The 288358-nt window shown below is 42.5% G+C and overlaps 15 protein-coding genes across 18 annotated transcripts; 13 read left to right on the forward strand and 2 right to left on the reverse strand.

Moving 5' to 3' along the window:
- The first annotated feature begins 2188 nt into the window (after positions 1–2188).
- Positions 2189–7294, forward strand: LOC306782219 (uncharacterized protein). Its single transcript, XM_079275471.1, has 2 exons — positions 2189–2290; positions 4054–7294. Exon 2 carries the CDS (start codon positions 4092–4094, stop codon positions 7047–7049), a length of 2958 nt encoding a protein of 985 aa, XP_079131597.1. The 5' UTR covers positions 2189–2290; positions 4054–4091; the 3' UTR covers positions 7050–7294.
- A 1716-nt stretch (positions 7295–9010) lies between these two features.
- Positions 9011–11593, forward strand: LOC306781928 (uncharacterized protein). Of its 2 annotated transcripts, none has more exons than XR_013772238.1 (2): positions 9011–9166; positions 9688–11593. XR_013772238.1 is itself a non-coding variant. In XM_079275049.1 (2 exons), exons 1-2 carry the CDS (start codon positions 9353–9355, stop codon positions 11197–11199), a joined length of 1527 nt encoding a protein of 508 aa, XP_079131175.1. In that variant the 5' UTR covers positions 9242–9352; the 3' UTR covers positions 11200–11593. The 2 variants fall into 2 exon arrangements, 1 of the variants encoding a protein (XP_079131175.1); XM_079275049.1 differs by lacking the exon at positions 9011–9166 and adding an exon at positions 9242–9367.
- Positions 11594–15356: 3763 nt separating this feature from the next.
- LOC306782759 (uncharacterized protein) lies at positions 15357–18313 on the forward strand (the record flags this gene model as incomplete). The annotated part of the gene is made up of 1 exon (XM_079276199.1): positions 15357–18313. One exon carries the CDS (start codon positions 15357–15359, stop codon positions 18288–18290), a length of 2934 nt encoding a protein of 977 aa, XP_079132325.1. The 3' UTR covers positions 18291–18313.
- A 1529-nt stretch (positions 18314–19842) lies between these two features.
- Positions 19843–22895, reverse strand: LOC306781807 (trypsin-3; the record flags this gene model as incomplete). Of its 2 annotated transcripts, none has more annotated exons than XM_079274833.1 (5): positions 19843–19992; positions 20086–20222; positions 20314–20567; positions 20759–20915; positions 22856–22895. In XM_079274833.1, the coding sequence occupies 5 exons, from the start codon at positions 22893–22895 to the stop codon at positions 19843–19845; spliced, it is 738 nt and encodes a 245-aa protein (XP_079130959.1). The 2 variants fall into 2 exon arrangements, with proteins under 2 accessions (XP_079130959.1, XP_079130958.1); XM_079274832.1 differs by lacking the exon at positions 22856–22895 and adding an exon at positions 21036–21075.
- Positions 22896–23704: 809 nt separating this feature from the next.
- Positions 23705–27436, forward strand: LOC306781701 (uncharacterized protein). The gene is made up of 4 exons (XM_079274678.1): positions 23705–23766; positions 24065–24812; positions 25193–25618; positions 25707–27436. Exons 2-4 carry the CDS (start codon positions 24557–24559, stop codon positions 26618–26620), a joined length of 1596 nt encoding a protein of 531 aa, XP_079130804.1. The 5' UTR covers positions 23705–23766; positions 24065–24556; the 3' UTR covers positions 26621–27436.
- A 328-nt stretch (positions 27437–27764) lies between these two features.
- Positions 27765–33101, forward strand: LOC306782761 (uncharacterized protein; the record flags this gene model as incomplete). The annotated part of the gene is made up of 2 exons (XM_079276201.1): positions 27765–28149; positions 28407–33101. The coding sequence occupies 2 exons, from the start codon at positions 27765–27767 to the stop codon at positions 31934–31936; spliced, it is 3915 nt and encodes a 1304-aa protein (XP_079132327.1). The 3' UTR covers positions 31937–33101.
- Positions 33102–34378: 1277 nt separating this feature from the next.
- LOC306782526 (uncharacterized protein) lies at positions 34379–41394 on the forward strand. The gene is made up of 2 exons (XM_079275931.1): positions 34379–34564; positions 36217–41394. Exons 1-2 carry the CDS (start codon positions 34450–34452, stop codon positions 40527–40529), a joined length of 4428 nt encoding a protein of 1475 aa, XP_079132057.1. The 5' UTR covers positions 34379–34449; the 3' UTR covers positions 40530–41394.
- Positions 41395–42647: 1253 nt separating this feature from the next.
- On the forward strand, positions 42648–44222 carry LOC306782762 (uncharacterized protein; the record flags this gene model as incomplete). Its single annotated transcript, XM_079276202.1, has 1 exon — positions 42648–44222. The coding sequence occupies one exon, from the start codon at positions 42648–42650 to the stop codon at positions 43851–43853; it is 1206 nt and encodes a 401-aa protein (XP_079132328.1). The 3' UTR covers positions 43854–44222.
- A 1526-nt stretch (positions 44223–45748) lies between these two features.
- On the forward strand, positions 45749–55880 carry znf576.1 (zinc finger protein 576, tandem duplicate 1). Its single transcript, XM_079274952.1, has 10 exons — positions 45749–45793; positions 46306–46879; positions 47298–47810; positions 48787–52379; positions 52468–52717; positions 53114–53308; positions 53388–53480; positions 53585–53771; positions 53899–54106; positions 54199–55880. The coding sequence occupies exons 2-10, from the start codon at positions 46387–46389 to the stop codon at positions 55486–55488; spliced, it is 6822 nt and encodes a 2273-aa protein (XP_079131078.1). The 5' UTR covers positions 45749–45793; positions 46306–46386; the 3' UTR covers positions 55489–55880.
- A 969-nt stretch (positions 55881–56849) lies between these two features.
- Positions 56850–60050, forward strand: znf576.2 (zinc finger protein 576, tandem duplicate 2). The gene is made up of 5 exons (XM_079275170.1): positions 56850–56950; positions 57641–57840; positions 57945–58060; positions 58501–58644; positions 58775–60050. The coding sequence occupies exons 2-5, from the start codon at positions 57696–57698 to the stop codon at positions 59621–59623; spliced, it is 1254 nt and encodes a 417-aa protein (XP_079131296.1). The 5' UTR covers positions 56850–56950; positions 57641–57695; the 3' UTR covers positions 59624–60050.
- Positions 60051–61602: 1552 nt separating this feature from the next.
- On the forward strand, positions 61603–66000 carry LOC306782763 (uncharacterized protein). Its single transcript, XM_079276203.1, has 4 exons — positions 61603–61734; positions 61956–62471; positions 62787–63730; positions 64407–66000. The coding sequence occupies exons 2-4, from the start codon at positions 61985–61987 to the stop codon at positions 65244–65246; spliced, it is 2271 nt and encodes a 756-aa protein (XP_079132329.1). The 5' UTR covers positions 61603–61734; positions 61956–61984; the 3' UTR covers positions 65247–66000.
- Positions 66001–66890: 890 nt separating this feature from the next.
- LOC306781613 (uncharacterized protein) lies at positions 66891–69075 on the forward strand. Its single transcript, XM_079274543.1, has 3 exons — positions 66891–67066; positions 67234–67480; positions 67561–69075. Exons 1-3 carry the CDS (start codon positions 67040–67042, stop codon positions 69036–69038), a joined length of 1752 nt encoding a protein of 583 aa, XP_079130669.1. The 5' UTR covers positions 66891–67039; the 3' UTR covers positions 69039–69075.
- Positions 69076–71164: 2089 nt separating this feature from the next.
- On the reverse strand, positions 71165–82227 carry LOC306781612 (discoidin, CUB and LCCL domain-containing protein 1; the record flags this gene model as incomplete). 2 transcript variants are annotated; one of them, XM_079274542.1, is made up of 15 exons in its annotated part: positions 82121–82227; positions 78947–79168; positions 78208–78345; positions 77100–77151; positions 76943–77015; positions 76145–76278; positions 75991–76028; positions 75512–75703; positions 74754–74866; positions 74455–74629; positions 74256–74348; positions 73987–74080; positions 73579–73616; positions 73385–73492; positions 71165–71607 (listed from the first exon to the last, which is right to left on the reverse strand). In XM_079274542.1, exons 1-15 carry the CDS (start codon positions 82221–82223, stop codon positions 71165–71167), a joined length of 2016 nt encoding a protein of 671 aa, XP_079130668.1. In that variant the 5' UTR covers positions 82224–82227. The 2 variants fall into 2 exon arrangements, with proteins under 2 accessions (XP_079130668.1, XP_079130667.1); XM_079274541.1 differs by having other exon boundaries at positions 73385–73495.
- Positions 82228–83063: 836 nt separating this feature from the next.
- Positions 83064–89282, forward strand: LOC306782764 (glucocorticoid modulatory element-binding protein 1-like; the record flags this gene model as incomplete). Its single annotated transcript, XM_079276204.1, has 10 exons — positions 83064–83131; positions 84308–84449; positions 84806–84864; positions 85024–85130; positions 85259–85362; positions 85855–86039; positions 86461–86589; positions 88272–88409; positions 88650–88766; positions 88852–89282. The coding sequence occupies exons 1-10, from the start codon at positions 83113–83115 to the stop codon at positions 89280–89282; spliced, it is 1431 nt and encodes a 476-aa protein (XP_079132330.1). The 5' UTR covers positions 83064–83112.
- Positions 89283–93016: 3734 nt separating this feature from the next.
- ptprub (protein tyrosine phosphatase receptor type Ub) lies at positions 93017–237895 on the forward strand. The gene is made up of 30 exons (XM_079274951.1): positions 93017–93154; positions 140204–140332; positions 168110–168381; positions 175272–175353; positions 177998–178113; positions 182265–182439; positions 186900–187193; positions 192696–193013; positions 197234–197343; positions 199654–199855; positions 201313–201415; positions 201514–201787; positions 206835–206871; positions 210255–210393; positions 211679–211833; positions 212526–212713; positions 217673–217742; positions 217850–217926; positions 221794–221830; positions 222748–222845; positions 224491–224607; positions 225477–225631; positions 226619–226754; positions 227442–227591; positions 228694–229008; positions 231741–231866; positions 233765–233922; positions 235323–235458; positions 235571–235625; positions 236329–237895. Exons 1-30 carry the CDS (start codon positions 93085–93087, stop codon positions 236373–236375), a joined length of 4341 nt encoding a protein of 1446 aa, XP_079131077.1. The 5' UTR covers positions 93017–93084; the 3' UTR covers positions 236376–237895.
- Positions 237896–288358: the final 50463 nt, after the last annotated feature.

Raw genomic sequence — 288358 nt, forward strand, 5'->3', positions numbered from 1 at the left:
ATGCATCTGTAAACAGATTCTGCGTTCACATATAAATCTGTTGGCAACGGCACATGATTTTGTCATCATAGTATACTGACTTTGTCTTTGATTAAATTGCAGGTGAACAGTTAGTGTGGAGAGCAAAGTAGGTGGATCTCATTGGCTGAAGTGCAATCTCGGAACCTGTTGTTTAAATTAGCTTGTAAACTGGTTGCTTGATAAACAATCCAGCCATACATGTTTTCTCATCTCATCCATTGTCAAGGCAAGTTTATTTGTGTAGCACATTTCAACAACAAGTGCTTCACATAAAAACATTAAAAACATCAAAACATAAGGCAAAAGAAAAGGAGATTTAAAAACCATTAAGAACATTGATTGAAACATTAAAAACAGTCATTAAAACACAAAAAAGCAGTGTAAGCAATAAAATACAGTCGTAAAATGCAGAAATTGATTAATATATTAATTGAATCTGCTTCAAAAGCAGCAGCAAACAGAAAAGTCTTCAATCTTGATTAAAAGGAGACCTGCAGCTTTCTGGGACTTTGTTCCAGATATGTGGAGCTTTCTGACTGACTTTTCACAGATACCTGTAAACACACCGTTACAGTGGTCGAGTCTACTGAAGATAAATGCATGGACAAGTTTTTCCTTGTAGCCTGGACCCAGAAGATATCAATGATTACCTTAATCAGGTAGGGGAGACAGGATGGTTGATTGTGTCAAAACTGGATGAGGACTTTGAGCCAGTGGCGGGGGTGGGGCTGTACGTCGAGGAGTGGTCCAGCAATGACCAGCTCTTTCATGTGGTCAGTGAACTCCAGGTGGGGGGAGGATGGGGAGAGTGTGAGTAGAGAGGAGGGGGACCTGGATGGAGTCTGGGGGGTGGAAGTAGGTGCTGGTGAGGGAGGTAAAGACTCCTCTCGGAAGGGTGGAGAAAGTGGGAGATCAGAGGCGGCCCCTGATGAGGAGGTTGGAGACCCCTCCTCTTGGCTCTTTATCTCTTGTTTAGACTCCTCTCGTCTCGTGTCCTTGGCAGTAGGAACAGGCGGATGACGCAGGAAGAAAAATAGGTTCGAGGTAAACAGTTTTAGCCCTGACTTGTTCAGGCAAACTCCATGTGCCTTAAAATGATGTCTGCGCTCCCAGAAAAGGTAGAAATTGTTGATAAAATGTACTGAATGGTCAGTACATGCAGTTGACAGACGTTTGTTCAGTGCAAACAGCCTGCTGAATCCTTCATCTCCTCCTCTGACTGGTGGAAGAGGGCCACTGATAAACACCTCAGCCTTGACAGAGCTGACTGTGTTTAACAGATCAATAAAGTCTCGCTTCAGAACTTCAGACTATTGTTTCACAGTGTCACAGCTTCCTGTATGCACGATGATGTTTTTCATCGTGGGGTGGTCAGCCACGATGTCCAGGATTTTGTCTCTCATGTTAGAGACCATATCTTTCGGAAAGTCAGGCAGATGGATGGGTTCTAAGAATCAGAATCAGCTTTATTGGCCATGTATGCGTAAGCATACATGGCCAATAATTTGACTCCGGTTTCCACTCCGCTCTCAATGTACAAACACAAATTTACAATAAACAACAACAAAATATATATCAGGAATAAAAAAGGGCAGCAAAAAAAGTGGAACAGATTTAGGTATAAATGTAGGTTGTAGATGTAGATGTAGATATATGTAGGTTCTGAGATTGGATTTGTATTCATTATCTTCATTTGTGCCTGAATATGTGTCTCAAAGACGATATTATATCAAATATTATGAGGGGATAACAAAAAATGGTAATTGGCTAAGGTATGCTTCCGCCCTGGGGAAAAAAAGGTTTTATGTTTGACATCTGGGTAAATTTGTGATAATGCAACAAAAATAGTTTTCTGAATGTGTAGTATGCTCGGTATACATTGTGCATTATTTCAGTTGCATGTGAGAGAGGTTTGCCTTTTGGGCTTCAGGAAGGAGCCCGCAATTGCTACTGTGGCCGCAGCGCACCGCGGCGCAGCCCTGGATGGGCGCAGCCATGGCGCACCGTCTACATCCATGCTCACCGCGCCGCCCAGCGCTTTTCTTAACGGCGCTTGGGTGAAGTGCGCATGCGCTTTATAAACCCCACGAGTCGCTCTGTTCCGCGCCTGCCGCAGCTGCAGCTCTCGACTCGATGCCTCTTCCTTTTGGCACAGCATCACATTTGTGAACCACAGAAGCGAGCAGAGCCGGGTACAGATGTCTGCGGGGCCATTTCGTCTCCTCCCGCACAGTCACTTTGAGGAAAAACCCCAATGCTCCTGAGGCTGGTGAGTAGGCTGCGGGAAGATAATGAACGTTTGGTCATTGTGTAGGAAAAGCTGCTCCATATGACATGGTAGCTAACGTTAGCTTGTAAGCGTTAGTTCTCCCTTTCTCTGGCCTTCCCCCTGGTTAGCTTTCACTAGCAATGGTCACTGAGATGCTTCAACAAGACCTTGGTGGTTGTGTACGCTAGAGGGTCAGATGCCAAGCTAGCAAATGGTAGCAGATGAATAGTGCTCGTGTGAGAAGCTAATTGGTGTCATATTAGATCTTGTAAAAACGATACTACGTGATGGTAGAGTGTGTTGTTGGTAAAACAACGTCCATATACTCGTTAGCATTGTGGTCATTAGCAGGCTAGCGTACACTTGGCTTGAGATCCCCAATATTCTGGCGGTAACTGGCGTGTTTCTTCGTGGCAGCGGTTCTTTGAGTGTTCACTTCCACCTTATGTTCGGTGGTCTTTGCTTCAGCTTAGTCACACAATTCAAGCCGCGTTTAAGGCTCTCCTCCCCGGTAATGTCATCTTCATATTTAGATCTACGGGTTGAATTAAGTTCATGCTGTGCTCTTGGTTTTTTGTGTGTATTTTTCCTAATCAAGCAGCAATGTATTCTAATCTGTAAAGCGAGAGGTCTGAACATGCCTAAACGTCGTTCAGGAGGCGCAAAACTTTAAGAATAATCAATTCCGATTCATGTATTCTAAGTTTCATGCAGAGCAGTCAAAGAACACTAAGCAGTAAAAACAAAAATGTAGTCCTTCCTGTTCTACAGGATGTTCTGGTTCTAATAATTAGTCTGTAGTAATATACGTTTTACATTATTTGAGCTTTTTATATTACTTCATGCATATATTTTGGGGGTGATTACAGAAAACAGGATATTATTTCCTCAAAATTAAAAAAAAAAAAAAAAAAAAAAAAAATATATATATATATATATATATATATATATATATATATATATATATATATATATATATATATATATATATATATATGAATGCATTACATGGCCATACTTGTCCTACAAATTATTTTTGATCAACACGGCTATGTTAAGACTGCCACGGTTAGACTCGGAGCCAAGATCACTGTATGCATGACTGCATGGTTGTTCCCTGCACCTGGAGGCTACGCATGCTATCCAAAGCCAGTGGAAATGAGGCCTAAAGTCTGCAGGGATGTGATCCCATTTCTGCAGAAAGACCTGATGGATTTGCTGACCATCGGCAGGCGGGGGAGTGTCTCTTGTTGCAATCCAGAGCAGCTCTCAGTTGCTCTGTTGAGTTGGATGCTGGGAGAAAATGCACTGGCTAAGCAGGGTCTGTTCTTCATATTTGCAGGCCTACAATATAGGGCTCTTTGAATCTGACCGGGCATTGTTCCGGCTGGACCCTTTTGCTAAAACCCCGCCTCAAAATGTTTTGTAGGAATGTTAAATTGTAATATCTCATTACACAAACTACATTGCTCGTCATATAGTGCAATGCAAATTGACACGTTTCTTTAAAAAAAACACAAAATATGAAATAATATTACAATAGTTTCCTCATGCTTGTGTTCCATCGATGTAACCACGTTTAAACCGTATTTAACTGTGAAATGAATGTGAAAATATGTTATTTTGTATAAAAGTATCGTAGTAGAAGGTTAAAAAACATATTTTAGCAAATTGTGATTGTGTGTCCATTTTCACTTGATGACATTGTTTTTGTGTGTGTGTGTGTGTGTGTGTGTGTGTGTGTGTGTGTGAGTGATTTACAGACCACAACACCTGGATTGCCTGATACGTTTTGGCTGCCATGATGCTCGGGTTACAGGGAAGTACTTCGACCCCCAAAGTGTACCGTTGTGTGGCGTGTTCTGTCACCTTCACTGGATTGGCCTCCTTGCTTGTACATCAGGCGACCCATGCCAGTGCACTCTCCAAGGTCCCTGCCTCTTCACAGCCCAGCATCAGCCCACGTCAAACACTGTTTGCAAGTATAGACTCGTCCACTGAGCTCCCCAGTCCACCGGCACTCTTGCCCGAGAGCCATTCTCCTTCTTTTTTTATTTGTGATTGTGGAGAGGAGTTTCAAGACTTCAGTCTTATGCTGCAGCACAAGCGATCACATGTCGCTCAGCCACAGCTTCTGCCACCTCTGGATAGTAACAGTGTTCTCTCTAGTGGAACGGGGTGTGAGAAAGTCTTTCCTTCCCCGCATGTACTGTTCATTCCTACTGTGACTCAGCCGGGTTTGGTTCTGAGTTGCCCCTCTACCTCAAGGTTTCCAGCTGTCGAACTACCCACATTAACGGACCACAAAGCAGATGTAAGACTGGAGGATGGCATTTCCATAGTAACTGCTCCTCAAGGCCAGTGTACACCCCCTCAAGATCAGAGGGAGAAACCACTTGAGACCATGTCGGCCACAGCAGAGCAAATACCAGTGACTGTGGAGGACGTTTGTTTGCAAGACAAAACAAATTCTGTTCCCGGCAGCGAAAAGCACGACAGTTTGCCCAGAAATAACTCCCTAATGAAGCTGCTTGCCTCAGCATACATGAAGCAATTTCAACCCCCTCTGTCACCGACTCAGAACAATAACACAGTTACCCCCAAACAAGAAGTTGTCCCTGTTGATATTACGCCAGTTGCAAAACCTGAGGTGTCCCCGATAAACGATCTCTCGATTGAACAGCTGAGGCGGCTGCTCACAAAACCCGGTATAAAGACAAAAGCTCCATCCATCAGCAGGATTCTTGAGGTCAGTAAGAAAAGGGTCGTCTCTCTGACAAAGACTTTATCACCTGTTGTGCTTCTTGAAACCCGTCAGAAGCTCCTGGCTCCTGGCAGTAACGGCCCATATGGGAGATATCAATGTGGCCGCTGTCGGAGGGTGTTTCAAGACTTGGACAGACTGACAGAGCATCATTTCTTGCACAAAAAAGAGAGGATTAAATGTTGTCGTCGCTGCAAACAGCTCATCATTGGGCGGCTGCCTCTACCTGACAATCACGTATGCCCTCAGTTAGGAAACGCAACCATACAGCTGTCAAGCGCTTTAAAAAAAAAGTCCCCTTTTCCCCAAAAAATAGTGCCATTCCACAGTCTAAACAATTCAAAAAAAGTCTTCTATTGTCCATCGTGCAAGCACAGCTATGCACGCAGGTGGAACCTCAAAATGCACAGGTGTCAGGGCCCAGGGTCGCAGGCCATTCCCTCCCTTCAAATGCCAGTGTTGAGACCAAACAGTGAAGCCAAAACGGATGTGGGATCTCAACTCAACAAGAATGTTGCCGTGGGCACTGAGGCTACCGGTCGTATCAAGGTAGAGGCCACCTCTCCAAATTCCCCGCAGTCTGCAGTTTCACAGTCGGCCTGGACTCATCCAGCAAATCGCTTCTCACCTTTCTACTCCAACTCTTCCATGAACGAGGAGCAAAAAGAGGCCTCTCTGTGTGGGATCTCGCTCCAGCAAGGACAAGAAAACAGCAGCTGGGATGCAGCAGAAGATGATGATCAAGACAGTGATGAAGGAGAGTGGACGATACCCTTGGATGATGAAATGGAGGTGCTTGGCTTTACAAAGAAAGCTGGCAACGACCCACCGGTGAAGAAGTCTGCAGAGACCTCTAGCCTGCGCTATTTCATCCGAGACGGTGTGAAACGTTACCCTTGTAACAAATGTCAGAAAACCTACAGTCGCCCGTCTACTCTGAGGCGCCATCTACGGCTGTGCGGGTTTAGGCCACGTGGACCCGTCGCACAGAGTGGCGGTCAGGGTGCCACTCTGCTAACCGGCAACAATATGAAACCAATGTTTGCTTGTTTTGTCTGCGGTAAGACCTTTAACCGCAAAGATAACATGATGGTGCACAGAAAGAGATGTCAGTTGCAACAAACGATGGAAGATGCTGCACAGGCGGACAGACGGCCCGTGCAGCAGACCGTGTCGGCCGTTGCAACGGACTGTCAGACCAAGGAGGACGCCGACGGAGGCAACTGGGGCATCATGTCACTGCCCTCCGTGCTTCCACGGAGGGTGACGTGCGAGTGTGGGGTCGGATTTACATCCCCGAGGCTTCTCCTGGAGCACCTGCAGAAGCACGCACAGGAATCCTACACGTGTCCAACTTGTGGAGAGACTGTTAATTCCTGGGCGGACTATGAAGTTCATCTGCAGATCCACATGCACCGTCATCACCAGCTGCTGAAGGGACTTCAACCACAACGATCACAACCTCTGCTACTTAGATTTCAGCAGCAGCAGCAGCCATCTCGGTCAGTGCGTCAGCCTCCGCACAAGCAACTGCGCACAGAGCAGGCTTCAAATCCAACCAAGAAGCAGCAGCGGATTGTGTGCACACGATGCGGCAACACTTTCGCCACTCGCTGTTCCCTGCGACGGCACTTATCCTGGAATCGATGCAAAGGTGTGCGGGTCACAAATCCCACAAACTCACCCAAAGCGTACCACTGTTCCCACTGCAACTCTGACTTCCCAAACTCCATCAGTCTCATGTTTCACCAGAGGAGTGGGGCTTGCAAGCCCGCCATCAAGCCCGTGCGTTGCCCCGTTTGTCTTCGCTGGTTCGGCACCGTGGATGGATTACAGAAACACCTGCTTACTCACAAACAGTCTGAATCGTATCGCTGTGATGTCTGTCAGGGTACTTACCCAAACCTGAAATCACTCAAAAACCACCGCAGGAGGATTCATCGCATCATGGCTGGAGACACGAAGCCCCAAACACAAGAACAGCTGACTGCGTAATGACAGCAAACAATGGCGAACATGGGAGCGGTGCACATAAGAACCGATCACTTTTTATTCGAGCTCGTTCTTTCCATATGTGCCAATTGTAGTTTCCTTAGGTTTATTTTTTTGTGCCACTGTACAGCCACCAGATGAGTGTGTTTTTGATTTATTATGAAGTGTGTCATCGTAGTTTGTCACAAAGAAAAAATGGGGGGGGGGGAAAAGAACTGGTGTACAGTACATTTTTAGTTTTGTCAAGTTAATCTCTTTCTATTAAATAGCTTCATTAGCCTGTAAATATTTCCTAACATTTGGTCATCAAACTTTTCTCTCAGAGTTTGATGTAGCTGATTGTTGTTCCTGGTGTTAATAAACATACCAGTTTTAAAACATGTTGTCGTTTTGTGTGGCATGGGACCGAATATCTCAAATGCAAGCCAGTAAATAACTGTTGTTGCATCCATCCTTGTTTCATGTGCTGGGTTTTTTTTTTTTTTTGGGGCAAAGTAAAGCTACAGATTTATTTGGAACTACACACACACACATTTCTTTATGTGCTGGCTTTTACTCATCAAAATTATACAGATAGTTTTTTTTGTTAGACAGACATTTTCTAAAGAAAGTGGTATACTTTATAAAGTACCTGTTTTAATACAAGTCCAAGACAAAAGGGCGTGGGAGTCACATGTGTACATGTTTAGCTCGTTGCAACATGCAAAGATCCACGGTGAAATCTGAAAACCATACAATAACATATTTTGATCTTTATTACAATTTTTAAACCTAAAAAAAAAACTGCATACTAGTTTTTCTTAGCTGGACCATTGGAGAGACCTGATGTAAAGTATTGAACAAGTAATTTGTTATGTTCACAAGATTTTAATGTGCAGTATCTTCTAGAAGGATTTAATTTAGAAATACTTCATAAATGAATGGTTTGCATTTTAAAGTTAATTTGATACATTTGCCTTAATGCCTTTACATTATGTATGCAAACAAATATGACGTATAGTATATCGGTCCTGGCTGAATGACCAATATCCCAAGGACCCCTAAAAGCTCCAGGTTTACTTTGACTTTGACTATTCACAAGTCTGTACAACGCAATTAAAGCATAGCATCGACTGACATGGTACACGATGTCTCATACTTTATTTCTGGATCTTCAGACAGTTTTGAGGACCATCTTTGTCAAATGTTAGTTTGATTTGTTCAACTTCATTTTGTATTTGTACTTTAATCAAATTACCACACAGCATATCTGTTGCTCATCAGTATTCCAGCGTAGAAAAACTAGTTATTGCACATTGTGAGGAACAGTGGGCTTTATCACAGCTCGCAGGTTAATCTGGCCATATGTTTCATAAAATGTAAGGCTTTTAAACAAACTACTCTTACAATAGTACTCGAGTAATAAACCCATATTTTTGTCTTCTTCTCACAAGTGTTGATTGAACTGAATTAAATTTAAAGGAAAATCCAAACAAAGGGTAGGAAAATGAGTTTTCCCTCCTTGGGGATGGGATCACAAATGCTTGCACACAAGGTTTATATCATCGAAATTCCTTAAACTTTAATTTGATCCTAATTTATATTCAAGACTTTTATGTAATCCGTCTACAGCTCTGTCAATGCCTCTGACATGGGATACATATAAGTCCTCTAAAATTGAAAACCTTTTCACTGGGGGAAAAACCTAAGCTGACTGTAGAAAAACTACACTGGTAGGGAAATCTGACGGGATTGTCTAAGGCTGTTTCCAACGTCAGGAATGACCTGCCAGCCTCATAGTAATATTATTTATATTGCTTTGTGTAACGCAGACTAAAATCACCCAGCAGAACTACCGCACTAATAACATCAGAGGTGAATCAGCACCTCCGGTCGACAGGTGTCACTGTAATGATGCAGAACCCGGACGTGTTGCTGTAGAAGCGCGCCATCCATAGAAGAAGAGTGGGCTCTTTCCTCTTGTTTTTTGGTGTGGCTAGTGGGCTAGCTGCCACCTACTCGGTCTAAATACCGGCAAGTTTAGCCTGAATGTGAGTGGCCCACGAAACGACAATCTTTGTCCGGTTTTGTTGCAAGGACAAACCATCATATTAACACGACACTTTGACATTTATGTGAAGGTAAGCTGACGTTATTGTTCGTGAGCTAGTTGAGGCTAACGTTAGCATGCTAGGTTTTAAGCGAGGCAAGGGCGCGTTAAACTAAATTACGGTATACATTGTAAAACGTGTCTAGCTAAGGTATTTCTTCCAGATATTAAGCAGTATGGAATAATAGTACAGTAAATATGCCACCCTAGTAATTGGATGGATCACTCTACGGTATGTATTTCACAACCTATGGGTGTATGATATAGAAATAATCTGGTTAACGTTAATGAGTTTAAGACTTTTATTTGTTCGTCTCCTAAGTTTCGACTCTCTTTCAGAGTCGAGCAAATGTTCGGAGGAAACTACGTTAAGTGATGTCGAAAGTTCCAGTCATCTCTCCTTAGCTTAGCATGCCGTTGTGTGTAGCGGTTAGCATAGCTAGCTCTTTATTCAGATAGCATCAGTCACCATTAAACGATGAGGTAACGTCACAACTGAATGACATATTTTTCCCTGTTTTTTTAACATATATTTTTGTTTATTTCCGACAGCAAAGCTGCTCCACACAAACGGTGAACAGACCTAGCCTGATGATGGAGAGAGGAAGTGTCCTGGAGGACGGCTTGGGCAAAGACTTGATGGACGCTGGACGGTTTTGCTTCAGCTGTGAACAGATATTTGCAAATCGGAAATGCCTCGAGGAACACTTTTGTTCTGCTGCCAGTCACATCTGCTCCTGTGGAACAGAGTTTGTTGAATACAGAGACATGCTGGACCACAGCGCTACACATGAACCGGGTCACCAAGTGCTTGATCATGGAACAATAAAGAAGCGCAGAATTGAGAAGCGCATACTGGAGGAGCAGCAGCTGAAGCGACTGCAGACCGGTGAGGTGGTCTGGAAGGCGCCGGTGAAGCCCATGCTGCCCTTTACATCAGCTGCTATGCCACAACTTCCCACGCAGTCTGCGCAGATCTCACAAGTGCCTCAATTGCAGCACTCTGTGTCACAAGCGTCTTTGCCCCCAAATCCTCGTGAAAAAGATATGCAGAACGTTTTTGCAGGTGTAGGTGCACCTACAGTGGATCTTTGGACACTTTACCAGCCTATTGTGTTGCTGCAAACAATGCGCAAATTTAACAAGACACAGCCTTACATATGCGCTAAATGTGGGCAGTGTTTTGTAACACGGGCTTCCCTCATCTCCCACCACAGCTCTCATGTCACAGATAAAGTAGCTGGCTGTATAGGATGTGGGCTGCTGCTCTCCAGCAAGAAGTTAGTGCCTCGCTTCCATGTTTGTAAAGCATCCAACACCCCCACTACCAAATTCAGAATCATCACCGCGAGACCGCTGGTTTTGAAGACAGCATCTGTAGCCAGTACAACCAGGAGTCCGAGTGCTCATGGGCCTTGGGCCGCTTCCTATCTACAGTCGAAAGGCCAGAGTCCCAGCGCTGCCGGTAAAGGCAGTCGATCGCCTCTTATGACTTCCACCCTGCAGTTGGAAAATAAGAAAATCGGTACATACAATAAAAGCAAGCAGGGGCTTCATCAGAGTCCCGGTGCATTCAATAAAAGTACCCAAGGGCTCGCTGCCCCTCCCTCTGTGCAGCTGAAGAGGCCCACACAATCTACATCGGGTGTACCAAGCAAACTAATGCAGACGTCCTCTGCATCAAATGGGTTCCCGTGTCGAGTCTGTCATCTTCCTTTTGAAACTGCGCAGCTGCTACAGAGGCACAAATGTGCCAAAGCCCAAGAGTTTATGGCAAAGCACGTGCGACCTGGCAAATATTACAGACTAAAGATGGTGACGCCGGTGACAAGTCCCAATGCGGCGCAGATGAATGGGGAGAGAAAACTCTGCGTTCCAGTTTCTGGTAACATCAAGAAAAACCAAGTCCTGGCTGGCGGTCTGGACAAAGCGCAAGGGGCAGTTTCTCTGAACGGGAAAACAGGAGTGAATATGGATGATGATTGTTACATAGTGGAAAGCGGACCAGACAAATCTGCTGAGATGATATACCAAGTAACCTCCTCGGTCCCTATTAAGACTTGACACAATTAGAGAGGCAAAATCCAATTTGCATGTCACATTTTATGTTCATGATGGACCAAGAGCATAAAGGCAGTCCTGTTTGAAGAGCATCTACTTGTTTAGCTTCATTGTACAGGAACACAATGCTTTCTGGCTTTTGAAGATGAAGTAGTGTAGGATTACTAGTGACAACAAACGTGCATCTTAATTAAGCTGGATTTATTTTGTCAATACTGTAAACAGTCCAATAATGGTCCCCATGAAATTGTTATAGTTAATGTAAATCCATGAAGTTAATCATCAAAACCTATGTGCTTGATTTACCCATGTTTGGTGGGATAACCAGGTACTGTTTTTTTGTTTTGTTTTCTATGTTTTTAGTATGCTCAGAAATGTGATGTGAGGCTGTGCGGAATTGACCAAAATACATTGTTTTTACTAGCTTTGTCAGACTTCACGAATGCAGTATATTATGTTTTATTAAACTATATTTTTGATTTCAGTGTGTGTGTTTATGGGATAAAGCAGCATGTGATATTATCAACAAGGTTATTCTCATGGTGAATGGACTGAGTGCATAAATCTGACCTCGCCTGCAGTGCAAGTACTTATTTTGGCAGTTTGATATGTAATACTTTTAGCACAGTGCCAGTAAGAATATGACACGTGTGTCAGCAAGGTAAGTGGTAATATAGAATCCTAAAAATAAGTTATAGACGTATATTTTCGTTGCCTCCCTTTTTTATTTTTAGTCTCAGCTTTTGATACCGGAAGCTCCTTTTCCTCAGTGATGTAGTGGTCTATCGCATGCTTGTTGTCTGTCTTGCGGCCCTAATCTCCAGCAGAGGGGGCCACACTCAATACATCCATGGGGCCATTTCAAAGCAACAAGGCGCTGTGTGAGTCCATTTGTGATGAGGTAAATATCCACAATGTGGATGCGGCGTTCATGTGCTGTTTGTGTGCCTGTAATCTAGATACCCTGTGTGTGTGTGTGTAGCAGAAAACAACGGCGCATAAACACGTTTAGGTGGTTGATGTTCGAACTTTGAGATGTAACAGGTGGTAGTTTGTCAACAAGCCGAATTAATGATTGCGATGTGCAACGATTTTATTTTTTACTTTCATACTTCCTGTCCGCAAACGTTATATCTCACATATCACATTTTCACGTTGTGTATTGCGCCTTCCTTCTACAGAACAAATCATAATTCCCAAATGTCCCACGCCACCTGAAGCATCCACTCCGTGATTGACACGTTCGGGTTGCTTTGTGCGCGGATCTCGAGTGGCTCACTGCTGCAAACTGCTCTGAAAAAAGAAGAGAACGCCAAGGTCCAAATTATCAGATCAGCTCCCAGACCAATGCACGCTTGTCAAAAGAAAGAAGTGCCAAACAGCCACGCAAACGACAGCGCACACGTTAGCTTTGAGCTAGCCAATGCTAGCTAATTGATCAGCGGTCAGTGAATGGCTACGCAAAGACCAGCCTTGACTCTCCCACTCAGGCAAGCACTTTGTGTTTACTAAAGGTACCAACCGTCGCATCTGGTGACAGCTGTTGACAGGTATCCCACATGTACATATGTTCGCTATAAAGAAGGTATTATGAGCTGACATCGTAGTTAACGGTGAGGTTCGTGTGGCCTGTGACGTTAATTAAATGGAGCTAGCAATGTGGCCTCCCAACAGATAACGCCTACATGCATGCTGTTAGTAACTTTGTATAATAATTAGTTATTAATTAAGCTGTCTGGGTCATATGTGATTGAAATACACGTTAAGTGATCCGTTGGGGCCACGTTTACGTGTCAGTGAGTGTGTGTGTGTGTGTGTGTGTGTGTGTGTGTGTGTGTGTGTGTGTGTGTGTGTGAGCATTGGCAATCAAAAGCCATTTGCTCAGTGCATCAGAAAGACTCCATGAGTCTGCAGACATTAGCAGCCACTCTCTATCTCGACACACCGGTGTACTGCATTCATTCAGTCAAGTGGTGCACGAGCTAATGTCTATGTAACTTTTGTGGTGTGTTATAATGGAGAAAGAACGTGTTTCCATAGTTCACTTGAGTAAAAGAAGCAATATTACAATGTGAAACATTTCCACGACGAGCTAAACTCCTGCATGAAGATTATGACTAAAGTTAAAGTACAGAAGTATATAGATGATGTGAAAGGATTCATTGTTTTGCTGTTTTACTTTAATATATTGTCTTTTGTTGTCGTTCCATTATATTGGATTGTTATTTCTGATGCCTTAACTTGTAAGCAGCATTTTAATACAGCATATAGTTGATGAATAAACATCTGGGTGGATTGTTCTGTATTGATATGTCATTTATAAAAATGTCTAACAGTAACTCATGTAAAAGTAATGGAGGCAAGTACAATATTCCTCTCTGAAATGTAGTGAAGCGTTTGCTAACCCTGAAGTGGTATTACTCAAAATAAAGTACCAACCACCTCAGTATTGTATTTAAGTTTAGTTCTTGAGTAAATGTTCTTTGTACCACCGGTTACGTCAGATAGGAAAGACTTTCCCAACTCCACAGTTCCCCGTAGAATGAGTCACCAATCTGCTACGTGGCTATCTCTCTGGACAGATGTCTCATTTGGCAGTAACTAACAATTTCTGTTGTTTTTATTTGTGGGGAAACTCTGAAGTCTGGCAAAGCAACTACTAATACTAATCCAGAATAAATCTGCCCGGTGATTGCTTACAGCAGGCTTCTCTCTGTAGACGCCGCTGCTTGAATCTCTGATTTTTCTGTTCGTCACATACACCGACTTAACTCTCCTGAAGGAGTTGATGGGCTGTTTTAGATGCATGCAGTGTATTCAAGCCAGCAGTCATAATAATAATAATAGGTGAGCTAGTCTGTTAAATGTATTGTGTCGTGAAATCCTGTTTTTGTGAGTTACAGCCTCCTTGTCACTGTTTAATTCACAGACTCTTGACATGGGGAGTAAAATGTCCTTCAGCAGAGGAAGCAGTGACCAAGATACAGTCTCTGAGTTAACCGCTGCGCCGTCGCATCCTCGCAATTCCATTCATGCGCCTTTGGACTGCAAGCAGGTAGTTAGTGAGAGAGACAAACGTTATGCTGTCTATTACAGGTTACAGCCCACGTTCTGGATTAACCTACGATTGGAACATTGATGTGTTTTTATGTAGAAACACTTTTAAACTTGAGTGCTCTTTAAGGACTATCTTGTTTATTTTTATTTTTTAAATAGTTTTTGAATATATCACATTTAGACTATTTAAGTGTGCAGTGAATCATTTTGTTTTGTTTATGTTTACGACATCCAGATGAAGCGAGGACAGTTCCTAAATAAACACATTAAGATTTAATAATACACTTTTATTGTATTTTGAGAGATACATTTGTTTGTTAATTTACATGCATATTCATGAGCATGTGGTCTTCTACTGTACTCCTGATAGCTTCAGGGTTTACCTGCATACATATCGACGTTAACCCCACAGAACTAATTATGACGGCGTTAACACTTGTGTAGATGCATGTTTTTTTGGACGTCTTTATATTTATAGCATTTTCGAAAACTTATACCATTTCTACATTTGTGACAAATGCAGTTTTTTTTTTTTTTTTTCCTTTCTCCCTTTCTCACAGATACCTGAAGACAAGAGAGGCAGTGAGGAAGACGTGGACTCTAAGTGGGGAGAGGAAATGAAAGCAGCAGAAGTGACTCAACCTGCACCTGAATCCCACTCATCGGGGCAGGTGGAGTCTGAAGGCCGACTTAACTCTGAAACAGCAGGCGGAACAAATTGTCAACACAGCGAGCACACACCTGCACAGGCAGAGATGGAAGCAAAGTCTCAGACGCCCGCAATTGTGTGCAGCTCTACTACAGACAGCCGTGGACAGCCTGTGGAGGTCCACAAGAAACGTGGCCGCCCGCGTAAAATCAAACCGCTGTTGACTAAAGACAAAAAAGATCCAGGTTTGGCTGGTTATGATGCAGTTCAACATAAGGAGATAAGCACAACACTTCCTTTGCCAAGAGTCGTTCCCTTAATCAGTAATTCACCTCATAATGAGATGTCTGCTCTTCATACTGTGTCTGACGGTAAAGTACAAGATGTTGTCCCCGTGCTGCCAAAACGAAAAAGAGGCAGACCCAGAAAATCAGAGATGGCACTTTTTAAAACTATGGCTGTTGAGGCTGCTGCTGCCACTGCTCCTGCTGCCGCTGCTTCTGTTAATAGTGTTGATGGTCCTGCACGGCGCCTGAGGAGTAGAGGTGAACACGCTTCGACACAGGAAGGAACGCCGGAATCGGAAAGCAACGTAGACCCCAAACCAACTGAGGGGACGCCTACAGAAAGTAGTAATACATCGATCTTTCAAGGTGTTAAAAGAAGAAGATCTAAACTGGCTGATCAGCAAGTTCCAGCTAAAGTGTGCCGGCTGGATGTTTCCCAGGAGGCCTCGTCGCTGCCGACCAACGACACCGGCTGTGGGGAGAGAGCAGAGACTGATAAGCAGGTGGAACGAAACACTGACAAACAAGAGACTGATACGGATGGAAAGAGCGGTCAACTGTACCAGCAAGAAGGGCAAGAGCAGCAGACGGAATTAAAGGAGGTCGCATCACCGCAAAAGAAACTGAGTTCCCAGCCAGCAGCTGAGCCTAAAGCTATTTCTTCAGAGGGTTTAAATAGTCTAAAGGTGGTAAGCCCGACTCAGAGCGACGACCCTGTGAACATGAAACAGTCTGCCGACGTGAATGGCAGCGAGGAGTCACAATCAAAAAGCAGTATCGGATCCCCAAAAAGCGTGCCGAATGCACAGTCCTCCAGCACAGATGTTGTAACGTCCTCTGAGCAACCAGCTAAAGCTGTCGGAGTCCCGCCTGCTGTGAAAGCCGAGAATGTGGAGGTAGAGCTGGATCATTTAAATCCTATCTCGGAGTCAAATATACCGAAATCTTTACAGTGCAATGCCAACACCACAGTTAAAGCTCAGGGTCCAAACAGGGCCTTCAGGCGCAAGAGAGGCGGCAAGAGGAGGAGGAGAATACGGAGTGTTTTGTTACAGAGAGAGCAGCTTGTAGAGGCTCATAAAAGCAGCGATGACGCTCAACAAAATACAGACTATGGTGACGAGTGTAAGGAAGCCGGCTCTAAGGTCAGCTACATAAAAAAGGGGGCGAAAACTCTTTTAAAATGTGGTTACTGTAGTCAGACGTTTAAATTTTTCTCTCAGTTCATCATACACCAACGCATTCATACAGGAGAACGGCCTTTCAAATGCCCCGAATGTGACAAAGGTTTCAGCAAAAATTCGAACTTAAATCTTCACCTCAAGACGCACAAAAAGAGCAACATATATCAAAAATGTCCATTTTGCAAGATCAAATTCTCCTGCTCTGAGTATTCCTCCCATATGAAGATGCACGCGCGAATGCTGGACCAGGACTCCGAGAACAACAAATCTGAGAAACACAGCCGAGGGGACGACCACGAAAACGGCGAGGGGCTTCGTAGACCCGCTCCACAAGAAAAGAGGGAACAAAAAGTGTGCCAGTACTGCGGTAAAACGTTCCCGTTTCAGTCGGCGCTCATAAGACACGTGCGTGTCCACACGGGAGAGAAGCCTTATAAATGTGATATATGTGGCAAAGCTTTCGGTCAGGCCTATTTCCTCCGTGTCCACGAGCTCACACACTGGTCCGTGAAGCGGTACAACTGCACACGCTGCGAGAAAGCGTTCACTCATTATAGCAACGCAAAGAATCACTCCTGTAGACCTCCAGCAAGCAGCGACGATTCGCAAGCCAACAGGCGCGCAAAGCCTGCACTGACGTACACGTGCCACATCTGCAAGAATGTGTTTGACCATCTGCAGGAGTTCAACGGCCACATGAGAGCCCACACCGGCGCCAAGCTTTATCGCTGCTTGTATTGTGACAAGCTGTTTGGTGTGCTGTCTGAATTTAGTGCCCATCGCAGTCAGTGCAGAGGAGAGAGAAGCGCCTCCAGCTCTGCGATAAAGGAGGAAGAGACAATGTCATTGATACAGTACACGGTGCCTGCGCTCCGCTGTTCACCGGGTCGCAATTCAGCTTCCTCCCTCACAGGTACCAACCGTGAAACACAGAAGATGACGTCACGGACCCGTGCCAAGAAACGCTCGGCTAACTTAAAGAAACCGTTCCAGTCGACGGTTGTACCGGCTCACCAGCTCTCGCACCTCGTGTCAAAGTTAAACAAACTGGATAACCGCTCGGACCCCAAGAAATATTTGTGTCCGAGCTGCGGGCGACTGTTCAGACACATGGGCCGACTCCGAGCCCACATGCTCACCCACGCCTCGGGTCAAAGTTACACGTGTTCCTGTTGCGGTAAGACTCTGGAAACCTGGAAGAAACTGTGGCGTCATCAGAGAATCCATCGACAGAGACGCGGGCGCTTCACTTGTCCTCAGTGCGGGCAAGGGTTTCGGTTTGTGCATTCGTATGAAAAACACATGAGCGAGCACCCGGAGTTCCAGTGGATTCAGGTCAGGCCCAAGAAGGTGTTTCTGCCTTATCAGTGCGAGCAGTGCAGGTGCAGCTTTAAGACTCTAGATCTGCTGTTCAGTCACCAGCTTTGCCATTCCTCAACGCACAAGGACTCCGATTTCGATTTATCCATAGACGATCATACACAGTCCAACAAGAAAATGTTTTTCCCTCTCGCAAATAACCACATGGCTGCATTGCATCCAGATCCTGAGGAACACTACAACGGTCCTCTGGGCCTTTTATCCAAGTGTCCAGACCTAGCGGCGCAAGAGTCGCCTCGAGCGCCCACGATTCCCTTTGTCAAAAGTAAAGGTCTTGATTTGGGTAAAGCTCCTCAGCGTCCCAGCAGCACACGTTCGGTCCAAGATAGAGGAACCGGTCATGACGGAATAGATGAAAACGCACTTGGAAAACCAATTCATCCTTTGAGAACTGTGAAAAGACACGTCAGCCGAAATGACAGCGTATCAAATGAGGCGTCGGCAGACGGCGTGAAGTGTGCCGTGTGTGGCGATGCATATCCCGTCATCGCCGACCTTTATCACCATTATTTGCAGCATGCTAGAGGCCAGCTGTAAAGACCTAAATGCAGATGCGTTACTGCCCCTTCTGTGTTCATCAAGTTTAACACAGAGGACCCTGTAGTCCTAAAATAAGAACTGTGCAAACTGTCCGTTTACACCTGGTACGGTTATGGGAAATGAAATGCATCGAAACATGATGTGGAAGATTTGTTTACAATCGTGTATTCGACTTGTCATGCCTGACCGTTTACAGATTTTGAAAATATACACACGTGAATGTACAAAATAACAGGGACACGTTCTGTTTTCATGTCGTTCATCAAGCAGCTTCAGCGAGAAGCCACGAGCCTGTCGTTAGTTTCTGTAATTACATTTCTGTCCATCAAAAAAACAAAACAAGAGATGCAGAACGTGTCAAAAAAAGATGCTCCACATGTTATTCAGTGCATGAGAGCCAGCTAGAGTCAGCCCTGGGATAATATCATCAGCTTCAACAAAATCAGCATTTGAAAACAGAAACTGTGCTGTTTATCAATGACTTATTGTGGAAAATAAGTTTGATTAAAACAATGTAATAACCACTAAAACATGTGGAGCCTTCATTTATCCTCCTGGCATCTTCATTTTATAACTGCACTGATCAGAGCGGCAGACGTCACACTGAGTTAATTTATTCGCCCTTATTGCTGTGAAAGTTTTGTTTTGCAGACCTGACAAAGAACGTTGTTTCTACAGATTACAAACACCTCCTCTTGAAACATGCATTGGCTTTATGACCAATGTCAATTTAATTTCAAATGCGTGCATTTCAAATCACGCAGGTCTCGTCTTCCGCAAGTGAACTGTTATTCATAATGTTTCAGAGGAAGTGATGTGTACTCATTTCAAATTAGTTTTGTTCTGGCCTCCAACAAGGACGCGCATCAGCATTTTGTATTTACATTCAAAGTAAGTATCGGCTTGACTCGTGCACATGTTTGTCAAAGACTTTGCTCTTTTGTGGGCTTGTAATATAATGGCTGAAATAAGTGATGCTACATTTCTCTGGAAAATACACTAACAAATACACATTCCACACCTGAAATACAAAGTGCAACGTTGAACACCCACACGTTCTCACTGCCTTTGAAAAATACTGTTTCATGCGTCAGCATCAGCCTTGATTTTGTTAAGAGTTTGTCTTAAAACCAATAAAGGCCATTTTTGTATTAATATATGATTATGTCTGTCATTTTTAGGTCAGACTGCACCTTTAATCTACATTCATGAGATCCTTGAATCATACATATTAGGTTAAGAAGAAGGTTATGTCACCATTGTCCTTTTAATATTGCTTGATAACAGAAGTAACTTGTGAATCAACATAATGAGGAGCAAATACAGTAGCTTACAGCTGTTACCTGTAGTCTTAAACATCTGGAGTTGGGAGTTTCTGTCAAAGGCGATTAAGGAGCTGTGGCATCATATTTTAAAAGTCCAAATTTATAAGTTTAAGTACAATATGTTTTGCTCTGCCAAGAAATCTATTTGATGAGATGTATTTGATCTTTCTTTTTATTGAAGGCATATGCAGTTTTCTGTCCTTTAACAAAGGACTGAAGTGACTTTAGTTGGAGCCCATGGTGTTGCGAATCCAGGTGTTGTAGTTGCAGACCTTGGCGTAGACTCCAGGCTTGTTCCTCTGGGCGCAGCCATAACCCCAGGACACCACACCCTGCAGCTGACCGTTGCACACCACGGGGCCACCAGAGTCACCCTGATGGGACGCAGATAGAAAGGACAACATGTCAGCTGAAGTGTTCAAAAGTCTGTTGCACTAAGAAACAGCGATGACGACTTTAGCTCGTACCTGGCAGGAGTCCTTGCCTCCCTCGAGGAATCCAGCACAGAACATGTTGGAGGTGATCTGTCCAGGGTAGGCAGACCTGCAGCTGCTGTCGCTCAGGATGGGGGCATCCAGGCACATCAGACGATCAGGGTAGTTGCCTAGAGAGGAAGATAGACAATACATGTAAATGCTCATACCCCACTATGCACTAAAGCTATTTTCCACCTATGACTGCAGTGTGTTACTGACTTCCAGAGCTGCTGAGGTTGCCCCATCCAGAGATCAGGCAGCGGGTGCCAGAGCCGGCACAGCTGGAGGGCAGGGACACGGCGCGGACGTAGCTGTTCAGGGAGGCGGGCTTGCTCAGCTTGATCAGCATGATGTCATTGTCCAGGTTGCGGCTGTTGTATCTGGGGTGACGGATGACCTTAGCAGAGTTGATGAACTGCTCTGTGCCCTCATTGACAGCGATGTTGTGCTCACCAAGACGCACCTGCACGCGGCTGCAGAGAGAGAGAGACACGAGGCTTAAACTACATCGTAATTTGACGTTGCACCTGTAATTGGGGGCAGTCAGTAGCTCAGATTGCATTTTATTTTGAAAGAAAATGACGCCAATTTTAAACCACTAACGATGCTTTTAGTATGACTGTGAACCTAGTGTGTGTATGCAAAATCAAACGTCTCCGCTTACGACTTGTAGCAGTGAGCAGCAGACACCACCCAGGTGCTGGAGATCAGGGAGCCTCCACAGAAGTGGTAGCCAGAGCTCAGAGACACCTGGTAGGACAAAGAGTTCTTTCTGCACTCGTAGCCTCCAACAATCTTGTCATCCTCGATGGGAGCAGCATCTGATGGAAATAATAAAAGGTTAAATATTCAAAAAAATCTATAAAAGAAACCTCTACACACTGTCATAAAATGGACAAGATTACTTTAAAGAACAACGAAAAAGTGATATTCATACTCACATGCCACTGCGAACAGAGCCAGAATAATGAAAGCCTTCATGTTGTGTCCGTTTCAGCCTCGGTGTCAGCTCAGCTGCACTGCAGGCCCTTTTAAACCCACTCTGTCCCGTTGCTATCTGAGTCACCAAGGTCGTTTTTTCCAACTTTCTGTCGTGGAATAACGCGTGTGAAAAACACATCTGGAAGACAAGAGCCAACATATTGATAATGTGAGCTTTAGTCCTACCACCTGTCACGTACACTGAATTTATGAATGTACCTTTTGGTTTGTTTGAAATGACTATTTTTGTTTTATTGCATTGTTCTTAAAATGCCTCTTTATCTGTAAATGACATGCACTACATTACTACCAGACATTACTTGTATGTGCACAAGATACCATCATCTGGAGAAATAAACAACAACTTTCCTCTCAACAGTGTATGTAAGTTGTCTGTATTTAACATATGATGTGTGTATTTTCACCCACACTGCAGGTAAAGATATGTTTTCATGCTGTCTGCTGTTTCTTCTCCTGATTCATAAATATAAACTCCAATCAAATTGTCAAACTGCTTATTTGAATGCAGTCTGATGGCAAATATACAACAAATGCAATTGCTTCCACACATTAATGTACACATCAAAACTTAGTTTTTCTATTTCTTTGAAGGGGAACAATAGTTGGCCTCACTGGGATTGTTTGCAAGCCTCGTTTTTTAAATAATTGTTGATGTTGTGATGACACATGAATTAAATCTTCGTGTAGAATTATTGATTTCCATACAGTATTTATTGTTCGGATATTTTGTCAAGCTTGTGAACAGAAGCAAACATGCATATACAGTAATATACTACATATATTTATCATACATATAATGCTTATTGTAGTCGTATTGATTTGTTTTTGCGCTGTTCTTTTGCTCTGGTTTATGCTCTCAGATGCTTGTTTAAAAAAGGAGATGCACTTATGACTTCTGGTGACTAGTAGTTCTCTTGAATACCTATATGTTGAATACACTCATTGTAAGTCGCTTTGGATAAAAGCGTCTGCTAAATGACTGTAATGTAATGTAATGTAATGTAATCTAATATATATATATATATATATATATATATATATATATATATATATATATATATATATATATATATATATATATAAAACTCTTTTTTAGTTGGTAATATCAATGATGAAATAAACACAGTATTCATCATAAGGTGACTGAGTTGAATTGTTATATTTAATTTTACTGATTTGAGAAACAGTGAAAATGTATCTTTATTTCATTTCAAATGTATCTTTATTTCATGAGGTATTTTATCTCTAATGTTGCTGAAACGTTTTTAATTTTCTGACAATTTTATTTGTTTTTGATTAGCAGATTTGTGATTGCTGATATTTATGCAGAGTTTTTTGGACGTACATCTTCAATTCGTTTCTAAAGGACAATATTTCTCTCTTTTTCCTGCTTGCTGATTCTTTTAATTCTGAATTTTGAATTCTGAATTTTAAACCACTAACGATGCTTTTAGTATGACTGTGAACCTAGTGTGTGTATGCAAAATCGAACGTCTCCGCTTACGACTTGTAGCAGTGAGCAGCAGACACCACCCAGGTGCTGGAGATCAGGGAGCCTCCACAGAAGTGGTAGCCAGAGCTCAGAGAGACCTGGTAGGACAAAGAGTTCTTTCTGCACTCGTAGCCTCCAACAATCTTGTCATCCTCGATGGGAGCAGCATCTGTAACACAACCAGTTAGTTGTTTAAAAAAGCTTTAAAGCCCTGGAAACCATGGAAAAATACATTTAGATTGTATCACCACAAATAGAAGAACTTACAGGCTGCAGCAACCAGGGCCAGAATAATGAAGTACTTCATGATGCACCGACAGAAACAGCAGCATGGTCCAAGAGAACAGGTGGATTTCCATGAGTCTTTCATTTCTTTAGCGGACAGATACATGCAGCTATCAATCTTGATACATTTATTTTAATGAATGTATTATTAAATAGTAATAGTATATTGCATTAATTACTGAATAGAAAATATCAACACGAAGACAGGCCAAGGTTATATTATCACTCGTGTGTTTTTATACTCTTGATTATAATTGTATGAATTTAAATGAATGCAGTGCTATTAGACATAAACATGTCACGATAAGGCATGTTGCACTTTGCAAATCTACCCATTGCATTATCAGTAATTATTATTGTCACTAACTCAAACGATTTACTATTTCAATCTTAAGTGAACTCCTGATAATTTAGACACTTGTCAGAAAGTCTGATTATATGGGACATTTGATTTTTCTTTGTTGTATTGAGTTTATTGTTGATTACCAGATACATTTATTCAAAGCCAATCTTTAATCTATTCATTCTACATGTTGAATTGCCTCTAAACAAATGTCTGATCTGCTGTCCAATGACTTAACAATGACCAATTAATCATTGATTTGAGGGGTAGAAACATTATTGCTGTCTCTACTTCCTTGTCAGGACAAAATTACTCGTATCTTCCAGTCAATTTACTGATAAGACTTCTCAGAAATGTGAGGAAACTATATGACGTGTACATTAAACTCAGATACATTGGCTAACATCTCCAAACGTTGATTGGTGCTGAACAGACCCCCTCAGTGACGTCAATAGCATGCGACTGTCTTCTTGTGCATCGGCTGCTGAGCTAACAGCTGCACCAATTGTGTTTTGGTTTTGTTTTGTCTCCCATGTGCAGTTATTATGAGGTAAGACATACAAATGCGTTGGCTTTTTTTTTTTTTTTTTTTATCCTGTCCGCTCAGCTATCGTTGGCAGTTCAAAACGCAGCTTTACCCCAAACGGTGGTAGCCTGTTAGCTAACAGCTAGTGAGAAGATCAGCACCTAATGTATGCGGAATGCGCAACCGTTGCGGATGTGGTGCAGAAAAAAATGCGCATCGATGCGACAGAATATAGAAGTCATTGACAGTAACAAAAACGGACAGACTGTTGTAAAATGCTACACAGTTGTAAACAGTGTTATGTTTTGTTGTTTTATTTCAGCTCTCGAGGCGGTTCTCCGCCTTGAAGGTGCATCTCACTGTATGACAACTGGACGTTTCGATGTAGCTCTTAGTCTGCTCCAGGTGTTCTTACACCGTGTATTTATGTTTTCACTAACATATTAGAATAAATGAAAGTGATAGAAATGGATTAAAGTGGCTGTAGCTAGCCATAAAGGTCTATGGACTTTATGCTCTACTTAGACAATGTGGTAGTATCTCTCACTAAGCAGCAACAATGTCTTGATTCAATTGAATATTACTGGTAAAAATCAGTATTTAAGGGTGCTGTAACTCCATATTTCCTCATAAATCAGTGTGGGTGGCAGCTGTAGTCAAAGTAGGTTCATAATCATCGCATACAGTATACTGAAGAGTTGTAATGTCTTTAGCAGGAGGTTCAGTTACATCTTGAACTCGTGTTAATGGGGCAGCCGCTGCCAGTATCAGAATTGGCCCACCAGTCAGTTCTGCTGTAAATCAGGTCTGACCCATGACTGAGTACTACGAGGAGGGGGGGCTGCTGTACGAGCAATCACCTCCCATGCACATCAAAGTGGAGTCTCCGGAGGGACCCTTTGGAGGGGGAGCCTCAGAAAACGGCTTCCCCAGGGAGGATGACGACTCGGAGGGTAGCTGTGACCAGAGCACTGGATTACCCGGGGGACTACCCTTCAACGTGGTAGTGGTGCATCCCAACATCATGGCACCCGGCATGTCCTCGGATGAACTCTTGTCCATTGAACAAAGTAAGCCTGAATGAGATGAAGACCGTTATGGGAAACTGGGCTGCAGAGCATGTGTCTCCTAATGGCAACAGTACACATATACTTATTTAATACGCATTGACACATTTTATCTGTGCAAACAGCTACAGTGTTTTGTTTTCCCAAAAGAAACATTTAGCTCCAGTATCACTCAAGGAAGACTGAGATAAATTATGCTTTTAGCTCTTAATACTCTGTGCCTTTCCCAAAATGAGTGCTAGTTGTAAATGTTTTGGCTTGGTAGAGTGGAAATAAGACTGACACTGCTGCACATTTCTCTCCCTCACACAGTATATTTAGCTTCACTTGGTGTTTTTTCTTTCCCTTTTGGGCTGTCCTCTCACCTCTCTCTCTCTCTACAGACAGAGCTATGTCAGCTGCGCTGGCTGCTAGCAGTGCAGGAAAAAGAAAGAGTCGTTTCAGTGGAGCAGAGCTGGAGGTGTTGGTGTCAGAAGTCACTCGGTGTGAAGGAGAGCTTTTTGGTCCCGCGGGGAGGCTCCGGCGGCGGGAGAGAGAGCGCATCTGGGCAGGAATCCTAGAGAGAGTCAATGCCGTGTCCAGAGTCCCACGCACCCTTCGCGAGGTAAAAAAGCGCTGGGACGACTTGAAGAGACGCAACGGAGGCAGGCTAGCGGATGCTCGCCACCGCAGCTGTTACCTGCCGTCCAGCAGAGGAGCCTCGATGCTTGGCCGTCCTTCCCAGACTAGCCCCAGACTTTCACAGGCCAGGCAAAAGCAAAGCACCAGACCAAAGCCCAGTTTCCCATGCTTCCCTGACTCTGATACAGGTAAATTAAATAAATGACTTTTTGTTGTTGTTGATTATATACATGCAACTAATATCTACTTCTGTTCACTTCCAATATTTTGTTGCAGGTGTGGGAGTGGAAGGATCAGAGAGAGATGGTTTTGAGAAAGATGAGGACAATCCTGAGCAAGACAGAGAGATGGGAGAATCTGAGTGTGAACCCGGAGAGAACAGCATGGAAGATAAATTGGGATTAGGACTGGGTCTGGGCATAGGACCACACCCTCCATCAGAACGATGGCTGCCTCCTTCCCCCCTCTACAGTGCTCCTTTCCTCAATGGCAGCCCCCAGCCCAGTAGTCCTCAGCCTTCACTTGGAGCACACCAGGGTCCTCTTGAAGCCCCTGTGCGCACCTCCTGGCTTGAAGATGAGCTACGAGGGTTAGGGGAGGCAGCAATTCAACTGGGAAACCGGGTAGAAAGGAGTCTGCAGGAGTTTGGAGACGGTTTCAGGCAGGACATGAGAACACTTGTTGCTTCGCAAGAGACATTAGCATCCAGTCTACAACAAAACAATGTTCTCTTGCAAAGGCTGCTAGGAGTGCTTGAAGCCCAGCAACAACCACAGCAACATCGTGTACAACAAGCACACCAATCGCAAACATCTCAACAGCACTTACAGCCAGCTCAGCAGCTACAACACACAGAACCATTGCAGCAGCTACGACACACAGAACCACTGCAGCAGCTACAACACACGGAACCACTGCAGCAGCAGCAGCAACAACAGAGGATTGAAGCACCACTGCAAACACAAAATCAGCATCAGCCACATGTAGTACAACAACAGCACGAAACACAAATACAGCAGCAGCTACAAGTCACACAGCATTCGAATAATCAGTCAGCGGTGGTTCCTGCACCATCGTCCCCTGACATACATGGCACTTGTCCCTCTGAACCGCCCACCAACACAAATGGGAGTGTGCAGAGGCCTCGGCGGGGAAGAGCTGTCGATCACAGGCGCAGGAGACGGCGCTGAGGAGAAAGCACTTAGAAACTCAAAGTGCACATCGTGCAATATTTGGTGTTTCAAAATGTGACAAGAGATTTTTATCGACAGTATTACTGTAAAAAAAGTGTTATTTGGAGTTTTACTGCAGAACACGTTAGCTTGTCTTCGGAGAGGACTGAAGTGGAAAAGGAAATTAGATGCATAAGATAATAGGGTGGCCTTAACATTAGCTTGGTTCCTCAGACAAATGCTAAAAGACTTCCTGCCTTGTGGAGCGACAACTTCACTCCTGGGACCTTTAATACCCAGAGAACAACATACTGTAGGTGCTGATGTTTAATATGCATGTCACTGTCCATGCCATGCAGTCGAACTGCAAAGCTCATGATGCTCTTACTAGTTCAGTACTGTCTTAATTCTCCTGATTAACTGCATTGTCATAAAGTACTCATTATCTGCAGTTGTTACCATATATGGTAGTTATACAGCTATTGTACTTACCTGCTAATGTATGCTTGTGCTTTAACAATTTCATGAGAAAGTCTTCTCCTGTTTTGGTTGGACAATAAAGTTAGACTGTTCAGTGTGTTTTAAGACAGCCGTGTTACATTTTAAAGTATTGACAGTTTTTGATAAAAAACAGTAAAACCTTCCGACATAAACATCACAGTCGGCATCAGACTTCAATTCACGCGTTTCTGAAATTTAAAAGCATACATAAGTATGTAGGGGCTATTTATTCTAATCTTGCATGCAGTATGATGAATGTGTTTGTAGATAGTTGCAAAGAAACAGCATATGGCCATTATCTACGTAGTTTTGCACAATCTATATTTTGTAGATAGCGACTGTTCCGATGATATGTAACTAAACTTGAATAAAAGTCAGACGTAGACTGCAAATCAATTCACCCCATCACTTGTGGATTTGTTACATAGCATAAAAAAGTGAATGCAATGTTGATGGTTATGTTTTAGCTTTACTTATGTTGTGAAGAGAGCGTTGTAGAAACGACAAAACCAGCGCAGCAGTATAAATTTCAGACGTGAACCAAATGTAGTTGTCAGTAAAAGTTGTTTTATTTTGAAGGAGTTGACCGGAAACATTCCTTGTTCAGGCTGGGCTAGCATGATCCTTGTGTGTTCTGGACAAGGGGGTGCATGGGGGAAACATGGCCGCCGTAGACCAGTCGGAGTCTCCAAAACGACAGGAATCCCCTGCGGAGGAGGTGGAAACATCTGGGGAGAAGACCGATGCAGTGGAGTCAGGATGCGGCTTAAATCAGACAGATGAGGCGACACATAATAAACCCGCGAGGAGCCCCGCCGATGAGCAAAGTGTGGGTAACGACGGCTCGTGTGTTGCCAGCCATTCGGAGGTTGGTGTCGAGTCCGGTGCTGGAGCCGAAAACACGACACACAATTCACTGGAGGACTTAACAACGGCTGAAAAAATGGCCGAGGCTCGTGGCAGCGACCGAAGGGCTTTCGACTGGTCCGAAACCGAAGACGACGACCAGGAGGCGAAAACACACACGGGGGGAAATGATGAGTGCGGTATGCTAACGTTGTTAATGTTTTTTTTACGGTTAGCTTTAGCCTCCGGGCTAACCTGAGCTGTAGGGCTCACTACCGGTACAGGAGTCAACTCAAATGTTATCACCATAACAATATCGGCTAGCTTCCCGCTCTCGGGCTGTGATCCATACCTAACGTGGGAAGCTGTGTGCGTCGCGTGCAGTTATCTGGATGGGTTGCATGCTGTTTAATATCTGTTTGCTAAGTTATTATTGTGATGTGCGTTTCTCTTCCAGACGCCACAGAGAGCGCTGGAGGGACGCAGCGGGACACACATGTTGACGATAAAATGACAGTTAACGCGGAGGAGGTCGACAAGAAGGAAACATCGCATCCCGGTGAGAGGAGCGCAGAGACGGGACCGGTGGGAGAAGTCGACTTGGTGGAGGAGCAGGCAGACAGACAAGAGGACGCCACTTCGACAGCTAAGCCCAAAAAGTGCCGTTTGGTGTGCAAGGAGTGCGGCCAGAGGTTCACCCGCCGCGAGACGTTCAACCTCCACCGGCACTTTCACGCACATGGTGACGAGCTCACGCCCCTCACCTGTAAAGAATGCGGCCTTACCTTCCAGCACCGCAGCAGCCTCATCAAACACAGAAATGAACATAAAGAGAAGCAGGAGCTGCTCCTTACCCCGAAGAAGGAGATGCAAACGAAGGCGGAGGATCGCTTTAAATGTGCAGAATGTGAGCTGGTCTTCTCCACAGTAGACAAGCTGAGGGACCACAACTGCTGCAATGTCGTAGACAAGCCTTACCACTGCCCACTGTGCCGCCAAGAGTTCCAGTTTAAGGTGTCCGTCACGAAGCACATGATGCTCCACTCCCAGGAGAGCATCTTTACGTGCCAAGAGTGCAGTCAAGCGTTCCCCAACAGCATGGCCCTGCGCTACCACCAGCGATGTCACGCCGCCCTGAAACCTTACGAATGCCCCGAGTGCGGCTTGGTTTTCAAACACTACTCCGTCATGGAGGACCACCGACGCAAGCACACTGACAGCATGCGCTCTCACCTGTGCAACACCTGCGGGAAGACCTTCAAGTACAGCAGCCTCCTCCATCAGCATCAGTACCTGCACACCGGCCAGAAGCCCTTCCGCTGCCCCGAATGTGGTAAAAGGTTTGCCTTTGCCCAGAACATGAAGGCTCACTGCCGCCAGCACAGACTGCGCAAAAACAACCCCTCCGCCGAGCAGCCCGGCAAGGCAGCCCCGACGTCGGCACAAGAGGCGGTCAGAGGGCCGGGAAAAGAGAACGCACACCGGAGCGATGAGCCGAAACGCACTTTCAACTGCCCCCTTTGTCCCCAGACCTACTTGTTACCGGCTAACCTTAGGGCCCACATGCTTGTTCACGAGGCAGAGTATGAGACGCTGGAGAGGACACCCAAACCCCCAAAGGACAATAACAAGGACTGGGATAAAGGACACACCTGTCCCCACTGCCCGTCTGTCTATCGTGAAGAATCTAGTTTAAATATGCACCTGTTGAGTGTCCACAAGTCTGTAGCAAAACATTTAGAAAAGGCGGCAACGCTACCTAAAATTCAATTCACTCCGTTAAGCAGTGAGAATGTACAGGGGAGATGGAGAAGCGATGGCATCAGTGTGAAGTCGTACAAGTGCTCAGAGTGCGGAAAAACCTTCCGTCACCGCTCAGTGTTAGAGCTGCATATGCGCATACATTCCAAGGACAAGCCGTACCAGTGCAAAGTGTGCGGCAAGGGCTTTAGATTCGGTAGCTACTTGCAGCAACATCTCATCATCCACACAGGCAAGAAGCCATACAAATGTCCCGACTGCGGGAAGGACTTTGCCTTCATGCAGAACATGAAAACGCATCAAAAGCTGCATCAGGAGAAACCGTTCCGCTGCACCAGCTGCCGCAAAGGCTACAGCGACGAGACCCAACTGCAGCACCACATGTTGTCGCACAACGGTGACAAACCGCATAAGTGCGACCTGTGCGACAAGAGCTTCGGGTTGGCCTACCTGCTCCGGGATCACATGAACACACACACAGGGGACCGACCTCATCGCTGCGACGAGTGTCACAAGAGCTTTTCTTGGTTCAGCAGCCTGCTCGTGCACCAGAAGATCCACACGCGCAAGCGGCAGGGTTTCAGCCAGTATAATTCTTCCCTGCTGGGTGCTAGGATGAGAGGCAGAGGCAGCAGGGGGAGGAGAGGGGCGAGGCTCATGTGGGGCTGGTCTCGACCTTTGGGAAGTTCTGGGATGGTCAGCCCTCAGCAGTCTCCATATCCAGTTTCTGCACTGAGAGACGCCGAGTTGCACAGGAGGGCGGTGCAGCCTCAGCCTCCTGTGCTCGCACCTCGCATGGACGTGCAAGGCAGACAGCCGAAGGAGCCGTGGCTGTCGGAGCTCCAGCCTCAGCCGGTGCAGTGGAAGGTGGACGGCGGAGAGGTGATGCCCGTCCCATCGTCGCAGCATGCGGCTCCACAGCAGACCCAGTTTGACAGCCCGCCGCAGCCCGTCCTGCAGCAGCACCATCAGAGGGGTCCGGGCTGGGCAGATAGCCCTTTGATAACTCAGTCGGGCCCCACGTCTGCTCAGAGCTCAGAGTCGTCACACATGAAAGAGAGTGCAGCTGCTATCGTCAGCTCCCTCATGACAGCTGTGCCCAACAACAAATCCAGCACGTCGACAGTGAGTGAGATGGAGCAGCATAGGCAGCACAAGCCTGTTACTTGGGCCAACACGCACACATCCACGGTGCTCGCTTCCGCCAGCTGTTTGCCTCACAATTTTTCTATTCCTTCTTACATAGATGGGGCAGCTCTGTGGAGCATCAGACCTCCCCTGCTTGCAAATTCACAGAGCTCTCTGAATAAGCTTGGTCAAGAGCTTCAGCTGCCAAGATGGGCACTTGCCCCAGTGTCGATACAAAGGGAGCCATCCACACCTCCTAAGAAAGAGGATGCTGGAGGGTGGGACATTAGCAATCCTCATGTAATGCCGTTGACTGTTAGCCAGCCAGAGAAGACGTGGAACGGCTGTGAGCTGCAGAAGCAGTGGGTTTCAGGCCTAGCGGGTGTGCCAACCTCAGCTCAAATAGACCAAAGCGGTGCTATGTCAATTTCAACTCCTGTTTCTCACGGGGTCGGTAGCACCTTGTGGCACATACCGACACCACTGGGAAATCCAAAGACTATAAACTCTGAGAAATTAGTAAGGACTCAAGATTTTCAGCTGCAGCAAAAGCAGGTGGCATCCGCCTGGGCCAATGTACATGTTCACGCCGCGGCACAGAAGGTTCCCATCTCCATTCAATACGAGCCTCATCGTTTTGGCCACGGGTTGGGAACGCCAGTATGGGGCTTCCAAAGTAACCGAACGCTGCTCGCTGGGCAACTTAAGCCTGGGAATGGACAGGAGCTGCAGCAACAGCCGATGGTCACAGGCTCTCAAATAATCATCAATCAGCCGCCTCCTTTTTTCACACCTCCACTTGCCCCGCTCCCTCCTCTCGCTTTGCCCGGCCCGCACCCTCTTCACTCGGTCACACTTTCTAGACCCCCGCCCCCAAATATTTTTTTCACACCACAGGCGGTGATGAGCGAAAGGCCACACATAACACAGACCCTGCCCCTACCTCAGCTCCCTCCTCGGACAGAACCTCACAAACTCGGACCCCGTTTGCCTTTCGGCCCAGAACGGCTTCTCCAGTGCATGATATGTGGGTGTTCTCTGCCCCGGGAGCTAGATCTACAAATGCATTATTTGCAACATGCACAAGGAGAAATATGACATTTCTACACGAGCACCAAGACTTAGTTGTGTGTGTGTGTTTATTTTTTTTAAAATCATTTTTACTGAGTGGAACCTCCTTGTTTGCCCCTTACTTGTGCAGTTTGACCAGTTGAGTGGATAAAAAAAACGTAAAAATGATTTAGTCTGCACACTTAAATCACATTTGAAGTTGTTCATCTCCAAATTAGACTACACAGGGGGCTTGTTATAAATGGTGTATGCACATGACATTACATTAGTTTCACCTTCTTTTTAAATGCATATAAGTTATCCAAATAACCGGTTCATGGGGTGCATATTCATGGAGTTCTACGCTCTGTTTAATTTTTTGCCGACGGCATTTAGATTTGCATAATATTGGTACTTTTATAGTCCTGTTCATATGTCCTGAATCATTTTAACTGTTTCTTCATGTACAGTATACTGTGTGCCTTTTATGAGTACAGTCTGCATGTCTGCTGTCTTGGTATTCTAGGCCTAGTTTGTGCTTAAGGTAGACTCAACAATGTGACCACACTCCCAAAACACAGAGCAACTCTTTCTAAGATACCTTAAAGAAAGTTTGTTTGTGAGGAGGAGAGGATGGGGGTGCATCAGAACATAACAGTCCACGGCTGACTACATGTTGGGAAGCACCTGTAGTTACAACGCTATTGGCCGGGTCCAAATATTTCACAAGTAAAGTTCTCAACATGGTCAATTTCGCCAAAGCGATAGTAAGTGTAAACAAAATGTGACAGTTACATGTTAAGGTCATTTCACAGTAAGGGTTCTCTGTTAATTGAACAGTGATTATTGATAACGGGGAGAAAGTGTCGTTACAAAATGATTGACAACACTGTTGTCAAATAGTGAATTTTGTAATAAATTAAACTTGCATTTATGTGAAGATTTGTCAGTAATATTTATCAAATTGACGAGACAAACTGATTATTTTAAACAGATTCTGGGTGGCAGTACTTAGCACCTACTGTAAACCGATGAGTACCATGTAATGTGTATCTCTTTCCAGAATGACTATTTCAGATTGGAATGTACCCATATTTATAAAGCGAAGTCCACTTTTGCGTACAATGCAATGTATCTTTTGTGAATACTGAATGATTTCATTTCATAACTGTAGATTTTGTACAGAATCCCATCTCTGTTATGATAATGGCCATCTGAGTAGCTTTGGGGGCCCAAGAAATGACTGAAAATCACTACTACTACATTACTACTGTAAAATAAACACGCGGTCCATTTGTACAAAAAAAAGAACCATCCGTGTGTCTTAACATTCAGCGTCTTAAGTAAAAAATTAAAAAAAACGTGTCCTACCTCTATTTTAGCATGGAAAGAAATGGAAATTTCCCCATGATGTCTACATATTGGATTTAATAAAACTTGCCTTTGATTACAACATTGTGTTGAGCAGTACTTGTTAGGGAAGTTCAGGGTTAAGCTTCAACATTTTAACATCTGTATAATAGAGCACTCATTCATGCAAAAATAAACCACAAACAAAACGATTAAATCCTGGATTGGAAAGTTTTTATATTTTAAATGTTTTAGCTTCTACATTTGGTTTGCAAAGAGAATGGACATAAAGAGGAGTGACATGGAGGGTGTTGAGTACTGTTATCAAGTAGGAAAAATGCAGAAAGTATGAATCAAGATCTATGAAGGCAAATTGTGATTAATAATTTGGCATTTTCTCTATGAAATTTAGCTTGCCTGGAGGAAGAACAAATGCTCTGCAGCGTCACTTTCATTAATCTAGTAAATTGGGAGTGGAATCCCTCATACCAAATCCTAATTATTCATAACATGACTACACAATCCTCACAGCACCAAATATGAAATGAAGTCAGTGTATTTTACTCTTGTGGAAAACTATTCTCTTACGATAACACTATGTTAATTTACTTTCTGTATTTCATTTACATAACAACCTAAGGTGCCCACAAAGACTGTCTGAAGGAACCTCACCAGAAAGTTTTTAATATAAACAATTTACTATATATTTGATGTGTCGGTGGGGTCAGTATCGACAAAAGAAAGACACGAACATGTGTGTAATACTATTAATTGTTAACTTTGCATGAAGGACGTTAGAAGCTCAGTCTGTTTATTTCCTAATTGACAATCAGATATTTCACATTCAGACTTTGTTTAGTGAGTGGACTCCATGCTAGATTCGCTGCAGGGCCATTGTCTTTCTTGAAGGAAACAAACAGAAGAAGAAGAATCCACTTCCGGCCAAGAGATGCACGCGCAACCACACAGCGCTGCATCATGTGTGTGTAACAGCTAGCTGTGTTCATCATCACTCGCGTTGCTAAAAACATTACAAGATGCTGTCTTGTTGTGTGGAAACGGACTAGATTGACACACTCGTTGTTCCTCCTCCTTTCTCACCTGGTTTACTGCTTACAAGACAAACTCAGGCCAAGCAAACCGTGGAGCTGTGATGCTAACGAGCACTAGCTAGAGCAAGCTAGCATTATACAAACAAGAGACACTCCAAGATGGACGGAGCTGCTGCCTCGGCGATCAAAGAGGACGGAGCGACAAACAAACCCGACGATGGAGACACAGCATCTGGAAACAACGTGTTTCAGTCTGCCGATGACACCGCTGATCGTGAGTATCCAGTAGTGGTCACTTAGATAAACGTGAACATCGTTAGCACTAGCAACACACCAGCAGTATGTAACAGGCGTGGTGACCTCCTACATCAACTTCACCGCAGGCACAGGACAATATAATGCTAAATAAATGTTTCTTTTCGGGAACTGCATAAACGTTGCAGTAACTTGCATAGTTATCCACCCCTGGCCCTTTTGACTACTTCATGTGCATGGATGCAGAGTCCTGTGTATTGAATTAACCCAGCAACAGCCCAAGCTGATGCTCAAACCTGTAGTGGGTTTGAGGCGTGTTGGCAGTAACGCACTGCATCATGGGGCTTTCTTATACATTTAGTAACCTCCACACATGCTGTAGTTCAGTCATAGAGGGTATGCTCTACATGTAGGAGGATGCACATTCACTCTGACCTATCCTGCTCATGCATTCCCCAACAATGTTCACCTTGAGGTTCTGATTCAAATACAATTCATTTGTAAGTTTAGCTTCATGAGCTGCTACCTACAATGACTGGCAGAAACAAACTCTTAGTTCCTTGTTGATGTAGCTTATACTGTATTCAGGCAGTTCCTGTGTATGCTAAATTAACATGCCCTTTAGATCACATGTTGAATGGTAATGGAAGGTACAAATGGTGTCAATAAACACCATAGTGTTTATTTAAGACTCTTTTTATTTCAAATGATGACCAGTGGTAACTGAAGTATTTGTCTGTTAAGACGCGGTTGTATAACTCCTGGCCGGCCAACATTACCTAAATACTCTCATATGATGTTTTGATTAGATTCTCTCTGTGGGAATAGTGCACATGGACAACCCACAGATGTTTGAGAAATTAACAAACTATAGTATTCTGATTGTTGCACACTGGCATTCTAAACAATAATGAAGCCGGGGGGGGGGGGGTCATTTTTTCATTGCATGGCAGTGCAAAAACAAAAAAAAGCATTTCCTGTTTTTGAAAAGAGAACAATAATAATAACAATAATAGTTTTGTGGGGTCTATTTTTGTTGTTGGGCAACAGACAACAGTGCTCTCACTACTTTAACTGCATATTGTGTTCTCTGTCTAAGATGTGACTGTCAAATGCCACTTGACAGCAGTGGCACAATATGTTGAATGTTGCTGCGTCCTCTCCTACTTCAGTGGTGTGATCCCAGACTAAAGGTTCAACCTGGATCTGCGGTTCATCCCTATTCATTATTCAATAATTCTGTAAATAGGGCTGGTGTAGGCCATGAGATTTGATTGTGAAAGTAGCATCAGGTCTGCAGTGAAGAAACTTAATGTTTTTCTTTCACAGCCCTCTGGTGAAGCACAATGTATTCCAATGTGAGGCTTTGGTAACATTTGACTTTTTAAGAATGCAATCCTATCAAATAACGAGTAATAAACTTCACAGACGTCATTTGGCTGAAGCGCTGTATCTATTAGCCCCTCTGTAATACAATACGTATTTTATGGATGTTATATATCCAGAACAACATTTTCTCTTCTTGATTATATTGTAAACTCTAATCACCTTTTAAAATAAAGATATGATTTGCACCTGTGTTTTTGTGATTTTCTTATTTTCTTTTCTGTCTTTTCGTTCTCTGGAAGCAGGAGTGGCTTTGACCTCCTATTTTCCCCTTTCTATTTTTAGGGGTTTTCTGCTGTCGTGCTTGTGGAGAAGGCTTCAGGGAGGAGGCAGCATACTTGGAGCATCAGCACCCACAAGAAAGCACGTATTTAGACAACCAATCGGATGGTTTACACGATGCGGAAAAGGACAATGAACCAAATAATTTCTGCACTCTGTGTTCACTATCGTTTGTTGAAGCGAGTGAATTTTTGTCGCATATGGAGAAAAACCACGGTCAAACCTCTCAAAGGGAGCCTAGTCTTCAATTAAATTCCGGGATAACAAAGCAACGCACCTATGAATGTCCAGACTGTGGGAAATGTTACGGTGTGTTTGGACACTTCCTCAACCATCAGCGCTCCCACAGACAAGCCTCAAAATCCGTTTTTCATGACCTAGAACATTTGAAAAAGAAGTCGTTCCAGTGCGAGTCCTGCGGGCGGAATTATTCTCGTGCTTCAGCTCTTGATGCACACCGTCGTTGTCATGAGGAAAAGTTGGTTAAGTCGCGAAACAAAAGTTTCCACACGGAGGAGTCAAGTGGTGACGCTAAGCCCAGCGAAAACCAGACGGTCGATACTCCTGAAAAGACTTTCAAGTGTTTGTGTGGTAAAGCTTTTACCGCTCTGATGCGCCTTAAAACGCATCAACGATTTAGCCGCAACAGTCAATGCTCGCCAGAAGAGATGAAAGACAAACCAAAGAAAAGCTGCAGTGAGTTTTACTGTAGCGAGTGTAAAAAGTCTTTCAGCGGCCACATTGCCCTCTTCAACCATCAGCGGTGGCACACTAATCCCTCAAATGATCCTGCAAACAGGTTCCCGTGTGAGGAATGTGGAAAAGTGTTTAGGACTCAGACGTTCTACTTCAGGCATCAGCGCATGGCGCACAGCGACGAGACCGCGGCCAAGTCGTTTCTTCATCAAGTGTGTCAGCTGCAGAAGAAGGCGTTTGAATGTAAAGATTGCGGGCTGAAGTTCTCCAGGGCCTCGGCGCTTCACTCCCATCAGCTTCATCACACGGATGTTTTCAGAGAAACGGAGAAGGAGGCTCAGACGCAGAGCTCTCTGCTACCTCAACGGGAGATGTTGGAAAGCGCGAGGAAAGAGGCTGAGCCGGACACGGTGGAATCAGATAATGTGCTTTCTACCAGTATGGCCGAAGAAGAAGACACGTATGTAAATGTGACTGATGAAGACGTGGACAGTTATGACCCCGGGGACTTCAATGTGCAGGTGATCAGTGCAAGCGAATCTGAGGATGAGCCCGTCCAAGACCTGAATCCTGATCTGGAGCTGCTGTGTGAATCGGATCAGGAAGTAAGAGACGACGGCGACGCTGGGTTTTCCACCAGTCGTCTCGTTTCAAAAGCAAAGATGGATTTGAAAATTGTGGAAATTGACTTTGAGCAAACCGACGGGCAGTGCGCTCTGATGGCGAGCGAAGCCGAGAACGAAACGGCGGAGGAGAGATTCGATTGTCCGGAGTGTCACCGCTGGTTTTATAGCGCTTCATCGCTGCGCGTTCACAGAATGTGGCATGGCGTTCGTAAGACAAAACAGCAGACTCGAGGTCAGTCGGTGGCAGTTCACACGTGCGACACATGTGGCCACGAGGCCAGTAGCTACGCGGCACACTGCAGTCACATTCAACAGCACAAGACTCAAAACACAAGTGATGAGGATGAGGTAGAGGGATTAGAGAAGAAAAATCTGGCGTGTAATGAGTGCGGTAAGCGCTTCACACGGTTGTCTGCTTTAGTCTCCCATCAGCTGCATCACCCCAAAAGAAACCAATTCCAGTGCCCAGATTGCATGATGTCTTATTCGCACGCAGCTAGCTTGTTTAACCATATGAGAAACTGCTCCGCACAGAAAAAGGAGAATATTTCTGTCATTAAGAAAGAATACAATCCGAAGAAAACCCTTCTAGGCCCAAAGATTTATCATTGCGAGCAGTGTGGGAAGGGTTTCTGGTCTCTCGGAGCTTACTCTCACCACACGCAAAGTCCGACTCCGTGTACAGATTTGAGGCTCAGCAAAGGTGCCGCGGGATCTTTGCACTCCGTTAATAGACGCCCACGCTTCAAGGTCCCGTGTCCCGTGTGCGGTAGAAAGTTCCGTCACAAGGGCATCATGGCGCTGCACATGCGAAAACACGAAAACGGAGATCACAAATGTGAGCTCTGCGACAGGTCGTTTCGTCTTTTCTCGAGCCTCCTGAGACACCAGGTCGTGCACAGCGACCAGTTGCTCCCGCCGCCCATCAAGTCTTTCCAGCATCAGGTAGAGCAGTTGAAGAAGAACACGTACAGCTGTCCCGACTGCGGGAAGCTGTTCTCACGGGCCAAAGCGCTTCAGTTTCACATGAAAAGCCACGGGTACGAGACCGGGCACTCGCCGCCATCGCAGAGGTCTGCCGTCGCGCTGGAGGATCTGCAGTGTGCTACGTGCCTCGCACATTTCAACAACAAGACCTCTTTGAGGGCCCATCAAAAGCTTTGCATTAAAAGAGACCGTCAGGTAGTTTGTAAGGCAGGACCCGTAGAAAATAACGACACGCTCACATTGCACAAAAATAGCTTGAATGTCACACATGAAATAGCAGTACACACTGAAGTAAAGAATGAAATGGACAGCGGGGAGCCGAAGATGGAAATTCAAACGCATGAAGGCAACTTAAACAACCCAAGCACAACCAATTTGAAATACAAATGCAAAATGTGTGACCGAAGCTTTTCAGTGGTCGGGGCTTTGAATTTTCATAAAAGAGTTCACGCTGAGGGTCACAAATCTGTAGCAAAAGGGAAACTGGCCATGCTTAAGAAACCTAAACGGGAAGAGCCGAGCAACGGACTATTTCACTGCTCAGAATGTGGCCGTCGATTTATGTCCAACGCGGCCCTCGGCTCCCACAAAAGATGGCACAAAGAAAAGAAATTTCCGCTGTCCACACTAAAAGATGATGATTTGAAATCCGTCGGCCACAAGACAGAAGACGGACCTTTCCAGTGCCACAAATGTGGCAAACAGTTTTTCAACCGTCTTGTTCTCCAACGTCACCAGATATTTAATCCTCAGTGTCAATCCAAAACTGTGCCGCCCACTGATTCACAGATAAATGTTGAGAGCGCGTTATCATGTCCAGAATGTAACCAAGCCTTTGAGCAAGGTTCGCTTCTCGCTGCCCATTATGTAAACGAGCATATCAACGCTGCAGATCACCAAGTCCCAGAACAGCTGGATGTCGGCTCTAATGGGAGTGAGCCCACGTCGTCGACGCTGAAGCAGAGAGCCCACCAGTGCCCCCTCTGCTCTATGACCTTTGCCAAAGCAAGAGGTCTGCGTGCCCACAAATGGCAGGCCCACTCGAAGAGGACGAAAGGTAAAAACAAGGCTCTTTTGAGGATTAAAACGGAGTCCGTTACCTTGAGCGGTGAGGTTACACAGACGGAAGGCAACACTACAGTGCCGGGGAACAACACCCCTGTTGGCACAGGGAAGAAGAAAGTCCGATCAGACCCCCCATTTGTGAAATGTATCTTATGCCTCGACTGTGGGAAGCAGTGCAGCTCTCCAGGCGTCCTCCTCGACCATAAGAAAGTGTGCCTGGAGATGAAGCGCGAGTTTAAACGGGAGATCCAGAATCCTGAAAGCACGGCTGAGCTTTCCCAACCTCTTAGCCGCCTGTCGGAGCACACGGCCAAATGCCTCTTCAAGTGTGATAAGTGCGGCAAAGCTTTCCAAACCGAGGGACAACTGGGGGCCCACAAGACAAAGGCAAAGAGCCGGCCTTATTGCTGCGCCCTGTGCTGCCACGGCTTTTGGACGGAGAGCCAGCTGCAGCAGCACCTCGCCTGGCACGACGAGGTCCGCTGTCGTCTCCCCAACGAGGTCCGCTTAAGGCTCAGCGCCGCCATGACCTCAAAGCCTTTAAAACCCGGCGTCCCCTCTGCTGACACCAGTAGGACGTCCTCTCCGTCCTCCACGCCTAACTCAGACAGCCCGTCACAAAGTAGCCATAAGTGCCAACATTGTGGCAAAGCCTTTCTGTCACCGACTGCGTTACAAAAACATGAAAGCCAGCACTGTAACCATGACTCGTATCACTGCTCCATCTGCCCCAGGACCTTCAGTGAGATACAGGACCTCATCGATCACCACCAGGAGTGTGTCGGTGATGGCAATGGGCAGAGTGCTGTATCCTCAGGAGATACCGATGGCCTTACTTGCCTTGAATGTGGAACTACTTTTTGTCAAGAAACCGATTTGCACCAGCACTATATTGAACATGCCCAAGGAGGATATCTGATCATACAACCGGAAAAGGACTGAAGTGAAGACGCTGTAGATTGTGTATTTTTTTTTTTTGGAGGGGGCGGGGGGTCTTCTGGAGGTTGCAAAACTACGTAAATATGTTGAGCTACAAAATTCCTTTTTTAGAAATGTTTAGGTTGAGTAGAAACATGCTTTCCCTCGTTGTTTCTGGATTGTTTGAGATTCTTTATTTTCCTTTACACTGGATTAATGTAGAAATGTTTAAGAATAACCCCTTTCATAAACTACTGTTGAAATGTCACAATGATAGTTTAGACACACTTTATTTGATTTGAATAGACCCATCATGAATTAATCTCTCTGAGAGTTACTGGCCGATTTATGGTAGTTCATATCTAGATATATCGAAAAGAAAACATTTGGAAACATTTATGCATGTCCATGTTTGTCCTCAAAATGAATAACATTGCTGACACACTACTTATTTTAATGTTTTTGAAGACTATGAACGATTCTGCACAGCGAATATATACTAATTTAGCTTGTGCCATTTTGAAAGCCTGCGGTTTGGCAGATGGCAGACAAAATATATTAAACTCAACCATGTGCACTGCTTATGTGAATTTACTACCATAAAACAAATTTAACAATCAAATAGTATGTAACACACAATACATTTAGCATTGATTGATGTATAAGCTCCCATGTTCTTTCCTTTTCAGTGTTGTTTCAAAGTTGTGAAAAAATATTCATTACTTTAACTAAAATAGTGTTTTCGTTCGTATAGGATAGTTGTTAGTTTACTTTATTTGTCTTGTACGAGAGATGTTACTTTGCTATTTTAATTTATGAAAAGCTGTTATTTCCCCGAGATGACCAATATACCCGTTGACTACTCGTTTAACATGCTGTTTCTAAAACAAAGTGAAATAAATTGATCAATTTCTGCGTAATAACTGTGTTGTGTGATTCATTTAACCTCTAGTTAGTCGATCTGCATGTTTGTGGTGGACTTATTAGTACTAAAATATGTACTGTGCGTGTATTGGGTTATTGACGAGTCGTGTTTAGTTTATTAGAGAAGGGACAGAACAAATCAAAATACACAGTAAACAAATCCCAGAATTGGCCAAAAGGTTTGTTTTTCCCCTGAAGTCCCCGGCCAAGGTGTGACAAAAGGCTTCTTAAAATCCATCACAACAGGAACAAAAACAGGGCATCTAGTTTATACGACCCTTTAAAAGCAGCTTTGCAAACTAGCAGGATCAGAGGAGTAGAAATATTGATTTCATCAGAATTGCGTTTAAAGATATAATGATTGATTAGAAAGTCATCTTATGACCATGTTGCATGAAATACTTTGAAAATGGCTTCATGGAGAAGTTTTAGTTTTGTTCATTTATCACGACAAAATATCCGTCTTTACATTGAAGTTAATTGATGCATTATAAACCTCCAACGTAAAAAACAGTAAATTAGCCAATTGATGATGCTATTTACTTATTCTGTCTTAAAGTTAATAATTGAATTTGAAAATGGGAATACAAATTAAATTCTAAAAAGACGTAGGCTACTAATTTGTCCTCTGATCCTAAAGTATCTCAAGTTTCCTGCTGTAATATTTTAAATGTCCTACTTCTTTGAGTGGCTTAAAAGATACTTATTTAATGCGCAGAGCTCTGAGATTGAAATGATTTTAGTAGTTAACACCCGACTCAACCATCTGTGAACGAAGAGAAGAAACCCAACTCAGTCTTGTAAGTTTTACCTGCTAAAATGAAACATTGGTAACTTTACCAGCAACGACCAGGCTCTTTCTGAATCTGCAAAAATTCAGCTCGAACATCATAGAAAAAAATAGTTTTATTTATAAAATCAGAAGACACATGCTAGTTTATTTTATATACTGTATAATAACTTGTATAAGTTCAAATTGTTGTCCATGAAATGACTATCTGTACCAATTCTAATTTGGTCCTTTTTTTTTCTCCTTTTCTAGTCGACCAGTACAGCATTGCGTGTAAGGATTGTGGACTGAGGTTTACACACTGGGATGTCTTCAAGACTCACCTGCACCAGCATGCCCTGGAAGAGGAGGAGAGGGAAGAGGAGGAGAGGGAAGAGGAGAGGGAAGAGGAGGAGAGGGAGGAGGAGGAGGCTCAGACGGGGGACAACATGAGTCCTGCAGCAGAACTGGATTCTGGGAGAGTAGACGATCGAGAAAACACAGGTGGGGGCCCGGGTGGTGATGCACGTGGGTGTGACATGAGCCGTTCATTGCAGACAAACCCCTCAGGCTTAGCGCAAGGTGTAGAAGGTGCCACACCCGAGACCAGCAAGCTACCTGGGAAGATGCATGCTTGCTTAGTCTGTGGGAAGGTTTATACATACATGGTTTCATTCCGAAAACACCAAAGGCTGCATGAAAAACAGCCATCAAAAGAGTCAAGTGTTCTGAATTTGACCAAATATCAGTGTCCAGAGTGTGGGTTGTCATTTATCAGGCGAGCACGGCTACTTGGTCACCTGAAAGTTCACAGGTCAGTTAATTCAAAACCTCCCCGGTGCGATCGCTGTAACAAAGACTTCATTTCTGTGAATACGTGGATGGCTCACATCGACCTTCATCAACGGAAACCATTTTGGTGTGGAAGTTGTGCCAGAGGCTTCAAAGATGCAGCGCTGCTAGATAAACACATGCAGAGTCACGATCTGAGGACATATGGGTGCAATATTTGCCCCAAGAAATTCTGCACAGCTAAACAGCTCAGGGTCCACCACAACTGCCACACTGGAGCAAGGCCTTACCCGTGCACATTCTGCGGGAAGCGCTTTTCCCAATCTGGAAATCTAAATTCACACCTAAAAAGGCATCTTACAGTTTACGTCAGGTCCAGCGGGAGGCCTCTGGGGGCCAGGAATTACGCAAATATTGCAAAGAGGCCAGAGATTAGAATGAGCAGACTTCTCGCTAGTGTCAAAGAGGAGCAAGTTGCGGATACAAGCATGGACGAGCTGCCAAGAATGGAAGAAGGCGTCGGGAAAAATGAAACGGAAGAGCCGTGTGAGGATTTTGTGTTCGGGCACCATGCAAACCCCGAAGTGTCTGATCGGGAAGAGGCCGAGCATCACTTTAAGATTTCAAAACCCGGATCTGTTCCGCCCCGTGAGTTTAAATCAGAAACCGTCCAGCCACCGACGGGCCAGGGGCTGGACGAGAGGGAGCCACATGAAACAAACATGTGGAGAGAGCGCAAGTATTGGCAATGGGAGTGTGTCGAATGCGACATGGGCTTTGATGAAGTGGCAGAGCTGCATTCGCATTATATAAAACATGCTGCTGGTGAGCTTCCGATGCGACAGGATGATGTTGAGGGTTGAAGGCTCACGGACGCATTTCTTTTTCTCATACTGGTGCCTTTGTTGACCTTAACCTTTATTTTATTTTTTCCATTTCTTACTGTTAAAAAGACATCGTTAGAGCTAAGAAACCAAGAGATAATTACTGCTGATGAATTTGTAAAAACAATTCTTTATATCTAGTGTGCTTAGAATTTTTAAACTTGAACTTTCACCCGCTGTTCCACTACATTAAGTATAATAGTCCAGGGGAGATATGTAATGAGTATCTACATCAGAGTACAACAGTTCATGCTATGAGATTAAACTACAGGTATTAAATGTATATTTGTGATGTAGAAACGTCATCAACTAGGTGATGTGAAACATCGTCATGAGGGGAAAGAAACTCAGAGGGAGGTAGCTTAGCTTCACTTTCACATTTTCTACTTGTATAACCAAATAAAATTGAATGCATTAAAAAAAACATTGGTGTTTGTCTTTATGTACATGGGGGGAAATAATGTGTTTTACACAATGTGGACTATTAACATCATTACTGTTTAAACTGAAGGGACATATTTTGAAGAAAAATGTGCGCTTGGACTGGAATATATGCTATGGGTTTATTGAAATACTTTAATTGAAAGTCGTATTTTGTTAAATGTTTTATGATTTGTTTTAGTTATTCTTGAAAGCAATATACAAATAACTTCTGGAATCTGTATAGCATCTGTAGAATAACCTTTCCAAAAGTGCCAAAAATGTATTGAAACAGACAAAATCTTGCATGTTATGAAAGTGGGCTGAAGCATGTTTAAAATATGATAAGAACTAAGATATTTCAAAGTGCTCATACTCCTCTGTGCATTTAACAGCTCATATACAAATCATTGCTATACGTTATGGTTGGATCACTCTGCCACAATCAACAGTTTAAAGTTCTCATGGAGTTTTTACTGTAAGTAATGGCTGACTTATTCATGCACTGAGATCTAATGGAGCTCAAGAGACTTCTACACAGTCCCATCAATTCTAAATCCTACCACCACGAGCTTATGCATAGTTGATCAGCTGGCCATACGGAGCCATTTCTAATTCTAATGTAGCTTCTACAATACTAAATGTAATACATGGGATATGAATACGGCACATATCTGTGTAGGAAACATAGCACATTTATAAAGGGAAAAAAAAATACAACTATGAAAACTAGAGGACTAAACAGAGAAAGGTATTAATCATATTTCATTAAGCAATACAGTATTTCATGAAATATGGAAATGTAGATAGCAAACTGTGGTAGCAATAATGGTGCAGAATACTGTGCTAATGGACTTTTTTGTTATTTGTTTATAGAGGTTTCCAGGGACTGCAATAGAAGAAGACCCTGCATCACATGCTGCAATAGCACCACCAACTGGTTGTTTTACTTTGTGCTTTTGCCAGGAGATGCAGTACTGTAAACTTTATTCAGCCTTATTCAATTGAGTCATAAGCACGATCCTCCCAGCACTGTGCTATAAGGGTGTTATTTAATTTGCTCAATAAGTAGTAGTAGTTGCATTGCTGGTTCCTGGTATCTGGTGATGTACAGCACCGTGTTATAGTTTGCCTTCATTGACTAGTTCTGTTTTTCAGTTCTACATGAAAATGTCATTAGACAATGGCTGAGACTCAAGTGAGGGAGAATTTGTGGACCATAGAATGAAAAAGGATTTACCAACACCTCTATTCATCTTTAAACGTATTCTAAATATAGGTTAAGTGTACTAATTGATACCGACAACACGCCGTGTTGTAGTCTTTTAGCAGAGTAAACAGCGGCACATGAGTGGGGGGCTGATTGTGGGAGAAACCACAATTCCCATGACTCCCTTGCGGCTCTTGTCAGACGTGACGTCACGTGTTGTCTGCAGCGCCTCTGTGTTGGCTTTGTGAGGAACGACGCGGAGATGTGTGTGGTGGACAAGACAGCCGAGGTAACCTTAAAACCGCTTCCTCCTGCATCCATACGGCTATAAGGGTGTAAAAACGGGGACGTAGTTACAGTGAATGCATATTTAGCGTCTTTGAGCGCTAGTAACGCGATGGGAATGCTAACAATCGCTAGCCGATCTTAACCGCAAATCAGTGAATTTTAAGCTAACTGGGCTGCTATAATCCGTGTGTCTGTGGTCGTTATGGAGCGTTTGTTCAAATATATTATCATGTTGAAGTACTCTGTTCATACACTATGTATACCAATTCAAGTGTTGAGTTTGGGTTCTACATCAGCTTCTAACGGCTGCCCCCCCATCCGTCTTCTTTTGTAATTCAAATGTTTTAAACCCATTCATTCACCAGTCCCCCAGCTTCCGCCATAGATGACAAAGATGCTGTTAACTGCGTTAAAAAATACAAAATTGTGAAACACCCCTTTTTTTTAAAATATAAAGCAGTTTGAGTGGTTGTTTCCTTGGTACCTTGTGTTCATGTATGTGTTGGTTTACAGCCATTCTGTGTTCCTGTGTGTGACCTGGTGTCATAGAAACACATGAACAAGTGCATTTGAGAAGCCAAGAGGCAGAGAGCCATGCAGAGTCCGACCCAGTCCAACAGCGGCGTAGCAGACTCTGTGACTACTGCCACCACAGTGCAACCACTGGACACAGAGACCGGAGCCCAGCCGGCACCGGGTCAACCGGATGCACAGGAAGAGGGGAACACTTCAGCTGCTACTGCTGTGACCGAAAGAGTAGAGGCGCCACAGGAGAATGGGACAGGGGTGCAACCAGCAGAAGCACCAAGTATGGCAGTCGCACACGTAGTGGAGAAGGAGCCTGCTGCAGGGCCACTGACAGAGCCCTCAGTTCACACTGCGGGGACGGAGACGGACTCTGCTTCAAAGCTCAGTGTCCCTGCAGAACCGACACCTGACACGAACGCAAATCCTGGGTGCGATGGGAAAAAGGCAAAGAAACCGGATAAAGGTGTACGTGATGGTAGGAAATACGTTCCTTCCAAGAAGGCCATGGTAGATCCTCTAAAGATGGACATGTCCAAACCACTGCTTATGCCTCTCACATGTGAGTATTTAAACTTGTATTTGTTAATTATTATGTCATGTTTATTATTATTATTATTATTATTATTAGCTTATTGCATACATATTGGTATGCAGTTATCTGTTTGTCCACGAGCACTTACAAGTGCACTGCTGAATATATATATTGTGGCTTGAAAGTAAACAATTTGAAAGGATTCTCATTAAAACTTTTGTTTGCATTATGCATCTATGAGAACAATTGGCTGGTATATCATTTTCATATTTATTCAACTCTTATACTTATATTGGAATCTGCCTGAACATTACAGTATTGGTCACAGTATTTTCTTTTTGCAGGACTTAATACTTTTTAAGAGTACTTGTCCTTATCCTAAGGATATGGATGAACTGTATGTTACATATAAACTTTCTACCCCTCCTGCCCTGACTCCCTCCAGCGTCTCAGCTCTCCCTGCAGTGCATCGAGTGCCACATAATCTTCAGCGATCACAAGAGCAAAGAGCGCCACCTGAAGTTGAGCCACCCAGCAGAATACGAAGAGTGCATACTGAGGAACGCCATGTTCGCCTGCTACGTATGCGACCGCCAGTTCACAAACTCCACAGAGCTCATGGTCCACCAGAAAGCCCACACAGAGAAGAAACCCTTCAAGTGTCCAATCTGTGGCATTGCCTTCAGCAAGTCATCAGAGCTCACCCGTCATAAAAAAATCCATTTTGGCCAGGACGGTTATGCCTGCACCGACTGTGGCAAACCTTGCAAAACGATGACATTGCTGAAGTATCACCGCCGCACACACACTGGAGAGAGGCCGTATGTTTGCAAGGAGTGTGGAAAGAGGTTCACAATGTCCAAAGCTCTGCAGAAACATGCGGCCTCACACTTGCCAGAGGGAGCTGAAGGAGATGAGGTCGACACCACAGCGAAAGCAAAACGGAAGAAAGATGATGGTAAGGAAAATGTCCGTTGTTATCAGTTTACACATGAAGATGTTCACATTCTTTTCAGCTATGCTAGCAACACGGCTCGAGGGATGACGATGTTAGTTTGTTGGTGCACAGCTTTGGTCCAGACTGAAATATCTATGAAGGTTTGTACAGATATTCATGGTTCTCAAAGGATGAATCTTAATGACTTCTCCTCAAGCACCACCATGAGGTTGACTTTTGTGGTTTTGAGGGAAATGTCTTGACAACTATGGAATGGATTGTAATCATGTTGTTATTCTCAAAACTCAAAAATTTAAATTTGCCCAATACTTTGGTTTCTGACTAATATTACTGCTCAGCACAACAACCCCATTTGAGTTAGTCTCAGCTGGACTTGTTGCATTTAGTGCTAATTAGCTAATGTTAGCATGTTAAATTGCTGAACTAAGAGGGGAAACATTTGACTTTAGTTTTAAGCCGTGCTGTGACGATGCACGGCCTCACAGAGCTGTAAGGATTGCTGCATACTCTGTCTGAGTCACATTTTCTGATCCAAAATAATAGAATTATTAGGGATGCACAATATATGAGAGGCCCTGGCAGCCTTTCTAAACAGTGGATTCAAGGGCTTAGCTTAGTTCGTACAATGTGTAGTATGTGAATTTATATTACTGTTTTTGTAGCCGATACATGTCTATCGAAAAGAGATTAATTAGTCTACATATACACAGAAAAGTAAACTATGCTTATTATTAAGTTATTCTTTATTCTCGGGATGGTGAAAGCTTTCTAAATATTGCGGTTGTATTTGAAAATAAACTTAAATGATAAACAAAAAACACATAATTAATGTGATATGTTTGGCCTCCTGAATTAGTGCATTTTTAAAAATGATAAAATTCGAGAAAACAAACTATCTCTGTCAGGTAGCAGGACGTGTTGTGCTTCATATGATATACCTCTATGCATCACAGCTGTCTTCTTTTCTTATCTTTAGGTGCTTCTACCATAAAGTATCCTTGTTCTGTATGCAAGGCCACGTTCAAGAGTACCAAGACACGGCTACATCACATGAAAACCAAGCACAACGGGTTGCCTGCTGCAGCCGGTAAAGCCCTCTCATCTGAGCAGCAAGTGAAACTAAATATGCCCACCATAACTCCAATATCTATTTACCAACCAGCACTACTACAGGTGGGGCCACATGGACCTCTGCAGAAAGTGGATGGCAACATTGACACGGAGCAGATTCGCAGGCTTATTGAGTCCTTAGAAAATGTGCAGAAAGTAAACCAAGTTGTAATATTGGGGCAGGTGCCACCTAATGCCCCACCACTGGAAGTGCAGCAGATATTACAACTGGCAGAAACAACAAATTTGAATCTCTACCCACCGCACATCGATTTTATAGGACTGCAACAAACGGAATCTAAGATAGTTGAAATGGACCCTTCAAACAACTCAATTGATTTCATGGAGCAAACAATTATACTGGAGCCTATTACGCCAGATGGGCAGTTGGAAAACCCATCTTTCTCAGAACTAGGTTCCCACATCGTAGTAGGTGAAAATATAGAGCTGACGCTCGTTCAGACTGAACATGCAGAAAGACCCGAGGGAGAGGGGATTCATCGGATCCTTCAACAGCCCGATATTGGTGCAATTCAGTCTGATCCTGTGGAGGAAATTATTTCTCAGAGTGAGGTAGAGCAAAACCTTGAGCAAACAGTCATATTAGAACTTATACCAACTGTGGAGCTAGAACAATCCCAAACCGTGCCATATAATGAAATCCCGTCCTCCTGTCTGGTACCAACCACTGACCTGGAAAAGACTGCAGATCAGACTGTATTAGAGGAGCAGGAGACCAGCCTGTCAGCTCCACTACTTATGACTACAGTTGAGCTGGAGCTGACATCTTTACAAGCAGAGCAACAGGGCCCTCCTTCTTGCCCTTTTGTTCCACCAGACATGCTCACACAAACTACAAGTGAATCTGAAACTAACCTCAAAGAAGAGATTGATTCACAGATGCAAACAGTAAGTCTAGATCAGGGCCACCTGGTGGATGGAGATGCACCACAAGAGCCAGAAGAAAAAGCTGAACAAGAACCATCTAAGAAATTGCTAGTAGATAGCGAGGAGAGTCGGGAGCCGGTGGAGAACAAGTCTGAAGTCGAGGATCCACCTGCTCAAGAAGAGGTTCCATCACACTTGGAGACCAAGCAGGTGCCACAGATGTCAGAGTTACCAGTAAATGTAATGTCGGCACAAGAACTGGTTAAAGTGCGGAAAAGAAAGCCAACCAGGCCTGTTATCTGTCAAGGATATATGCAAGAACTGGTCGGATCCATAAGCAAGGATGATTTCGAAATCGATGCCGCACCTGCCAAACGGCAAAAAAGTAAAAAGTCTCGCCTCGTTGTTCAATTTGGTCCACAAAGCAAAGAGAAGAAAAACAAGAAACAGAAGAAGACATCACAGCAGTGTCAGCCAACGCAGGAAGAAGTAAGAGGTAAAACACCACCAACAAATCTCTCAGGGAAAGAGGTAGCGTCTGAGAAGAAGGGAAGAAGGGACAAGAAATTGGGACATTTGGAATCTAATTCTGAAATAAAATCACCTTCATCAACCAAGGACCCACAAGTGCAACAAATCAAAGGGAATAAAATAAAAAATAAAATGAAAAAGCAAAAAGAAGTGGCCAGGGAGGGGGTTACGGTCACCAGTGAGCACAAAACTGTAGCCTTGTCTGTATTTAAAAAGAAAAGACAAACAAAAAGAATGCAAAAAGATCAGCCCAAGAAAGCAAAGGATGGGAAGCGAAAGAAAAACCTGGCAAAACAGGAAAAAGTCAACACAAAAACCAGCACAGCTTCAGCAGACTTCCCTGCACCACAGATAACGCAAGACGCTCTACTTCTACTGAAAGGACATAAACAGCCTCAACTGAAAGTTTACAAGTTAGACCCTTCAAAAGCATCAGGCCAGACACAGGAGGCTTCACCTCATGATGCCCAAACAACCTCCCAAGAGAGTAAAGGTAAACATTCAACAAGTGAGTCTACAAATAATCTTACAGCGGACGGTAAGAAAAAAGGAGGAAGACCCAAAAAGAACCAGAAAGCTCTTTCCTTGTTGTCCTCATTACAAGTTTCCCGTAAAAAGCCTGAGACGACGCCCACCAAACCAAAGACCACCAGGAAACGTAAAGCCTCTTCCAATGTGGAGACTGAAGGAGTGATAACTTCTAATTCTAAGCGTGCCTTGGAGTGCAAAGAGTGTGGGCAAAGATTTAGCGACGTCTCGTCCCTACAGAAGCACAAGGCGGATCACATCGTGGAGAGTCCCGGTCTCACTTACACCAATGGCAACATCTTTGAAGGCGTCTCCAGGTTGGATCTTTACCAGCTTCCAAAACGGAACGAGAAGGTTGTTGGAGTGATGAATGCTGCTTCAGACTGGGACACTGAGCCTGAGCTTGCAGAGATGGCATTAGAGGACAGAGAGCAAGGTGTCTCCTTTCCGGCTTTGATTCCATCCCCGTCTTTACCCGTTCCTTCTTCAGATGCCGAAGTGAGTGCATATGAAAATAAGGCTGAAGGTGAAAGGGAAGCAGATTATCAATCTCATACCTCCGCTGAAGTTCATTCGCCATCTGATCAAAGGAAAAACAGTGAGACCCCTTTGAATTTCACATCTGAACCCCCTTTAAGTACCTCTACTCAGACAAAGAGTTCAGAAACGGGAGAACCTTCGGCGTCGGATGCAGACAAGCAAGAAGACGGTACTCCGAGGAATCCCAGCTCAGAATCTCAAGGTCAGTTCACCACGGATGAAGACATTAAGGAGGATTTACTTCTCGAGGTAGATTTAGTCACTGTTGGGGAGCAGAATGAGAGCGATGAACCAACCTCTCATGAAGACATTGTTCCCCAAAATAAATCAAGTGGAATTTGCAATTCTGCGAGTGAAAGCACTGAGAAGCTTCCTGGGCAAGTTAGTATCGAAACAACTGGAAAAAGTTTAACTTCGCAGACTGTGTCATGCTCCACTCATCATGTGGCGATCAAAGAAGAAGAAGAGGAGGAAGAACTGTTAGTCCAGAAGAAAAAAGAAGGGAAAGGAGCTGTTTCGATGAATGCTACAAGTGGTAGGAGAAGAGGAACAGGGCGTTTACAACGAGATGTGATATCTAAGAGCGCTTCAGTCGGAGATACTATCACAGGAACGGAATCAGTGAAAGAACAGGATGAGTGTCAGGTAGTTTACGAAGTATGTCCCATTAGCTCTGATTCAGAAGGTGAGACTGGCACAAAGACTTCACAGCCAGAGACCAGTACTGAGACCAACCAAGCCACTGCTCCAACTGCATCTTTGCCTAAAGAGAAAGTTGTGTTTGAGCTGAAGTCCGTTACCACTAGTGTTGAGGAGGTAAGGCATCTAAGAGGACTGCAGGGAGGAGAGGAACACAACAATGGGTCTGACCAGTCTCCAGGCATCATACTTGAGAAGGTCCTCACCTCTAGACAGAGAGCGACTGGTGACAAGGAGACGTGCCAGATGACGGCGAGGAACAGTCACAGACAGGTGAGACGCCAGCTGTATCAACAACTACCATTCATCATCAATGAATAATGAATGAAACATTGCAAACTTACATCTGTTGCGGTTCCAGGGTTTGGACAGCATTGCGGCCCTCGGGAGCCAGGAGATCAAGGTTGAAGAGAATATGTCAGATCCACCGTTGGTTGCACTCACCTGTCAGAACAGACAGAGTGCAAGTGTGCAGCCGCAGCACCATCGTGATATAAGGAGCGTTCTGGTGAAGGACGAGAGCAGCCTCGTGCTGCATGAGACCACGCAAGGCAGCAGACGCATCCGATGGAATGTGGAGCAGGTCGACATTGAAAACTCCTCCAATCCATGTGAGTATTAGGCCATACTGTAGGTACATGTTGATGTAATAGTTCAACATTAGAAGATACGTGTACATATAAGAAGACTGATACCTCTCACAAGTCAGTGGAGCTGCAGCCAGGAGGGGCTTAGCTTAGTTTAGCATTAAGACTGGAAGATTAGTCAAGTTTATTAAATTTGTCAGGGAACATGTACAAAAAACATCAATCTAATACTAGGTGAAGAGATGTATTGTACCAGATGTAGCTGTTAACTATTTTTCAGGTTAGCTAACAATCTCCTAGCTCTAGCTTTGACAGGCGATGATTAAATAAGCCAATGTGTGTGTTTGTAAATCCACTTTGTGTACTGAATTGACCCTGTAAGATTTCGAGAGTTTGATGTTTTCGGCTTTTTTCTTTCAGTTTTGGAGAGTGGAGAGACAACGAGGGACGAGAGCTGCATCACCCCGGAGTTCAACACCAACCAGTGTATCTTCTACCCAGTGAAGGAGGAGGAGAGGGAGGTTCTACTTGGAGCTGTTCAGACCAACGGTGGGAATTTAACAACGGGAGCGTCCAGTGAAGCCCAGCAGACAGAACATCAAGAAACAGATTCAAGTGAGTCATTGCCCTTTCCAGTGATATTCTTCTTTTACCCAAGATTATCGGAAGATTTTCATGCTCCATCTATTAACAGATAAAGGGAGCCATTCTGTACTAGACTACCAGGAAATGAGAGAGGGAGGACTATTGTCGGAACCAGGGGTCTGTGACTTTGCAGATGGACATGGTTTGTTTTCTGTTAGAAGTCTACTTGTTGGTACCTGATAAACGTACTTAAGCTACTTCGATCAAACTTTATATAACTCGTCCATTTATGATCTGATCTTTCAGCTGTGGCAGACACTGAGTCTCAGCATCTACCAGACCTCCGGGACTTTCTCCTCCAAAGTTCTGATGAAGAGGACGTGGGCAGTTTTGAAGTGTCTGATCCTCAGCTCGACTCAGAAGCAGAAGTAATGGCCTATTTCTACAAGAATCAAACAAACGTCGCACAACGGCCAGATGAGCTGTCACAAAAGTACAGTATACAACCTTAACAGAGCACTGCTAAAAAAATATATTCTCTACTAATAGTTTTGTCATACTGTGCAGAAATAATGTTTCATTTGAACTTTTAACTATATTTTTCACTTTTTCTCCCTTAGTTTGCCAACTTCAACGAGCCAGTTCCAAGCACCCGGAGAGGAAAACAGGACCAGAGAGCCCATTGACTACTTCTCCAGTTATTTTGGTTGGGATACCTGGGTAGAAATTGCCAACTGCACAAATAAACTCTCCAACATGACCAAAGTTGTCACAGCCAGAGAGGTTGCACAGTTTGTCGGGATCCACATAGCAATGGGAACTTTAAAGGTTTGTGCTCTGTTTTTTTTTCATCTTTACTTGTCTCTGTTAATTAGACGGAAGGCCGCTAAAGGTTTATTTGGTCTTTTGCTATTTTTCAGTTTCCTAGTCAAAGGCTCTATTGGGAGGACTTGACTAAGGTGCCCTTGATTGCTGAGGCCGTGCCGCTTTCCCGTTTCCTCGAGCTGTCTCGCATGTTGAAATTCGCCTCTCCTGCGAAAGATCCAGTCAACAGCAATGTTCAGGAAGGAAGACATGATAGTGACTTTCAAAATGCACTGCAAGGTAAAACTCCCTCAAGCAGGCAAAGTCATATTTGTCAGCATAGTAACGGGCAGAGACAAAGGGACGCGCCAAATGACCTGAACAGTTTGAAAACACAGACCGATCCGCTGTGGAAGGCTCAGCCATTATTGTGCCGTTTCAAAGCAGGATGCGAGTCGCTGAGAAGAGTGGGGGACTATGCAGTTGACCAATATCCACTTGCTTTGCCTGGGAAGATGCACAATAAGAAGCTGTCTCTAAACTGTACAACATTAATTGGATTTGGCGGTTTGCTCTTGGACGTGGATCTCAAGTTGGGTCTTTCCGGCCAAGAAGACGCTGTGGAAGAAATGGCCCCCAAAGGTAGTATGGTGTTTCTTTGCAAACAGGAACTCTCCACCCCTGCGATGCTAGAGCGCCTGTTAGTTGCAGGGGTTCATGGTGCAGGAAGGGTTGGAGGAGCCAGAGGACAGATCGGAGATGAGTTCGTAAGCTCAGATGGGAAGCTGATGTTACGCAGGTCGCACTGTGGCTTCATACTTTCGACCGCAGGAAATGGCCAGAGGAACATGGCTTCACTCATTGACAACTTTGAGAAGGCCCAGATGTCGGCTCATCTCAACCGAGATTTGCAGAATCTTTACTCCATCCCCCTCACTGCCTCAGCCCCGACCTGCTGGCCTCAAGCGGTGCTCTGGTACCTCACAGATCTAGCTTTGGTCAACTCCTGGCTCCTGTACCGACAGGATCACAGGGCAGTGTCTGCACCTTTGACTCTCATGTCCTTCAGACTGGAGGTGTCGAAGGCTTTGATCCTCTGTAGCGGCTCTGATACCCAGGACTCGGTTCCCCCTCACCCCCCCAAAGACAAGGCTCATGCAACAAACGAAACCCCCAATCCCAGCCTGGTGGAGGAGAGTCCTATGCCTGATGCAGCCACACGGTACGATGGTTCAGGCCACTGGCCGGAGCAGCTCGGAGAGGGAGAAGGGGGCAGGTGTCGCTTTGGGGACTGTCAAAGAACATCCCGTGTGCTATGCCTTAAGTGCTGTGTCTTTCTTTGTATCTCACGCAACCACAACTGCTTTTTGAATTTCCATAATCAAGGGAGTTTGGAAAAAGTGTAGTGTCCACTACAGAATTTCCCTGATATTTTACAACATTTTGCTCTCTGAGTTGGAATGTAACTGTGCTTTTGGTGCATGAAAACCCAGCTCATCAAAAAATACGGTATCTCCTCTGTCCTGACAACTTTTTCCATGATGCCTTTCACTGGCAGTGGCAGACATTGTGAAGGACTATGTGTACTGCAGTTTAAAAAACAAATGATTTGTGATGTGGCTTATTATGGCATCGAGCAAGTGTAAAATGATTTTGCCCTCAGAAGGAAATGTAAAAAAATATGCAGAGCCATACACTTCGTGCTGCAGAAGAAGCACAAAGTATGATTTTAATATTTCAATTACCATGATTTTTTTTTTTTACTATTTATTTTAACCTAACCGAATTTACATTCCATGATGAGCTTTCTTTTAGATCTATGAATTGTATTTATTTATTTCAGAAAACAATAAAAGGCAGATGGAAAAAATACATGCATTGTTGCTTCTTTTTTTTTTTTAAGACTGTCGAGAAATGTTTGCACCATACACCCTTTTCACAAGAGACATTTTGAATTGTTTATGATAACATTAAGTATGTTGTGACAGTGACACTAAGATTCAACTGACATCAGGTAACTTTCATGCATTTATCATACTCCAATGTAGTGATCCTCTGCATTTGTGGCGGAAATCACAGAGATAGTTTAAAAGTAGAAGTAACTGAAAATTGAATGTATACACATACTCTTACAGAGAGATATATTGTACTACAGGGATATGAGTTAACAAATACGACTGATATCATTTTTAGAGAGCATTGTAGTACAAACAGATGGTTTGAAGAGTTAGAAATGGACTTCAAAACGTTGACTAAGTAAAGTGAATTACAATTTAGACGGTTGATTGAACGTACATCTTCTTGTGTACGTTTGTTTGCACTCCTTGTATTGTAAACGAGGCAAATTATTACAGTGAATGAAAAAGTACTTTTCACGAAGTTGTTCTTGGTCACGTGACGGAGATCAACCACAGAATCAGACTGAATAGAAGGGGAGATAAATTAAAATGCATCCATGTTCATAACGATATCACGCTAGCTGTCTTATTGTGTGTTTCTAAATGATTGTCTTAAGATAAATACAGTATATTTACCGACGTGGCGGTATTGTGAATGAGTCTTTTATCATAATACGGTAATACTGTGCGTCCTTTCCAAGAAAGGTTTGTGTTTCAAGCTACACTACGATGCAAAGTGCAGCTCTGTATCAGCGGCAGAAAAACCCGGCTGGTCCATTTTTTTATATTTGAATTTTTGTCACAGCATCACCAAATGACAATAAAAACATCTACCAAAGACTGCATGGCAGCCATCTTAGTTGTACCAACGGCTATCTGGCGCACACACACCAGGAAGTGTCCGATCTATCCGTTGTACTTCTGTAGGGTCAACTCTTTCAGTCAAACTATCGTCAAAGAGCGGCTAGAGGTAACGTAAACGTCTACTCCATTTAAAATGTGATATTTTACAAGATTTAGGTGTATTCATGAACGTGCATCTTAATGACCTATGTCAGACATATGCAAGCGCCCAACAGAGTTTACACTTGATATGTGAAAAGGCACGAGAAGTCTCCGGTGCTCTTTGAATGGCAGCCAGTGTTGTTAGCGCTAACCAGTAGCTAGCTAGCTAGCTAGCGTTAGTCCGCTCGATAGGCTGCTACTTTATTATAGACGTCAGCTACGGGCACACGCATGAAACCAAAGCAGTTACATAATCTGTGAAGTGTTACAGTTTACCAGATACACCCAGTAAGTCATTCTAATAAGTGAATTGGTAGCGGGATGCTCGTAGGTTCTCATGGCGCTAGTTAGCTTAGCTAGCGGCCTTAACTGCAGTAACGTAGCGGTAACGTTGGCCAAGATTAGCTGAAACTTAAGTGTTTGTTATGGAATAGCTGGACTAATATTGATGTAGACTTGTGGTGTCTATCAGCCGCTGTTTTACTGTAGCCTCACTCTAAATAAGTTAGTCAATTATTTGTTCGTCGTCATCTGTTGAGCATAACGTGTGATTAGTTATCACAGTGTTATTTTCCCGCTGTCAACCAAACGAACTGCTGTTGTTTCCGTGTGATAAGTAACCGTACTTTCATATGTGTCCTTGTTCTTTTAATAGCATTCGGGACAATTGTTCTGTGTGTCTGCCTGTTGAGACCCGCCAGTACACCAGGATGGACTCGGATATTTTGAACATAGAAGAGATAGTGTTGGGTCGGGGACTGCCAGATCCACCTCCTGCAGCTCCCCCTGAAAAACCAGCAGTACCACAAAGACCCATCATTTTGAATGGACCTCTTGCGGCCTCCGTTCAGCCCTGTAAGTGGTGTTATGGTCACAGCTTTAAATGCATTTGCTGAGAGCCCCTGAAAGATTAACTGTGTCTGTTGCATGATTTTTCTAATCTCAATTTATCTTTCCAGACCAGCATGAAAATCTGCAGTGTTTCCAGTGCTTCATCACCTTCTGCAGTGCCAAAGCCAAGGAAAGGCATATGAAGAAGAGCCACCGGGAAGAGTACAAGCAACAGCTTCAGCAGGTAATAATAATACATTTATAAGCTTCACAATATCAGTGCATTGAATAACATTGAGAGTAACAGTTTGTCTACACGTTTTTATGAAGATTATGGCTTTTGTTTATAATATTCTGTATTGAAAGTATTTGGAATAAATAAATGGTAACCATATTTTAAAAAACAAATTCTGAAGTTTATCATTTAAGGTAAATCTAATTCTCTCAAGTTAGTGTTTGAGTAAGTGACTTAGTTAAATTGAGATGTATATTTACTTAAATATATATTGAGATTTAGTGTAAGCAGGAGAATGCACACTCTATATACAGCTTATACAATGTTACTGTGTTATCGGTAAACCAAGATCACCCAGACATGGCGAATAAAGTTAATCTGATAAACTTGGGTACAACATAGTTCTTGGTCTTGAATTATTTTAAATTGTTTCCCCCATTTCTTCACAGGGAAACACATTGTTCACATGCTATGTGTGTGACCGATCATTTCTGTCCTCTGAGGAACTGACACAGCACCAGCCAACACACAGCAAGGATGACAAGCCCTTCAAATGTGTGCACTGCAAGGAGAGCTTTAAAACATTCTCTGAAGTGAGTATAATGATTACCCTTATAAATAAATGTCCTTGGCATTATTAAAGCTAAAAACCACCATGAATGCCAAACAAGTATGAAACTCACCCAGTGTTTTTATTTTTTATTTCACGTCTCGCCTTTGTAGCTAACAGCCCACAGAAGACAGGTGTGTCCAGAGAAACAGTTGGTATGTAAAGATTGCAATGAAACCTTCCGGAGCGCTGGACTGTTGCGTAATCATCGCCTGACCCAGCATCTCCGCCCAGAGGTAGAGACCGCAGAACAGCCGGAGGACCCCACGAAAACCCACCGCTGTAAGAAGTGTGGTCAGGGTTTTGAAACGGAACCGGAGCTGATAGAACACCATGAGAAGTACTCCGACGGTCAGCAATGCAATGGCAGCGCTTCAGCCGTCAAGAAACGAGGACGGCCTTCCAAAGCGGAAGATCCGGCAGCTGCGGAGAAAAAGGGGAAGCGGAAAAAGAAAGATGAGGCAGAAGTGCCCGAGGAGGCGGTGAAGGCCAGCAGCACACCAGAGTCAGCTGCACCCCCTGCCGAGGAAAAGGCAAAAGCAAGTGGGGCGAAGCGTGGGCGTCCCTCTAAAGCAGCAGCCAAATCAGAAACTGAAGATACGAAGAGTCCTGACGACGACAGTCAAGCTCCAGCAAAGGAGAAGAAACCTAAAGCAGATGCTGCTGCTGCTCCGGCCCGTCAGCACCCGTGTCCCGAATGTGACCTCACATTCTCCGGCTTGATTCAGCTCCGTGCTCACAAGAAGGTGAAACACGCCCCGCGGAAAGCTCATCCCTGCGAAGAATGTGACGAGAGCTTTGGCCGTCCGGAGCAGCTGGACGCCCACATGTCACGGGCTCACGCCGTCGGCCGCCTCGCCTGTCCAGTCTGTGGGAAGAGCTTTGGCCGTGAGCGCACCTTGCAAGCTCACCAGAAAAGCCACCCAGAGGAACAGCCGGAAAACCCAAGTGCAAAGAGATAATTGAGCTGCGGGGACCTCGCAGAAAGTGTATGGTTTCTGAAGATTTTAGTCAGGCATTGTCCTTTTATTTTAACATTGGAGATCTGATCCTCCTGATGGTAGTTCAGAGTTTGGAATGATTTTGAGAATGACGTTTTAGCAAGTTTTGGATTTGAGTTTTGATTATGAGCTGTTGAGATTTTGGACATGCAGACACATCTCCTAAATTGACTAACCAAATATTAAATCCATCTGTTGCACCCATTGCCACAAAACATAGTTTATTTGTAAAAAAACAACAACAAAAAAAACTGTTTTGATTAACTTTTAAGTGTTTTTTTTTTTTAAAGCTTGAAATGTGTGTTTTGATTTTATTTCTTTGAGTCTCGAGTTCAACTCACTGTGGTTTAAAAAAAAAAAAAAAGGTTTTATTTCCTCTTGTTTTATTCCAACACAAATTGGGCATGTACCTATTTTGAAGCAAATTAGATGCCTAGTAGAGATACTATGTTTGAATGTTCAGACAGTTTGTCAAGAGAAATGTTTTCTGTACAGCTTCTGGTTCATATTGTGCATTTGAAAAAAAACTATTTTGATTATATTCCTTTCTAAATTAAATCTCATTGAAGAATTTTAAAATTACAGGATTATGTTCTGCTAAAAAATGACTTTGGCTTCGAGTTCCAGATTTAATGTGGGCAGGAATGATCCACTATAATCCTGCTTGTCTATAGTAAAAAAAAAAAATACTCCTTTTAATTTTTCACTTGTTAGAATAATGTTTCATGTCTTGGGCATTTCTTAAATGGAACTCGTGACTCTTAAATGCCTTAGAGTCCCAAAGGAAACTGTATATCATGTGTTTTTCACTGATTGGATTGTTTCTCTCGCCACTGCAATGTGTAATAAAACATGCTATCCCAAGGGAGGCTGCTGAAGAAATAACCTTTTGTCTTTGTCTCACTTCTAATGCAGGAACACAAGATTCAGATGTTAGCCGCTTGCTCAACGAGAAACTGACTTAATTGATGTTTACCTTTTCCACCGGGCGGCTGAACTAATCAAACGGTTTTAATATCCAGCCTTTCGTACGGGCACGCTCATCTTACTGTGTCCTTCCTTTTGTAGTTCAGGACATGCTGATGATTAGTGTCTCTGCTGTAGCGTCTACTAAATGGCCAAAGTTAACCATCCATGAACTATGTGTGGATCATAAAGTCAAGTACTTTTCTAAACCACATTTCTTTTTAAAGCTGTAGTTACTTTGCAGATACATATTTTAACCAACCACCAGTTTAGAAAATGTGGTGGACTTACCAGTTTTAGACAGTATAAAGCCATTAGAACTGGCTCCACATTGACAAACCACAGTAATAACAATAGTAAACTAGTAATAATCTAATAATCCAGTGTCATAATACAGGGAGTACTTTTACTTTAGACAATTAAAGTAGTTATAAACTATAGTCAAATAGTAAGAGTATAACAGTAAGTTTCATGCAATATTTCATCATTAGGCATTCAAGCAGCCGTTCAACTATATTATTGTAACTGATTCATTTAGTTATGTCTCTATACTGATCTGTATGCAGTATTTAAATGTCGCAGCTGGTCACGGTGGACGCTTCTAGATATACTGTACTCTGAATCTGCAAACGTACAATATTTCCAATGAATTGTAGTGGACTATAAGTATAGAATATCATATAAATGGAGTACACAAGTGATGTATATGCACTCAAATAAAGTACTTGTGCGCAGTAGCAAACTCGCTCTCCCGGGGATATTCTCCTGCCGCTGATTGGCTGTGTCCCATGTAATACCACTCCGAAACACAAGGTGTGCCCGAGCGCCCTCACGAGTTCCCTCTCCTTGTGGTGCTTCATTTGTTTTCCTCATTTTGAGCTCCCATTTATGATCTGATCGAGCTCTGGTCATAATGGGTTGAGTGAGGTTTGTAGCAAGCTAATCGGATGCTATTTTCACATCGTTGAAGTCGAATCTTTTCGGTGTTTGTCCCCCCGTGTATATTTGCTTTAGGACAAAAGGCTCACATCGAAGGGGGGGAGGCTTGTTTTGGAATTGTTCTGAAGCCAAGCCGTGCCATCACGCCTTCCTGCTGACGCTACCAGGTGAGCGAGGTGCCCAGCAGCGCGTGAAGGTGCATTCCCACGCAAAGTAGTTTTGCGAGCTCGATAGAAAATAAAACAGAAAAAAGATCCAGAGGAATAGTCACATATATATAGTCGCTCGTCAGGTAAGGCGAAATGTGACAACAGTACTTGTTTGATTTATTAATAAACATACATTCTGGGCCTTTAACATGTAACCCATAACTCTGTGTGTTTCACAGCCCCCTTTGTGACTCCTCAGCCAGCAGTCATGTCCATTGAATACACCATTGACATCCAACTGACAGAATTGGGATACCCGGATATCCTACAGACCTCATTTAGGGAGACACCCTATAGCTCCACCTCTCCTGATGACTCATTCCCACCCAGTCACACACCCAGTTCACTTTCAACCACACACGTACAAAGACTGGTAAAAGCTGGTAAAGAAGCAGGTGCTGCAAAACAGACCTCGCATGCTGAACAAACCACGGCTCCGCTGTCAGACACTTGCACTTCACAACATCCTGCACAAGGGCCAGAAGCCACAGACCTTCCACTGCTAATAGCTGAAGAGGATGACTGCAAGGATGACGAGAAGAAAGGTGTTGATGATGGAGACGCTGCGCTGGAGGAATCGACGGAGATGCAGGCTGTGGAGGACGAGTCCGACAACAGTGAGGTTTCAGAAGTGTATGAGGAAGAAGAGGTCGACGACGACGACGATGATGAGGAGGAGGAGGGACTAAACGATGGTATGACTCATTCACTTATACCCTCATAAGCTGGTAGTAGTGTATTGTTTACAGTTCGTCTGAAACACAGACGTTTTTAGCCGAATTGCCATAAATTACGATCCAATCGGATTTTTTCTTTTTTGTCAACAAGTCTCATGAAAAGATCACCATATGTGTTGGTATTTTTGTGGGATTTGTTTACAATGAGAAAAATATAGAATATCGCCAGGCATACCTTTTCGTAAAACAGCTATAAGGTGGTACCAGATGCACCCTCATATGTCAGTCCATATCTAATTCCTTCTAATCTAACTTTTGTCCATCGGCACACAGGGGGCGACTACCGCTGCAGTGTCTGTGATCTGCAGCTGCCCTCCAAATTCAAGCTCCAGGACCATATGAATCTGCACACTGGAGCGCGCCCGTACTCCTGTGCTGAATGTGGGAAGCGCTTCTGCCAGACCTACAACTACCGTGTCCACCTGCGCACGCACGCCCAGAGCGAAGTGTTTTTTTTCCGGTGCCGTGTATGTCTGAAGAGCTTTAAGACGCAGCGGGAATTGAAAGTCCACCTGTCTAGAACCCACTTAGAGAAGGAGTTCTACGAGTGTGACCTGTGCAAACGTGTCTTCACTTGCCTCACGGCGTGTGAATATCACGTGAAGAAATGCAGGCTGGAGGTGGTTTGTGAGGTATGTGGCCGCAATTTCTGCTCTCTAAAATCTCTGGCGCGCCACCGGAAGATGACGTGCCTTCGCAATTTTAAATGCACAGACTGCACAAAGACCTTCACTAAGAAGAATGCTCTCCTGAAACACAGCTTCTCCCATCTCGGTTTGCTGCCTTACACCTGTGTGCGCTGCCGCTGCCACTACCGCCTGGCCAAGCTGTACCGCAAACACAAGTGTGAACCCGAGCGCATTCACTGTGTGGCGTGTCTCAGAGAGTTTCTCAGCCAGAAGGACTTCCAGCGGCACAAAAAGGACACCGGCTGCTGGGGCAATCAGGAGCCTAAAGGGGATGAGATCAGATGTTTGGAGTGTGGAGAGAGATTTGACACTTCTGAAGAGCTGAAGAAACACGCCGGGGCTCACCAGAGGGTGCTGAAGTGTGCCGAGTGTGGGAAGGGTTTCCGGTCGGCCTTGCTGTTGATGTCCCACATGGGGGGTCATGCCGGCAACTCGCCCTGCCTCTGTCAGAGCTGTGGACTGGGCTTTCCCCACCAGCAGAACTATGACAGCCACCTGAAGACCTGTGGACAAAAACCCAAGCCTTCGGTGAGTATTTATTTTATTTTATTGTCTGTCCCTTAAATTCAAATCATATAATTGTACTATTTCAGCTTCAAATCACTGACTGATCCCCTCCAGACATGTATTAAGACATCTAAAGGTTAATAAGCTGTGTTTACGGTTTTATCACAAAAGAGTCTCATTGAATTAGCTGTGAATAAGCAAATATTTCAAAGGTTTAACTGCTGGACACAAGACATCACCTATTTGGCTCATACGGCTCAATGTAAATTGCATATTGGACGACAAAAGCCTGCTTACTCGAATCACACTGAAAGACGGTGGAGAAGGTCAGCAAAGAGAAACCTTTTCCTTTTAGCAGATGAACATGGAAACAGCCTTAGAATGTCCAACTCTGCACATGCATCATTCTGCAAACACCCAAGTGAAGTAATGTCAAGAAACACATGTGTAAGTGGAGGGGGATGTTGGAGCTTCCATAACCCACCAGGTGAAGCGATTGGAAGCCATTTCTTGTTGCATTGTGTTGCTGTTTCTTGAAAACTTCCTCCAGCAAGTTATAGGTCTCCCCAGCTTCATTATATTGCCATATTATTATTATTATTATTATTATTATTATTATTATTATTATTATCATGTTAGTGTTGTGAATAATTCATTGAGTGGGTTTTCTGTTTGTTTGTTGTGTTTCGAATTTTAGAGTGCTCCAAAGAAACGCCTGGCCTCGAAGAGCTCCTCATCTGAGACAAAGAACGCAAAACCAGACTCAGCGCTTCCAACAAATGCAGCCGCCATGCCCGCTGCTGTTTTAAACAACCCTGCTGCACCAGTGAAGGATTCTCCTGGTCCAGAACTTGTGACAGAGCAGGTGTCTGCAGGCTCTGGTCAATCAGACGGATTATGGCGGCTAACCCTCGACCAACAGCCGCCCCCAGGGGTCGACCTGGTTGTGTTTCTTCCTGTCACTGCAACTCTAACTGACTGCCCGACACCCACATCTGCAATCTCTCCGACGCGTCCAGCTGTGCAGGGCCCGCCGAAAGTGGCTCCACCACCTGTTTCACGTGAACAACTGGGAGTGAATGCTGCTCTTGGAGCGACGCAAAATGGGCCCCTGAATTTGGTACGTGGGAGCGAACAGTATCCAGTGTGCGAAGCACCTCTGGATTTGTCCCGTAAGTGTAACTCATCTAAGTCAACTCTGGGCAACATTCCTCTTCGTCCTATTAAAAGTGAGCCAGGGGAATTAGACATCTCAGGAGACGCTAACCGCACTGATAGACCAGCATTTAAAAACATCAATAGCAAAGTGTTTGTTAAAAAGGATCTTGGTGAGACAGATGCAAATACTGAATGGAAGCAGCTTAAAGTGGATCCCATGGATCTCTCCAGTTCTGAAGGTAAAACCGCCTCCTCTGGACCGATTGTAGCTCTGAAGAAAGAGCGGCCGTCTCCTGGTTTTGATCCCTGGTCCTCCAGATGTTGCCCGCTGACAGGGAAAGAAATTAAGATGGAGGTTGACATCGCTGAAGAAAAATAAACAAAAACATTTGCAGTGACGAACAATAATTTTCGTCAATAGTCACATTCCTTCGTGGAGGTTGTGTATAAGGACACACCCACGGCTGTACCTGTAGCCACAGCCACATGGAAGTGTTATTCTACAGCTAGAGCAATATACTATTCAATATTGTCTGTTTCTCTCTCATATCTGCCATCGTGCCCTTGTATGACAAAGCAGATTTCTTTCTTTCTTTTTCCACTATTACGAATAGACTCTTGAAGAAATCGAGTGTATTTGCAGCAGTATGGCTTTGGTTTAGAATAAGAAAATATTGTTGTTTCCTCTGTAGTTTGAACAAAACATTCCAAGTTACTAAGCTCATTTTATTTTCATTTTGGGTAAAGCACGGGTGACCGGAGCAGAAAGGGCGCTGTGACTGTCATGAAGCCTATGCAAAGTCATGAGGATTAAAACGTTTTCCTGATTCCTCCCGTTACGTGCTCGTGTGGGGAAATTGAATCTTTTTGGTTTGTTATGATGTATTAAGTTGAATGAAAACACTGGATTTTTTTTTTTTTGTATTCAGCTGAGAACTTGAAATGAATTTTTGTTTGAAAACACTTTACCTTCAGTACTTTTTAAAAAGTATTTAATGAATACAAATAACGGTACTGATCAACAATATGACATTCTGTCACCTCGTGATTTGCTGAATCGTTACACTCTGCAGGTATCTTTTGATGTTGTTTTTGTAAAAGGCAAATAAACAGTTATTCTTGACGCAAAATCAGTTAATATCTTGTTTATATGTTGTTTTTTTGTTATCGGTCCAAAACATTGCCTTGTGTCTCTCCTTAAACAGAAACACAGCAATACGTCCACACAGTCAGGTAAGTATTTTACTGAAAACTAGAGTTCACTGATGACTTTAAAAAATTTTTTTGTTGAGTCAAGCTAGATAAAGATAATAATACAAATTGACACTTCATTTTAAAATGTCTGATATCCAGCATTGACTGAGATATCCCATCATATTTAGCCGGTCGTTAGAAACAAAGCTCTGTCGTGGAGATTTACTGTGTAGCACGCCTGCATTACATTGGTGAGTTTAGTAATTGAGATAATGGTCCAACTGTGATGCGTAAAGTGCATAACCTCCTTTAAAATATAAAGATTAATTGTATGAAATTAGTTGTTTTTAATTGGAAAATATCTACAAGAATTAAGAGACTCTCACCACAACCTGAAATACTTTTACACCTGTTTTGTTCACGCACAACAAACCTTTGACAAGACTTCTATTATTGAGTATTTTAGCATTTTCTCTATGTTTCCATGATATGCTGTTGAGATTCCATACTTTACTCCAATCTAACAAAACAAATGTACTTTGCAGCCTAAATACAATTATTTGTCAAAGGCTAATTTCATAGATGCTAAGTTTCTGGATGTCAAACATTATCTTGTCTTCTAATCCTGATTTAGAGCTGTGTGTGTGTGTGTGTGTGTGTATATATAAAATATGTATATAAAGATATATATATATCGTGTGTATGTTTGGGTTTTTCATATGTCGTAGTGAATATTTTTTTAAGTGTAAAGAAGAAAAAGAATCAAAAGACGTCAACGTGTCACATGAGTGAATGACCCGGAAGTGCTCTGTGTGCGAGGTGGACGGCAGCAGGTTACAGTAGATACTACAGCATGTCATAAAGAACGTGCATTTGCTTGTTGCGGTCATTGTGTGGACCCAGTGTCTGACATATTGAACTCGTGCATCTGAAGCCGAGCCGTCGATCCGACCACAGCACCAGCGCGTGTTTACATTCATGGACAAAGAGAAGTGCAGCGACGTTGTAAGTAGGCGACCCCGTTATTTTCATTCCGTCGATTTTGCGAGGAACCAATGTTTTCAGCTAAAGCCCTGCTCGTTTGATTAACGATCAACGCATATTAACATGGCCTGTTGCTACACCTACACGAAATGCACTCCGACTGCAACTGTGCCTTGTACTTTTCGCAGCGTGCTCAGTGCTCCTGGATGGAGGTGCATCAGTTCATTGGTGACCTTATCACATCTGGATCAGCCTTGCAGGATCAGCCAGATGTGCTGAACGCAGCATGGGGCATGGCTGGCGGAGGAGTTGTTGAGGCTCTGCGGTTCAAAGGTGCTTCACACGAACCTCTGCAACAACAACTACGACCGGTCCGGGACAAGTCTGAGCCTGGGACATCACAGAGGAAGGGAGAGGCCAGAGACAAGAGACAAGGTTAGAGCTCCAAAACAAATGTTGGCGTGATCATTTTCTTGCATTAACGTCAATGTAATTCATATTTATTTTATATCTAGATGTGCGTAATGCCTGCACCTGCCCTGGCTGCCCCTCCGCCACTTCTGCAACCTCCTTTGAGACTTTAAATCCAAGGCAGTCTTTGCGCGCACCCCCTCACTCGGATGGGTTGTGCCACCCCAAAGACCTCAGCAGTACTGCTTCAATGAGCCTCGACTTGTGCTTACCAGACACCCCCGAACCAAGCAGCACCACATCCGACAGTCGGCCGCAGAAGGATGAAGACAGAGTGACTGCAGAGCAGACTCCTCCTTCCAGAGCGTCCTCGGGCTCCTTCTCCCACCTCTCCATGTTTCCCTGCTTGTGTTGCCATCGCAGCCTGCAGACCTGCACCCAGATACTGAGCAACCAGGAAGGCGCAGACTCCCTGTTTTCTCACGCCCACCATCCTTTTCATCACCACCACTGTCCGATAACCTCTTGTTTACCCTGCCCTCAGCTAGCCCGCTCTCATGCCCCACAGTTCTCTGGCCCTTTTCCCTCCTTTCCTACCTGTACTCAGGTCTGCCACCACCAGCACAGACAAACTCACACTCAGCAGCAAGCGGAAAGAGGCATGCTGTCTCTTCATCCCTGTATGCACTGCGCCGCATCTTTTCCCAGACCGTCCCAGTTGCTGCAGCACCAGCGCTCTGAGCACGCCCAAAAACCATCCGGCTTCCTCTGCACAGAGTGCGGCAGGGCCTTCAACTCGCACAGCAACCTCCGCATCCACCTCAATGTGCACACCGGTGCCCGGCCGTACACCTGCTCTGACTGCGGGAAGAGTTTTAGCCAGTCGGGGGCTCTGAAGATCCACCGTCGGATTCACACCGGTGAAAGGCCGTATTCCTGTGGGTTTTGCGGAAGGGGGTTTCCCCATCTGGCAGGGGTCCGGGCCCATCAGAGGACCCACACAGGAGAGAAGCCCTACTGCTGTAGCCAGTGTGGGAAATGTTTCACCCAGTCAGGAGCTCTTAAGATTCATATGCGCATCCACACAGGAGAGAGGCCCTTCATCTGCAGCTTTTGTGAGAAAAGCTTTTCCAACCGCTCCGGGATCCGCTTCCACTACCGCACGGTCCACGGACTGGCCCCCGAACACACCAGAGAAGCTGGAGCTGGGGATGCATATCGGGGAGCAGCCGGCCGTAGTTGTCCACCTGGGCGTCCCAGGATGTTTCCCCCAACCAACGTTGGGCTGAATACGCCCAACAGTTCAGACAGCAACTCGCACACAGCAGCTCCAAAGTCCGGAGAGTCTCCTGTGTTGACCGCTGCTCACGCTGGTAATGGGAGCAAACAGGGAGCAAACCCGGGCAGCAACAGAGAGGGGCTTCTGTATGCATGTGAAGACTGTGGCCTGCGCTTTAAGGACGCCCCGTCCAGAAACAGGCACCAGACTCTGATGCACTACTCGTCCGAGGCGAGGGAGGAGGAGGGGCAGAGGGAAGAGCTAAGCGCAAACAAGAGGGTCCACGGTAACAGTGGAGAGTGAATTCATGCTGTTGGTGCATTACTACATAAACAACATCAAAACACCAGAGTAAATAGTGATTGAAGAACGCATGCAATATATGCTGTAGGTAAAGGTGCAATATACAGGATTGGGAGCATTTCTATTGCCTCTGGCTGCTAGCAGCTAACGGTGCTAGCAGTGCAAACTATGGCAAAGGTGCGGACAGAGCTTACTGTTTACCTAGAGAGCAAACAGAGGGCGGGCGCTACGCTTATGCAACCACCAGAAACTTTGCTCAGGCAGTTTTTTGCAGTTATGTTGATGCTCTCAATCCCATATATTGCACATTTAAAGCTACTTCCAGGAACTTTAATTTCAAGATGATTTTGGCGGTCCTTGTTGTCAAAAGTGTGAAGTGTTTCCAAGTACCAGCCATTTTATTGGGGTCTGCCCCGCTCAGTCCTGGTTCTAGTGCCTCCCTTCCCTCCACCGGGCCCATCAACACGGCCTGGGCCTCCAGCAGCGTGGCGTCCGAGTCGGCTCCCGGCAGAAGCGTCTGTCCACAGAGGGCTGCTTGTTGTCGAAGGCCCCATTGTGGTTCTGAGCCCGACGCAGTTTCGGGTGAACCCTGCATGATTTCATCTGGTTTTGCAGGGATTTGAACACAGTGGCACTGATGGCTTTACGAATAACGACATAAAAGTAGCCGGTCTCCTCGCTGATGGTCTTGTTTACTTGTGTATATACTGTATGAGTCATATAAAGGCATCAGTGTTAAACGGACTGTTTCTTAATCAGTTCAAAGTTCCTCACAGTAACTTTCAGTTTTGCTCTTTTCAACTTGAAAGGTCTTTGATGCAGCACTATTTCAGCTTGATTTCAATCTTTAGATTGGTTGACATTTTTCTCGAAGTAAAGTGTCCAGCTGCCTGTTTTCGCAAATGCATCACTGCTACAGGCTTCACATCTTTGTAAAAACAACCTTTAACACTTTGCTGCTGCAATCAAACACCAGGCTAACTTCTTCTTCTTAAAACTGTCATTTTATTGTGCCTTATTCAGCCGGGGACGAGGTCAGCGAGGTCATCGCTAATTGTGACACCACAGAGCTTGTAAAAGCATTTCTAGAAAGTTTAATTACAATTGCATTTTTGAGCTGCGTTCAGTCACGTTTTCAGACATAAGAGGACTGCCACAGTCAGCTGACCGTTATAATATTACACGCCTCGTAATGGGAACAGCAGCAATGACATTTCAGTTTAGTTGAATTCATTTCTTTAGTAGTTTGTATTCTCCATACAACAATCTGTGAAAATCTTAAATTGGCATCGAAAATTAAGTCAAATTAGGAAATATAGAGTTAAGTGAAATTTGGTTGCTGTACTGTGGCAAAGGTTTAACAGACAATAAGGCCACATACTGGAATGTTTTCTAATGATACGGTTTAGTGTCTTTCTCTAATCATGACACCACCTTTGCCTGTTGTGCCTTTCTGTGTTATACTACAATACAATCATTTATTTTCAAACAATGTTTATTTGTTACTATACAGGTTATAAATGGATGACAATTATCTGAGGAGTGAGAACCAGCAGACAAATAATTACACAACACATGACTGTTTAAAGCTCCAGAGAGCCACCTAGTGGTGATACAACGTCACAGCAACAGTCTTTACCACTTTCTTACAGTGTGCCATTTATAGTTTGAAATATACATTGTGAATACAATGCTTTGTGAGGGCATGTAACGTATAATCCACTTCTTTTTTCTTTTCTTTTTTGCATTAACCTGTTAAATACACTGCATACATTGCTGTATGTGTTTTCTGAAAGTGCAGCTTGTGAATAAACATTTTAATAAACGGTATCACTGAGGGGCAACTGAACCTGCATCTTCTTTGCGCATCACAGGATACTTTCGCTGTTTAACGACATACTTCCTGGAAGGAAATACTCAGATCTGAGTTGTGTACCCTCGTATATGCATTGTGGTCCAAGTGACCAATCGACTTTAGGTACATCACTCACTGGAAGTTCAGCTCTGTCAGCATTAGTACTGTCTGGACAACACTGTCCAGCTTAATGTCTTCTGTAACCCTCTGCTCCCAACACACATTTTAGTTCAGGAATCTTTTTTTCCCTCCATGTCTGAGCTCGCTGTGCTCACAAAGGCTCCTCATATGTGTGCTTCTGTAGTAAAGAGTCACATGACTTGGGCTCTGCGTAGACCACACTGATCGGCCTCGGGCCATTCGCATGTAGGGCGGGAGTGCAGTAGCCATTGGATAGCATCCGGTGTGAGGGGCAGTCATACTGAGCGTGGCCGGATGTCGTCCTGGTTCCAGCGGGAGGTGTTGGTACAGGGGGTCCATGTGCTTTGCTGTGAACGATCCCCGTCAAAGTTGGTAGGATGGACTCCGAGGGCTGCTCACTGAATGGGGTGGCGTACTCGGGCTCTGGGGGCAGAGGCTCGGCGTACTCTGGCAGGTTGCCAGGAGTGTCGTAATGGTTGAAGGCAAAGGGGGTGGTGTAGCCCTCATCTGAGGAGGGTCTGAATGTTGACCCAACCTTCTGTCCAATGGCTGCAACATCAGGCTCTGCATAGTCTGGAAGGACAAATAAATAGGAACAAAAAAAAACAGTTTGAGTGTATTTCTATTCGTTTAAGATGCAACAAACATTGGCATGGTACTGTAGATACTGTCAGCTCTGAGCAGTTGCTAGACACTCCAGGAAGTTACTGGTCCTAGGCAAGAAATAGTCCGGCAGAAAAGTCTTCAGGTTTTGTACGGAGGACACAAACAAGACATAAGTTGTTGATTGGAGACCGTTGGAAAGGTTTGGATTTTGTTACTTTTGGCCATCGCCAGGCTCGCTGTTTCCACCTGTTTCCAGTCTTTGTGCTAACCTTAGCCACTAGCTGCAGCCTTGTACAGTGTTTATATAACAGACACAAGCTATCAAACTCTTTCCAAGAAACCAAATGTCTGCCTTAATCACAGGAAGTGACTGTTTACACAATAGCTTTGTCCTTGTTATCATTTATTTGTTATCTTGTAGGAATCAATGCAGTGTTTCATCATGCTGCTACAACGTGTTACACTTGTGTTGTATATCCCTGTAAACAAGGCACTCCTGAAAAAACTATTCCTAGTTTCATTCAAAACATCATCACTAAATATTACTGTTAAATGATCCAGGATCAAAGTAAAATCTCTAAAACCATTTGATACCTTAAAAGTACCTATTTTAAAATACTGTTATCAAATTCTGACGACAAGGTTCAACGACTCAGCTATTCCCGAGCCTCGGGATAGCTAATAAGTAGGTGAACCTTGAGCATGAAAGTTTTTCACAGTGTAGGCCTTCCCGAGGGCAAGAATGAACCTCGACGCACATTTTAAACAAACAGGCTCTTACAAAATGCAGCCCAGGGTCAGCCAATAGGGGAAGGAAATATCACTGAGCTTTAAAACACATTGGTGCATCCCCACCTATACTCAAATACTGTGATTCAAAAAAACGTTATTAAATGGGTATGAAAACATCAACTGTATCTGTCGAGATGGTTAAGACATGCCCCTCACATAGCGAGAGGTTTCTGCAAGTTATCACAATTTGTGAGTTAATATTTAAACACCACCAGAACTCTTTTAGGATCAATTGCTGCTTTGCATCTGCAGTTTCTGGGGAAATGCTTCTCCTCTCCCTGAAAGAGTCACACTAGGCCAATGTTGAGCCCCTGCATGAGATAATTGGCCACCAACAATGTCTCCTCCAATCACCGGTATGGGGGCTGACGGTGGAGCTCTTGGATTCCACCAGACCCTTCTCTTCGCCACAGCAGAAGAGGCGGTGGTGTGGGAGGCCTAGGCCTCAGAGCCGGGGCTATTTTAATTAGAAGGGCTGTGATTGTCTTTGCTTTGACCCGCTGTCCTGTTTATCACTGGACCTCTCAGTGAAGGGCCCCCTAGCTGGGGAGGGGATGGGGGAGGCAGAGAGGGGGACTGGTGGTGATGGTGGGGAGGGGTGTAGGCTGAGCGCCCTTTATCAAGCTCCAATTAAAGGGTCTCTTTCAGAGAGGCTCCATGGACCAAAGAAAGGAATGTTTATACTGTGTCTGGGTGATGGGCTGAGCCAGGGGAAAGAATGGACAGCCCGCGGAGAGAGCTGTTTGCCTGTCAGGCCTGGCATGAGCTCCCTCACACTGACCACTGGAGACTGTCAGAGCAGGAAGGATGGAGGAGGGAAGGCAGAGCGCCCCACTTGAGATCACTCAGTGAACCCGGAAGCGGACGAAAACCGGCAAAAAAAGACAGCAGCTGATCCTGACAGTAGTAATGCAGAGGCACAGCAGGAAAACATATTTCCATGAATTCTCACCATTAAGAGGAGGGCTAGGTAGAGCATCGTGGACATTTCGCTCCAGAGGGTAAGAGATGAGCTCCGATTGCGGGCATGAGAGACTCTTTGCCTGGAAACTCTGACAGCCTACTTGACACACCAAAACACATCGTCAGGCTTTTTGAGAGAAGATTGAAAAATACTGAAAAACGATCAAAGAGCACTTGACTTACTTGTGGGGAAGGAGTGCTTCATTTGTGACTCTTTTTTCCTACAAGAAGGAGATGAACACAGATTCAAAGTCTCGTACGTACCGGATACAGTTTCTGTGCTGTGCCTTTTTGGAGCATCACCATTAGAGCGGAAGCAATTAGTCCGTTAATCAGACGACAGATTCATTGACAATTTATTTAAATCATTGATTCAGTTATTTTTCAAGCTAAAAATATTATTAAAATGATTTTTAATTGAAAAAACAATCAGCAGATGAATCAATAATGAAAATAATCAACCTCATCATCTTTCCCAGTCACCAAAAGTAATTATGCATGAATAAAATAACACTTTATACATTATTCCATGAGTTATGTGCACAAAAAAAAGAAAAAAAAGAAAAGTCAAATCGTTTTAAAATACAGTACCTTCTCTTCCACCAGACTCCAGCCAGCAAACAGCTGCCACACATTATCAGCCCCAGGACCACTCCCACTGCCACTATCACTGGTTGACTGGAGCCTACAGGAACGCAAGTGTCCGAGTAAGTAAACAGCTGCACAAGTGTGAGCGACGTCGAGTGTAAAAGAAGAATACATCAACATTATTTCACTGATCTGACATGAAATCTTTCTAAAATAGACTGGCATTAAATGTCATCCTACACATGTGAAATTAGGGTGATACAAGTACACACTCAGTCTGGTCTCCACTAGCACTGGGCCATCTGTGGGGGTGGGGGTGGGGCCGGGCCGCGGTGTACCCTTGTTAACTTTGATGGGTGGAGATTCTGTCGGACGAGCAGTACAGGACATCGTAACGTCATGAACTCGCACTGTGAGACGGATCATGTTAACATTTGAAGGTGATCCCGGATAAGCAGTGGTATTACCCACCGGCGGCTGAGCGTGACCTCGGTGTGATCTTGGCGACAGGACAGCCCAGGACTTGCAACTGAGCTGAAGCTCGGCCGTGCCAGCTCAGCGGCTGTAGCCGTACGAACCGAGCCACCACAGGAGGGAAAAAGCTGTTGAGAACCCTGAGGTGTCCTTCAGTATAGGCGTGAAACACCTGGGAAGCACAACAAGCAAGTTACTCATTCACAGAGAACACCCGGAAGCCCACAGTGTAGACTCAGTAGCCATGTGAGCTCCGGTGCTCAGGGGAACATCAGTGAACATGGTACGATGCGTACCTTTCTTTCTTTGCTGAGAGCACCTTTGTAAAGCTTCCACGTTTTTCTGTCTTTGCTGAAAAAAAGACTGAAGGATTCTACGTAGTGGTCGTTTGATCCCATTGTTATTATCCCTGAAAAAATCCATAATACAGTAAGACACTGCGAACATAATGAAAACCATACACTTTGTTGAGATTTGGTAGAACAATTTTAGCCAAGTTAAACATTTAAAGGATAAGTCTGATGTCGTTTTTTTAATTGTCATTAAATCCAAATGTCTTGAGCCACCTGTCATTACGCTCATCGGTTCCTACTGAAGAACTCTAAAAACAGGTCAATTGTTTTCAGCAAACATCAGTCAAACAGCAGTAAATATTACAAAACTATATTTTCAGTGGATTAACACACACACGGTGTGCTAATGAGTATTTTTGGCAGGACGCAGCAGGAAGGTGTACGTGGGATTAACTACTCATGAATTACTGTGACCATGTTTATCTTAATTAGGGAACAGGTCAACCAGTGCAACTCACTGATGTCTTTTTAATAGTTTAATAGAGGTCAGTGGCACAGTTAGAATCTAGTATACCAGGTTTTGGGCACGCACGCACACACACACACAGTTTGTTTTGGGCTTTTCATGGAATTTGTTGGCAATAGAAAACAACACAGAAGGTCATCAGACTTATCCTTTACACAGCTACATTAAAGTATAATAAACGTTTTTAAATAAGCACATTTTGCACATATTCATGCACTATTTCCAACATTTTTACCTGCGATAGTGCTTCTATCGCTCAGCCCCAGCTCCACCCACGGGTTCAGATCATTACCGTCTGCAGCCCAGGGCAAGAACTCGTGGCTAGAATCCATGTTTCTGGAGGACCAGAACATTTTGTGCCCTTGGCTTTCTTCATCCCAGAAAGATGAGGCATTTAACCCAGAAACACTCAGGATGTTGTTGCAGTCTGTTTGGGGACCAAAGGAAAGGATGGCCTGATTATATACACACACAGCAACATTGACTACAAAGCATGCATACTTTACTGCAGAGCTTGCAATGAATTGCATCAATCAACAAATCCAATTTTTACATTTTAGTGAAAGGAGTATCCCTTTTATACAATTCTAAAATACATCAGGATGTCATGAGAAATGAACCGCGGAAATGCAAATAATGTTCTGACATGTAAAACACTGGGTGTGCCCCTTGAAATTCAAACATGTAGTGATAAATGTAATTTCTTGCTCGTACCTTGACTGAAGAGCACCTTCTTTTCAGATAATGATCCCCTGTCAAAAGAGGACCGTTAAAAAGGTCACTACAGCTACATAGAATCAAATATAAATGAATTCGGGCTCAACATTAATGTGATCTCTTATTTCAAGTACACTAACAGCAGACGCACATCTTTGAAAGGATTCCATTGGCAAAGGTGGATTCATAAAGTGTAAGACTTCTCCCACGGTTCACAGTAACATGAGCTCCCAGACTATCCGATGCAGCTCCGGCGTGGACCGCAGACTTGCACAGAACTGAGGTCTATGACAGAGGAAACACATGGACCACTTTCAGACATCAAGCCAACTGATACGTGAGTCACAAAAAGCCTGAAACTTTGTTTATTCTCGTGCTTGGCGCCTCCGCAGACGGCGTACGAGCTCCGAGCATGAACGGAGGTGTTTATACTCTATGCGCAGAATTATTCTCCGAAACGCCAGAGGGTGTACAAACAAAATGAACTGTGAAGAACCAAAAAGACAACGAGTGGAACTCATAGATATGCCCATATATGGCGCATAGACTGTAGGTGTAACTGGCAAAAAGCCATAAAGCAACTTCCACAATGACGAGGAGGGATTGTAATTGTCTGAAAACTCATATCTCATATTTATGGACTACTTTATTGCCTTTGTACAAGCCCTGTAAAGAAAAAAGTAATGTATTACATGCATTGTAAAGAAATGATGGTTGAATATCATGTAGACAATTTGATTTGGCTGGCAAAATATATACTCAAATGTAGATTTTAAATACCACCTGTTTCTGAAGCATTTAAAAGAGAATTGGCCTTCTTTGTTTAATCCCTAGACATGTAAATAGGGCTTGCCAGAAAATAACGGGCCGGCGCGTGGGGGGCGCGATTACGTCATTTTCTACGGCGAGTTTAAACTAAGTTTGGCCAAATGAAACGTGCTTTACTTACATCTCTGTAACCTTGTTCAGAGTTTCCCCAAACATCCCCGGTGACATTCTTGCATCCAGCAGGGCAGTACACACTGAGAATAAGACGGAAATAAACGTGAGAAACACTCACTTTTCTTCTGAATCTATTGTGGGAAATGTCGAGGTCAACCACTTACCTCAAGAGCTGCAAGCTAGAATGAGATCCTCGTTGTAAACAAGATATGAGATCTACAACAGGAAAGACAGACGGGTGTACATTAAAATCAACACTCCTGAGAACTACTTCAAACTTTCTTGAATATGTATTGGTGGATTTGAATAGTATGGAGTGGGACCCAGTGACTCGGGCTTACATAATACCCTCCCCACCCTTCATTAACCCAGGCACACACACACAGATTCTGTGTGCGATGGTTAGCATGCGCTACATGTGCTATATTAGGGGATAAGCGGTCATCCCTGTTGATGTGACTCAGCCCTTTGTTGCTGTGACTTTGTCACAGTTCACGGGTACAGTGAACGGTCCTCGTGTGATCACAATTCACAGACAGTGGTTTGTACGTCTGGACATGGGCTTAGCTCCAGACACTGACGGGTTTCATCAACAACTCGGTACAAAACAGGAAACTATGATACATACTGTACAGTACGGATTACTTCATCTGGAGAAAAGGAAATTATCTCTAAATACAGACTAGCAGTCAGACCAAACAAGTCCACTTGCTTATTAAAATGACACACAACAATCCAGAAACATGTGTGTGTACAATCTGCATTGGTAGAGAGAGTTGAATTGTGTAGATTAAATAACTGCTGAATCAACGGCCGCTAGGTTCCAACAAACACGGGATGGTAGTGGGCTCGCATTGGTTGACGTGCGAGGGAAGAGGAGGGGGAGGAGGGGGAGGGAAAAAGAACTCCAGCCACTCCGAGCGTCAGACTGAAGCCTGAGGCCTCACTCCATTCAGCCTGAGAGAGAAGCAGCCTTTACTCCGGCTTTCTGAGCAAACACGCCACAGCAAAGATAGCGATGGCGGATGAATGCCAATAAGAAGTGACTCATAGACTCGCAACCGCACATTCACGTCAACACGAGGACAAATAGTCACACAGACGTTGGTGTTAATGTTAAACCAGTGTAAACTTCTAAATGAGCAAATTTGAGAAATTGAACTCAAACTATAATTCAGGCCTTTCGTAAAGTTGAACACAGCGTGCCCGTATACTTGTCATAACCATGTAAGCACCTCACGAATAGTAATCAACCAGTTAGGGATACCTTACCTGGATACTGGTCTGTGGCATAAGACAGTAGAAACCCTCGTCCAGAGCGGTGTGGGCCTGACCTGAACGTTACTGTCACTTCATTGCTTTTTAGTGTCACATTCTTCTGTGATGCATCCAGCTTCCCACACACTGGACCTGTGGACACGCAGACCCACAAACTACATGTGTAAAAGCACATTACCGTGTTGTTTTCTGGCACCATGATTTGAATTACATTCTTGTGAAATATATCGTCAGTCCCGTGTCAGCATTTATCAACAGAAGTTGATGATTTGAGTCAGTGTTGTTCCACTGTTGTCTTCCTGTCATACCGACAACTGTATAGTCAGGAGCAGAGTCATGTAGACGGCATGTAAGAACACCTCCCCGGCAGAGAAAACGACATAAAAATCACGAGCCCGGTTGTGAGCAGCCCGATGACAAACACTAAAGGCAGCCTCACAGAATATTTCTATCTCCGTCATTTTGGTGTCTTGTCAATTTTGCATGCCCTCAGGACCCGACTTGATACAGCTGGTTGGAGAACGTGCATGCGTCTGTTGAAAAACTGGGTTCAGTCAATGTGTCAGAGTAATGGCATTCCTAGTGCGTATTCAGTAATGACATGGAACACTAATCGTCTATCAGCAGGCAAGAAAGGAATCTCCACAGGAGACATGGGAGCACTTCTGTAATGTCTCAGACGCAGTGATCATCATATAAACCTGATGAATCCATCAGGGGTGAAGAAGCTTACCCAGACTGGGTTCTCCGCTCTTGTCTGCGATCACAAGAGAGCCATTCCTGCAGCCCGGGCTGCTCTCAATGTCAAAATCCCCAAAGAGCAGCCGCAGCGTTCGCCCCTCTGGCACTCGGAGCCTCCACTTACACCAGGTGTTACTGGGGTAGGTGCCCGGATAGTTCTGGGAGGCCAATGTGCCAGACTCTGTGGCCAGCAGTGAATATCCACAGCCATTGCCTGAAATGATACAAGCACAAGAAGGGAGTCTGTGATTGGGGGAAATGACGTCAGTTCCCGAGGTAGATCCAACATTGGGACATGTTTAGGGACAGTTCATTCCTGATTCAGATGCCAGCTACTTGATGATGAAGAGGCTCTTTAGAAATGGCTACTGAAACTGAAGTAAAGAGTCATTCTTCATGTTTTCCGTCAATACCTTTATCACAAAAATGTCTTTATGAGGACTGAACCATTTTCTGTTTTTGACTGTGCAAAAGTTAAATTACTAATGTAATAGACTGAATTTTAATTATTTTTTCGACAACAAAATTCAGTTCTTACAGTGTACAAAGGCTGCAAGTAATGCCTCGTTTAATTAGAGATGAATCTTATCATATGGTTTTTCAAAATGTCAAACAATAGTGAAAAATTGCCAATGAGCCCAATTTTCAGCAGCCCAAGCTGGCATATTCACATAACTTCTGACCAACAATTCACAACCTAAAATGTGTTCCCTTGTAATTTACAGAAGACTAAAGAAACCAGCAAATGTTCACAATCGACAAACTTGAAGGAGTGAATTTTTATTTCATCCTTATTAGCATGACGTAAAATAATGAACCAACGACCAAACATTGAGCCTGTTAATCCTCTGTTCATCGACTCATTTATGAATCGTCCCATTGCTTCCGTTCTACAGCGTAATATCAATCCTGTTTACAGGAACTGACTACTACCCCAACAATAAATATTGAATTCTCACGCAGCTGAAGTATTTTCTAACACATGTCGCGAAAAGAGTTATAAGCGGAGTAAGATCCCATAACCGCAGACGGTTTAGGCATTAACTCTCAAACTAAACACGCAGAATATGAAGGGCTTTGTTAATGCACCATTTCAGGACAGATGAGTAACAGGTCTCTTCTGAACAGGGCATGTTTATACTCTTCTGATGACACAACTGTCTGTGAGGGAAGCACTCCGCACCACACACCATGACCTGTACACTGGATATATTGCAAAAAGATACGCGTCCAATAATAAATACAAAATGTCTACTTTTTAAACTTTATTTAAAGAGATGCTGTTCTTGAAAGAAAAGGCAAGAAAATCGATCAAAAGTCTTTTTATTTCTTCACGCACTACTTTCCTAATGAACAGTGTTTGACCCGAATGTTGATTCATTACATCCTCTGACCTGCGGTCGCTGTGACTAACACTTTTAACGGGAATGGAAAACACAAATATTTAGATCCACTAGCATCCCCGTGTGTCACAGAAAATAAGTCAACTCCCGCAGTGGTCGTACAGAGATAAGTGCTGCGGGGGCGGCGGGCTCAAAAGCTGACCCCCAAAAAAGTCAAGTAATGACGTGTTCCAAGAATGGTCAAAACATGAAGAAGGCACCAGGGTCCATCTGAGCCTATACGCGTCATCCCTGTCCTTGTCTTCCTTATAAGGCTCCCGGAGACTTGTTGAGGGGAAAGAGGAGGATAACCTTCCACTCACCCTGTGTCACACACACATCCTGCATCACACCGACAGCCCCTCAGCTCCTAATACCATAAACCTTTGGATGTTATTGCCCCGCCTCAAGTCCCCAAAGGACTCCCTGCAACAGTGGGCAACGGAGCGTGGATCTGTCACCTTCCGGTGGGAGGCCACAGAGGCTGCGGATAGCTAAAGGGAAGTTCTGGGTGGCCGGTAATCTCCCCCCTGCTCACCGAACCCTTTCACCTAGACTCTGTCTCCAGGACTATCTGTTTCTAGTTTCACTCAGAGAGGGATGTGTGTTTGACTTGTTCTGACCAGTTTTAGACACTTTAGAAGGTGAATTACAGACAACTGGAGTGGAGCTGGGTGGCAGCAGAGCAGACAGTTGATCTAAAGCAGGCCCCGCAACATTGTTTTTCCACTTGAGGCTTTGCTGACAGGTCTTTACAGGTCCTCACCGGCAGACGGGATGTTCACCTGTGCTACCTGTCACTACGTTGCCTTAGCCTGTGTGTCAATCACAACATAACAAGAATGCACTGTGGCTGAAAAGCCCCCCCCCCCCCCCACCCAAACCCCTGGCCCCACCAAAGCTCTTTGCATACTTGCCAGAATAAGTAATTTAAACAAACCCGGGACTTAATCATCTTCCGATGTGAGGAAACCAAAGCCAGAGAGACAGACACAAATAAACAAAAGAAAGATTTGTGTTATGGCTGGGTGTCACAGTCTGCAGGCCAGTAAACTGCTTTTCTTCGTCTGTGTGTGTGTGTGTGTGTGTGTGTGTGTGTGTGTGTGTGTGTGTGTGTGTGTGTGTGTGTGTGTGTGTGTGTGTGTGTGTGTGTGTGTGTGTGTGTGTGTGTGTGTGTGCATGGTCACAGTGAACACAGAAATACCTGTGGGAAAGGTAAGCTGCTGGCTGGGATCAGCAGGTAAACATGAACAAGGGAAGAGTATGTAAAGAATGCATCCATGACATCACATGGTCGACCTTTGCGCCTGCTTCCTTTGAAATACTATATTTTGACACTGACATAAACAAATATAATATATCAAGCTTCTCATACAGTGCATACCATAAAAGTAGAACTGACAGCAGACATTGATATGAAAACGTTTACTCCTTGTGCATTACAAGCCGAGGTAATGGTGATATCAGTGAGCACAACAGTTGCTGATGCTACATTTAGTATACGACAATAGGACGTGTGCATGAAGTGGTTGATGAAGCCTGTTGGTCACTGGCGCTTAACACACTTCTGCAACTTTTTAACTCGTTATGTCACAACATACCATTGGGTTAAAGTAAACCAGCAATGCATCCGTTATCAGCTATTCGTACCCAGGAGCAGCACCTTTAGAAATAGCAATAAATACTGTTATTCAGTAAAAACGACCAACAAGATATTTGAAATAAAACCTCGCGTCACATCTTAACTTATCAAAAGCGTCAACAAAATAGGTTTTTTTTCTTACCCTCCTGGCCGTCAACACCAACGGAACAGACGCTATAAGTGATCCACAAAACGGTAACGAGAGACTTCACAGCATCTCCGATGTTTTCGCACTTTGAAAGCATGATTTCCAAAACACTGCGGGGAAAAAGTAAGGTGCAAGCCTCGATCGCTCGAGCAGGACTGTCCGCAGTAAAAAGTTATGGTACTAAGTACTAGATATTTACTATTGGCCACGAGACGTAAGCTCGACCTGTCATTGGTTCTCCGTTAGTGTCAATCACAGAATCACAAGCATTCCATTCCCAAATAGGGATGGGCTGATCTGAGACCAGTCCTTTGGCAGTGATAGTAATGATTTACTCTTGTTTTCTAATATGGCAACACTGAACCTGGATCCCATGTTCTTCTGTAAAAACTATTTCCCTATAAATGTATTTATTATCTATTTATATGTCTGTTTTAGGAAGTGAAGTAATGCGTTTAAAAGTCAATATGGTTAAAACCAACATTTTTAAATATCTTGTGACGTTTTAACACGCTTTACTGAAATTGCAAGTGCAAAGCCTGCCACCTGCTGGTGAAATACAGGCAACAACAAAAACGCAACACTATTTTCAAGTGTTTTGAACAGCCTTTTTTATTGCATGACAAACTCCACGAAATGAGGCCACACAAGTGGCAACTGAAACACATGTTTTCGAGCCTAAAACCTACCAAGAGGGATCTGTCCATTAAAAAAAGAACGATAAATTACTTATTTTTGGGTTGAAAAACACGTTTGTGAAGCTTGGGATGTCCCAGCATAATTATGCGGCACCGTGCCTCAGAGCTCAAACCAAGCCGCGCGCGCTTGCACACACGAGCCGTTTGACCGATTTACACATCGCGTGCGAACTAACTGCTTCTCGTGACAGCGGGACAGATGCTTCTCAGGCAAATGCTGCTCACTGCAGGAAGTGTAACGAAGCAGCACCCCGCGCATGCTCTCGTGCCTCTCTGACAAGCAAGAATATGAACTGCTGTAAAAACGGTAAGTGAAAACTGACAATATCATTTAAAGTAGCAGGTTTAGTGTGTCACGGAGTTTTAGGGTAGACCCGGAGGGTTTTTGTGCACACTCTTCTGGGACAGGAGCGCGCGCCGTCGTACCCTTGTTGGCCGGGGTGTGCGTGCTGCCGCACCGACGGACGTCAGTGTGAGTGGGTGAAGAAAAGCACGCAACTGTCCGTGTAGGAGTTCATCCAACAAGGGCTACTTGACATGGTGTTGAATATGTTTATCAGTGTATTGCAGTATGCTCTTCAATGCATGGACGTGTTGTTTGTTTTTGTTTTTCGACCATGGAATTAACCTAAGAGACAGTTTCTTCATTTCTCCCTGTGCTTGTTGATATTGTCGCCCAATGCTAACGCCTCAGCTGCTTGTGTAGGACTGAGATAATATTATGAGCAGAATCATAATTAATGCAGTGACAGTTTATTATTCATTATTCTTTAACTGTTTACCCGGGAGGCAATTTACTTTATTTTATTTTGTTTCACCCCAATTCATCTGACCATAGACAGAAGCCCAGTGGACACTTTAATAACATTTGACTCATAATGAGTTTATTTCCCAACATCTATATACAGTATTTAAGGACCTTACTTCGTAATTCAAATAACATTTTCAGAAATGGTGTACGCTATATAGCCTACTGAACATTATGACAGCAGACAAAATAAATAACTAGGATTTAATGATTGCTTAATATGACTTGTTAACAATACTCGAGCAGATTATATTTGTTCAACAGGTCTTTTGTTGGTGCAATACTTATAGCAAAAGAAGTGGCCTAAATGCAACAAGGTTGGATAACACAGTGCTGATATTATTTGATTTGAGAATTTCACTCTGAAGAAAACATGTCCACTGTCTATTATATCGCTTCATCATTTTTAGAATTATGTCCTCATAACCCAGGTTTTAGTTAAAACTGTAAACCGTTGCCCATCATGGATATTAACGCATTGTCAAGAGCAATATAGGAAGCAAGGATTATGTCATTTTAAGCCCATAGGGATTGATTTCTATAACAGTTGCATGCCAGAGAAGACTGTTGGGGGAGGCTTTTATTGACTAGTGTGTGCATTAAATAGCATCACTGCATGCGAGTGTGTGTGTGATCTGGACGTTAACGTGCATGCTCGGCCCTCTCTGCGTGCAGCTCTGTGGGGAGGGCTGATGGCGGCTGCTGAGGTCACTGTGTCTTCAGGGGATCTCACGACGGTGAAGGAGGAGGAAGGGGAGTCCAGTGGCAACAACCATAAGACTCAAGTCATCCTGCACCTGCAGCCCATCCTGCACGGGTAACATCACGGGCTTGTATCCTTAAAGGGCCAGTCGATGTTTGGCCGTGTGACACAACAGAGAGGCGGATTTAGACATACACACATATTTGTGTAAATGTGTAGACATATTTTTATCATGATAATATTTTCAAGAATATCTCATTCCATATTCATTTTTTTACATCAATGCTGCTCATATTTAGTTTAATGAAGGCTTGAACTGAAGACTATGACAGTGAGCATTTACATTTCAAAAAGGTTAGATATGCAGTGGCTATTCGCATATTTTGCAGTTCAAATATAGAAATATTCAACTCTCAGTTTGCATGAAATCCTTATTTAGTTAAATATGTACATTGTGTCGCCCTCTGCAGGATACATGATGACATTGCTGACACTGGCACTACAGTGCTGGCCATAGAGACACATCATGGTAGGTGACTCAGAGAAATTCCAGCTGATATTAAACTACAACGGGAATGCTGAGCTATTTTGTTGAGACAGTATATTTAATCATACTTTGAACTGATGCTTTGCTGTTGAGTATATAACCCTGTTGCTGCAGGTTATTTATTTATTTTGTGATTGTTAGAAGGAGAGGAGACTGAGTTTGGCTACCCCATCACCTGTGGAGACAGCAGAGCGGTTCTACTATTTAAGAAGTTTGTGTGCCCTGGAATCAACATCAGATGTGTCAAAGTAAGTTGACACAGTTAAACCTTCTTCACTCAACCAGACATTTGTGTCTGCTATTTCTGTCTTATTCTCCTCTCTGCATACTTATAACGGCTTTCATAAACATACACCGTGTTCTTCTTCTCCTCCAGTTCAATGACCAGCTCATCAGTCCCAAGCAGTTTGTACATCTGGCAGGGAAAGACACTCTGAAGGACTGGAAGAGGGCCATCAGACTGGGAGGGGTAATGCTCAGGTACGAAAACGCTATTTGTCTGTCTGTCCTGTTCCTCCTATAGCTGCTGACTGATGCGAACTGTAAAACTGCATGACCTTTAATTACTTTGTTGCATTGGGGTTAAAGTGTCAGACTTGAAGTACCTCAATCGAATGAAGTCAACAACGTATCTCATTCATATAATTTGCACTTGTGTCGAGTCTGTCTGTGCTGGGGTTTGCCAAGGCATTCCAGAGGCAGTCTGTAAGGAGTATTATTATGATAGCAGGATCAAATAGCACACAGATGAGCTGCTGAGTGAGACTTCTCACTCTTTTATTGTGTTTGCACTTGTTCTTGGTGTTCCTGTGAGTCAATATACCGACTCAATAGGCAATATCTGCCCTCGCGATCTTTATTCCTGCAGAGGTCAGATCAATGGGCTTCGTGTCAAACAAACCTCCGGGAAGTTACTGAGATTGTTTAACGACACTCTGCAGTGTTCTTTTAACCTGCTTCTTCCCCTCGCAGGAAAATGATGAACTCGGGCCAGATAGATTTCTACCAGCATGACACCGTGTGCAGCAACACCTGCCGCAGCACTAAATTTGACGTGCTGATCAACAGCACGCGGCTTCCTCCGGGGAGCTCAGTGCAGCCAAGCCCGTCATGTCTGGCTCTTGACCTTGTTGGAGGACAGGTGCCTCCCCTGACAGGTAGATTTCAGTTGGCATTTACAGTTTGATATTTTTTTTCTCTCCCACATATGCTCGGGCTGCTGTTTTTTTCATTATGTGATTGATATGATGGAAACAAAAAAACTTTTAAAGCCACCTGGATATGATTTATGCTCAATAATGAAACGAGAATCTGACACATGCCTTTGGAGCTCAGTCGCAAGAAGGAATTAGTAACTGAGCTGAACATCAAGAGCAGTCAGATATCGTTGGATCAACAAACCGGTTTCCTTACTGAGCACAGAAACAAAAAAACATAACAGTGTTGGGAAAAAAACAGTTGGATTCCCTTGGCAGTCTTCCCTCTGCCTACTCATGTTCAATGGTAATATGAGATGTTTATCTATTTACAGTGTATCCTGTTCTGTCGTCATTTCAGGAGAGGCTGTGCATGATGCAGCAGAGGTAGAGGAGCCTTTGGAGAAGAAGTTCAGTGCAAGGGCAGAGTGGAGCCCTTGTCCAGCCCGGGATGTAAATCCCACAACAGCCAACGGACATGGTGCAAAGAGAAAGAGGGGTGACACACCTGGTAAATATAAGAAAGGATAAAAGGCTGCTCGTCAAACAGCCCGAACAGGATGAGGAAGAGCGCGTGGGGGGAAAAAACCTCAGAAATGGATTGGCTGACAGGACAAATACAGTATATGAACTATTAAGGCGGAATCCATTCACTTTTTTTGCACATTAAACCCGCCCCCCCCAGAAAATAGGAGCCGTTTTCATACTTTGTATAAAGTATGAAGACGGTGTTATTTAGTATTCGTAATGTAATATGTACAGCAGGAATCTAGTGGGATGCCGCAGTTTTGTACCGGCACGTGGAAGTCATGTTATAACCTCCACTGTAAACTCAGGGAAGTTGCATTTACTTCTGTTATTAACCTCTTTGTCAGCTTACCAAGGGCAATGCCCTGGAGGTAAATTTGGAAAGTTTATTAGACACCTCTGTATTATTGGAGGAGACACAGGTTCAGCCCACTGACCTTCAGTCCTCCAGAGGCCCTTCATTTGCAACAATCCTGGAGGATACAAATGTGAAAAGGATGAGGAAAAGAGATGAAACATTCAGATTGAAATTTCAACCACAATTGCATGAATAATAAACGAAAAAGAAACACAAAAACAATGACAACTGTGAATATTAACACCGGTCCGTTAGTCCCTTGTGTCTCTTGCAGCCACTGCTGCTTGACACCTCTGATACATCGAGCCAATGAAACCTCTGAATCGGCAGTTGTGGGATGTTCTGCCATTCCTGCAGACTGACCTTAAAAAGTTGCTTACCGCTAAAAAGCAGAGTCACATCCCTTTATACTACCATCGACGCCATCTGACATTTCTAAGTGCGGCTTTTTCTTGCAGAGACCGTAGCCTTGATTTAAGGGCTTTTAAAGGTGACCTGATTAGGCTTTGATCCAGCTGGACCACAGTCGGCAAAATAGCCTCAAGTGATCTTTTGTTTGAATGGCAAATTGCAGTGCCCTCACTGCACAAGCGGGATTGCTTGTCACAGGACTTAAAACAAATAGTCAACTCTAAGGAAATGTACTCAGCCTATAACTACTCTCCTCTATCTCCAGAAATGTGTTTATTTCCATGAGTGTACATTCCCGACATGGAGAAATACATGAATTTAGCTTCAGATAGCTGTGGATGGGATTTTGAATATTTTCCGTGGGTAAATTCCATTTATCTTGACAGATATTTAAGCTGATGTGAAAGTGGATGCATTTCTTTCAAGATGAGATATCAAGCACCGCTGACATTTTATCACTCTAATATACTCAACTTCTATTTGGCTCAGTTTTGTACGGATCCAAAGTAATTTGTCTCCCTGCAACCTGCCCTGTCCTCCTTCCTCACCTCTTTCCAAACCATATTCCTGCTCCTTCATTTCTACCTATATCACCCATTTAACATCCTCTCTGTGTTGCACCCTTCCCATTTCCTCTATCTCATTATATCTTCTTTTTTTTCAACCCTGACACTCCATCTAATTAATCCTACATTTCCTATTTTGTTTGCGTTGCCTTTTCTGCCCATTGTGTAACATCTCTTTTACTGTCCAACACCACAGCTCGCATGCAAAAGCACTTTCTCTTTTTTCTCTCTGGCATTTTGACATTATTGTATGAAAAGACAAACACATAGACACACACAAAGACTTCACCACATATCATAATACCGTCCCACCTAATTGACCTTCTCTAGATGGAGTACTGAGCCTGTGGAAGGGTGTGGCCTACTCTGGGCTGATGGGGGAGGTCCTGTCCAGTCTCCAGACTGAATTATTAGCCACTCTTAAAGGAGTGGAGGTTCGCAGTGAGAAGGCCAGCCTGCAGGAGACAGGTGAGGGCTAACCACCGACTGTCAAAACAATTGCTTTAAATTTAGCAAAATGTCAGTCAAGTTAAAAAAAAAAGTAAATCTGATTTTAAAATGATTTTCAATGAAGGCTCCAGCAGCCAAATCTGGTTTGAGAGGGAAATTCATGGCCATTGATTTTTAAATTTTTTAAAGTGGTTTGGAAGTTCTGTGGACAATCGTATTTATCGTTGTTGCTGACTTTTGATGATTTTGTTTTGTCAGATGCCGTCATACTTAATTCCCTGTGTAAGATGTTTGGCCTTTTAGACTCAGTGAAGCGAGCTGTGGACCTGAAGCGCAGCCAGGATGAAGAGAACAACATCCATAACAATGTTTATGGTGAGAAAGCTGTCGAAGGGCCCCGTATGGTACATACAGTGGTATACCAGTCGATTATATTGACAAATATCCTGTCTTTCCTTAGTGTCGGATGATATTTTGGAGGAGCGGAGGAGGCAGGGTCGGGATGAAAGCACCTCCCACAGAACTCTGTCAATGAAACACCTACGACCGCAACATCACAACCCGTCAAACAGCCAAACCCACAACTTGCTGTCCCCTGTCAAAACAAGCCCCATGATCCAGCCTCTGTCTGTTACCGGTTTATCTGCTGCATCTTACGCTCAGCTCACCATCAACCCTCAGCTCTTCGCCCATTCCTCTGCCTCCACTGTCCAGCGTCACCATATCAGAGCTGGCAGGAGGGACGGGGACCACCGTGATGCCACGCTGGTGAGGGAGCGTGAGCTCAGTGAGACGAGGAATCAGGAGAAGCTTCGCAGGCTGGTACAGGAGGGCGTGGAGGGAGAGGACGCCTTAGACATCCACAAAGGACAGAGGACTGTTAAGAATTAAGAAGACCCTCACCTTAGAAGTGAGCAAGTAGAGGAGACTGTATGTTATTGACAAGGTGGTTATAGGAAGAAAGGCGTCAAAGAAGCATACAAGTAAGTGAGGGAGAGAAACAATCTCAACGGGATGCTGGACGAAGTAAGGGACTGTGCCTGAAGATACTACTTTGTCAAACTGTACTTTCCTCCCCTTGTATGCCCATAGAGTAAATACTGCGGTTACTTCAGTTGTGGTTACTGAAGCGGTGTTGCAGGCGCAGATCTGTTCTTGCATTGAAGCTGCAAATGACACATTCAAGAAGAGCGTTTCAGTCATGTGTTTCTAACGTTGTACTCACGACACAGTAGAGCGGAAATTATGAGTCAATTCATTGATTAGTCAACAAACAGGGAATGCATTGTCAACCATTTTGATAATCGATTCGTTTTCTAAGAATTGACCCAAAAAGTTCACTTGGACCAGCTTCTCAAATGTGAATATGTTCTGGTTTCCTCATCTTACCTTTGGGCTTTGGACTGTTGGTCAAACAGAATTTGCAGTATTTTGTAATGTGAAGCTGTTACTTTGGGATCTTGGAAATTGCAATGGGCATTGTTTTCACTATTTTCTGATATTTTATAGAATAGAAGTGATTCATCTGCAATGAACAACCAACAGTTTAATTGATAATGTAAATAATGGGTATTTGCGGTCCTAAAACACAACTTCTTTTGTCGACTGAATATTGTTTTAGGAACTTCGTGTTCGTATTTCTAAACTTAGTTAAGATAAAAATACATTTTTAAGATGCCTCTCTGATCTCTGTAAATATAATATTTGGTTCTATTCTATTGATGATATTTGGTGATGATATTTTTCCTCGTCTAAAAGCTATTTGCCACTTTTTTAGGTCTTTGTGAAAATGTTTTCCTCATACTTTTACAACTACTTTCCGATGCTATTTGCAATTGAACTTTTGTAAGTTGCACTTGTGCGTTGAATTTGATAGAATTTGGATTTTGTGAAATATTTTTCACTTGTTATAATGCTTAAGTGCTGTCCAAGATCTATGCACCTACTCACTGTCTGAAGAATAAACTCTCGACAGTGAAAACTATATTGAAGGTTGTGACTGTTGGCGTGCTGTTGCTTTTTGCAGGATTTTACTAACATGTGCTGCAAATACATCATATTATCTTACTTTCCCCTTTCTCTTTATTGAAGAAAAAACGTAGGACAGGAGAAAAATACATAATGCACATGAGAGTAAGATGAAAAGTGACAAAAATGGTCCAAAATGACCCTGTAACATGATGATCATATTTAAAATAAAAACCTTTATGTTTGATATTTGAACAGAAGCAGCTTGTTGATAATAATTGTAAAACGCTGGTGTTGACTGACTTTGTGACAGTACAGACAGGAAGAGTGCTCACTGCAGGGAGCCAATATATTAGACATGTAGACAGATTTGTTTTGTTTCGTCTTCCACTGAGTCACATATCACATCACACTTCTCCCATTTCTCACAGGTTCAGCTATCCCCTGATGTAAATCCCTTTTTGCATTGGTTCCATTCATAAAAACAAAGTGTATTCCGACATCTGTCCTGTGATCCACTGTTCATTTACCTTCGGAGCGCCATGCTGCATGCAAATGCCGTGTGATAGACAGTGATGGTTTGATAGCCAGCCTTTGACAATGTCCCTCAGAACGAATAATGTGTTGTTATAAATTCTGCCGGTGCAAATGCAGTTGTTTGTGATGGGTCATGAGTGGCAGCTGTTGAAATGCTCAATAAAACAACTCATCGTAGTGCAGCTGTCAGCAGCAGGCTTGGCGCCTGTCCTGTTGTTGGATTCAAACAGTGTTTTGCAACATCCTGTTGGTTTTACTGCAAATTAGATTATCATGCATTTGAATGGATTCAGGCCAAAATACTCTCGATTCAAAAATAATTGCTACTCTGTGCCTTGAATACCAGCGCACAAAATGACTGCCATGCTTCAAGCAGGTGTAATTACAGGTGTTAGCTTGTGCTCCTTTGGTTAAATGAAGTAATTTACTCAGCAATCCATCGTTCATCTGTCATTCGGGGCTAACAACATTAGAGATGTGCTCTCATGTTGGACGCGTTTCAGACGCGTCTGTTGGCCCCCTGTAATTCAATCCACAGCTTTAATGTTCGCACAAGACTACAAAATGAATGATGAATAGCCGGCGTAATGGTATCTTGATCCAATTGGGATTCTTGGATCGACCGCTAAACGTGTCAGCCCGGCCATGTTTTGACACCAGCTCGGTTCGTGCAGAGCAGCGACTGCAGCATCAGCACTTGCAACAATTTCAAAGGTGAATCTCAGAGGATGTGTTAATGCTGTAATGATGTGCCGCAGGACAACTTGCAGCATCGGACTAGTATCCACCAGCCCATAATCGAATACACGACTCATGCTTTCTAAACGTGTTATATAGGACTACGACATGCCAGAGAAATATTTTGTACACGTCAAAGTCATAGTGGCTTGCTATATTGACACAACACTGAACATCAAAGCAAAGAGTGATTTCTGTCAGGGATTCTCCAACACACATGGCCAGCTGTGGGAAGGAAAATGAAACCTCATCAAATGCAAATTCAATGCACACAACATGGCAGACTAATGTATGGAGAAATATGCTTTGCACCTGTCATGAGGAGGTGTGAAGGCAATTTTTACCCGCCTGTCTTGTTTTAATATAACCCATGGCTAACCTTAGCTGTGAAAATGCAAATAAAACGTTGTGTGATGCATAGCTGGATAGCTGGAGTTCATATTGCTGATATGTTTAAAGGTGAGAATGACTTCATCATTGTTAACACAGAAGTGAAAAACTCCACGTGTTGCTTTAAATAATGAGTATTTTCTGTATCTGTTGCTGTCAGGCGGATAATCCTGGGTGTTGGGTGCATGCTGACAGGTTTTAGGAGTCGCTGGGCTATGTGAAGAAATGTCTAAAATTAAAGCCAAAATGGATGAAAAGGCAGAGAAAGAGATCAGCACCTTGTCGCTGTCTCCACAGATACACACCAACGCACATAGACACTTTTTTTCCTTCTGTCTTTTAGAGTGACATTGCATAGACTTACATGCATAGACTTACATGTATTCCTTGGAGTCTTACCTTAACCACAGCCACTACATACCTTGTGTCGAGATGAAGTTCTTGTCTGGACTCACTCATTTGAACACCTCATCCAATCCCAATCCCAAACATCCAATTTAAAACCTCGAACAAACATTTGAAGAAGTAAAGACAAAAATGTCTCCATTCAACTGCTCATGGTCCCCACAAAGACGCAAGTGATACCAGCACACACACACACACACACGCACACACACACACACACACACACACACACACACACACACACACACACACACACACACACACACACACACACACACACACACACACACACACACACACACACACACACACACACACACACACACACAGTCTGGGGCTCTGCTTGGCCGACGTTTGAAAACCACGGTGTCGTTGCTGCTTGCGGCCGCTTGGAGGCGCCCGGCTCATGCTTTCTATACGCAAAGAAGTGGCGGCTGGGAAGGAAAGTGGTCGTAAGAAAGAAATCTCTCTCCCCTCAACTGACGTCAGTTTGCAGAACTAGCTCTGCCCTGTCTCCTCCAGTGTCTCTGAAACTCCTCTCAGTGAGACCTGAGGTAGTAGATGGCCTCAGCTCTACTCCTCGAGCGTCCGGACGTCACGGAGTGAATGCAATGATTTCTTCTGCACATTTAAAGTGGACTAAAACAGCTGCACGATGAACACCTGCGCCTTTCTGCTGATTTTGACTGTTCAGATCTACGCCGATGGCATCGAGGGGCCAACAGGTAAGGCGGATATTCATCTCGATATCATACATGCAATTGGGAAGTTTTAACATGTGGATGAAAGTACACTACCGCGTAAAAGCGGAGCGAGTCCGGTGTAGGTGACAACTTTGTTCCCTCTTTCCCTCACGCGCTGCTGCGTTTATCTGCTGCGTGCTGCCGCTCCCCGGTACTAATGACACAGTGTGAATCCTATCAGTAGAACATATAAACTAATTCTAAAATAACTTTGAGAACTGAAGTAAGTTTACTTGGTGCCAGACTCCTGCAAAAAATGCTGGTTATTTAGCAGGACTGCGTATGTGCGTTGTGGGGAAAGCTCCAATTTCCTCAAACAACACAATCTTCTGCACTACGCTGCTTTTCTTTTTTTGTTGTTGTTGCTATTGCTCAAGCATATCATATGGCGCCAGGTAGCCTAAAAAGGTGTTTGGCATTGTGTTCCAAAGTTAGAAATCAGTTCATTCAGAGCTACAATGTGTCCCTTAAAACGCTATGAACGACACTCTCACTACCTTCAGGCAATCTAGTTGATATTTGGTCGATATTTGTGAACGGTGAATCCCAACTGCTTGAACCAATCGGGCATCCACAGACCAAAACCTGGAGCTGATCCATACAGACACGGTTGCATTGAGTGACTCTCTAGAAGTTTAGCAAACGTCTGCATGAGGATTGTTATTTTGCTCATTGTTTTTTTTTAAACCAAGTACTTATTATAATATCCCCAAATATCCACTGTCGGGAAATAGATCAGATGAATTCTCAACGCTGCTGCTGGCTTTTTCTCCCGATGTGATGAGCTGCCTCTGGTCTTTCAGGTTGTCCTGCTGTAGAAGAAATATTCATTTCCACTGATTAGCTCTCCATATATAATGATACATGTTCAAATGTTTCGTCATTTGTTTCTGTTTTGTGTGTAAATGAACGGGATTGTTGGATGAAGAGAATGTCTTTTTCAGATTGAATGCTTAAAATCATGCAATTCTTTAGATGACATTTGGAAACATACTCTGACATTTCCCCCATTTCATTATCCAGTTTCCAGTTGGTAAAAATAAATATATTTTATAGGAATGACACATGAAACAGACCCTTTCATATTCATTCACATTCATGTTTTCAAAATCTCCTTTTATTCCCTGAATTCTGTTCATCATTGTGCAATGTATTTACAGTGCTGTATTTTTCTATATATTTTTTAAAAAGGACTTTGGCCTGTTCGAGTCTATTTGTCTCATTGACGCACCACGCACCCATAGATTTGCGGATTTTTAGCCCTTTAGAACATAACATCAGGCTAATAAGGCAGCAATATTGATAACATCTACACTGCAGGCTGCTTCAACACTGATGCATTGCGTCACAGTGTTTGTCACAGGCATGTTGAAAAAAGCTTGATCATTTTGAGATCATTGACTTATCGGCGACTATTTGTATATTCCTCACTGGCACACTGCTTCAGTTTCAGTAAAAAAAAAAAGAAGGAAAACCTAATGCTCAGCATAACACATTATTTTAACAGAAGCAACAAAAACAGCAAACGCATGCAAGCAGAATGTGTATTGTCAAGAGGTGAATGGAGCAGATCATTAAGAGGAATGGGCTGAGACATACCAAGGATTAAATCTCACACAGGTAATTAAAAGAGCTGAATGGAACATTGACGCTCCACTACGGCTGTCAACTGCAATTTACATGGTGTTGGTTTTGTAGTTTGTTTACTGGAGTGTTGCGGGCCTCCCCACCATGCGCTTATACCCTCCCATGAGCAGTTAATAGTTAATGCTGCTTGTTTCTCTGGCTTCTGATCCCATTGGCCTGCCTTCTTGCTTATGCTGCCGTCTGTCCAGGCTGTCAGTTCAGAGCAAGTGGAATTATGAGAGCCTATAGAGGCCCTCTGCTGCACAGGACTGTAACGAGGTCGATCAGAGGAAAAAAGTATCACATTTGCGTCATGTTTTCTCAGACACAAAGAGGTCATGCAAGTCCAGTTTTCCTCTGTGTTGTTGATTTTGTTTCTGTTCAGCCCAATGTCACACGTTCACTCCACTGTCGTCTCTTATGGGAATCGAATGAATGTTCACTTACCATCTGTCTCCCCTATTAGCAGAAAATGCTACCAACTGAGCGGTGTAATTATCCCATGTCTCATTTCCCGGTTTGATCTGAAGTTAAGGGCAGAATATCCTTTTTGCTTATTTCACTGAATAAGATAACACTTGGATCGAGATGTCTCGTTAAAGCGTGGCATGGAATGAATAATACTTTAGGGCTTCAAGTTTACACTGCGTCAACATCAGGAGCAGCGCTGGGAAACCTGACATAGGACCAGCAGCAGCACGTGTAAAGGAATTAGAGCTGCAATGATATTTTGATCATCAAATAAGAGTACTTAAGATGTGTTCACTACAATGAGCATCTAACTGAATGGGGGGGAAAGCCTCATATGCATTTGTGAATTAATATAGGGGAAAAAAATAGAACAATCATGTAGAAAATGTTCCCTTGCGCTGCAGAGTTGCAGCAGATCCAAAAAGTGGAAGGGTTCCCTGCAGGAGCCAGGCCACCATCTCTGGATAGAGGGGGGGCGGAGGGGGCGGTAGTGATTGGTCCTAAATCAGACTCCTGAAAAGACCGGTTGATTTCCATCTTTGCGGGCATCACAGGCAGTAATTCAGAGAGCAGATGGAAAACTTTGCAAAAAAGATGGAGGGGGATTGGAGGGATTTGAAAGACGGAGGGATTTGTTCAGACACATTGTCGGGGTGTTTTGTTTTCAGCTGAGGCCACAGCAGGACTTCTGCTGGGCACTCGAGAGAGTGATTAAACAGGGTGCTGATGAGAGTGGTCCTCTGCTCTGCAGCGTGCCTCTTCCAGTTTCTGTCTCTGATCTATTGTAATGTGGGGCTATGTGGAGGAGAGCCAGCCCCCCCCCGATTGGCTCACTCATCGCACAAGACTGGATGATGAAACGCATCCATCTCGTGCATGTGTTCAAAGAATTATGCCGAACGCCAAGCGCCGTGATCGGCACGCCTCATCACTGGTAGCTCGTGCCCAATCAGGGCCCTTTTCTGTCTCGGGCTGGTCTCATTTCTCATTTTTCTTGAATGCATCTCACCTTCGCTTTTGCTCTGTTGAGTGTGCAGACATTTCTTCATGCGATACTGCAGCTCAATGAATCCTGCTGAGAAATGAAATATCACATGAATGTATGTGTTTTGCCTTGCTTTTACATTGTACATTTGCATGTGCTGATCTACATCCTAGCTCATTCGCGACACAAGAGCTGGAAATCAGGTGCGGGGGTTTTGCCACGCAAAGAAGGTCCCAGAGTACCGAGCGACTCAACCCTGGCACCGATGCTAGAAGTGGCCGGAGCTGCCGCCGCTCTGGGCTCTTCAGGGTAAACGTGAGACCCTTCCAGCATCCTGGAAAAGATGCCAAGACTGAAAGATTTACAGTCAGCGGCCTGCCTTGGCCTGTCTCTTCCTTTCCACTTCGCAGCGACAGCCAGAGTGCAGGCTTTTCTCGGCCAGGTGTTATTAATGCGGTATTGATCTTTCAGACTCCGGCAAGGCCATTTTACTTACATTTGATCAAAGTGGCATCCCGTCTGTGGCCTGCGAGTTTGATGTAGGAGTGTGAATTAGCCAGCCAGCCAGGACTTGCATGTTGTAATACAAGGAGCTGGGTTTGCAGCAGAGAAATGTTAACAGCATTGTGTCGTGCAAAAGAAGAAATCCTCTCAAACATGAAAGAGTGGGCTCATACTCACAAGACGGCTGTATATATTACAAAGAAGCTGTGAATCATCCTGTTGATGTCCTGGTCTAAAATGACAGGACTATTACACTCATTATCACTTAAAAGCATATGTTTTACTCGAATAATGGACAGGGAAATGTATCATTCACACATGAACCAGTGTTTATAGGCTGGATATGAAGGCGAGTGAGACCGCGTATGCTCGAGCACACGCACAGATGTGTTATTATCCAACAAAGGAAAAAGCAGGGCTGGGAGTTGCAATCCCTGTGTTTTCCTCCCACGAGGTAGCGAGCCCCAGACTACAAAAGTGGGTCTGGAAGACTGATGCTGCGAGTGCTGCTCCTTATCTTCTACCCAGAGGAAAGAAAGCCAGCTGAGCAGTTTATATTTAGCCCACTGCTTTTGTTTCAGCTCTTTACCTTTCTCCCCAATGTCAACACATTTACAGCCAGATTCTTCCGGCCCCTCTGTTGTCTGTGTGTGGAAAGTGTTTGACGAATGATCGGGTCATCAGGGTTCAGGATTAGGCCTGGAGTGCAGTGTAGACATGTGACCTGTAGTTGAGCTGCCTGTAGTCCTCTGCATATGAACCCCCCCCCCTCCAATGAAATCTGAACCGCTGACACAAAGTCAAAACAGTCTCTTCAGGACATTTTTCTCCCTGGTGGCGTAACGGATGCAGGCTTCAGTTGCCTTTGTGCCCCCATGCCTGCTCTCCAAGGGGGGGGGGGGATTTCTGGTTTGACTGGTCCCTATATGGGCAAAAAACAACTATCATCGCAGAGACCCAGCCATGAACCCGAACACCTATTACTCTGATGTAGCTCACCCTTATTAGACTGACACGCTTTCACGTAAACTTTATTAGGACAGTGGAAATTGAAGGGCATTAAAGTGCAACAGAGCATGGATAATGGCTAGTGTGCCAATTTAAAAGGGCATTGTATTTGAGGCCTTCACGGCATGAAGTCTAAGTAAAACAGTGCTCAAAAAAAAAAGAAGCCATACCTTCTCAGTTATACGGCGTCTGGCTTGCATTGGTCGTCCCCGGATGCTGTTGAGGTGGAGGCGTTTCGTCTCTCTTTCCTTGCAGCACGGTCACATTGACGCAGCGGTTCCACTCCGCTGGGACAGCTGCTGTTGCTGGTGGGTTGCTGGCAGGTCAAAGCAGCTGTGGCAGCACAGGTGCCAGCTGCCGGTGAATCAGTCAGTGGACTGATACCAAACCTCTTGAGCACATAGAACATGTATGAGGCACTCGACTGTAAAGTCAAATTAACACGAGTGAGATGTTGGTTAACCTTGTTTTGTTTTTTGGCTGGGTGACATTAACAGGGTTTTCAAAGAGTTCATCTGGAATTTTCGAAGTCCATGAATTCTTAAGTTGACGTGAAAACCCATGTGGATACGCGTGCTATGATATACTGGCAGGCAGCACACTGGCTCCTGACCTCCAGTGTGGGTTGAAAAGCTTTTGTCAATGATGTTAGTAAAGCGAGTTGGGGAACTCGGCTGGGCTTCAACACTTTGTTCTGTTTCAGGTGTTGAAATGAAACGGAGCAAAAGCAGAGCGTATTGATTTCCCAAACACAGCCTGTCACAATCAGCTTATTGTCTTCCTCCTCTTGAAACCCTCCTTTTGATTCTACATGACCTCCCATCACAACCCTCCTCGCTTTGACATGCTGCTATATGTCAGCAGTTGCTCGGGAGATCGCGAGTAACTTTTTCATAAAAGAACATCCCTTTCCCTTTCGGCTGTTACACTTTTGTCTCGTTGTAAGACATTTCAGGGGCAAGCAGTTCAGCTTTCCTCCTCGTTACCATCTCCCCAGCGTCACGGTGGGCAGCATGCACGAATCAAATCACTCATTTGCAGCTGATTCATTGAAAACAGTGTCTATTAGTCATTTCTTTTGACAAGGTGGTATAATTGCCTGAGGGCAAGGAGATGAATCTCTTTTTGCTGCCCAGTGCATTTAGACGGTGTGTGAGTCAGTCCTGCAGGGACACTAATGAAGAGAGATCGCTCCTGACCGAGGAAATATGTGCCCTTTATATTCAGATCACTGTGCTGTTATTGTGTTGCTCTGAGAAAAGGTACAATACAATTCCTCATAAGGCCTGCACATACCTTGATGTTTAGGTCTGTTTCTACAGACCCGGAGAGGTGATCTTCTTCTCCCCTGAATGCCAGGTGTGGTAGCCTTGACTAACCTTCCTTCACAGCATGCTTCATAGCCCACCAGGGCCCTCCGGGGTCCTCCTCCTGGTGATTGCTGAGCTGCTTGGCGTTCCTAAGGGACAGCTCGTCAAACTGTTTGAAAGACCTTTGTTTGTTCCTGCGCTGGCCGCCTGACTTAGCCTGGCCAGCTAAGGGGAGGCTTGGAATGGGGGAGGTGATTGCTCCTAGCGATGAGGGGCTTATGAGAGGATTGAAGTGGGTACCAACATGACCCAGAGCCTTGTTTTGAGGAGCCTTTCACGTTTCCTTCCACAGTCAGGCAAAGACCATGTCTGCACTACTACGTTTGGAAATGCATCTGTACTTGCCTAAGCTGGCACTAAAAATGTGACCTTTTTGAAAACGCTTCCCATGGATGATTCTTAAAACGCTGGCCTCACATTGTCATGTGAAACAGGGGAAAAGGGAGCTTTTCAGAAAGCTGACAGCAGTATTGTGATGTGATCTACTGTAAAGCTGCCGGCGCTAGGGGCCTGACCAATGGAGGAGATGTCAATGCTTTTCTGTTGTTTTAGGCATTTTAATACAAATGGCAAACTTTTTGAGAGCGGCCTGGAAAGACTAATGTGGACGGAAAGCTTTCATGCCAAATTTCAAAGAGCATGGACCTTCTGCAGCCAAGGGCAGCGCAGCGTTCGCGTGTCTCACATTAGCGCAAAGCCAGAAATATGCAAGAATGTCCAGGGAGCCCACGGGGTGTTGTTAACAAAGAGCTTAATTCAAAACCACAAACAGAAGATTATAACAATTGCTTGTGTGTGTGTGTGTGTGTGTGTGTGTGTGTGTGTGTGGGGGTGTGTGAGGGTGGGTGGGTGAAAGAGTGGGTGTTTGCATGCATGCTCGCGAGCACCTAGGTGTGTGTTTTATATGGGGCAGATTGGTGATTGTTCCCACCTGATTATATGTAAATATTTGCCAAACTCCTTTGGCCCTGTTGAACTTCCATAAATCACAATGTGGATTATTATGGAGCTTTTGTTTGCTTTATTCCTCCCCAGTGTGAAAATGCCAATGCAAAAATCTGCATACTTTGTTTTGGACATATTTTTCTGATGATAAATACATTGCACTGCAAAGATCAAAAAGCCCGGCTCTGCCATAGAGACGGGCTTTGGAGCCATTCTGTGTTTAGAGAGTAGCTGAGCACACTGTGTGTCGGAGCAGGTCGGCCGTGGCCTGCCCTTTGTCTACCCGGACAGCCAGGGTAATTAGGAATCAGCTTAGCGCTGGGATTATGGCTGGAAAGGCTGATCACAGGGGACAGGAGAAAAGGCATTAGGAGAATGGTGGTTAATATGGGTATTACTCTGCTTAGCATCATGTAACGGTAAGACAACTGACAATGGAGCCCTGTTGATGCTGAGATCCCTCGCTCTGAGCTAATAGGCTTTACCGTAGATAGCTTTGTTTACTCACAGTGTGCAGCACCCCACCTTCCTGCTTTATCTTCTTTCCTCACATATTAAAACTTTTTTTTTATCATTTGTCTCAACCTAATTAGAAAATGGTAATAATTTGCTGTACACCTCCCCTGAGGTATTTTAGCAGTGTTCAGACATATTTGCCTTTACACCAGCACCGTTAAAAACGAAACACGCACGATTGTTCTCCTCTGTTGCGCTGCACTCGCACTCTTATAAATATTATCGATGATTCAGATATTTTTGTGCGATGTAATTTATGTTCTCATTAACTGAGTGAACGAGCTATAAAGAAGAACCTGAAAGCCTGATATCGTCTTTGCCCTTCTCTACTTTAGGAAACATGGTTGCTGAAATGGAAAGCCTGTGTTTGGCAATGTGAAACAGAGAATGGTGAGATAGCTTCTTTTTTGTCAGTCCAGCCATTTATTGTGATGCGCATGCAGAGGTAACCCGACGCTTGGAGCCTCTGCACCACAAGGGAAGCCATTTGTTGCCCTTTAGAAAGGATAGGGAACCAGGCCAGTGTGAATAATACGAATGGAGGGAGCGGGTTTATCCAAACACAGAAAGGTTACATCAAATGGCCCACCTAAATCATCGCATTACTCTTATTTACAATGAACTTGTGCATTTATTTCTGGTATCAGCTCTGTATTAGAAAACATTCCTGCCGCTGGATAGTTGGCAGAATTATCAGTGCACAACGTGACACAGAAATGCTTTGTTTTAACTTTGGCTTCAGAGGGAATTGTTTTCCACAATCTTTTAGAGCTAATCCCATCAGAGGGACTGCACAGCATGGAGGGCTAACTCAGTCATGTCTGACATAGCGCTACCAGAACAAGAGGCAGACAGGAATGTGTTTATCTGGCTAACTTGGCTTCATTTATTCCTAACAGGAAAAGCAAAAGAGGAAAACTTCTCCGACAACTTGACGTCTTAATTCCTTTCTCAGAGCCAGGATAAGGAGTGAGTTTCTGATTCTGTGGCAGGAGACAACTTCTGATTGGGATTCAGTAGTGGTTTGTGGAGGTGCAATGGTGGCTGAGACTATCATTATGACAGATGCATTAACTAGGTTCTTCCTCTCAGAGGAGGGTTCCTCGCTTCACTGGTTGTCTGTTGGCTTGGTTAGGCACTTATGCTCCTGGGGGAACGGGCTCGTTCAGTGCTTAGGCCATGGAACTGAGGATCTATCCCAGTCCAGTGAGTCCTCGTGGCGCCACAAACTCCTGCTGAAGGATTTAAGATTGGGCTGTCCGTCGGTCTGTCTTTTATTTTCTCCTGAGGTCGGGAAGAAAGAGTTTTCTTTAGTTCCAAGAAATGCTTGCGTCTGCACCTGTGGCTGATACCATCTGGTTAAAATGAGTAATGGGAGACATATGGGTGAAAGGTGAAGTTCAGAAGTTATTGTGAAGAAAATGTGTATTTCATAAGTCTTGAAATTATTGTGTGCTCTTTCTCAACTCTTGGGGGAAAATCCCAGTACCACATTCTGATAGGTCCCTGTTTATAAAGGGTTTATAAGGGTTTAATACTGGTTAAGTAATTGTATACTAATGATCTATAAACCAGTTCTAAATCATGAACACCCTAAATCTTTGGCTAAATCCCTTTGGCTTATGTCTAGAGTTTTGCTTGTTTTGGATTGGAATTAGTTGTTAATTGATATATTTTGGTCCAACAGCTCTATTCCATAAGGTCAAGAGGTCAACTGGCCAATTAGAGGGGGTTAGACAAAGCCAGTTTACTAGAGGATGATAAATGCGGAGGAAGAGGCACACGACAGATTCTGCGTGAAGTGAAAGAAACGGGTGCATACCAGTGGTCTAAAAACAAAAGAACGTTAGATATTGTAGTTTAAACATCCATAAATCCAATTAGAAAGAAACAAAATAAATGATTGTTATAACTGCAGAACTTGCCAGAGACTCATCAGATTTTTAGTTTTTATTCAGCATCCAAGTAATCCTGTGATAATCATCAATACATCTGTTGCAAATAGGAACTACTAATAGACAATTCTGCATACTTTCAATGGTGCCATTTTTCCACCTGTCTTTACAAGGGTTTCCCTACCAAAACATAAGCAGTACTTAAAGGTAGATTTAGCCCAATATACAAGCAAATACTAGTCCACACCTGAGTCAATTGTTTCACAGTAGTCGGTCGCCATCTGTTTGTTTTTCTTGAAGGCTTTTATTTTGAAGCAGCTGCAGAAAAAGTTGAATCAGAATTCCCGGAAGACAAACATGGAAACCATATGCTTTCTCACAGCTGTCGTCTGCTGCTCTCGTTCTTCAGCTACGTTTAGTCATTGCACTTTTTTTTGTCTTTGTCATAAAATGTAGTGTTGGGCTTTATATAGGGTTAAAATAAACCATTAAAATAGCAGTGACATTCTCTCTAACAATCCCCCATGTTGAGCTGGTACCGTGATTCTTGTAATAAAAAGGACCCGAAGTAAAACTAGATATCACTGGATTTCTAAAAGACGTATCTTTCACATCCATCCCTGTGCCAAGGTGCTTTCCTGTTCTTAATGTATCCGTCTTCATTGCTCCATCATTCCCCCTGCTTGTATCATCAGGCTCTGTGTTTCCTCTCCATCTTTGTCCTTGTCCTGTCAGCCCCAGGGCTTCACAGGGACCTACAGTATACTCAGTGTTTCCGGGAAGGCCTCAGTATTCTAGGCAGGGTGAGCACGAGCTCAAAGCAGACCTGTCTTTGAGTATGTGTGTCTGGCTGCCTCCCCAGGCACTCATTAAGCTGGCGTGTGAAGGTGTGTGTTTCCGGAGGCTTTTTGAGGAAACATGCGAGCATGTGGAGGTTAAAAGGCCCCCGACGGAGACATAATTTCCCAGCCTGGGGCGAAGGGAGAAGGTAACTTCATTAGCCAGTTCCCGCCGTACAGATTAACTTGATTATACTAACTAAGTCTCGATGGCGACGGTGGTGCAGAGTACAAATGTCGCACCTGGAACTAAAATGTGTGCATCTTCTTCCCCAGAAGTAATAGCTTGTGCATCTACATGTGTGTGTGTGTGTGTGTGTGTGTGTGTGTGTGTGTGCGCAATGAAGGGAGGGAGAGAAGGAGGTTCAATTGATACACCTGGGACATTTGGCTGCTCTGTAATTTGCAAAGTAAGTCATCTTCAGGTAATGAGCAGGTACCGGTCGAACTTCTTTCTATAATTTGGTCACACTCTTGCTTTAATGCCTGCCCGTGTGTACACACACACACACACACACACACACACACACACAACCCTTTCTCACCCGTCTTTTCTGTTATTGTGTTTAAACATTCCTGCCTCACCAGCACAAAGCGTCACTATCAGTTCTCTGCATCTAAAATATCTGTCAACATATCTTTTGCAGTTAACTTGGACAAACATTTGCAGTCATGCATAGTCACACACTCTCCCCTTCATTACCCTGAGGGAAAACAAACGTGGCCCCTTTTAACCTGAATTGATCCACAGCTCCTCTCGACTTTACTCTCCGCATTAGCTGATGGGGTTCACAGATACGTTAGTGCTCTGTGTGCCCATGAGCTGCACCTTGGGCAATAAAATGAACAACATATGTTTGTATCATTCAGGGGAAGCCGTTCATCGAAGTGATCACTTGCCATATCTTCATGGCCACTTCATGGCAGTTCTTTCATTCTCTACGACTTTATTGACCAGAAAATAGATTTCTTTGTTTCTTTGGGCGTGTTAGATTAGAACTGTCTGAGCCTTCATGAAGCCGCGTGCATCAGAGTCAACACTTAAACTCACTTGAGGGAGTTGTCCCGAAGGCCACTTTCATGAATAGTCCTGCCTCATATCCTGTCATGCATTATAAAAGCTTTGTGTCTGCACGCACCTGTTGAAACAGAGCATTTGTTCTCCTTGCATGTGTGCATATTCTGTGAATTCTCCATTCTCCGCACACACTGTGCGATAATATAACATTCATAAGCACGGCTTTACAGCCAGTCCAGACTAAAACAATATTTCTAAGCCTTCCGTCAGACACTCAGTGAGGCAATTCTTTCTGACCTACAAATGCTACAGAAAACATATTCTCACACACACATGCCTGGGCTTGTCAGCTCCCCAGTCATGTATCCTGGTCAAGGTGAAGAAGTGCGAGGGATGTGCAGACACATGGAGATGAGAGGAGGGAACGAGGGCTAGAACCATCTCAGACGTCCTGCCGACAGCCGCCCTGTTGTTGTCATCCTCAAGCTGACGGGCCAGATTCAGTGGGATTTTCCCGAGCTGCTGCTTTGATGAAACGTGTTAAGGGGAACTGAGCTGGCTGCAACCTCCTGGCTCTAAAAAGACAAAACACGACGCTCATGAATGAGGTTGTCCTCCCCGGCCATGATTGCTGGATTGCTGTCGTTTCTCGGCAAAGACGGCAGCAGCAGACTCTGATGCTGCAGGGTAAATGAGCACATGGACACGTATATGTTTAAAAAGGAAGGAAAATTACAGCTCTCGAACCTCTCCATGGCATAGTGTGTGGCACAAGGTTTACAGCAGAGCCACGAGGCACCAACAAAGACAGGCGCTCAGGTAGATCATTAGTGTTATATCAACATGAAAGCTCATTACACACCATGGTATGTTATTATCTCAGCAGCCACTGTGCTCACACGTTGTTTTGGCCTCTAGCAGTATGCAGGGTGGAGAGCTTCCTGTCGCAGGTCCTGTTTTCCGTGCCACCTTCAAAGGGCCGGTGGATCGGCTGCCTGTGTGGAGAAACACTGCCCTCTCTCCATGGCTTTTGATAAAATGATCTGCATCCTGAACAATAAGCAGGAACGGTCTCCTGATCAGGAATGGATCATATTAGCAGGGCAGGAACACAGACAGGGTTTCTCTCTCAATCCATGAGCAGGTCTGCTTTATGGCAATATTGGATGAACAGGATTTTTTTTCTTCAATGAAATGAGGAGTTTTGAGATGATTAGTACATGAATTATAGTCGCTTGACAGGAAATTGGCAGTTTTGATTAAAGCTTAATTGCTCATAAAGAAAAAATGTGACATTCAGACATTAACAAATTGAGGATGTCACAAATATAGAATCAACAATTTCACATATCTCTGTATTTATAGCCTCAGCGCTGAGTCGATTTAATCAACTAATCAGTTGTTTTTTTCTACGTGTACTTAGATTTCTTTCGTCGAGTTATTTCCAAGAAACAGTTTGAGAACATCGCTGATAAACAGACGATTCAAAGTGGTGCTTCTGTGTGATTCTCGATCAACCAATTGATTAGTTGACAAATGATGTCTTTGGTCAAGGACAGCTCTACTAATCTACAACTTCTGTCCCTAGATGGACATACATACAAATGCACACAGACTCAACAAAACACATACACAATATCAAATAACTTTCCCTAAAATTAAGTGAAAAGTATCTGATAATTTATGACTCTGTTCATTGTTCATTATATTTATTTTGTTTCCAGAAAATGTACAACACCATCATACTGTATATCCTCGTATGTACAGTCAGCACAGTATGTACCCAATGACCCATTGCCATGCACATGGGACATTATGACACCAATAGTGGTCTGGCTCTCAGTAAAGTGGGTCGTCCTTCAATCACAAAGTTGTCAGTTTGGCTCCTCTGCATGCCAAATGTCCCTGAGCAAAGACGCAAGACACTGACCCCCGAGTTACTTATCGGGCGCTTTACAGCAGCCCACTGCTCCTAAATACTTAGGATGGGATAAATGCAGAGTTCAGATTTCATGTATGCATCAACCATCAGGAAACTCCATGTCTGAAAAGTGCCGCCAATGCTGAAGCCGGGAACAGGCCGCGCCAACCGGGCGAGTAGACATGGCAATGCTCTGGCAAAGAGTGACTGAGAGGCAGGGGTTTATATCGTGGCTTGAACAGGTGAGGGGAGTTGTGCTGATGAGGAGGGAGGGCTTGATTAGTGATCAGAGGCAGGTGAAGGGAGTTAGGCTGATGCTGAGGGAGTGGCTGACAGGTAGAGTGAGGAGGGTGGAGCAAAGACACACAGAACACAGAAGGCAAAGCCTCATCGTGACAGAAGTGCCTTATTCTTGCATCTTTTTGTAATAGCTCCTCTGGTTGCAAAAAGAAGTCTGTTTGTATTGAAGTCTATGAGAAAATGATCCTACTTCTCGCGTGATTTGTTACCCCAGTAAACATCGTAAAAACGTGTTTATGGTCTCAATTGCTAGATTAAAGTCTTCAGCATGATGTTCATTCAGTAACTTATGGTCCATTTAGAGTAAAACAGACTATAAAGTGGAGTATGCTTTCGGGCGGGGCTAGCTTTAGATTCACAGGTTGTTATCACGGCGTTGCCCAGTCTGGGATGAGTTGCCCCGTTTTTTTGGTCTTGCAACTTTAACCCTTTAACTATGTGTTGTCTGTGCATGAAAGTCAATTGCAACCTTTTTGGTTGCCTAAAAATGTCTTCAGTGTCACTTTTAGTTCTAAAAAAAATTGACAACTGCTTCAAACCAGCAGTCTACAAACCAATGGGTGATGTCACGGTGACTATACGTCCACTTGTAATTTAGTTTAAGTTATCAATGTGACAATAAAAATAAAGTTTTCCTTTTTTAGTTTTGTTTTTTTACACATAAAGACGCAGATAGACACATACACGCTCTCCGTCTGCCTTTTCACTGTCTTCACATACTTTGTAGTTATTAAGAAAGCAGTTATCTCAGCGATGGTGGAGCACTTTTGTGAGTGGTGCGTTCAGTTTGTGCCTGAAGGAGCAGGATAAGGAAGAAGATATAGTGGAGCGCTTCTGTAGTATCTGCTAGAGCAGGGATTCCCAAAGTGGGGTGCGCCCCTGGGGGTGCGCGAGCTGCCTCTAGGGGGTGCGCGAGAGGAAAAATGTAATGGCGGTGCAGTCCTGTCTCCTAAAAATTACGTTCCCCCAAAACTAAAATGCATTCTCAATTACGTTTTACCATGAACGTATTTTCTCCCTGATTACGTTTGTGTTTGACGTACAAATACGTTTCTCATCAACATATCTTTGCCATACTCTAGTCTTTATTATTTTTCTGTGATCTGCCTCGCCTCTGCCCCGCCACCCACGAGTTATTGACCCGCGGGCTGTTCCGAGGGCTGAAGACCTGACGATGGGGTGCCTCGCGGCGGGGGCGGCTGGAGACCTCGCGTCCCGGCGCCAACGGGTGAGCGCCGGCCACTCGGAACCATATAACCAAGTCCCGGATTTCACCCGGGGGACATTCTGGAGGTATTGTGACCGGGTGATGTGCCTCGTTGCTGGGGAGGTATGAGCCGAGAGTGGCGGGGTGTTATGGCGGTATATATTACAACTCGGTGTTGTTCCCGTGCGTGGATGAGCGCATTTCTGCCGGAGACAGGCGGCGTGTTGTGGTAGTATTCTGACCGCGTAATAGGGAGAAGGAGAGGCGGTGGTGGAGAGGGAAAAAAATGTTAAAGAGGTGGTGGAATGTATGATTGGAGAGAGAGAAGCGAAAAAGTTGGACGTGATCCCGGTGTCCAACAACACCGTCGCGCGCATCGATGCTTTGTCCGAAGACATCCTGGCTACATTGGTCGGTCACGTGAAGAAGAGTGAGTTTTACTCTCTGCAAGTAGACGAGCCTACAGATGTGGCCAATCTGGCCAATCGTCCGTTACCTTCGTAACGTTACGTCCGTAAACTGTTCTCTCATTCGTCCGATTTTTATGCGGCTGTTTTTTTTTTTTTTTTTTAAGGTGTGTGTGTGTGGGGGGGGGGGGGGGGGGGGGGGTTGGGGGTGCGTGAACCCGGTCGGGATGTAGAAGGGGGTGCGTGGCCTAAAAAGTTTGGGAACCGCTGTGCTAGAGGTTTCCCAGCTGCACTGAGCATTCTCCATTCAGTCTCACAGCTTCTTTTAACTCCCGTCTCTCCGGCGTGCTCAGCAAAAATCATTCTTATACCTCGAGGAGGAATGAGGACGGGGGTTAGAAGAGGTGGTAATGCTATTATGATTTGTCAAGCTGTGGCTCCGTTTGTCATAATTCCTTTTCACACGGTGCTTCATTCACATCTCCGTCAACCTGATCTAGTCATTTGACACCATTCCAGTCCCCCACGCACCCTTCGGCTATACATGTGCACAGGGGGCCTCTATTTACACGGCTGCCTCCCGTTTTTCACATTATTGTCAGACGTGTTTGGCATGTTCTCGGCAGCGGCGAGAACTCTGCATGTATTTAGCGCCCACGGCACACGGAACGCTAAGAGTTGAAAATGTTTCATTGTTCTCTGCGGAACAGCGCCACGCTTCAGACGAGTTTCCAGGAGCAGCGGTGATCACAACCAGAGCTTTTCATATGCATGCGTCTAGTGCTGCCGGAGCTGAAAAAGAGGTGATTGGTGGGCAAAAGCGTATCTTCCACATCTCTCTCTCTCTCTCTCGTCTCGCTCTGTCTCTCCCACAGTCTTTCCTTCTCCACTTTCTCTCCTTGTTTCCCTTTGTCTCGTCCACTCTTATATTTCCAGCCTCTGCTCTGTGGAATCTCATGCTGTCCTGTGTGAAGCCTCAAATCAACACCAGCAGCAAGACCGGGCAGAGCCGGCGGTGTCCCGCAGCAAGGCCACACAGCAGTGCGAGATTGACGGGCTGTGTAGCCAGATGCGTTCTGCTTCACTGGACTTTGTGTGCGTCTGAGTGCCTGTGTTTGAGATTTGCGGGATGGAGGATGGATGTAGGGAAAGGCAATGAGAGAGAGCCAAACAGAGGCCTGGGGAACCGGCTTTGCTTTTGTCGAGTTTACATAATGAATGCTTTGTCAAACAGAACACACAGTATCAGCTCTGATCACAAATGTAAATATTGTCAAGAGGATAAGCGTGGAAAACTCTCAAAATGCCTGACAATGGGCTGAACATGCATTACTGTGGTGGTTGTAGGTAATTCAATTCCAGGTAATGAAAAGCTGAAAACACTGATGACTTTTTCTCAGAGCCATTCAGATGCTTTTGAATCCCTGCGTGACTTTATAATATGTATGTGTTTGATTGCTTCATCACTCCACTCCTTTCTTTCCCATCTTGTGATAAACCTGTTTGCTATAGGGATCTACAGACAAATTTGATGTAACTTCACTCGATCATTAACATTTGGGACTGTAGAAATGAAATTATTGATATGTGTGTGTGTGTGTGGTTCTGCTGAGTGGGGGGGTTATAGTTGTTGGTCAGTCAGGAGCAGAAGGGCTCCAGAGAAACTGCTGCGATTAGCCTCCCGCCCCTGAGACGTATAGCTTTCTAGGACCTGCTCCGTCAGCACCAAACAGGACATTTATCACAAACTCCACCTGAATCCTGCTACCCACACACAGCAGGGAGGCAAGCGCATACTCCTGTGTATATATATATATATATGTATGTGTATGTGTATATATATATATGTATATATGTATATGCAAACAGACAAACACAGATGGACAGATAATACATGTGTGCATGCATGGATAAAGAAAATAATGACAACAAACACAGGCAGCCATCCTAGTGGGAATATGTTTTTAATCAACACCAACCATACAAATACACAGATTTCCATAATAAAATATGCAGAAAATAACAAGATAAGAACCTAGAGACTGAAAACATGCCTGAACCCATCCAAGTATATTACTGAAGCAATTTGGGGGAACAATCACTGTTGTATGAGACCTTCACAGGTCTCCCATTACAGTATGCCACTTTTGTGGCGGTGCAACGAGCTGTAAACGCAACAATATATAAAGTTGACATCGGGAACTAGCAGCTTATTTACACAACCGGCGGATACAGAGCCCCATTAGCTTCAGTTGGAGTCGTGTTTCTGTATACAGATTTATGTCCAATATTCACTCTCCTTTTAGCTCTGATTTGGTCTCAGCAACAGGCGAGGGACATATCTGACTCTTCAGCTACTAAATGCTACGACGTTCAGTAGCTTGTTGCAAACTCAGTATTTCTACCATTTGGTGCTATGCACTGTTTTATGTTTTTACTTTTCTTTATTGAATAATACTCTTGACAGTGAGGGTGAACCAGAGTAGTAAAGTTGTGTGCTGTGCAGGGTTTATTCTAGACTTTTATTAAACAGCCAATATGATTCATTTTCCCAGAAATGCAGCCTTATAGAATAACTACAGGACCTTTAAAAAGCCATATATATATATATATACCTACATTTGACGTAACATGAAAATAATTGAAATGAAGAAGCGGTCTAAAAAAATGAAATAGGCTGGTCCATTCATAAAACGCATTTGTCAAACTCAAAACTGTGTTGTGTGGCTTGTAGAGCTGTAGCCTACTGAATATTTTGAAGCTTCATTCATAATGTTGACATTCAAATTATTATTAATAACTAATTGAAACATTGCGTGCAATAATCCACCTTCTCTTCCTTTCTCTCTTTCTCTCTCACTCTCTAACACACACTCGCACACACCCACAGCGAGCACTGCAGCACTCCCCCGTTTCTGTAATTGTCATCTCAGTCCAGAAGTCAGAATTCACTGAAAAAAGATGTAAACATTTCCAAACTTCGCAACGTGTTTTTTCCAACAAAATGTCGTCCTTCAATCCATATTTGTTTGCATTGAGCCTTTCAAAGACAACATTTTAACTAAAAAAATGTAAACAATACAAAACTTAATTCAAAAACCTCAATATAAACATTAAATGTAAAAGAAAAAAAGAACCTAGCGGCTTGCTCCGAGACACTTTCTTTGTCTCCCATTTACAGAGCCAGGGCGGTGTATGAAAGAATCAGTTATATCTCACACACACACACACACACACACACACACACACACACACATACACACACACACACACACACACACACACACACACACACACACACACACACACACACACACACACACACACACACACACAGAGGTACAAGTGCAGCCTGACTCTGTGGCATGTGAATGTAATTCAGCCTCGGAGCTCAATAAGTCATATCTATAATGCACGGCATGCGACTGCCATGCAGCAGTTAATATTACTGAATCGCTTTGATGAATAACTGCAGATGAAACCCTCTAGGAAGCACTATACAATTTAGTGCACTTTGCAATTCTATCAGGAGCCAACACATTAATAACTTATCTGGAAGCAATTTGACCATTTTGTCTTCATTATCTGTGACTCGTGTAGGTATGCGTTTATAAACTACAGCAGCACTTATCATTCAATTAGTGTAATTTAAATTCACGAGTTATTTTAGTGATAAGGATCTGTGCTTCAGTGTAAGGCTGAAACGATTAGTCGATGAATAGATGAGTCGATGGAGAGAAAACGTTTCAAGCCAACAGTTGTTGGCTGTAGCTAGGTTGAGTATTTGCTGCATTTCCTCGTCTAACATTATAGCAAATTGAATAGTTTTGGCTTTGGACTGCTGGTTGAACAAAGCATCACATTTGGGAACTTCACCTTGTGCACTATGAAATTGCAATAGCCATTAATGAATCAATATTGATGAATATAATATAATATAACAATCTATAATCTAATATAATATAATTGTCATCAGTTGAAGTCCTTATTCCGTGTGTTGTCTGTTCAAAAGAAGCAACATCCAGTATTCAGCAAATGCAAGCCAAGAAAAGAGCGGCTGCTATGACAATTGATTTTCCATTTTGTAAAACATTTCAGTGTTTCTAATTGTATTTCTCCGGTTATTAGGAACTTCCCCTCATCCTAATGTCTAAAACATGTCCAAACAGTGTGGAGGTTGAATTGTTCTAATGATTCCTCCGATGCTCAAGCTGTCACGCTGCTGCGTGTCAATTATGTCCTTGTCACTAGCTGGAGGGGATAAAGTGGATTGTATGATCGATACTTTAACCCTCTGCAGCAGTCTCTCATGTGTCATCTCTCACACTCTTCCTCCCTCTCAGATGCCGAGTGTATTTCTATGACTGGCTGCTGGCGTGAGGTCAATAACACATTTGTGACAAGCAGGTCTGCCCCCCCCCCCCAAGAGGGACCTCTCTGGGTTCATCATTGGCTTATTAGACATACGTTTGTCTCCCATCGACCTGTTAGGCCTGCTGCGTGATCCACAACGCTTCCTCTTTGCCCTCTTCTAGTTTTTTTTTGTTTTTTTTTTATCTTTGCCTGTCCCGCTGACAGCTTTCTGTTGGTACATAAAAGCGGGATGGCGACTGACAGCTAATTTGTCTCGCTGAATTTTTTGGTTGTAATTGTGCCTGGAGATATGATGACCCAGTTTGAGGCTGTGAAGTGATAACTGACTGCAAAACTGTGAATCAGTTTTACGGGAAGCAAGGAAATATGCAAATAGGGATGCATAAAAGATTGCAACGTTTTAAGGGACCTCTTTTGACATGGTAATGGTTTAATTTAGTATGCAAATAATTGGACAAAACGGTCACCCATTTAACTATTTTTGTAAATCTCAGTTCTCATTCGCAGTAGGTAGACGTGTCACTCCCACATATGGATGAATCATCATGCTGTCTGTCTTTAACAGGCTTGTAAATACACAACACTGAGCTGTGTGTTCATTGTGCTTTATGTATATTTGTCTGGGTAACTTATGTGCTTGAACGCCATGCTTTTAAAAGATCCAGTCCTGCCAAAAAGAGATTGCTCTTGATTCATTTTCTCTTGCACTGGGCAAAAAAAACAACCTGTAAAGCATTGTCAAAATATATTAAAAAAAACCCCAAACAACTCACGATAGTTATTGGAACTGTTTGGAAGTAATTTTCGGGAACTGATGGCCAAATTGGCAGACCGTCATCTTCTTAAATGAAAGTGAGATATTGCTCTCAAGATGCATAAATGCCTCGCTCAAAGTGGAACAGAACTCAATGCAGCGACAAAGATCACAAATAACGCTGTAAATGTGGCAGTTGTTTTTTTTACTTCATATTTTCAAAAGCATGACGAAATCACAGTTAAATGCTGCAGTCATTTCTCCCGGGCTCTGTAATTTTGGTAGCTATTGCTAAAATTGCAGACAAGAAAAGAACAGACAAAGCTCTTCAGAACTAATTGCCTCTGGAGAAAGCTCCGTCTTCAATGTGCAGTTAGCGGAGTTGTTATTACTGTACCTCTGCAGGCCTGCGATGGGCTCAGGTCTCAGGTGAATAGCTGCAGTGTCTCTTTGTTGTCAACAGAAGAAAGGGATTGCTGGCTGGCAGAGGTAGCCTTACTAGTCAGGGTTAGTGGTGCTTTCACAGCCCTGTTCCACTCGCTAGGCTTCTTCTTTGCCTCGATCTGGGCCTTGGAAATAATGCTAATCATCTCTGATAATGAGTAGGAAGGAGAAGGAGGCAAAGTACAAACCAATCAAGAGTGGAAAGTGTCAAATGGGGTGTACATAAATTAGCATTTGTGAAGAATTCTGTCTCCTTCTCAAACAGACTGGCAAGTGCCTGTGTTCATAGTGAGCTGAAACTGCCACAGGCAAGATGGTTGCTGTTATTTATGTTCAAAGACTTGAGCTGTGATTGAAAAGGCACCCCGCTCTTTGATTTACCACTGTGAATCAATCAATCAATCAATCAATCAATCAATCATGAGTGTGTGTGTATGAGTGAGCTCGCCTCAGACTGCCTTGCTTCGTTGTTTTACAACACTCGCACCATTAGAATTAATATCGGAGGACGTTTCCCGTCGGCCAAAGGGTGGAGTAGCTGCTTTAGCGCTGCAGATACACCTTGATGATGTCTCAGTCGACTCCTTTAGCTGGCAAAAAGCAAAAATCGGAGGCACGTAATTGGACACTAATGAGACCTGAGTATTGCTTGTGATTGGCAAAATGAGACATCTGAGGTTACTATTGTTTAACACCTCACTGCTTGTATGAAATGAATCCTGCTGTTTGCTCCTGTGGTGTGATTTTCTCTCATAGAAATCGTACTACTCACTCACTGCTCTAAGTACCTTGTTTGTTTTTTTAATGCTCTCTTCTATTTGTAGACAGACAGGAGGCACTCGCACCAGGAGGAGCAAAGGTACAACAACAAAAAGAAAGGAAAGTTAAGTAGGTCGAGCGAAAAACAAGTCTGTTGCACTTATAAATAGTCGTAATATATTTAAATTCAGACAGCTCCACATTCTTGCTAACGACATTAGGTGCAGAGGCTACCTGTTTCAAGACTTTCTAAATTAATTGGATGAAGTGTCTTGTTCTAACAACTCACACTGTTTTTCTGGAGGGCTTATTAAACACCTCAATTTGCATTTTGTATCTCTTTCTCTCTCTAATAAAAACAAATTAGTCATTTGTTGGGAGAATTTTAGAAGCAACAGCTCTAGATAATACATATGTATAAAGGTGAGGTTGTTTTGCTTCATGTCTGGATTGTTCTTTATCTCAGCATCACGCTTTTCTCCTCCAAATTTTTTCTCCCACGCTCTTGGACACCATTGCAGTTGTCGTTCTGCTGATAGGCAAGCCTGTGCTCGCCTGTGACTGACGAACATCCCCTCTCTGGTCCCTAAAGGGTTCTGGATTGGTTGAGAATAGAAACACCCAAGGACACATTCCTTCCACATTTGAATACAGCAACATTCTCTCTGATCTTGATTATCAAACAGATTTTATTTTCTTCTTCTTATGAAAGCGCAATGTTAACATTAATCTGAAGTGAAGGTTTGGACAGGCTGTTTATTGGGTGTAAAGATCGGAGTGTTGCCGAAAGACTGATTTTGTCGATTAACTCTCAGCAGGAACATCAAAACTGGAAACAAGAGTATAACCTTCCAGAATAGACTCGTTCAAAGCAGTGACCAAACTGATTACCCTTGTGTTCACCTTGTTGTCTGATAGCTCTCTGAAGAACGGAGGAGAGGAGGAGAGGAGAGGAGGAAAAACCCGGCAATGCCTGACGAAAGACGGATACTTTTTATGCAGATTAGATGCAAAGTATTTGTAACAATGCAAACTCTGGTGGATAACAAATTGTTTGTTCTGGGGCTTTGACAGTTTGTTTGAATACGTAGATATTACAGGGGAAGCAGTGAGGAAGCTGGTGAGGGAAGGCAGGCAGAGATAATGCTGCTCATTTGCAACCAAGTTTTGAGATTAGACTTGTAACTGAACCTTTAAATAACTACTCAACAACCCGTTTTCTTCCTTTTTATTTCAATTTAAGTAGCTTTGATTTAGGCAATATCATGACAGTGTCATGTAGGATCTGTATCAACTTGTAATGAAACCATATGAGGTTTCAGTTGAATAAAATATTCAGAACCAAGACTCCATGTTTTTCATAGCTGCACCATTTCATCAAAAGGAAATATTTCAAATGCATTGTGCGGAATTTTATACACATTTGCCAAAATTTTGCCGTTGATATTTGTTGTCTTTGGAACCTTTGGGATCCACATTGAAATTCAAAATAAGCCTCTTGATGGTTTGAGATCCACAAGCGTGTTGGAGTGAAAGAGCTGAGCCAGAAAGCAAAGCTCTCAATTTACCAGTCGATCTGTGCATGGATCTGATCCATGTGTGTTCTCCTACGAAGCTCCTGTTGCCAGGTTGACATCTTTGATTGTAAAGACAACATTAGGAAATTGAAGAAAGCAGTGGCACTCAGTAGTTCTCTCCCTTTTCAGTAACACAACCATCCCCGCCGCAAACCTCCTGCTCCCAGTGATCACTGTGTTCTAACACAGTGAACAACAGATCAATGAGTGCATGTGTTGCCCACACTTGCTCCTCATCACAAGTAAATCAAACACAAACACTGTAAATACGGGCGACAGATGCTGAGTCTGTATGGACTTGGCTTGGGTACTGGAGGGTAGCCTGTTCAAGTTCCAAATGGACCAGTTTCTGAGGTGCCCTTGAGCAAGGCACCGAACCCCTAACTGCTTTGGGAGCTGTGTGCCATCCCTCCACATGTGCCTGTGTGAGTGTTAGTTAAATAATTGATTTACCTTACATCTTGTAGAACGACATCAATCTGGTGTTGTGGTGGTGATATCAACAAATTAAATCTGTCAATCCAAACCCACACTGTAGGCATGACTGCTGCTAATCTTATTTCATTTTTTTATGCCAACTATGAATCCAGCTTTAGTTCATGGATACAAGTGGCTGAAATTGGCCCGGACATTTGGAAGGAGCTCGGAGTAGAACCGCTGCTCCTGCTCATTAAAAGCTCTTCAGAGGTGGTTGGCAAGGTTGAGGCATCTGATTTGGATGCTGGGTTTAGACCCAGAACACACTGTAGGGATTATTTATCCCACCTGCTTCTGGGAGCACCTCGGCATCCCCCGGCAACAGCGGGAAGACACGGATAACCATACCCTCAATACCGTTCTCCCCAACTGGGTAAGTGGCAGAAAATGGATGGATGACTTGAACAGTTTTTGACTAAGAATTAAAACTACACTGAACACAATCCCTGTTTAGTTGTGGACTATTCTTGCATATCCCCAATCCATTTGATGTTGAGATTATCACCCCCCCCTCCACACACACACACACACACACACCCCCTCATCTTTATATCGACCCCAACGTCTGCAGCATGTCATCCACTAACAGATGGCATAAATCATTCTCTTAAACGCCACATTAAGTATTAATCATTCTCAGCGCTGTCAATGTCACACTGCTCGGTGAGCCACAGGCGTGCAAAGTGTGATTAATGGAGGTGGAGATATAAGAAGCCACTCTTCAACCCCTCACCCCTGTTACCTAGCATCCCCTATTGGCTGCGGCAGGGGTTTTACGGCGGACCTGGACTTTCACAACAATGACCTCGGGTGAAGTTGCCAAATGGATCATCGGGGATGATTCTCTCTTTGGTGCGGCAAAACCCCAGCTGCCTCAGCTGGGAAGGATAACTCAGTAAAAAGGACCTTTTTTAGATTGATGTGATATTATGGTTTTTTTGACTTTGTAGACCCCATTTGCTTTGACTCTGTTTTCTTTTTTTTCTTTCAGACGTTGGGTCAAAGAAACCCAGAGGAGACACAGTTTAGTAGAGTTGGAGGCACATGATGATCCTGGGCAGAGTGTCTCCTTCTCTACGCTGTCACACTCTTGTATCTTGGATATTACCTCTGTAGGATTCAGACATTTAGTCAAGACAAAGTTTCATGGTATTGTCTTTCTAAAATAACTTTCCATCAATTTTCTTGACAAAATGCAGTGTGAAAGAACATGACACGATGTGTTTGTGAACAGTGAAACATTTAACACTCTCGCAGGTGGTGACTGCAGATCATTTGGTTGCACTTTAACTCTTCATATGTCCTCTCATCGTTGGCTTTCTGAGTGCTTTCATTCTGACATTTCTACTGAATTTCCAAAACCTGTAAACTAAACTAATTTGGCAGATTTTGTTTAAATGCATGTCACATAGCATAGATTCATGTTCCTTCATTTAAACCAGGGGTGTCAAACATACGGCCCGCGGGCCGGATCCGGCCCGCCACGTCATTTTATGTGGCCCGCGAATCCGCCAGCAAAAAAAAAAAAAAAAAAAAGAATTATTATTTTTATTATTATTTTTTTTTTTACAAAAATTAAAAGTTAGATGTGAAAATAAAAATATCCCCATGGTCGAAATTATGAGATAGAAAGTCGAAGTGATGAGATAGCATGTTGTCTGTGTGCCGACATTAAAACTATCACAACAGTTGGACAGGAGATGCAACAGCCCATAAAGAGGATTTCCAACAAGTGATCGTGCCTTTCTCAACATGCGTACTTCTCTGCACTTGTAAACTCGTGGACTTGTGAAACGTCATCAGTCTCAGCCCAAGTACTGTTCCAATTCAAAGTTCACATCGAGCGGAGATGTTTGAGTATAAAAAAACTTTGAGTTGAGCCATTCGCGCCGCCGGTCTCACCGGGGGCTATTTGTGTTCATTCGCACTGGACGCGTCGGAGAGGGGGCGGGGCTTATCGCCCTGAAAGCCGTTCAACTGTCCGCCATTAACCATGGAAAAAATAACCTCTATTTCTGCTTAGTACGTGTTGTGGAAGTCACAGATATCCCGGGAAACTAAACTAAATATGTTAGGAGTGGTTACATTTACAACCGGCCCTTTGAGGGCGACCGTGATGCTGATGTGGCCCCAGAGTGAAAATGAGTTTGACACCCCTGATTTAAACCTTCCAAGACTGTGATCCTATTGCCGCTCTAATCCGAGACAGTCGTCCCAAGAAAAACGACAGCGTCGGCCAGTTCAGCAAATGCGGGATAATGACATATGTTTGAAACTTCGGAGCAATTTTCACTTTTGTCTGTCAAAAGAAAGGAGCGTGATGGCATTATGGTTCACCAAATATTAGCCACTAAGCTACTGGTCATATCAGACCAATTAAGGCTATAGCAGCAACATCACTAACTGATGCATTAAGAAAGAATAAATTGCGGCCACTGATGGCAACATGACTTGTACAACATGACACATCGCTTGCAACCGCTATCTGCCCCGATTCACAAGAGATATTGCACGAATGATATTGCAGCGTAAACATGCCCATAACGTTTTGCAGTTGAGTGCAATTTCCCCTTTAATGCTTCTGATTGCAGTCATCCATGTGGCAACTTTTATCTTGCCTTTGCAGCAGGAACACAGTATGCAGAACAATGGCAGAGTGAAAAAGAAAGGCCAAACTCTCAGACTGGGAGCTACAGGTCTTGGCCAACGAGCTGCAGATGCATTTCTCAAAACTTCATGCGAGGAATTTAAACGTGACAGAGAGACACTGTATTTGGGATTCAATAGATCACTGGAAGGTTTGGGGCGTGACGCTGCTTATAAATGCCCTTCAGTTCCCACCACCTCTATGAAGATGCTAATAATTTCACTGCAACTGCATGTGGCTGTTAGAGCTAATCTCTGTGAATTGGGCTGTTTTTGCAATGAGGCTCATTTAAAGGAGAACATTTTGCTCCAAATTATGCATAATACCTAATTTAAAGTAATGCAAATACCACAGGAGCACCAAGAAGCTTTTAGCCTGGCATAGCAGTGAATTTTACCCTTTGCGGGTGCTCGGACAATTACACGGTTTCTATTTTGTTCATGGGCGCAAAAGCTGCGCAGTGCTTTTATGAATTCGGCACGGAGTGAGTTGAAATGCGTTAGGGTGCGTTTCATAGCCTAGGAATTACGTTGCATTGGACGATTGCATCCCTACTTCTTTCAGGAGTTCTAGTCGTGTTTAATACACATACACAGTGGGTCACTGTCAGCCTCACAGTCATCCATTGTTCCCTTTAAAATGTACATGTAGCTCCTAAGCAACAAAATGAAAATATCCAGAAAACCTCTCAAAGTGCTCTGCAGTAATTGGAAATCATGAGTCAAGCCTCCCTTATTGTTTTTGATATGCTCATGGATTTCCGGTCAAGTGGTGTCGAATATATGGCTTCTGCTCAAACGAACTGACTACCTAATACTGTTTGTCATTGTAAACATGATGTCATGTGATTATAGTGTTTTTCAGCACAGGGCCAATCCTATCTCTTAGGGGCATATTTCTCTTCATCATCTTTCATCATGTTTCCAGTCCCTAAAACGGTCTCCCAGTTATGCGCAGTGGCAGCGCCGGCTTCAAGATGAACACTCTCCTCACTCGCTCCCCGCACTCTTTTGCCACCCTTGCCCCTCGGTGCCTGAGCTCCTGCTCCTCTTGCCAGTGCCCTTAATCTGACGTTGATGCAAAGTGAAAGACCACTGGCGCTCCTCCGACATCCCTATTCAGGCTCCTCTGCGTCTGGTCTCCAATCTACCGCCTTTGCATTCCATTTGCTTAGCATCAGGCCTCGAGCTTCATTCCCCCCCCCCCCCCCCCCCCCATACACACACATCCTCCCCTCTACCTTCCTCTGCGCTGCTTGCCGGGATGCTGGACTATGAGCTGCAGCTGATGTGGTTTGGCGAGTCGTGCGAAGTGAGATACAATGCATAATTATGTTGTCAGAGGACATCATGATGGAAACATCTCAGTCCAGGGACATCACGTTGGGATCCTATCATTCTGCAGCCTGCCAAGTGCAGCGTGAATAAAATGGAGGCTCACACGGTCTGTGATGGCAGCTGGAGCGATCCAACCCCTCAAAAAAGCTTGTTGGAGAGATTGTGACAGGAAGTCCTTTTGACTCATGACTACCACAGTGAAGGTATTTTTAGTGACATGCTTTCAGTCTCTTTGAATCTTCAGCTATCGAGCCAGTGTTCACCTGCAGGTTCAGCCTCGAGCCTTGTGTACAACCAATTATGTCCCCAGACTACAAGCACACCTCATTTGGACCAATATGGGATAGAGATGGAGACACAGGACATAAACAATTATCACAAACACGATGAATGATTCCTTTGTTTATGAAAGACACATTCAAGCAACGCCCGCATTCCGAGCAAAACTGCAATTTCATAGAACTTGCCAGATGTATAATAGCGGTCCAATTTCAACATAATGAGATTTTATAATTACGACACAAATGGATCTTTCTGAACAATGTCCTGAGCATAAGATAGACAGATACATGCTGAGGAAATGTGGAGTGTACCAGCAGGGCCTCAGAAGGCAATAACATATCATCAAAAAAAGAAATCCGCTCCATTCTAATGCCAGGTGTTAGAGGTCTAGAACTACCTGATCCCTGATTAAAACTCATCACTAATTTTACTTTCTCCGTGTAATGAGGCTGTAAAAGTCCCAATCTGACGTTTGGCGGGAAAATGACTCCTTTCATTATGTCCGTATGTAGAAGAAATGTTTGCAAATGCCCTCAAACTCATCTCTAAAAGTCAAGATTTTTATCACTATACTTGCAATCTAAAAAATATACACACCCTTTAATACAAAATGACAATGTTTCCTTGCTCCCGACAATTCATTTCCCCCTTCAAGACCTTAAAAGAGACAAGTTTGCACCATCATGGAAGATATTATTACACAAAAGTGCAGTTCTTATAAAAGGGTAAAACCCTCATGAAAGGATTGGATTATCTTACTGACCTTTTACTAAATCGCATATATAGAGGTCTTTGAAAGCAGCCAAAATCTTTTTACAACGTGCTACCATGAAAATGTTTTTGAGGTGCATTTATGGCCTGTGGAAAATTATCTTATTTTTAAGCCGAGGTGTGGCAAAGGGAGTTTTAATTCGTTTTTCGCTCACAAAATCACTGTTGGCTTTTAAAACATTTTTAGGAAGAAAATGTCACATTTTTCCTCCCTCAGCTACTGTTACTGTCTCAAACCATAACGTCTCCGATTACATGAACGAAAACAAATAATTTTGTTCTTTATTGCATTATTCATCAAGAAAATATAGTCGAAGTAAATTCAAATGATTGCCTTAACTAGCATACCAGTCGTGTTTCTGTCATTTGGATGATTCAATGTGCTCCATGTTTGACTGGGCATTTCATTCAGGGTTTGATGTCCATGGTTGTCAGTGCTCAAAAGACATTACTGAGTACTTGGAGAACTAGGTCATCTTACATGAATTTCATGAAAAATGGATACATACAGATAAATTGGTTAGTAAAGACATGTATCATATCCGTATAGTTGGCCCTGTATCATGGCATCAATGATGTCCGACACATGGAGTCTCAGAGTAGAAGTCAAATTGCTCCACAGCCCTCCCAATCTCCCCTCTCAGTTCTCAGTGAGTTTGAGCTCGCAGCCATCTGTGGCTGCATGACCTCGAGTTCACTCTGCATGCGGTCCCACAACTGTATCTGTGAGGGAGGAGGAAATGGAAGTAGCCTCTAGGGCCCTCCATCAGTAAGGAAAACCAACTGGGGCAGAATGGCAGCTGAGACACAGCAGGGCGCTGACATATATCTGAAGGCTCCACATGCTCTTATGTTGGCTTGTTAATGTTCAGGGTTGCACCCTGCATTAACGCTGCTGATCAGAGAGTTGGCCACAGGCGTGGGATCTCTAAGAAATGTTTGCTGCTACACTGCTGCTACAAATGCAGCTCTTGTGCATGGGTTCATGTTTTACTATGAAGAGGCTCATTCTAGAAAGATGTAGTGGAGCATGAAAGGTGCTTTAATGAACTGGCGTAGTGTGTTGTTTGGCATTTGCATTGGATGTTGCAGTTAGACTCCGCGTGCTGCATACACATGAAATGAGGCAGACTGTAGAAGCAAATTGGACGAGGGCAGGATGGTAAAATACGGTGCGACGGGCAGAGAATACCGGCAACGGTTTACAAGTAGACGGCATTGCCGTCCAAATGTGAAAATATTTGATCTCTTTGCCGTCCTCCGTAGCTTCCTCGCACCGAAGAGGGTCGTTTAAGTTAGCAATAGAATATTAAGAGAAAGTTTCATTTTATATCTACATGCATTACTAGAATGATAACATGAGATTTTAGACACTGCATCGTTTTATTTAATATAGATTTTGTTCTCCAATCACCACAGCAACACATCGTTATGCGTGTTTGGTTTTGCCGTCCTGCTATTGCTGCAGATTGTTTATTTTTCCCGTGCCATCCAGAGGGTCTTATCCGTCTGCCTGATTCCACGTGAATGCAGCTTTAGTGCACGTATCTTCAGCAGCAGAATATCAGGATTTCTCAAAGAAATTGAGTGTAAAGGGGCCAATGCGCCACAGGCCAATGCTCCACAGGCCCAATCAGGGCCATTCTCTGTGTTCTTGGAGTGTTTTCATGTTGAATTTGATATTCGGCAGAAAGGTCTGACAAATGTGCTGAGCTCCTACCTGTAGACTATTCCCTCTTCAGTTGTGACTGTTTAAAGTTTGGAAGTAGCAGTATTTCAATGCCTAGTACGTATATATTTCAATATTTTGATGATCAAAATAAATAAAAGAAGTGGCCAAGTCATCAAGTCATTTCATCTCCAGCCTCTCGTGTCACTTCTTCAAAGAAAGGCAGCTGCTACCGGTGGTAGACGCTCCCACTTTCATAGTCCAATAAAAACACAGATGCCTGCTACAAACAACACTGCTGGCTGTCAGTGCAATGCAAGCATGGCCACGGATTTCAGGCAGAATTTATTGTGTTGTGGCGCATTGTCTTCTCCTTTTTAACGTCTTCCACACACAAGGGGAACTCATCAGAGCTCACAAGGGGCACAGTGATTAAAGCTGCAGAGGGATTCCTGGAATTTCTTTTTCTTTGGCAAAAGAGAGAGAGACACAGAGAGAGAGAGACAGAGCGGAGTGATCCAAAGGCCGTCGGTGGCCTGTTTGTATGACTCAGTGGAAAATGTGCTTCAGTGAGTGCGGTGGCTCTGAAGCTACAGAGGGGCTTCCTGGGGCGGGCTGGAGCCCATTCTTCAGCCCTCACCTCCCTCACAATCAGCCAATAGTTTAATGAGCTCTCTTAACAGCGAAATGTTGGCAGCCTTCCCTCTCTCTGTTCCCCCCAGGACTTCTCGCCTCAAACACCGTCCCCTACTGGTTGGCTGAGATCCAATAGAGAGTGCTACTCCTTGTGCTCTTTCTCTCTTTCACTCTCCAGCTCTCACTTTAGCAAACACACACATTTACATCCCATTGCCAGTTCAGCACCAATGCTATTTGAGTTGGTATTAACATGTTGGTTTTCTTTTGAAGAGGCGTGAAACATTTTCACTCTCCATAATCAGGGTGCGAATTGGATATTCAATGATATTCTCCACTCCGAGAGCTTTGAATCTGTCTTCAAAGTGCTGCGACTGAGGCATGGCTAATGACTTCAAACAAGGCTTTTTGTTCCTGCCGTCTTCACTCGCCCTAACATGGCTGGAATATGGTTTTGTCCTCGTCTCGTCGACACACCCAGCCAGCTCTCTGCACCTCCATCCTCTCCTTTCTCTCTTCACATGGTGTCGACAGCAGACACTGATTAGTCCCCAAGAGACCAGCGGAAACACTCATACACGCTTCTTTATTATGCCTGAAAACATACGCCGTGACCCAAAATCAGCCGCGGCGTCTACTTAATGCTGCTGTTTTTCTCATTGTGTATCTGGAACTCATCATGACTGAAAAAACTCAAACCCCGGGATTAGGGCTGGGCGATAAATCGATTTAATCGATTAATTCGAATGTGTGCTTTAAGGCGATGTGTTTTATTGAAAATCGAGAAAATCGCCCCCACCCCTCCCCCCCGTTCGGTTCCCGTAGTAGAGTGCGCGCGCATTGTTTACAAACTAAAACAATGGCGGCCAGCAGCTTCACTGCTGGCCGCCGCCGCCACCTCACAACAACAACCCAGCATTTTGGAGACATTCACCAACTGTACTCCGCATGCGAAGAAGAGTGCCCGGTGGAAAGCCATCACGGATGCAGTCGCGATGTATATCGCAAAAGATATGGTGCCCATATACACCGTGGAAAAGCCGGGGTTTATTCACCGTCTCAAAGCTTTGGACCCCAGGTACGTGCTACCAAGCCGTAAACATTTTTCTGACGTTGCCTTGCCTCGGCTGTACAATAGTACACGCCAAAGGATCTCTGCGGAGCTGGAGGGGATGTCATTCTACTCCGCAACAACTGACCTGTGGTCCAGCAGGTTGACCCAGACACCGATCCACTTGACTGGTGGAAGCGTCACCAACTTAACTTTCCAAGGCTAAGTACTTTAGCAAAGAAATACCTCTCTGTGCCAGCTACAAGTGCCCCCTCTGAGAGGCTTTTCAGTGTGTGGGGGGGGCATTGTTACATGCCACTGTGCATGCCTGAAGCCAGAGGTAGTAGACAGGCTTGTCTTCCTGGCAAAAAAATTTAGAAAAAACATGCACTACTGTTTAATACTGTTGGTTATGTTGTGAATGCACTTGATTTTGTTTACATGCACTTATTTACTGTGCAAAATATGTTATGTTGATGTTAGATCAGATGTTGCACTTTTGAAAATGTGAATGTTAAAGGGTCACATACATTTTATTTCATGCTGTGTTTGTATCAGTGTATTCAGTTAGAAAAGCTTACTGTAAAAAGTTACATTTGCACAGTTGTTTACAATGGAAGGCTACTATTTAATGCCATTTAATGTTATGTTTAATTTAATTTTATATTTAAATGATTCAGGCAAACAAAAGAGTGACCAAATACTTTTTGTATACTACAGGCACCTTTCTACAATGTTCAGGTTTTGTTTGCACTTTATTTTTATCAACCTACTTGGGAAAATCATCACAAAATAAAAGAAAATTGTTTTCAACAGCTTCTGTCATCTGCAAAAAATTTTGGGGGAAAAAAATCGATTTAAATCGTGAATCGGATTTTTTGTAAAAAAATCTGAGATTTTTTTTTTAGGCCATATCGCCCAGCCCTACCCGGGATGATGCGGAGTATCAATGAGCTGCTAGGTCGGCCGGTGCTGGACTTGTCTCTGATTTCACATTCCATGTTTGCTGCAAGGACCAGCTGAACAAACAAAGTCTAGTCTTTCAGTCTGGAGCTTTCAGACATCGCGGCTGCAGTGCAGAAGGACCAGTTCAGGGCAGGTTAGGTTGACAAACACCAAACTAATAACAGTTGAAAGCCACAAACTCAAGTAGTGACATTTATCAGAACCCTCTTGGACTTGAGGTCAGTTTAACTTCCTTGCGTCACTTCTCAAGCACTGAGGAAGAAATAAGAATGAACAGAGAGTGCCATGACAGTTGAGGGCAGTTTTAGGTTTACTCGGTGCCTGTTGTGGCCGTGTCTCCTCAGATTGAGTGTGAAAGCACATCCTCATGTGTGATTGCTGGATGTCTATTCCCATTTCTCTACACGTCCATCTTTGTTTGAGTGACGGCCTGTCTGTGCCGTGTCTGCAGCAGCAGCAGCAGCAGCAGCAGCGTATATAGCACATATAAATGAATGCTTACAGACGGAAGCGCACATGCATATATGAGCACACACTGGACTGACCACTTGGCTCCGGCCGCAGTGAGATTGATGCAAAACACCACGCGACTGGGCAGGTGGCAGCTGCACCAGGAAGTAGGCCCACAGCAAAGAAACGTGCTCATAAGAGCTGCCCGGATACTGGAAGATCTGGTGGACGTTGACGGCTCGCTGGGTGGCAGCCCAGAAAGGGTAGCAGAGCAGTTGGATGCTGAGAGGCGGATACTGTTACAAGGTGATTAAGCACGACTCTTTAGTTGAGTTTGACTTTTTTTTGCCTTTGATCCATCTTTCTTTCATTCATTCCTTGTTGACGTTGATGTCAGTTAAATTAGCAATGCTGTTCAGAAGTTGCCCAATAGGACAGTTACTGAGTGCACAGAGCCACGTGGAGCACCAGGTTGTCTGAACTGAAGACAGCACAACCGGCAAACGGTCATTTTTGGATCTATAAAATGTGACGCATTGCATTGTGGGATTTTTCGAACAAATAATTTCCATGGCCACTACCTTTTTCCTTTTGTTGTGGTATTGTTTGAGGGTAAACATATTGCACTGTATCGTGTATTGGGAGGGATTTTAGACACAGCCTCCAACAACTATTAAGATCAAAACTTCACCGTAAATGTCACGAAATATGTTGTGGCAGGGTGGTTTGTTTGCTTGTGTTGAGTCTTAGAACAAAGGATGAAGAGCTGCTCGGCCGCAGGACCTCTTTCTACTGCGAGCTTCTTACTGCGCACGGGCGCCAGAAAAATCAGCTGGAACCAGTTCAAAATGAAGAACAATATTTAATGTACAACACAAAATTCACTTACAAACTGAATGAACTATCAATAGTGATGTTCTCGAGAGCAGAGACCACATGCACGCATCACCTCACAGTCCGACCCAGGCCAGTTAGCTGAAAAAGCAAGCTGCAGTGATCTGAGGTAAACTCCCTCAAACATTGTCTTTTGTATCCCCTGAGAGTCGGAAAGTGTCCGAAACTGTCCTAAAACGTCTGAATGGTCCTCCGTGGCGATTTGTGATTGGCTCCATTTGAATTCTGTCCCCTCCCATTATCGATCCTTCAGCAAAACACCTTGGCTCCGCCGCTCCGTCGTGGTCAGCTTCGGCATTTGACCGTCCCACTGGCCCCATCCTCCATCGATGACGTCGCCTCCTTTTGCTGCTGCATGTCTGTGAAGCCTCACTCAGAATCCCTGTCTGACCCTCAAGACTAATTCTTACAGTGTTTTAATACCTACAGTGACTATACTTCTATGATTTAATACATTCAATGAGTTAATATACTGTAACATATAATATCCTCTATAAGTGAGGATGTTGTAAACATAATACATTCCATATGGAAACATATTGTGACTAATTCATTATTCATTATTGTGACACTTCTACTCACCACTTAGGGTGCCATCTAATCCTACGAAAAATGTTGTTAATACTGAAATCCTTCACACTCTTTTCCAACACTATTTCAATTGGTGTTAGGTGGCAATTTCCATGCTGCAAAGACACGTGCCAGACAACCCCCCCCCCCCCCCCCCCCCCTCTGTGCACCAGCAGCACAGGTGTCACTACATTTCTTCACTGATAATCCCTTACAACTTCTGCTTGGCTTTGGAGTGGCCAGACTTATTGAAATACTTCTCAGCCTGGAAAAAAACCAACACTATTGTGCAGTCTAATTGATTAGCTGCATGTTTTTGACCCAACAATGAACACTGTTTGATGTTTTTGACATTCGCTGTCATGCTGATTTCTTGCGTTCAGTAATGTGATAGATGGACACGGGCGGTTGCTGCACAGCATCAGACTGGCTGTGGTGTAGAACAGGTCCTGTTAAACCTTTCGCCGGCTATGCAGGAAGCTGAATGCTAAGTCTAATGTGATTCGTAATTTAAAGGCCCTCGACACATTTTTTATTTGCCTTTCTCACTGGTTTGAAATGTTGAAAGGGCTCATTTAGAGAAGAGTCAATGTCGTGTTTTCCTGTCAACCAAGTCCCCTCCCCCCCCCCCCCCAAAAAACCTGTAAATGAATTTAGAATATGCAGAAATATGCACAGGTTCAGCACACACAATGCTACACTTCAGCCTCACTGTAAGCTGGTAATTGAACAATTAAAATCCTGGCTGGCTTAGAGGAAAAACTTGTTTGTGAATGCTTCATCATTTTCAATATTTACTTACTGTCTAAAAAGTCACATGCAAATCACATTTGGTGTATGTGTTCGACACAGCTTGTAGGCCTATATTATATTATAGTATGCCTGCGGTGCTGTTGTTGGTGTTTAGGTGAAAAATAGAGCAAAACTTATTTATTGCTCACAGCAACGTTTTAAAACCAGCGAACAAAGGTCACGTTTGTCAGTTGAGTAAATTTGATAAACTGGTTTCAGGAAAGGGCTTAATTACCCAGAAAATAAAACTTTAAAAAGGGTAAAATAATTTTCCCCTTCCATATTGATGCCAAATGTAGAAAGAAAAGAAAGAGAGAGCATACACATGTCATGCTGCATAGACAATAGGAACAATGGGATGTGAGGGAGAAAGAGAGAACTGAAATCCTCACTGAAATTCTCCCTTCTCCCTGCCTTCATGTGGGTTAGTGGAATTGAAAGGCTGCAGGTTGTGGAGACAGCAATTGGCTGCCTTTGTGTTTAGTGGAATTGACGGGCAGCAGAGCAGTGAAGCCGCTACGGGGTATGTGGTTTAGCAGAGTTGATAGACACCAGTTGTTTTTTTTTGTATTTCCTGGCGAGTCGGGACGTTACAGGCAGTTTGATTAGGATGCACAGTCAAATTGAATTGGCTCAGCTGGTCAGGAGAATGCATGGAATTGGCCGAGGTCAGTCAGAATGGGAAATAAGAGTTCATATTTGCGTGGGAGATGGCTGTTTTCCCAAAATAATTGTGGATATTAAATTCAGACACTGTGCTCGTGACCTTTTAAATGAACCCTGAGGTCGGCACTTTGCTGGTATTGCGGCGATCGCAGGTCATTCACACTGCAGGTGGTTTGATAGAAATCACACAAGAAGGAGCCATCTCTGAAAGTGTCTCTCTAACTGGAGCTGTTAAGCCAGAAAAATGAATACAATATTTACTTTAACTGTTCAGTTGTTACTACAACACACAGGAAGTGTTAACAGCTGGACATTCACAAGTCAACACACTCTTCAGATACGCATATCTTCCACTGCAACTCTTTCACCGAGGAGCGGGAGGTGCTAGCACGCTAGTGAGTAATGCGTTTAAGATTAAATATGTGTTTTGTTTGACACATCATCATCACCATTTAAGCACATTTGAGTTGCATCATAGTTTAGAGAATGTAATAATAATAATAATGTGATTCATCATACTAAACTGGATTATGAATCATTATGATTAAGTCATAATGTATGTAAATTAAAGACATCAATTATTTCTCAAGCGAGGTGTGTCACAGTGAAGTATTTTTTTTTAATCTCCGCTCGTTTATTATTTATCTTTGCAAAAACTGTCCTGTGACATGTTTTCAGAGGAAATATTTTGGATCAGGTTCTTACTACTTCCATCAAAGTAATTGCTGACTCAACAGAACTCAAATATTACTTTAATACATACATGTGTATGTGTATGTATATGTATGTATGTATGTATGTATGTATATGTGTGTGTGTGCTTGTCATAGAAATCCAATTAGAAAATGAACTGCTGCAAATGATCTTAAAATATAATAAGAAAAGAGATCAAAGGGAGAAAAGCCTTTTGTAGGTTAATTCAATAACTGTAAGTAAAAGTGAACCCATGGTCTCTTGAATATTCACACTCACCTTTATAAATCTTAAATATTGTTCAGGTGTGCAGTCCTTCCTTTACCGGATGCATACGCTATTAGAGCTGCTACTAACGAAGTTCATTATTGTGTCAATCTTTTTTTTATTTGATCAATTAAACCAGTCTATAAAATCTCATGAAATGGTGTAAAACAGCCATCACAATTTCCCAGAGCCCAACGCACCATTACACTCACACCAATAACTAAATTATTTTCATTGCATTGGGTTTTTTCTTGCATACATTTCAGAAAATACTTTAAAATGTCCATTACGAGTTCCCAGAGTTGTTTTTTTCTGACCATCAGTTCAAAACCCAAAGATCTTTAGTTTACTATCATATGTGACGAGACAAACTCAATCATTTCAGTTCAAGACTAAACCCAAAGAGTCTAAATGTATACTATATAAATAAACTAGAAAGAAGCAGCAAATCAGAGGCTGAAACCAGCGAATGTTTTGCATTTCCTTAAACATTTAATTCAGAATCAAACTTATCGCCAATTCATTTCCAGTCGATCAACTAATCAGTACATCGACAGATCACTTAAACGTGCTGAATCAAAACTGCAGTTTTTGGCTAAATTCACAATATTTCCCATTTCATAAGAGCGCCTTCGCTGCAGTTGTCTCAGTCCCTCACTGAAGTAAAACGTGTGTTCCAGCCAAGAGACTCGTGTCTTATAGTCCTTCACTATGTCAAGGGCCTCCTATTCTGCAGTACGGTTATTATTTCTGTGCTTTGAACCTACATTTGCAAATGAGTTCTTTTATATGTCTCTCAAATCTGAAAGAGTATTCATGGAACCAGAGCCTTGAATGAAACAGATGTTGGAAATGAAGCCACCAGACAGGAGAGGTTTCCTCCTGCTAATTAAACTGATTTGTGATATGGCCCTTTGTCGTCACGATCCACTTGTCTTCTGTCTTCTGAGGAAGTGAAGAGAAACGCAAAGTGGAAATGAATGCACGGCAATACCTGAAAAAGACATCAACTCAAAATAGACCAACGATTTGAAATGGGGGGAAAAAAAGTATGACAATGAACTGCTTATCAGCAGTGTGAACTGAGAATTATTCTTCTGTTGGGATGAGAGAAAGAGAAATGGCTCTACCCTGCCTTCAGCAAAAAGAAAGAGATACATAACCCTCCCCCGGAAATATCCATACAGTAATTCAAATGAAGGAAAGCCACATTGCTCAAGAACATTTCCCTTTTCATCTTCTGATGGTGCACAATGACACAAAGGCTTGCTACAGTTGTGTTCACACTGAATCTTAAGATACCAGTCAGCCACGATTCATCTTAGAAATTAATTTTGCCTTCACTTTAAAGGGCTGGTACAATATTTCATCCTCGGCGGAGGGTTGATGATAAAAGTATCTCGGGTGTCAGTAGAATAGTCAAAGAGTCAAACATATTATTCCTCCCTTTCTGTGCTATTCTGAGGGCAACACGGGGAAAACAAAGACGCTAAGACAAAAGCAATCTGAGCTTGTTGTCTTCTGTTTCTCCTTCTCGGAGAAAACATCAGTTATTCCACTTCCCAGTTCCTGTAGGTATCCTGCCCCCAGTTTGAGAAACAGAATAGACATGGAGCTTTATTTATTTTTTGTTTATTTAGAGCTAAAAGCTCATTTTTATCTGTAGTCCCTGGGCGGGTTATGAGTGATTGAACGTTATATCTCAGTTATTTGTCACTGGCCTACAGTAGCTCATATAGTTTATCAGCTAAATGTAGTTTGTAGTTACATTTGTCAAGTAATAAATGTGTCATATAAATCAATTTTTGGGTGTGCTAGTGGATGTGTGAAAAAATTGACCTAGTAGCTCCAGAGGGAGCGCAGAGAGGTCTGATGAAGTGCCTCAAGTGACAAAGACTACAAGTTTAAATATGAAAGTGAAGGAAGTGCGTTTACCAGACCTCGAGCCCGCTCTCATCGCTGCGCTAGTAGCTCGAGGCTACATTAGCTTCCACTGGCATACATAACACACCCACATCTCCAACCAAACGGTCAACTGTGAAGTTGCATTGTGGGAAATGTGGGCGCCAGGTTTTGTCAAGGAAGAAGAATGCATGGAAGAAAAAAGACGACATATATTATATATTCTGCTGCATCCATTTTTACACTTAAGTGTTCTTCTACAAATCTTTAAGGGTTTATATTTGAGTACACCGATTCACTGTGATTCATTTACCATGAATGTAACAGGGACAATATTGCCAATGTGTCAAGTAATCATGAGATTATTAAGAAAAAAAGGTATAATTGATCAAATCAAGAACATAGCAGAAAACCATCAACAATTCATTCTTGCTCTGTGTGTTTTGAGATACTTAGTTATTGGGTCACTAATTCAATAATGTCTTTTGCTTCTGAGACATTGAGGGAAGGGTGTTGTTTCTTCTAAGTAAAGGCGAGAGTCCAAAGACAATATGAACGACGCTGAGGGCCATTCTTTCTTAAAACAGGGAACCATAAGGTTCAGTAATTTAATGTTTAGCAATTACATTTTTAATATCTTCCTAAAGTATGATCTCAGTGCAGGCCACGCTGAAGCTCAACACTTCTACTGTACCTGTTCACCTTCTACAACCCTTTCTTTTCTCAATCTGTTTATTGGCCCTCTCTGTGTGACCGGGGCCAATCCAGCCACCTGGGTTGAGTTATTAATGCCCGGGGAGGCAGAGAGATGATTTCATTGCGTATTCAGGTGTGGGGGATGGATGGCTTTCAGAGGCAGCCAAGGGAGTGCTGGGGAGGAGAGAGCCTCTGTAGAGAATAAATATACCTGTCTCCTGCTGATGCATCGGGCCACACTCGGTGCAATGCAAATCAGCCACTCTCTTCCCCCTAACTGCCTCCAGTATTACTCACCCGTTCCCACCTGGATCCCCACCAGCCAAGACACTCCGTCAACACAGACTCGGATGAGGCTGTGGAAGTAGGAGAGCTCTGGCGTAAGGACTGGTTTCGCAGCTTGGTTTGGTTCCCATGTGTTGATGACGATACGGCACGCATCCGTGCCTCATCATCACGCTGCATTTCCCAGGTGACTTCTCAGGTTCTGGTGTTCATTACCCATCGTGGCTGCCAGATAATTAAGGGCAGAGGCTGAGTTGACATTAAAGCAAAGGTTGTGAGTTATTTCTCGGAGCACACACATCGGCTTCTACTACTTTTGTTATAAATGGGAGACTGGGTTTTAAGTGTTTGGCTCCGAGTCTTGGAATTGGCTTGTTGGTTTCTATCTCCCAGACGGAAAAGACGAGAGGTTTTTATTTCCAGGGCACAGCTGTGTGTCATCACTCTTACTTTGTCCGATTTTTTTACTCTCCTCTGAACCTCTCATGTAAATGTTATTTTCCAACTTGGATCTGAATGTCCTTGATTTTTTTTTAATGGATTTGATATTTTCATAAATTCATGTATTCACTTTCTTGCCGAGAGTTTGATGAGAATCCAAGCAGCACTTTGTAACGTCTGTAATTCTGACATATAAGAGGATCCAAGAAAAGACAATAATGCTCTTGTCCTCCAGAGACCTGTCTCCTCCGCAGGTAAACACTACACTCCCCGACCCACCATTACTGAGGAAATAAAGTTGCATATTCAACTTTTGTCCCCTTGTGCCTGAAAACACCATTTCCCAAGGATCGACAAAAGATCCTGGAAATTTTGTAATTTCTAGCAATGAATGAGGCCCCCGTTCTCTTTTTACATCTATGCTAAAAATACAGCCAGCAGCCGGTACTGATGCATTAAAATGGGACCTGCGTACATTAAATTGAATTAATGCCTGAAACTTGCAAACAAACAGATATGCAGCATGAGCTAGAATGCCCAATACCCCTCTTACTCTAAAACAAATGTCAGATACTGTATAGTCCAAGCCACTTACAGTGGAAAAACATTCACATCAGAGTCGTGGTGGTAACCTGCAGAGTTTGTGGAAGGTGTTTGCAGCGGGTAGAGTGCATGGAGTGACTTAGAGCTACAGTACACGGAACTCTACAGTGAAACCAAGGTAATTGTTGCAGAAAGACATTTTTAAAGGCTGACACCTTTATGTGCAGAAACACCAGTTCTATCATTGATTGACTGATTGAGACTAAATAGCAGCACTTTACTCATCATGCTACTTTATTTCATGAAGGACTCGGCTCACAACGGTCAATTTGCCAGTACAGACTTTCTAAAGTGCACACAGAGACATGATGGCACATTCTCTGGATATTCTTTTATGTTTACTGCATTTACTTCTCCACTTATTTGATACAGAATGTAGTGTTGGATGATGTGATGATAATCAGTGTGAGACTATAAAAGAAAAACACATGTTGCTATTGCATTATTACCATGGAGGGCTTTGCTGTAATATCTCTGGTTGTCTTGCAATGTTTCTGATCATTGAACGGGAATGATTCATGGTGATATTGGATTCTTACATCGTTTTTTGCACTGATGTGATGAAGCATCTGTATTTGTCAGGTATTTTATTTGCTGGATTCGCCAAAACAGACATTCCCTGCTGTTTTTTATTTTAGAAAATTATACATTGACATTTTGAAATATAATGTCATAGTCTGTCATAGAGGATTTTATCAATGGTGCATGTGATTTGTAGTAATATATATTCATATTCCATCCCTGCGGCCCAGACCGGAATAGGTTTTTTAACATGCCGAGGATTAAATATTTCATTTATTATGCCCCCAATAAGTTGTTCTGTAATACATTTCATCACTTGAGCATATGTTCAGCAGATTTGTCACATACAGCTTTTCACTATCTCTGTGGGGCTGATTTGTTACTCGAACAAGTACTTCTAATTTACAATCTGTTCAAGTCTTGCCCTGTGGTGTTGGACTCTACTCTTTTATTCTGCTCACTCTACTACATCTTTTAGAAGCCAGTGAAACTATTGACTGTAGTGTTTCGGATCAAAAGATTGCTTTCTGTATTTAATGACGGATCATTCTTTTTCGTTGAAATATTAGAAAATAAGAAGTGTACATTTTGAAATTGCACTTTGATCACAGTCCACGCTTGGCCATATAGATTTAAAATATGAAAACACTGTTGTTGATACTGTGGGTCGGGGCTCAGCCACTTCTTTTCATTTTATAAACTTCCTATTTTGCTGTGTTTGATTTATTCAAGTGAAAAGTTGTTTGAATAGTAACACCTTAAATAAGCTTAGGCCAGCGTCCTTCTGCTTAGCACATATGCAAATAAAGGGGATAAGCAGAGACTCTGACAATATCCACTGTGCATAGCTGACACTCCAATTAGATAGCATGGGATTATACAAGTAAACAGAGAGAGAGAGATACCCAATCTAACACGATGGTCTATGTGACACTAACAACTGATATGCGCAGAGAGAGAGATGCAAAGCCTTGATTAACTGCACATATAAAACTGGGGAACATTTTATGTATCCCTTACAAATGTGGAAGCAAATTGGAGTCTCTGGTAAACAAGTTGCCACTTTCTTTTATGTCCTTCTGAAATGAAAGAGGAGCTGCTGCATCCATCCTCTGACCGTGTAGCTCATCGCTTCCACTGTGTAAATCTGAAGTTTATTTCGGCTTGCTATAAAGTCAGAGAGGTTGTGTATTCATTTATTTATGGAGTGATCTGTGTTGGTTCACTGTAAAACACTGAGATTAGTGTTTAAACAGAGTGACAAAAATCTCTCTCACCCAGTCTTTAAACCCCCCCCCCCCCCCGTCAACATCTCTAGAACCTTCTCATCTCGCTCCCTCCCGCTCTCAGGTATTTCTGCGAACAGTGCATGGCTGCACTGCGTACAGGGCACTGCAGCAGGCCGGTGTGGCCCTGCTGAGCGGTTTGAACAATGTTTTCGACTGCATCCTTGAAACTCGCTTGCTTCCTGGCTCGTTAGAGAAACATTTGATGAATCAGTTCTTCCGTTTTGCTTCCAAGAAGAGGCACAGCATGTCGTTTTTGTAGGCCTATATCTGACATATTCAAAATGATTGCAGTCCTGGCAAGTAGATCAGACGCATTGGTTAGCAGTCTCACAAACATTTTAATGATATGGGCCTCATAATTTGCTTTACTGTGTTCCCCAGAATTCATTTCTCCAAGCACAAAATAGTGACATTGAGTTACTATATTTACAAAAGAAATACATATTGTTATGAAATGTACAAAGCTATATATTTAAAGTGGAGGTTGATTTATATCTGCAAACAGCAGATATTCATAGTCAGCTAACAGCTAACTGTGAAACATGTCTTAACCTCAGCCATAAAATCTTGGCAGTGTCTGACTTTGCACTGGTCGTTGCACTAAATTATGCTGCAATTATTCAGGTAAAACATGGCCACTGACAAATCCACACACCCATTGGTCCTTCAGGAGGCGCTGAGGAGGGAGTGTGTTTTGTCATAATAGATTATCCTTAACAGTGTGCTGTGAGGAGATGACATTCCCGGGCAGCGCCGGCCTCGCGTCCTGGCTTCCTTCTTCTGGATGATGAGTCTCTTGTAGGGAGGAGTTTACAGGCTTCATTTTCCGAAACAGCAGGGAATAATATAGTGCCAGCGTTTGGATGTGTCAGGTCCCATATCTCTGGCTGTTCCATTAGAAATAGACCCCAGTGTGGGACAATTAACCCCTGGCCTCAGCAGCAGATCTGTGCAGTAACAGCCCAGCACGGGGCTATAAATCAAACCCAGAGGGAGAAACCCACAGTCCTTCCCCTGCTGGTTGGCTGCTACTATCACCCAATGGACTGAGCTTACACGACGGTAGATATGCTCCAATGTTATCGTCTCATCACCCGAGGTGCATGCGTGAATGTGTAATAGGTTGGCTGTAGGCAAGGGCACCCTGAGTGTGTTAGTGCTGTCGTGAATACACCATCTGGAGAAAGTACAACACCTTATAGCACCTGTAACCCTATAAACCAAACAGCAACAACTATTTTAATATCTCATGCTGCTTTCTTGTCCGTCCGTCAGTTCACCTGTTGATGTCTGAGGAATGCATGGAAGGAATTTCTTTAAATTTGGCACAAACATCCGCCTGTACTCGAGGATAAACTGATTAGAATCTGGAGGTCAAAGGTCACTGCGACTTGACTTAATTTTCAGATGCAGTGCATCTGGTTTGCGCTGTGCTTGTGCATTAAAATACATTATATTTAACATCAAAACCGCACTGTGATAGGACCTGCGTGTATTCAATTGAATTAATGCCTGAAACTTGCAAACAAACAGATATGCAGCATGAGCTAGAATGCCCAATACCCCTCTTACTCTTAACATTTTCAGATGCTACACACTGTATAGTCCAAGCCACTTACAGTGGAAAAATATTCACATCAGAGTCGTGGTGGTAACCTGCAGAGTTTGTGGAAGGTGTTTGCAGCGGGTAGAGTGCATGGAGTGACTTAGAGCTAAAGTACACGGAACTCTACAGTGAAACCAAGGTAATTATTGCAGAAAGACATTTTTAAAGGCTGACACCTTTATGTGCAGAAACACCAGTTCTATCATTGATTGACTGATTGAGACTAAATAGCAGCACTTTACTCATCATGCTACTTTATTTCATGAAGGACTCTGCTCACAACGGTCAATTTGCCAGTACAGACTTTCTAAAGTGCACACAGAGACATGATGGCACGTTCTCTGGATATTCTTTTATGTTTACTGCATTTACTTCTCCACTGATTTGATACAGAATGTAGGGTTGGATGATGTGATGATAATCAGTGTGAGACTATAAAAGAAAAACACATGTTGCTATTGCATTATTACCATGGAGGGCTTTGCTGTAATATCTCTGGTTGTCTTGCAATGTTTCTGATCATTGAACGGGAATGATTCATGGTGATATTGGATTCTTATATAGTTTTTTTGCACTGATGTGATGAAGCATCTGTATTTGTCAGGTATTTTGTTTGCTGGATGATGAAGGTTGATTAGAATCTGGAGGTCAAAGGTAACTGTGACCTCACAAAACACATTTCTTTTTTGCAACATATGCTAATTATGGCAGTTTCACACAAATGTCAAATACTGTAAAATGTTGAAGTGATGACATTTCGAAAAGACACGGATGTAAACAGCAACACGACTGCCTGGCGGAGGCATACAACCGCAAAGCGGTAATTCTAGTTAGTAAAGGAAGTTCCTTAGCTGCTTCACAATAAAAGCGCTAAAAACTAACAAGCATAATGGCATAATGAGTAAACTGAAAGGCATAATGAGTAGGATTCTTCGGTTTCGGCTTGTTAACGCTACATTCAAAGTTGGACTCTCCTCCGCGGCTCAAACACACTAGCGGCTCATGTCCCCTGGTCGTGGTTGGTGTTATGGTGCTCGGCAGCAGAGTTAAAGCAAACTGCCGATTCACACGCATTGTAGAACGAGTTTTGTCTGCTTTGTGATTTGCCTTGCTATATTTGTGGGTTGTTTGTGCTGTGTCTGCCATTTTATGTGTCTGCTGCGAGATACATTACGCACACATGGCACATATGGAGCTTGGGAAAAAACATCCCAAAAAATCTTTGAATATGTTCTGTTGAATCTATCAAATACAAAAGGTGGCATCAAATGCTTGGTCCTACAGCAATTCTTGAGTCAAATATTTTCTCTGTTACGTTAGGAAACAGGGATACTGTTATGTATTTATTTTTTATAGCTGTTCCTTTTTAAAGGACAGCTTTAAAGACCGATGCATTGAAAAAGATGACATTTTATTGAATTGTTTTGTTTTTTAGTTTCTTTGCTGAAAGACATGATTGTATTTTGCAAACAATGCAACGATACATGGTATCGATGCCAAAACCCACATTTTGGCATCCGAAATTCTCAAACAGCACCCAAGCTCTATCACCGTCTTAATTGCGGCCTCCATTTTAATTTGGCCCATAACATACCAAACCAGCCATCGCAATGACCTGTTAATGACCGGAAGCTGTGGCTATCTTGTACAATGGTAGTAAAAAAGAGAATTATGTATCCCCGCTACAGTTTAGCAGGCGGTTTTCTCTGCAGCCTGTCATATTGAGACCATTTGTTTAATGGCAGATTAGAGAAAAGAATGAGCAGCAATAAAGCTGCACACCACATGGGTCACCTTCAGGAGCTTTTCATAGTTATGCCTATCATTAGCATGTCGCGTCTCGTGCTGTCCTACTCCAATCATTACTGACACAGGCTCTGGTCTTATGACTGCACAGTTCAAAATGCCCGCTGGTAGACCGTAATTCTCACACCGGCGGATTAATGTGAAATATGGCAACAGATGCAGAACTGAAGCACATTATTCAGGACCCAAGGACCATTAAATCCATAGCTATTAAATATAATTTGAAAAAATTAGCTTTTTGGCGCGTGGAATAGCAGGTTGTGAGGTATTATGATAATCGCTACATTCCCCAGGGTGCCTGCTTTCCTCAAATGTTATTACTATTTGTATGCCTGTGTGCATGGGCTTTGGGATATGTAGTCTTGTTTGTGGATGCTTTATGAGAGGGGTTATTCTCCTCAGATGCAGGGGCAATTATTGCGTTTGCCAGGGATTTTGTTCCTTTGTGTGAGTCTGAAGTAATTATAGCTCATTGCTTGGTTTGTAGTTGGTCTGAGAGCATGTGTGCACATGTGGACACATTTACACACAACCCCGTGTGTATGATATGGGGTAATAGACTCGCATTCAGGCCGATATTGACCATTGAAAGTCATACTCATACACAAGTGCAAAGAGCACAAAATTTGCAATTTGAATGAAAATAGAAAAGTGATTGCACCCCTACTTTATTTCTGTCCTGAATGTGTCTCAGTCATGTGTGAGGTAAAGCTATCTCTTTGAAACGGAAAAACCCCATGCTGTTTCTCTCATTGATGGCCACTGTTTCAATTTTCCTCTTTATTTTCAGCAGCTGGCTGCACGTTTGAAGAGGATTCAGACCCCAGTCTGTGTGACTTCACCCAGGGGGAGGACGATGACTTTGATTGGCTGCTCTTTCGGACGTACAGTTCACCTTATGCCAGCCCTGACCTCCTGCGAGGTGAGTGGTCCTCTGTTCGACAGTTCTGTACTTGACTGTTTTTCAGACTGCAGCCATCTTGTGTAGTTAGATCAGATGTCTGTAGGCATACAGATTAGACCGAGCAGACCATGGCGCGCACTATGAATCTAAAAACACATCAAGTTCGAGTTCATGGGGCCCAATACTAGGGGCTATTTTTTGAGACATGCCAGCAGTTGGTCTGTGCTTTGGTTTCTTATTATATTGTCTGAGAAACAAAAAATACTTTTGTTTATGAGGCCAACATATCAGAAAAGTTTGACTGTGTGCAAATCAGCCTTTTTAGTTGTCCATTGTTCATTATGCTCCAGCTTTAATGAAACACTCAGCCCAATCTTGTCTGCTTTCTGCTAACCCCAAGGGTCATTTTATGTTAACCAGCCTCACAGGACTAATAGAAACTAGCATTTTCCTGCCATCGTGCTCTCTACTGGTGGTTGCCAGAGGGAGATGGCATGCATAGTTTATAAGGCGCTCCTCCATCTCTGCATGAACAAATACCCACAGGGATCTGACAAAGAGAAGAGTGCTGTTTCAGCTTCTCAGCAGAAATATCAGTGGCAGCAGCGGGTTTTCTGCTGAAAATACTTCTACTGTGGAAACCTGCGTCCCTCGGGTACAACCAATCAATCAATCTATGATATGGTAATGAGGATTCTGCCAATTCTTGACATGACAAAACATGCATTTCAAAAAGGGAGAGAAAGATCTTGCATGTTTAGTGGCGGCAGTCATTTTACAAGTGTGGAAGAAAGGACTGACATGTAATGTGACAGATATAAAGATAGATAAGCTAAGAAGAGCAGATGTACAGATTACAATCAGAAACTGGAGATCATCTTAAAATAAATAATTGTAAAAAGTTATCGACATGATTCGCCTTTGAACAGGTATGAATGGTGTCATTTTTAAAAGCTGCATGGTTGTGATTTTGATTTATGGGACAAAAATGAGTTCATGCCCGCAGGCTTCTATATCAAAAGAGAATTGTGAACTTGATAAATCCCAAATTTAATCCTAAACTCTTAAAACTCGCATCCACATCATCATTCGAGCGAGAATCTGCCTGCAGCCACCAGCCAATTGATGGCAGGCGATGGGATAATTAATACTTTTCCCTTTGGGTTTCATTAAAGTTTGCTGCCATGGCATTTACAGTGATTGAGGGCCTTCAGTGGAACAGACTAACACAAGTGGAATGAGGCAGGTACTGTAATCTGCACATGGCAAGAAGGCGAGAGAGGCTCCGGGCATCAACTCTCGATCGATCAGTTCGGAGAACCACCAGACACATTACGTTTAAATGATTATCTGCTCATCCTTCAGCCCCGCACTAAAAGCAGTGTGTTACCCATGTTCATTGTAAAGTGACAGCAGTCACAAATGTCTACTTGGTTGAACTGATTAGAGTTTGGTGGTCAAATTGTCACTGTGACGTCAATAACTCGTATGGTAATTCTGACAATTTCACACAAATGTCTACGAGGATAAAATACTGAAGTTATGACATTTTGGAAAGCCACGGATGTAAACTGCGACTTGACTGGTCGGCAGAGGCATACAGCCGCAAGGCAGAAATTCTAGTTATTCCCCATCTCTCTGGCTTAATCCCTGGGTTGACTACTAACCATGTATCACATTGGGCAGCCACTGTGGGGGAGGGAGGGGGGGACAAGAGTTTATGAGATAAGGCTATTTACATTGGAACAGTATTAACTTTGTGGGGCTGAGAAACTGGTGTCGAGGGAAGATTAGTAAACACAGCTGAGATAGCTGCAGCTTGTGACTCCCAGGAGAAATTAGAGACCACCGCTCCCATGAAAGAGAAAGTCTTGGGGAAAAAAAAAAGATAAAATTCAGTGAGGTCTTAATAGGAATGGCCCATTATTTTTTATCACATTCTCCTTCATTTTGAATTTGATCCGAGATGTCGGGTGGCCATTGATAATCTTAAAGTCTTTCGCTGTTTATGAATCCGTGCAGGCTGATGACCTTGTAAAGAAGAATGTGTCTGCATGTCAAGTGTGCCTCGTATCCTGAAAGGCAGATTCATTGTCATGAAAAGTTATGGGTCTGCTGCAATATCCATTACAGTGGAGTGGAGTGGCCTTAAGGGAAAATCCATTACAGACTTGATCAAGCTTAAAAACCAGCTTATGGCAATGTATCTTGCTTTCTTGGTTCACCTTGTTCTGTGCTGTAATTTGTAATTTCTTCAATAAGGTCAATAGATCAGACGTGTTATAGATATTTCTACCGTAGCTGCAGTATTAATTAAAAGTAGTACTTTTTCAGGTCTGAGACACCAACAGTAAAGCTTCATAAGTAAAAATCAGGAACAAAAAGACGAATATAGGCTTTATACATTTGTTTTCACATATAGGAGTACTCCCCAAGACCTGTAAACAGACTTTGACATGTAAAATCTGTGGAATTTGCCTTTAGGTTCAGTGATTGGTATACCGGTGAGAGCTGCTAAAAGGTCCCTATTCAACCCTCTGTGTAAGGCGTTCGTTCTTGTTCACTGAGCACTGAGCACACAAACATTCGCTCAGTAGCTCACCTCAGCGATGATACAGACTGTGTCTCTCAGATATGCAGAAAATGGGACTTTGGCTTCCAGCTGAGTTATACAGAAATTCTCTGACAGCACTGAAATAGAGTGTTGAAATATGCTATTTTTTCCTCACCATGTGTTGCATGCTAATCTTGCAAATCCCGCTCTCTCCTTAGCTTTTCTTCTTTTTTCATTTGTAAATGTCTCCCGTGTTGTCCAGCGTTACACAATGAAGGTAACTTTTAAAAATGGCTCTGATCCAGCTCCATCTGCGTGTTTGCACATCACATTGCAACAAGCTACTGAGTCAATTGATTGGCTGTTTTATTAGCTACTCAGGGAGACGTCAATTATTGTTTCAATGTATGTTTTAAATCTCCTTTACTTTTTACTACTGAATTTTATTTCTTACACTGTTTCTTTAATTGTTTTTAAATCTCCTTTTCTTTTGCCTTATGTTTTGATGCTTTTAATGGTTTTATGTGAAGCACTTTGAATTACCTTGTTGTTGAAATGTGCTATACAAATAAACTTGCCTTGCCTTGCCTTACTAGCACAGTAGATCCTTACATAAATACCCACAGACATTCTGAATGGACTCTAAAGTTGGGTGGGACCTCAGGTCGAGGGAAGGTTACTGCCAGGTCAGTTGGCACATACTGTAGCAGCAGGCTCAATGTAATGACCTTAACAGAGCTAATCCATACAGTGAAACACACGGACCTCCATCTGTATCTTCGTCACCCTGTACCAGTCGGCTATGGAGGGCAATGTCATATTGTCCGCCCTTTCATATCTGTCACCTCTCACCCCTGCCTGGCCCCGGGCGCACACCGCGGACCGGCTGCACACGAGTGCGTGTGCGTCATTGACATCGACCCGAGATTCAACTGCGTCTGTGAAAGGATGAGGCGGAGCGAGGAGACGGATACATCTGCTGTCAGAGAGGCGTTGTTATCAGAGCTGACCAGCCATCCTCCCTGGTTTAAAAACTCTATTACACTGCCTTCCTCCACCTCTCCACTCTGGCAGTCGGCATTCTCCATATATGTGCAGTATATATTATCTCATTTATAAGGTCTCCATTTATTGTAGGCTCCAAATTCAGTTAGTTTTGCTCGTATAGCTCTTCACGTTTGGGCACACAATTTATAGCTTGTTGATTTGCAGCTTGTATTGAAACAGTGCTGTTATCAGTCAGATTTGATCAACCTGAAATTTTTCCGACCAATATTGCAATTGTGATTTAGATTGTTTTTCCTATTATATATGAACTAATTTCCCCCTGGGGATGAAGACAGTTTATATCTATCTATCTATCGAAATGAAACTACAGGCCTGTAATTATAATTAATTTAGAATGAAACGATATGATTGTACCAAGCACGATCAGAGACTTAACTCATGTCCACATTATATCTGAATATATTCACGTGTTTATATGTTTGTAAATAGTGAAGTTGCTTGTTGTTCTGGACAAGTCAGAGAGAAGTCAACTTTGTCAGTAAACCTGCCTAGTTTTCTAGAGAAGCATGAACAAATTATTGAAATATCGCTTTGGAGTTATACTTGACATCAATATTAACAAATTAATATTAAATATAATCAAGAGATTCAAATGTAGCATTATAGTTGTTGATAAGAGCTGCATGGTTGGCCACTTGTGGTAACAACAATGAACTGGTGGGTAAATAAATCACCTTGTAGATGCTTAAGCTCATGTTAGCGTTAGCGTCGCAGACTAAGGCTAAGCTACTTAGCCCTGAATCCTTGAGGTCTCATTTCAGAGCTTTTAAGGTGTTACGCTTGGCGTTAGTGATTTGAGAAATATTAGTTAGAATGTGCTTGTTATTAACAGTGAGATGACGTCATTGTGTATCATGAGCGCTCGACATATGATTTCATCACGATATGATTCCATTGAAAGATTAATTGTAAAACTGAATTATCGCCCAGTCCTAACGCACACAATTAACGCTAGAGATCAGCAAGAGTAAGCTCGATTTTAAAATGATCTAACTGAAAAAATAACAGCCCATCCCTTCAGGCCTTCCTCCAAAGCCCCTCCCCCAAAACACATGAAAGCAAATATAACCCGAACCCTTATTGCTTCTTAAGCAATTTCCCAACCAAGCTTTTAACGTTAAATAAATTGCCAGTTACCATCTTAAAATTGCACTTGCGATATCAATTCCGATACCTCATTCCTGTCTCATAGCATGTCAAACCTGTTTTTCAGAAACGTTTCTCTCTAAAGTGATGAATATATATTTCTAATTATGTTTTGAAAGAAATGATTGAGGAACTGAAAGGAAGAGCGCATATATGGAGCTCGAAGACAAGTTAAATAGAAAGTCATATAAAGGCTTCAGCTGTGTATCAGCTTCAAGGTTAAAGCTGATGATGAATGAAATTAGGGATGAAAAGAAATGGTCTGCTGTGTACTTTTAGGGACGGTATTACATCTTTTGTTTATGACGAGGAAAGGAACTGTTTCACGTCTTTTTCATACGGAGTTTGTTTGTCATTTAACTTGGGTTACAGAGGACAATTATTCCCTTGGAGAGAGTCGTGTCCGGTCATGTGCTGTTGACAGTCTGCAGGGTTTTGTTCCAGCCAAACGTCCCACCAGCTCATTTCACTAATCAACTCACCTTCGGTCAGAAAGGGAGGAACTAATTAGTAAAATCGGCAGCTGTAGTATCTGGTGGGAATGAAAACCTGCAGTCTTATCTGGCTCAGGACCGGACACCCGTGGCTCGCAGGGATAATTGCTCACGACTCATTACCTCAAGGCAAAGAAGATCATGTTTATTGATCACTGATGTATAATATAATTGTCTGAAAGCTCAGTCTACTTTGCCTGTCACTACACAGAATCTTTTAAAACATAACTAATTAATTAAATTGGTGTTCAGGGCAGCGGTCGCCAGCTCCCTTTATGCCTTTTCAACAAGATATAGAGGAATCATTAATGGGAATGAGAGAGACACAATTGGGAAGGGCTTCCAGAGCCGAAGCCTGCATCCTAACTGGTGTATACTCTCCGACCAGCTCTTTTGCTCTCCGTGTTTTGCTCGCCCACACACATACACCCAGGTGATGGGTAGGTATAATAATGCAGCACAGATTTGGCTGTTGTTCAGTCTAATTAGTTTCGCTTTCTTGTGTCAGGTTAAGGCTTTAACAACATAATTGAGGCTCGGGAAGCACACTCGGGATTGTAGCCAAATTGTTAGTCACCTTAAACTCAGGTGAGCTGATGCGGTCGGTCACTTGAAGCATAATAGGTCAGCTCATGAAAAAGGTCATCAGGTTGACAACTGCAAAATATGTTGCAGCATCTTAGCTGCAGGAATTGGGCATTTTGGATTTTGCACACACATAATTGGCCCTTTTTGACAGACTGGAGCGGCGGGAGATTGGTTGTTTATAATGCTGTTTAAACAATTTCAGCACAGTTTGTTGAGGAATTATTAGCAAAGCAAGCTGAAATGGAGGGTTATAACATCAGCATGGGAGTAGTGTAGCGGTTTTAATATTTTCTAAATGGTTAATGGCTCCAATATAAGTTATGAAAGTGATATACATAAATGTATTAATTTGCGCAATAACATTTTTGTTTGTCGATTGGGAAACTGAAAACAAACTTTAGGCATGTATCAAACAGTTGTGAGATTTGTAGGGTGGTTATGGCAGCGAAAATCAACAAAATCATTCGGATTCATCTTCTGGGAATGTCTGTCCAAACTGTTGTGCCGATCTATCGAGTAGATGTTGAGATAGCTTTCTGGATCAGTGAAATGTTTGAGCTGGTGTTGGCACCAGAAAAAAAGTCACCAAAGTCATTAGGATTCATCCTCTGGGGACCATGAATGCCTGTTCAAAATCGCATGGCAATTCATCCGGTAATTGTCGAGAAATTTAACTAACAACAAAAATGTCGTTCAGAGAAATTTCTGTGGATCACTAAAGTCAGTGAGCGTTGTCCTCAGGGGACTATGGATGTCTGCACCAAAGTTTTGTGCCAATCCATTCAAAAGATGTTGAGATATTTCGGTCTTGACCAAAGCCTCTGCCCAGCTGACTGGCACACTGACATTACCGTCCATAAAGACATGATGCTTGCGAAAGTTGAGGTTTCAACCAATAACACAGATATGCTCCTGTGAGACTCTACTGTTGAATTCAGTTTTAATTCAGATAAGTTGTCCGATACAATGTTATACACCCACTATTATTACATATAATGAAACACAAAACCCATTTAGATGTGCACAAAAGATCCCATCGCAGTTTCAGGGTGCGCTCATTGCTCCACTGTCACCAACACTACGGACTATCAATGATACATTGTTCTAATAGCTTCTAAAGTGAAGAGATAATATTGATCTGCAAGTTAGTTTAAGCTCAGAGCTCAGAACTTTGGTCACAGGGATGCTTGCAAAAATGTCAAATAACTTCATCCAACCTAGGCTCTCTGTTCCTTTCTTTGGAAGCAAAAGATTAACGGAATTGAAGCATCTTTTTGAATTCAATGAAAACCCTTGAATTAAGACATTTCTACTCCTGACTGCTGGCTTTGAACATGCTCTTCAAATATTTCATATAAATCAGTGTTCTTTCTTCTTCAGATATCCTCCTTCTTTCTGCTAATCACATATTCACTCTCTGGTGATCTTGAGATTGGAATAAGATTTGTATGTGTGCCTGGTGTGGATGATTGTAGTACGTGTATTTGGATATTTCCCAACTTCTGTGCACTCCTCCTCTCCTCTGTGGACACGCTTTGCTCCAGGGCTCTCTGAATGTTCACAGATCATAGGCTTGTTGGCCTTGACAAGTTGTTAGAAACCAGCACAAATAGATTCCATGTACTTCTTAAAATGTTGTTTGTATATATATATATATATATTAGAAATTGAGGAGAAAAAGTTCTGCATTCATATATCACAACAACTCATTCATGACCCATTCTGGGCTACATTAGTTTTAAAAGAGGGGAAGTCTCTGATCTTTTGTAAGTACTTGAACACAGCAGATAAGATGTCAGAACAAGATATATGAAAATCTGTTACTTTGATGAAGATATTCACATTTTTTACAGCTCCTGTGCTTTGCTCAAGCAAAACACCTAAGGGTGGTCCCTAATGTTCACTTATTTTCATACTATCAACCTTTTTGCTTTTGTTTTTGCACTTCATCATTACATTCATTGATTGATTGATTACCACTTTATCTTCTCCACCAAACATTCGCTATCCTTGACCATAGTACCTCATTTCCGTAATATGCATGATGCATTTCATGCCTTGGAAATAAATGACACTGGACTGAGAAGGTAGTTTTACTTCAAGCTCATCTTGGCGACTGTGGCTAAGTGGAGAGCAGGGCCGTCCTTCAATCAGAGGGTCGGCGTTTCGATCCCCGGCTCCGCTCGTCGCATGTCGATGTGTCCTTGAGCAAGACACTTAACCCCAAAATTGCTCCCGTAGCTGTGCCTACGGTGTGATAGGATCTGAATTGTAAGTCGCTTTGGATGACTGTAGTGTAATCTTGGTTTGGATGTGTATCAGTGGCCACAAGGTAGCACAGCTGATTGTGGCTGAAGGAAATAATTATTGCAGGATCAAGCAGGGTACTCAAGGTTTGGTCAGATCTTAGCACTTACAATGTATTGTTGTTGGGTCATTGTAATGTGTTGCATTCAAAGTATGTTTTCTTAGATTGTGCTTATTAAATCATTCTTACATAAAACAGATATCCTTTGCATGTAGCACTGCAATTAAAGATTAGCCATGCGGTGCTTCACTAGAAAGTTAAATAAATGCTGAACAACTAAACTTATTGAACTAATAAGCTGCAAGAATGGTGAGGTGGTGTCTGTAGCCTTGTCAGCAGATATAGATACAGTCAGCCTCCACAGGAAATTCTACTTGGAGCAAAGCTAATGTCAATGTCAAAGCGTGGCAGTACTTTAATAACAAAAAGTTCAAAACTTGAGTCAACCTGGTTTATTCAAATTCTAGACGGACTCATTTTGCTATGGGATCAGAACATTGTACTTAATATTGCCAACTGGCTGACTTGGTATTTGGATGATATTATTCTTCGGCGCTTTGCTTTATTCCATTGTTAGGCTGACTGCTTTTCTAAGGCGAAATAAGATGTTGTAGTGTCCTCCTGTGAGAGTGTGAAGTAACCACCGTCTGCTTATGAATGCGGTGCCCTGTGTCCCTCCGGGACCATGATTCATACTCCAGAGGTCCCACTGGGAAAACCGGTTGTTCCTTGAAGGATTCACAAAGTGGCCTCAGCTGTGCAACAGCTCTTTCAAAGCATCTAGACAACCAAGCACCATCACACTTTGGATTCATCAGAATCTGTCTGTCTTATAAAACATTTACAAGCTTTGTTTTAAAACACATATCATTGACTCCTCTAAAAAGTAACTGTCTGTTCCATATTTCTATCAGCTGTCACTGTGGCTGAGTATCTGATGGATGTGTCATTTAGACTGAGACTTCAGCGTATGCTCTTAGTATCCTCACCATAATCGCTGTGAAAAGTGCTCAATAATGGCAAAGATAAACATCCCTGCAAATCGCATGAGCTGGATTTGTATGCAGTCATTGATCTTCTGCTGTGAGACTTAATGATTTCAGTGTATTTTCCTTTGCAGACGTAGTGGGTGGCAATCCAGTTGCCAGGAGGGGTTCTGAGTGTAGGTTGTTTCATCTCCATTTGTTGTAATAACATTGATTTGAGACGTAGGATCCTCTTGAGTTGGCATCTGGTTTGGAGACTCATGAAGTGCCTTTAGGGAGGGTCCTTCAGGGGAGAAGAAGGTGGGGGACAAAACATTTCATTCCCCTTCCTCGTGTTCTGTCCTCATCGCTCATCCATTCCTGCCATTGTCATTCACACACTTCCCCTCAGGTGCAATTTAATTCAGCAGTGTTGCCATAATACGTCTTGTCATGCACAACACTCTGTCACTAATTGATATGTAGGCACTGCTTCTGGTGGAGCCATTTGCATTAAATCGTGTTAACTGATATGATAATGAATGTGAGAGGCCTGATGCAAGCAGAATGTGTAACTGGAGATGGATGGATTTGAATTATTAACAAGAACTAATATATTATATCAGGTCTCAGGGGTCCAAGGCTCAGGATCGGCCCGGCTGCCTGGATATAAATAGTCTGAATTACATCTGGCATCTCCTTCTTTATCTTCCTCTTTATCATCCTCTTTGTCATCCTCATGCCCACTATTCTCTTTCTTTACCTTTTACGTCGGTTGGTATTTATTTAGCAAACAGAAAATCGAAGGATGAATCTAATTGATTCGACATATCGTTTGATATCACGAAGAATCCACAGAAAACAAAGACTCCATCTGGGTGCTATGAGGTGCACTAGGAAAGGTAGTCATATTGGATTTAATACAGTTATGAATTTGTAGAAATCGAAAGAAGGTTTGAGGCGGATTAAATTTATTGCACAGTAATTCAAAAGAGGGAAACGTGCTATTAATATGACGATCTTTCATTTTTATAATGCCATTATCCAGTCCATAATTCAAAGGAGCTTTCTAATAGAGAGGGATGGAAATGGTGGTTTGCACGCAGAGGAGAAAGGAGAGAATTTCCATGCCATACAAAATGCTGTCGCATTTTAGTACAGATTATAAGGGACTGTCTTACAACAGGTTCAGCATTGGCACATTCCATTGGAATAGGAAGGGAGGAGAAAAACAGTGCACCAGGAAATGAAGAACAACATGAGGCCTGCTCAGTTTGCATCCAGGCAGGTTGATCATTTAATTCAATGGCCTGATCCCAGAAAGAGAGAGACCTGACCTAATAATACTGTATATTAAGCAGTCCCATGCCTTCGGTCTGTGTTGGTATTTGTTAAAAGTCCTTTCTAGTTCTAGAGTGTTTCTTATTCCAATTAAAATGGTTGATTTCTCTATCTAGTTGTATAAAAACTGAATATGAGAATGGCGAAGCATTCAATGAATATGGGGAGAATATTTATTTTTACATCAACTCTCCCTTCCAGGGATAGAGGGAGATGGAACCAATTAAAAGATAGACCTATTCACGACCACGCCCAGGTATTATGAAGGACTTTCCAACCAACTTGAATGAAGATTGGCAGTATGATCAAATCTGTGCCACATTATTGACGGGGAAGAGTTCACTCTTGGATAAGTTACGCTTGTACCCAGAAATCCTACCAAACATCCTCAGCACAGACGTGACATATAATTCAATTGGATTTCTGACAGACAAAAGTAGGTCGTATGAGGAGCGAGCTAGAAATATGTGTTAAAGGAGCGGTGAGACGATATGTTAGTATTCTGAGATGTGTTAGGAGGAAGATATTTCCAGCATGGTTTTAACGGAGGTACCTTGAAAGGATCTAAGTGACAAAATGTCTGTTATGCGTCTGTCTATCATGTGCCAATCTGTTCAGTATGCTCTCCATCTCTTTGCTTTTTACCAGACTGCAGACAATTAGCTTCTCAAGCTTCGCCAAACTTTATTATTCTCCATTTACTCTCATGAAAGGCTCATTGCCTTTTCAAATGACTTATTACTGTATGAAGGACTTGGATGAAGAACGGACACCAAAGTGGACTCAAACAAAGATGAATTAACTGCAGTGAAGTTCGGACTTTCTAAAAGTAAAAATTAATCTTTTTTTCAAAACAATTTCCTTCTTCATAAAAATGACTTGGAGAATGTACAATCATCCTATCATAAGTATTCCAATGGTTGTTCCAGCAGCCTCCGAAATGAGAGCTATTCATTTTTAAGGAATGGCTTGTGTGCTTTCAGGGGTTCTGTAGGATCGCTTCATTCTATTCCTCTCTTACAGTCGCAGTCATTACTGTTTTTACTGCCTCCATCAAATCTGTTCAGTGCCTCCTACCTTCAGAAATATTGACTGCAATTATCCAGCGAGAATGGCATAAAACAGCGACTGTCTTTTGCGATTATGATCAAAATGCGGCTGCAGATGGCTGCGCTAGCCACAGCTTGAAGCCTCAAAATTGCTCTGAAAAAGAAAAGAAAAGAAGCTCTCAGTATTTGTAGCATAACAAAAAACATCAAAAAACGCTGAAAAGGTGGCTCGATCGGTGCCCGCTTTCTCTGTGTTGTTTGTAATTGCAGCGAAGAGCATGTCCCTCCGATGAACACTCCCAGGTTGTTACATCTAATGACTGCTGGGGGTTCTCCACTACGAGCTGTCTGACAGCATTTGCTCGGATATTAATATTGGACGAGGAGAACGAAGATGATGGCACGTGCTGTAAATTGGTGCCGCACAAACGCAACGCATGCATGAATGAACTTGGCACGTGCACTCGGATGCACACCATCACGCATTCATAGTATGCTGACTTTTGTTTTGCATATACAGTAATTGATTAATGGAAGGAAACACAAGGCCGCTTTGCCTCTGTGCCAGTTTAAGTGAGTTTTCAGGCAATGCCATAAAGTGAAATCTGGAAGCTCTGCATCAGTTTTATTGTGACAGTACAATTATGAAGTTCCATCTCCCACTGCTATGGGAGCTGCTTCCTCGTCACCTTGCTAAGGGCCATGCTCTCTAAAGGGAGCTATAGAAAAAGCTATAATCATAACTTCAGTGGAAACTCATATTCTTTCATATGCTTTGCTCGTTGTGTTTTTCATTGCAGAGAAAACAGAGCATTTCAGAATCCAACTTGTGGGAAACATAACGTTTCAAAGGCGTTCTCGTGAACATGATTCCTTGAAGGGAGGCGAAGCCGCTCCTTTCGTCTTCTGATGTGTTCTCTTTGAGGGGTCAGGAACAGTCTGTGCTGCTCAGCTGGATGCCCCCTCCACCGCTCCAAAGCGCTCCCACAAACAGCTGCGGGATTTGCACACCGCTTAACCTAATTTATTTGAGGCCTCTTTGGGAGCAGAGGAGTCAGATCACATGCACTTATTTTTACACACACACACACATACACGCGCACACACACACACACACACACACATTTTCCATTTCACAGAGTCTCAGGCTGTCCTCGAACTACACACATTTGCACTTGCATCTCTGCTCTTTCACAGATTATCTCTCACTGGCTCACTTCCATTTTTTTCTAGCCCTGCCTAACTCTTTGAGTTTTATTTCACACCCGGCTGTAGCATGATATTGAGAATAAGATGACATGGCAGTTCTGGTTGGTGCATTATAAATGCCACACAGACCTGCTGCAACAGACCTCGAGTGCTATAGACTAAAATCTCGTCTGCGACTCTCTGGGGAGGCAAGCTGTCTGTGTCGAGGCAGGAGCAGTCGAACACCAGCTACCGCTATCCCACAACCTGCGATCGCTGTCGGCATGTATGCCTCTGGGTGTGAGGGCGTCATTTTTCTACTCATGTCTGCTAGTACGGCAGTCTCAAGAACACGCCGTCTTATACTCTACAATGTGTAGCTCTTCAGTTGAGCTTCAGGTGTTCTGCAGTCAGATAATCCCTCACATTTTGTTTTTGTTGTGAGAGTGACTGTCTCTCCTCATAATCCTGTCCTCCCCTACCCCGCGTCAAGGAAAGTTCTTCAAAACACACACAGCCAAACTTGCTGCAGAATACAGCCAGCCAATTAGAGCCGAATCTAACGATGCACAACAATTTCCGCAATGCACTGGCCTATCTTTTTTTAATTGAATTAGGAGAAGAGCAAACTGAAGCAGATATTCCCTCCGCATTCGGAGCTTGATTACAGAAAGCACAGACTGTTAGAAATTCCAGCGGCTGGGTCAGAGTCGTGCCGCTTCCTCTACGATGTAGAGAACCAGACAACCAAGATGTATTGGCCAAACACCTCGACAATTAATTAGGAAGCGAGCCTAGACTAATCCTGTTTCCATGGGTTTTGCAGGTCGAACCTCTTTACACTAAAAAGAGGAGCAGAAGAACACTTCAAAGACCAGGAAGGGCTTAAATATGCTCCTACATATAAGCGTGTTAGAATAATACCCTGCAGGAGATATTCTATGTATACAGCATGTGGATGGACACATGGTCCATGCCTGGTTGTTTAGAGTGGCAGGATGCAGCTGTGAATCCTGCCTCTGACGTCTTCAGCGTGAAGGTTTTGCCCACTCTCCGGTTCAAAGGCTTGTCTCTAATGCTGCTGGCTTTCAGGCTTGTCCTGTTTTTGCTATTCTTCCCTCCGGCTCTGCTGTGCTTCATCTCATGGAGACCTCACGCCCCGGGACACTTGGCAGGTCGCGGCAGCACACAGAAATGTACAGCCTGTTCTCTTTCGGGCGCGCTCGGCATTTGGTCTCTTTTGGAATACGGAAAATAACCGCATAAGGCTTTTAGAAAACTTGTGTGACATAAGTGGGCACGGTGAGCTCTGTCTGTCAGGTACATTCATCGCAAAATAGACGAGCGTTGCATCAGACTGGACCACACAGAATCCTTCCGCCTCCAGCATCCCTCTAAATATAAACAGTCCTTTGGTTGATGTTTGACTCTTCCTCACTGAGAGACTGCAGTGAATTAATTATACGCTTGTGAGGGTGAAATACTGTATCTTCAGCATCTCTTCTTTCTTACATACTCAGGATCGATGTACTGCATGAAATGGTATCGTAGATAGTTTAATCAATGTCCTGGTGAAGTCTTGGAAACGTCCATGTAGCGAAAACGTCTATAGCCTGGCTTTGAAAGTCTGAACAGGGAATATAACGCTTTGGTCCACAGTGGACTGTGATTGTACTGTGGAGCCTCCAGGTGTGAACAAGGGTCATGGTTTCAAAGTGAAAGAGCATACATGTGTGAGTGGGCCCATGGAAATCACATGCATGCTCAGCAAACCTCCGGATAGAAACAAGCACCAGGAGTATATGCCCGTGCACCTGAAGAAACCCATAGAACTAAGGTCTTACTGGCTTAACAAAGTTATTTCTGGACACTTTACTTCTGAGCTGCGTATTCTGGAGAGTCGGCCGACGGGTCCTTCGGTCGCTGTCCACCTGGCTCTATTGTTGATGGCAGACACACTGGCTGATGAGCGCAGCCTAGATGTAGAGGCAGAAGTAGGGCCCTGAGCTTGCAGGAGCTCCCTTAGGCTGCGGCTTGGCAGGGCTTTTCAGAGCTGTTCTCTTGCAAACCCTCTCGAAGCGAGCGCAGCAAACTCCACTGTTGCCTAATGGCAACAGTGGAGTCTCTGCTGCTCTTCAGGGTCTGGTCGTTGACAGTTTCTGATCCTTTTTAAGCAAGAGATAAAGCCCTGGCAGACAACGAGGAGAAATGGAGTCTGAGATGTCTGTAGAGATTTAGAAACTAGGAGAGTTTCAGAGAAAAAAAAATAGTTTTGTGTGATGTGATTTATTGATTATTTTGAAATGATCTTTGTAAAAAAAAAAAACTACCAGAGAGGCACTGCAGAGATGGCGACGCCGACATTCTGTAAATTGATCACAAGTATCCGTGCATGAAATACCCGACAGAAAACGGACCCACAGGATACTTACAGAGCAAGAGGAATGCAATATGCTCATGTTCAGAAGGGATTGTTTTCGTATTTCTCTACGGTCCATTTACAGAGTCACAGGTTAAGTAAAAACTGTTTGTTTCAGAATGCATCGACTTTATATTCAGTCCGATAGGGTGGTGCCATGCTGGAGGACAGACAGCCCAACAGTACTGGACCCTGCCGAGCCCATCATCTGTGACCGGCTCTAATTAATTCCCTCAAGGTACACAGATAATAGAGGAATACAACGAGAATAAGACTGCAAAACTGAATTCAATCTTGGGAGAAGAATAAAAAAAATAAAACTGGAGGAAAAACTGAAGAAAAAAAGAAGGGCAACAGATTACATGCAGCGAAGGGAGCAGAAAGCAAGAGAGAGTCATGAGTTCAAATAATTTTTTTCTGTGTGTTTTAATCACGCTTCATTGCATTTAGTGTGCATAGTTGCGTACCGAGTGTGATGAAAGAAAGGCTCAGTGAGTACTTGGCTGTGCTGCTTTGCTGCCTTTGTCTCTGTTTTTTTTTTTTTTGACCTCTCACATGGTCTCGTTGTAAGGACAAGGATGTCACATCTGCAGACAGGCACCACAAAGAACTCTTTCTGCTTTCAGCCGGCAAAGGCAGTAATCGATGGGACCTTTAACGGAAAGAGTGGAAGAAAAGCACACTTTCTGCTAAGCTTTGAAAAAGCAAAACCACTTTCACGGTTAAAAAAAAAAAGCGTGTCTCAACTGGCTCAGCTTTTCTTTTGTATACAGATGTTTTTTTATAGGTACTGGTAATCGTGATAGATGATGGCCATTTATGTCCAAAGATACATGTCGTTACAAAGGTTCTACACTTTCTATCTGTGAGAACAAATATAGCATCTATTGTTTTAAAGGTGGTGGTGAAATTAGTGGTCACAGTTTCCATAGTACCGGCAGGTGTTTCAAAAGCATTTGTCAAATTTCCATCTCGGGGTCGATTTAAAGTATAACTCAATAGGTATTTTTCAAAGCAGAAATGTTGACGTGTCAAAGGAGGAAAATCAAAGGTTATATTAATTACTGTTAATAAATGGCTGCCTTCCACTTAGTTGAGGGAGTTATAAAAGGCACTGCTATTGTTCATACTCGCTCACTGCCACATATTGGGACTCTTCAATGGAACAGAGGCACTCTTAAAAAAGATTCAGTATGGTGCCTGTGTATGATGGTTAAGCTTACCTTTAGAGGTATCAGGCCATACACATAGTTTGGGTTTTATTAGCTCAGGTTTGGACAAACATCTGATATTTCTGCCTCTACCCTATTCTTGATGCATGACAAAGAGACAATTTCAGCTTCAAACATTATACTTTTTCAATTGTAATTAAATATCATCAAAAAAAAATAAAATGGAGCATTCCACAGTGTTGCAAATCCATGGGAAGCCTAAATCACAGTTCCAGTTTTGAGCTCAGCACCTAGATAAGATAGTATTTATGTATTTTAACACTAATTGATATCATCCCCACAATAGAGATGAATATAATTCTGTTTGTGGAGCTCACAGAAATGAAAAAACAACATCGATATTAATATTTTATAGGGACTACTTCTTCCCTATCCAGTGGGAAATAGTTTCAATGAAAATGTGTGACAGTGAGGTTTGACATTGTTTCTGGAATGAGGTGCCGGCTAAAAGCAGTTAGGTTACCCGTTGACTGGAGGGGTTGTATGTGATTGATGATATGTGAGAAACAATACTTGAGCGATAGACCTTTTTTTTCACAGCAGATATTTTGACTTGTCATTGTAACAAATAAAAGCACAGATGTTCTGTTCAGTCCCAATGAGCCATGAGTGTGACAGTGAGCCAGCAAGAAGACAAACATCTTCTGCTGCAGCTGAGCAAAATTATGTGGTCTCTTAGAAGCCATGTTTTTTAGTTTTTATTTGAAATGCTTCATTTAAACTTAATTTACCCCAAATTCACAGCTAATTATTTACACCTGTGCTTTTCATACTGTGACACTCGGATGAAAACAACAAAAGAAACACACATTTCAAATGGTTCTGTATTATTGTTTACATCACTGGACATTTCTTAGAATATGTCTGCAGCATTCTTGATGGAGGCCAAGGTCAGGGCTACAGTAGCTGTCACAATGACGAGTGGTTCTTACTGAGATAGAACGTCTGCCCACCAAACGGGTGTGTGTGTGTGTGTGTGTGTGTGTGTGTGTGTGTGTGTGTGTGTATGACAGTTAATCACAAGCATATTACACCTCTGGGATGGGCGTAACTGACTTTGGCTCCAGCCTGCCCGTCATTATGATGACTCTGCGGCCTATCAGTGTCGGCCTCAGATTTATCGATGCCACACTAGACCGTGACCTCGTCCTGGGCTGAGCTGGGCACCTGTCCATCTATCAGCTTCTAAAGTCCTCCTGTGACGCAGTGGACACAATCTCTATTTCTATGCAGCTCCGTGCCGCCACATGGCAATGATATTGTTCACAGTGCTCATTCAGGGAGTACAACCAAATACATGCCACCCAGTGTTTGCAGACGCGGTAACTTGCTCCTACAACACAAATCTGTAGAGCCGGAGAGACGCTTTGTCATTGTTGGAGTGCCGTAACTGTGTTTACATCCATCAGGGAAAAAGCTGGCAGTGTTTATTGGGACTTAAGTGTTTTGGGAAGGACAGTGTGGGTGGACAACTTTGCTGATGGCACTGGTGAAGGCTCTTTTAAAACAAGCCGAGTAATTACTAAAAAGCATGCTGAAGGCCATTTAAGCTGCATCTGTTGGCACCACTGTGACATTTCAAGATTAGGTGTAAAAGTATGTGCGCAAACTGTGTGTTTGCGTGTCCGTGTGGAGAGAAAACGAGCAGATTGTGTATTGGGTTGTTTTGCTTGAATGGCTTATTATGCAGATTTATCACTGTTGAGTCTAATATCCCGGGATATAGTGTGCCTAGAGCCATACAATTAAATCACTACGATGTTGACTTCGTGTGGAGCTTGAGAAACCACAAATATCTTTCAAGTACATGTAGTAACATAATAATGTTTTCCTCAGGAAGTGTTTTGAAAAAGACTTTCAAGCCCGTCAGCAGTCGCCAAGTGTCATTCATTTCCTCCCGTGACTATCTCATTAGCTTCTTGTCAAGACAGATGACCAAACCATGGCGTGCGTTATTATGCGGCTGCGCCCACCATCCCTGGGGGCCTCTCAGTTTACCACAGAGGCATGTTGCCATGCTGACTTGTTAATGGGATCAGTCATTGACAACAAGGGGCTAATGAAAATCTAATCAGAAAAGCCTGTCGCTGGATTGGCTCTTCCTTTTCTGAATGTCGTAGACACAAAGCCGCTCTGCCATGTCCTCTATATGTCCAGTGAGGAAAACTTCGATCTCAGGTCTCATTAGCTGGTATGATTTGCAGTGTCATCCTCGAGAAATGCAATATTCATTCATTTATGTATTTATTTATTCGTTCATTCATTTTCTCTACCCTGTTTTAGGGCCTTAGGGGGTAGAAATGACCCCAGACTATATTAGAGAGAGACGGGGGAACGAACTCTGAACAGGTTTCTTCCATTGCAGCAATGTTAAATTTAGCTTTTCCGTTACAACGGGGCATACAGAAAATGAATAAATGGAGCCCCATTAATTTGTTCCATTTTATCTTCTTCCCCCTGGGGTGCTGAGTGGCAGGACAAAGAGTAGGTCAAAGCTAAGGCCGAGATCATGTTTTAAGCATCCCATCAGAGGAGGAAGGTCAGATGGATCTCTAGACTAAACCTATACTCATTCAACAGTTGAGAAAATATAAAAAATATTCTGATTTGCATTTAGCTGCAATGTGAGGATGGGATATGTTTTCTCACCACTATACAGGGGAACTGCTAGCTGGGATGGAGCCCTCAGGGCCTGGATGCTGCAGTGAAGCTAAATGGCCAGGCTTTACAGAGGAATGTGTGAATACCCATAGGCGTTAAATGTAGGGCAGCGATGAGGAGCCATATGTGTATTGTCTGGAGCCGTAACCTCGGAGAGTTGCACCTGAGTTTGAACATATGCTCGACAGTTAATCTAACAGGCATATAATTAGATATTATGTAAATGTTTAATTTATGAATGTGTCCACAAACACGAGCGTTTTATGCGAAATCAAGTACCGGTCGTTACAAAATCCACGACGTACAAACTGTGCATGAATTATGTTTGAGCTCTATACTGATATACATATGCCGTTCAAAAGTAGGAATAATGCAGACACCAAGTAAAGAAAGTCCCGTCTGCCATCTGGCTGTGCCAAATCAAGCTTTTGTAGCAAGAGATTCCAAACTTCTAAATGGCATTTCCCTCAACTGAAGCAGAAAATACCCAATCTATTGATCGTGATGGATGGGGATATAAAAAGACCTATGAACCACAGTGAAGCGCAGCACTTATCAATATTATATTTGCTGTTTTGGAAGCTCCGGGGCTAATTGTGCTATAGGGAGGAAGCATGTCTTTCAGGGCTGTGTGATGTGTTCTCCGAGGGTGATGACGGGCTGATAAAGTGATGTTGAGTGCTAAAGGGCGAGGTTTATGGATTTCTGCAACACCCGGGAGCCACAGCTCAGCAGGACTACAACAAGGTCCCAGCCTCTTTCTCCACATGTTTAGAGTGCGTTATTTTCTCAGCTCTCCTGGCCTCCAGTGTGTACTAGAAGGGAGGCAGCTATCCAGTGTGTGCTCCCAAATGTGAACCAGAATTTGTCAAATTCTTATAACAGCATAGCACAGATGCAAAACAAAAGGTATTTGCAGGTGATTACTGTCCTGCAAAAAAACCCACTGGAGCAATTAACATGAATATTAAAATGCCATCGCCACAGCCTTTCCATTTCTCAATTATACACATTAAATTAAACACTTCCCTTTTGATTATCATACAGTTAATTTATGATGCCAGTTTCAATATAGGCTAAACACAGTTTAGTGCTGGCCTGGAGGGCTCTATAACATGTTCACTCTGCAGAACAGCAGTATGGGCATGCACTTTGACCAGACTGCTAATGGTGATGCATGGCTCATTGGTGAGCAACTTTCTCCTTTTTTGTTTTTTACAGACTGAATGGAGACAGAATGAATCAGAGCCTCTTGGTTATCCAGTTTGTCTGTCTGCTATAGAGGTTATAGCCTGAACACAGATCTGATCTCAGGAACGGCTTGAAGGGAATGTCTTCAAATTTGGCTCAAACGGCCACTTACATTCAAGGTTGAATGGATTAGAATGGTGTTCAATGGTCACTTTGAGCTCACAAAACACATTTTTGGCCGTTCCTCAAGAATTTATATGCCAATCATGACAATTTTGTGTCTAAGAGGATAAATAGGTGACATTTTTTTTTGAAGGTGCTTCATTTAACCAAATATTACAGGTGTTTATGGCTCATTGTTTGCTGCTAGTTGAACTGCCTCTGCTGCAGAAGCTGCCCTCCGAATCCCTTCTCGGACCGATCAGCAAAGCTGAAGTTACAGTTCAACGGTGTCTTAACAGCTCAGTTCTGAGGAGGTCTTCTGAATCCAGAATGCATTAAAAGACAAATTTGCAACTATTCTATTAATTTGCATTTCTGGAAAGCTGAATGAATCTCTTTTTATGAGTTACTAATTTCAGTCATATGGTAAAAATCTGGGCAAATATGCAAAGGATTTTCTTTTGGTGCTCTCCGGTCTGCAGCAGACATTACGTCTCTCTGTCTCTCTGTCTGTCTGTCTGTCTCTCTGTCTGTCTCTCTGTCTGTCTCTCTGGCTGTCTGTCTCTCTCTCTCTGTCTGTCTCTCTGTCTGTCTGTCTGTCTCTCTGTCTGTCTGTCTCTCTGTCTGTCTCTCTGTCTGTCTGTCTCTCTGTCTGTCTGTGGTTTGGATGGAAAGCTGGTGCTGCAGAGTCACCTATGCCTGCACAGGAAATGTCTTTGCTAATCCTGAGTGATTTCTGTGTTGATTTGTCTTGACACACAGAAATAAGTCGTTCCACTATTTCCAAAATGATCTGTCCTTATTAGGACTTGCATGAGGTTTAGTCTACAGCACGGTTGGTCAACCATGCACCATGCAGTGCTGAGAGTATGCAGGACTAGAGTGGGTGGTTTTACTGATTAGCACACTTTCAAGCACTAAGGAAGACCTAATCAGTGAAGTCACTTGGTGTGGTATTTGGAAGATCAGTTTCCTTCAACCGCTCTTTGAAAGTTTCCACACAAAGTATGACCTACTAAGGATTGGAGTACTCTCGGTCTTAAAATATCAAAAATACTTTGTGCTCCAGCAACATCATGACGCGCAAAGAATACACGAAATTGAGTTTCTGAAAACATATCAAACCGAGGACATTGTGGTCAGTGCCTTGACCCCTAGGCCGCCATTGCACAATTAATGTTGTGGTTACTCGTAACAGTATCCAATCCTATTAGAGGTATGCCCTTTGTGTGCAGTAGTTTGTGTGTGAGGTGAATTAGAAGCTCAACTGTGTGGGTTTATTATAAAGTGCACTAACTGTACACCACTTTATGTGTGTCCAAATTGTGAGTGTGAATTTCATGCTCGACATAATGCCCTCAGAAATTCCCACAAAGGAAATTTTTAAAAAGCAGCGTTCATGCTATATGCACATTACTTACGCTAACAATGAGTCAATGCTAATGACATCTGTGCAACATCTGTCAGTCAGACGCAAAATGATAATGCTCAGTGTCTGAAATCGCAATTTACTGCTCGGTATAGAGTACTACAGTAACACTATACTACAACCACTGAGTGGCTATGTCTGTACAGTATGTGGTGAATGAGGTTGATGTTTTTCTTTTGACACAGCCCAATTAATGTGTATTTTATGAACGTTGCATTCGGTGATGACAAACAAACTGGTAAAGTGTGCATATTACTTCCTTCTTTCGTTCCTCTCTTTTGTCATGTGTCCACTGATCCGCCTCTCTCCTGGGAAAATCTGCCAGTTGATCCTGAACCGCCTGGAGGACAATTCAAAAGGTCAACGCAAGTAGACTGTTGAGAAATTGCACCTTTCCTCTTTCTCCTCTCTCTCCTTGGGGGAAAAAAAAAGACAACAGCTCTTGCTGACATGGCCTCATCTCTCTCAAACGCTGGAAGGCACAGGCTACTTCGACAATAGCGCCACTTGTATTTCATTTATTTTCTGCTCAAACATCAGTCCTCAGCTGCCCCCCCCAACTCTATCTCACTCTCCATTTCTATCCTGTGCGCACCAGGCTGTCCCCGGAGGCATTGGTAATGGTCTGCTGGCCCTCCACTTGAGGCGATACAGACCTGCAGAGAAAACAGTCGCAGCTCTGGCTTAAAATGACAAGACAAAGTCAAAAGCAGAAATTGAGGATGGGTTGTTCAGAATGTAGACAAAGGAAACGTACTGGCAAAAGGTTAAGAGTGCCCCATGGCGCCCCACTGCCTAATTCAATACTTTCCTTTCTGTCACTTCTTGGTCTGTTTTTCAATTTTAAATTAAAGCTCAGGAGAATAGTGAAGTCATAAAATGAGGAAATAGGGTGTAGAAAAAATGACGAGTTGATGAAGTGAACGCTGTTCCATTATTAACGGTTCGAAATAAATGACTGAGGAGATGTCATTTGAAATTGATCTCTGGTCAATAAGAAATACCAGAACCAGAGGACCGGGATAGTTTCAAAGAACAGAAAATGTCAATACCTATTCTACACTTTGAATATTTTAAGGCTGCAGGAGAGAAAATCTGCTTGATGGATGACTGCGATGATAATGAAAAATGATTTGAATGGGAGAGAACGAGTATGACGGAGGTGGAGCTGTGAATGATTGTATGAGTGAGGGGGTGCAAATGAGATTAGGTCACGCTCCGCAGGTAGGGTGTCAGCCTTGGGAATGGAAAACCTGTCAGTCCTTCATGCCCGTATGCAAAGCTGCAGGGTGCTATTGATCCAGCTGCAATGGACGAGGGTCCTATGCAGCCAACGCCAGTGTTCTCACTTGTCTAACATTATGGTGTGTGTGTGTGTGTGTGTGTGTGAGCAGACTTGTGATCTGTTAATGTTCAATTTTCGTTCAGAAAATGTTTGATTAACGTCAGCCTTTGTAACATCACAGGATTGACCGGTTGCTAAACCCCTCCCCCTAATAGTGATTGTCCAGTCATAGCTTAGCAACGGTAACAAGGCACGGCAGCGCTGTCAAGTTGTGGATTTCTTGACATGTTGAGGCGACGTGCCGGGCGTTGTTATAAAGGAGTCATTTACAGTTTCAGTCTTTCCAAAACCAAAAACACATCAGCAAAAGTGTCTCATGGTGCTAACGTTGGCTTGATAAACCTGCTAGCTGCAGCTAAGAAAAGCCGCCAGCAAAATGACTGCTGCTGTTTAGAGAAAACTGTTCTGCTGATTTCTTTTGGAGTATAAGGTCAGCCTCAGATTCCCAGCAGGAACGCTGTCATTGTGTGTCATTGTGATAAGTCGATTAAGCCGGTGTGATGTCTTGTTATTGCACTGGCCCTGTGTGAGTTCTTCCACGAGGAAGGAAGCTTGTCCCTCCTCTCAACGGGTTTCTTTTTATCCTGTCCTGTGTTTATGTTTTGAAACATACCTCCAAGCTTTCCTTAAATTATCTCTGCGGTCAGACAGGTAAAAAAACACAGCAAATTATCTTTTTTTTTTGTCATTTGCTTTGTACAGTGATGGAAAGTAAACACATTAACGTCTGACGTTAGCAACAAGGTGTTTATGTCTGTGATTGCAGCGTCTTCCACTGAGAGCTCTTATTGCTCCGTGACCAATTTCACTACACGATGAGGCAATTTTACATTTGTGAGCCGGTTTTTCCAGAGGGAGACCAAACATCAGGGAAATGACAACACTAATGTGCCTTTCAGGGCAATGGCCAGAGCTCTGCTTTATTTATTTATTTACTCATTTATTTGTGCTGAAGGTTATTGCGGACAGCAGCAAATAAACAGACAGTTTTGGGACATCAGAACCTTAGAGATTGAGTCTGAAATCCCACATGACCTTCTCAGAACAAAGTGCAGGGCAGACTGAAGGCGCGTGGTGAAAAGACGAGCATCAAGGCCAATGTGCTGAGAGCTGGCATGTAATAATACGGCAAGCAGCATCAAGGGCGCCTCTTAAAGCCTAACACAGCCATTGACCCCCGTATATTCAGACCTCTGCTCTCACTGAGATGTCTTGGACTCTGGCTTTGGATGCCATAGCAACAAAGTGTATCTGAATGGGTCATACAGAGAAAGGCTCCGTACATTCTACACAGGAGGAAAATGAATAGAAAATGATGCGTTAGCCTTCTGCTTTCATATCGTTTCCCCTGTTTTATTTTCACATCTCCTATGTTAACAACTCTGCGTCTTTGTTTGTGACCTCACTTAATCTATCAATGCGGCACAAGTCAAACCCCACCCTTATGGTCCTCCTCTACCTTTGTGATCTGTTGTGCCTTGCCACAGATAGTGTGACCAGGTTGTAGTCCAGCCGTGCTCCCTCTGAATTATGACGTGCTGGATCCGTCCTAATCTTGTTATGGATGTTCTTTTGCCCTTGGGAGGGGCCTCAATGGATGGATGGAACTTTATCAGATTTCACGGTGCTTTGGAGGATCATTTATGAAAGGTGCTTGTGGGTGTGTGTGTGTGTGGGGGGGGGGGGGGCATGCACGGTGGCTCTAAACACTAAAGCTTGATCTGATTTAGTTTACATTTATTTTTCAGCATTTACCTTTCAATGAGAATGTAAACATACGAAGTCATTTACATGAAAAACAGAAGAGGAAGCACAACAATGAAAATATGATAACATTACAAATATGACAAATAAAACAACAATACAAGCTCGCTACACAAAGACAGTGACCTAATCTTAATCATCCCAGCTTTTAAAAAGATAGTTACCGGTATTCAGAGTGTCCCTATGTCAAGGTTGGGATAAATCGACTGACCTTAAGGTTAATATTCACTCGTCCTTCAACGAAGAAGGTCCAGTCTCTTGAATGTGAAGATTTGCTGCTTTTACCTGTTTTGTATCATGAAAATATCAAAAAATGTAATACTGAGGCGTTTTTGTTGGTCGTCAAAAAGAAGGACTATCAAGATGTAACCTTGGACATTTATTAATATTTTCTGTCATTTTAAGAAACTGCATATTAAATCAGTTAATCAAAAGAGTTCGAAAAAGAATGTCTTTTCCTAAAATATGTATGTATTGAAACCAAGAATACAAAGATTATTTATGAATTAATTAAATAAAACATGCTTTGTTGAATTAAGGTAAACTATTTTCCCAATAATTTGTTAGTTTTGTATTTATTACATTTTTTCACTCCTTGGGTACAAACATTTCTTAAAAACCTTGTTGTTTGCTCCAGAGGCAACACGTTGCCAAATGACATGAACCAAACTGATGCATAATGTCAATATTGAATGGGCTGCCATTGATTATCTCACAACATATCAGGGTTACTGCACAGAATGTGTCCAGGACCTCGATTTATTTTGCCACAATGTTTAATTCATGGGCATTTTCATTCATCATATGCACTCACATACAGCACCCTATTAATTATATGACTTCACCGATCTTCGATTTGAATCTCAAAAGAGGTTAGAGGGCGGCAGAATGACTGCTTCACGTGTCCCCACGTGACATGACAGTAAATGCAAAGTCAACAGAAAGGTGTTAATGATGTCTACATATATGAAACAAGTGGCACGTGTCCAGCAAATAACCAGCAGTGAGGACAGCACGGCTGAAGCACTTCAGCCCTTTGCTATTCTCTTATGAGTCCCTCGGGAGCCTTGAGGGTGCAGGAGAGGATACAGATTCTGAAAGATCTAATTAAGCAATGCGAAATGAGAGTGCAGAGATCCTCAGCCGGGACGAGACACAAATCAGGGGCGGTTGACAGTGGGCTGCAGGGCAACAGGGCTTTGCAGTAAAGGCCGCTGCTCTAGCCTCCAGCTAATGACCATCCCTACTTCTCTGCGCTTCTCAGTTAAACTTCCTTTATAGTGCGGGGTTAAGGTTTGTTGATCTAATTTTCATTATGTAAAACATCAGCCTGTGGATTTAGGTGCTTTGCCTTATTTGCACTTAAAGAGGTAATTAGTGCTTTCTCAGTAGTGCTGGTAAAGAAGCAGACGACTCGATCACTTGTCTTGTTTTGCACACAATGGAGAGGAAGGCAAGAGCGAGTTTTTTTTCTTGTGCCTGGATAGCATATACAGGTTCCCTACTCATAACTCGTACTGCAGTACTTGTGTTTGCGTGGTGAGTTGTTGGGAAGGTGTGAAAACATTACGGAGTGTAGTGTGTGTCGAGGATGCTTCCCAGTTGAGAGGCGCACACTGTGTGGGATGTTAAGAAGTATCTGTCTGGCAATCCAGCATTCACATCTGAGTGGAGAATAAATGTCTTCAGGACACCTGGCGCCAAGGCTGTGTCTGCCTGGTCTCTCGGGCTCATTCCTGACAGAACAGAAAGACCTTGGCGTGCAAAGACAACAGGCTTGATTATGTGAGTACACAGGAAGGTCTCCCAACATTGTTGTGCTAATTACGTTAGCGGGCACAGACTCAAGGCGGGACAGATGCTAGGCAAAGGGCAATGGGGTTATCTTAACCTGATTAGAGGAGGCTTTGGGGGGGGAGGTTGTGGATTTTGTTTCCTACCTCGACGTCACCTTGCAGAGGGAAAAACTTTCTCTTGCTGAGTCTGTCTGCTTTTTCTTCCATCTCTCACTTGTTCTCTGCGTATCCCTCCAGTATTCACGAATGCCTTCGCCAGCACAGATTGTGTCCTTTTATTCGACAGGGCACAATTCTTTTGCGGTTATCAACCGCATACACATTACACAATGAGTTGGGGAAGAATACCTTCATATTTCCTTCTGGTGGATTCACCCTGCTTAGAGTGGTTAACTGCAGATTTGTTCCTTTGTGACAAGTTTGCCTTGGTTCATATGAGTCTGCTCAACACAAGTCCCTCAATGTAAATCTAGTAACAATTGAAAACCTGTGCTATGGACATATTCACACTATAAAGACTGGTGTAAGTAATCTATACTCATATTTCCTGCTTTTTTTTCTCACTGTATTGATCATAATTAATTTGATCTCATCGTGATTCATTTTCATTTTCTGTTGCTCAAGTTTAACTTGAGGTTAAATTATTAACTGATTAATGTAATAATCAATGTATATTTATTACCTCCAGTCCCTGTAAACCTTACTACACAATGCATAGAGCACACTTATGTCTCTCTTTATTGGCTCTCATTTTTTAAAAGAAAACAACACAGTAAATAAATAGTAAAATACCTCAAATATTTTTTTTGTGAACCTTGAACAATAATACAACGACCAAAAAGTTATTACTGCCTGTGGAAAGACGGGCATTGCAGACGCAGTGCTAGTGTCTGTTCGGCTGTTTTCAATTTCCAATTTAGGATGATTCAACACCGCAGGCATTTAAGCTGCTTGGTAACTTTTTGTGTGTATGCTTACTTGCCACAACTTGTTGATGACGTCTGTTCCTGACTCATAGAAGTGACAAACTGTTGCGATTAACCATTAAGTTGCAATCCTAAAAATTAACTGATGCATTTCTTGTGTTCCTTCCAGGATCCTATATGTTGGTGAACTCTTCCCAGCATGTCGTGGGTCATCGTGCTCAGCTGCTGCTGCAGACGCTGAGTGAAAATGACACGCACTGCGTCCAGTTCAGTTACTTCCTGTACAGTCGTGATGGCCACAGCCCGGGGGCCCTGCGGGCGTACGTTCGAGTCAACGGGGGTCCGCTCGGCAGTGCGGTTTGGAACATATCGGGGTCTCATGCCAAGCAGTGGCACCAGGTTGAGCTGGCAGTCAGCACCTTCTGGCCTAATGAATACCAGGTACAAACTCCGTCACTCCCAGGTTGAGATTCTGTACTCTTACATGTGATGAATTGACTAATGGGTCCTTGATCTCATGATGTGTTAATGAAACAAGATGCTCCTCTGACACTGAGGAGTTTAACAGTCAAGAGAATTTTCATTTCCGTGATTAAGATCTGCAGACCCATGTACCGACATCTTGCTCAGACGAAAAATGGTACACAGTAAGGCTCATTTTAGCCTCGAGGTGAATCTGGTGTTAATTACTTGCATTTGCAATTTAATTAGCATGGATTCACAAGGGAATCTAGCTCACGTCAGTGCTCGAGGGCCCTGGCTAGTTCTCTTGTGGGCATGCCTGGTAGAGATTTCCCCCACTGAGGCCTGTGTACTGTGTATTCAACCGACTCCAACAATTTGCACGACATGTCACTGCCTACTTGTAGTAAACATCATTGACTGGCATCTACTTGGTTGGTGCCTGATGTGCTGTGGTCTGTAGATGGCATAGTCAGGTAAGCACGAGGGATGTCCATCTATTAATCCAATTTATTTTTCCTGCAAACGCTGCGGAGCTGTCAAAAAGCAATTAAGTTGACTACGGTGCATTTTATCAAGAACAGTCAATCCCCCCCCCACTTAATTAAATTCTATTCTGCTCTGCAAGATCTGACCTTCGCAATGTAAAAGAAAAGAGAGTCCTTTGTATGAACAGAGTGCTAGATGTAGGCTGGCACTGTTCTACCAACGTCACATGATCTTAAAATGAGATCAGAGATGCAATATACAGACAGAAACACACACAAACACGGTAGAAGAATATTTAAACACCGTGGCACTTCGACCAAAGTACAATGGAAATAACTTTGTCTCAACCACTGGTACGCTGTCAAAGCCTCATGGGATTAGTTGTGAAAGGAAAAAGTCAGACATTTTGGGGAATAAGCTGATTTGCTTTATTGCTGCTAGTTAGATGAAAATATTGATATCACTCATATCTGCACGCGATAGTGGTAGAACTTTTTTAGCACAGCTTAGCATTAAGACTAGCCGAACAGCACCTCTAAAGCTCTATTTCTTGTCTGTGAGCAGTGACTTCCTGGATGTTGGTGGTCACCGTGAGGTTGACGGGCAGATGTTTTTGTATGAATCTAAAGAAACTAGATACAACGTGTTGATTTGATTCACATACCAGCTTTGGGTGCTGGATTTCCTTTTTTTTTTACCTGTGGACAGGTTCGTTGTTTTCCCGTTTCCAGTCGCTATGCTACGCTCAGCTAATCGCCTCCCGGCTCTCACTTCATATCTAGCGTACAGACATGAGGATGCCATCGATCTGGATGTTTACATCTGTGTTTCTTCCATCTGTGATTCTAGCTACCTGCTCTGGTCTGTATAGCTCTTTGATCCACGTGTGTTGTTTTTTAAATGTGCTTTATAAATACACTTGATTGATTCTCTTTTACTGTAAGTCTTGACAAGAAAGTGAATAAGTGTATTACCAGGAATGTTTATATGTCATTGAAATACAGACAACATAATCCTAAGGGACCCTTGGCCTTTTAGAAGTACCTTTGAAAAAAAAACCCCGAAAAAAAGTCTCATCTCACCAGCTACAAATCAGTATACGAGACGAGAGGATAGTGAGCTGTACTAATCAATGCTACTGCCAAGTCACACCTTCTCTTGAGCTTTGCCCCTCCTAAACAAGCCAGCAAGGACCCCTGCCAGTAAAACTGTTCATTAGCTCAATGGTACAACAAAAATAATGAGGTTCTCACTGTCTGTTCTTTTATTTTCATGGCGTTTTCATTGTGAATCATTACTTTTACAGCACCCCAATTAAATGTATTAAATAGCTGTCTCTCTTATGATGAATGTTTAACAATAAGTGAGCCGGAAACGGTCGAGTGTTTTTGCTGATGGATGCAGTTCGTGCTGAGTGTGAACACTATTCTGTTATAGTATCACTACATCAGGACAGATACTTCACGAACACAATATCTTTTTACCTGCCTTCTCTTTTTCTGTCTACTACTACTGAATGTATCTGCGTACTTACACCAGTTCTGTTCTCCTCAACCTCCTCTTCATCTTTACCCAGTGGAATTGTGCACTTTCTTGTTCTGTAAGCAGCCCAGTAAACAATGATGGACAGTCGGTGAGTCAGAATTGTTCTGCGGCCCCCGATGAGAGGCTGCAGTTAGGAGAAGGAGGTTTATAAAGGGCTTATGAGGAGGAAGACAGGACAAACAGTACGCTTAATTTAGTGTTGACAGTACAGCCTTTGAATAGAATGTCTTGAACAACCTCTCTTTTATCTCATGTGTGGGAAAACACAGTGTTCAAATGTATTGGAATAAAATTGGGGGATTTGGTCACCAGGTTTTGGCTCAGTTAGAGAAAATGTATCTTCATGTAAGGAATCAAAGCATTTTCCTCTTTGCTTTCTCTCTCATTTCACATTTGACTTTAACTCTACTGAGCTTGCTTCTCAGCACAAAGAGACCAAAACAAACTGCCCCCTCAAAGTCACATATACCACAGATTACATTGCTAATCCCTCTGCAGTCAAAGAGCTCATCACTGTGCAATGACACAAGGTCTTGCCTTACTGCTCTCACTGCTCTCTTTTGAACAGACAAAACAGAAGAAGGTATATGTGGAGGTGTACGGCTGGGTATTTTCTTTAACAGCATCTTAATGCTGTCCTCTGTTGTTAACCGTCAACAGTGCAATAAAAACAGAACAACAAAAAGGAGGGCTATGGGACATCGTTACACTGGTTTTCTTCAACACAGGTCTCTTGAAATTCACCTGAGACTTTTAACCCTAAAGCACGTTAGCTGCAGCTTGTGTGACTTTAAATGTAAAGGGTATGGGTTATATGAGCTTCATAGCATGTCTAATACACAATCACTTTGGATTTGAAGTGATAGGTAGGCAGATTTGCCATGTCATTAAACTAGTAAAGCACTCGTTTGAAGCAGAGGTGGAGAAGAGGCACTTCTTATCTTTGTCTCTTGGGTAAAATAAATCCCAGGAGAACACACATCATTCCAGAGAGGGGTTTCAAATCCGCAAGTTTTTCCGTCTTATTCAATTTCAGGTGATATTAGAGCTCCCAGTTCCTTGGCTTCAGCACAGGGATACAAAATGTCAGTTTAGCCTTTTGTACTGTACATACATGTAAGATGACTATCAAGGTTGCTCATTTCATGGTTTACATTGTAATGATGTACCTTGTTTACATCACATGTAAGATACTGTTTACTGTTTTGAAAAAGTCGTCGTGGAATGTAATTAAAAGCAGTCAAAGCAGTTCTCTTGTAGTCACCAAAACACATCATTAATACGCCAGTATTAAGCATTGAAGAAGGATTACACCTGCATCAGTTTCTCCTATCACAGTTTGTGAAATTGGGATTTGGAGTGCAATGTATTTTGGGGGTGAAAAACCAACAGAACAAGATCACCTTGAGATATCTCGATTGAAGATGTTGTGTTGGTCTGGCGTACATTGCAATAGCTGGAGAACCTTGTTATCAAATATTAAAGATGTTATCTAGCCCTCCAAGACTGCCAGCTACAGCAGGAGACATGTCCCCCTCCCCTCTTTACCGTCTCTCACTTTCTCCTCTCTATACTTCGTCTCCTTCCAAATGTCAGAATCTTCTTCAGACCTGCTTTTCTTCTGCCTTGCTTTACTCACCCTCCCTGTTGAAGGTGTTTTTAGAATAGGTGTGATCTTAATACCATCCTCACGCCATGTCAAATGCACATTGATACATTCAAAATCCACTGGTACCCCCTCAATGATGGCAAGCCTTCAGGAAGTCACTGCGCTCTGCCAAGAAATAGTCCAGCACATATCTCCTAGTGTGGTGATGTATTTTTTATGAAGGAGATACAATGTGTTAATACGTGGGTTTTAGAGGTGCTGTTTGTTTGTTGTTTTTGTGTTACCTTTGGACAGAGTCTGGCTCGCTGTTTCCGCCTGCTTCTACTCTGTATGCTAAGCTAGGCTACGCTAGGCTAACCAGTTCTGAACTTAACAAATGATACTTGAGAGTGGTATCGATCTTCTCATCCAGATCTCGGGAAGAATGTGAATATTTTCGAACATTTTGAATATCTTCAAGACAAACAAACATTGTCTTATATTTGATTATCACGTTCTGTGCACATCTAACCTGTTTAGCTTGATCTCTTAAACCACAGTAGCCCACTTCATAATGTTTCCTATGATTCCATCTTGTTTCCTTATTAGACTCATTTCTTTAAGGAAAAGGAACAAGTTGGATAGTGGTCATCAAAGACTTGTGAATGAGAATCCTCCCGTCTCAGCTTTGTCTGATACTATCTCCTATTTTCGTTACTTCAGCCTGATGATTTGTGCCAAATGAGCCTTTGGCGATGGAAAAGACTTCTGTGAAATACTGTGGAGAGCAAATTGAGACTCTACGATTTAAGGCAAGGCAAGGCAAGTTTATTTGTATAGCACATTTCAACAACAAGGTAATTCAAAGTGCTTCACATAAAACCATTAAAAGCATCAAAACATAAGGCAAAAGAAAAGGAGATTTAAAAACAATTAAGAACATTCCTTGCATTAAAACATTAAAAAACTGTGTAAGAAATAAAATACAGTAGTAAAATGCAGAAATGCAGGAAATTGATTCATATAGAATGTGGTTCAATTAAAGCCAGCAGCAAACAGAAAAGTCTTCAATCTTGATTTAAAGGAGCTGAGGGTCTCAGCAGACCATATTGTCAGACACGGGCTGTTATCCTTTGGCATTTTCCACCTGAACAGATTTACTTCAGCATGCAACCTTTTGTCTGTGCATATTTAAGAAGTTATTTGTATATGATTGTGTCTAATGGTGAGTAAAAGCCCTGTGTCTAATGGTGTCTCTTGACCGGAGTGGGAACGGTAGAAGCTTGTTTATAGGGCCGGATAAATCATCTCTTGATTTGTATACATAACAATTGCTTCTAAAAGCCAATAATGCGGGGTAATGTAATAAGTTCTCCTAATGTGCATTTTATATCAGTCATAAATCACTGCGTGTCCCGCTTTTATATTTTTCTTCAGAAGACAGTTCCTGCATATTTATATCTTTTGGAAGTAAAGTAGCCATTCATTAGAATAAAGTACAGGCGTATAGAAAGTTTCTTCGGGAAAGTGGCTTTCAATAAAAATCTGGGAAGGTTGTTTATTGAAACAAATGCTCTGAATGTCTCCCTCTTAATAACCTCCTATCCTAATGGCTAAGAAGAGTGAGGATTAACCAGTAATCAATCTGCTATTGAGTGTTTTAGCTCAGCAGAGAGTAATAGCACCTTCAATTAGACTTTCAAGACAATTTTCTCTCTTCTGTAAACCATTAAGGCTAATCAGTGTTTTTGGCGAATTTGGATGTTAGCCTGATGGCATGGCGGTGTGTGCTTACGCAGCTAATTCAGGTCAACATATTGAAGGATATTGTGCTTAAATCATTGCTGTAAATATTGTATGTTTAGGCAGCTGCAGAATAGAAGGGAAAGGAGGGAGGGAAGGCGGCAAGGGGAAAAGATGGACAGCGAAAGAAATAAAGCATAACAATGAAAAATTGAAGGATAGGAAGAGTGAAATGAGCGAAGAAAAAAAAAAGCACAGGCTTTTAAGGAAAATAGACCACTTGAAACAGCGGGAGAGTGGAAATGATGAAAAGAGGAAATGTTAATTTTCCCGTTTTAAAAGCGGTGGCCTTTTCCGGCTCAGGTTTCATTGGTGTCTGGGAACAAACAGGAAAATTGACTGTGGCAGAAGAAGATTCGCCTGAGTGTTCCTCCCTGAGCCGGAGGAGAGCAGCCAGTTATAGCAGAGAACAAGCTATTTGGAATACCTTCAGATTTTTTGGTCAAACTACTCTCTCCAACGTCAAGTATCTTACATGTTCTTTCGGTTTTGGCACTGAAACGCCAGTATGGCATTTCAGGTACCCAGCCTCAGTGTATTCATTCTGCAACACAAAAAGTCACTCGTGAAGCTACTACAACTTGATTCAGTTACATAACTTTGACAAGTATGAGCTCCACTCTTGTATAACCCATTTCAGCTCCGCCTGACACCAGACACACGCATTTAAAGTAGCTCCAAGGATATAACATAGTTTGAGTGTGTGTGTGTGTGGTGGCCCCAGTAAAAATCAAGACCCAGTAATAGGAACCATGTTGTAATCATTTGGTCAGAGGATTATGAGAAACAATAACTCAAAGCCGGCCTTCGATCAAACGTGTGGATGGAAGACTGTCCTTGGTGCTGTGAAAACAAACATCACCCCTGTGTCTCATAACTCTCTCACCATTACTGAGGATGGTGATTTGATATTGATTAGGTTTCATGAGAGTCTGCTGCTCATCCAGCTTATTGTTCCATAGGACGGTATGGAGCTTTGTCCTCCCTTGAGTCTCGTGGCCCTGTGCAAGCTGTATTATCTGCTGTTATGGCTTCACAGCAGCCTGTGCCCTGAATGTGGAATAGAGCTCATGAGTCAGGCGCCACATTGTGTGTCTCCTGATCAAGCTATTACTTCTCTTGGCCCTGCGGACTGAGGCAAAACTTATCCATCTCCCTATTTTTATGCTTCTGTCTTCCTCTTGTCTCTCACATTGTCTCGCTTTTTGTTTTGGGCCAGCAGATGTGCAGCTTTGTGGCGATAAATAATGCATCTGTCACCGAAAGCGGGACGCGAGCAATGGAATTCACACAGCCCCTCAATGTTCTTCAGAAAATTGCTTGTACACTTCAGCTTTGAGAGCATTAAGTTAATTGCAAGTGTGTGCCTTAGCTGTTGTGGTTATGAATTAAACTTGTGAATTATACTGTTCATCACATATTCACGTTCACTTCACTTTTGCAGGTACTGATTGAGGCAACGGTTTCCAGAGAGCAGCGAGGCTACATTGCCATCGATGACATCGTGGTGCTCAACTACCCCTGCTGTAAGTTCCACTTCTGACAATGAATTGCAATTACAGGAGGTGCTGGAGGGATAAAAAAAGTTTTGTGGTTTTGAGGGAAATATGTATTTCAATAGGATGCGGAGAAGAGTGATTGCTGATCGACCTTTTCATATTAGAATTGCAGGTTGTCCTGAGGCGCCCAGTGACAACAGAAGTGCTATTAAAACACTGTGACACCCAAATGCCAACACTCCTGAAAACATACCTGCCATTCCTGCCTCCAGCCTTGTTTGACAGCCAAATGTGTTTGTTAATCTCTGAAATCTTTAACTCTCTCTCTCTCTCTCTCTCGCTCTCTCTCTCTCTCTTGCGCTCTCTCTCGCTCTCTCTCTCGCTCTCTCTCGCTCTCTCTCGCGCTCTCTTGCGCTCTCTCTCGCTCTCTCTCTTGCGCTCTCTCTCGCTCTCTCGCTCTCTCTCTTGCGCTCTCTCTCGCTCTCTCTCTCTCGCTCTCTCTCTCGCTCGCTCTCGCTCTCTCTGAAAGCTTTCATGTGCCCTGGCGTAGATTTGTCGTCATAAGTCACTGTGCACAGAGGGGTTTTTCCCCCATCAAGCACTGCATTTCAAAGCTTTATGAGAATGTTCAGGGTGGTTTTTTTTTGTAACCAATGGCTCCCAGCAGCGGAGCTGTGTCAGGGAGGGTGGCGGTTCTATGTGTTGTTATCCCCTGAGGACCTTGTGTAAAACATATTCACTAAGTCCCTTAATACCTGGACAAAGTCTTTCAGTGTCACACTGCGTGGCGAGTACAACCCACTGCTGAACAGGAGGGCTTAAACACCATTGGTCCACACTGCTTTCAAGTGACATATATTACTGACACAAGCTTGATGGTATTTTTTCATCATTTAGCATTATCTATTTTATCACAATAGTGTTTGGAGACTTATCAGGGATGTCATGTCACAATGGATACCACCAACGATTAAAAAAATGAACACCGGCTGTGAGATTGGTCGAACCCGTGCTGTATGCGTACAGTCACCCTGTTTCTCCTCCGAGACAGCAGATGGCATCTCCTGAATGCTCCCACTGTGGCCATTAAATAATTAAGACTCTCATCAAGACCTGAACATGCCTTAGGATGTGGCACATGGCCAGCCTGCATTCGTTGGCAGCTAACAGTGCGAGGGAGGAAGACGGAGTGAAAACTCGAAGGGAAGTGTCGCATCGTAAAAAGAATAATACAATTAAATCAAAAGGAAATAAGCTCAACAAGTTCCATTTTGTAAATTCTAGTTGAAGCATGGCTGGCTTTTCTTTTTGAGTCTTAGTCTTTGACTCTGAAATCAGTGTTACACTCCACTGAAATATTTATCAGGCTAAAGAGTCCTGAGGATAAAATCGGACACATTTTGCTGTACAACACAGCGGTTATTGCCAACTGTGGGGACATTTTTTTTTTCCATTCACACTCATTTCGCTGTTTCTTTATGTTTGGCTCTCAGGCATGAATTATGAATAATATGAGGACGGAGAGTCACTCAAAGGAAACATGGCCACCTGTAGGGTGCAGATGCGAGCGCTCTCCCCTAACTACTTACTGTACACAAAGAAGATCAACACTTTGTCCCCCCACCCCTCTTGCTACATAGCAACATAATGTTATGCAAAACCAAGCAGGAGATGTGTGAGACCCAAACATTAGCTTCACTGTTGCTCTGCCACCTCTCCCTGTCAGTCATCCAGAGTGACATGTCGACTTGTCCTACCCCATTTCTCAGGGATTGTAGGCAGTGCTGCCAGCGTTTACCCAGTGATTTGCCTCCGCAGGGGTCCGGTTCTCACTGCACTATTGTTAATCACGGAGTTGGGTGAGAGGGCTACTCCCACACACTGACTCATTGGCAGCTTCGCTCAGCATGCTGGGACATCATTAGTCGAGATGTGGAGTACTGATGCTTGCTCTGTGGCTTTCCTTCTGCAGATTCACTCCCACAATCTGCTCATATCGCCTCTATTCTCATCTTGTTCACAGTGTGTGACCCTCCCAACATATTTACACACTTTTTGTCCTATTCAAACAGTATGTTTATACTTTTTTATTTAATTATTTAAATGTATTTAAATGTTATCATGGGCATATACAGTACATGTTCTGATGTGTCTGGAAAATCTGGAAGTGGAAAGCAATGCAACATCTTCTATCCTCCACTGTCAACACAACACGACACATACCCAAAAAAAGCGAAAAGATAAACTCAAACTTTATTTTCCTGCAACTTCATTTGTAAATTCACTTACGCAAACTGCTATGAGCAATCAAAAAAGAAGTGCATAGTACGTTAAAGGATAAAGGATTTTTAATATTAAGTCATATGCATTCATATGCATCAGTACTTTCAAGGAACAAATAAAGCACAATGAATTGAATACAAAATTATAATAAGAAGTCATTTAGGTTTAGTGCTGGTTCAAATCTGCAAATGAAAGAAACTGTTGCTGCTTTTGTGTTTTTATGGGCAAACATTGGATGAAGCCTGAAATACCTGTTTCTGTATTTGAAAAGAAGAAAATAAGCTTTGATGAAATGCTATGTTGTGTAACTGACTGTCATTGTGAACTGGCTGAATGGTAATGGAGTCTTTTGATCTCACTGTGTTTCTCTCTCTGTCTGTCTCTTTAGACAAGGCGCCGCACTTCTCCAGGCTAGGAGATGAGGAGGTCAATGCTGGGCAAAATGCTACTTTTCAGTGTGTTGCTGCTGGAAGAGCATCAGAGGCTGAGAAGTTCCTGCTGGAGGTCAGTGGTTTAACGGTGGAGTTTATAGAAGTTTATTGTGAGCGTTGTATTCTGCACCTCCAAAACCATCAACGGTACCAAAGGAAAATAGCAGGTTTAGGTTTTCGCACCTGATTATTATTTTAGAGGTACTTCAGTTCATGGACAGAGTTGAGGCATTGGCCCCTGGGCACGGACATGTGAAAGGCCCCGCACCTCTCCTAAAAAGCAGCAAAACACCCAGACTGAAAGAGACACAAAACAAATCCTTTTTTAGGTTGTTTGTTGTCTCATTGTTGTAGTCTTGAGTGTCTTAGTGGTTGTTATGCATGATATTGTAATTCTTAAGCATCTTTTTGTGAACATTTTGTGTTTCTTTGTGGTCGTTTAGTGTTTCTATGTGCTTGTTTTACAACTGTGTGTAGTTCTTTTGTGTCTCTTTGTGGTCGTTTTGTTCATTTTTGTGGTTGTTCTGTATCTGTTTGTAATTTCTTCTCTCTTTGTGGTCATGATGTGTCTCTTTGTATCGTCTTTTGTTTGATTACTCAAAACTTGTTGAAGACAACGTGTATCTGAACTCTCTACTGCATCTTAAGTGGAGTGTGTTACCCTAAATAACCATTGCAACAAGGTTTTCTCTGTTTTTGAATCATTATGTGTCCCAGACGTGCTTGTGCTTAAATAAAGATTGTCGACAGAGTTTTAATGCCGTGAAGGCCGTGAAGGCCTTGACGCCTCCTCACTTTGTTACCTTTGGATCATAGTATTCGCTGCTTTCTTCACTGCCAGCTGTTTTATTCAAATCATGTGCTGTGTTTTAGACATCTGTCTTTTCATCTACAATGGCATACTCTGTGAAGGTCAGACGGGCCACGCATGTCTTCCTCTGGTGGGGAATAACTCTGTGGTCTTGAAATCCTCCTCTTTATGTAGCTCTGATTAAAGGACCAAATGTCATAATGCTCTAGGGCTCCATTTGTTTTCATCTCATGCTGCAAAGCTACACATTCACTGCTTTTGCCAACATCTTAACACCCACTACAGCTAGTGTTAATCATGGTTGACCTCAGCCAACCTATACTGTATTGTTTGGTAACAGGGAGGTGTGTGATTTATGTAACTGAAGCATCCTCATTCCGAACCCTCATTCCGAACCTCTCTGAGCACTCAATCAAACCAGGCATTTGGTCACAACACAAGGTTGAAGGCAAATGCTTTGTGCAATTAGCTGGCATGACCATATAGGGCGCCTGCTGTAATGAGATCTCCAGGCCACGGCAATGCTCCTTCTCTGCCTGTCCTCTGCCTTTTACTGTCCTCTTCACCATACCTCTGTCAACTCTGTCCGCGTCACACATGTCTATCTCACCCGTTTTCTTCATATAGACTCGCATCGCTCTTGCTTTCCGTTGTTGTGCCCTTTTGTGTTCATTGCATCTGCCGTACCAGCTGCAGCGCAGTGCTGACGGCACACGTCTGCCATATTAACAAACCGCTTTGTCGTTTCCTCGCCAATTAGCCACAGCCAGATTGTTTACGTAACATGAAGTGATCTCATGCTTGTTTGGTTCATCCTGATTTCCCCTGCCTCCGTTCTGTAATCCACATGCTAGGTGATGAAAATACTGTAAAAAGAAACGGGGAGGATGCGGCAGATTTTAATTGAGAGATACTTTTATTTCTTTGCGGTCACAAGATTAGTTGCCTGCTTAACCCTAATCAGAGGGTGTGTGTTTATGTGTTTGTTTGCGAAGGCTCGGCCTGAGGTTTGTGTGGTCTGTGGCTTTTGAAAGGCCCAAATCAGAAGCACAACAGAGGCCGAGATGGCCTCGCATAACCCAAAGCTTTCCTTGTTAATCCCAGCATGCTCACATGCTTTGGATCCTGTTAAAACGGGCAGATCAAAAGGATGAGTTTCAAGATTAATGTCCACCATTTCACACAAAGGGAATGACCTGAAAACATGAGAAAAATAATGTCAGATTCAATGTGTTTTGTTGACAGATGCTAGTGGTTTTAATGGTGTGGAACAATGAGAAATGCCTCTCGCGGTGCAACAGCAAGGTGCATCATGCAACATTCATTTGAATCACGCGTTTTCTCGAGCACCATTTCCCTCTGCTTCCCACTTTCTGCCCCAACTCACTTTTGTTTATGTTCTGTTTGTGCTTTGAGACTCTGTTTTTGAATGCTGAGAGCAGCAGTTGTTTCACAGCCATTTCTACAGTCTCTCTTTTTCTACTAAAAAACAGTCGACATGCTGCTACTCATCCGTCAGCCTATTTACTAAACTGATTAAACCTTAATACATCAAAGCCCATCTGTGTCCCAATTCTAACTGCTGAGCAGTTCAATGTTTTGGTTCAATAACATTGCACACGAAGGACAGTTATGGTAGTAGATGGGCTCCGTTAAGGGACAACACTCATGTATTACCCCCATAAGCACTATTATTTTAACACGATTTCATTTGTTGTATTAAAGCATGTCTGATCATCATATTGCGAGATTAAATCAGAGACGTGGTCCTGCCCTTCTAATTAAATTGCACACAATTGGAAAATCCTCCTTTTTTTTAATCACACAACTCTAATAAGAACTGACCCAGATAGCAATAATTGAAGCGTGTTTTGCTACATTATTGGCTATGTATCTCGGGGGTTCACTGAGCAATGACTGCATACAAGGACTAGTTAATAGGTATTTAATGTTTGTGTGTGTGTGTGTGTGTGTGTGTGTGTAACGGGAGAGATTGGAAGATGTGTGTACCTGGATGTTTTTAATACTCATACAGAATTACTACTCTCAGTTGATTAGTTAATTGTTTTGGTCTTAGACTATTTCTTTCGTTGATTAGTCTTTTTTAGTTTGAAAAAAGAAAAGCCTTTTCATGCTTAGTGACTTATTTCCAAGAGACTCATGAGCAGATCTCTGAACACAACATTTAAAGTTGTGCTTTTGTATGATTCTTCGTGGAGTAACTCAGTTTAACAGATCCGTTGATTAAATCAACTGATCGATTAGTCGACAAAATCGTGTTAGTCGATTAAGAATATCTTGGGTTGAGGACAGCCCAAACGAATATACTGTATATATACTGTATATATATATATATATATATATATATATATATATATTAGGGGTGTAACGATACGCGTATTCGTGTTGAACCGTTCGGTACGAGGCTCACGGTTCGGTACGCATGACGAACCGAATACGTTTGAATAAAAAAAATAAATAATAATAATTTGACGAACCGTGAATTTTGTGAACCGTTACACCCCTAGTGTATATATATATATATATATATATATATATATATATATATATTCATATGTTTTAAGCAAGTTGAATTTGTACAATCAACAATGGTTACACCACATTGACAGTTTCGCCATCATCCCCCAAATATTCAAAATTGATTAAAACCAGAAATTTCTAACTCCTCAAACTAAAATGTGTGCAAGTTATATTTGATGTGTAACTTTTATATTCACCATTTTAAATTGACTATTCAATTCAATTTATTTGTGTCGCCCAAAATCACGAATAACAAATTTGCCCCAGAGGGCTTTACAATCTGACATCCTCTGTCCCAGTACCTTCGCATCGGAAAAGGAAAAACTCCCCCACAAAAAAACTTTAACGGGAATAAAAGGAAGACGCCATAAGAAACGGTGAACAAACAATTTTGTATTACATTATTGACCCATACACAGATATTCAACAAACATAAAACACACTTAGTCACATAATTATTCTGGTGAATAGTCTAAAAATGTGTCCAAATGTTGACATAAAGTTTTATCAACCAGGTTTAACATCTCCGTTCTTGTCTTTTAATAACAACCATTTGATAAGAAACTTCTTTAGTTCATGATGCCATGAAAATGGTTGTATAATGTCTCACACGCTGGGGGCATGGAGTTTGAAAGGCAGGGAGGGTCTAATGAAGAGAGTTGGATCATGGGAAGTGTGGGAGCCAGGGTTTGGGAGCTACGACAGGGACTACGACTACGACAACAGCTAAGATTTCTTGGCATCTGCTGCTTATTTTTCTAGCTGTGTGTTTGTGTGTGTAGCTATTGTACACGATACACTGTATGAAATGACATGTACCTGTGTGTGTTCGAGAGAGGGACACGATGACCCTGTCCTTTCCTGCTTTTCAGAGACACAATGGGGACATTTTAACAACGGCATCAGTCAAGCACTTGAGTCACCGGCGCTTTGTGGTATCCTTCCAGCTAGACGGCGCCCAGCGAACGGATCAAGACCTTTACCGCTGTGTCACTCAGTCCCCCAGGGGATCTGGGGTCTCAAACTTTGCTGAACTCGTTGTCAAAGGTAAACACTCTCTCTTTATTCGTCTCTTAATGTTCTCTTTTTGGTCTTTCTGTCCCCTTTTGCCTTTTTTCATCTCAACCATCCGTTTTCCTGCTGTTTTTATGATAACAGGATTTTCTGCTTCCCTCTGTCACAGTAGATTACTGCGTGTGATTCGAAGGGGAATTAAAAATGAAATTGATCACACTAGGCACTCGTGTGATCACATTTCAAATCACCCATAGCATATCTTTTGTGCATAATGGGTGAAATCACAGACACCTAACCGATTTCCATAAAATAGACAAAGCCCAAATTGTACGGGTGCCCGACACACATGAAGGCTCTTCGGATGGCAAATGCAATCTCCCCGACATGTGTTGTTTTTTGAGCTGGAGTTGTCAAAAAGGCTGCCATACTCAGCTCTCTGTCAAAGAGCTGTGCACTTGACTTGGACTCCTGCAGCCCCTGTCATATCACGTACCTCAGATGGTGACCTCACTCCCATTACTCACTCCAACCCCACAGCCTGACACCACTTTGACAGCGTAGTAATGACATGGCTGTGGGATGGTTTGATGGCATAACAAATTCTAGCCCTCAGCAAAGGGAGGCTGAGAAGGGGAAATAAGGATATGAAAGGTTCCCAATCTTCTTGTCCTCTACTGTATGCTCCTCCTGATATTACATTTTTTAAATGACTGATGTAAGGGCAGAGGAGAGTTAGAGAGAGTGCAAAACACGCTGTATTAATGGCAATATCAGTCTCTACGTTGTCGGTCTGTTGATCAATTGGTTGGTCCCTTTATCACTTTGGTTCAGGCTGAAATAGCTCAACACCTGTCTGGTGGATTGCCATCAAAGTTTGTACAGACATTCATGATCCCCAGATGATGTATCTGAATGATTTGACGATCCCTTTACTTTCCTCAACAACAATAGCATGCGAGCAGGTTGACATTTGTTGCTGTTCTTGAAATGTCTCGACAGCATTTGGATGGATAGCCATGAAATCTGGTACGGACATTCATGTTCCCCACCAGGATCCATTGTAATAACTTTTTCTCCAGTGGCATTATCTGGTCAGAATTTCTCTTTTTGCAATACTTTCATTCAAATACCTGCTAAACTAATGACATTCCCAGCAGCCTCATCTGTACTTTGTGTTACACGGTGGCTGAGAGAGCAGGTCATCCTTTAACCACTAGGCTGGAGGTTTGATCTCCTGCTGTCTGAGTGTCCTTGAGTGAAACACTGAACCCAAAGTTTCTCCGACGGCGCTTCACAGCAGCCCACTGCTCCTTAAATGCTGAAATGCAAAGGTCAAATTTCATGTTCCGGTAAGTACCTGTATATATGACGATTGCAATAAAGTTTAAGTAATAATAATGAGGGAAAACACTTTTCTGGCGATTATTCCATGCAACGGAAGGGAAGATTGTGACCATATTTCACCTATGATCAGATACTAAATTGGTGACACTAATTTTGGGTGCCCACCTTAAAACTGTGGTGATTATACAGATTGTCTGTGCTGCTGGGTGGACGATTTGTGCGTGAAGTGCCCACGTTTGTAGCTTCTTTGCAGCAACATCTATATTGGAAGCACTGCCTCTACTGTCATGGCTACAACTCTGTGGTCTGTTAGAATCAACTTCATAGGGCAAGCATGTGAACACGTACGAGGACCGTGACTGTTGTTTCTCTCAATGAACTTAGACACACAGCCGATCAAGAACAATTTATATTTCCCTGTATCGCAAATCCTCAAGGGGCTTTAAATTCTCTACTGCAAACAACGTCCTCCATCATTAGACCCTTGACTCGGATGAGGAACAGCCCACAGGCTTTGATCTTGTCATTCATACTCTTTGCAACAAACTGCCAATCTGCCACAGCTCGTTGCAGAGCGGGCGACAAAGGTTCTCCAAGATGGCTTTGATTTTTGCCCTTGTGCTCCTCTACGCCACTGCCTCCACACGCTCCAGTTTCAAGGAGAGTCTGGAAAGACATGGATGTAAACTACAAGTTGACTGGTTGACAGAAGTATACAACGGCGAGGCAGTAATTCTGGTTTTTAATCAGGACAAAGATGTTATTTATGACAAAGCTCATTCTGCACCACGAGTAGGTGTGATGCCCGGTTGTAAGTCATGTTCAAGTAGACTGCCTGTGACCCTGTAATCTGTTTCACAGGAGCTGAGACCAAGTCCTTAACGAGACCTTTATGAATCCCTTTCCACACACTGCCCCGCTAAGAAGGGACTAATCATTCCCTTAATGACTTGGAACCACCCATTTAAACTTTGTAGATTGAATGCAGGAATCACGATGAAGCTCTCTTATTAGATAGATAGATAGATAGATCGACTTTATTTCAGACTCGGGGTCCATACAGACAGATACATAAAAAATCAGACACAAACAATAAAAGTACATAGGCCTAGCAATGCCTTACAAAGAGACAGCTGTACCAATGTCGCCACAGCTGGGACTGGTAGCGTGTGGTGCTAAACCTTATGTTGGTTAAAACAAGTGTGATCCCATTTACAGAGTCATTCAGTCTACAGATGAATTTGTACATGAGATTTCTTAAAACAGTTTGGAAAGTGTTGACTCGTGCAGCCACAAACATTTCACGAGCACTACTCCATCTCTGTCTCTTTAAAAGTATTCTCATGGCGTCATTGTACGCTACTTGAAGTCTCTGTAAACTCTTTTTTTTGTAGTTTGACGACAAGTGTGCAGTGTAGAGTGGAGTACAATATGCTCTGAACAGAGACATCTTCACTCCATCTGTACACAGACCAAACTAGCGTGAGAGACTGTCTGCTTGTGCATACATCATACGACATTGCCTGGAAATGTCGTTATCATCAGTCATGTGTTCTGTTAAAAAATGACCGAGATATTATTGCCCCATAGTGGACAGATACGTCCCCACATAAAGAATAAAACATTCTCATCTTTCTCCTTATGGTACTGTATGACTGGGGCTTTTGTTTTGGCCCCATATTACAGTTTGATCCTCAGCACATTTGAAGATGTGTTTTCAGGGATTCACCCTCTTAAAGCATGAGTCTCACTGCAAAGAAATCCTTGATTAACCAGAGAGCAATGTTTAGTTTGAGAAAGAATGAGTCCTAAAACCTGAAATTGAGTTAGCATTTTAGCACTTCCATTGTTCTCCTCTGGAAGTCATTGGTTTTAACATTTTGTGCTACGATATGAAATGCGTCAGTCGGTACCTCTCTCGTGAATTTGAAAGCTTTTGTGTCTTAAAAGGTGGTAGCTAACATTTGGCTAAATGAGACTACAAAACGTCATCACATCGACAAAATATCTAAATATCATAAACGTGTTTTTGCCACAGAGCTTATTTTCTGCAATAATCCAAAATCCAATGGAGAATCCCTTTGGATTTTTTGTCGAGGGAACTACTGCGATGCTAACTTCTTGGTTGGCCATCAAAACTCATCCTTGCAGCACTCTATAGCTCTGTATAGAGAGGGAATCAATGAAGAGGAAAACTAATAATATACTGAGAAAAGTGTAAAATTAACAAACTAATTGCAGAGAAAAAAAAAACTGAGCTGTGAACTTACAAAATACACGAGTGAGTTATTTCTAATTTGGCCCCATTGGCTGCTTAGCCTTAGGCCTAAAGTCGGCCTTTTCATTATGGAGACATAATGTTCATTGACCGCCCTAAGATGAGGTGCTGCAGGCTAAGTCAAGGCAAAGGGAAGCAGCCGGGAGTAGAGGTGAGGGGCTGGTAATGTTGAAAGCTTACAGAGAGGAGCGCCATAAAAGACAGAGGCACCACTGCCGGATGAAGGATTAGTCACAGCCACAGATCTAACTCTGATCTTTTCTCATGCTTTGTCCTCATTTCTTTTGCATTCCCTTCCCTCCCTCACACTGTTGCCCGTGTAATTGTTCAGTGGCTTGGATCTGCCAGTAAGTGACATTTGACCGGTGGGCTCTGGAATTCATCCTCGGTTTGGCAATCTTTTCAGACAGTGATGCAGAGTCTCCTCTTTCATCATGGTTATCAGCTCTGAGGACTGAACACTCAGTCAGAGAAAAGAATGTACACCACTTAATCCTTCAGCTACACAGATCATACACATTCAATGCACTGCATCACTGCATGCACAGCTGTTTTTTCACTCACTACTCTGCTAAAAAATCTATACGAGGATCTGAATGTCTTGTTAATAGGTATGACTAATCTGCTATTTGGATGCAGTTTGACCTGCTCACACCCTGCAGTCTCTGGGGACTCATTTAAGACTCAGTAGGCTTTAAACATAGTGAGAAATCAGTTTGCATACAACTGATTAATGAAATTTATACCACAACTTTACCTCCCTTGACTGTGAGTAGTGTTATGGGCCCGCCAGCAAATGCCTCTTAATGATTTGAACTTGTGTTTGAACAGGAAAACGAAAAACACTCCTTTTTATTTCCTCCGACAGTACCTCCATCCCCCATTGCGCCACCCCAGCTGCTGCGCGCCGGCTCCACTTACCTAATCATCCAGCTCAACACCAACTCTATCCTGGGAGATGGCCCCATTATCAGGAAGGAGATTGAGTACCGCGCCAGCCAGTCTCCGTGGTCAGAGGTGCACGGAGTCAACGTGGTCACCTATAAGCTGTGGCACCTGGATCCAGACACAGAGTACCACATCAGTGTGCTGTTGACTCGGCCCGGAGAGGGAGGAACCGGCCCACCTGGACCGCCTCTCGTGAGCAGGACCAAGTGTGCAGGTGAGCTCGTAACACACTGTATGACTGGACAGGGCGCGGCCGCCCTAATGCTGTCATGTTGGGTTATGGTGTTGGTGTAAGTGTTCAAGGATTGTTAGAGGTGAACGTATTTTAGTTCACAAGGAAAAATGAGAAAGACATAAAGATGATTTTGTTTTCATTCTTATCCCTCTAATCCTCTTGTGACACTTGTCAGTACTATACTGCAAACTGCTGTTTACTGGTCAGTTGCTTCTGCTGCTGCATTGTAAGCTGAAAACGCACCACCCAACTTCTATTATTGTAACAAATGTTATTTGTTTTAAGCAGAATTATGGAGTATTGTTTACTTACTTACACTTACATCTCTTCTATGGCATGAATTTCTTTGCTGTATCTGAATATGAAAGTATGTTGTCATGTTTGCAGAGAAAACCGGCTATTCACTCTTTGTTTTTTATTGGGCAGAGACAATCCTCTGAAAGGACCCATTATGCAATGTGTCGTGCTTAGGGGAATTACAGTGTGCACTGTTAAGGTGCTGCAGTCCCCCAGAGCTCCGGATGAGCGAATTCAGTGTGTTGAACACCTGGCTGTTTGGTAGAAACCACAACCATGCGGCAGCAGGGTCTTCAATGCAACCTGTACCAGGATGCTGCTCTGTGATTTTCTAAATTGCACAGGTTTATAGATTTAATCTAGATTAAAATAATACCGATAAATGTGTCTTCTTTGCATTTAATTAATTCCATGAAAAGTCCACAGCTCAAAGTACCAAAGCCCAACAGCAACACCCCGAAACTTCAGAGAGTCTTACACTATGGGGCTACATCTGTCACGATAATCTGCTCAAATTCAATCAGAGAGGAGCTGATAGACGAGTTGTGACTCGGTCGCTGCATATACTTATCTCTTAAGAAAAGACACATTTGCTATCACTGGCGTTCTCTGAACTCTGGAGCTGAGGAGACTGAGATATTGCAATATTGGCTTGACTGTTATTTAAAAGATAACAGCTGACTGACGACAGTGACTAGCCTAAAGCAGGCTTCTTTGATATCTACTGAAGAGGATAGGCATTTTTGGCACGAACAATAAATGGACAAGAAGGAAATGGACAAAATGTGTTGGTGACGTAGGTGGAAACATGTCAATCACAGTAAACAGATACTAAGTGTTTTAAAATAAACAATGAAGGACACATGACTTTGGCCAATATACTATCTGTACAACTTCACATATTCATAACAGGTTTGTGGAGCCTAAAACTAAGGATTATATCCATTCATTTGCAGGTTATGTGCCATATTAATCAATTAATATTGTGTCTATCAATGTCAGAAAGTATTGAAAATGATCAATTCCAAAAGCCCAACATGATTTCAAATCTTTTGTTTTATGCAAACAATCCAAAATCAGAGGATATTTAGCTCACTGTCATATATGACAAAGAAAAGCAACACATCCTCCCATCTGACAACCTGGAACCAGGTTGCTTTTTACCACTTTTGCTTGAAAAACAACAGAAACAATGAACCAATTATCAAAAATACAGTAGTTTCTTATAAACTAATTATATAATAGACACATTGCTTCAGCTCTATTAGCTTGCTTCCTGCTTCCTCTTACACTAAAGATACAGCAACATGCAGATTTAAATCTATTCGGTTTTCATTCTCACCTATCACTCGGGTGAAGCTTTTCCTCCGATCAGGGTTTTTTTTTCTTCAACATTTTGCACTCCCCGCTCTCATCTGTGCACCCCTATCATCTGTCAGTGTGCAGACACAGAACACCCAGGGAGATGAGTGGGATACCGGCAAGCCACTCCCATCCTCACTTTAAAATGTACACATATACAGCACAAAGAGCACTGTGTTGGTGCAGATGCACACACTCATTACCGCTGCCTGCATCTGCAGTGTGTGCACAGCGCTCGCAGGCACACAAAATGAAGAGCTTTGTGTTACCCAAAGGCAGTCTGTGGATTTGAGTCTTCCATGGTCATCACTCTTTCCTATGCCCAACGGTCTCTTCCTGCCACACACCATCCCTCACATGTCTCCCTACACTGCTTCAGTAGAGGCTCCCTGGCCCCCTCTCCAATGACATATTAAAGCTACTCTCCTCTCTCAACAGCCAAAGACACCCCCCCATTCATCAGGGCACCATGAGTGAGCTCACAGCGCTCCCTCCCCAATCCCTGCACCAAGAGACACAGAAAATTCACAATAAAAAAAAAAAGTGGAAAAAGTCGATGGCAAGAGTAGTAAGAGTGGAGGGAAGGTGTGGGAGTATGCGTGGGGGAGAGAGAGTGGTTTTTCAAAGTGAGAGAGCAAATGTGCGAGAGCTGAAGCGAGAGGAGATTCACGGCGAACGGAAATTGCTTTCAGTTGCTGGTATCGGTGTTTGTGAAAGTCACTAAACTCAACCTTTAATGACGTATTTACATTTCAACCACTGTGACATTAGCTTGTTCAACCATGTGTGGCATAAGTGATACTGCTGTTTGCTGAGCTGTTAAACAGGGCATTTAGATGCAGTGCTAGATCAATACACAGGCTGTATAGGTGAAATTCATTTTGCTAATCGTTCTGTCTTGTCGTTTTTCCTTCCGTGTTCACAGCCCTTACCTGGGCGTATTGATGTGTTATACACTGTACAGTAGGCTGCAACCCTGTAAACCTCTTCCGCCTGGTGTATCTCACCTGCTTGACCCTGCACGAGACAACAGAGCTCCCCCTGGTCAACCTCCAAACCATCTGGTCTCCGCTATCCCTACTGACCCCACATACTACTGCTGAATCCTAATCGTCCGACCTTGCTGTTGGCCTGATTAGGTTTAAGGAGGAGAAAATAGATGGTGGGGGTGCTGCGGTGATTTCAGGGAGGTGGTAATTATCCAGCGAACAGAAGGGAATTTTGGAACCTTTGCTGTATTTAGGAGGGAAGTGAATTTCCTCTCCAGGAGCTGTGTCTCCCCACCGTGACTAATCTCGCTCTTCTATGGTCATTCTGAATACTTCTATCCTTCCCAAACACGTTGGCTAGCCGGCGTACGCATACACAACTTCGCGGAGTCAAACTGTCCTCGTACGGCTGCTGTAAAACGAATGACCGTGAATGTGAACACGGTCTCTGCCTGGCTCTGATGGCCATCCAGGTGTGCTTGATGAGCCATTGCTGTGATTATCAGCACGGTGCATTAGCACAGCTTGAAGCCCCACAAGTAAATCACAGAGGAGAGCCGGGCATTTGTACTGCAGGTGGTACCCGAACTACGTTAATGGGCTTCATCCTGCTGCTGGGTCACTGAACCTTCTGGAAAGCCCCTGCCCATGATGCTCTTGGTCTGTAAGAGGGAGCCAACACTGGAGCCTGAAATTAGACACATTTGGAACACAAGTGCTTTGCCTTTCTTGGCATGTCGTCCATCATGTTTTCCATTCTCAGCCAAAATTCCCTGTACGTTTACATCTGGGGTGGTTGGATTTACGTGTGCTTGTGTTTTTGCTCGCACATGGGTAAAGGCGTGCATGTCTGTATCAATTTGGGTTTTCCCGTCTGACACAGTCATTGCAGATACCCTCCACCGATGCATGCAATATAAGGCAAGTCTGCTCTGTCCTGCTGCTATCCCATCTCACAGTTTTAGGGGAGATAATAAACCAGAACCTGTCACATCTACTCTAACTTCCAATCTCCAAGGATCAACATGGTGCTCTGGGCTTTGGCCATGTTGGGGTGGCTGCAGTTTTCACGCCACAGGGTGCCAGAGAATGGATGCCCGTGGCATACACACAGATCGGACGAAGCAAAGGGAAGGGGCTGGCACAAATGTCCACTTTGAGAAAAGCCACAATGGGCACACTGTGGCCTCTTTGGCGGCACTTTCATCAACTCAGCAGTTAAATGCCTCTCTTTATTTAGCTCTCAGACTGTGCAGACTATCAATTGCACCATTAAGACAATCCTCAGCCACACTGAACAATGGAACATTAACATTTCTTGCTGGCCGCAGTGTACTACTTTGCGATTGCTGTGCCCACCCATTTATCTGCCGTCACATTAGTCTGGATGAGGTTCTGATCGATGCAATGGTCATATTTACGCCTCGACGGCCATACTGCCAAACAGCAAATTAAAAGTGAAAGCTGGAGACTGCAGAAGCCTTCGGTATAGATTGGAAATGTCATACAATTTCATTTTAAAAGAATTGCCATAGGCAGTAATACGTGCATAAGAATCTTGGCATAGGGATGTTGTATCTTATGTTACAGTAGCATGTAAATGTTTATCTGTTTGAACATACATGTAAAATAGATGTGAGAGAGAGAAATAGAAGATGAAAAGAGACACAACAAAAGAAGAGACTGGACTTAATAATTATTTAACACAACACATGCATATCTATGTGTCCTTGCACAGCTACTTTAAAATCCATTTTCTGAGATAATTCTTGTTTTAGTGCATTAGCTCCTACTAAGTGATGCATTAGCTGCCTTATTTAAGTTCCTTGCACTAATCTGTGCTGCAGTGAGAAATCCCACTGAGTGCACGAGTCAGTACGGGAATGAAGACCTTGGCCAGTAACCTCAAACTCCAATGATCTCTTCCTGTACCCCATATCTCTGCTGTCATTCCCTGCCTCCCTGGCCCATTACTCAACGTGCCCTATTAAAAGAATGAAGCAATACAATACATTAGGTAGCATATTGCTTGACAAAAAGGAATTGACTGCGTTTATAATGGCCACTGATAATAAATGCCCCCATTGATACTGAGGATGTCCTTGGCTTAACTCAGCCTCGCTTCAGATTTCCGACATCCTCCTGAACACTGGCTGGTCTGTGCTTCTGTGTATAGAGGCTCTCTTTATCTTTCAGCTATAGCCATCACATTTGAGGGAGATATCAAAGACAGGGCTGTTGTTCTTTTAGTCAGAGAAAGTCAGGAGTTAACCCGGCAGTGACCAGAATTAACTCGGTGCCTTCTAAAAATACATCTGGCCGTCGCAATGACCCAAAAGTAAAAGTGACCAGCGGAAGTGAGTGCCCTTGTAAAGCACTGGCATTTTTTTGTGTGTGGATTAAACCTCAGGGTAAGGAAGTATAACTGCTGGATAGTCCAATTTGCTCAGCGAAAACAGAGGCGGGGACTGGTGGGAGTGCGACAGCAACCCACAGGCTGTCCAATTAATTAGCACAATTGGCACAAGTTCCCGCTCTGCCATGGGGGATGTGGGTGTGTCAACATGTCAACCTCCATGTTGTGGCAGAGCAATATGGCCGCATCTAGGAGGGAAACAAGTGAAAGACTGCTAGGGTAGTCCTGGGATCAGTGGCAGTGTCGTATGCTGGGAAATCAAATATTTCACAATAAAATGAAGTCACCTGTGGTTTAATTTTCTAGAATTCAGTATTGTGCCTTCAGGACTTCCCTAATGTCATTGCTTGTTTTTGTCTCCGCTTTCTTTATTACTCAATTTTCTTTTTTTCTTCCTCAATCTTCCCTCCCTCCCAGAGCCTATGCGTGCATTGCGAGGCCTCGCAGCCACCGATATCCAGTCCAGGCAGTTGTCCCTGCAGTGGGAGAATTTGGCGTTCAACCTGACACGCTGCCACACCTACTCAGTGTCCCTGTGCTACCGCTACACCACGGCGGGAGGCGGCGGAGGCCACAACACCACTGTGCGCGAGTGCATGGCAGTGGAGCGCAATGCTTCACGCTTCACACTGCGTGATCTGCCACCTTACCACGGCATCCATGTCCGTCTGTCACTGGCCAACCCTGAGGGGAAGAAAGAGGGCAGAGAGGTCGCCTTCCAGACCGAGGAGGACAGTAAGTCTCCCGGGGAGGTTACAGAATAGATAGTATGGAAGCAGAGGCCAGGGAAACTAAAGATGAAAAGTGTCATTACAAAATGGTAAAGATTTTAAGAGAATTGATTACCTTTAACGTTAACATACAGTAGGCACACCAAGCTAAAACTAATGCAGTCTAATGCATCAAGATATTGCAACCAATCCTACTTACATCAGGAGATATAGAATAAAAATATGTCTTTTCTCTAATTTAGCCTCTCCTCATTGATATTATTGGGGTTGACAAAATAAAAGAAACACAGTCAGTCATTATAATGCAATAAATGGTAAATGAGCTGTACTTGTATTGTGCTTTTCTACTCTTTCCGATCACTCAAAGCGCTTTCACACTACTTGTCATCATTCACCCACTGACGGGGTCTAAGTCAACTCATTCACACATCTTAGGCACAGCTACGGGATCAATTTTGGGGTTAAGTGTCTTGCTCAAGGACACATCGACTAGCGGATCGACTAGGGGATCGAACCGCCGATCTTCTGATTGTAGGGCGACCCTGCTCTCCACTTAGTCACAGTCGCCCACAGTATACAGTTCAACAGCACCATCCTGCATCCTCCAAAATGAAGGAAATGAAGGAAATAAAATACAGCAGATTCCCTCTAATTGTTTAGCTGTTCATATATTATTCATATATATATTCATAGCAAATGTCAGACAGGAGACTATCCTGACCTAAGACTGGCCACAACCAGAACTTTACGGTCACATTCATGCTGTGATGGTTGCTTTTGAGATATTATGATGTTTTTCAAGTATTAATTAAGTGCACGATATGCGGGTAAACCACACAAATTCATATATGATGTGGTAAATTTGCTAGATATTGCAAAACATTAACAACAGCTCCTATGCATCCTTAGACACAATACAGAGAGTGTGACTGAGTGTGACTGAGTGTGACTGAGGCGGAATCAGCATTACAAAAGATCCATTTCATTTTTAGACGAAAATAACACAACAGAGAAAGCATTACCGGTATATCTGAGTCTCTGGCAACCCTGAGATAGGATTTTGTGCTTATTTTTTATCTCCTATTATTCCTTTGTGACGCAGCACATCGTCTGCATGGCAGGTGAGGGAGGAATCAATTCTACCGTGAAGACAAATCGAAACAAACAAGGTTTTTAGAAAAAGATCGATACGATACGGGGAAAGATAGAAAGAGATCAAGAGAAAATTAAAAAGCAATAGAAAGATTTTTTTTCCTGAAGTGATTGAATATATATATATATATAGATACAGTATATACTGTATCTATATATATATATACATATATGCATACAGTACATGTCAATTATAAACGCTTCTTCCAAAAGCCTTAATAAGCTGTCCTCTAGACCAGGGATTCCCAAAGTGGGGTGTGCGCACCCCTGGGGGTGCGCGAGCTGCCTCTAGGGCAGGGGTGTCCAAACTTTTTTCAAAGAGGGCCAAATTTGATAATGTGAAAATGCCCAAGGGCCAACAGTCCCTGCTGACATTATTTTAAACAATACAAGTAGCCTATACATACATTGTTATTTTATCATTTTATTTTCAATGACAGCAAATAGCAATGTAACCAAATGTAAGCATTCATGTGTGAACACATCTCAACAACTATTCTGCCTTTCTTTCACATCTTGAAAGTCAGATAACAAAGAACAAGCCATCTAAAAGCTAATTACATAGGAACCGATCAATATTCTCACCTCAAGACAATCTTAAATATGACTTAGTGAGGGTGATGAAAAGTTGTCTGACATTTAAATTCAACACACATGAAACAGGCTCACGAAAAAAATCAAGTTGTCTCTTCGTATCTGATGATAGCTCTTCAGTGTTACGAGCCAGGCAAACATTAGCAAACTCTGTCTTCTTCTCGGGGCAAATGTTTTCTGCTATTTTCATAACACAGTCTTTGATGAACTCACCTTCCGTAAAAGGTTTGTCATGTTTAGCAATTACCACGGCCACTCCGCAGCTTACTTTGATGATGTTTTCATGTGAAAGGGGCCGCTGCTGTGTGGCCAAGTTATCTTGGAGTTGCTTCACTTTTCTAGCACAGACGCTCTCTGATAGCTTGTTGTAGCATTAGCACGTTTGGTCTCGTAGTGTCTCTTTACATTATATTCCTTAAACAAGGCAACAGTCTCATGACAAATTAGGGAGACACAGTTGTTTCGGTTTTCGGTGAAAAAAATATTGCGATCTCCACCTCTCCTGGAAGCGGCGGCCCTCATTATCGACTTTCCTTTTTTTACTTGCCGTAGCCATGACAGTTCAAGGGTCAGAGCCAATTTCAAACAGCCAGACAGTTACAGAGTGGTGCTGCCACCATGAGGTAAAAATAGGAATTGCATGTTGAATTTGTATGATTTATTCATTCCGTTTTGACTGTGCTGGCGGGCCATAAATAATGCATTTTAAGACAGAAGGCGCGGGCCGTATAAAATCTGACCTCGGGCCGTGATTGGCCCGCGGGCCGGACTTTGGACATGCCTGCTCTAGGGGGTGCGTGAGAGGAAAAGTGTAATGGCGGTCTGATGGTGTAATAATATTAAATATAAAAAAAAATGTAATTTTAATTTAAAAACTGTCAGGTGGGACATCTGAAGCTATCAGTCGTAAAAGAGGAGAGGGACAGAGAGAGAGAGAGGAATCGGAGGCGAGGGGAACGGAGAGGTGCGTTGGGGAGAGACCGGGAGAAGAAATCGAGTCAGAGGAAGATGAGACGGAGGAGACCGAAAAGGAGGAAGGGATAGCACAGACAAATCGGGAGCACATCGGCCCATCGCGGAGTCAAGGTGAAAAAAGAGGAAACGAGAGAGAGCATCAGACTGGGAAAAAAAGAGGAAATATGATGAAAAGTATCTGTGTCTGGGCTTCACTTGGATTGGCAACGCAGATTCCCCAAAGCCACAGTGCGTGGTGTGCAGTGAGGTTCTGGCTAACAGTCTGAAGCTCTTATTTACGTCGCCACCTGAACACCAAGCATGCCAGTGCAAGTCAAAAGCCCCGTACATATTTTAAATCGAAATTGGAGGAGTTACAAAACAGCCAAAAACAACTGCAGTCTCATTCATGTGTTGGGTCTATAAATGACGCACTACGGGCTTCATATCTGGTTACAGAATAGCGAGAAAGGGGCTACCGCACACAATCGCCGAAGACGTGAGCTTGCCAGCTGCCAGAGAGATGGTGGAATGTATGATTGGGGAGAAAGAAGCAAAAAAGTTGGACATGATCCCGGTGTCCAACAACACTGTGTCGCGCCGCATCGATGCTTTGTCCGAAGACATCCTGGCTACATTAGTCGCTCATTAATTGTAAATTAAATGTGATAATCTGCCTCTGAGCCTGTGCGTGTGTGCTCGCATCCGTATTGCTCTTTAAAAGTGACGCCTTGTGTAACTGAAAGTTATTGAAACTTTGTTGCAGTGTTTCAGGGCGTTTTCACACCTTCAGTTCGTTTGCTTTGTTCCGATTCAGGGATTAATATGATACAATGTTGCAGTTGCTCCTTTGTTCGGTTTGTGTTCACACTGCAACATTTAACAGCGGACTAAATCTTGTAAACAAATGCCACGCTATAAAGGCTTAAAAGGCTCTGTTGCTTCTTTTTCTTTTTTTTTATTAAGGGGGGGGGGGGTGCGCGAACCCGGTCGGGATGTAGAAGGGGGTGCGCGGCCTAAAAAGTTTGGGAACCGCTGCTCTAGACTAACTCAATTCAAAGAATAACAGTTGACTCAGCTGTTTTGGATCTTGCTTTAGCCTCAGGCCTGCATCTCACATAAGTCTTTCTCTGTACAGCTCTCACACAGCCCATGGGGACTGGGGCTGCAACTGAATGGCCCAAAAAAACTGTCTAATGTCCTCTCACTGCCATTCAGAAATAAGTGTACCAGCAAGTGTCTGACATATCGATCAACATATTTCAACTGAATACTGATGTAAAATTATAGGATCCATCTTCGAGTTTATTTCTCTTGTCTGCGTTGTGGTTACATAATTGATGCAGTTCATAAATGTCCTTATCTGATGTGCTGTGCCTGCTGCTCACTCGTCTGAGTGTCTCATGTGGTGCATTGTTCTGAGCCACTGTGACATTCACTTCTGTGATATTGACAGGAGAAGCTCACTGTGGGATTAGCACTTCAATTTCCCCGGCAAATGTTTGTTCTGTCAATTTCTTGTAGTTCCCGGAGGCATAGCGCCAGAGTCGCTCACCTTTACCCCGCTGGATGACATGATCTTCCTGAAGTGGGAGGAGCCCGTCGAGCCCAACGGCCTAATTAACCAATATGAGGTGAGCTCAGAGAGACACACCGTCTGTCTTGTCACTTTAAAGATTGTTAGCATGGTTAGCGTAGTTCTTTGTTCAGTTGACTTACTTGGACGAGCAAGGCAGATGTTTAGATTCATGCTTAACTGTTTATTGAAACAGTATTTTTCCCTTTTAACGTTACTAAAGGAAAGGCCTTGAGGATGACGACCAAACGCTGTCTTTGATAAGGAGTTTATCTGGGGCTAGCATTACTGGACTGTTAAGTTTCCTCCAATCCAACAACACACAGTACAAATCCGCTAATGTACTCTTATATAAGTTACACTCGTAGCATCCAGGGCCGTGTCCTTAACAGTTGGAAAATACTTAACAATGCTATTATGATTTTTATTTCTTTACGTAACCTGTTTCCCCACACAATGTAGTCAGCTAATGCTAACCCTCTCCCTTTATCTGTAGGTAAGTTCGCCGGACATGCATTAGCACTGGCTTTGCATTTTCAGTTGAAGCGGATAAACACACTAACACACCTTCTAATCCATTCCTTAAACTTTTGCTGTTGTGTTTTTTTGCTTTTGGAACAGCTATAGCGTTTTTTCAAAGGTTTGGCAAACACCTCAATTCTAGGAGTTCAAATATCTATTTTTCAATTCAAATTAATATTAATCCAAATCATTGATGAAAAGTCCATTAAGTGCACAGACAACTTTAAATTTGACCATCTGCAATTTCATGTCAACTGCGCAAACATCTGCTGAGGAAGATGCGTGATGTGATAGAAAGCTCCAGAAGAGCTACTAAATTGACATTGTGGTCAGAATGTTTGGTCAACGAGAGTATTTTTGGTTTTCATCAGCTATAGGTGCAGTGTGTTGTTGTGACATTTTTCATACTCAAACTGCACAGCACGTCCAGTCACATACATTTTTTTAATCTCAAGCAACATATATTAGCATGCTCCTGGAACTGAAAAGTGCTTTTTCCTTTGGTATTTTTGTGCCCAGTGCAAAAGTACTTTCCTCTCTATTTGGTGAGCCATTTTCTTCAACTGCCACTGCAATTGGCATAGTACAGACGTACTTAATCACCAAACCACTCTGCTCCAATTTGTATTCTCCCTCACCCAACCATGTAGTGCACGGTGGAAAAATGGAAAAATAGCAGCGTTACTCGGATTCGCTCTCTCTGACCTTGTGCACATGGCCAAGCCCCATCACTTAACACTGGTCTTGTGCCATTAAAACAGAGCCCCGTGTCAGGCCTTATGTTTTGCCAGATAATGATTTTGGATTTTCTGTGTACCTTCTGTCTGCGGTGAGCCATCAGTAACCCTGCTTACCTATCCTCAAGCCTTCTTTCCTTGCACTCACTTGCAACATCGCCTCAAGGATATTATTAAATCGGACTTGTGGTTTGACATATAAAGTGGAGAATGCACAGGATCTCTGAGTGTGTTGAACTTTATGAACTAATGTAGAACTCGAAAAATAACTTCTTCATGTCTCTCAGTATAAACCATTGACCACTCTGCCTGAGCCCATCGGCCGCCATGCTGTTTTGCAAGCCCTGCTCACTGCTCCGTGCACAGTCAGGCGTCTTTTGTGTCTGCCTTTGTCGAGGAAGCACGGCGCTCTGTCTGTGTTTAGTCACTGGATGGCTCCTAATTCTACCTCCACACTAAGGAGGCATGAGTCAGCATTAAGCTCTTCTATGATAATCAGCAAAGGCTTGAGCTTGGCTTGAGTGGAAATTCTCATGAGAGTACTGTGGAGGCAAGGCCAATCACCTCTTGAGGAGAAACTTTATCAAATAGTTTGCTTTTAAAAGGACACTCATGAACAGCAATTCTTGAGTTTTAATTAAAGAGTTAATTAAACTCATAAACACTCAGCGCTTTTGATTCCAACACTTGAATTGACTTTTTACTGCGTGCGTGGTGTTCTCGGTCCATGGCCTTCAACATGCATTACTCCGTCAGCCAATCATTTACCACTCACAACACTTTTTGAAAAACTCCAGGTTGCTTATGACTTTGACTTAACAGTGGCAATGCCAATCAAGTCCTACAGTATTCATATAACACTATAAAGACACACGAGCAATTAGCAATTGATTTAGAGAAGCAAATTAATTTCTGAGTGAAGTGAATCGTATCAATCAAACTGTCAAATTACTTTTTATGACGGAGCTGTTAGAGTTTATGACCTCTGCAGATCAGTATGAATCTATCACTTGAAATTTGTCAGCAGCTACTATAATGAGGCTTACAGTCAGTGCTAAGGTGACTCTGGTTTTTATGATGTTACCCTGACACCATCTTGTTTTCAACAGATAAGTTACCAGAGCATTGAGTCGTCTGATCCAGGCATCAACGTCCCGGGGCCGAGAAGAACTGTGTCCAAGTTGAAGAATGAGACCTACCACATGTTCTCCAACCTCCACCCGGGAACAACTTACCTCATCTCAGTTCGAGCCCGCACAGTCAAGGGCTTTGGGCAGACCGCCCTCACTGAAATCACCACTAACATCTCAGGTAGAAGCTGAGCATGTGTGCTTGCGAGGGAGTGTGAAAGCTGCCGTCAGATTGTAAAATAGAAATGGAAAAAGGCAGCCTCTCCATATAGCGCCTGTGCCATCACCACCTATCACTGATGCACCTTGCAGGTACATCACCAGACTTCACCCACTGCGCGCTGTAATTAGGATCCAAGTTTTCTCTCTTTTGACCTGCGCGTCTTTCTTCTCTCACGGAGGCAAAACTACTGCTCCCAGAGTGTAAGAGCTATTTTCCATTGCCTCCCCAAAGTAATGACACGCTGTCATCTCCCAGTCCTCAAGACACAAATTAACTCGTAGGAAGCAGAGGGGACACTGCTGTATATTATGCATAAAGAAAGATGCAGTACATCCTTGGGACCAGAGTGTCACTTTCGAGAGTCTCAGAGCTTATTACTGGTGATAGAAAACCAGCATTGGTGTTTCTATTTCCTCTTAATGATGCATTTGTGCTTGTTAAGGGATGGGATTACACCCCTTAGGAACGCACAGCACAGCCACTCCCACCCTTTCTCGCTCACACATTTATTCACTCCTTCTGTCCCATCTCTTTACAAAGGGGCCCGGTTAGTTTAATTATAGATTTAGAGCACAATCACTGCTTACTTGGCTGTATGTCAAACAGAACGCCAGCACAAAGCCAGACCGCAGATACAGTCTAAAAGTCTTTGCCGATCACCCTCAACCTCCTCCACTGGCCCACGGTGCAGAACATTCACTTACACTGAGTGTCTCTCACATCGGCACTGACAGCTCGCAAACACTGAACACCTTTCAACAGCTACTACTGTCAGCATCTTCAAGCAATACCCACCGCAGAGTATCCAACTACACACATTTCCTCATTCGCACATACACGTAAAGACGTGAGCACCACTGTGGCCGATACACAACCATCCTTCAAACCGACATTATCTGGCAGCAGGCATCAAACCCTCTTTTAGTTTCACAAACCTCAACAGACCTTTAATGTCAACAAATGCACATGGAGTTTCCCTTAATGCCTCAGCTTAATTGATGTCAGCCCTTCTCTGCTGCGGTGTGAGCAAACCACTTTTTAATAAGATAATCATTGTTTCCTCATGAATAGTTTGCTCTCGTTCCCCTCGCTAAGTGACTTAGATATTAAAGAAATGTGCCACCGCATATCAGGCGAAGGACTTTGGCCAAAACCTTTCAAATGAGAAACCCGGTCAATTCAGCGTCACACACATAAGGCTTAATTGGTCTTGTATCCAAGACGACCAGAAGAGAAATTCAGACGGTGTACTCAATATGAGGATATGGGTATTGGGTCTAAGAGGTCTTTCAGTTTCACAAGATATTGAGGGGCTGAGCATGTTCATGAGGAAGCAGAGACGTATGTTAAAAATGGATTAAGGTAGACTGAACGAAACACTGGGTAAGCCAATATGTTCGTTTCTGTGTCCTCAGCTCCGACGTTTGATTACGGAGACATGCCGTCTCCCCTGAGCGAGACAGAGAGCACCATTACTGTCCTGTTGCGCCCCGCCCAAGGCAGAGGGGCACCTGTCAGGTGAGAAAATCATCTCAAGTGTACATAAAATGTATTAGATCTTTTTTTTTTAACGCTAAACATGGCTTACTTACGGTGCACATCCACTCTGTGTCCAGTACATACCAGGTGGTGGTTGAAGAGGAAACAGTGAAGAAAGTAAAGAGAGAGTTGGGGCTTCAGGAGTGTTTCCCATTGCCCATGTCCCACGGTGAGGCGCAGGCCCGGGGCACACCACACTACTACACAGCCGAGCTGCCGCCCAGCAGCCTCCCAGAGGCCAGTCCCTTCACCGTGGGAGACAATCACACTTACAACGGCTACTGGAACAGCCCGTTGGACCCACGCAAAAGCTACCTTGTCTACTTCCAGGCTATGAGCAACTTCAGAGGGGTGAGTGACTGTTAACTCCCACCAGTGGTGCGGAAGATCTGGCAGCACTTGATGTCGACAGTAGTGTTCAGCATAATGAGGAGTGTTGCTAATGAGTATCTGTATTTACTAATGCTATGGTTGTGTCTGTAGGACAGTTGGCATTGTCTGGGCTCACAACCCTTGAAAGAGTATTTGTTCCATGAATGGGGTTGTTGGATGAAAACATATTGAGCTGGCGGTGTAACAGGGAATTATTTGCAATTACTTACAGCTAGCAAAGATGTGATTAGCTGGAATTACTCAGAGTCAACAACGCACTTCACTTCACATGGCTTTTCCTATTCTGTCCTATTCCTTTCTTTTTGTCCTTTTGTTGTTGCCTCGTGTCCTTCGTTCAATGGCCCTTTCATTAACGTCCTTATCTATTCGTCTCTTTCTTTATGTACCTAATCAGTTCAGTATTTTTAGACCGAGGTAAGCCTGGCTTAAATCTTTTACATTTCAGGGTTTGTGTCCAAATACCAGAAACCTTTGTGAATCCTGGTGGTAGACCTTGCTAGTTGAGAAGCAGGGTGTTATTTTACAAAGTTTTGCTGTTTGTTGCTTCATTCCAATTCAACACTCTTGTGCACACAAAGCCCTCCAGTCTCAAGTCATACCCAGAGGACGCCACATAACCTTTCCAAATTCCATTACAGGAAGAGCTGCTACCTGGGTGAGGCAATTACTTAAAGATAATTGGGCACAGGTGCAGATGATCAGGGGCAGAAAGCTGCTGCTTTCATCTTCACAGACTGAGCTGAGCGCTCTTGCCGTAGGTAATGAAGCCTTGTGTGATCATCATCTGGGAGTAAATACATGCAAACTGGGTTACTGGTCTGTGCGACTTTTCATGTCCTGTCGGTGGTTAAAGTCCCATGCCATGGACACCAGTGGGATCTTTTTCCAACCCAGTGGAGAAACACACGGAGGTAGTGCAGTGTGAGCACTTCACACAACTCGGCTACGAAGCATGGGATTAGATCGGGGAGGCCTGGCTTTACCGGCGGATGGGATTAGGTTTTGTTTTGCCTGGCAGGAGGCCAGCATCCATGACCCACAATGAGTGGAAGCACAGTGCCAAATCACACAGCCAACACTGTCCCCACTCTTTCAAACACTGCTGCCGTCGCCTGAAAATACAGTAACAGTCACAGAAATCTGGCCATGAGTCCTGTGTTGGTACTACAGTGCTGAAACCATTCCTTTTGAAGGAACAACATAGTGCTGGCAGGGAAGGAACTTCATTTTCATGGCTGCACAAAATGTTTTAGTCACAAAATGTAAATTTAGATGCTGCTTTATTGTCAGGTCAGTGTTTCAGACATCACACCTCTGTCAATGCAAAGTATGTGTTGTGGGTGTGACGTTTGCTCTTTTTTCGGCACAATACTTTCTTTTTTTTTATTTGCTCGCGATGTCAGCTAAAACACTTGGGATTTTGCTCAATTGAATCAGTTCAGCACTGCTGAGGGGCAGCTAGTTGCTAGGCATAACACCAATCAACAGCAAGGCATAGAAGACATGTCGCAGCACTGCTGTGACAACATGAACTGACGCATGAAAAAGTACTGATTATATAACCCAAGATAACATAACAGAGCATAACATAACAGCAATTAAACTAACAGTCCAACAAAATTATACAGTATGACGCTGATGCCCTTTTCTTGCCTGTTAAGGATATTGTTAACATTACAGATTTATTTACAAGTGTTAATGAGAGAGTCTATTAAAACCACAAAGCAGATGTTAAGATTTGACTCGAGCAGCCTGTATGGACTGGAATGCTATAATTGCGTAATGTGTTTTGTGCTATTTTGTGTCTTCCTTTGTGTTTTGTATTCCTGCTTATCCTCTGTGTGCAATTATGTATTTCAGGCCTTTTACATTTTAACACTGTGCTCACTTTGTCACACAAATGTAGGCCAAAAAAGAGAATTTTAGCATTCTAAATGAAAGGAGCATGAATGCATTTAGCATATCTATGTACTGTGGGGTATTTATTATAGTAGTTTTGGGGATTTTATTCAGAAGATGAAAACATAATTACCTTATGCCCACTCATTGTGGAAAAATGGGAAAAAGACTGTCACCTGCTCTTGAACTGAAAGGGTAGCTGGCATTAAAAGCCATCACATATTTACTTGGATAAAACAATTGCAGATAAGGGTTTCTGCATATGGAAGTGGTGATAAAGTTGTCATATTTGGCATTTTGGCAGTCAAGGAATTTGCACTCTGAGCACCTTATCAAAATATAAATTGTCAGCCTCTGTATTTAATTATTTAGTGCATTAAATCAAAGTCTGCGTCAGTTTAAGTGTGATTTTTTTTTTTTTCCGGAATGTGTTTGTGTGAAATAACATTGCCTCTAATTCGCAACAACTGTGACAGCAGTCGGAATAGTTTGAACAGTATATGGGGCCCATAATATTTGGCATTTACCCATGCTAATTATCTGGAGAGTGACTGTCAAGCCTCTCTAATTGCTTTGATGGATTCATCTAAAGAGGTACTTGAAATACTGTGGATACACTGTAGCTTTGCAGGTCACATTATAGTCATTTATAACATTTACACTTACATCTCCCAACTTCACACGCACAAGCACACACACTGTAAAACCTTGAGTGTGTGCCGTAGAGCCTTTGTAGCATTTGGTATTTGAGTTTTGTATTTAGAGCTGCCAGGAACCACCAGCGCCTCTGGCGTGACTGGCACAGCACGGCCAGACGTGTGATGTGTGTCCCACAATCTGGAGCTGGCCTATCAGCTCTTCTGCTGAGCCGGCACACAACCATTCAAATGTGCATGCGACAGAGATTTGCGTCTATCCATCACAACAGCCTATTTCTTACCATCAGAGTAAATATAAGTAAAAATGTGCTCTGTCTTAATTTGCCAAAGCAAGTAATGATTGAATGTAAGGTTTCAAATGCCGTCTCTAAGAGGCAGGTTCAGATGAGTCAGCTTTTTTTTTTTGATGGATAATGTTTCCTATAAATGAGTCAGGCTCATAGTCACATACAGTAAAAAATACAATATAAAGCAATTTGATTAATTATTATTAATGAATCAAATAAATAATTATTTGATTCATTAGCTAATTGTGCTAACAGCAGTTAACAATGCGAACAACAGCAGCAGTGCTGAGAGAGCTAACCGTGGTAAACGTGGGGAGGGTGGAGGGTGGCTTCTACATTTTTGCACAGACCCATTGGGTCGAGATGGCATTATCAGCTGGAACCGCTGTACGAGTGCAGCGTAGAGCAGCAGCCATGACCTAGCCAGTGGGGCACTCTCACATGCACTATAAGGCACGCGCGGCCGGCAAAGCACAGAGAAACTCTGATAACAACACACACGGAGGGAGAGCGATTTCACTCTCTGCTCAGGTAGACATGTCTCCACTATAACGTTGCAGAGCCAATCGTTATTTTCTGCTGTATTAAGGTTCAGAATATATAATAGAGCACCTTAAAGTCACGCAAGTAGCAATACTACTTCTTGACTTGAAGTAATGCTTTCAAAGTGTATCACAACAAAAATATTTGCCACAATATAACAGAATAGAGGGTCATTAGTTCACGCAGCTTAGATTTACAAAAAGATATTCAACCAGGATTTGAGAATTCAGTTTTTAGCCTTTTTACTTCCCTAAACTTTTCACCAAGCACCTTCATCAGGTCCAATATGTTGGCTTATGACCAAATGTCTAACTATGATATGTTGGCATGGTAGAATAAGGGTCAGCATGGTGGAGATTATACCTGCATAGCATGTTGGCATTGCTGAGCGTGATGTTACGATACGTTACGCAAAATTGTGATTTAATAAGGACTGAATAAAGAACGTATCAGGAATATACATATATAGATATGTATGCGTGTGTCTTACATTCAAAATTTTACTTGAATTATTTTTTAATAAACTTTCTGACTTTCCACCACTGAACCACATTGGATTTTACCAGGCTGTACTGTCAATAGAGTTTATTTCTGATAACTCACAGTACAGATACAAGAAATAGCATTTATTTGAAGAACAAATATATTATGACTCCTGGCGGTTTGTTTGTGAAAATATAATGACAGTCTGTCTGACAAACAACATGTTTGTGTACTACCCGGGTCTGTATTTTTAGAGAGCTTGTTAAGAACTTGTTTAAGTGTTTGTCAGTGTGAAATGGATTTTCAATTAAAAAAAGAAAAAAAAGCAATTTAACTGGAGTTTGAGGAAAGTGATCTTTGTTCATTTCCGAATGTGAACATTTGCATAATTGTCCCATAATGCCTGAATTAGCATCTGTAAATCTTAATTTGATAATGCCTGTCCTCCAAGTGGTGGCAGGATGGAATTGGATTACAGTCTTGGATCTCATTAGTGCTGTTTGACAAAGGCCCTTTTCATAATACTGAGATGTCATCAGTGAAATTTGAATAAAATGAATTCCTTTTCATTGTCGTGCACTGGTCTGAATCCCTCCTCTTAATTGCTCTCTCCCTTTCAACTCTCATATTTTCTCCTTCAGCGGAAATATCTGATCTCCTTCTCAAACATTTCACCACAACTCCGATTTGAAACACTTTGTAAACTCATCATCAATAGGACTTTTAACTCTGAGCTGTTTTGTCCTTTTTGTCCGAATATTTTTTTCCTGTATAGTTTATCTTTGTTTCTGTCAAAAAGTAAATTATGCTATTTTTTTTTTTATTTTTTTTTAGAGAAGCGTAGTGCAACCCACTCATGTTTAGTCATTTGAATATTTAGTCAGGGTAGAAACAACAGAAAGGGGAGACAACTCTGTGGTTCCAGATGTGGTCCTCACCTGTTCACTCTGTAACATCAGGCTTTAATGTTCATCCCGAGTGCGTTTTTATCGTCTGTGGTCATATTTTCAATGTGATATATACATCTGTGTCTCAGCTCAGTATTTCACGTCATCCTCTTTTCCTTTATCACATCTCTTTTATGCAAAATGCAAAGCGACACCCTCCCCTCTGATGTCTTTCTTTCTCTTTCAGGAATCCAGAATAAACTGCATCCGTATAGCTCGCAAAGGTAATTCAACATGAATATCTCTCCTCCCACAAACACTGTGACCTTGAATTCATTTCCCTGCATCGTTTCTGAGTGCTTTGCGATGTCGTCTACTCTCTCATTGTCGTTAGATCAGGAATTAAGAGTGTGATTTTAACAGTATTGTTTAGTTTAGTCAATACTGCAGTCAATACTCACCTCTCTCTCAAGTACAAAGGTGGGGATCTGGAGAATTTTTCTCTGACTGGTCCCTGTTGTTTAGCAGTGTGCCTCTGAGAAAAGGGCAACAAGCAGGGAGGGATTTAAGGTCAGGCTTTCATCCTGTTTGTTTGGGGGCAGACGCTGGGACACACTATATCAAAGGCAGTCTCTTTGTTCTCATCAGCAGCCTACTACACAGCTACATCTGATGGCTTTGACATCAACAAGGTCCAGGAGGGTCCTCCAGATCAAAACTTCCAGATGGAGCTACCTTGGCCTATCAGTATGAGAAATCCCCTCCCCCCCCTCCCCCTCCCTCTTCTATGCCTCAGTTTTTGGATTCAAGGAGACATGAAAAGGGCAGGGAAATTGACTCTAAGTCCTGATGGCAGGAGAGCCCTTCTTGCTGTAGTACACTGTCAGATCATGGTGAATAAAAGTCATGTATTCATAGTTATCATAGCACCGCAACAGTAAGCAGAGCCTTGCAAGTAAATTGTCTTGGCGGGGTGTCTTTTTTTGGTGAAGGCCTATTTTTGTGAGTGAAAAATGAAAGAGATGAGGCTCTCCTCAAGCATACAGCCAAAAGGCAAGGCCAGCCATTTCAGCTCAGCGTCCCACTCCATCTGCCCCACACAGACACCCGGTTGGGCATTGATTAATTATGCTTTTTCACACCAATGGGCTTTTCAGTGTGCTTGCCTCTTTTCTTTGACACGAAGCAACGGAAGGAAGAAAGAAATGCACAATGGAGCTCTAACAGTTAAAATAATAAACAGGTAAGATATTAACAATAACACAGAAATAGAAAGACCAGAGAGAAAGAGAAGGAAAAGTGCACAATGGAAAGAAATGATTTAAAAGATTGCCAGCATTGCATCACCCACATACATGATGATGTAACCGAAAAAAATAGAGCCTGCAAGGCAAATTGACAGGAAGAAAATTCTCAGGGTGATTTCCAATTTCAAGGTGCGACAGGTCAGAGGATTTTTTTAGTTGCTGTTTGTGATCTCTGTGATCCCTCTGCCATTAACATAGCCTCTGCATCATCGGGTCCTAAGCCGTTATTATCAAGCAGCCCATCACAAGCAAAGTGGAGGCAAATGATTCTGGCTTGGATAACAAAGCTGGAGATTACATTTCAACTTCCAGGTGACAGTTTAATTAAGGATCCTCTTGCAGGCTCAACACAACAATGGACTTCCATTTCTCCTCTAAGTGCCAATTTCCACCATCGGGCAGGTGGCAGGTGCATGGATTCATGTGGAAATCTATTTCATGCTCGTGTTTGGCTTAATAGAAATTTTGAGGCTAAATGTGGCAAAAACGCCTTATCTGTCCAAAATGTCAGAAAACTGAAATTGATTTTTCACCTTCTCATCTACATTTCTGGCCAATATAATGCACCCCTGTATTTCACTTGAACGTGTAATTTTAAATGAAGTCACAGCATAAAATAAACAGAAAGTGCTGAGTTTGCGGCTGTCTTTTTGAAGGGAGCACCTTGAGACGGGCTGAAAACGATGTTATCTCCAGGTACAGTAGCTCACAGACATAAAGGAATCGTTGGATGATAGCGTGTCCCTCTGTGTGAATAGAAACTACAAAAAAGTCGTCTTTGATTCAGTCTGACTAAACTGTCTCCTACCAGTACTGCAAAGTAAAATATCAGACTTGGTGTCAGACTTGGTGTCTAATAGACACTATAGACACTGTCTATACACTGAACAGCACACAGAGAAATGTCACATTTTTGGAACAACATCTTACATAGAGATCGCAATTAAAAAAGCCACGTCCTGAGCAGTTTTAGAAGGAACACTTCCTTTCAAATATCAAGCCAATGACTAATTTTCTCCATTCAGATATGCCAAACACCCATCATTGAATAAAAAATCCCGCCAAACGATGAAATATTCTCCTACTTTGGTCCAGGATTCTAAAGCACCCCGGAAAGTGAAAATGAAAACAGCCACGGGGGCTGCAGATAGTCAGGCTAAAACATGGCTCTGTTTTCATTTTCCCTGCCCTAGATCTCATTCTTCCCCAGCAGGCTGCAAGATAGAGCTCTATCCCCAGGCCTGCTCTGACTTCTCCTACCGCTCTCCAGATAGCTTGTGCTTTTCCAATAGACTGAGAAGGGCTCGTTTCGGGGCTGTCAAGGCCTGGAGGACAGGCTGAAACTAGATCACTGGGCCCCTAGAACAAGACAAAGAAAGGCCCACTGCTCAGCACCATTTACACAAGTACAAAGCTTTATGCCAGGGAAATGAATAACCCGCTATTATGATAGCGACCTTTCCAGTAGCCAACAGACACAGGGGCACCTTGAGATTGTACTGTAGGGCTGTATGGATTACTTGTGACTGGGAAAAATGTTGTTTGATTCAGTATTGTATAGAAATGCACCTCAAAGATTAAGTGTATGTGGCATAGCACAAAATTGCACAATTGTAATATCACAAGGTGTCAAGGTCTTGCAACTCAACAAGAGATTGGAGAACAATGTGCTGCAAGCTCTTTTTGTACATGACTAATGGATCTTAGCAAATTAGTTTCCTGTCTCACTCTGACATGTTTGCAACTCGCATGGAAATAGTTTCTTCTTCTACACCAATTTGTAGCAATCACATTATTTTCCCATCTCCGTTCCATTTCTGTAAACATCCGTATGAGTCATGAACAGCCTAAGTAGCCAGTTGAAACCTCTCAGACAACCAAACTTTTGTTCTGCAGCCAATCATTTAGTTTGCCAAAGCATAAATTGTCATTACGTGTGTCTGAGGATTGCAGATTTGTTGGGTTGGACAAAATGAACATTGCTTCAGGCATCGCGTCTTTATTTGTGTGTCTCTTTCATCTTCGCCAGCGATTTCAAAATACCACTGTTATTGAAAAGTAGCTTTGGCTTTTAGAGGATCATTATACTTCAGTGGATCGCTTCACAATAGTGAGGATAAGCTCTGTGAACGTTTTTAGTGCCATGTGAAAAATCTACATTTCTGAGTTTTGTGTTCATGAATGATAAGTTCTTCAAAGCTGTGAATTTTTAATCTTCCCATCTCTGCATTTACATTTTTCACACTCTTTGCTTCAGACTTTCCTGTGAATCATTTCTTCGGCCCCTTCTGCCTCGTTCCTTCATCTTCTGTATTTGCATTGTGCCTTTTTTTAACGCGCATCTGTGTCTCTGCTTCTAGCGGCCTGCAAGGACCACCGCAAGGCTCTGGAGGTTACCCAACACTCCGAGGAGATGGGCCTCATTCTCGGGGTGTGCGCTGGAGGCCTGGTGGTCCTCATCCTTCTGCTGGGTGCCGTGATCATCATCATTAAGAAAGGGTAAACGTCTGCTGATAACTGTGGAGTGCATAACATGCATCTTTATGCACAATCTCACCACATCCCCCACATTGTTTTACCTTTTATGTTTCATTTTGGAACAGTTCAGGAATCAGGTTTCATACTTCCTGAACTTTCGGAAAGGTCATGCTTGTTTAGGGAAGATGCTGGATCAACAGCCAGAGCTGCATTGTTTTCGTCCCCTTATGGTGCACAGAGGGGACCAAACAACTCTCGTCTGCAGAGCCTATCTGAGTGTGAAGCATCTAATTAAATGTCGGATGCAATTCAATTAGCCACTTAATTACGCTCACCAAGCAGAGGCCTGACCCTTAAATGAAATGGTAATTGGGAGGGAAAAGGTGTGCTTTTAGAGATTATTCGCCAATGATCCCCCCCAGGCCTACAGTAGATCATCTACACCTCTGGCTCTGCTTTAATGTAGCAGCAGCTGCAGGCCGGTCGAGTTTAAGTCTCAAATAACCTTACGAAAATGAGATAAATTGAATTCTGAAGAACCTGCCATGCCAAATAGTAAGTTACTCGGGGCTCCAGCAATCATTATTAAATGGCTGACACAGCGTCCAGGCTAATATTGAATAATGTTGTTTCTGAAAGTCACCACTACTCCGCACATAAGTCCGGGTTCCACTGCTAAGCCACCATGAAGTTAGCTCGAAGAGAATTGATTGCTAAATCTGCTGTGACAGGAAGCCACGTGGTCTAGTCCTTGAAGTGTAGCACTGAGGCATATTCGATAGAAGGAAATACACGTTGCTCTGCCTCGCTGTGGTTTGGTCTGTCAGCACCTGCTTGGTATGTTTGCATGTGTCATATGGCCGTCCGCACAGCCTAGTTCACGAGAGGATGGATCTCATTTTCACTGTAATCAATGCATTGTGGCCTCAGCTGACATTGCTTTCATCTTACATCTCTTCTTTCTTTTGATTTCTTTTTTCCTTCTCCTGCACTCTTGCCAGAAGGGACTACTACTCTTACTGTCCGTAAGTGACTCCACCTCTTTGCTCTCCCATTGTTCTGTGATCCATGCTATCCATGCTTGTGCTCTGGCTGTCAATCATAAGTTGTAGAGGGAAAACAACAAGGCAGTCAATGTCCTTTTTCTCACTATTTCCTCACTTCACCTTTTTATTTTTGTTTCTCACAATCTTTGCCTCCATATTATTTCTAACTGAACATAACATTTCCCCTTTCTCTCTCTGTTTATTACAATCTCTTCTTTATTGCATTCCCCCCCTCCCTCTTCTTCTTTACCCATGAATAGGAAACCAGTGAACATGAATAAGACACCCATTACCTACCGGCAGGAGAAGAGCCATATGGGCTCCATGGAGCGCAGTTTCACAGACCAGAGCACCCTACAGGAAGATGAAAGAATGGCCATTTCCTTCATGGATGCTCACACCTGCGGCACACGCAGTAAGAAAAAAGACACGTGATGAACAGTGTACACAAACCTATCAGCTTGCCAGAACAACAGAATGCAATTTCAAACTTGACATACATCATTCCTCATTTTGTAATCTTGTTGACCGCCACTCATTCACTCCATAAATGTCTGAAGTATTCTGAAAGATAGTTATCATCCTGTGTGAAAAATGTTCTTTGTTACAACCTGCACTGGCTGCAGCTGATTCACAAAAGAAATATCTCACAAGACTGCAAAAAAAAAAAATGGAGAATTGGACAAGTGTAGTAACATGTTTGACTGAATTGAAATAAATGATTTGTGATGCTTGTCAGTACTTTTCATCTTGATCTCCTCGTCAGTCTCACAGAGAGGGAGTGACAGATGTGTTTACTCTAACGTTGGTGCAGATCTTGGTCTGCTACACATGTCACTCCAGACAGAGCTGCTGTCACAGCTACATAAGATCTATTATAAGGACATCTTTGCCCTAAAAAACCTATCAAAGTGACACACGTGTGACATATACTGTACTGTATTTGTCAGTATCAGCATGCAGAATGCCATTATGTGACGGTAATACCAGTGTCTGTCATCCCGAACCGAACGTGTTACAAAATGTTTCACATCGTAACCTGTCTTGTACATGAATATTTCATCTGGAGTCGTGCTGAAATTGCAAATGTGTCCGTGTCCTCTTCAGGTGACGCTCGTAGTTCAGTGAACGAGGCCAGCAGCCTGCTGGGAGGCTCCCCGAGGCACCAGTGCGGACGTAAAGGCTCCCCTTACCACACAGGGCAGCTCCACCCTGCCGTGCGAGTGGCCGACCTTCTCCAGCACATCAACCAGATGAAGACTGCCGAGGGCTACGGCTTTAAACAGGAGTACGAGGTGAGGGGGCGACATTCCAGGATGCTCCTCTCTTACACGGCACACAACAACATGAACAGCTATTACTCTTACACTCTGACAACATGAAATGAGTGGCAATACAACGAATCGCTGTAAGTGCAGTCTATCCATCCATTCATCCAGTCCAACTCTTTTATAACAGTTTTACTGGGTTAAGGTCACAGCAGAAAGTGTTTTCTTCTTTGTAGGTGCGTCCATGGCAGCTGGAAGATATCATTTCTCAAATCCTGAGGTTTCCTTCCAATCCAGTATGCCAGTATACCTATAAAGCTGTGACCCGGGATCTTCTGTACAAGATTCCCCAACGTTTGTTGAGCTCCTTGCCCTTATGAGACCAGCCACCATGTGGAATAACAAAACTTATTTGAGCCTCTTTTATCCATGATCTCATTCTTTCATTTCCCGCTTAGAGCTTGTTGCCATAGGGGAGGTTGTAGCAAAGACAAAAGCAGTGCTTTGTGGGTTAGCTCCCTCCTCACCATAAGGTCCGCTACAGTGGCTACACTGGTGTACTTCCATGCCTGGTTAACCTGCGCAGTCCTAACACAGCAGAGAAAACTGGCGAGTTAAAATAGGCTCGAAGTGAAAGCTTTGTTCTCAATGGAGTTGAGAGAGCTAAGGAAAATCACTATTTTGCAACACAGCTTGGTCCCCCAGGGAAGACGGTAGGTCAGTACCCAGGACGTCCTCAGCAAAAGTGGTTGACCTCAACATTGTTAGATGGTGGATGAACTATTTAGAGGAACCTTTACACCTTATAGCCAAACCGTCTGTGCTGCAGAAAGGGCTTGAAGATTCTGGGAGTGTTTGAGCTTGTATACTCAGTACAGAAAGGTGCACAAGTGAGAGGTACCCACCGACACTGATGCCAAGCCCCACATACAAGAAACGGTGAGATTCTTTCCTCCTGACCACAGTGAAATCTCTTGTGAAAAGTAGTCCAATCATGATAGCCCACATAGTCTGGCGTGCAGCCAGCCTATGCATTCAAACTCAGAGCTGTGAGCAGAGCTTCTTCAAGGTGCGGATTGGGTTCTGGCATGGATACAATATGTCTTCTGTAACTCAACATATGTCAAGAAATAACCAATGGATTGGTTGGAGCCTCCGTTTTTGTAGGCCACAATGGCTCCTCCAGATATGATTGAGATGAAGTGCTTACAAAGTGAGTAGTTTGGGTATCTTCATTGTCTGTCAGTCAGTTGTAAGAAGGATCATGTGCAATTACTACATGTTGTGGATAACTGCTAGCTTAGGGAGTCCACGCTGGAGTGACTCCTGTGAGAGCGGTGTTGGAGGCCATCAATCCTCCTCTGACATCATCCATGCGCCCCCCCCTTACCACCCACTGAAATGAATTAGTGGGGTTAAAAAGGCATCTGGATCACACCGTTGCTGGGCGTATGAATAAATCATCCTCGTTTTGGGCCAAAAGAAGACCTCTGTCATGACGACAGGCCTGATGAGGTTAATCGTCTCTGGTGGTGCTCCAGATAGTGAGTCCCCTGTCCACTGCTAACAGATTGTGTGGTAGCAAAGAGAGGAAAGGGGAGACTGGAGGGGTTGAGAAGCTCAAAGGGTACAGAAACGTGTGAAAATGCCCTGTCACCGCCATATAAACCTCCTCCTCGTAGCAATGTTGGTATTTACCTCCCACTGCAATACATGGTGCAACGTAAATGCTCTATAATTCGCAGAGTTAACCATTAGACTCTGATGCTTCGTACAATACTCTTAACCTTGAGGACCACTGAATGCTTTGTTGGGGGACAACCCAGGTGTGGTCAGGAGTTGGGATCTTCACACAGCAGAGGTCTGATGATGATACATAGTGATCCTGCTGATGTTCACACCCTTGAAACCTATCTGTAATGTCCAAATCAAATGATCTAGCGGGGGAGTTGGTCTTAGTGGCTCTGCATTTCTAATTACCTTAATTCAAACACACTATAATAAACCAAGTCGTTGTCATGGAACTGAACATAAAAGGTTCAGCATCTGCTTGCACCAGCACTGTTGTTTGTTGTAAATCACTTGAGTTTGACAGATCAGTGCTGGGTTAGTTTCTTTGTTGCACCAATTCATCACGGGGTTTCAGTCCTGAACTCACCTGTGAGTACAGACATGTTTTTTTGGCACAACATTGCATCTCCCCTTCACTGCTGGCCCAGTGGCTGCTATATCTAGCTGTATGTTCCAGGGCACATAATGAAGGGTTGAGAGCTCTGAATACCCCTCCCCAGTGGAACGGTTGCGGCTGAGAGTTGAAATTTCACCCGGGGGAGAAGTCCATTCCTGTCACCCACAGCACATTGCATTCATGAAGAGAGAAAACATCTTTTTTTGTCTCTGGTTCATGGTTTTGCCCTCTGGAATTCTGCTTGTAGACTCATTAAACTGTCCCTCACGGGCAAAACACACTCCATTCAAAAGATCAATACACACCTCTTTGCTTTGTTTTTTTCCCTCTTTGCTAGAGTATGTGTTTTGATCAAGTGTCTCTCTCCATTATGAAGGAAAAATGATGAGGAGTATCATATTACACTCCCCCGGCAGGTATAGGTTTTATTTCCCCGAAGAATACCTATGTTGTGTAAAAACATTGATCAAGACTTTACAGTGAGTTGTAAAGGGGCTTGTATGGCAGCTACTGTCACTACAGTCATATTACCACCACAGAAACGTACGAATAAATAAACACAGAGCTTTACTTGAGAGCTCAAAACTTTCACAATACCACTTTGCTCCCTGAGGCTGAGGTTAGCAAGGATGATGGACTCATTGATTCAAAGTTTAGTTGCACCAGGGGCAGCTGAATTACTGCACTTGTTTTTAAAAAAACAACAGCTACCTAATGCTACCTTATGGGAAGCGTGATTCAGCTTATTTATTATATTCTTTTGAATTCAGTGTCCCAATTGTATCACATCTCAGACATCTCTGATTGGATTTTGACTGGATAGGGTGGGATTATGAATCTCTTCACAGTTTCTGGTATTTCACAAATTATGAAATAATCACAGGTCAAAGAAGGTGACATAACAGTTATTAGGTGATCCCAAAAGGGACATTGTGGAGGACAGATTGTCTCTTGCCTTGTTATTGAGGGGAAACAAACAATGCACATTATGAAATCTAGTAGGATGTTGATATCGCATCTAGATGTTAGAATAAAAAAATGTTTTTTTAAATAGTAATGATGTTAACAGTTCAAAGCTGTACTGTCATTTCTTTCATCTCATTTTCCTCATTTCATGTAAACCTCTTAACAGACCCACTCCAATGATCCCTGCCAATGAGGGTTTTTAATACATTTTTCCACTGATCTGTGTTGTTTCTCTTCACTTCCCTTCGATATACTGCCACTCTTTCACTGTTTTTCTTCCTGTGTTTTCCTCTCCCTGGTCCTCTCTCCTCCCTGGAGGACTGAGCAGAGGAGTGGTGGAAGCAGAGAAAGAGAGCTCAGCGGTCTAGTGTCAAAAATAGTGATGAAGATGGATAGACAATGAGGGATTCAGGGAAAGAGAGATGGACCGCGAGTGAGAGCGCAAGGAAAGAGGAGGAAAAAGTGTGTGTGTGTGTGGGTGTAATCCCAGGCAGGATTTGGCTGATTCTCGGCTCTCTGTGGGGAGAACTGAGTTGTAATCCTCTGCTCAGCATGCATACTTGGGCAGAGTTTCACCAAATTCCCCCACACACAGACTGGTGTGTGTGTGTGTGTGTGTGATCTGAAGGGGCTGTTTGCAGACTTCACATACCTCATTCTAATCTCTCAGTTTCATAAAAAAACCTTCTTGGGTCTTACAAACATCTGCTGTAAGCAGCATGATACTGTTTTTAGTTTGTCTTTGTATAATGTATATGTTCCTATCCAATAAACCATAGATAAATAAATAATTAAAAAAATAACTTAAAAGTGCCTTATGACAATGTGTGAGAGTAATTGCTCACCAGTGCGTCCGTGCAGACAGGTGGCTAGGGAGCGAGGAGCTGTGTTGCTGAGTATAATGTGTATATAATACAGCTGAACAGCCATCCACCAAGCGGGTGTCAGCTTCTCTGCCTTCACTCTGATTACAAGTCTTCTCATCATACAGTGATTCATACACTGTATAAAGAACCATACATCATCAACAATATTTCATCTCAATTTGCAACAATTTATTCCTCATGTAAGACAAAGCTGTGATTGGCTTTTTGTTTTTGCATTTTTCTGTTCTCACACGGCATTGACAATGATAATGCAGCAGTTTTACATCTGGAATTTCTGAAACAATGTGACCTTGATTTTAGACAAAGATAGAGAAAAGCAGGCTTCTCATGTCTCGCCAGCAACCTGAAATAACTGTCGTTGGCAGATTTGATCAGCTATCGCTAGCCAGCTGGTTAAGGCAAGGCAAGGCAAGTTTATTTGTATAGCACATTTCAACAACAAGGTAATTCAAAGTGCTTCACATGAAACCATTAAAAGCATAAAGGCAAAAGTAAAGGAGATTTAAAGCATACATTGAAACAATAATCGATGTCTCCCTGAGACATTACGCTGGTTAAGGTTAAGGTAAATTTTTGCGGCACAGCCTCATGTGATAAAACTCAATTCTTGGATTATTTTGATGGATTTATGTATCTCTTGATACTCTCATCGATGGTGTCCACAAAAGTTGAACCCAGAAGGTATATAGTGACCGGGTTTGAATTCATTGCATGACCACTAAACCTCTCCGTAGGATACAATGGCTCTTGATCTCCTTCGCCGTGCTTGATGTGCTGATAGACTTTTATCATGCTCACCATGAAACACAAGTTTCCGTATCACACATAAAACAAAAGAAAACATGTATTGAAGCTTTGATTGATGTTTATCTAAGACATGTTTTGAATGATTGATATAGAGAGGTCCCGTTCCTAAAATCTGCACGGGTCTCTTTATCTCCGTAGAGCTTCTTTGATGGCTGGGACTGCACTAAGAAGAAGGACAAAACCAAAGGGAGGGATGACACGTTGGGATGTAAGTCATCAGAACCAATATATTTTCTGTACAAAAAATGAAGAGAAATTGTTGTGTACACTCTGTATTTCAACAGTCCTTTGCTCTTTTATTCTAATCCGTCTCAGATGACCGCCACAGAGTCAAGCTCCACCCTCTCCTGGGAGACCCCAACTCAGACTCCATTAACGCCAACTACATTGATGTAAGTCTAATCCTGTTTGTCTGCCTCTGTTCGACATGGGATACAAATAGTCAGCCTGTGCTGCGTCTCTATCTATCACACCTTGCAAAGCCACAGTCCATCTCTCTCATTCCAGTAAGCTCACCAGTCTGCTGGCCCACTTTCACCTGGAAGCTTTCATCCAATCAAACATCCTTCCTAGCGATTGTCTATCGCTGCACCGAATCCCTGACCCAGACTAACTCTGCTATTGCTTTTATTAAAACAGAGTGGAATGAATGCATTTAATGCCTTGCAGAGGAGATGACCCGTTCTGTAAGATGCCACAAAATCCCCCTAAATTAAATAGACATGATTGATGTTGTTCAATCTCTGGATTGGCTTGGTGGAGTTTATCCTGTCCACTGTTCACCTTAACTGCCTGCCACACACGCAGTGCCACAGTAACATTCTCAGTGATCATATGAAATACATGTACAGGATATGTTGCTAATGTGTCTCAAACGGTCTCATTCATACGTGTTCTCATTCATGAAAACTAGAGGAGGCTGTGTTTTTTTTCCGAAAGCAGAAGTAGCACGTTTAGAGGGCAACATTGAAGTTATTAACAAAAGAAATTGACCGTGAGTTTGAAAAAAGAAATACAATTTTACTGCTAGATATACTCGTAAATAGAAACTTGTATTTTGGTTCCCCTGTGATTTTGTTGATATGGTCCTCAGATGTTGTTTTTCATTTGAGTCATGTCAAGTGACTCATTGTGATTTGTGTGATTTATTCTGCACGCCTCTCATTGGGACTACTGTAAAGCATATATGCTTTACACTCGGTGGGAAGTTCAGGCAGGCAGATGTTTTCCCAGTCCTGTTTGAGGCTGATAAGAGTTTGAACGACTGTGAAAATCTTCATGGGGAATAGTTTAAAAAATGTCAGTGAGAGAAAATTACGAGCTGCATAAGTTGACGACTGATTTGAGGTGGACTCCTTCTTTAGACCAAATTATATCATCAAAATGCTTGACACTATAGGGCTTTTTTCCCTCTCTTTTATTTCTCTGTAGAGTATAGACAGCAGTGGTGAGATGCTTTTAGAGAGTTCATTACGATGAGAGGGCATTAAAAACCTGGCCTGCTGTTAGGATTGTAGTTATCGTGAGGGTCTCCATTAGCGTTTAGGGCACAAAGGTGCAGGCAATAGAGGGAAAACACCACTCAGCAGCCACTACAGTGTCAGTGTCAGGCCCTGGCAAGGCTGACCCAGCAAGCTGGATGGTAACTATTAACCACAGCGAAGCATATTTTGGACAACCTGTGATTATTTCACCAGATGTTAAATGGAAAAGTTTTTTCCTCCCTCTGAACTATTGTTGCGCTTTCAAAACAGAGGTGAAAAAGTGCAAGTTCTCTGTCTCCTCTTTCTCTGTCACTTAATGCCAGAGTATTTACTTGGCTGTGGTGTTTGTTTGCCTGAAGAGGAGCAGAACTTTGCATATGTTTGAACGCTCCCTGTGCCTTTTGCAAATGTAGAGCAGCCCAGTGGCTGTTGCTGATTTACATATTGGCTGCTTCTAAAGAGAAACACAGTCGCACTGACAGGTGTAGCATGGCCACAATCCAAAACTCTCACACACACGCACGCATGCATTCACCCACACACACACACACACACACACACACACACACACACACACCTACACGCGCCTACACACAAATGCTGTTACTAAGTTCTATCTCAATGTACCTATTGTAAAAATAATGCTAGCATCCTATTTTGTCTCACCTCGAAGGCCAATTTAAGCTTAAGAATAAGCTTCTTACTATAAGCGATTGGCTCCAACATGGATACATTTTTGGTACAGTTAGAACTGCTTTACTGTTGAGAACCAAGATTTTCTCCTGTCTTGTCTCACTGGTTTGGAAGTGGGTGTGGCAGTAGGAACAAGGGGGATGTCACGTATTTCAGTGCAGCACTCAGACTTCAGCAGATGATGGTTGTTTGTTAATATTGCCGTAAAGTCGCACAAAAAAATGGGAACTTGAACACATGAAGCCCAACCCTGCTGTACTTAGAGAAACACACCTACAAACACACATACCGACACACACACACACACACACACACACGCACACACGAACCTCTTCCCACCTGTCTGTAACCATAACTCCTACTTACCAAAAGCTTCTTTCATTAACTAGCCTATATGTCTTCTTTTTCTACTTCCCCTCCCCACTCCCTCGACCTTGGACCCTGTAGATTCGGATTAACAGGGAAGTAAGTACTTCACTGCTCGTTCTTCTGCCTTCCATCGCTCTATTCTCTTTCCACTTCCCTGTTCTCTTTCCACTATCCTCTATCCACAAATGCTCAAAGATGTGAAAGTGTGTTTCACCCCCCCTCCCTCCCTCAAATAAAGCCCCTTCAGCCCTTTTATTGTAAATTAACATAAGGAGATGTGTCCTCTCGGATAGAGGAAGTGGCCTGTGGAAGTGGAAGGAGTTCTCATAAGTAGCCAAGACTCAGGAGGTTTAGTGGCTATGGTGTTGGTCTTATTGGAGGAGTGGTAGCATTGCTGATCGTGTTTGGCCGGGGCCAGAGGAATTGTGGATAGCAGGCCTCACAGCACTGGTCATCCATCTCCATTTCGAACGTGTCCCCGTTTACATGACTGGATGAAATTCAGCCAGCAACGTGGACAGACTCGACATATTAGGAAGATGCCCTCTGCAAAAAGATGGAAACTGGTATGAACGTGGATTGCCCCATCATGCTGATTTGATGACAGCCGGTGGGCTCGGGAGTTTATTCAGATGAATCCTGACCTGCCTTCTCAATTCTACAGAGCCATGTAATGTAATTGGGGCATCAATTATCCTTCCAGCTGCTCAAAATGACAACAAACCGTGAACCGCAAAATCCTTGTGGTTTTCTAGGTGATGTTGTCAGAGGGTTGCGTCTTGGAGACGGGTGTCTCCTTCGCCTTGAAAGGTTAGAGAGGTAGCACTTATTTTCAGGACTTCCTTTGAACAGTTTGCTCGTTAAAGTGTTCATGCTTCAAAGTACCTCAGGTGGTCTTTGCCATGTTTATTCCCCTCAAGGCTGTAGAGGTGACATCTCAATGTTCATTCATATTCACCCCATACTCACCATATGAAAATGTCTGTCATCTATATCAAAGGCTGTCACATTCTTTGATATGAAGGATCTCAGAATACTTCACTGTACGTATCAGATTTTGCCTTGGGTATTGTTTATGTTGGTGATGATATCATGCTTTTATGTGAAACTATAGAGTATGATATTCTTCCACTCATTTGACTCGTGAGAATAATTCAACGGGGGAGTTTGCTGGGAAAATAAATGTGGTTATGGTTGAATTCACCATCCCAGATGTAGTACATATTGCATCTTCAATGAAAATGGATTTGTTTTTATGGGACTGTGCTCTGAGAGAAAGTCTGATGAATAAATTGGACACCTGAAATTGAAGAATGTGCGCCTTTAGTTTCTTCATCATATCGTTATTCAACTTTCACAAGGAATGAGTCATTGTTCAGTCAGCTAACCCGACTCGTTGCCGGAATCCACATTTTATTTCTATTGCTTAGCAGTTTGTCCAGGTGCAGTATTTGCCACATGTTGCCTCAACTGCTCCAAACTCTCTGTGGAGTCTATGAGAGCAAAGACATGGTGTGGAGCGAGCAATTGATCAGACAGTGCTGGACAGTTAAACAGGAAAGGCCATTAACAGTTGCAGTGGGTCAGTCTTAGGACAGCAAAATGCAGAGAACAAGGTAAGGAAGAGGGTGAGACAGAGAGACACCCTCCCATACTCCTGTGCCTGAGGCGCAGATGGCTTACTCAGCATGTCATCCCTCTTCTCTCTTTCAGGGCTACCATCGATCCAACCACTTCATCGCCACTCAGGGTGAGTATCCAAGCAAGGCTATGTGTGTGTGTGTGTGTGTGTGTGTGTGTGCGTGTGTCTGTTTATTTGCGAGTGTGTGTGTGTGTGTGTGTGTGTGCATGCAGCTCGGGTAAGTACCTTTTGCCGCCATGTAATAAATTGAAGATGATCTAACCAATGAGCCTGCTCATGAACAGTCCCTTGCCAAAACTCTACGGCAAATCCAACGGTAATAGTGTGACCGCCAACCCGTAAAGGCTGTGCTCGTGATGTCACTCAATTAATCATGAGAAGAGGTGAATCATTAAACACATTAATTATAGCTTCTCAATCTCTGCGACAGGCCCGAGCGGCGCGTTCATTGTTGGGGAGAGAACCATTAGTTCACCCTCTGTCGCTCAAATGTAAAGTTGTTTCTGATGAACAGTCGGACTCCGTTAAAAATGTCTAAACCCTAAGGAGTGTCAGTTTCTAGGGAGATTCCATCACAAAGTCACCTAAGGTCTCTTATCTTGCACTAGCACCTCCTCTTCACCCTGTTAGAGAGACAGCGGGATTAAACCTGCAAGAAAGAAAGAAAGAAAAACATCAGCGGTGTTTTTGTCTCTCTGAGCATTTCCTTCCAGGTGATCTTCGTTTTAAAGTTGTAGCTCAAATCTGCTGCTCTGATAGCAACGAGTCACTGATGGTTCCCCGGGCTTTCATCATCAGCTACTGCTGTTGTTTTGTCACCCATCACCCTTTCCCTGCTTGGAATTCCCAATAACTTTATTGACAGCACAATCTTGAGAGATCAGCACCCCGCCGTCTGAGGAAGGACACTTAGGTCACAATAATACGAGATCTCACAACCGCAACAACTCCCTTATTGAGCAGAATACGCTTTGATGCCGCCGTTTTCGTCTCTTTCACTGTTATTTCTTCCCTATTTTCACTAGGACCCAAGCAGGAGACTCTGTATGATTTCTGGAGGATGGTGTGGCAAGAAAATTGTTTCAGCATCGTCACGATAACTAAGCTGGTGGAGGTTGGCAGGGTAAGCGATGTGCACTCCCCCTTCTTCCCCTCCTGTCACCACCCAGTGCTCAGAAACATCCCACATTCACCATAGGGAACATTTTTGGTGTCGATATAAAAGGCTTTTATGTGTGAGATGAGTATAGATCTCACAGGAGCTTGCTGTGCATGCAAACCACAGCCTAAAAAGTGGTTGATTTTGTTTAGGACGTCCTGCATTTATGTGAAACCACAAGCAGTGGAGAGCCTGTGAAAGGAGTAATTCAACATTTTGAAATGCACTTATACACTTCTTTCTGCTGAAGGTCAGATGAGAAAACCAGTATGATTCTTCATGTGTGTTTGCTAACTATGAAGCTACAGCCAGCAGTAGCTCAGCACAAACACTGGAGACTGGGCAAAGTTCACCATAAAATCCACCTAAGCAGCACCCTTGCTTTGACTGTTTAAACCAATGAGATACATGAGTCAATTTGGAGTTTTGGACAGAGCCAGCCTAGCTGTCTCCCCTGTTTCAAGTCTTTATGCTAAGCTAAGCTAAGCTAACGGCTGGTTTGTAATTTCATATTTGCCACACAGAAATCAGAGTGGAATCAATCTTCTTATCTGACATAGTGAATAAGCATATTGCCCAAAATGTCAAACACTTTCTGTACCATATTCTCTTGTTGGCAATTGAAAACCACACTTTAAACGAGGCTAAACAAAGTCTCTGTGCACTATACAGTACATTAAACACATTTTAAAGGATTGCTACATTGATGATCTCTTATTTGTCTGTTGAGAGAACATCATGAAATGTTGTTTTTGCGATGTTTAATAGAAATGTACGTCACATCCTCAAATGATTGGAGTCAATAAAATGTTCTGTATACTTGTGAGGCATACAGATGTCTGAGTCACATATCTAGGGCTGCTGTCCTTGAATAAACATTGCATGACTACACAGGATTAATGGCATATACATGTAGTATATAAACAGTGCTCTAAGCACCCTTTCGGTCGAGGCAAGATAAATGTAATACTCAGTGGATGGCTAGAAAATGGCATCAGGAAAGGTTTATGGGTGACACTTAGAGCCATCCAACAAACCCTAACTTAAACCTGCATCCGTTACTCATCTAGTGTCATTTGTTCAACAGTTTAACCTTGTGGTTGTATTGATGGTGTGATGACGCTATTTACTTAAATTGACATTGTCAGTGGGAATGCGGTGACCTAAAACACCCCGACAACATTGTTCAGTAGCAGAGAATGGCCTTGCAGCACATTTCATGGAAGTAATTCATCCGGTTTAATCCTATAGATATATAGAAATGTAAAAGGTGTCTTTGTGGGAGATTCAGAGAAATCACTCCTCAAGAGAGAGACGGTTTGGAAAATTTGCCACTTTAAGTCTGAGAAGGTTAAATTGGGGAACACTGGATCATATTGTCTCTCAAAGAACAGATTTTCATTCTGTTGAGAAAAGTTTGTGTTAAAGGATGGATGTTTTATTCAGGTTTATTCTTATTCTTAATATTGGGGGATGTACTGTGTTTTGAAAAATGACTTTGAACTGGACAGAATCAACAGATATGCTATACCTTCTTCAGTTTTCCAAGTGCTTTTTCCAGGAATGTTACCAAGAGGTTTAAGTCAGTTGCTTTGCTATTTTCAAACAGGTGAAATGCTGTAAATACTGGCCTGACGAGAGCGAGATGTATGGTGACATCAAAATCACTCTGCTTAAGACAGAGACACTGGCTGAATACACAGTTCGCACCTTCGCCTTGGAGAGAGTAAGTTCATCTAAGATGTGTCTACCCTTGTTTCATCACCGTCTTTTGCCTGTATTAGTACTTGTTGTGATATTCTTAGAATTAAAAGTAGTACATTAATAGACGGGATTAGATACTTGACAGGATTTACTGCTGATGCGTACGAGGGCTACATGTTAAATTAAGAGGAATTAACACCAGTAGCTGTGTGAATGCCCCTGCCGTCTTTCCGACATAGCCGTTACAGTGTTGTGCCCCTGATGGTCTCCCTCCTGTCAAATCTCCTGGGGGATCTCTCATTGGAGGGGCTCAGAGCAGCACTGGAGTGACAGTGGCACAAACACAGCATTATCATCACACTGTCACATTCGCTCTCCAAGGGCACATGCTGCAGCTTATTTAAATCGGCACGAATTTGGGAGCTGGTGACAGCTTGTTTTTCCAGAGCTTTTTTCCTTTCTTTTTTTGGATTTCTGTCTTCAACAAATCTTTGCTTTGCGTCGCTTTACTTTGTCATCGCTGTACAGAGGAAGAAATTGCTGTGCGACTGCAGCAGCCTCCCTGTAGAGGAGGAAATCTCCGAGCCCTCCCTGAGCTCAGAGAGCCTCAGTAATTCCTTTTCGCGTGTCTGTCACACTGCAGCTGCTACTAGCGTGTGATGCCCAGAGGCCTAACTGTCCTCGAAGACCTAGCACCCTACGTAAATAATGTCATGGTTGTCCTCACACTGAACCAAAAAAATCTGTCGCATCTATCACGGGTGTCTCTTAATGGATGGGAACCCGTCTTGGATGAAATAAGGGCCTGTAGGCTACTACGGTTACGATGCATGCCATATAAATGTAGCGTCTTACATGTAATGCTAATTTGTATTGCGTTTTTGTTTACAGAGAGGATACTCAACCAAGCATGAGGTGCGTCAGTTCCACTTCACATCCTGGCCTGAGCACGGGGTGCCGTATCACGCCACTGGATTGCTGGCCTTTATACGAAGAGTGAAAGCCTCGACACCTCCTGACGCCGGCCCTGTGGTGGTCCACTGCAGGTAATGTCATGCTTAGCAGCAGCCGTAACCCGCAGTGTTGTAGCTTTTATTGAAAAGTAAATATGATGTTACCACAATTGATTTTTTTTCCAGTGTGGCAAGTCGTATTAGTTATAGATTGTATTCTCCTTTGGGAGGCTCAGGACAACTGTGATGTGCAGAATGAAAGTCACATGATTGACGAAGGCAGCCCACAAACTAGGGCAGGGGTACGGGTTTAATCACGCTGCCACACATCTCTGTTCTCTTTTACAAACAAACACTTTATTCCTGTGATTCAAATGTTACCCTGACTTAAATGTTTTAAAATGCAAAAACGTTGGCTATTAAAGACACACCCCCGATTGCTAAATAAATTGACTGGACTTGAAATGTGACCTTGGATATATTGGTTTATTTAGATTTTGTATTGTGTTATAGATTAAGACCTATTAGACCGTTAACAGATTTTCAAAATGTGAGAGACCCCACGCGTAAATATAATTAATAATAAATGTAACGGTTTTGTTCTTATAGTGTGCCAGGATTTGCGATTTTGCGTACTCCGCTGTCCCCAAGGTTCCACCCTCACAACAGGATATCAGATTGTAAATATTAAGCATATTTGATATTGGTATGGCCAGGATGGACTCCCGAGCAGATTGGGCATGTAAAAAACACGCTTAAAACACCTCACACCACAGGAAAATCTGGCAAGATAAACTTTAGAGCCAGAAAACGGGGGAATTGTGCCCAGACATTGTCTTGATTCTCACGCAGTGTGTACCCTGCATTAGCAAACTCCATTTGTGGCATGACCCTCGCCTGTGTGCTGTAGCTGACCTTTAAGACTTTGCCATTCCCTTTTAAATCATGCAGCGCTAACAACTTGTGCTCCTGAGGAGACAGACTGAATCCTAACAATATTTTCATGAACTCAAAAGTCTGGTGAGTTAATGCTTTAAGGCTGTGCATGGTCACTCGTGAAAGTTGTCTTTTGTGTGCTAGCGTGGGGGCGGGCCGCACCGGCTGCTACATCGTGCTGGATGTCATGTTGGACATGGCGGAGTGTGAAGGCGTGGTGGATATCTACAACTGTGTCAAAACCCTCTGCTCTCGACGCATCAACATGATCCAGACGGAGGTCAGGCCAACTGCACAGCTAGGAAACCACTTCACATTCAGACCTAAGTCAAATATCTGCAACATGTCTTGCCCATATGGAGGTTTGGTCACTGGTCATAATATGGTAATATGTCTCCACTGCGAAACTTCTGGAGAGTTAGATTATTTATTTATTTATTATTAGCTTCCCTCCTGTTGTTTGGAAATTCAAAGAGCGAGGGGTTGGGGGTGTATTATCACACTGTCCCTCTGGGACTCATGTAAAGGTCATTGCAATAGTTTTGGAGAAAAGAATTGCATTGTCTCGCAATGTGTTGTGTAGGCATGTGCTGTTCTTTAGATGTGCAGGTAATTTGCATGTTTACCCCTTATTATGTAAATCCGACATTGGCATAGCTGTTTAATACATTTGTACTTATTTGGTCTCCTAATTAAATGCACAACGCATGTGTTTCTTTACTTAGAAATATTAATTTATTCCCCAACACCCCCAACATTATACCACATGTTCAAGTCAGAACAAAGTTATGAGTCATTCTTCTTTATTGTTTGATTATTTATTCACATCTTTGATGTTAATCTCTTTCTGTCTTTACCTGCCTCCTTTGTCTGTTTAGCTGTTTGCAACAACATGTACCAATGCATGCCCCCACTTGTGCACATACTCAGCTCAGCACTTAAATATGTTACATGTTGTCCTTTTCAGGAGCAGTACATCTTTATCCATGATGCTATTTTGGAGGCCTGTCTGTGTGGAGAGACTGCCATCTTGGTGAATGAGTTTGCGGTCACTTACAAAGAGATGCTGCGAGTGGATTCCCAGAGTAATTCCTCTCAGCTGCGGGAGGAGTTCCAGGTCAGTCTTTGGCTGGATGGCAACATCATCAGCTTGATCAACATTCCAAGCACACGTTTATTTTTGGAAAAATATGCACCCAAAAGATGTCTTCACAATTACACAGCCAACACACAGCAATTTGCATCTGCAATGCTTTTAATAAATATCATTAATACAATTATTTAATTTGCCTTAACTAGTACTTCTATTGCTACTGTGTCTTTTAGTAACAACAATATAATACTGTAGTACTACTACTAATACTACTACTACAGTATTACTAATGATAGCACTGATAAAGAATTTCATTCCATTTTGCATCTACCTACACTACTACTACTACTGTACTTTTACTACTACTACTACTACTACTACCACCACCAACAATAATAAAGCAGTAGTAATAATAATGCATCCAAAAATGTATGCGTATGTGTATCCGTGCGGGGGGATTTCCTTTTCACTTTTGATTGATTAGGAGAGAAGAGAACCAGCTGTGTTCCCACATGCTTTACCTGCCCCCCCCCCCCCTATTCTTATTCTTTACATAGGAATTATAATCGATTTATTGCTTAGAATTTGTGATTTGTACTATCGGTGCTGCAACACTGATCACAAACTGTTAGTTCTTCATGAAGGAAAACGTTTCATGCCTCCCTTTGATCTTGTATCCGTCTGACATTGTTTTTGCAAGCCTCTCCACCGCCCCATGAGCTCTCTGTTTGCCTTTTTACTCACCCTACAGCCTGAAAACAGCCAACCGGCAGTCCTGCTCGGCAAGTCACAGATCTATTATTGATGCTGTGTATTAATGATCAAAATATTTTTTTCACGTTGTCTAATGTAATTACGGCTAAATGAACAGAGAGTTCATCAAAGAAAATTGGCTTGCAATATTTCCCTTTCATTCATTTGACTCCGTTTTTCAATGTGATGTTCATTCGATTCTTTCAATTGATATTGGTTTCTTGGCGGTCTCCCCCTCCCTCCTCTGATTTACTTGTTTTTCTTCCTCCTCCTCCTCTCTACCATCTCTGACTCCTCCGCTGTGTTTCACTACTCGTCACGCCTTCCATGTTTGTGATGCTCACCTCACCTCTTTAATGTTTCCATTTTGCAGACGCTCAACTCTGTGACTCCCCGCCTGGATGTGGAAGAGTGCAGCATTGCTCTGTTGCCCAGAAACCGAGAGAAGAACCGCAGCATGGATGTTCTGCCGCCTGATCGCGCACTGGCCTTCTTGGTTACGACAGAAGGGGAGAGCAACAATTACATCAACGCTGCTCTCGCTGACAGCTTCCATCGGCAGGCTGCTTTTATTGTCACCCCTCACCCTCTGCCGGGCACCACGGCTGACTTTTGGAGGCTTGTCTTTGACTACGGCTGCACGGCAGTGGTGATGCTCAACCAACTCAACCAGTCAAACTCTGCCTGGGTAAGGTCAAAGTGTTACACACTGTTTTATTGCTATTGATTTGTTGACACTATGAAGAAAAAGAGCCGTAGAACATTTTTGAGTCCACTCACACAAGAGCCGTTGTTTGCGCTACGTTTTTATTTCCACTCTCGAGGTTGTCTGAACTTTTCTTGAGACTTTTCCTGACATACACTGGCTTCACTATTTCTGTATCTTACTGTGTTTGGGATTAGTTTCTTCTTGCTGTTTTGTTGGGCTTTGATCCCTGACCACATTGATCTCAAGGCATGATTAGATAACTCCCGCCCCAGTTTGTCCTTCCCCTCCTAAAGTTACATTTCTGAACAATGGGCTTGCATTACCCTTCAGCCACATCCCAGGGTTTTTATTTTTTGACTTTCCACTTTCTCTCATGAACATATGTCTCGCTCTGTCCTACAGTGGTCCTTCTTTAACACTTGTAAAAAAGCAGGAACACAGCACAAACATCAAACAAACCCAGTGGAACACTAGGAACAAGTAACTAAAAGTACGTCGTAAATTTATTTTTAAAAGGAGACTTTAAAGGCTGTTAAAGCCTTTGCTCTGCCAGATCATAAGGAGCCAAACTGAAGAACACTTAAAAAGTCAGCAATAGATCCTAAAAGTCTACAAAGCATGGGAATTGAATCACACCTCAAAGTTTTTGTAGAGTCTGGCAGCCAACTGTTGAGCAAATTGAGCCAGCCTATAATTTTCTGATTCAGAGAGATGAACAGATCTTTAATTAAGCGTGAATAAAAGGAAAGCATGTAAAATAGCCCCGGGTGTCATTTAGAGAAAGGAATGATTTCATTCTTGAGCTATTTCTCAGGTGGGGGAAAGCGACTCAGCCTGCATTAGTAATATGGGACTCCAGACTGATAAAATGTAAGTCCCAGATTTTTAGCAGCAGGAACAACGTACTCTAAAGAGCCAAAAGCTGGCACAACTTGACTACGGACGTGTTCAGCCAATAATTAAGATCTCCGTTTTGTTACGCTAAAGGAGATTGGCAGACATCCAGTCCTTAATAGCAGATAAACAGTAATGTTGCTGAATAATTCAACAACCTTGGGACAGCTATGAGTTGATATGATCGCCATAACAATGGAAAGAAATAAGAAATGTCATGCCGTCTAAGAATGTAGCCGAGGCAAACATGGAAGGGGAAAATAAGATTAGCCCCAAAATAGACCCTTGTGGCCCACCACACAGGGACACTGCCTGTGAGGAGGACCATCGACAAACACAATACAATTTGCAGTAGACAAACAAAGGACAGTTCTACTTAAAGCTCTGAATGTCAAACGCTGCACTGAGATCAGAGATTCCAGCACAGAGCATTAGGTAGCAGCTTTCATCAATACATCACTAAGAACTCTTACAAGGACAATTTCAAGTACCTGTGTGTAATTTCACATTACCTTGTGCAGTACAGTGAATTACATTAACCACCTAAATAAGCCAAAAACATAAAAAGATAATTCTTTTGGCATTTTTATAGGCATTAATGCTTGATTTACATACCTTCAAACCTTCAAATATTTAACATTAATCACGTGAAATATGTATTACATTGTATCAAAGCCTTCGAAAGCCAGGTGCTTACTGTAAATTATAAATCTTTTTTTTGTCCAAGGTCTAACTTGGATTGTTGTAAAATCAGCCCTTTTTTGTGTTTCATAGATAATGCTCAGATGAGGATGTCAATTATTTGTTGAGTGTAAATAGCAGCAGTGACACTACTGTTTCTCAAGGGGCCATTACTTAGATAACTTTACCTAATTAACTAATTCAGCAAAGAGAAATATGACCTTTGAGGGCTTTAACAGGCTTTGTAACTGTAGAACAATGGCAATAAGTTATATTACGTTTTATTATACGTTTTTAACCATTGTGTGTGTGATGTGCTCATTAAACCTGCAGTTGGTGAATTTAATAAGAAATAGCTTGTTGTCATATTTGCTCAAACTATCACAATATCCTGCCAGTGGTAGATGAGACTAATAATCTGTGAAATGAGAAAGTTTGTTACCGGCCTGTCATTTTGGAAAACAGTCGAGCCAAAACCCAGCACCGCCCACAGCCCACAGCAAGAAAATAAAAAATGAAATAAATTGTAGGTACCACATGTTCAGTCCCACTTGAATCCACTCCCCGTTACATGTTTTTCAACTCTTTGTTTCCGGTGCAATGCAGTTCCTTTTGGCCCTTGCTTGAAAATTGAGTCATCACCTTTTTAAGTTGTTCATTGCAAGATCTTGCTATACAATCTGTTATAGAGTTCATTTGTGCCACTGGAGTACCGGTACTCTGTCTCCCTCTTGTTGCAATCTCTCAAAGCACATTACGTCTCTCCCTCCCCCTGCTGCTTCTCTCCTTATTGACGCCAGTATGGTACCGTAACATACAATCATGGCTTTTGCCCATGCTGTTATTATACTTGTATACCTGCATGTCTCTAGAACTGCATTATATCTTTTGTGTACAGCGCATGCATGCAGACCCCCCCACTGCATATATGCACACACCCGTTCGTTCACACACATACTTGGTTGATTTTTTATATCATCTGAGTTTCTTAAAGTTCTCGTCTCTTTGATGATCCAAGGTTTTGAGAGCAAAGGCACTGAAGAATGTATGAGTATTGCATGTGCTAGATTTAATCACTGATTCTCTCTCTCTCTCTTTCTCTCTCCCCCCCCCCCCACATCCCCCTCTACCTGTAGCCTTGTGTTCAGTACTGGCCGGAGCCCGGTTTACAGCAGTACGGGCCCATGGAAGTGGAGTTTCTGTCCATGTCAGCAGATGAGGATGTCATTACTCGTCTGTTTCGGGTCAAGAATGTCACGAGGGTGAGTCATTGCACTTCTGAAAACCCTGCACAGGACATGTTGTTCCACTCAGTGGTATTTCACGAAATGATAACTTGAGCCTCATTAGAAATGCATTAGCTGTGGTCCTCACCGGTTATTCAGATGTGACATTTTACCTACAGAGCATTTAGAGCTGCCAGCTGTAATGTGCATATAAAAACCACCTGACACGAGTCCTCAAAGTCAAAGTACTATAGACTGGGCTGTAAAAATACTGTGTGCCGAATGATGATTTGAATTTCTATTTAACTTTGTGTGTGTGTGCAAATTTACAGGCTAAATGCTCCACTTGATGCTAGATTTCTACAGTATGTGCCTGTGCATGGTTATCTTGCTATTGCTATGTCTATATCTTTTGCATATACACAACGGCACTTCTCCAGTGTCTGCCTCATGGGACAGAGGAGGTTGTCAAATAAATACACTCTAAAATAAATACACGCTAAAATACAGCCTGGAGATTTGTACTGAGCACAGTGGCACATCAGAATAAAACCAACTCATTCATAGACTTTATTATACATACTGCAAGGGACATTGTTTTGATATTCAGCAGTCCAGAAAATTGAACCAGTGTTTCCGTAAGATGTTCCCAAGAGTGATACATATTATTAGAACTTTGCATGGAAAACATGCAAGAAAAGCCATTAACATGCATGCAATAAAGGTCAGTCTCTCCCTTTTTCAATTTATTCTTGTCATTACCGAGATAGGCTTCTTCCCTCTCTGAGGTGCAAGTAGGCATACTAAAGAGGGAACTTTCATCATCAAAATGCATGCAATATTTTCAGTTGCAGGATACTCTTTTCAAGCCGCAGCTCTTTTTTGAATTGTTCATTAACGATGTCATACATTTTTTATAGGTATCTGGCATGTATATAATTAGCTATATAAAGGCACTGACAGTTCTGTCATGGTGGAGGGAGCACAGGGGGATGTCACTGCGGTCTTTCCTCAACTTTCATGCTCCAGATATGTGCATATGTATGATTCAGTCATGTTGGCTTCGCACACGTCACTGTGTTGAGTGTGTCTGTGTGTACATGTGTATGTATGCAGGTATGGTTTAAGCCTGCAAATTTGCATAAGCTCATGCATACTGTTCAGGATCACTGTCAACCAATTATTGAAGGCATCTGTATGCAAGGCGTTTCCTCGCTGCTATTAGAAGCAGCGCGACTTGCCTTTCCCAGAACTTCCTTTCTTGATTGGCGTCCTCACCTCCTCTCTCGACTGCCCTTGTCATTCCCCTCTGCTCATGGCACCGTTCTTCTTCTCAGTGCGCAACACTGTCAAGGAGAAGGCAACTTAACACATCATGGGAGAAATCAAATCACACAGAAATAACACACACACTCTCCCTCTCGCTGCGCCTCTCTCAGCGCTTTAGTGAGTATCCCTCGTATGGGTGACAATGATATACAAGGGGAGAGTGTAAAAGTCAACCGAAGTGCAATGTAAGCATATGTATGTGTGGGTATGAGAGTAGTACAAAAAAAAAGTACATCGTGTAAATCCCACATCTGCTAAGGCAATTCCTCCATGCATCATCGGTGTCTTTGCCAGTCCAATTTGCATGACTTACAGTTCTCCGTTGGTACTTAAGTATTAGGTGAGATTGTATAGGACAAGGTTATGAACACACCGGGACCTCTCTCGAACACAGTCTCAAAGTCTGCTGAGTGAGCACAGAGAGTGCCAGCACGCAGCCTGGGGAGAACTCAAACACGGGTGTTAACTGGCACACAGAGAAACACTGAAACAACCAGAAAATGTAATACAACACAAACAAGATAGAGAGCACACATGCGCGCACAGCCACACAGTACGACGACACTCAGATTCCATGTGTTTCATTTTCCCTGTTCCATCCCAAGCCCCAAGAGGGCCAGCTGGTGGTGTGTCAGTTCCAGTTCCTGCGCTGGTCGGCGTATCGAGATGTTCCGGACTCTAAGAAGGCTTTCCTCAACCTGCTGGCTCAAGTGCACAAGTGGCAGAGGGAGTGTGGAGAAGGACGCACTGTTGTCCACTGCCTGTGAGTAATCTGTTAGCAACACGCATCACGCACTGTAAATTAAAAGAGAGAATGGGAGACGAGGCAGAAATATGTGTTCAGTCTTTCTCTGAAAAGGTCTCAGACATGGAATTACTGCTGTAGAAGAGTGACATTTAAAAGTGCAGGAATGTTAAAACGTGGTAAATCATGAGCAGGTCTGTTTGATGAGACAGTGACTGTCTCGTGCCTTGTCTCGTTGGGCTGTGCGGCTTCGGTGCGATGAGATGAAGTGCTATATTCTTCCATGGCTGTATTTTCATGATGTAGAAAATCAAATTGTGTTGTAATGTAGTGTGCCGTGGTGTAGCGCAGCGTGCCCCTCTGTTGTCCTAAGGCCCCGGAGCGCACGCCCGCTGATGAATATGAATGGGGCCGTCCAGCTCATTGCCAACCCGTCACACGTTCGTCCCCACCGCCCCCATCCAAAAGCACATCACTCAGCGCTGTCACACAGTGTTACCCACGACAACCAGGAAAGAGATTATGGAGATCAAATCAATTACGGCTTAATACAGAATGCGATGGTTCTCACGACAGTAAATTCTGAACTGCCAAAGCACTGAGGACGATTGATGACCTTAATATTGCCTGTGTACGCTGCGGAGGATTCCGTGCACACCTTCTCTGGAGTTGTCTCCGGAGAGAGGAAGTGGATTGTCCTCCACTAGTTTATTGATATTGCCTTTCATTTATGATGACCAAGGCAATATTTCCGAGAAAATGCCACACTGCTGTTATTTCTCAATTTTTTTCCTTTGTACAGCTTTTCTCATGTCGCTATTTTTCTATCAAGCGATTGTGTGCGTTTGCTTTATGAACTGGACCAAATGTTTCATGAGGTAGCATGAACACAAAAAAAACATGGTTATCAGATTACACACACTCTGCCATGCTTACACTGCATTATTGTCTTCCAGAATCCACTTTAACATGTGATGAGGCGGCGACTGGAGACTTATCTACCTCACTATAAATAATGACTAACCATGGTAGCAACAATTGAGTGATAGGATTACATAAACTCAGTTCTTCAGTTTGCATTAACTGCGTCGGGCTCTGGTCGGACATTAAAATGAGAATGCCTGTCGTGTTCGGGTCGGGCTTGGTCACTTCTCTCTGGACTCTAAAAACAATATCAACCACACGGTGGCACTAGCAGAATTGTCAAGGGGTCACCAAAGTCAGGAGGCTTTGTTATCTGGGAAACATTAATGTCCACAGTGGTGGACCGAACAGTCGACATTGCCATCCCAGAGCAACAGTGGCTAAAATACAGCGTTAAGGGATGAAAAACTAATTGTAAATGAAATGAAAAACACAAGGCATCTATCTAAGATATTTTTTAAAAAAACTAAAAAAACACTTCTCCGCCTCTGCAGTAACGGTGGTGGTCGCAGTGGGACCCTCTGTGCCTGCAACATTCTCCTTGAGATGATCCAGTACCAGAACATGGTGGACATCTTCTATGCTGTCAAAACTCTACGCAACTGCAAACCCAACATGGTTGAGTCCTTGGTAAGAGAGTCCGTGAATAAATACAAATATGCGTTTTCAAGTGGCATGATTATGTCTATGATTATTCATGTGTTTTCATTTTTTAATTGAAGAATATTGTATTTTTCCTCAGGACCAGTATCGGTTCTGCTATGACCTTGTCCTGGAGTACTTGGACTGCTTTGAAGGTAGATAGCAACCAAATGTTTACCACAGCGGCAGTATCCCATCGGCTGGAGATTAGATTTAAGGCCACCCAGTGACCCCTCTACTTTAATGTTTGGACCTATGGACTTGGCTTTGAAAGGACTTGAAAGAAAGAGGAGAAAAAAAAAAAAAACTTGGTCATGGTTCTAACTTTTAACCTTTAATGTACAGCTGTGATTTCCTCCTTGTTGGTGATGTTTATCTCTTTTGATATTTTTTGTGCTTTTCTTGCCTCCGGACTAAAGCTCTTTTGTGCTGAGGGTTTCTGTAGCAGCAAAACAATATTGGGAGCTACAAAATGGACCTGTTTATTCTGAAGGAAGGTCACCACTGCTGTGTTTCATCGTTTCATTCAAACAACAAGGAGGCTGGATGCAATTCCAGAGTTAAAACAGAATAATCTAAACCTGGAAGCATTGGCTTGTCTCTCAAGAGCTACAGTCCACTGTGGTTGTGGCATGATTTCTCTACCATACCATAAACTGCCTTATTCTCTGATGATAGGATGGATTTATTTAAATCACTGAATAAATCAGGAAGGTTGTGTATAAACAGCAACAAGAGATTTGCAGCATTAGGATAGACCAGCCCAGTCCTCAACAGTATTGATGCAGAAACTGTACAGTCGTGCAATGTGTTGTATTTTGCCATAATGTTTGTGCTGGATTACCATGTGTGCTATAGGTGGACATTTCCAGGGACCACAGCACTGGGCCCGGTGCCACCACTGAAGATTCCTGTCTCATTACTGTCACAGTGCCAATCCCATTGACTGACTTGAATCCTCTATTTACTTTACTCTATCATCTTGATATATGCCTACACACATACAGTATGTACTGCATCAGCTAATGTCCATGCTCCAAAGTGATTGTTTGTATTTTATACCCAGCAGGAAAGAAAAAGAAGTGAGGGGAAACTGTTCAAAATGTACCGACATGCCATAGTGGTGGTGTGTAAAATGATGTTCCATTAATGCCGTGGTGAAGTGTCTCAACCAGTACTGCGTTACAGGTTTGAGTCTGTAACTCCTTTTACTCCTTTGTTGTCTGAGGCATTTGGTTGTACTTGTAAACTGTCTCAGCAGAATTTTATCATCACCCTTTCAGTAAGGGGTGCATTCAACTATTTTGACATGAATATTAGTTGTTGTTCCTAGTGGTGTAAAATAAAAATAAAAAATATATATAAATAAAAAGGGGCATTAACATTGTGCAGGGGGATAAATGCTACTTTGTGTCTACGCTGGTAATTGGTGTTTTCCCAATGGTGGTTTAGTGTCTTAAAATTAAAAAAAATGGTGTTTTTAAAAGTGCGAATAGTGAGATACAGTCGCCCAAAGACCCTGCAGTTTAGCAATCACTGACCTGATGGACAAAGAAAATACACTGTGCGTCACCTACCAGCCAAAGCCTGGAGACCACTGGAACTGTAAATGCCTAAATCAATTGAAGAAACTCATGCAGGTTGGCATGTGTGATACACATAATGATCTTAAAACCTCTAAAAATGTCCCAGAAAAAAAAAAAAGATCTGTGTGTTTTAGTTTTTTTACATTTTCTTCCAGAAGCAAGAAAATATCTATTCTAGAATCAATTATTGCCCTTTAAAAATATGTTACGCTCCACCATATCTCCTGAAATTCCTTCAAGTGCAGGTTTTCAAGGAGGGCGGTAAAGGTATCACTCCAGGACCTGCTCTTATAAACAAGGAGAGACACCTTGAAGCCCACACAAAACTGAGAAATGGCAGCTCGGCAAACTCTGCTGCTAGTTAGTTGCACACAGTCTGGTTCAGGTGGGAGCTCCAGAATATGTGATGAATCCACAAGAACATCACAAGGCTCCCACAGGTTCACTGATGGAGCAGCTTGTTTTTGAAGAGGATGAAGAATAGCGTAGTCAGTGATCCGACCTACCACCGGGAGGAAGTGCTTGGAAACTTTTTCTTGCAGGTGAAAGGAATGTGTACATACAGATGTATATTATGTGATGTGAATACTATGTGAATAATATACTATATGTTTGCCGAGAGTAAAGACGTACAGAAAGTAACCACTACATAACCAGGAAGGTAAATGTGTGAGCACATTGTACTTTTGCCATTCCAAAGCTTTTTATTATGACTGAGCGGCAGCGACTGTCCCGAGGGTACCGGTAATTTCAATTATTTGTTTCTGTATGAACCGATAGCACATGACATGCCCGTTGTATTTGTGGGGACGAGGTGTGTATTTAAGGAAAGAGATGGAGGAGACGGATGTATTTAGAGGTCGGGAGAGGGGTTTGTTCTGAACAATATCAGCGATCTACAATAAACGAACAAGGGGAAAAAAAAGAGATGTGTGGTTGTCAACTTATCATTGGATATTCTGTCAAAAAGCACACGCAGCTTAACTAGTCTGTGTGGTTTTATGATCGGTTTGTCAGCAGAAGCAGAGAACTGAACGCTGGACATGGACTTCCTGTCTACAAGCCTCTGACCCTCCTGCGGTTTCTCATACGGATGTGGTCTTTTAGCAGTTTCCTTCGCCTTGAACCAGATCGACCATTTGATCTCACCTCTTTTCTTTCCCTTTTCCCCTTTTCACCAACTGCCTCTCACCACCCCCATCCTCAACTCCTCTTTCATTACTTTCAGTTCTTCCTCTCATCCTTCTCCATCTCTCTCTGGCTTTGCTGCTCTGCCCGGAGTAAGGTGACTCCAGACCACAGACGTCCTCTCTCACCCTCGGCTATGTTGAATAATGCAGCAGTCCTGCAAGCTGATCCAGTGTTCAGCAGAGGGACAAGTCGGATTAATTAAAGGACAAGACTCCCCTTCTGCTGGGTTATAGGCAAGAGGCTAAGGATTCGCCAATAGATTGTTTGGAAATTGATAAACCTTGATAACAAGCTTTTGAGCGTGCAGGAGTGTGTAAAATGCAAGTGTTCTTTAGATGAGATTTTTCATTTGTCATGGCATTGAGAAAGAGCAAAAATGCATTATTGATAACATGACATAGATAATGAGCTTTTTCATGGCGGCAGGCCATTTACACTATCCTATTTTAATCCACGAGATTTTCTCAATTTACTTTTTCACCTGCAGATAAAGGTTCCATCATCCTTTACTACTTAAATTTCACCGGTGGTTTAAATGAATCGGTAATTGCAATCTTATCATTGAATTCTGATGGTGTAATGACTGACATGTGCAAGGCAACTTATCACGGGGCCAAGATCCAACGAGGTTTTGTCTTTTCTCTCTGGACTTTCTGTCTTATATTCCTCTGCTGACGGGCTCGATGGACGTCAGCCTCACAGTCTCCCTGGTGAGTCTCATGTGGTGTTTCTGTGGAACGACAGCGAGGGCCGACAGTTCAGCTGATGTAAGAAAGGACGGCCAGCTATGGCTGCATGCACTAAAATAGTGGTTTCAAGCCTTTTATTTTAACCATTTATCATTTACATTCAGCTAATTATGTCAACAGTTTATCCATTATTTTTCAACCATTCATCCACTACATCTAACTTACTGTTTCAACCTTTTATCCATTTATTTAAGATTACTATTCAGACCATTTATCCATTACTATTAGGTAACTATTTTAACCAGTCATTCATTACGTTAAGACTTTCACCAGTTATGCATTGCTTTTAATGTTTCAACCAAATACCAATTACTTTTAGCGAACTATTTCTGTGTATCCATTAATGAACGGTAATTATTCTGAAGAATTTCCGTTATTTGTAGCTGGTTATTTCAAATGTTATTTCCTCTCTTAGCGAACCCGTTAAACCTTAAATACCTGAGGTTGGGAATAACATGATAACCGGCTGTAAATCTCCGAGATGGTTTTAGCACTGGCCGAATGTTACGTTTCAAAGCACAGCATCTTAATATCAAACATTTTTTCCTTTCTTGTCAAATGCTAGATGCAGATAAAACTCAATATTCTCTGGGAAGATATAGTCACAAAAGCTTTTATGGGTGACCTTGCCGAAGCCTCAGTCAATAAGAAGAAAGAAGAGAGGCATATCCTTTAACATGGCATGGAAATAGTGTTTGGCTTTTAATAACAGGGAGAAAAATCTAGATCAATGTAGCCTAACACATGATTTCTTAGAAGCGATACAGATTTGTAAATAGACTGATATTCTCTGAGGAGAAATTCTCTGTATTTTTTATATTAAATGCACAAGGTGAAATGTGAACACATACACACACATTAGCTTGTCTGGTGGTACTCACCTTCTGCTGAATAGTGCAGCAGAGACAGGTGGCTCCAGCTTCGTGCTCAGCAGAGCGAGGACAGACTGGAGCTGGCCAGATGGCTCTGTCCACCATGCTTCCTCGCTGGTTCCATTTCCAAAGTCGGCCTGACTGGAGCCCTTATCGCAGCAGTGTGCTCTCAGTTCAGTGAAAGTCATGGTTCACGAGAACGTCTGTGGGTAACGGGTGCTCCTGATGGTTCCATCCCGGATCATTCAGGCACACAAGAAGCTCGACGCACATACCCAGAATGAGAGGAAACCCGAGTGACTCAACCGTCCATTTCCTCTTTATCATTCTCACCTTTTGCTGTTACAAAACGCTACAGTAGTTTGCCTCCACCGCGGACACCAGCCACCTTTAACTTCGGATGCTCTGACCTGTATCATTTAGTGGCCTTGAATTCAACAGCTGAATTAAGCCAGTGGAGGGAAACAAAATGGCCACAGTAAAATAAAACAGAGCAGATTGGTGGTGTGAAATCCGGGGAAAGCAAAGAATAAGGTTTGCAAAGTTATGGTGTTAAAATATCACGGTTTTGCAAAGGAAATTGGTATCAACCAGCCCCATCTTGATAACATTACAATCTGAGGTGAAGCAGAGGCTGAAGTTGTTTTGCCCCAAGGATAATCTGTTGTTGTTAGGAGGCTACACATATAGAGATGTTGAGCCTTGAGGGTTCTGGGAAGAAGCTTGTAAATGATCCTATGTCAACATGAACCATTTCTGGGTTGTGGCAATAAAGCATCTCCAAGCTGCCATGAATTTGAGAGATGGCCTTATCAAAAGGTCAGGCCTTTGAGGGACTGGCTTAGCAACTGGATTTATTCTTCGGTTTATTTCGAGCCGAAAAATGAGGCTGCAAGCGACGACTAACATCAATCATACTTCATTGTGATCATTGACAACACTTCGACGAGAACAGGAGTCTTTTTGATTTCCTTTAAAGGGTAGTGAACAAACACTGGGGATATCCTCTACTAGTCAACAAAGTGTGTCTTTCCCCTTTATTGCTTTAAAAATAATAATATATAATTATTATTATTTAGGTAGCTACTGCATGTATTTTACCAGTGTCTAAAGAAATAGTAAATAATCTAAGTTGTAGACTTTTCGAGAGCACTTATGTCAGAGACAGTGGATCATTTCATGTCCTGTTGAGTCTGTTGATTTGTGTGTTTGTGGCAACTGATTACATAAGTTGTGTTTGTGTTATTAAACCATGAATTCAAAGACAGGACTCAAACTTGCTATCAACTTTCAAGGCACTTAAAAACAACAAAGCGAATACTTCCTGTCCCAACAGTGTTTATATTCCAGGTTTTTACTGCGTAAGTCTCTGTTTCATCCGACTCTCTTGTCCCTCGTCCCTGCCATCTTTATCTCTCTCATTCTGTTCCCTTTCCTCCTCGAGCATTTGTTGAAATAGATGCAGTCACGGGAGGACAGTTGTGCAACTGATATTACGACATTAACCTCGGGGAGAACAACAGTCATGCTCTACTCCCTCATCTCTCTCCTAGACCAGACACCCCGAGTGTGTAGGACGCTGTAACCCCAGTCCTCCCCCTGACATCCCTGGAGCCCTGTGTCCTCCGGTTCATGCATCCCTGTAGCTGAAAGTTATCTTCCTTCTGCCACGGCTGAGTCATTTTCCACTAGTTGAGAAAAGACTTCTTTGCAACCTCAATGAAAATTTGGCATACAACGCTACTCCTTCTCAACACTTTGTCTTTCACACTTGTAGTGTAATTTACAATGTCCTCATCTCCTTCAGCCCCTCAACTTGTGGAGATTAGTCACTCTTAATGTGCCTGCAATCATGCTCTTTTGTTGTGTTGAGGACATTACTGTTTTTGATTTGCATTGCACCGAGCTCCTTTCTAAGATGATGTATTGTTTTTCAAATTGGGGTACACATTGGTCAAAAAGAGCCCAATCAAAGCCTGCAGCTAAAATAATTAAATAATAAAGTGCACAGTCTGTGCCATAAAAGAAAAACACTATAAAATGAATGCTTCTATACTGTGATTGGATGACAGGAGTACCCTTAACATGTTTTGTATGTGAACGGGGTTGCTTGTAATAACAAACCCACAGAGAATTATCCTCCTTCCTGCAATTCCCTTCAGCTCAACTGAACGTTTGAGCGTCTTTTGGGCTTTGTTATTCTGGCCTGTAACTGCTGTTTTGTTTCAGTCTCAATGCTTTCATCAACCTGCATGCTGCATTTTTGGTAAAAAAAAAAGAAGAAAAACACTGACAAAGTCAGAGACTCGCTGGTGAACAAAGTGGAGCATTTAGCAGATAAAGAACCAGATATTTCCCTCAGGAGTTGCTGGAGACCAAGCAGAGCTCAAAAGGAAAGTGAATATAGTACCTCAGGTGGCCAGTAATGACTCTTTTGCTCAGAAGATTGCATGGCATCTTTGTGAGGCGATAATGAGCAAGTCAACATGGCGTGAATCACAAACAACTAGCCTGGCTCTGTTAGGCCAGTAACAATATTCACCTAACCACTTTATATCTGGTTTGTTTAATCCGTACAGAAGTGTAAAAACAACAAGTTGCAGTTTTGGAGACTATTTCTTTCCTGAGAGCAACATAAATACCGTAAGGTGATGACGAGACTTCAGGAAGTCGTCTTTCTTGAAGTCTTTTTGCTAAGCTAAGCGGCTGCTGCCTTTAGCTTCATATTGACAGAAATAAGCGTGTCTCCAAAAATGTCAAACTGTTGCTGTGACTTCATTTCACATCGTTTTCATTTACTACCCATCTAATTGAATGTTTCCTTTCGCATCTGCTCTTAATGAAATTTGGCAAACTTGGCTGTCTTTTCACTGCTTCTTATGACCCTGCAAGAAATACGAGTGTTACATTTCCTCATCGTCCTGCAGGTAACAGGACAGTAAATTGGTCTCTGGGTTTAAGTGTCTTGTCTCTTGCCTCGAGAGAGCAACCATCAGTTTCATGTTCTGGTCTTTCACTACCTTTAAACATAATGAGAAGGAGGAAAGAACTATTTCTCTTCATCTCTCTCCATGGCTTTTCCATTTACTATGTGCGCTGTGGATTATGCTGTCGTGTCATGTAGGCCGGGCCCTCGGATCTACAAATGCAGATATAAACTCTTTAATATTTCATTCCACAGGTCGTCTGTACCGGAAGAATACCTCCTTGCATCTTCGGGGACTGCTGTCAGACAGGATAACAACAGAATAATTCATGGTGCTGTTTTTCCTACGTGTGACTGTCTCGCTTTGCTTACTTTTTTCTTCTTCTTTGAAGCCTTTTATCAATTTCACTCCTGCTTTTGCAATTTCCCCTTCTGCCCTCGTCTTTGTTGTCCCACCCTGTTACCGTTTCCTTTTTTCTGTAAAATGCGTTCACTTTAACCCCCTTGTCTTTCTCTTTTCTGTCACTGCATTCTACATGTTCTGCATCAGGTTGGAAGACTGGTGGAGGTGGGAGTTTCTGACAGCTGCTGGAGTGGAAGTCTTGCCTACCCTCATGTCAGCTGTCTGCTCTGCCATGTGACCGGGGTGACGGGGTCATGACATGCCTTGCAGATACATGTTTTTGATGTTGTTGTGTCACTCACAGTGGAGAGAACAGCATCCTCAGTGGAGGCAACATTCTCACTCCTTACTGTCACAGCCAGCCCCCGCAGAACAGCAATACAGAGCACTCCAATTTAGCATCTGCAATATGGCACAAACCCGTCATATTGGCAGTGTAATGGACAGTGTTTTGTGTTGTCACTATTGTTTGAAGAGCTGCTTCTTCACTTAAAACTTGGATCGTAGAGTGGTTGAAGAGAGCTGGAGAAGGGATGGAGAGAGGAAAACATCAGAGAGAAACAGAGGAAGGTCCCACTCTCCTAGGTGTGAACAATAACTGGACTGCGACTCTATGCTTCAGCATTGTTGTTTAAGGACTTAGTTCGGCGATGCACTGTGGCATTCCTAACTGCGTGTTTGATGTTAATCTGCTGGAATGAGAGACATAGGAACACATTGAACCGTGTTGCATATTGTATTGAGCTTGACATGTGTCTCCATAGTGGCGACGACAGACCGTAATTACAAGAAATGCATGGATGCATTATGGATGGAAGAATAGCTAGTTACGTGATCCTTACGATATTCGGTCCCTGATGGCAGTTATTTTTCTATTCTTGGCCAAGCACAGTACATGTACTCAAAGAAAATGCCGTGTCTTTAGGTCAGTGGGAATTTATTTACGACTAGTCTGTCTCAGTTTCAATTCTGCTTTTGTCAGCTGGCTGTAACAGCCCTCACCAATGGGGACTGCTTCAGATGCAGATTAAATGCACCGAGACAAACGAGGTGGTTCACTCTACACAAACACATCGAATAGTGTTGGACAACAGAGACGCAGGATAATGCTCCCTGTGTGTCGCTTCGTCTTTCTTGCAAATGAATTCCCGTCTGCAGCTCCCGCTGTGGGGGAACTCTGTTCAGCTTCTGTCGGTTGACAGGGGGAAAGTCTCTGACGTGTTCAGTGGTTTGGAATGGCCAGGGCTTTAGTATCCTGATTGGTTACCTCAACCTGCTTTTACCTTGTCAGAGGTGTTGACAACATTGGGGACTGGATGTGAGAGATTGTACGTATGTGGAGTGACTGAGTGATAAGAAAAAGCCAAGTTGAATATGAATAGGGTGTTTGTGTGAGGACGAGGCTCTCAGCCTGACAATGCCTCATCGCCTCACAGACATGCACCATTAGGGGTGAAACAACAGGGGCCCCTGTCTGATCTCCTAAGAACAAATGTTAACTCCAATAGTTTGGACCATTAAGAAAAGATGTTTGCCACATGGAATTCAAATTAGATTAATCTGTATTTGTCAACTAATGCATAGGTTCTAATGATGTTTTGCATTGTAATATCACTCTCTTGTGACTCATTATGGGGCATGGAGTGTATTGATGGGATTTTGATTTAGTATCTCTATAATTATGTTGATAGCAGTGACTGTGTACTGCTCTAAAAATAGCTGTGAATTATTTTTGTCTGATTTAAACTCAACAGAAATCCACATGGACCTTCTCTCGGGCTAGGTCGTATAAATTGAATGGTACACCTCAATCCTTCTGCCAAACTGAGCGAGTGAAACACTCCTCTGTCTTCTCAAGTTTCCAGCTTGGAGCTCTGTAACAGCGTAATTAGCTGTGCAACTTCACAACAGCGCGTCTCTCACACCCACAAGAAGTGATGAGTGTGCACACAGACTCAGACAGTAACACATGCGTAATACTTTATGTGCATACACACATGCTCACTTTTCACCTTAAATAGTATAAGAAAAGACATACCACATGTTAGATTAAGAATGTCTGTTTCTGAGGACATTTTTAGTTTTCCCTCGCGGGCTGTTTTTTTCTTGTTCTAAAATAGTTCAGCGTTTTCTCACCTGCCTCTGAGCTTTCATGGTTCTGGCTCTTGGGCTTTGTGAAAGCTGCTGCTTAGAGATTGTTTGCAGCCGCAGGCACTTCCAACTCAGTTCCAGGGGAAAGGAAAAGCAATTGCATGCTTCGGCCACAGTGAATCCGTCTCTGTCAGTTCCGCTTCTTGATGCCCTCAAATCACATTCCCCCACCCATCCGCTCTCCCATCAGCCTTTGCTGTTCTGTGATCAGGGAGTGAGAGAGCATCAGCCTAGAAGTGAAATGAGGATGCGCTTTACATGCTCCCTTACCATACCATCCTCCTTGATGTCATTCACATCTCTTCCCAGGTATTTGCAATTTCCCGCTCTGCAATGAGACTCCATACTTCACGCAGGAGTAGTCACAGCTTACAGTTACGATGTACTCCCCTCTCTGTCCATCAACCAGAGGCTATGGTTGTTCGATGAGAAATACTGTTGTAATACTCATTTTGGCCACAGGAGGCTGAAGTGCACTACTACCATATCATCTAAATAGGACTGGAAATATTCATGTTGTCTTTCAGGTGAGTTTTAATTTCTCCATGCCCTCGAAACACAAAGTATATTGTATATTGTTTGTTTGCAGGTTATGTAACGTTACATGTCTTTCTTTTGGCTAAAAAAAACATTTTGATCATCACTTATCTGACGTCAGGTAAATTCCTATTTAGAACATGGGGTAGTGGTACATTTCAGCCTTGTTTGGACGAAATGAGTATTACAACACAAACACAAAAATTCTCCTGGCAAATGAGGGTTTCCACCTGAAGAAAAAAATGGATCTCCAAATTTTATTTCTCTCTTGCCTCTCAGGGCTTCCTTATGTTTTACATATAAAACCAGTTTTCTATTTGTGATTTCATATCACACTAAGAATACATTGCATAGAAACAAGTTGGTAAAATGTACATATCGGTGTCACCTGTGGTTACATAAAACCAAAAGAAAGTTCCATTTGAGTTTCATGCATGTATTTTGAGAGATGAACAGCTTTTGGAGTCTTTTGCCAAGATTCTGTTTTCAAGACTATTAATACTTTGACACTTTATATCACACATGATGCATGAATATCACAAGTACAAGTATCAGTTTTATGTGGTAAAGTCTTTTCTGGGTAAGTTAGAAAGTTACAGAAGGCTTTGAGCTGCAGTCATTTCACATGTCCTGCACTTAACTTATGTCGGTGAGTTCATGACAGGAAACAAGTAGAGGTGACCTGCAAGTTTATGTTTGAGCTACATTTATCCTGCATTACTTCCTGACACTCTTATTAAAGCACCTTATCTGACCCAGAACTGATTGCAGTACATCGTCATCCCTGTATGGACAGCAATTCAAACTTGTCATCTGGAAGTTTTACATCCCACTCATTTCATCCTCAAACTTGTGCATTCCATCATCGCTCCTTTGCCTAGTAACTAAAGCGGTTGCTTTGCTTTTGTAAAAAACAGGGACACATCATTTTTAAAAGTGATGAGGGCACGCACAGTGATTGATGGCAGCATATTGGATGGGAAAATAACGTTCTGGACCGTTAATTTTAACAAGTCAAGGAAGCAGCCTCCGACTGTCAACACAGGAAATGAGTAGGATTTATCTCTGGCCCATAGTGTCTGGGTAGCTCTCTTGCACTGGATGCATTCATAGAGGACGCCAGTCATGGGTTTCAAAGGTTGTGTGTATTACACGTTGTACAAGCTTTAAGAAAAATACAGACATTGAAAGATGACTCCATGGGAGGGAAGTAAATATGAACATGTATGACGAAAACAAACTCATGTTCAGGTAATTATTGCATTTTCCACCAAAACAATGCCGGACAGCAGAAGCTGATCCAAAATCAGCCTTAGTTGTTCAGTTAACCTTCCCCCCCCCACCTGACGTGAGACATGTTTTTTGTGAACATTGTACCGTACCATTTTCATTTGTCATCACAAACAAGTTGTCATGCTGTGCAATAACAATGAAAAAGCTTCTGAAACAAAGGAATGCCCATGGAGATATAGACATGGCATTTTAGATGCACTGCAGAGCTCTACTGCAGTGGTCAATGCTACAAGGTGAGCACAAACACAACACTAATGTGTAAATGGGCATATAATGTGGGAAACTGGATATATGACTGGATGCAGCAATAAGATCCCTGTCACGGCCTGATACACACAAGTGGTGTTAACATAAAGCCCATTTGGATATCCTTATACTCAGAGATTGATCGAAGGCACATTGGAATCTCAAGGCTGCAGTTTTTATGTCCACCTTTTTGTTTGCCATCTTGAATGAATTGTGTCTTAAGTCACGTTTTCTGACATGGAGCAATGGAAATTCTTTTTCACGTTACAATCAAATGTAGCCTGCTGTAACTAGATTAGAGTCCAAGTATGTAAAACAAGTCAGCTGAAGACGGTTTTCAAACGACTCATAAAGCTAACATCAGCTGAATTAGCCAGCTAGCTAAAGCTGCTAGTGACAGTTGACATATCAGCTGGAAAAACTGATGAAATGAGAAGTCTGCCTTTGTCAAGGACTGTCTGAAATCAAGGCTTCCAAAATGACTTTGAAATGCCACTACTAGCTGTTAACTTTGCTGTGTGCCGGGCAAGAATGGAAAGCACAGGGATCAGTCAACAGCGATACAAACTCTACCTGCTCCTAAAGTCAGAACTGTTGATAAATGTCTGAGAAAAATATGAAAATGTACAATGAGTCTTCAAAGGTATCACATACAGAGCTTTTTACCTTACACAGTACTTTTTATATGCAATTACTGCTTTGACATGTATAAACAGACTTCTATTTGTAGGTCTTTGATGTTTTATAGTCCACATCAGTATTTTAAATTAAAAAACGTAAATTCATACGTAATATACAGGATGTGTTTTTTCTTACGTAGGCCTCCACCTAAAGAAATATATATAGTTGTCCTGTGGGTTTTGGAGGTATCATAGCATCACTGTCAGGGATTTTTTACTGTTTCAAATATGATCAGGTTCCATGGGAGCAGAACAGACCTGATGTGAGCTGACACACATATTTTCCCCCATGACACTTCTATCTCCTGTCGCATAAGTCACTGTCAATGACCCCCGTAGTCAGGAGAGAGGTGTGAGGGAATCATACACCCTCTCACAGTGCTGCCGATAAATCTCTCTGAGGTGTGACAGCACCAGTGTCTCCCGAGGGTGAAGTGCTGGTGGGCACAATTCTTCACAATGTTGATGGTGTTTTTTGGGACTGTAATCTTAATCTGCTTTCACACATGGATTCAGAACCATTGCCAAGTTTATTTATCCGGATAACTTTGTGGTTTTCTGAGGTCTCCTATACATGGAAATTGGTACATGCAAGTGCATTTATTTGCTGAAATGCAAATTGAAAGGGCTCTCTTCAAAGTCCTACTGGGTTGAGTTTGTGATAAAAACCTGAATTAAGTTATTCTCTGATATTGGCCTTTTACAAATATACATACTGACATTGGAAATTGAAATATATTTAGTTTACCACTCTGTCACTGTTGCCATTTCAAAATTGTGATCACTGCAATTCAAAGAACTACCAACCTATGTCAATTAGTTTGCATACATACATCATTTTCAAAAAATACTGTATTGATTCATTTAAAGTCATAATCAACACACCGCCACATGCTTCGGTAATTGTCGATTTCTATTGTAATTCAGGTTTAATACAAGGCAAGCCGCTTATATTTTACTTTCCGGTTCGCTAAGGTTGTATTTATGTCAAAAGTGAAGCATAGGCTGGTAACTGTTAAAGAGCAATTATTTTTGGTTCCATCTGAATTAAGGGTCAATCACAGAGGTGTACACAGAACATAAGGACTGTTCTAACTGGTGTGTTTTTTTACTTGATCTAAATCAAAAAAAAATCCGATTTTGTTGAAAACGTGTGAGTTTTGCTCACAATACCTTTTACAAAAATCAGTTATTGTCGGAGCATTGCTGCTGACAGTCACTGTTGTACCAGAAACATTCAGGTGAATTCCATACAGAAGATGGTTTATGCATAGTGTCACAACTCTGCATATAACTATTAGCTATAGCTATAGCATGATCTCTGACACTCTGCACCAGACGATTCCAGAGCAGCTTGAATCATGAACATTATGTTGAAAGCCAAAGAGTAGGTGTGTTTTTGCTGTCAGGTTACACATGGCTACAGGGGCTGCAGTTCCTTTACTCTGAACAGACATCTCTGGTTTGAGCCATTACTATTACGTAACACCCTGTCAATCACACAGACTTCTCATTTCGGAGAGAAATATGAAGAGATGGCCCGAATCTTTGCTAGTAGTCCGAGGGCTTGAACTCAATCTGCGCTGCAGAAAAGCAGTGCCACCACACAGACTGTGATAGAGAGACATTATGGAGTCCTGGCATAGATTGCTACACAGTTACACTGTTATCCCCAAGGGAGAGGGGTGAACAACAGGAAACTCCAGCTATTATTACTGCCTTGTTTGTAATTCCAGACAAGACATGACAGAAGAGTGGCAAACAATGGTGACCATTGTGCCCTCAAAAGAAAAGTGTAGTACATAACCTCACAGAGTGATGCAAACGCACAACAATGCAAAAGGATTCTGTTCAAAGCAAAAGCAAGAATGTTGGCCCTGCTACCGAAAATATACATGTACTCTAATTTAGTTGGGTTGACACAACAACACCACTGCAACACAAATATGAAATACACATAGAATCACATAGAATCACTGCAGGAACAGCAGCAGCAACAAACACAGCTATCTGGAAGAGCTGATGGCCAGTAACTGCTACAAATAATAAAGTCACAGTTTGATAATGGAGGTAATTATCAGCAAATGAAATCACAGATCAAACTGAAACTTCTAGGTAAGTTATAGCATGATGCAACGTGCAGTAATAGTTTTAGTTGCATGAACAAAAACATACCTATGAAGTGAGAGGTTGGGCTAGAATGTGATTTTGGACCGCAGGTTATTAGTGCTTACCAAATGACTTTCCATTAAAAAACATTATGATCACTTTGTGATATTGCACAGTTGTTACAATTTGTATCTTAAGGTGAAATATTAGCACTTTTAACTCGCTATCTCTTCATACGCAAAATGGCATTTAATACTTCCTCTGCTTTAACCAACTTTCACCAACACACATTCAATTAAACGCAATCAATTGCTTCAGACATTAACTTGTATCCATCCAGAGCATATTCACAAATCTCTGTTTTCTTGGCCTTTGTCAAAGTAGACGTTTTCACTTCTTATAACAGGAAAAGCACAGGTGTAAGTAATAGTGTTAATTAATGATAGCTCTGTTCTATTCAGGTCTCCCAGAAGGATTTTCCTGCTGTGACATCACATGGCATCACGTCTGGTGTGAAGAAAACACCTGTATTTAGATGAATTAGTTTTAGTTAACGCTTATTTATTATTGATTATCATACATCATGTGATCGTAAAATCAAACTGAACGATGTTTTTTGTCTGATAATTAAGGCTTAAATAATTGTAATGAACTCATTCGGAGGCACCACACAGCGACACATGCTACTCTTTACTCAAGCATCATCTCTCAACACGCTCTTTTGCTGTCATCAGAAATCTGAAGGGAAATCAACATTAAAGCTTTCATTTCAACCCAACTACCAAGCTAATCTATTGTTTTGATCACATAGATTTAATTGGCTATTAATGTGACAGAGATTTAATTTACTTTTGCAAGATTAGTGCACATTTGGATTTAAGTTGACAAGGCCTCCAAATCAAATCCCATTTAGAATTCCTAAAACACAATGACCAGTTCCAATTAGTCGATAAAGTGCAAAACGACATCTGCTGAACATTTGAAAACGCTTTTTTTTTTTATCAGAACGCAGAGAGGGAAACGGTCATTGTCGCACATAAAAAAAGAATCTCTGGCAGCATTTAGTCCATCAGGGACATTTGGAATACACATAGATCTGCTCCAGAAGCAGCATATCTAACCACAAATCTAATAGTATGTGCACACAGGCCACTGAAACCACATGCAAAGCCTTTGTGCAATAACAACATTTAGAAATTGTGTCTTGGATATGTGCAGTGGCCTAAAAATGAACAGTATAAAACAAGATGGATGATGCAAATTGAAATCCAACATGCCAGTTATTATAATTTTGAATGAAATAATAAATAATCTTGCAGGACTTCAAGTTTATTCAGGCTTATTTTCGATACATTTTCTCTGTAGGTTTTGTGGTAGTTGTAGTTCATCTTAAATGTATCATGAATATGGAGTTGTGCTCTGTTTTATTTTACCTTCCGACAAGATTTTATTCAGTATATTACAACCTCGCAATAACAATTCAGTCAACCTTGCTCCATCCTCTTAGAGTTCAACAGTGTGGCTGACAGCATGATGTTGTGACCCGAACTTTACAAATGGAGAGATAATTAAAAAGGGATAGATCTCCAACTAGGGCTGGTATAATGACCCTTCACCAAAGACATAAACAACTCTCGTTATGACTGTGCCAACACAATCTCCATCAGGATTGGGGTATAATTAACAGGAACAGCATACATGTTAAAATCCATTGATCTTCCCGTTTTACCACCCACAGCTGGCTGCTCTTGTAAACCCTGTAGGCTAAAGCGATTAGTCTTCTAAAGCATCATTAAAAAAAAAGTGGTTCTGAGACTCTCTGAAGCAAATCTCGAAACATCAAAGCAGGATTATGTCACAAATAGCCAGGAAAACGGGAAAAAAGTTATCGCATGAAACCCTGCCCCTTTTGGTTTCCACCTGAGCTGAAGTTGAAGTCCTTGAGTCGATATTGCTGCACCATCTGCTTTGGATGCTGTGAGAAGAGAGGCTATCCATCTGTTGATTCAGAGCTTCCTCATCCTCAAGCAGCCTGGTGTGTTCTGGTGTTGAGTACCCAGGTGTTCCAAGTCCTTTTAAAGTTTGGACTGCATACATTTCAAAATACCTGTTTTCCTCAAGCAGATGCTCACTCTACTCCTTTAATGTGTTGCAAAGTTAACTGAAAAACTGAAAAAAACATGTTTTTCTTCTTTCACATTCACATTTTTCAACCGCCAATGGAGCTGACATGAAATAGAGGTACAGTCATTTGGGCTAAATCGTTCTCTGAAGAGCAGTTTACCAAAAGGACAGTATTTAGAGAAAAACCTGTTATGGAAATAGAAGAGTGGTCAGGGGAGAAAAGCGTGTGAGAGACAGACAGACATGTTGTTGAAGCTTGGTCCTCTGCTAGGTGTGAGGGGAATTATATCACACACAAAGACCCCTGACACCCTCATAGCCATAACCATCTGCTGAGAAGAGGGTAGGTTGGGTGTCATGCTATGATACTGACTGCCTAACTCTCCGAACCACAGCAGTAAAGAATAATTGTGTTGCTATAATGGACTTCATGGTTGTGTTGGATTATTGTCATTGAGTAGGTTTGCATTTCAAGCATAAAAGCTCAGACATCTTTTTGAGAAATGTGCTTTGTTAAACATCACTGTGGTGTTTTTCAGCTGTCACAGAAGCTGAAAGCTCTTCAAGGGTCAGCGGTTATGAGAGGTTACCACTTTGCATACTTTTTCACATGTTTGCATGAATAACTCGTACAACACTTAAAACAGCAACGCCTTGATCTCTAACGGAATCAGTCTCACTGCAAAAATGGATCTGTGATCACGAAGTAGCATTTTGTGATATTTATGCTTTACACTCGTGTGAAATTCACATTGCGAATACTTAAAGCGACCTTATTATATCATCAGCTAACTGTTTCTTTATGTGGTAGCTGCAGAACCTAGAAATACAAAGTGAATGCAATTGTTGAACACTCATCTTAATTATGAGTAGGCCTATCTTACACCGGGATTTTGGTAATATTCTGGTTTATTGTGGATATAATTTTGGGAAATAAGCTTATTCCCAAAAAAATATTGAGCTACTGCCAGCAGCCTAACTTAGCTTAACTTGGCATTACAACAGAAAACTAGCTAGCCTGTCTCGGGCATTTGCAGTTGTTGTTGCACCTCAAGTCCAATGTTTGCATGAATAAACATACAGACATCACAGTGATCTACATCGGGGAAATAGTAAAGGCGTATGGAAACAGGCTGTTATGTAAACACAGTTGCTGACATCCTTAAGCATGACTATGCCCGTGTCACTTCTCGTGTTTTCCTGAGAAAAGCCGTGACAAAAAACCTCATCAGGGATTCCCTGTGGAGAAAGCTCTTGTAGTGTGTGACTACCTCTCACCGGTTAGTCATGTATTCCAAGACAACAAGTTGTGTAGTGTGAACAGCACAGCCGTCTGACTTTGAAAGTTGTAGAGTGTAGGCTTTACTCTCTGTATAGATGTAATATGTTAGGGTGACCATATTTTGCAAATGTATTCACTTATTATTATGATAGTTATTATAATATTGCTAGCTGGCCATCTTTATTTGATCTTTTATATCGGCATTTCTACCATGCGTGACAGACAATGTACAATGCAACATTTCCTTTGCTGGGTAACTTATGAAGTAAGCCTCCTGAAGCTCTTTAGAAAAGAATGACTTCGCTTTGGCATGACAGCCAACCATTATTATACTGACGCGTCGTAGCAACAGCTTTGATGACGGCACATTGATTGATTGACACACATACAGACAAATCAGTGTTGAATGTAGACGCGTGGTAAATTGTTTATGTTTTTGTATTGGGTTCAGTAATAATGAACATAATAAACTTCTATGCAAGTGCTAAAAACAAGTATGATATTATTATTATTTTTAATTGTGGTGAAGAACCGGGACATATTGGTTGTGATTGTTTAAAACTGGGTAATTTTAGTGATATGCAGATATTTATCAGCACTCAGGACACCCTGCTTGAAACCGGGACAAACCGGGATTGTGTAACTATTCCTTTAAGCGTACACATCATCTTAAATAATGTAGTTTCTATGTACTATGCCACAAAGCTAGAAAGCCGCTGGTGGCTGACTTTACACTGCCTGCTCAGGAGGAAGTCTGCCCAGTTACTGTATTTCGTCACCGTGTTATGTGGCTCTATGCTCTATCAGATGAGATGACAAACCTTATCAAGAGCCAATGTCTCACTCACAGCATCCTGTTGGTCTGCATTCCATGTCCAGAGAGCTTCTTCTAGACTGCTAGCGGGTACGCGGCAATCCTTCAACACCTGCCACAGCCAGACAATTCTCCATCATATAGCAACAGGGTGAGCAAGCAGCCTAGAGGTCTGAAACAATATCACAAGTCCAATTATATTATTTATGGTTTTAATGCAAAGATTAGTTCTTCCTCTCAGTCTCTGGGGCTTATGAGGTTGATGGTCATAAAATGTTCTGGCAAATGACATTTCCAGATACAAAGACCCACGGCATTAAAACTACACAATGAGCAAAAAAGGGACATGCACTTTGTACTGTGCCCACACAAGTACTGTGTAAATGAGGAAACCTGAAGTAATCATGTGTGGTGATGTGTTCCACTATACACATGTGTATGTATTCTGTGCATGTGCACCTCCTTCATGCCAGAGTGCTTCCCACTTTGTGTTTCATGGGAAGCTGTTTCCAGGGTGAAACGACACCTTTTTAGAGAGAAATCGGCAGATACAGGCAGAAACAGTGACAATGCACCCATACCCTCTTTTGAAACAGTCGTCTTTGTCAGCTATCTCATTCACAGCCTTGCCTTTCAACTTAAATTTACAGATTCATATCATTGCTGCAAACAGCATTATGATGATGCTTAAAAATGTAATCTCTCAAAGTAGCAACGGTTAAGATGCAAAAATGCAATAACACACCGACGACAATATGCCTCGCACCAAAATGTGTCACGCCGTCTGACCCCATGTAGCACCCAGACCGAAGGGAGAGGATGTGAAGCTGCCGGCTGTAGTTAGCAGTCTCTCTGGCCTCGGACGCACTCACCCGTATTTATTCATGCCGGTTAGTGTCCCAGTGAATAATACCCTTCCTCTAAGAGGTTGAGGGACTATTCACGAGTATAAGATCTCCTGTATTTCAATATTCTTTATTCTCATGTGTGTGTATACCGTATGCGTGTTTGGCATGTGACGGTGGTCAGCCATACATTTTCCCTGTAAGAAAATAGAAGAACCTGACTAACAGAAAGCATGACGTCCATCCGTGTAATGTACCACCCCAATGCCTGAGGGCTTTGAAAGGTCTGGAGTGTAATGCATGTTCGTAAAGAGAAGAGAAGAGTTTTGCTTCAACTGAGCACACTACTGAATGCACACTTTTCACAATACGTTTCACCTTTGATACACTGTGAAAGTATGAAGTCGTTTCTCCAGGTTGTGCTCCGATTCAACCTGAACTGAAAATATAGCTGCTAAAGTCCATAAATGGCAAGGGCGGTGCAAGGGGAAAAAGCAGTACAAAGAGCTGGGTTTAATGCCCAGTAGCAGTGTTTGGTCCCAGGTGAGAAGCTGTTGAGGGATCATGTCCTTGTACTGCTGCTGCTGCTGCTGTAAAGTACATTAATAAGCTGCTGCCCCAGCCCCTGGAGCTTTTGCACCCCAAAACATGCAATGCCACCTTTTTCTGAGAGTGAATAGATTTCTTCTCCATATTTTTCCTTCTTCATAAACGTATGCATTTGATGCTGTATACGTGGTATATGCATAGGGTAGAGTGGACAGAGGACGTCAAAAGCAAATACTGATTTTCTCATGGAAGATAACAGGTGTTTCTGTACGCCGGTTGGAATAGCAAATGAGAATTGAATCTGCTGAGATTTGAGATTAAACCAAACAGACACATAACTCAGTAGCTTTTATAAACTACGTAGAAATCCCCAGCAGCTGCTGAAATCCCAGAGGAAGGTCTGATCCTATTCTTTACAGATGACGTTGAAAACTACATTTTAATTCCAGCATACTTGAGATGAAAACATATACATATTTTTCTCCTCATTTTTGTATGATTTTGTTTTATAATAACATTGGAAATCCATAATTTAATTATTTTTAAATAATTCTCGTTACTTGTGCTAAAGTCAAATTAATGTTTGAGCTGCTCTGAAGCAAGGATTATATTATATTTAGTGTTTTAGCTGAGCTGTCGATGGTCATTTGTTGAAGTGGTCGGATCAACAACAAGTAGAAAGGTCTGACGATGCCATGATGGAGGATCACTTCACTTAAGAAGAAAAGGGTGACGGAGCAGCTGTCAGCGGCTTGTAACAGATCTCACTGTGATTAGGAGTGTTTTAGTACAATGGTTTGAAGCCAGGCTGGAGTTTCTTTTATTGAAATCATGTATTGCAAACTGAAGCACATGTCTCTTTCTCTTCTTTCTCTCCCCCCCCCCCAAGAGTGAGACTTTCTATCCTTGTGGGAGTGTTTTACATAAACAACTGGAGCTGGCAGAGAGCACTCTGTATTGAACCCTCAGCTCTTTCAATTTCTGCGATATAATAGCTCTCACAAACATCATCAGAAATCCTCTGCTGGCAATAATGGAGCTCTCTTCAATGGCTGGCTCACACTTATCCCACCAAGTGACATTGCCTGGTCTTTTGGACATTCTAGATAATATGACCTCGCTTACACATGCAATCATTATATTTCTCCAACACCCACTGTGAATGATCAGTAAATACACACACACACACACACAAAATGTCCAGGCAGGATGCTTGAATGTGCAGACCTGCACAAGTGCAGTGATTGAATAGAGCACACAACATACTTATTTATGAGAATAAAGAACAACTGACAGTGAAATAGGAGCCGTTTTCCACTGGGTCACAATAGGTTGTGACCTGAGGCTGGTTCATTTACTACCTTCCATGCAGCAACAAAGGTTAAGTTACTGAAAAGATCTCTCTCTACTGTGTGGGAGGGTTCTTTAAAAGAGGGAATATTCTTTGATGCGGTCATTCCTGTGGTGGCTTTTTAAAATTTAAATTCAGCTATTGGACTGTATTAATAATGGAAATGAAAAAAATAAATTGCAGAATACCCAAACTATGGATACTTGAGGAATGCAGATGACTCATCTTAGAGAGTCTGCCTCACAGTAGCTTCTTGTGAAACTTTTATTTATAAGCAGCGTTAAATGCGTGACTCTGTTAATTTTGAAAGAAGAAATAACACAATTATCCTTTTAGAAAAGAAAAGTTAACTTCGTTATCTCCAAAACACATCCTCCCAAGTGACAAAAAAAAGTCTGTGTGAGTGCATGTGTTTTTTGTGTTTTTTTTTGTACTTTTGGTTCATAACATGAAGAAATGATAAGAGGACTGCGTTTTCTCATCAGATTCAACAGATATTGTAATTGGTGGTTGTTTCAGGTAAGCCTTTGGGAAAAACATGCTCAGTTCATTCTGAAGATGGAGAGTTCATTAAGACATAGACAATAACAATAAAAATGGATCTCTCCTAGCATTTCACAGTCACAGACATAATCCGCTTTCTTTTTTTATAAATATTCTCCAGTCGTGTTTATTTTGTTGTACTGCATTTGTTTTCAGTCCACATTTCAGCTTTGTGATTAGCCACTCTTGATGACGCAGAGTAGGAAAGAGAGAAAGACAGACAAAGAGCAAACAGATGGCTGGGTGAAGCAATTTCGCTGAACAGACCAAAAAACATAATGGAACAAAATGTAATTACGGCCATTACATTACACTGCACAACTCCAGGTTTTCCTCACAGATTTTACTGATGCCTGAGGGAAAGCAGTTCTGATGAAAACCATGTAATTTGTCTGCTCAGACTTTGTTTGTTTATTTGAGCTGCATTAAAATGTAAACCCCTTTTTTAAACAAAAGAGGAGACACTTAAAATAATTACAACACTCTCATTTCATTTAGCTTCAGTTTAATTACACAGTGACAAAAGATAATACGTGATACACATGTTGTTAACCAAATGGGAAATGGCTCAGTTCTGGCTCTGACTGAATATTTACCCGCTTGGGTGCTACATCACTAGTATTGTATGACCTATATTGGGGGATGTTATTTCTATTTATCAAGCTGGTAAGAGCAATATAAAACTGGTAAAACCAGTGGAACTGATATTCTGGAATAATAATGATGTAATTTGTTGTTGTATGTAATCTTTATCATGAATGTGACACTAGTGTGTGTTGGTTTTGGGGTTAATTGACAGATTGACCCATCCCACAGACAGGGATTATCCAATCATAGTTAAACAACCTTAACTTTGTTTGGTGGCACGTCAATCTTTGGATTTCAACATGTCAATGCTGTGTTCATGGGGCTGTAAAAGCATGCCCTGCTATCTCGTTAACTACATTGCTAACGGAGTGATATTTCCAAGGCCAACAATGAACGTTGGGTTACATAAAAAATAGAACAGCTTCCTGTTCCCAATCCTGGACACTACCAGGGTTTAGGCTAACGTAGTGGGTGCTCTGTTCTGCTGTTTTTCTTTTGATTTGGGGGAAGTTGACACTTCACAAACACAACACACGTACAATGTTGCCTCTTCATTTACATGGATCACCAACTGGTAAGGATGCTGACTTTTTCCCTGTGAGGGATATTAAACATTTAGCTTTACCCTCAGTAATCTCAGCGCAATATTGACTGATTATCCCATGATACACTAAAGTGTACACGAAAGTATTACGAAAAAAGTTTTGAAAAAGGTCATAAAGAGTAAAAATACAGTATGTCGAAAAAGTTTTTAAAAAGTCATAGTAGCTATATTATGTTGAAAGAAATCTAAAAAGAATTAATAAAAAGTAAGAATATAGAATGCCGATAAAAGGTCATGGTAGAGAATGCGGTGAAAAGTCATAGTACCGGTACATGAATCGAAAAAACCTCATCAATGACGTGAGAGGTTCCAAGCTGGTTTTGAACCCTTGACACTAAAAGTGCACCAAAGCTTTTGGAACAGTCACTACCTGAACTTTATGATAGGAATTATGGATAGAAGTTTTTTTCCTCTGACTCAGGAGGAATGGCTAAGCAGGGACAGTTTTGTTGAGGTCTCCATACGACTCCTCACCGAAAGAAAGAAAGTATATGAATCACCTTTGAAAACAAATTGGAATTTGGCATTGCGTGACGGAACTGCTGTCTAGAATTAAGAGAACATTTTTCCAATATTTTACTCCAAGTGCGCATTATTATGTGCCAACTCATTTGAATGAAGACCAAGCTGTTTTGAAACACCAAGACAAAAAAAAAACTCCATTACCTTCATGATACCAACAACAGTTCATCAATCTGTGCTGAAATAATCTCTATTGCTGCTTTGTGAAGAAAATCAATGTTAATAGTGATTTAACTCAACCCTTTCCATTAAATAACCCTCTATAGGTTTCTTCTGTGAAGAAAATCCTTTCATCGGTTAACACGAGGCTTTTATTATAATATATTTGCAGGATAGTGTTGCGAAAAATTGTGGACCACAAGCTTCTTTACCTTTTTCTGTCTAGATAGAAATGACATTTATAATGAAATTAAATGGCCCTTATGAAAGGCAAACTCTATGTAGAAAGAAAGGGCTGGAAGCAGCAGCACCAACGATGTGTCTCAGGGCTATCGGAAAAGATGGACTTGGATTTCTTGGTCAGTTTTCAACCTCCATGCAAGGAAAAAAATCCCTCACACTCTCTACAGTAGGTGTCTTCAACACCACATTTTCATGATGACACACACACACTCACACTCACATGTAAAGACCTTGTTGCGACTGTTAACAATGGCTGGGTAGATGTTTACTGAACTGAGTGAAGACAAAGAGAAGTGAAAGTATATTATTCCAGGTGGTAAACTAGCTTCCTTGATATCCTACTGGTTGCGTGACATGCCTGGCAACCAATTGGTAAACTACAGAATGAATTCAGACCAACAGCAAGCTGAAGACACGGCTCGTTAGGCACTTCTTTCGCTCATGTGTAGTCGAAGCAATAGACCTTTGAAGTGCCTAATTGTGCAAGCAAAATCAGGGGGACAGATCATGTACAGTCTCCCCCTTGGTGATGTATTCTGCCTTGGAAAATGCCAAAAGGATCAACCAGATGCTGAAACATCTGTGAGTTTAATTCATTTACTGAAAACTCCATATGGGGATTCTCCCTTGGTGGAATGAGTGAGAGACAATTAATTAATCCTTGTAAAAATTCATCATTTTCACAGTGCTTCCCCGTAAAAGACCTTTACCTAAAAGACCTTTTAGGTTTCCATCAAAATGATTCGGGAAATACAAGGTTTTGGTCAAAGCATCATCCATCCCAGCTCGATAGGAATACATTGCCAAAACTGCTTTATACTGTAGATATCTCCATGTATCATCATAATAAAGATTGTATAAGATACTAATAAGAACTTTATTAGGCCAATCAGTTTGAAGCTAATCTTTTGTAATCGGATGTGTAATTGATAGTCTATGTAAAATACGGTGGGAGCTAGACCCTTTGGAAATTACACATTTTAATATCCCCATCAGCTCACCAGTTTATATTACAATCTCCACAGTAGTCCCGCATCATCTGGCGAAATGTCATCTAAATCAGACCTGTGGGGCCTGAAATACTCGCTCACCTGAGACATCATGTTCAACAGTATCATGAACACCGCCTGATTAATGATCCCTCTAGATTTCATTGTGTGGAGGACAAATACATGTCATGGGCAAAGGCAAAGAGTCTCACCAAGGGAAAAAAGAGGTTTGAACCTTTGAAGTAACTAAATCCAGGATGTACAGTCCCACACAAAATAAATCCACATTTGTCTTTTGGCCCTTTTAATTTCCTATTTCATCCCATGAAACACCAGCCAAGATTTATTTGGATCAAAGATTTTTTTAATACAACTATATACATGACTTTATGATAATGTTCAAATTCGTTGATGGAGAAAATAAATAATTTTCTAAATCAAATTACTACTTATTACGACATTTCAGTTGGAATTTCATGGACAGCTAGCTCTTTTTATTCATCATGTAGACCTGAGTGGTGGAATTCTTAAAACAAGTGAAAACAACGTTTTTCTAAAATGTCAAGCTATTAATTCAAGGTGTTCTAAAGTTAGGATTTTATTGTCATATACATATACACATTTACGAAATTTGACTTCTGCATTCAACCCATCCCTAGCTTAAACATTTCAAATGTTACACAAGAAATTGAAGGTGTCTGCTGTAAGTCTAGCGATCACAGTGTTGGACATTGATTGTTTTGCTTATCTAAGTGCCTTAAAAAGTGCCCATGGGTAACAATCTTAAAAATGACATTACAAAATGAACTCAATATGAACAAACTACACAGCCAAAGCAGATGATTGATTGCAAATTTCAGATCACCGCTGTTGATGAACGGACAGTTATTTGTTAAAGAATTTAAACGGCTGCATGCAAAGCCTTGCACTGCTTTGCATTCACAAACAATACAGCAAACAATGAAGAAGGGTGTGTCTCTTTCTGAATGGTTTGCAACTTGAAAAGCTACTGTCAACTTTGTGATGAGATCATAACCCTGACAATGTAAACTCCCAGTACTATAGCTGACTTGCAAGCTTTCCTCTTGGTTGCAATAGGTGATACAAAAATGGATCCAACTTCCAATTCATTTGAGTGACCTAGTCTGCTGGAAATAGTCCTGTGCCCCCCTAGTCCAATTGACAAACCCTGCTGTCAGGGGAAAGAACTTAGTTGGGTGGGCAATAGCTCAAAGGAATAAGGTGGGCATGGTGGATGAGCATAGATTGCCGAATGGATACAGGGCACTGTTTGAAGTTTACAGGCGCACCGGATATTGCAAGTACAGAAAAAGACTGCGAGAAAAAGACTACGAGAGTTGGGGACAACAGAATCTCAATGTTTTGTAGGCAGGCTACAATTATCCACACAACGGATACACGTGTTGATGCAGTAACTGGGGTCACGAGGGCAACCATGTCTCCTAGAAATTACATTTATATTTGACTAATACATACTACTCATATAACACAATGTACTACTTACTGTATACACTAATATGTTGTTAATTAACATATATGGCCAGTAGCATAATGTTGTCACCATCAGTAAAATGTTGACTGACAAAGTATTTCATTTGGTCTCTACCGCAATATTTCATGGCGAAAAAAACCATCAACTTTTTATGGTTGTGTTTCAGTCACAGCACCTTATTAAGGCAAGGGGCCCATGCAGGGCTGGCTCTTGGCCCGTGGAGCATGCTGGAGAGTCTGGGGTAGAGGGCCAGGTCTGGGCGGCTTGCTGGAGGCTGGTCCAGGACCACCAAGTTTACGCACCGAGTACCAGGACCACCAAGTCTCGGACTGATTTTTGTTTTGTTGGGAGAAGGGTCACAGTTAAACTCAACCAATTGGCTATTTTCTGCCTTCTCACAACATTTCAGCATTTTTGACACAATGGGACCAAGTTGATCCAAGATCTTTGAGGCATGCCTGACCAAGTTAGGCAGCATCTTAGACACAAGGGGGAACCAAGGGTTGCAATTCCTCCATCCCTCTACCCCGACCACCACCCTACAACCCATGCATTCTGTTCACTCCATAAAGCACTTCCTATGCTTGTAAAAGCATTCCAGGCCAACACAATTCAGACAGGAATTACTTTTCTGAGCACAACATAATCAGGACAACTAATTAGCATTATTTAAATGAAATGTAATTTCTAGGAGACGGAGTTGATAGAGGGACAATCAAACCGGGGATCTAAATGAACTGGGTAAGAGAAAACATTTTGACATGTCACATAAGGAAAATCACAGGTGTTAATAAAATTGAGAATGGCTGCATACTTGCATACATGAAGGTAACCTGATGCCAACACCACAAGGTGATTTTTATATGCATATGTCATGATACTGACTGCACGCAAAAGCTGTCCATCCAACTGGATCTCATTAAAGGGCAGTTCAACAGGAATCAGCTCTCATTTCAACATCTAAGCTGTCACCAATTATGTTTGGCTACGCATGAGCGAGCTATTTACAGTAAATCAGAGCATGTGTTGCTCTTCTGCAAAGGGAGCAAGTATAGGAGGCTCCTGAAATGTTATGCTCAGTGCAAGACTTAATTAAGTGAGTTGACACATGTTGAAAACAAACAGACAGGTACCAACCAAAGGATACCAGGAAACAAGGTGGATTTTTTTGCAGCAAAATAGGATGTTAACCATGTGACCCATGTCTTCAGCAATCTTTTACATTGATTATCTCACGACATGTCAAACACAGCCTGAGGCAGCAGCAAAGAAGCCATTAGGCCTTATCTATTATTGAAGAGTTGAAGGCCTTCTAATGGCTGGAAATTGCTGACACCAAGATTCTTTCATAGTCGTATGATTTACAATCTATCCTTGCTTTGAAGGAAAATAACACACACACACATACACACACACTCACGCTCACACTCACACAAACCCCTAAGCACAACTGTTTTCATGAAATTTACATCTTGTTAATCTATGCACCAAAAGCAGTAGGTAGTCTCGATTACTCTCTTCCCCCTGTTGTTCTGTGTTGTGAGTAGCATAGTTAGAGTTGCTTAGCCTTGTGACAACTCAGTCTGCACCCTCTGGATACTTCTATTCCGTGCGCTGCAACAGTGACATTATTATTTCATGTGGATAAAGACATTGAGGTGACAGAGATGGCTGCCCTTTCACCAATAACTACAAAGGATGTGATGCAGTGCTACTGCCTGCTCTAATATGCGTCTGTGGGTTCACTGCGTTAATGTGAGGAAACGTTCTCAGGCCTCTATCAGCGGCTTTATATTTCCTGACCGTTTAGTCTGACAAGCAGTGGTGCTTTTAGAGAGTCAGGAGCAGAGGCTCGCAGTACAGATGGTCATGGTGAGTCATAAAAGACCTTTGCAGTAGTTCCCCCAAGGTAGAAAGGTCATCAGTAGCATTTTAAATTTATTGAATTTTACAGCAAGTTAAACTTTGAATTCTGACAATTGCTTGTGTGCAATGGGTGAGAAATCCAAGTGTTCAGATGCTTTTATATATATATTTGAACATCTACATTTGTATAACAACTTAATAAATGTATTATTTTCTTTCTAACATGCAGAAATAACTATTCATTAGGATCCTTTCTTTTCCATAAACATATATTTGCATCTATCCACAGGGACAATGAGTTGTGCATTGTAAAAAGCTGTAGAATGGGGCAAGTCTCACACATTTTTCCTACCACTGCTGGTCATTTTGTGACTCATCGTCAATTAGATTGAACTAAAGGCTTAATAACAGTGATATGTCATTGAGTGACTTTAACCTATCCTTATAACAATTACATTTAAATGTAATGTTTTTGTGTTTGAGTATTCAAACTGTTTATTACGTTGCATTCACAAGTTCTTAGTTTCTATTTGAAAGCAGCTGCGGCGTAACAATGAAGGAGCAGCGGCCGTCCCTTGAGTTAAATAAGAAGCTTAAATGGAAGGATAACACCTTGGGTCTCCTGTGTAACGAATGAGAAGGCAAAACTTAAGGCTTTGTGAAATGCCTGTGAACAGAGTTGACTGTAAGGTGAGAGCTAATAAGGGCATTTCCATGCTCTGACAACCCTGTGTGCCTCGAATAATTACAATGCTGAGGATTAGCGAGTTGCACAGAAACACATAGGCTATTATGTCACCCTGCAATCATTAAATGGTTCCTTTTGGTTGCCTCTGACAAAACCAACATGGTGCATTTGTATGCAGGTTAGCAGTCCTGCTACTTGTATAGTTGTCATCTGTGGCTGAATCTTTTTCATATCATGTTGCAGGAATTTACAGCATTTGTTTTCACTGGGAGACGGTATTACTGTGTACCGAAACATTGATATCCCTTAAAATTGTGCATGTAATGCAAAACATGTCTTCTAATACACAAGCATTATCTGAAAAGTTTCTGAAACAGTGTAACTCTGTGTTAAGCAACTGACTTGTACCTGTCAAAACAAAGCTAACTTTTGTGTAAGTAATTTTTCCTTTTTTTTTCACTGCTTAGAGACGTATATGATTAGTCCTGCTTAGCGTGTTCTTTTCTGTAAAATATGCTTCTACACCGGAAAAATGTAACGTTTTAGGAAATACACTTACTTGCTTTCTTATTAACAGTTAGATGAGAAGACTGTCAATACCACTCTCATGTGGGCACACTAAACATGAAGCTACCACAAAGTAGGCTACTGGTTAGCTTAGCTTAGCACATAGACTGGAAACAGAGGGAAGAGCTGTTTTACAGCTCATTTGCTAGACAATTTTTGGCAAACAAACAATATTTAACGTGTTAATAAGTGAGCTTTAGAGGTGATGGTAAATACATTTTTTAACAGTTGGACCGAGCTGGGCTAGCTTCCAGACTTTACGTTAAACTAAGCTAAACTATTTTGCTATTTACCGTACAAACATGAAAGTGGTACCAATCTTCGCATCCAACTCTCGCTATGAGAGCACGTTTCCTAGAATTTGAAAGTATTTATTTTAGTTTCACTCCCGCCGTGATTTTTAATAACTTCAGCACCACAATATAATTTAATTTGCCGAAGTTGTTTGAGGTGGTGGGAGAAATCGAAGACATATCACATTTGTATGTGTGTAAATGGGTGATCTGACTCTTTAGCTCTAAGTAAACAACTAAAATCTGGTGTAGATTTAATGTTCAAGTTAGATACTCAGACATTACAGTATATTAACATGGTTTTCATTCAGACAATAGCCTGCTGCTTTGGCTCTCTAAGACAAAATCACCATAAGGTTTAGCCTCAGTCATTAATGAGGTGACTCCTAGATCAATTCTTATTGACTGAAGGCCTCCATTATTGGCTTGTAAGACATTACTGTTTGTACCATTATTCCTTAATTATATTGAAAGCAGAGCACTGCTGGTGCGGCTCCCTCTCTATTACAGTAGAAAATCTGACGAGCTACTAATCATCCTTTCTAATACAAAGAAGGCCCAGGGTGTTTCTGGCTTGAATGCAGCATTCTAATGCAATCATTAGCATACAACAGTGATTTATTTGTTCAAGGCTTTCCATGATTGCCTAATGGTAAGATAATGTAAAGGTAGTATTTGCAATTACTGGAGAGCTAAGTATTTGTAGGGGACGAATGAAGTTACATACAAAAGCAGCAGGAAACACAACAGTACATGAACAGCTAATGTTTCCAAAAATGTTAACTATGAAATTGGCAAAGGGCTTTCATGAGCCCAAGAGTATTATTTTAATGACAAGAACTATTGTTTTATGCAGAAGGCGGTGAAGGGAAAGTGTGATTAAACAGAGATCCTGGACATTCCTGTGTTAGGAATCAGAAAATACCCAAATTCCGTTCACCATTGTATTTGCTGCCTGTTGCTGTGCAACACTGAATAATCTGCTCTCTTTCTGTGTGAAAAATATCTTTGTCACACAGACAAAAGAATACTGCAGAAAAGAGGGAATTCTTTAACTTTTTTACGAGACATGCAAAGTTGATATCATTGTTACACGGTATCACAACATACAGTGATTCATTTCAGCTTTTCAAGTTAAGTTCTGCTTCAATGTTACACTGTTGGTAAAGTTTCTGTATTCATATTGATTGATACACTTATTTCCATAAACTTGATCAAACTCTCGACAATAATTTAAAGTCAGCAATCTATTTCACAAGTCGATATAAGTAACACCATCCTGTCCTATTTTCTGTTGAGAAAACTATGAAATTATGCACATACTTTATGCCTTTGAGGAGATGGCAGATCTGCCTGGAGGTCAGAGCTGGAAGATGGAAGGTATAAGATGGAGGGAGAGGGCGCTGGTCCTTCCCGTCAGAGATAAGACAGCCAAGAGCGATGGGGCCAAATGGCAGGAGAAGAAAAAAGGGCAAATGATCTGATATACCAGAGGCTTTGAATTGTCTGTGAATACCAGCGGGGAATAAACAAGATACTCTAACATACTGGCACACTGGATGGATGGATAATACTTTAACCTTTAACTTCTTTGTCACAGTTGGAGGTGGCTGTTCCCTTTTATGCGGTGATATTTTCAGCATGTGGAGCATGATTGAGTCCTACTGTAAGATTAGATCCAAAAAAAACAACAACACATCATACATGTTGGCTTGATGCCCTTTATCAAATAACAGCACATATAGAGATCAAAGAAACCATCACAATTTCACTGATACGTACATTTTGGTGTTTTTTTTCTGAGGACTAAATGCATACAGGTGGCACGTCATTGGATCAGTTAGATAACTTGCAATGTGCATAATATTATTATTGTCACACATCTACAGACATACTTATTTTCTTAAATTCAGATCATTATTCCATTTTTCTTCAAACATCTACAGATAATCAAAAATGGATTGATTACAGTTTTTCTCGATTGCTAAGACACATTTCTTGAAACGGTCACCCATTCTCTCAAAACTGTAAACACAAAACCTCATCTTCAAGCACTGTTTACAAAACCTCTGAATCCTCTTGCAAAATGAAACTTTCGCCTCAAAACAGTTTTACCTGTGCTCAAAATCAAACACTGCTCTCAAATCATAAACAAAGTGATCAAAATAATATACACCATCAAGCAGTCAGTAAACAATACACCAATAAATAGAAAGCACATTGTTCAAAACATATAGTTCTCAGGGAGAAGTAGATTTTTAATCTCAAAACAAATTTCATATGAACGAAAACATGTTCTATTACAGTCGCTCAAAATTGATCAGAAATGACTGCTGTGCTTTGCTCTTTGCAATTTCGTTTGTTCTTCCTCCTCCTTGTACCCCTATTTTTACAGTACTGTACCCTGCAGCTCACAAACGTGTCCTTTGTCTCTGTGATACTGTAATTCTTGTTCTTTGTTGATATGAACCTGCAACCAGTCAAAATATATTGAGCAGTCAGTACTGTTACTGTAACAAATAGAAAGCACGATGTTCAAGGCCATACAATTTGTTTATTGTACATTATACAGCCTACAATGCACTGTAGGCCTACTACAGTATACAATACTACAGTAAAAGGGACAAAAATCAAAGGCGTCAACATGTCATCAATGTGCTTCTTCTTGTCTTTGGGCTGAGTCAGGCCAGAGCACTTCGTCGACATCACCTTCAACCACCTGTTTGCTCTCTAAACTGGCTAATATTGGTTGTGTCACATCATTTGATACAAGTGAAATCCATTTTGAGTGATTGTGTTTAATCAATGACATGTGTTCTCTATTTCTATTTGATTGTTGCCACTTGTGTTTACCAGTATGGATGACATGTGCATTAGAGTGCAGAATGTGTTTTGAGACTGAGAATGTGTTTAGAGTTTTGCTGAAAAGTCAAAGTGAGATCTGCAAATTGTGTTTCACCATGTGAAACAGTTTAAGGTATTGACAACAGACTGCACAATTAGCTAAATGAGTTCAGTCAACTGAGAACTTTGTTCAGCCAATGGGTTTTAGTGTTTTAGCAATTGAGAAATACTGTATTGTAGACTTTGTCATATGGTATTTCGTTTTCTAAATTCCTCAGCAGCTTACCTTCTCTTCTCACCCTTTCTGTCATGGTAGTGGTCCCTGTTGGTGTCTGACAGGCGATGCTGCCTGACCTCTGAGAATGTTCTTCTGATGTGTGAGAGTGAGCTGACAGCAGTTTGATGCTAGTTTTGAGAGAGAGAGAGAGAGAGAGAGAGAGAGAGAGAGAGAGAGAGAAAGAGGACTGCTGTTTTACTGCAGGCCAGTTCCCTACTAAAGCAGCTATCTATAGCAGCATGCTCATCAGCTGTCGCAGAAACCTCCGCACACTATTCCTGTCCAGATTAATTCAATAAAACCTGTCTCATTTCTAGCTTCCCCTTTGTCTTAATATGTTCCTGCCCATTTCAGCAATCTGTCCGTGGCCTATCATCAATTTTCTTTTTCTCATTCACTGTTAATCATTGACTAGACCAAAACTCATTCCTGTTTCTCTTGCTTTGACGTTTCTGCGGCTTACTTTTCTTGGCTTTGCGGTGGCATAACAAACTCCAAAAATAAATATCTGAACTGAAGGCAAAGTCATCATTATCAGTTTAAACACGCAAGAAAGGAGTCAATGAAACGGTCTCTGTGTCTCTCTAAGCAGCATTAGGAAACAGGGTGGCACTTACCAACACAGTACAAAAGTTTAGAACGTTTTAACTTCACCATTATTTTAGACGGTAAGTGTTTTAATAATGGTTACTTACTTGGACTGTGGGCTTATATTCAATGGAGAAAATAATATAGCAACGCTTGCACTATGCAAACTTTGTTTTGTTTTTTTTGACAAATGTCTTTATTGGCTTTTCCACAATACACAAACAAGACAAAACAAGGCACAACAAAAGGCACTTAGAGAAATTTCAAATAAAGATAAAATTAAAGATAAAAATGGCATGTGTTGTTGGACGTTACTGACTGTTTCTCAGCAGAAACAAAAATTTAAAATAACAGTAGAGGGTGACAGATATGTACATGCACAGGTAGATACATATTATACCCCACAAACAGAATGCTCCCACATTCCCTAATGTGACCAGTCAGAGAAGAAAAAAACGAGGAAAAAAACGGGGAAGGGAAACAAAAACAAAAAGGAAAACGGTAGACTATATGGTTACAACAAAATCTTCCCCCTCCAGAAACTCCATAAATGAGCCCCAAATCTTTGCAAAGATGTTATATTTCCCTTTAACTGCATATGTAAGTTTCTCTAGGGCGAGGCACCGTATCAGTCCCTCTATCCAATTTCGTTTGCTTGGCCTGTGTACAGATTTCCAAGCCGTTGCAATTTTATGTTTAGCTTCAAGAAGACAAAATATGACCATCTTCTTTTTGCTGCTGTTAAGTGTACAGTTTACTGGGAAACACCCAAAAAGACAGAGTTTTGGACATAATGGAAGTTGTTCGTTAATACAGTTAGATACAATTGTAAGAATCTCTTTCCAGAAATCCTGAATGAGGGTGCATCCCCAAAGGCAATGAGACAAGCTACCTTTATGTATACCACATTTAACACAAGCATCCGGTGTATTGGGGTACATGCGATGCAGTAACTCTGGAGTAATGTATGTTCTCATCACCCATTTATACTGGAGAAGTTTGAACCTTGAGTTTATTGTTGGGACTTGACTCTGTAGACATATGTCCTGCCACTCTTCTTCAGTGATTTCTTCATTTAGGTCTGAACACCATGCTAGCCTTTTGTCATCAGAGGATTCTTTTGCTGCAGCTATGATAGTCTGATACAACTTTGAGATCAGTCCAGCTGATCCATAATGGTTTAAAGCTATCTTTTCTAAAGAATTTAGAGAGGGGAGATTTACAGAGTTCTGTGTCTTTGTTATGAAGCTTCTTATCTGGAGATACTTGAAAAAATGTTTTGTATCTATGCTAAACTTTTGCTTGGTGTCATTAAAACTTAAAAGAGTAAGAGTATCACAATCATATAAATCTGAAATCTTTCCAATACCTCTGTCTGCCCATAACTTAAAACCAGAGTCGTTAGTACCTGGCGTAAAGTTTCTGTTCCCCCAAATAGGTGAGTATTGGGTTGGAGGAGTTTTTTCCCCAAGATAGCTTAACACCTCATGCCATACTGTCAGCGTATTTTTAACAAAGGGGTTTGCAGTGTGTTTCTTCAAAGTGGCTAAGTTTGCTGAATAGAGGTAGAGATATAAGGGGATTTTGGAAGTTGTGGTTTCCTCCATCCTTATCCAGTGCAGCATTGACTGGTGTTCAAACCAATATGAAGCTGCTCGTAGTTGGGCAGCCCAATAGTATTCCTGGAGGTAAGGGAGTTTTAACCCACCTCTGTCATATGGTAAGTATAACAGGGTCATGCGCAGTCTTGAGCGTCTATCGTTCCAAATGAAATTACAAAAAAGCTGTTTCATTTTAATAAAGAAATTAGGAGGAGCAAGTGGGATGTTTTGAAAAAGGTATAGGAATTTAGGAAGAATATTCATCTTCAGAATATTGATACGCCCAATCATGGAGATTGGCAAAGCTGTTTTGATACCATATAGTTGGTCATTACTGAAGCACTTGAGTCATGATATAAGAGTTTGATCCAACTAAGGAAGTAGTTGCCTATTCCAAAACGGTTAAGCACTTCAAATAGATATTTATGCTCGACCCTATCAAAGGCCTTTTCCGCATCAAGTCCTATCACAGCCATATCCGGTATTTCTTTCTTGGCATGTATAATGTTCATCAGTCTACGGATATTGTGAGAGCCCTGTCTTCCTTTAATAAATCCATTTTGATCTAAGGCCACAATAGATGGCACATGTTTCTCCAACCTTCTGGCAAGCAGTTTTGCTATTATTTTCACATCATTATTGATTAAAGAAAGATAGGATTCACACTTTGTGGAGGGCTTCGTCTAAACTTTGTTAAAATAACTCCGGAAAAACCTGGCAGCGAGAGAAGAATAAAAATCAAGAGATGGAATGGTATATATAAGTGCTAAATCCTGATGCATTTAATATGATTTTCTATTGTAGACGGCTCACAGCATTCAGCTGAAAACCACCATTACCTGCAATTTACTTTCGACTGAATGGCAGGCTGAAACGAGCAAAGCTTTCATTTGCTTCATGGCATGAAAGAAAAAAAATCAAATGCAAGATGATCGTTGTACAAGCTGCATATATGAAAGTAATTTAAATCCATTATTTTTTTCTATTTCAAAGGAGTCACAGAAGCAGTCTGTCTCTCACCATTGCGCTTCCACCCTTTAATAAGTCCAGCCCCACCGTCAGCTCCAGCATGTACATCCGAGGTCTATTCAGAAAACAACCTGCAGTCGACGAGGTGATTACTGAAATCCAACGTGACTTCACAACACCTCTGATTCACTGTAGCTGAAAACTGTGAAAGTCGATGTATTTGACAAGCCATAGTACTTTGATACTGCTGTCCTCAGGTTCTTCTCCTACTGACAGAAATCACTGAGTTCATCAGCGCACACAGGTTACAAATTAAACTGGGTAACACTTTACAATTCAGCCAGCGATGTATGGTGTATTACCCAACATTTACCATGTAACTCCTCCTTACAGTGTAAAATAATCGTAAGAATCAGTAAATATAAATACTTATCTAGCTAACTTAGCACGTACCTGACTATAAGTAATTTGTATAAGTGATTAATTACCTACAAAATACTTTTAGTATAAGTCTTTCTCCTCTCCTCTAAAATACCCAGTGTTACTAAATAACTTCATTCTTATTTCTTCTAAAATTCGTAATTGGTAATAGTCAACACGTTATATCTTGCTTCTTAAAACCGTACAAAAATTGAAGTGTAAAAAATAGCACATTGTGATTTTATCGGGTGGGTTAGGTGCCGTACTATTTCTATACTCTGCTCACGTTGACAAGACTCCATGTAGTTCCTGCCCCACAATGAAACATAAATCCACAATGCTCATTTCAACACATAAACCCACATGTACATATAAAACAAACAAGACTAAATGTTGATCAGTGAGCTTGAGAGGTGCTGGTGTGCAGATTTTGCAATCTCTGGACACAGCTAGTGTTTCCCAAACACATTCTCACTCCCAAATACCGACGCTTGGTCAGTGGCCCAAACTTCAAATAAGGCGCTCTCAGGCAAAAAAAATAAAAGTTTTGAATCATCTGGCTAAACTGCAAGCAGATATATGCTTATTACAAGAAACACTTGGTACTAGGTACCCCTCTAGGCAGGGACGCTGTGTCAGTTTCCACTTGTTACATGCATAGTCTCCTTCAAAATAAACGTCTGTCTTGCCAGGAAGTTAGGTCCAGGCAACAAAACCACTTTGTAGTTGAATCATGCTTTAGTTGCCACTGTATGAGCGGAAGATGTATTTTAATCGTTGGAATTGTTGAAAAAAACAAATTAAACATTTTAAAGATATGATCTGTATGTTCATTTTGCTAGTGTACATTAAACAACTTACCAATATATATCTTTGAGCTGCCCTGGTAATAGATTGTGCATCCTGGCTCACTGGCACATCTAAATGGAATCGAGTTAATTAAATCTAGTTACACCTGTTCTTATGAAAAGTCAAAATATTCCGTTGGTATTATGGGGCATTTTAGACATGTGATTCATATTTCAAAACAAGGCTGTAAATTGGATATTTTCTTCCGTAATGTTTCCAGCTTTGACTAAGTTTGAGGACATTTCTATGCAGACCATATTCAGTTAGTCATGCGTCCAACTGTGTGAGAATGTGACAGGGGTGGGAGTAACAAGCTACAGAGAGGAAATTGTGGCTGGCCAGGTTGTTTACCTCGGCGAACACGGGATTGAGGCACTAAATTGAAAGACATGATTATCGAGAAAATCCTGGATAGAGATCCGAGGATGTCTGTACTTCAAAAGGAGCTTGGTCAACAAACCGAGCCCTTTTCTCATCTCAGTGAAATTAAACCTCTTCTATCTTCCTTCTGTCAACATCTATCATTCTTGGAACACTTCAATATGCGTACCCTACAGACTTATGCTGCTGAATCATATCCATCACCCTCCTCTCAGGAGCTGGATTTTCACTTGCGGAATTTCCTCCGATTCTGCGATATTATGTGGCCGTGCTGATTCTGGTTTTAGATTTAGGCCAGAAATTCTCAGGTCCGGCTGAGATAAGTCCAGACCATATAGGTGACTTTAGCAAAAAAACAAATCTGTCTCTGCAGCCTATTTATCTGATACTGGAATGATCGGGAGATACAACCACGGACAGTCTGAAGTGTAGTCCTCTCGCGTACTACCCAGATACACGAAGGTTATCTTACAACATCATAAAGAGCCACTGCGTTGCTCCTCAGGGGGGATGGTGTACGCGGCTGTGGAAAAATCTCACTTTTCCCCAAGGGAGGTGGAACAAAACCTGTGGGTGTCGGCTGTAGATATGGATAGCCAGCCAGGCAGCTCTGATGAGTCTTTGACCAACATGATTTTGACTTTCAGCATCAACACCTCATGATACATACGTGATTGATGATGTACTGGGATGGTGGATTGATTGTTAAATGGATTGTTTCTCTCTACTGAAGAATAATATGATACCAGTGATGGAATGATTAAGGACGGCATTGAGTGTGACCTCTGGAATTGCGGTCTAACGACATGTGTAGTAATACAAATAATTATCATTAGTATTATGTGATGCATAGGCTTTATAAAGGTGAAAGTCAACTCTTATCTTAAGTGAGTTGTTGTATGTGCTGAGGATTAAAAACACATAAATCATCTTCGGGAACATAACTTTTCATATTTTGTTTTTGAAAGGCTTCCGCTTTGTACTGTCTTTTAACTATTTAACTCCATAACACTTTCACATGAAGTTCATGAGCACATCATTTAATTCCGAGTTAAAATCCTCGGAATTTCTGCTATTAGATATTAAGCAACATATTAGAAGCTGTGTTATGAATATGTTGGATACGAATCTTACAAAAAACTGATGAATGGTTGTGTGTGGCTTTCCCACGAATGGATTTATCTTCACTTCGACTGATTAAGTTTAGCACATAGCTGATGAACGGAAACAGGAAATAATCACAGAGAAAGGGAAGCGATTCCCCTGTGTTGTGCTTTTTAATGCATGTTGAAGATTCTCATTCAGAGGTGGCAAAATCCTCACTCAAATCATTTTTTATTGATGAAGTAAGGTCGGAAAAATAATTAATTTCACAACAAAAACCTCTGTTAAGATTACATTTAATAATCCCTTTTCACTGAATAATTTCACAAGCCCAGATAAGAGATTATATTCAGTGACAGGTTCCCCAAAATATTACAGAGCGTGGTTTCTCTAAAGTTAGAATAATCCTTTATAACCAACTCAATTTCAAATAGTATTGTCTAATACTCAACCCAAGAAAACATTCAGAGAGTCTGTGAGGCATATGTGTATATTGAACTGCAAAAATAATTTTATCAGGCCTATTCAGTCTTTCTCATATTTACAGTATATCTTTTGTATTAATCAAGAGGAGAGTATTACCTTTTTACATACAAACAGAAACAGTGATATGTGGAACCTGGATTTCAGAGCTGGAGAGGGACCCATGCCAGTAAATTATTAATACATTTATTGTATCTCAGCTGTTGTTACCGGTAAGTTGTTTTCGAGGCAGAACCCGTCATGAAACAATAAAGATCACAAATCACAAAGATCATGAATCACAAAGTCATGATCTTCTTTCTTAACATGTCAAACACTATTGTTTTGTGAAAGATTTAATTATCTCATTACGATGTACTGTTATCATGATGTCACACTTCACGCTGTGTATCTGTGACTTTTCTCGTGCTGTGCAAAACTGATCATCACGACTTCATTTTCTCATCACAAAATATTTAGTTAGAAGTACTTCAATTACTGCTTTATTTATCTGTAAAATCTGTGAAAGCCCAGATTTTAATTGAAAGTATCAGATTCCAAAATTTAGAAATATCAAATCTTGAAAACTGCAAGGACATGCTGTAAAAGGCTTTAGCTTCAAGCAGACAAGAAACTGATTCTAATTCTCCACGAATCATTTCATGTTTTTTTATATTTCACTTAATTAACAGATTACAGTAAACCTAATAAAACCCTTGAAATCTGACACATTAAATAAAGTTGATTGACAGAAAAAGTTCTTTATTAGAAAGCAATCATTGCACTTTTAGTAATTTTGGTAATTGGTTGACACTGTACGATGAAAATGAATCTGATGTTGAATATGTGTGTTGCGGCTCTCAATAATTTGCTTATGAATATAAGAGAACATCATTCATAAACAGTGATCAATAAAGATTATCCTGTGAATACAGGCTGAAAGTTTGGACTTCAAGTAACTGCCGTGTGGGTGATATTGTTCAGGTTGGTATATAATGTAGCAAGATTCATTTAAGTATATGTTTTATTTAGACATTTTTAGGTTATAGAAAATCACCTTTTCTATTATTCAGCAGAGAAGTTTGAGTCATTTCCCTTCAATCCTGAATGAGGAGAGATGACTTGAATGGATTATCTTAAATTGACATTCTTTACTAAGGAGAAGGGCTGCTGTGTTATGTCAAGGCACCAGAGACCACATGGATGAAAATACCTTTGATTGTATTTTCATCTGTTTTGACATTTAAAGAGGACTTGTTTCTTAAAATGTGCACCTTATGCATACAGTTATGTTGGTAGCTGTAATGACTCTAAATGTAAATCTTCTCATGAAGGTCAAACACATTGAAGTACTGGGCCCATTGCTAACAGAAAACAAAACAAAAACGTTGAGGCCTTGTGGGAGTCACAAGCTAGACAGGCACCAAAAGAGAACAAAAGTGTTCATGGGGCTGTATTATGAGCAAGATTCTGTTGTCTATATAAAGAGTTTTGAACGTAGTTTCTTATTTTCTACCCTATCCAACAACACAAGAGTAAAGTATAAGGAATGTATTGAACAGTGTGTTTGTTTACTATATTATGTTGAGGAGTTACAGTAAAAACAGTTATTTTTACTAAATTATTTTAAAAAGTCAGCTCAAGATGACGTTTTCGCATCGAGCTAACTTTAGCTTGATTACAGACGTTTAGAGGGGTAAATCTTCCCCATTATAATATGTTAACTAAACGATATACCCTGTTCAGCATTTACAGTTGTACCTGTCTCTAACTATTCAACATGACTCTGATCGCTGTCAAGAAAAAAAAGTAATTTGTTTTCCAAGGGGTCAGCCCTCCCTCAGGGCTTTCAGTCCAATGGGGCATTTTTTCGGACTATTGAAGTTTCGGAATAATGGACTGTCGGAACAATGGCAGGCATGCAGGTGCTACTGATGACTGGGAACTTAGTGCTTAGGGGAAAATAGGGCAAAGGAATGGCATGCTCCCCACTGGGATACAGGATAAAACTGAGTATAAACAGCAGTTTTTTTGGTTTAGTCAATATTCCAATAGAATACAATATACCAGACTTCACCAGGGATAAAAGGACAGCCGATGTCTCGGACTGATTTCTGTCTCTGTCCCCGGTGTTTTAGGGCCTACCAACGTTTATCAAAGTGGACAGTCTGACCAAATATGAAATATCGGAAACTAGGTACTAAAAGCTTCAGAATTGAATCACAAAAAACAGATATTAAAGAAGGAATCAAAGACAAGCCTCCAAAAGACAACAAAAATAAAAATAACAGCCTATCGCACAACTCCAGTCTATGGTGCACACTTCGCTTCCTGTGCAAAGAAACAGATCAATTAATGTATTTACATTAAACTTCCCAAAAACCTCATTAGTGTGAACCGTTGCCTCCCATAATGACATGCACATCAGACAGTACACAGCACAAACATACCAAAATAGAAGTGCTGGTTTAAAGCAGGGGCGTAGAAGCTGCATGGGTATGTGTGATGTTGAGAGGGCGCAGGCGGTGGAGTCACTCTTCGAGTCTACAGTCTCCCAGTCTATTCCCTTGACATCACTCTCCCAAGATTCCTCCTCGCTTTATATGACAGATGTTACCTCTTTGGAAGATCAACAAAATAGACACGCAGTGACATTAATAAAGGGCTCTGCAGCTGCACAGGAGACACTACAGCAGCATGAGGAAGGGATACCAAATTCACTGCTGGTGTTTGTGATCCCACAGCGCCCCCGGTGGTCAATCTGTGAGCATTGTGCTATTGAGTGTAAAGTACTGTTGTTGTTTCAGGGGAATAATTGGCAAACAGCCACTAACAGACGAGTGTACAATCTTCTTGAGCACATTTAAAAAACACCAACATGAATAGTGAGAAGTTAGTTGCTTTTCCATTGAGTACAATGCAATAAAAAAAAGATAAAGTTGTTGTTTTCTTTCTGCGAATTTGGGGATTGGGAGGTTTTATTCTAATGGCATCGAACATGCTCTGTTGCCGTCTATAATGGCAAAATGGCTGATGTATGATGTTGAAGTACACTACAAAGAATACCAATGATTGTGGGCTCCAATATGAGCCAGTTCTAATTGTGAAATGTCCCATCCCCTCAGGCTGCGGATGTCCAGCCCCGACTCCTCGTTTTCAGAGAGAGAGAGAAATAACAATGCCTGTATGCTGCCGTACAAATAAAGTGCATCTGTTTGGCTCCTCATTTCCATGCAGCTGTCTGGGTCTGGGAGAGCCGATGATAGATCTGCTGACTTCCAATTGAGTTTCACGAGAGCAACCTTCATTTTGCAATAAAATCTAATGTACAGATGTAGAGGATAACAGCTCACATAATGGTCCTCGTGCTGTCAGATGCATTATATATTATCTCTCTTTATCGCCTGATTCCTGTCTGTCTGTCGTTGAAATATGAGCAACTTCACTGCTGTAAGTTAAATAATAAACAGTGATTGAATCTGATTTTGCCTCGCACATTATATCAGACAGGTGTGGAGCAACAGCAGCTGCATTAAAGCTACTTTTTGAGCACTTTTTGTTCTGCCAGCGAGGTTCCTTAATGAATCCGCCTCTGCTTTGAATATTGAGAGCGAGGAGTGTCCCGCTGTGCTGCAAGAAAGACACGCAGTGTTATTGCAAACGCACAAATGCAGCTGTGGCATTCAACTGCTGTCCCCTGCAGAACCGTGCTGTTTTCTTCAGATGGGTTCAATGTCTGTTAAAACTGAACTGGGCTGGCTGCACCCCTGTTATAATGGGCCTTATCTGACAGAAGGATTAGTGTTCAGCAGAGCAAAAACACCATTTAGCCATAGCCAGCTGGGAGGGCGCTAGATACCCTCGTGTAATGCATTGGCTTTGTGATCTCTCAGCAAATGAAAGGAAACAGGGGAGCTCTGAATTTGCCTCATTACTACAAAAAAACATTTATTGGAATTAAAGAAGAATAGGGTGATCGCAAGCAACCGGCAAGGCTAAGACAATGTGAAAAGATGAGTTCACAGTGGAGTTCACTTGTTTTACTGACCTAGAGATTAGAATTACGAAAGCACAATAAATCACAGACATCGAGTCAGTCCAACTGTTGTTTAACGGTTTTTAGACTATCATCCTACAGGAAATTAAATATAAGGGAGAGCAAAAAAAAAAAAAAAAGCATCCCTTGTGGTTTTGTGTATGGGGCGTCTACATGGGTCAGTGGCTTATCTTCTGTTCCACTTCAAAGGATCATCTGCCATTAACCATCATCGTGGGGTAATTTGGTGGAATATTTGAAAATGCCACAGTAAGACTTCAAGTGTTTAACATATATTTCCCCATTTGATCAGTCTCCCCCGGCTGCTACGTGAAGACAAAAAAGTAAAAGCCTCTTGAACGTATTAGAAAATAAAAGGGATACAAAAGTGATATTATCACACAGAATTCATATCCCTTCACAGATATTTGCACGTTGTTATAAACTCTCAAAGTACGGACGGAGTATGAAGACTGATTGAAAAATAATTAAAAACACCTTTAAGAAGTATCTCTCTCATCTTATCACTGTTTCCGTGGCAACAGTAAACCTATTCTTTTAAATGTAAGATAAAGGCAAAGAGCAGGATCCCCTGCACGAGTACTGTATGTGTCCCAATAACTGGGATGTAACTTACAGCTCTACTGGTTTGGAACTGACAACTTTGTGTAGCAGCTGGTGTTCCTTTGACCTCGGCGCTGGCCCACTTTTCTGTAGACTGAGCAGCAGTGATTCATCTTCACATGTTGCCCTTTTGCCGCCATACTCCAGGAGAGGATCTGCCCATCGACCAAGCTGTGAAGATACAAAAGCACTTTGTTTTCAAAGGGAAACAGTTTATAGCACAGCAATAAAACACTGTGCTGGTTGGCTTTGTGGCTCCTTAGGAGAAATATAATTTAGTCATTGTTTAGTAATACATAGACCCACATATATTTAGATTTGCTGCAGACTAGGCAACTTTTATTGTATGACAGTTCTTTTGTATTGATTTGCTTTTCTATCCGAATGGAAAGCCGGCTTAGTTGCGCTGGATTGTGTCAGTAAAATCAATGGGCGGTGATTAACTTTGCCTCATCATTTCCCTTCATCTTGGATAACTGTTTTCTTTTTCTACAAGGCCTGTCTTTTTTTCAGCACGAAACAATGGTAATAAACAGAATGGACAGTTGTTAAAATACATGAAAAGATTTCATCTTGATCTTCAGTATTCTTTCACTCGTAATGAATTCAAATCATGACAATAAGCTCCTCATTAGGTGGTCTTCTTTTCTTCCTTCTTTCTTCCTTCTCACACTGCTCGTATGTTTTATTGTTCGTGTGGAGTGTGTTGTTCAAAGGAGGGAAGTTAATCAGTTTGTGCAGAGTGATATATTGTGCAGTGTTTTTGTCCTAGCACCTGCAATTGATCAGCCGAGAACATTATAAATACATTGTGGTGGATCCCTGGACAATCAGCAGCAAAGATATGCTTTGAGGCGTGTGATTCCCTTGGAGCCTAAACATTGGCATGGAAATAGTTTTTTTACAATTCATCTTGTAATACTTTTATCCTATGTATGTTATCCTATGTATTACCCCGTTCCTTCCATTCCATCTTCATCACGTTTACATTGTTTACATCTGAGTCAGATGAGGTTTACTGCTTTTATTGCTTTGATGCGATGACTGGCAACTTGAGCAGGTATATTGATTTCTCAGGCTTCATGAATCAATCATCTGCTTGTCATCAGCACGTGTCTGCTCCTGCTGGTTCTCCCCGTGTTCATGGCTTATAAAATCTCCCAGTCTTCTTCTCCCAGCATGTACAGCACATTGGGTGGCTGTGGCCCAGGAAGTAGAGCAGGTCGTCCACTGATCACAGGGTTGAGCATTAAATCCCTCGCTCCACATGTCAAAGTGTCCTTGCGCAAGACGCTGATCCCCCAAGTTGCATTTGCATTGTCAACTAAGATCGAAAATAAAAGAGCAGTTTATACACTGCATTTGTAATCACCTGTCAAAAAAGCTCGGTTTGGTCAGATGGCTGCTGACTACTCTATATTTTTTAATGGTCTTTCATACTTGTAGGTTGTAGAAAGTCATCTTAAAAAATAGATGGTATTTCATATGAAGGGTTTGTTTTATACACTGAGAAAAAACCCCCGGCTCAAGCAGACTGACATCTGAAAAGGCAAAAAGAGATGAAGATCCCAGCTGAGCAACAGTTGAATATATAAACTGGAAGCTTAGCATCAAAAAGTGGTTCGATTTAAATAGGAACAAGTTACTGTATCAGTGTCAATTGCGCATCATGCATATAAGAAGCTGTAAGAGGCGCGTTACTTTAGCAAAGCTATTCTTCACAGTAGACTTCACAATAGAACTTGTAGGTTAGTACTATTGAAATATTAGCTGAACATACTATGGTCCGACAATTCACAGTTTAAACCTCAATCTAACGACTGAGTAGACTACAAAGGGCACTAAGAGAAACTGACTCCCAAAATAGTTAAGTCCAATTGCAAGTACCATTGTGGTGCTTAATATTGATCGAGGGGCCAAAATAAACCTTTAAGCATTTAATTCCTTCTACTTCTGGGGCCAAATCTATTTAAAATAATACATTTGGTGTCTGAATTATACGGTTTTTTAAATAGCCATTGTTGAAGTAAAGAAGAAAAACATAAATAAAACAGGTGATTCCAAACTTTTGAACAGCAGTGTAAATATAAAAGCAGTCCATTTATCATCCATTTTCCATGCTGAGGGAAAATAACGACTCGCTTTTCACTCCATCCCACTGACTTCCTATTTCACTGATCTGATCTGAGCCTTCCAGGGTTATCCATTATCCTTATAGAAGCTTGTCTCACACAATGCAAGTTGTGCAGCTTCTGCCATCAGAGATAAATCAAAAGCTACAATTACCATACCTTATATTGAGCACAGTGAAGGCTGTGGATTGCAAATACACTGCACTTCCTACAGCATTACATACATTGTACTATACGGCCCATTTTCTCCCCGGGGGCAGATTATCGGATTGTTGATGTAGCTCCGTTTGAAATTAGGTCTGTGTTTCTCCTGAGATGTTCTTTTTCTGAAAAGGCTCCGTAATTGCTCCTAGGGCCGTATCAAAGCCAAAAGAAAATGAATACTGACATTCAATTCATGAAATACGCAAGGACGAAAGAGAAAACATCTCTCTGAAATTCTGTTTTCCTGACAGCAGATAATATGATAATGCTCGCCACAGAGGCTTGCCTGGACTGCATCCACTTCAAGCCTCCGCCTGAACAGTTATTTGCTGTTTGAAGTGGCTGGTACAAACTATTACAGGACTCGAGACCCTTTTTGTTGTCCCCTTGTCTGACAAAATTTCCCAAAGGTGTTCTACTGTCGCAGCATGGAGTCCTCCACTCTCACGTCCCCCCCTGGGCCAAAACATCCATGTAAAACAGCAGCCCTGTTGTTCAAACAGTGGCAGTGGTCAAATGAAATCGGCAGCAAACAGAAGCGCATCCTGCATATATCTACTATTTCCTTTTGCTGTGAAAAACCAAACCAAAGCTTGCACACTATCATCAGGCACCAATGTCTAGAGAACAACACGGCCCTGTCTCCGTAATTCAACTCCTGCACTTGTGCAGATGACCTGACATGCCGCAGCAGATGGTGCACGTGCTGCACTTAACCTCTCAGAAGCAGAACAGGAAGAAACCACACCCGCGTTGAAGCCCATATGGGCGAGGAGCACTGTTTGATGAGAGCTCATCAGTTTAATCAATCACATCAGTCGATGACAAATGTTGCCTCCATTAAAAAGAGAGCCCCTTCCCAGGTACTTGGGAGACAGGAAATCCGGGTTCACTCTGACTAAGACGGATGAATCACATCAGAATAATGAATTGCAGATACACTGGAGCACACATTGGTGTTTACTGCCATAATACAGTATATAATATATAATTATTATATATTATAATTATAATATATAATACATAATATAGTATGTACGTTTGACTTGCAGGACTACAAATTCAAATGATGTATAAAAAGGAATGATTCTTGTAAAACTTAAGACAACCCCACAGCTGGAGAAAAACAGGTTTTTTTAGGATTGCCAATATTATAACCGACTCCAGTCCATACAGAATATGTTAAGGGAGCTCGCATTCCTGTTGTTTATTTTGAGTGGGAGGCATTGAAATGCAGAAAACTGTCGCATGGATTTTTAATTTGCCAGTGTAGTCTTCATAGTTGTTAGGATGAAAGCGTGAGTCCTACTTACCTTTGCCGTTGGTACAGAGATTTCCAAAACCAGCTTGAGGAGATCGCTGTTGTGCACTCACTTTACCGCTCATTCACTCATCCACCAGCTGTGGAAAGAAATGATGATCAACGGTTGCATGCCTCATTGATATAGAAGAGTCATATCGTCAAAGAACATGTTTCTTGGCCCATGAGAAGCATGAAGTAAAGGATTGTTAAAAAATCATCTTATTTGGCTCTGTTTTGTAACATTTTGAAAAAAGATTTTTCTTGTAAACAAACAAAAGTTTGTTTACAGTCGGTGTTTCTCCCCTAAAAAACATCGGGCCTGATGCAGAGCTTCTCCTTGCTTTGTTGACATAGATGGGCCATCTGTGAATACATTTAGTTCGTACATGGCAGCGTGCCCCACTGGTTTGCTCACAGCTGATAACACAGTCCCGACCAACAACGTCGTCGAGGCACCCACCTTCCGGTTCCCCCTTCAGATAAACACTGTTAGGTTCGTCAGCACTTTCACCGTTATTTACAATATTAGCACCATTAATTAAGAGCCGTTAATTAAGAGCTGTTAATTAAGAGCCGTTAATTAAGAGCCGTTAATTAAGAGCCGTTGAGAGGCATTCACAATGCTCCCAATCTCGTGTCTTGCACTTTAATGCTGTTTATCTGTCTATCACCTGTTCTTGCACTGATAATATCAGGAACAGGAATAGATTGTTTACATTTATAATAAACATCTACACTGTCCCTTAAGATAAGAGAAGAATTTGCTCACAGAAAGGAGTAAATGTTTAGGATGGTGAACCACATGGCAACAGATGCTGCTGTCAAGTGTCATGAACGGGAACGAGCTGTGGAGAAGGTCTGGCACCTTCCAGGGTTCTATTCACACTCCACAGTGAACAGTATGTTTGAAATAATGTCAACGGGCTTCATGTGTTTCGAGCCACCGATGCTGACATTTATCTTTTCCTGTCAAAGGAAACTTAACTGACAAGAAAAGACAATAGTTGATATTGAACTGTTATGATCCAATCACTGTCTCTGTCAAATATGATTTCTAACCTTTCAGTCAACCTTTCCAGAAGTTTTGTATTATTTGGGTTGTCTCTAGGCTCAGTGGTTCTGAGCAAACAAACAGTTCATTGGATTTAAATTGATGTATCGGTCATCTTCTTCTCATTTACAAGGCAATTAGAAGTATGCACAAGTAATCATCACTCCATTTGCAGAGCAGGGCATGCTTGAACAACTTATTGATAAACTTTATACCAGGAAAATGAAATTCTAGGCAGGCAAGATTTTGTTAAGAGGGATATTTCCCTTGAGGAAGGTTTGCATGTAATGTCCTTGACAGTCAAATGTGTATTAGAGACTGCAGGGAAAAAACTGTGTTGCTTGTTTGGTGAAGTCCCCTCCTTATCTGTTGGCTGTGATGGATATTTGTTAAGCTTTATTCAAATTCCATCAAAAAGCATATGGCTTAATACAATACATAATTGTCCTCTAGTCAGGAGAGTGTACCCTCAAAGGGAAACAGGACTATAAATCACACAACGAAGACATCCCAAAGCACAGCTCGGTACTGTGAGTCCTCCTGTACTGTACCCAAAAACCAAGCAGATAACCCACAACACCAGAAGCGTATGGCCAAAGTCTCACACACTGCACTTCATTAATTTCATTAGTTTGGTCTGCTCCTCTGAGGGTGAAAAAGATTGCACTGCATTGATTTGCATTAATTAATATTGATTGGGATTAATCTTGGGGAACAAGGCTAACGCGTGAGAGCATATAGGTGATGTCCCTCGAAGAGATTTCTAACATACCTGCATTCATTCATTCAAGTAATGATCACCGTCCAAATTACAGCAATGCGATGCAGTGAGTGCAGGACCACCTGTGAGCAGAGGTTTTCTGTAATTAAGGGGTAGGAGAAGGTAGTTTTTGAGTTGTACTTCTAGTTGAATAATAGCACACCTTTAGTCGTTGAAGGACAACGGTGACCCCATATCCTGGAGGCATTGTCCGGAGAGATTTAAACTGCTAGAATCAACATTTAAATCTAACTGCAAAACTACGGGTGGGGAAAGATTGAGGCTACGGTTGATAAGAAGGCAAAACGTGATCAACACCCGCACACTGCCCTGCCACCATTCAGGCAATAATTCCTCCGTTGGCGTTGCAGAATTGTCCAATACTGAAGCAATTCATACAAGGGACCATGGCTAAAGACCGGAGTTCCAACATTACCGATTATTTTATCGGTGCTCTTTAACGTTTTGGTGTTACTCACTAATACGCTGCAGCACTCATCTCCTCAGCTCTCTGTGTCAGAGTTGAGCAGGTCCATCTACACATGCGCGCACACACACACACACACACACACACACACACACACACACACAAACAATACCATTACCTTCTGGATTCCTCTCAGGACATACCTGTCTGTATGTTGTCAAATGGCCATTATTTGCAGTGTTCTGTATGTATGTTTCACTTGCAGGACTACAAATCCCACTGATATAAAGAAAGGAATAATTCATGTAAAACTTAAGAAAACTCCAAAGCTGGAAAAAAACCCGTTTCTTTTCAAGATTGCCTAAATAAAACCGACTCTTGTCCACACAGATTATGTTAAGGAAGCTCGCATTCCTTATCTGTTTGTGTGTTGTAAAGCTGTTTAGCTCAGTTTACCACTTTTTCTTAAAATTCTGGTAAACGTATCTGCAGGCTGAGACAGTGTGATTTGAATGAGTTTATGGAGTCACTTTGTTTTTTGACATAAGATAACATTTTGTTGTATTTCAAATATAAATTAATTTGAATCCTTCTCCAAATTCATAAATTATTCAAAGAATGTATTTTTTGAAAAGCAATTGTTTAGTAATAATAAAAGAAAGCTGGATTGGGAACCGAACAGACAAGTATAGATAAAATCCTAACGATACCCATCCCTTAGTCTGTTTTATTCTTCCTCACCCCTTCTTTTTATTCTCTCCTCATTGTTTTTCAAATTGAATTGTTGACAATGTAATGGTCTGAAAAGAATCTTGTAACTTTGCTTTGAAAAGTGCTTTACAATGAAGTTTCTTGTTCTTATTTCTGCAGGGTCTTGTAATGAAGTATGAAGAGAAATAAATAAAAATGAATACAATACCGTAATATTCCTGGATGTTCGAAGGCCGGAGAATTAGGTGGACTCTGGATGTCATTCTTATGCTAAACTTTATTCAACTGCAAAATCCATCCCTTAAGGCTTAAGCAATGGTTACTGCACCCAAAACAATGTGTGTATCAACCCCAGCGAGGAAGCAATAAACACACCCTTCTGGAGGACTGTCTGCAGTTATCAATTCACATATATCCAATTTTTTACCCACAAAGCCAGCATGGCAGAATTAAAAGTTGAGTCAGGGGAAGCAGTGGTGTATGGCCAGTCATTACTTATGCTCTGGTAATTTGATTACACTGACTCTGGGCAGCATGTTGTGCCACGCTCCTGGGGCTGGGAAATATCAAATTAATAATTGCAATTGACAGGCAGTCCATTTGTCAGTGTGTCGAGTTAGGTGGGCTGATGGTCTTTTTGCCTCACTCATCCTCCCCTCGCTCAGACATCTGTGCAGCAAACTACCAGCAGGCCTGGCACCAGAAAACTGCTGGGAACCTTCTTCCTTTATATCCATGAGGGTTGCAGTATTCCCACTGGATGTGCATCTTCTCTCACTCTCACTCTTTGCCAATGCTGTTTCTATTAAATGAAAATGCTCTGGGGTGTTTGTATTTCTTTAAACGAATCACAATCTCCTTAAGCTGCACTACGCACAGGATGCAGCGACGATGCCCAAGCAATGATAGCGCAGATGGCGGACGGGGAAGAGAATGCCGGCTGAAATAGGTGTTCAATGGCAGACTTATTCCCACAGACTACATCATGTGAGTCAGACTACAGCGACGATGACTATGCGGGGTTGGATTTAGCAGATCGTCAATTAAACCATTTAGGGAAATATGAAATAAAACTATGTCCATCCATAGCGCTGCAATAAAAATCCCAAGAGACAAACACTATGCCATTTTGGTGAGCTGAGAGGAATCATTCGGCTGATAATAGAAATCTGACATAAGTAGTTGCCACTTTCTGTACAGCACAGCACACACACACACACACACAACACTGGGGAATGAGTTGGCTGGGAAAAATAAATGCAAAGTGCCCTCTAACACCACTTACAAAACTCAGTGCAGGGCTGTTTCCTGGACTTGGTGTAGGTAGCACTGATTACTCATGACGCATCAACCAAAGCTAGAAGCGGTGGTACACAGCTGATATAATGTTATTTTCTTTGTATTGTGTGGCTCGTTGGTATTGCTGCTGTGGTATGATTCCCCTCCAGGGATAGATAAATAAATCTATCCATCCATAAGTCTGTTTCAATGCTGCCAAACTCATCAAGCTCATGTATTCTTTACTTAGAGACACTTAATTAAGTTTTATGTTAAATCAAAACGATAATGAATAGTGGTGATAAAAGACACAACACAGGCATTCATTTAAATCCAAGACAACAAATGTGTTGAAATCATTATGTTCAGAGAGGTTTACCTCTTTCTCACTTTAATTAAAAAATGGAAACTTTTAACTACCCAGTATTCCGAAACATAACAATCGACGATGTCATTTAAAGTTGTGTGTGAGAGGAGTGAAGCGGGATGATGGCCTTCAGAGCCGTCTGATTTCTATTTTAGGATGACACCGCCTAAAGACTGTCAGCGCTGATAGCGGCAGCATGTCAGACTTGGAGCCTCTG

Source organism: Melanostigma gelatinosum (genome assembly GCF_949748355.1).
Source record: "Melanostigma gelatinosum genome assembly, chromosome: 9".
NCBI classification, from domain to species: Eukaryota; Metazoa; Chordata; class Actinopteri; order Perciformes; family Zoarcidae; genus Melanostigma; species Melanostigma gelatinosum.

Excerpts from the sequence above, each read along its gene's own strand:
- znf576.1 (XM_079274952.1), top strand. The coding sequence starts at position 46,387 with ATGCAGAGTCCGACCCAGTCCAACAGCGGCGTAGCAGACTCTGTGACT. Across the intron at positions 46,880-47,297 it reads ACTGCTTATGCCTCTCACAT|CGTCTCAGCTCTCCCTGCAG; the intron begins GTGAGTATTTAA and ends GACTCCCTCCAG. Across the intron at positions 52,380-52,467 it reads CGAGGAACAGTCACAGACAG|GGTTTGGACAGCATTGCGGC; the intron begins GTGAGACGCCAG and ends TTGCGGTTCCAG.
- LOC306782526 (XM_079275931.1), top strand. The coding sequence starts at position 34,450 with ATGGACGGAGCTGCTGCCTCGGCGATCAAAGAGGACGGAGCGACAAAC. Across the intron at positions 34,565-36,216 it reads TGCCGATGACACCGCTGATC|GGGTTTTCTGCTGTCGTGCT; the intron begins GTGAGTATCCAG and ends TTCTATTTTTAG.
- LOC306782219 (XM_079275471.1), top strand. The coding sequence starts at position 4,092 with ATGATGCTCGGGTTACAGGGAAGTACTTCGACCCCCAAAGTGTACCGT.
- LOC306782763 (XM_079276203.1), top strand. The coding sequence starts at position 61,985 with ATGTCCATTGAATACACCATTGACATCCAACTGACAGAATTGGGATAC. Across the intron at positions 62,472-62,786 it reads GGAGGAGGGACTAAACGATG|GGGGCGACTACCGCTGCAGT; the intron begins GTATGACTCATT and ends ATCGGCACACAG. Across the intron at positions 63,731-64,406 it reads GACAAAAACCCAAGCCTTCG|AGTGCTCCAAAGAAACGCCT; the intron begins GTGAGTATTTAT and ends TTCGAATTTTAG.
- znf576.2 (XM_079275170.1), top strand. The coding sequence starts at position 57,696 with ATGGACTCGGATATTTTGAACATAGAAGAGATAGTGTTGGGTCGGGGA. Across the intron at positions 57,841-57,944 it reads TGCGGCCTCCGTTCAGCCCT|ACCAGCATGAAAATCTGCAG; the intron begins GTAAGTGGTGTT and ends TTATCTTTCCAG. Across the intron at positions 58,061-58,500 it reads ACAAGCAACAGCTTCAGCAG|GGAAACACATTGTTCACATG; the intron begins GTAATAATAATA and ends ATTTCTTCACAG.
- ptprub (XM_079274951.1), top strand. The coding sequence starts at position 93,085 with ATGAACACCTGCGCCTTTCTGCTGATTTTGACTGTTCAGATCTACGCC. Across the intron at positions 210,394-211,678 it reads ATCATCATCATTAAGAAAGG|GAAACCAGTGAACATGAATA; the intron begins GTAAACGTCTGC and ends ACCCATGAATAG. Across the intron at positions 233,923-235,322 it reads CGCACTGTTGTCCACTGCCT|TAACGGTGGTGGTCGCAGTG; the intron begins GTGAGTAATCTG and ends CCGCCTCTGCAG.
- LOC306781701 (XM_079274678.1), top strand. The coding sequence starts at position 24,557 with ATGACTGAGTACTACGAGGAGGGGGGGCTGCTGTACGAGCAATCACCT. Across the intron at positions 24,813-25,192 it reads ACTCTTGTCCATTGAACAAA|ACAGAGCTATGTCAGCTGCG; the intron begins GTAAGCCTGAAT and ends CTCTCTCTACAG. Across the intron at positions 25,619-25,706 it reads CTTCCCTGACTCTGATACAG|GTGTGGGAGTGGAAGGATCA; the intron begins GTAAATTAAATA and ends ATTTTGTTGCAG.
- LOC306781613 (XM_079274543.1), top strand. The coding sequence starts at position 67,040 with ATGGACAAAGAGAAGTGCAGCGACGTT. Across the intron at positions 67,067-67,233 it reads AAGAGAAGTGCAGCGACGTT|CGTGCTCAGTGCTCCTGGAT; the intron begins GTAAGTAGGCGA and ends TACTTTTCGCAG. Across the intron at positions 67,481-67,560 it reads GGCCAGAGACAAGAGACAAG|ATGTGCGTAATGCCTGCACC; the intron begins GTTAGAGCTCCA and ends TTTTATATCTAG.